Source organism: Apodemus sylvaticus, chromosome 11 (genome assembly GCF_947179515.1).
Source record: "Apodemus sylvaticus chromosome 11, mApoSyl1.1, whole genome shotgun sequence".
NCBI classification, from domain to species: Eukaryota; Metazoa; Chordata; class Mammalia; order Rodentia; family Muridae; genus Apodemus; species Apodemus sylvaticus.
The window spans coordinates 67,601,786-67,890,143 of NC_067482.1; the positions used below are offsets into that span (position 1 = coordinate 67,601,786).

Sequence of the window (288,358 nt, forward strand, 5' to 3'; positions counted from 1 at the left end):
TGCAAGGTCACCCAAGTTTATTTCTATCCTTCTGCCTGAGGCTACAGCTTATATCAAGTGGTTTCTAAAACTGGGACGGAAGCCAACTGACTACAGGCTCCGATAAGAGGCGCAGGTACCTAAATAAAACCTGGTCCGGACTGGGAAATTACCACAGTGAGAAGCAGCTGGACAGGCACCAGCCTCAGAAGATTAAGTATCCTAGGACTGAGCAATCATGGGAAATTTCCATGTAGATGAATGTGAAAGCCCAAACTATTGATAATGCAACCAAAACAATCACCAGAAAGGACTGTCTACAGATGACGTGAGCGGTCACTACAAATAAATAAGTGCGCCCAGCACACACAGTCCAAAGACAATGTTGAGGACCATGTATTAGCATTTACAAACAAAAAGGGGATATTCAATATCCATAAGGAGGGAATAAGGAAAAAGAAGTTATTAACTGGAAACGAGCAAATTCAAGCTGAGGACAGAAGCCTTGTTAAGGGCAGCTGACTTTTAAGTCAAGTATTTCTTTTAAAGCAGATTTAAGAAATCACTGGGAAGATGAGACCCCATGTGCCTTACTATGGTTTGGGTGTGATGGTTTCTCACTATACCTTTGTGTCTTATTCTAAAGGGTCCCATACTAGGAGAGGATAGAAGCTTTAGGTCAGTGGTTCTCAATCTGTGGCTCCTGAGCTCTCTGGGAGTCCTGTATCAGATAATCTGTGTATCTGATACATGACAATTCATAACAGTAGCAAACTTAGTTATAAAGTAGCCACAAAATAATTTTATTGGTGGGGGTTGTGGTCACCACAACACAAGGAACTGCGTTAAAGGGATCCAGGATTAGGACCATTGCTTTTGGAGGGCATTAGGTCATGGATGGTGTGTGTATCTTGAGATTTGAGGAACCCAGTCTCTCACTGTCTCTCTGCTCCAGTCTGAGACATAACTGTCTATTTCTACATAGGCACCTATAAGCTAGTGTGGTCATCTGGTTTTTGTCTTTCAAGCTTCCAAGCTGAGAGCCACATAGACCCGTTCTCTTTATGAAGTTAGCTGCCATAAAGGCACTCTTGCTGCAGTGCAAAGCTGAAGAGAAAAGCAAAGTGGTGCTAAGGTTGTCCTCGGGATGCAGAAGGAGCTTTGGGAGGGATGTGGGGTAGTTTCGAGGAACATGCTAGCAAAAAGAGAATATTGTATGTAGAGTGTACAGATTATTGTGGTTGGTGGATGGGAAAATGCTGGTAAAGTGGACAGTAAATAGCATGTTGAGGTCTCAGGAGTGAAGATTTTATTGGGAGTTAACTGAGGACCCACCCTAGTTGCACCATAGCAAGGAATCTGCGCACATTGTTTCCATGACCTGTTATTCTGTGGATAGCTGAAATAAAGGTTCTTTAATTTTATTTAAATTAAGATTAATTTATTTGGACTAAATCGTTTCAAAACCACAGATATTCAAGCTGCAGCATGGGTATTACCGGAAGCTTTTGCTCACCTCTAAAATGGTTGTTGGTTACAAGAAGGAACGTGGAATGGTTTGGAAGACTTTTACCCGGGCCACCACAGGAGTGAACAAGAACGCTAGGGTCTAAAAGGCAAGAGTAGTGTGGATTGAAGGCCAAATGCTTAGCAGGAGGACAAAGGGAAGGGGGCCAGCAGACTATCTCAGGAGTCTCTGTTTCCCTTTTTACCATAGACACAAACATGGATATATTTGGGGCTGGAGCCTGCCTGTGAAGAACTGTTTCAGGAAAGAGCCTCAGAATGTCTAATATGCCCATAATTATCCCAGGACTCATTCCCCCAGTGATTCATTAGCAAAGCCCTCTACAACCATAGCTGTGGTAGGAAGAGGCCCTCCCTCAGGTAGACAAATATCTAGATGATGCTAGTTTTTTTGTTTTTTGTTTTTGTTTTTTGTTTTTTTGTTGTTGTTGTTTTTTTTTTTTTGGATTTGTTTTTTTCAAGACAGGGTTTCTCTGTATAGCCCTGGCTGTCCTGGAACTCACTCTGTAAACCAGGCTGGCCTCAAACTCAGAAATCCGTCTGCCTCTGCCTCCCAGAGTGCTAGGATTCCAGGCGTGTGTCACCACCGCCCGGCTGAGATGATGCTAGTTTTACAGGTATGTAGGAGATGAGTTACTATTTCATGGCAGCTTACATCAAAATTTCAGAGGAAAGCTTGAGAGGGCAGACAGAGGGCTTCAGGGTCAGAACCCCACCAGAGAGTCCCTAGTGCATTGTTCTATAGAGAAGACAGAAAACACAGTGATGATTCTAGGGTGGTAAAGGTACCAGAAACATGCAACGATACCAGAATAAAACTGAACAGTGTGAAGTCAGCCTGAAATAATATGGTGTGATCAGCAGAACGACAGGAGGAAGTACTGCCCCAAACCTTGAGCACACATCTCCTGCCACACTATGCCCAAGATGCAAGGTTTAGGATTTAGCATTTATCCTTCTGGGTTCCAGCCTGTTTTGGCTATGGGGATCCTGAGTGTTCCTCTTATACAAACATGTTGTGTAAAAGCAGGAACATGAGTAAATACAATCTTGCATTGTTTAAATTAAAAATACAGAAACCATTGCTATTTTGGAATTTAGATGTATACAATAAAATTGTAGTTAAGGTGGAAAAGTGAGAGGTTGCCTCAGAAGAAAGCAGCGGTGTTTTTGCACACAAGAAGACCATGATGGTTATTCCTGGTTGTGAACTTGACTACACCTGGAATGAGCTATAGTCCATAAATTAAGGGCACACCCGTGATCCTGATCTTGAGGCTGAAGACACAGGTTTCTGACCCATATCTTCACATGGACATCTTGAGGCATAGTGGCCATGAAAAGCTTAGGCCCAGGCAAGGTAGTATGCACCTTTAATCCCAGGAGACGGAGGCAAGCAGATCTCTGACTTCAAGGCCAGCCTGGGACAGAGAAAGTTCCAGATCCAGGCACGGCGGTACGTACCTTGAACCTGGGCCACACCTTCTGCTGGAGGTCTACCTAAGGACAATGGAAAATGGAAGGTTTTCTTCTTTGCCTGCTTGCACTTACTTGCCAGCACATCTGTTGAAGCCTACTTCTTCAGGCTTCCAGCTTATACAGAAGACCAGATGGAACAACCCTCCTGGTGGGACTGAGCAACTATTAGATTCTTGGACTTCCCATTCACAGCTGCCCATTGTTGGGTTAGTTGGACTATAGGTAAGTCATTATAGTAAATGCCCTCTGTAGAGACATTGCATAACATCTGTGATTCTAGAGAGCCCTGACTAATATAAAGACCTTAAAGCGTTTCCAGATTCTATTTTATGGAAATTGTACTGAACTATGTATAAAATTTACTATCTTAATTTTAAGGTTTAGTTTATGTTTATATATCTGTCTCTGTATGAATATGCATACGCATGGAGTAGAGGGAGTGGGGGCTGGCAGCCAGAGAGGGTGTTGGATCCCCTGGAGCTTAGTGACAGACAGTTGTAAGATGCCTAATGTGGGTCATGGGAACCCATCTCTAGTCATCTGGAAGAGCAGCAAGGGCTTTGAAGAGCTCAGTCATCTCTCAGGCCTTCCATCCTCTGTTTAAGTTCTGTGGTTCTGTGAATGCTACATATATTACACGCATCCACAGTTGTATATGACTTTCACCCCTATCCATCATCAGTTTTCATCTATCCCAAAGTCTGAACTAAAAGTAACTCCCCCAGCCTCTGAAAAACTCCACTCTTTTCTGTCTCTGCAAAGTTTACTATGCTTGGTACCCTGTGCTATAAAATATTTTTGCTCTTGAGCAACTGGGTTATTTTTCTTGGTGTAATTTCTTCAAAGTTCATCCAGGGCGTAGAAAGTATCAAAATGTCCTTTTGAGAGGAGTAATATTCCTTGCACATTTGTATGTCAAGTGGTTTGGTGATAATCCTTAGTCAGACACGGGTATCTTTCTTTCCTATTGTGACTAGGCTACCTGCCTAACACCATAAACACGACCACAGAAAGGTGGCTGGATTCTTTTAAGAATCTTCCATTTCCTGACAAGGGTTTTGAAATACAGTGTGAACTGATGTTGAGTGATATTACACAATTATAAAGAAGGGAGATATCTTGAAGATCTGGAATTCAGTTGCCACAGGAAATTTGAGATGTGGGTTTAAAATCCTTATGGTAGTGTCCCCTCGCTCTTGTCTATTAGAGCAAGCATTTTCTTTTCCACTTTCCTTAAAACACACTTAGTGAGATATACAATGAGTGGACAGGTGAATGGCTAGAAATACATGAGGTCATTCACATGATGAGCATCGTTTGTTTGTTGTTGAGTCCATGCCTGGTACATTCGAAATGAAAACATGCTTATTTTAGAAAGTCAGTAATAGCTAAGGGGCTGGCTGGTGAGCTAGCTCAGGTGACCATATAATCCTGATAATCTGTTTGACCTCAAGAACCCACATAAGCAGAAATGCACTGTGTCATGTGTACTCCCCAAAACCTCATACACAACACACACACACACACACACACACACACACACACACAGTATCTTAAATTTGAAAATAAGGAACAAAGTAAGTTTGCTCCTTAGCTATGAAGAAGTAAACCATGTAACAATGTAAAAGTGCTAGAACCCTAAAGTGGTCACCTAACTGAAATAGAAATTGAATTACTTAATGACACATCAGCCTGCTGTCTTTACCTATAACTGCTACCTAGCACCATCTTCTATTTCTTGTACATATGTCTCTCTTCCACCCATACTGGAAATCCTTCTTCTTGGTGGAATTGTTCTTCATAATTTTCTTTTAAAACATGTTTATTTGTGTGTGTGTGTGTGTGTGTGTGTGAGAGAGAGAGAGAGAGAGAGAGAGAGAGAGAGAGAGAGAGAGAGAGATGCAGGAAGAGGGTGTTATATTATTTATATTATTTATATTATTCCCTGGAGTTACAGTTTTGACCCACCTGACATGGGTACTGAGCACTGAACTTTGGTCCTCTGGAAGAGTTTTTAACTGCTAAGTCATCTTTCTAGTCTCATGTGATTCTTTTAGAAAGCTTTTTGTTTGTCGTTAAACTTCTCTCGCTCTTCCTTTCTCCCTCTGTCTCTGTGTTACACGTTCATGTAGATGCATTCATGCATGTTTGTAGGCCAGGGGTCAGTCTCAGGTGTCTCCTTTAACAGGTCTTCAGCTAATATTTAGGTAATATCTCCCACTGAGTCCGGAGCTCAGACTGACAGACTAGCCTTTCTGGCCAGTAAGCTCCAGAGATGCTCTCTATTTCCATCGCAGCAGTTCCCACCGTACCATGGCTCCCGACGCCCGCCATCATGGCTGACTTGCTAAGGATCCAAGCTTATGTCTTAATGCTTATACAGCAGGTACTTTACCCACTGATCCAGCTTGCCTGCCCTAAAGTATATTTTCTAAAATAATGCAGACATTTAAAACACCTATTATCTTCCACATGAAATTCTTAATGAAGTCAAGTTGTTACATGAAAAAATTATAGCGGCAGCTTTCCCCCAACAATCCCACTTGCTAGCCTGTTTTATCCTCTGTGGTATTATCCTGTTTGAACTGAAGTCACTTTTCATTTCTAGAGGGCTCTAAAGGGGCCTGGTGGCAAGGATCCTGCCCAGTCTGTGTCCAGTGCTTAGGTTATATCCAGAATGTTCCTTTGCAGCTGAGTGTGGTGGCTTATGCTTGTAATCACAGCTCTCTGGAGGATGATTTCTAAGCCAGCCTGGCTTAGGGGACTGTTGCAAAAAGATAGGGAAAAAAGTCCTTTATTCTTTTGTTAAGTGAAAGAGGTTCCTGGTAAGTGAAATGACTTGTTAGCACCAGAGAAGCCAACACAATGTAATTTTTTTTTTTTTTTGCTATAATTTAAAACAGGTCAGAATACAGATGAGCATCTTTGGATTTAGTAAAGTTTCAAACAAAAAAAGTAGTGCCCTGTGCTGAGACAGAGCTGAATGCCATCCACGATTTCTTTGGGAGGCTATGGGTGATAGTGGTGATGTCAGGGTCACCGTGTTGACTAACCCCAGCTAGGGAGTTTTGATCATATTTTAGAATATGGCAACATTTATCTCTTACTTCTTAAAAATATTTTTTTTAAAAAAATTTATATGCATGGATGTTTTGTATACATATACATCTGGGCATCTACTGCATGCCGACTGCCTTTGGAAGCCAGAAGACGATGATGACCCCGTAACCAGTTACAAGTAATTGTGAGCTACCATGCTAGGGACAGAATGTGGGTCTTCTGGTAGAGTAGCCCAGTGCTCCTAACCAGTCAATCAATTCGCCCAGATTTTACATTGTGAATATAGCATTATTTTTGAATATGTATCCATATATTTTGTATCATAGTCACCCTTTCCCCTCCTCTCCAACTCATCCTGGGTTTCTTTCCATTCCCCTACCAACTGGCTGGCTTGATCTTGTGCCTCCAACAGCTTTTTCTGTGAGTTTTTAAGGACAATGGTCATATTCTGTGCAAAAGACAGTTTCTCCTCAGTCCTCTTAAACTCCCAGCTTCTACAGTTATTTTTTCAAATGTGCTTTCATTTTTATTCATGTATTGTGTATCTTTCTCTCTGTGTATTCCACATGTGTTTAGTTGCCTGCGGAGTCAAGTATACAGGATTCCCTAGAATCCTACAGTCCTACAGTCAGGGAGCTGTGAGCTGCTCAAAGACAGCCAAGTTCTCTAAACCTCTGGGCCACTTCTCAGCCCCTCTTATAGTCTCGCAGCTCCCTCTTCTGTGGTACCCCTGAGCTGTGGTGGGAGGCATGGTGTAGATGCCTTGACAATCTTTTATTTTCAAATACCTATTATTCTCTCTGGGAGCCTATATGCTTACAACAAACACAAATCTTTATTATGATGGATTACTGTTCATACTTCCTAACAAAAACTAATAATTCATCCTTCCACTTATCCCAGAATCATATGTTGGCTTCATGACAGAACGTCGCCTTTAGGATAAGGGAACCAGGCCTCTGGTGGCTCAGTCTATGTCTCGTCCCTGTTCCCCCTCTACACAGAGCACTGAAGAACCCATGGGGTGTGCAGAGAACATGGAGAAAGTGGTGATCAGGTGCTAGCATTAGACCCGTTTAACAGCGTGATCAACTTCATTTTTAAAGGTTTATTCATATGTCAGCTTGCCTGGGCATGCGTATGCCATTGGCCCAGTTCCCCTGGGCTCCAGGCAGGTTTTAGCTGCCCAGCATGGTGGTGGGAACCACAGTGGAGTCCCCTGAAGAGCATCAGTCCTCTCAATGTCTGCATTGTCTAGCAATCCTTGACTTACTCGTTTTTGGAGTCTTTAAAGCATCAAGTCAGATAAGCTAACACTTCAGAGGTACTGTGAGATTCTGTGGCGTGTAAGGCCTAGGTGCACGAAGGGGCGTGGATACAAACGGGGTCCCAGGCCCCAAGACGGAGGAATTGTGCGTAGCTAGTTCCTGGAGTGGCTCCCACTTGCACACTGTGGAGTAGCTTGACCTTCTTAAGATACTGATGCCTCTGAGCAAACTACAATTTCACTGCTCCTGACAGTGTGAAGGGTGTGGTTGCAGAATAAGATTTCACAACTATGCCAATAACTTAATAGTTTATTAGTCAGTCAACAATATTACAAATATTTAAAAATTACTTAATATAAATAGTTGGCAGCAAACTATTCCATTACAGAGTTAAATTACCAGTACAACAGACAGACTGGAGATTTAGACACCTGGAAGATAACAATAAAATAAACTAAATTATTTAACAAAAATTTTAAGCTGAAGGCGTTTTACCTAGTGTCCATAAAAGCATGGGTTCTCTTTTTATTTAGAAAAAAATAAAAAACGGCTTTAACACCCCATTAGGAATATAAAATAAAATCAACTGAAAATATTAATTTGCATATCAAAGAACCATTTATAGTTACAATCCAAACACTCCATAAACCACTTGTGCGATTCTATACAGAAACTGGGAATTAGAAACTAGTTGCTTTAATATTACAAAGATTTCAGCTCCAAAAATAATTCAACATAAAATAAACTTTAGCAATTAGTGTCATAAAATTATATATTTTCACATAAAAATACAAAATAATATTAATGACAAGAATATGAAAAATTATTCCAAGTATTTTACTACTATTAAAATAAAATAAAACCCAAAAAAACAAAATAGAAATATGCATGAAAAAAGTCTCTCCTTTTGTTAGCAAAACACTATCCAAAATAACTACAATCATTTACATCAGTACAAAGATTTCTGGGTTTAAAAAATAGTTGCAATGACAAAAGGGGCATCTTTTCTGACAGTAAAAAATGACACTGTGGATAAAGTCTGCAAAATATGCAATGAAAAAAATAAATTTGCATTAAAAAGGTTTACACTGTATCTTTATACAAACATTAGAAACAGTATTGCACATCACAACACAGAATCGAGGTTAGTCAGCCTTCCAAAATGTGTTATATTCAAGTTTTGTGGCATCTTTGAGGAGAGGCTCGTGCAGCCAGATGCAACAGGGATAAAATATCAAGTGTTTTCCATACACAAATATATAAATGCTAAATGTTTCCTTCTTAACAAAAAGTGTGGATTTTTAAAGTACTTTTTTCCTCCACAGTCATTCATACTTTTGGGCAGCAATATGAACATTTAGGGAACACAGATGAAGAAGCTTTGAAAATACAAAAATACAATCAAAATTAATAATTTTCTACAAAAATAGTAAAATAAATATGATCTGTAAATTTAAAAAACTCAAATACAGTGTTTAACAGTTAGAAAATAAGAATGTAGTACATAAAAGGAAAAATAATCCCCAAACAAACAGAAAACAAAACAAATCAGAGGCAGGGGCGAGGCAGGGAGGGACACAGTATTAGACCAATGAGCTTTGTCCTAACAGGAGCAAAGGGGACACAAGCCAGTGTCTCCGCCACGCTCACCCCGGAGGAGAAGGTGTTTCTCTTGCATTTCCCTTCATTTCAAATATTTACTTCTGTTTAAGAAGGGAAAATGATTTTCGGCATCTCCAATTATTTTATCATATAATTTATTTTAGAGTTCATTATTTAATACATGAAAAGGCTCTTCAGTTTTAAACATTAAGCAGAAATTATGAAAATAAAGTTTAAAAATCTGCGAAATTAAATATCTAAATAATTAACATTGCAAAACTACTGATTTCTTTTCTAAATTCCAAAAATTGAGGTATAGCAAAGGAGATGTCATCAGTCAAAAAAAGTGTGCCATAAAATAGCTGACTGTTGGAAAAATCTCTCACAGAGATATAAAAATAGTGCATAACAAATGTCAAAATGGATCAAGGTCTGGCAGGGCGAGGGTGAAAAGAATTCTCTAGAAACCCTGGAGGGTCACGGGGAGGAACAGGTTGGGACACGGACAAATAAATTAGTAAAGAGCTCCTCTGAAAACAGCTTCAACGTCAAACACTAAAAACTTGAGCCACAACCACAGTAAAACAGCAGAGTTAGACATGAAGCACGCGTTTGTACAGTACAAAAAAGCACACCATCGGCAACCACTGTTGAGATCAGCACTTTGCTCACGTGAAGGATTGTCCCAAGGGTTTGGCACAGGCCACACCCTTGCAATTTTCTCTCTTTAGAGTCAAAAATCTTAGTTCTGCATTAAAAAAATAAACAACAACAACAACAACAGAAACCAACATTTCCCATGTGGGGTGCTTTGCTTAGCCTGCAGGGTGACCCTACATTGTTAACACAGCGGCTAGCTGCTGCTAGGATGCTCTAAAGAGGAAAACCACCGAGGACCGAACGGTGCTCTAGGTCAGAACCGCGCATGTTTCCACGCAACTCCCTCAATAAAGAAAAAGGAAAAAAATGCAAGCAAAGTCATTACTGAAATTCCTTCATCAAAGTTTTAAAAAAGCAATTCTTAACCATTAAGAACAATGCTCCATGCAACAGTGACCCCAGTTTAGACAGAAGACCCCATGTACACAGGTCAAAGACGCACGCAAATTTAAGCCAGATTTCACCATTGTCTTAAAGGTAAATTTTTATGCAACTAGCCATCTGTTATATTTTCCCATCTCCATTTTGACTTCACTAAAGTTCTGTGTTCTTCTATAAAACCCTCTTTGAAAGTATGGGCTTTTCATGGGTCTCACATTCGGTGACTGGTTAGCAGTGTGCTGGCCATCTTTGGTTTTTAAAGGATGTCTTAACCATGAACTATCAAAGGGGCTAAAATCAACTTTCTTTAAAATTCCTGTGTTTTTCTTTTATTCAATCTTTTATCTATACTATATCACTGCACATGAATTAGAACCGCACATCACAAAATTGCACAGGGATTACAAATATTACATCCAGTCTGCATAAAATCGAATTCCACTACTGACCAGATCACAAAATGGCTGCACTCTCTAATCTAAAACTAATTTGCATATTGTATACATGTAGGACAACATTTTTAACTTGAAGTCACAATAATGCATGCAAGTTTGCTTTTTTGTAAAGAAACAAATTTTCTCATTTGTTCATGCTACCTAGATTCAAGAGAGCTTTTAGAACATCTGCAATACCTCACCTCGTTAGTTAATGTCCGAGTGCATGCATATGGTGGACACAGGTAAGTAAACATGCATTGTTTCACATTCTAAACTATGGCAGTTCCGGCCATATTGTGCTGCCTGCATTTCATCTGCAATGCAGTGTGTCTCTAACGTTTTCAATCCCGTATTAATAGGTGACATTTACACATAACACCTATATAGCAGCAAAGCTAATACAGCTTGTGATTAAAAATGTTTAAAAATAGCTAATAAATCAGATTATCTTGAGGTATTATTTCTTGCAAGTCAAAATGGAGAGCAACAGAATCAACCCTAATTTTTAGTTTATGTACACACTGAAAACAGCAACAATAAAAATAAGCATTTGTAGCAGACATATTCCATCTTCACTATTATTTTGCTACCTTTGGTAAAGTACTGGGGCAGATCTTGAAGTTAAAAACCCATGTTAAGAAATAAGTGCACGCTTCACCCACTATATAGCAGCAGACTGTGTTGCCCCTACGCAAAACATTCTCATATCTAATTTTAACTTTACATATAAAAATAACTTGGAGAAAATACAAAAAAACATTTTATTTTAACATGAAAATATCACAAAAATTAGTAAGCCTGAGATGTAGGGTTTTGGTGAAAAACAAGAGGCTTGTAGTGTTTTGGCTGCTGATAACGATGCATGTATCGAGAGCTGGGTGAGAAGCAGAAGAATGCACTTATTTCTTCTGCACGTCAGTGTCTTCAGCACAGTAAGCCACATGCACCCTTTCCTTCTGTTAGACGGAGGCCAGTTTGCTATACTTAGTTCCAGCGGAAGTGGATCTGACGTGGGCGATCAGCACCTTCCTTCACCAATGGCTTATGGAACTCGCGTCCTGCACGAGAGTGGATATTTGCCCAACAAAACTCACAGTAATACTGCAGGCAGGTGACATTGGCACAGAAAAAAGGGGCAAACTTCCCAGCGCAGCGTGCGCCCTGGCACTCGTCACACATCTGGTCATCCAGCACATATGGCTTCACCTCCACCTAGAAACAGACAAGAAAAAAGCCTCTGTGGAGTCTGCTTCAGAAATAAAAACGTGGAATGATTTAAATGTTTATAGTGTTCTAGAGAAAGAAGAGACAGCAGGCAGTGTCTTTGTGGAAACAGTTTCCCCGGGAACCAGGCTAAAGGCCAGCCAGTTGGCCTCTGTGCTGATGACATTGTGTGTCAGGTTTCAGGTTTACAACTGGCTGTGAGCTTCAGTAGTTAAACACTAATTCATATACTTCAACACGTTTCCTTCAGGGGTCACTAAGTGCTATTTTACTATATTTTCCATAGAGAAAAGTCAATTTAAAGATTTAAGACATTCTTCTCTCACTTTTGCAACATCTTTGAAACACCTGTATACCAGCATTAATGTTTTTGAATTGTGAGCAAAGCTCATAAGGGATTATCAGCTCATTATGAAAGACTAATTTCTTCTCATATTTCTCCTTTACTCTAGGACCATCTGTAAGCTGATGAAACTCAACAGCCTAGGACTACATAGCAGCCTTTCCACTGCAGATTATAGCTGCACTTGCTTGCAATAACTGCTGCAAACAAGCCAGAACTGTGGCTAATGCAACTCAGGGCACGTCCAGCCTTCTTTATAAACTCTTAAGAACTAAAGCCTTACTGTGAAGGACTGACTCAGCAAATGATGTCTGATTTGAGTTGGCTCTAGATAACAGAGTCTCTTGACCTTCCTCTACATCTTTACACTGAGAATGAGAGACTGCTGGGGTTGGGAGGGTTAAATTCCACCAGGAAGAAGACAGACCTGGGATAGCCCTGGGAAGCCGTGTCAGGTGCTTTCGGCCGTAGCAGTCTAGCTGTCTTGGAACTTTATGAACAAATCTCCTAGGCTGTTGTCTCTGGCTGACTGGATGGTGTTAGTATTTTAGAATAGTTATGTACAATTCAGATTTTAAGCATGAAACAGGTACATAAATTAGTAGTTTATCCTCCTGTTTTAGATGGTATCCAGTGTTCAGTTACTCAGTAGGACCGCCTTTCAGCTGTCGCTCACAGGACTTTTCAAAGCTGTTACTCTGATGACCCAATCTATGTTATTAATGGACGAATGTTTTCAATTTTGGGTTAAATGACTTACAGAAATATAGTGTCTGAATTTTACTTTTTATAAATGAAAACTAGCTCTTAACTAACACTTCCCATGAACCAATTTCTCTAAGCACCCATGGACTCTTGGAAGTCCTTAACCCAAAGACTAACATGCACTCCTTCCCATGTTATAAGCTTGGAAATGGCACAGAGAGAGCTGTTTGCCTGAGATTATGGCAGACACATGGCTTGGTCCCAAGCACTTTATCTTGGGCACCAGCTTGTATAAATTGCCTCTACTTCTAAGGAGGTAGTTGGGACTTACTGGCTGATAAAAATTTTTGACATGGCTTCAGAATCACATCTATACTTTTATACAATGCCTTTAAAGTTCACCAAGAAATTTATATTTCAGATATAACACTAGGAGACAAAGGGAGCTAAAAGTGTTTGAGCCATATTATTAACTCCTTATGGTGAAAGCACCAACAGGAATAAGTAAGACACAGATGACTTCCCGGTGTGTAACTTACTCGTTTATCAATGTCACCATGCTGAAGCTGGACAAATCGAGCACTGATGGCAGCAATGTAGCTCTGCTGATTGGAGAAAGCAACTCGCCCAGCACCTTTTGGGTATTTTAGTTCTGGATCTGTATCGATTCCTGCGTAACACACACCACCATACAGCCGGTCCATGATCATAGCAAGTTCCACTTCAAAAGGAAAGACATTCACATTAAAGGTGAGAAGACAGTAAATCAACAAGTGCAAATCCAGAGAGCGCTAACACAAAGCAGCTGTGAGGACAGCCCCAGAGCCAGAGCTTTGCAAGTGCCAGCAGGCGTTCTATCACAGAGTTTCACTCTTAACCTTAAAAACCAAACCAAACCAAACCAAACCAAACCAACGATCCTCCAAACCACTTGCTTACTGTAAAGTTGGACTCATCACCGCCATATGCACTGTCTTATACTCTGGCATAGAAAAAGTGTCAGGCTCTTCTTTTAAAACCCAACTCAACTCTTTGATCTGCATATCTATGTCATTCACATTCTTTCTAGAAGAGCATGGCTTTGCCTCCCTCTCTTCTGCAGTGCAGCTTTTCTCTCATACTCATTTCTACGTGCAGAACAGTCGGTTCTCTTCTACAAGAACTTCCTGTCTTCTCTGACAGGGCCATGCAGGCGAGGCCAGACTAGCTCAATCATTCTGGTGACCAATGGGGGTGCAGATCTGTAGCCAGACTGTTCTCATATCTGTACAACCTTAATGATCAGATTAGTACCCTGTGACTCCACTTTAATTGTTCTTGTTAAGATCAACTTTCCTTCCGGATAAGTCCAGTGCTCAATCTTCCTGCTGCCAGTCCTGATCATAGCTAATCTATTCCCTTGTCTGGAAATATTTTTCTGTTCTGCTGATAATTCACTTCACTGATAACTTCTTAAACTCACTCTTCAAAGTCAGAACACCTTAAAGTTCCATCTTTTTACCTTTGTCTACAATCCAGTTTTGGTGTCTCCATTTTATGATATGTATTTAAATACCATCTGTTTATACCTTTAAGCACCTGAATTTGTACATATTTGTGGAATTTGAGTTCCACACTTATAAAAGCAATTGTCTACCAGACAACTTGTGATCTCACAACACACAGCACACTAAAAAGGACCTCACATATACACGATCTTCCTCTAATTCATGAAACATGTTCCAATGAGTTTTTGTTGACTCAATTGTGAAAGAGACAGAGAGGATCAAGTTACTGAGTCAAGATCTCTGACTTCATCATTTTTATCTCCCCTGTACAGGTAATCCCATGGAGCTGCTTTTCAGAATACAGTGAGAATCAAGTCTGCTCACTTCCATCAGCCATTTCTGATTAAAAGCTACTATCATGTATCATTTGGTTTCAGAACCAAGCTTATCTGCTTGTCTTTGATCTCCCCTCTCCCATTTATTTTCAAACCACTAGAAATAATTATTTTTAAAAACATACTAGACACAACATGGTTTAACTAAAATTTCTACTTCTGACTTCTGAATGGGGCCATGAACGTATACTGAGAACCCAGACACCATCGTCCCTTCAACATGTCCTCCTTTGCTGTTCCTCACAGCTATGCACAGGTAAGCAACCACCCTGCAGCTTCTGACTAAGATAGACTCAGCCTTCGACTTTGTACCAGAGTATTCACTCATCTGTTCACATGGCTCTTCACTGCCATACCAGATCCCCTTACCCATATTTACTAAAAGCCTATTTTCCCTCATAAATAATCAGCTCATGTGAGCTTTAAAATCTATGTGATTATGCTCTTTTTTGCTGAAAGACTCCTCTTGTTCTAGGGATAAATATCAATTAGTCCATTAGACTTGCGTGATCTAACTTCTATTGCTATTTCTAATAGAGTTTTGTATCTCTCTTATCATTCTGGGCATTCCCAGGTCAGCCACTCTGCTTTATACAGTCCCTCCATGAATACACTCTGCTCTGCACTCAAGACTTCCAGACACGCTGTTCGAAGGGTTTGGAACATTTGCCTGTAACACACGCCTCACAATGGTCTTCCTGTCCAAACTCTAGACAATCTTTTTTATCAGCTCATATTATCTTTTAGATATCACATCATAGCATATTCTAAACATGAACATATATAAACATGTATATATATATATATATATATCCACACACAGACATATATATTTCTATTCCCACTTACATAAATACTTCTATTCACAATCATTCTTTGCAGCAGGTATCAAATTCTTTAAGCATTTATAATTCATATCTCCCTGACTTGAAGCGGCTGCTTTCAGAGATACAAATCAACTAGCCTTTCAGATGGTGTGATACAATACAGAATGCATACACAGTAAATTTATACATCTATAATTATATTCTACTGTATATCCTTCAGATTTTTGGTTACTGGCTACTGAGAAGCAGACTTTTATAATACATTCATTTAAAATACTAATTTAGTTAATAATTCAAATGCAGAAAAATATATACTTCCATAGATTCCAAAGTCAAGAAAATGACAATCCAAATATTTCTGACTTAGAGATTCTACTTACCAGCCCTTAATGGCCTAGGAACACCTCCAACAAAAATTGTTTTTCGGGGATCCAAAGGCTGAGAACCATCCATGACGAAATCACTATCACTTAAATTCCAAGGACGGATTTGAACCTATGGAGAAAGTTACATTTAGTCTTAGTCCTTTTACTGTTTAATTTTTAAAAATGTAGTCTTAAATTTTTAAACAGTAATTTTAACATGCTGTTTTGAAAACCTGCCTTTAAGAGGCATGGTGCACGTAGTGTTTACTTACAGGCTTGTCTTTGATAGTAGGGCTGGAGACACACAAGTAGAGCTTCCCATCTTCCTCAATGCAAGCATCGATGAGGGCCTGAACTGAGCTCTCTTCTTGAAAGAGGAGGAATGCATAGCCTGGAAAACCATGGAAAATGTAAGTGCTGTTAAAAATATATAAAGCCTATAAAATAGGTTTGAATTATCCTATCTTCCACAGGATAATACAATGTCCTATGGAGCATACACACAGACAAAGTATGCCCAAAAGGGAAGTGGGGGAAGAGAGAAAGAGAGAGGGAGAAAGACTGCTGGCAGCCCTGACAAGGTGTACAGTACCACAGTCCAGGCCCATGGAACATCCCTCTGCTTCCATGATATAGTGGTGACTATGAGGTCAGTATACTCAGAACTCAAAGCTCTGATGCAGTACAAAAGCGCAGCATTTGATTAAAGTATTTGATTGCTTAATCAAATTCAAGAACTTCAAGTTATTAAGCATATCTACGCTAAGAGAGACTTCCACAGATAAGACTATGCAAGATTAAAGCTATATACTCAAGTTATTTATAATCAGTAGGAAAATTATAAATATTCTTAAAAACAAAGACTAGTTTTCTTTTTGGGAGTTAATTTTGATATAAACTAAGTTTCAAATGAAATTTTTCATAAATATTCCAAAATAACCAACCTCTAGACCAATATACTAAAATAACACTTTACAGTAAAAAATTTAAATTTTGTGATGTTTAATATTTTAGTATTACTTAATTTTAAAATACCTTAAATTTTACATTTTAAGTTTTTAATATTTTGCTATTATGAAAGATATAGCCATCATCATAATTAAATGATTATAAGTAAACATAAACACAAAACAAAACAAAAAGCATTAGGACAATATTCTAGGACAGAGACAGAAAGAAGCTCATGACAAGAAACCAAGAGGATGAGAAATTCCAAAAGCAGCTAGAGATGTGAGATCTGGGCATGCTATGGAGGGTTAGCACAACCAGATCCAATGCTAACCCTGCTCCACTGACTTTCCTAGTGGCTGCCCTGGTTCTGCTTGTCCCAACAGGGAGTGAATAGGGGAAGAGGGATCTTCTTTCCGGCATCACCACAAGCATTTGCTGTTGTTTTCTTAATAATCATTCTTATTAGGGTGGAATGGAATCTCAAGTAGCTGTAATTTGCATTTCTCTGATGACTAAATTGTCAAATGCTTTTAAAATGATTTATTGGCCATTTTTACTTTTATTTGTAGAAATAAATCTATTTCTTCAGTTCCTAAGTTCATTTTTGGTTGGGTCACATGCTTTCTTTCTTGTTGGTCTGTTCTTTGGAGTTCTTTGTATATTCTAGATATTAATCCATGCACGCATATAGCTGTGAAGGTTTTTCTCCCACTCAGCAGGCTGTTCCTCACTTGTCCTCCCCTCACTGTACAACTCTGGAGTCCCACTGAGGCAGACCTCCCACATGCCCCTGCCTTGGACTGTTTGGCTACTACTTCTTCTTCTGTCAGCTTACTTTTTTATAAAGCAGGAAGTTTAAAAACAGTATTTGGCAACATGTTAAAAACGCTAACGAGTTACTTCCCCAATGCTGTGTCATACTACCACCGGAACACTTGCATATGCCTGGCAATATTTAGAGCATTTACATAGTTTTATTTGTATAAAATATAAATGAGTCATTTCATGTGCATCTTGACTCATAGCATTGAAAATACTTTTTGGTAACTGGGTGGTGATGGCGTACACCTATAATCCCGGCACTCTGGGAGGCAGAGTCAAGCAGGTGGGTTTCTGAGTTTGAGGCCAGCCTGGTCTACAGAGTGAGTTCCAGGTCAGCCAGGGCTACACAGAGAAACCCTGTCTTAGAAAAAACAAAAAAACAAAAAAGACATTTTGGAATTTTGAATCCATATTACTTATAAAACAATGCTTTAAAGCAGCGAAATACTCAAACATATATTCATTTGAAATTATTATTATTATTATTATTATTATTATTATTATTATTAAAATCACTCTGCCTTGCTCAACTCAGGCTAGCAGTCTCTACAAAGTCTTAACTGTTTTAAAAGTTCATGTTACTTATGTGGGTATATGTGGATTTCAAGACCCACTTTGAGGAGTCGTCTCTTTCTCTATCTTCATGTGGCACTGTGTATAGAGGTAGAAGGTGGAGGCATACCTATACCATATAGTTCTGTCTAGGGTAGAACCCAGGCTTGTGAGGCATGAGTCTTTACTGGACAAGCCATCCTTCAGGTCCATAAGTCACTACCAGCATTTACGTAAGGTGCTTACAACCAACAGTCAATTCTAAAAGTAAGCCCTAAATAATTCATATTATTTCTTTTGCTCTCATTCAACCTAGCAAATATTAATAATAATACACCTCTTACCTTTTGGTGGAAAGTAGGATTTGCTTTCTGCTTTATGGGGCCAATCTACTACCAAAGGTCCAAATCTTCGGAAGCTGGCAGTGATCTCATCTTAGGAGAGTACAGAATGTGTATCACAAATTAGTCCCAATGAGTGATGCCAAGAAATTCCGTATCTCTAAGTACTTGGAAAATTTAAGGTCTAAAGTATCAAACAGCTTAAGATTAAGTTTAATGTCAATAGGAAATATATCTAATGCTCCTATTAAAACACTATAAAATATAGCTATTTTTGTCAAAATAAATTCATTTTTAAGCAGCGTACTAACTAATGTATTCAATGTGAATCCTAATATTTCATAGTTCACCTGATTATTAATGGCTTTGTAGTATACTCAGTCATAACTAGCATTAGATTGAAACACGTCATTATTATCAAGTTAACTAAAACAGCTATTGGTGTTCACAAGGAAAACCATGTTTTTGTTGGGATAAGGTGTGCTAAGACAAGACAAGCTGTACTGTCAGTAAAACATACCAATGTCAACACAAGCCAGATAGTTTCACTGACATTCAGTACCAAATGGTCAATTTCAATGATCTACTCTAATATATGTTGGAATATGCAGAATACATTTGCAGATGTATAAACCATCCTGAAAATTATCTCCAAATTTAGCAATATCTTCTCTGTAGGCTATTAAGGAGTCAGTAGATTTTTCTATAACATTACAAAAATAGTTTAAATATTTTTTAACTTTTACCTTAAGTTACTTTTCTTTATTGTATATTTTTACACATTTGCTATGATTTGCATAATATTAATTTCCTATTTTATGTTGTTTCTACTTCCTTAATAGATTTTATACTGTGTTTCTTTAAGTAAACTAATAAGACTAGAACATGGTGTCCTTTACAAAAATGCTTCCAGTAACATTATATATATGATAAAAAACCCTACTTATTTAATTACCTTCATATTTTAGCAGCTCAAAACTACATTTTACTCTCGTGGTGCTTTTTGTTGTTATTAAAGCAGGATAAACTTACCTTCATCAATATCTGGAGGAAGCCCACCAACAAAAACTTTTCGAGAGAAGCGTTCTATTCGTTCTCCATTTTGATGAGCTGAATAACATGTTGGTGAATTTAAAACACCAACTTGATCACTGTGACCATCATCCAATAAGCTATCATCTATTGGAAATAGGGAAGATCGGCCTAAAACATAAGAAGAAATAAAAACTGAATCTCATATATTAAAAAAAATGATAATAAAGTTAGACATACCAAAGTCAAACTTAAAGAGTTAGACACTAAGGTGACTCTGGCATAAAAATGAATGGACATAGACAGTCTAGAGAGAAGTGATTTCATATGACTTAGAAGTAAAGTCACTGAGCTGTGGAGGTGGCTCGGGAGCAGATGCCTGCCTAGTGTAGATGAGGCCCCAACTCTAATCCCCAGCAATAAAAGGGAAAGAAGAATCACGTGATAATAACTACAGCACATAAGAAACCTAAATCTACTAGCTCATTTCACATTTTTATGGATTGCAGCAAGAAGCTAATGTATAAAAAACACCTAGGCCTGAATGTACAACAGTATTCTTTAGAAACTGGTGGTAGAAAGGAAATGGTATTAATTCAAATAGGTAAAAGGGCATTGTAAAAGAAAACAGAAAAATGCCAAGAAAGCAAGATGCTCCACACCAAGCTGCAAGCTGTACCTGTCTACAGTCTTGAAGTTATCACCAGTGACAGTCATATGACTGTGTAGAAGGGACTTAAGCACATGCGGAAAGTACAGAGCAGTATCTTGGGGTTCTAGTTCCTGTTTGAATCCACTTCACAAGGCATATCTAGTTCAATCTTGTGAAGTAATACTGATGTTAGATGTCCTGCATGCTCACACAAAAATAAAATGCCCTGATAAAGCCTCAAAATGCTTGAAAGGAAGTAGAGTAGAGGAAAGCAATAAATAGTGCACTGAATACCAAGGAAAGTTCTTGAATCTCCAAGGGTAGTAGGTAACACCTGGCTGAAACATGCAGAGGAAGAATAAAAGAAAAGTGGTTTGAAGATAAGAGAATTAAACAATATCTTTTACTTAGTAGGTGGGGGGAAAATGACACAACAAAACAAATAAACAAACAACAACCACTCCCAAACAACTACCTGGGTTCAGGGGCCCCAGAAAACAAAATGCAGCTTTTTATGACCAACGAAGACAAGTGAGCAGCTGAGATTTAGAGAGGATCCAAACTACAGGGGAGGCTGGAAACCAGGGATGAGAAACCAAAGAGAAACAACAGTGGAAAGGAAAGAGGCAGAGGAAGTCACCTGTTGGCTGAATATAAAGGAGTAAGTATCAAACACAGGCACAAGAGGGCATGTGTTAAACCACACAAAAAGCTTCTAGTGCAGACTGGGTGCTGAGAACAAACACACAGTAGAAGGTGGAAACAGATTAACTGATGAAAATGCCAGAGAGCTATGCGGGCGAGAGCCCCTCAGCAAGCACAGAAGGCATGGGAGCTTCATCATGGAAAGTAGGAAGGAAGAGGGAGAAAGCAAAACAGCACTAGGACAAAAGCATCGAAGAAAGATCAGGAGGGAAGGAAGGGAAAAAGAGCCATCAAGCCGCATGAACGATAATTTCAAGAAATGAAAATCGTTAGAGGTTATCTGCATATTTGATGGCAGCAGTGTTCAGCGAGTGGTTGGGGTGCCACATGCAGTGATATGTGTACTGTACATGATTAGTACATACAGATATCAAAGGAAGCCTAGTCCTCAGAAATGCATTACAGAAGGAGCAAAGTTAACAATACCAATGAGCTGTTCTTTGCAGATTCAATAAAGGATATATTTTTAGGACAAAGAGACAATCATACATTCTATAAAAACATGCACTGTAATCCAGAAATACTCAAGTAAAAATACTATTAACATGTTACCATTTTGAAATATGTGACCCATGGCGATGTGATATGAATAAGGGCAATTAGGAAGATGGCATCCTGTGGAGAACTGGCGGGGGAAGGAGGAACAAGCTACATACCTGTGACATGAGCAACCCAGTTTAAAATGGAGTCCCCAGGAAAAATGCCGCGCCACGCTAAAGATTCTGCAAAGCTGACTGAATGAGTGCAGAAAGTTGCAATGGCCTCCATGAACCCCTAAGCTAATAGTACCCATCAGACAGCATCTGAGACCTACAGCAGACGTCTCTCATTTTGCTGTAACATGCCTACTGACACAGCACCAGCACCAGTCTATTGTGGAAAACTAGTTTCTTCTGGCCAAAAAGATGTAATCTCTGGCTTGTGTGGATACCTAACTTTCCAAGATAGCCAAAGCATAACCAAGCTAATCTAGTGGTGCCAGTCAATCGCCTGGCCAAAGTCCACCCTCAGAAGGTAGGTTTACTAAAATCCATGCTAAAGAGATTGGTGGACTAACCACCCCTTTAATGAGATAATATACTTCTTCTTCCCAGAACCCTTGCCCTCTAGCATACTCCTAAGTATGCCTTTTCTAGTACTTTGGGCTTCCTTACTCTTTCTCTAAAGCTTCTCTCCCCACTAAGTGCTTATCCATGGTGTACTTGACATTGTGCTGTGTTAACCAAAGGTCCTGGCTATTTTCCTCCTCTCATCTGCTTCTCTTCTTCTGGGCAGCTGCTAAAATTATGGCTTAGCTTCTCTGAAAGTTCTCTTTTAAACTCTATTGAAATTGTCCTTTGAATAAATTTTGGTTTTGCTTGTCTTTCAAATTTTTCTTGCCTTTTAATTTAATCTGCAAAGAGAACAAACCCACTCCTGCTCCCCTACATGGTACCCCTACCTGATTATTACCAACAGTTTACTTGACCTTCTTTAGTTCTATGACTAAGAAAACCACATAAAGTCTTCCACACTGGAACCCATCTGTGGATCTGAAGCAGTGTTCCTGGGCTGTGTCCATTCATATTTGATTCCCACATAAACTTATCTCTTCTTCCTTTTTAGGTGAGAATTGTGTTCCTTGCGGATACTAGACATGCATTACTTACATATATACATTTACCATACACACATGCACACACACACCTATACACTATATAAGTGTGTAAAATTTATAGGCTACAACAGAAGATCCTACAGGAAACAGGAATTACTCAACAGAAAATATCAATTGAAATTGAATTTCAATTGTTCTGAAAGACACCCATTCTGGGTAACTAAAAGAGTTGCACCAGGAAGGGTTCTCATTTTGCTATTTCTTATAATTTGGATTTTCAGATTACAGGTACTCAACATCCCTCCCCTCCCTCCCTCCTTCCTTTCCTTCCTTCCTCCCTCGGTCCTTTCCTTCCTTCCTTCCTTCCTTCCTTTCTTCCTTCCTTCCTTCCTTCGTCCGTTCCTTCCTTCCTCTCTTCATTCTTTCTTCCCTTCCTTTTTTCCTTTGATAAAGTAACAGCATCAATATCTATTAAAATGTATATCAATTGTGCATTAATTGCCCAACTTATCTAACTGAATAAATCTACATTTTTAAAGAGTAAGATGAGTCGGAAAACAACTACTTAGATTTAGGGAAATTAAAATGACTAATCCAAATGCTGTACTGAATTTAGACATACTAATAGTGCTAATATTTTGACCACAATTTCATTTTCAAGTATTTTTATGCAAACTTAACAGACAATAAGTACAATAAACAAAAGTCTAAATGACTTTTATTTTGATAAAAAAAAGACATCACAAATATTTACTTTAAAGAGGAATAAGAGGTGACCTAAAGCAACTTAAGATTTTCATGAACTACAACATGATACATATACTTACACAAGAAATGCACTGTAACAATACTAACAGTCAGTAACTGAGTACTGTGCTCACTGTAGCCATACACACAGTGCATGATCCCTTAACCAAAGTTCAGCTGAACAACGGAAGCAGCACAGTGGCTAAGAACACTTCTCCTACTACCCACACACATCAGAATCTTCATTTCTAGAAAATAGTGATTGATGCATTTCAAAAAGTCAAAAGGAAAAAGAAAACCCGATGAATTTTAATATTCATCTCAAAGAGGAAGTAACAGGATATATGATCATTGATTAAAAAAAGTATATGCAAAGATACTCCAAGTTCATCACTTTAGTCCATCAGGAAAATCAAGCTGGGATGCACAATGTTGGTACTATGGTTCCTTCTGGCAATAATCAATAAAATAAATAACTGACAGAATCTATAGTCAGTAATTTGGATACTTTTAGTAGGAAACTTTTAAGCCTCCTTGCAACAATTATAATTCAGGTTACATATTTCAAACTGCTATTAAAAAGGTTTAGAAATTACATGGATTTTGTTGTTGTTGTTATATATAAAATACAACAGCAGCACTGGCTCCTGAGCGTGGCTGTCTTGTGTACCTGTGTGGACAGTGTATGTGGGCAGCACAGAGGTGTGCACATCAGAGACGCTGATGCTGATGTATGCAGATACTGCAAAGTTTTCAGATTTTGAACTTATTCTGGAATTTTAGAAGAAACATTTCTCAACATGATAATGTGGGGCTATGGGAAGAAATCTGCATAAGTTAATCATTTTATGGTTGACTTTAAGCAGGATTCTTCAATTTTATGAATTAGATTTTATTTATATTAGATATTATTTATAGATTATTGTAAAATTTAAAAAAATATGAAAGCACATATATTTAAAGTTATGGGAATCTGAATATTCTTCCTATTTCCTAGGATGAAAGATGTAAATAGTCTCCAGTGTGATACAAGGATTTATTTTTAAGTATCAAGGCAGTAGGAGTAGGTTCAGGATTGGTTTCTCTTGAGTACCATCTGTCTGAACAGTCACTTATCTGTATGTTCCTCCAAAGAAAGGAAAGAACTACTACTTAATGTACAACAATTCTTTGAAGATATTTTGCCCCAATAATAATTTCCCCTTTTCTTACAAGATAAAGAGCCAAGGAAATCAATTCTAGGCTAGCAGCTTTCATCTTTGAAAACTTAATTACCAGATGTTTTCCTTTAAAATTAAATTTATTGAAATTTTATTTTCTTAAAAAATTCATATGGCAGGGTATATGGTTTGTTTAACAGCCTCTTTGGGGCTCTAAATTAAGTTTTACAAGCAGTACATTCTATGCCGTAACTAGTCAAACTCTAGTATCATGTAGCTCCAAGGTGACTGAAGTGGGAAACAAACAAACAAAATGACCAAACAGTAGATAATGCAGTGCAGCCACCAAGCCAACACTGTGCAGACACAGGAGGCTGTGCCCCGGCCCTGGCCAGGTATCCCTACGCTGAGTTACAATACGGGTGGATTTTTTCATGCTTCAGAGAGTTTGCCCTTTTTGACTATTATAATTAATTATCAAAGAGGTAGAAGGTAGAGCATCAATACACTACACAAGATTATTGGAAAGAAAATCCTGGAAATAAATAATATATTCAATACTAAACTGTTCATAACTCTTTGTATAGAGTGACATGTAAATCTAAATGGCTACTGTGCATATACCAAACCTCATCAACTGAGGTTCCACAACTGGCTCCCTCTAAAATTATTTCTCCTCTATTTTTTCATCCAAACATAATATACCAACTTTTGGGTTAACTGCTCCCACAGATGCTTCCATAGTACATTAACTAAAATAAGTTCTTTATTTCTATCAAATACTCCTATATGCATTTTTATTTTTTCTAGACGTAGCTGTTTATTCCTCTATCAGAAGGACAGATTGTGACATAAGAAATAGAAAATTCTGAGTGACACGGTTTAAATGATCCTATAGACCTCCTGGCACAACCGTGACCTTCTTCCAACCTAGCACAGTATGACCACTCTCGGAACAGGATGTCAGAAACACTAAAGAAAGCATCAACCGCAAGGGAAAGGCAGTTTTCCTGATGTGAGGAGCTTCAGGGTGCCCTCCTCTCCTGATGCTACACAACTTCCCACAGCCCCGGGCTCCTGACATTCAGAAAGGTATTTTGCTTATTACTTTTGATATAATTATACTTTGATCATCCCTACAGTATATTTCACAAATCAATACCTAGAGCCAGCTTGAGTTAAAGTTCTTGTTGACATTATTAAGGAACTGAAAATATATCAAAGACATTTATTTTGGCAGCGCTTCGGTTTCACCACAGCCAACAGAAAGCGCTGCTCCTTGCTGCACTGAAAGGTCAGGCAAAGGTGGGAAGAAGAAAACACTGCTAGCTCCCCGGTCAAGGGGAGCCAGAGAGCCTTCTGACATCTGAGGCTGCCCCACCCCACAGCACTGGAGCTGACAGGACTTGGGCTTGACCAGTTGCACCCACTCATTTTCATACATCCTCCATGACCAGAAGCTTTATTTATTCTAACCAAACAGAAATGACCAAAATGGACATACAATATTTCACTAGCCAATCAAATCTATAGCACACGTTCATAATAGGGGTGGCTAGAAGGGTTGGGACAGCTAATATATCAGCGTGTGGAGAAAATGAAGAGAAAGCAGAAAGATAGACTACCATCTCTATTCCTTTCTGAACTGTTCTTCTGGTGTGCATGTTTTTCTTATAAAATATTTCTTTTACTTACCAAGCCTGGGTACTTCCAATTCAAATAAAAATCTCATAGCAGTTAGTTTCAATGGTAAACCTTTCATCTGACCATCCAAACTGGAAGCACAGCAGTGGGTTTATGTACTCTCTAGAGGACTACAACTCTATTTCAGCCACCACGAACAAACTTGAGGTAAAAGAGGCCGCAGCTCCCAGCTGTTGTGGAGAAGCTGCCAGGACTGGACGAGAAACTGTGGCACCTTACTCCTTGTGCTGAGGCGGCTCTGAAGTGGAGCGCCTCTCTTTACAGCTCCCAAGGGAAGACAAAGCCAGGAAGGTAGCAAGTCCATATCTGAGCAGCAAGGAATGAAATGTCTATTTTCCTTCTCTGTATCACTGTCTGCAGTTACTGACCTGAGCTATAATAAGAAAACCACTGAGTCTGATACTTTGTTCTTAAAAATTTAGCTCATAGCTGGGCAGTGGTGGCACATGCCTTTAATCCCAGCACTTGGGAGGCAGAGGTAGGAGGATTTCTGTGTTCGAGGCCAGCCTGTTCTACAGAGTTAGTTCCAGGACAGCTAGAGCTACACAGAGAAATCCTGTCTCAACTGCACCCCCCGCCAAAAAAAATTAGCACATTATATTTATATCAGAATATGCCAATTGACTTAGTACACATGACTAGAGATAAAACATAAAAGGCGTCTGACATGAAAAGAATTCTGAACTGCTCTATCATTTTTAAATCACCCCTCCCCTAATCACAAATTGGCAAATATTTCCAAGAGAATCAAAGTTCCACACTTTACTGTCCAATGGTCTAGAACACAGATCTGAAAGTAGGCATGGACTTGTAACCTCCCGACTCTATCCGTTCACTAATAACAGCCTGTAGAAAAGCACTTGGCTTCACTCACTTCCAGTTTTTTAGAAACCTAAAGAACCCAAAGATTCATTCAAGTATTTGGAGAGTCGAGACTCCAGCAATGAAATTAAATTGAAATATGAAACAGGAGCCATTCCTTAAGAACAACCAGCGTTGGCTGTCAGTGGCAGTCATTGGTTTTGCCTGTGTGCTTGGAGAATTCCTTATGGACAGAGAGGACACTACCACATATGTGTCAAATACAAGCAAGAGCTGTTATGACTGCCTGTCTTCCATGGCTTCAGGGAAGTGCTCGAGGGGAGAGAAACACTCGATACTCAGGTTGGAAACTGTGCACTGTCGGGTGCGACTCACTGCTCCACTCCTGTGGCTTTGCCTCTTCTCGGCTACCTTTCCTTCCTTTTGACTTCTGCACATGGTAAAGGGAGAGGGGAGATTTCAGCTACAGAAGGCTTTCCTGCTTTTCCAGGGAGTTCAGTAGTAGCCCCATACCAAAAAGCCTTGTTCCTTGGTCCCAATAAGAATGCTCACGGAGATCCTGCTGTAAGGGAAGGGGTATGCAGGAGTAGAGAAAGGGCTGAACAGGATCTCACCTTCACAGAATCAATGACAGAACATGCCTTCTGTCAATGACGACAGTAATCTACTTACACAGGTGTAATTTCCAACTGAGTCAAACAAAAACCAGGGTCATTGATAAGACAATTGGTTATAGAGTAGAAAATCACATCACATGTTACTCTGGTTAATACTAACAACTTATTTTTTAAGGAGATATTCTTATTTTAGAAGATACAGACAATTTTTAATAAGAGTTAAAAAATTTGGACAGTTTAAGAAGGACAGATTTTATTTAATAACCATTAGTACGAAAATACACCTTTAGAGGTTAAGAGTTAAAATTTGAAAGTTGGTAAGTGCTCACATCAACATGTGATTCTTCAAGCTTTCAGACATTGTATAAAGAAATTCTGAGATCAGTAATTATGACATTGATCAACAGAGCCCAATTAGAGACAGATGAACTATAGCAAACAGAAAGGAATTACCTCGTCTTCGCCCATAACTCCTTGCTGCATGTAAACAAAGGACAAATTGTAAAATGTTAGAACTAAAGATAAGCCCACAAGTACAAACATCCGTGATATGAAAAGTTATGTGGGCATTTAGAAAATGTTACTTTAAGACCAATGATAACGTCAACACTTAAACTCTGCATATTTTACCATTTACAAAGCACTTATACATACACATATATACAGATATACATGTGATATGTGTAAGATATATTCTTTACAAGTATTTTATACATATGCCATCTGAGTTACCTAAAGCTATAAAATCAGACAGAAACACCAATTTATTTAAAAACTTACAAATACTTGTTTCACCTAATCATGATAGAAATATTTAACAATTTACAGTTAAACAGTTCCCAAAATAGTTTCCTCAATGAATGAAACTAACTTGAATTAAATTCTTATTTTTATCCTTTTGATACAATTGTATGGTATATATTGCTCATCAGCTGTGTAGAATCAGCCCATGTTGCAGCCAATGCTGACAAGGCAGTACCAGAAAATGTAGATGGTGGAGAAAGTTCACTGTTACTGAGTTATGAAACTAAATCCTGTAATCAAAGCTGAGCTCAAAGCCAATTAGGGACATAGTCAGAGACTGCAGGAAATGACAAAAATGACACTTTCTAGTCTTCTGACATGTAAGAGCTACTGCCTGTATGTCTGCCGCTAGATAAAAGGCACCCTAGTGCAAATTAAAATGACTCCTCTCATAGAATGGTAAATGCTAGCAATATAAGGCAGACAGGAGCAGGCCCGTTTACACAGCTCCCAAGGATAATGTATGGATGTGACTTCATCACAGAAAGTTAGCAGTGTTGAGAAAATCTTTCCCTTAATCAGCGTATTAAATAAGTGTTTTAGCCTGATAATTTATATGACACAAGCAATGAACAAAACCAAGTGACTGCTAGAGGACTAAGGTCTTAATTCATGTTTACAGATTGGGGAATCAAGAAAAATTCAATGTTGAATAAATCTGAATTCAAATTTGTATTAGAAATGTATTCTCTCTAACGTATAAAACTTAATGGTCAAAAGATGCATTTTACATACTAAATGCTACTCTATGCTAATATGGCGTTAATTCTCCTATAATAATCAGTGGGGAAGGAAAACATGTCATCTCTTAGTCATTTCAACTTCCCAGAAATGAGTAGTAAGTGTAAGGCCTCCACCAGTCTTCGAAGCATCCTACCAGCATCACCCCTGTCATTACGGACACAGTCAATCTGTTCTTGAGCATCCACAGACTCAAAAGTCTATTTATTTATACCCTACTTGACAGACACATGTGTTAGTTTAGGATGAGGGTAGAAGTAAGCCAAACTTTTAGAATTTTGTTTAATTCTTCTAAAACTTAAAGAGACTTTAAAAATAATTTCAACTCAGGGGGAGGAAACTAACTGTAGAAAATCAGATTGATAAAGGTAACTTAAACAGAGCTATTAAGTGGAGAATAAAATTCCCTTAAGTCTTAACAACTACAATCAATCTTCCCAAACAGGTCCCAAAACATTGCATAGCAACCAACACCTCAAGAATTAGGTCTCTTGTTTTTCCTAGGGGTATCCCAATAATATTATTCAAACTAAATTTACTATAAAGAATTCAACCATAGTTCAAGAGATCAAAGATTCATAAAACAAATGAAAATTATTTTTTAACAAATTTGAAATCAAAACATCAATCATGATGGGGTTAGAATGTGGCCAATAACTCCTAACCTAATAAGACACCACCAGTCCTATTGATGTTCTTAATGGTTATACTTTTAGATGGGACTACTGAGTACTAAAATAGTGAAAATATGTATAAATATTTACAGCATCTTAAGTTTAATGCTGTTCCTAGCTTTAAGCATAATTATTTAGAAAATTTTCCTAACTATCTCATATCAGAGGAATTTCAGAAACCTGTAAAAAATCATTCTACCTATTTGTTGGACAACTCTCAGATTCAAAGTCTCTACATTACTAAAACTAGAAATGTGGCCAGTATGATATTCAGTGCGTACAAGTACTTGCCATGCAAGCTACAAGACTTGAGTTCAATCCCAGGAACCCAACCTGGAAGGAGAGAACAGACCTCTGACAGCCATCCTGTCTTCCCCAGGGGACATATGATACACACACAGCCACACCCAACACCCGAATACATGCTGGGGGTAGGCTAATAAGTAAAATAGAATTGCCTACAAATGAAGCTACACTATGAGAAAAATTTCTTTTCCTGTCATGGAAGTCACTAGTACCATTGTACTATAAATGATGGGTCTAATCTGTGTAGCATTCTGGGGTCTGTTTCAGTGTTAAGTCTGCAGCAGGAGTCAGGAACCTCCACCAAAAAACACGGCTATTACATGAACACTATGTGTTTAAAAAGTTTTCTTTAAACAGTCTCAACTTCCAAATAAGAATATGATTTCAAGTGATTTATTCTTCAAAATATGTTTTCTAAAACATTTATAAAGCAGTAACTTTAACTCTTCATAAATTGCTGGTACTCTGTATGTATAAAGGAGGCTCTGAGGTAGTTTGAAGACTTTTATACAAAGGCTCTAACATTTGGGGTAGGTTACCAATGATGTTCTTCAGGTTCTAACCAGATGACAATAAGGAAACAGAACAGCTGTTTAGGGACTTTGTGTCTTAACTACTGGTTGTCAGCTCAGTGTAGTTAAATTACTTCAGCATAGGATGAAAAATACAAAATAAGCTAGAAATAGAGTTTAAAATTCTGTGGGTGAGAAGCTAAAATAAGTATTAATTCTCTAACATTAACAGGGCAAAACTAAAAAGTAAAATACCCATGCTCCAAATGACAGCCCTTTTCAAAATCCCACGTCATCGTGCAGTGCACTCACATTCCCTGGTGTGAGCAGCCTCCATAGAAGGCCGCCCATGTTTCCTCACTCACTTCCTAAGTTGATATAGTAGATTTAGAGCATCCGCCTTTACAAGTACAGCAGCAACAACGGGCTCCTTTTCTTGACACAGGCTCTCCTCAAGCCAAGCTGGCCTCAAACTCACTGTGCTTTGAGGATTATCACACACTCCTGAGTCTCCTGCTTCTACCGCCCATGTGATAGCATGATATGTATGTACCACCATGCACTGGATACATTTCCTTAATTAAAAGATCCCTATGATTCATTTTACCCCCCAAATAAGACAAGCTCTTGATCACATAAATGGTATATATATGGATAATAAATGCAAATTTAAACTTCAAACTAGCTTGTTAATACCAGGTCCCTAATCTCATACTTTGTTCTCTGTTCTCCTTTTGTCTAAATGTACTAATAAAAATATCTAATTTTTTTGGGGGGGGAAAGTGGGGGGAACGTAATTCAATATGAATAGAGACAAATACTCAACATATATGACATTTTTCCTTATTACTGCAGAAAATACAGATTTCTGGCACTGGCATTATTTTTTCCTCATATTACATATGTTAGGTTTATACATTCAAAAACATAAACACTCTGTCATTCTAAATAATCAAAACTGATGCTTTAAACAGTCTATATCTGCATATAATGTGACTTTCTCTAAAAGCTGATGAACACTAAATATAGACATATAGCAGTGGCTTACAATAATATTAGTCTTAAACTATCAAGTCAACTTTATTTCAGACTTATCTGAGGCACATGGTCTATTCAGAAACAGGAGCCTCTCTGTGGTTATATTTATATGCCTTTTTTGTTCCTTTTGAGGCAAGGTCTATATATAATAACACACACACACACACACACACACACACACACACACACACAGTCTTAGCTAGATGGATGAAAGACACTCTGTACACCAGGCTAGTCTCCAACTGACATGCCTGCTAGCTTCCGCCTCCTGAGTGCCACATGAAGGACTCCATGCTCCAGGTGATGTGGCACTTTAGATTTTTTTTGGGGGGGGGGGGGTTCGAGACAGGGTTTCTCTGTGTAGCCCTGGCTGTCCTGGAACTTACTCTGTAGACCAGGCTGGCCTCAAACTCAGAAATCCACCTGCCTCTGCCTCTCAAGTGCTGGGATTAAAGGCGTGTACCACCCCGTCTGGCTGGCACTTTAGATTCCATACAACTCCATGAGCTATGTGGGTGCTGTGCTCATCTCATGCTAAGGGACATCTGAGTAGCGGTCGCTCAGTTATGAGTTCAGAGGCTCTCCCTAGGGCAATGCTATATGATCAATGTCCTGATTAACTTTGTATTCCCACAGGTTTATTTAAAGCTTTGTCTGAAAGTTTTAACCACAACACATAATAATTAACTCCTAAGGAGTTATAAGGCCTTTCTAATTTTAGTATATCTAATTTGCATTGTATCACTGTTATTTATATTGTATTATGTTTAATTAAATAATTCTGACTTGATGTACTATAATCATTGCTTTCTGTCAGCTATCTGTAGTTTCTCAAAAAATACTACTTAATTTCAATAGCTATGCATTTGTTTAATAATATATCTGGGTATCACTGAAATTTAGGCCATCTACCTCCATGGAGCAAGGTCCCACACTGCTGCAAATTTAAGGGACCCAAACGTTTTCCTTACATACAACTTCTAATATAGCTTCTTCCTATTGGTTTTCCATCAATAATAAAAACAAGCTTCCAGCTTATCATCCTTGTGATATCATCCCAATATCCTTGTGATAGCTGAAAACACCAGTTATGTTGTTTCTTCATCACATGACCTGTGAAGCAACCTCTGGGCTCCTTGTCTTTTCTGTTCACAGGACTCACTCCTCCAAGATCTTTCGCACTGATTTCATTTCCATCATTAACTCTCCCCAGCTAATATGTACTCATAGAAGCTGTTCTAAATATGTGTATGAATTCACCCAGTCCTCACAGCAGTCCCCTGAGGCAAGCAGTGTGCTCTGGCTTAGATATTAAGGAATGAAGTCAAGGTCAAGTATGCTGTTCCAGGTTGTACAGAAAGGTGAGCTGGTGTCAGAATCTGTGATGCTATCCACACACCTCCACCAACATGGTGGTGATGCAAAATGTATCACTAAATACTCATCTTTAAAGTGAATAGGGTTAGCTATGCTTACAATAATAAAGAGCAACAGCTAAGCAACTTAACCAACTGCTCTACAGTGAATTAGTCTAGACAATAAGATGCTATACTTTCTTCACCAATCAGTAATATTTAGTAACTAATACAGAAGGAGCCTTGTGCTAACATCACTGGTTTCCTGGGAACATAAAGCTAAGAATATAGCTTTAACTTTGTTAAAGAAAAATTTCCCCTTACCTCCGAGCACTGTTATTTCCCATTATTTGGTGACCTTCATTTCTCGTTCTTTAAGACTTCCTCACCCCACAGATGTACCCAGGTAAGTGACTTTTGTTTAACCTCTAAACTCTTCATCCCCAAGAAACAAACTGTCTCTTTTCCTGACCTGAATGTATACTGATATCCTAGAATCATTACCTTCTTTTTCTTCCCAAGTTCCTTGCTCAAAAAGCTTAAAGTTTCCAGGTTGTCTTTCTTCACTGAGTAAGCATTATGGTCTCAAATGGCAGTCTAGTAAGAGTACTCATATTTAGAAAATAATAAAATAAGTATATTTTCTACTAGATATAACTTCCATGAAATAAAATATCCTCATGTCTCCTTTATGACTAATAATTTAGTTAAGATCCATAGGACTTTAAGCAATTTGCAAAAGCAACTGATTAACAGGGAACAACAACAACAAACAACACCAAAAAACCAAAACCAAAACAAACTGCAAAACCATTGTGCCTTTGCAATGTCTTTGCTCACGTGACTGGCACATTGGGGTTATTGTATAGGTAACAGAATAGGATTGCTGTGAATAACATACTAATTCAGACAGCTTTGCTGGCTACCAGGGTACCAGATGTATTCTGACACATGAAAATGGAAATTTTAAGTGACTTTTTCAGAAGTTAAAATAAAAGTGATGTATTTTTATTTCCCACACAGAATATTTGAGGGAAGTGAATCTATATATAGTTTATTACTACCAAAATCTATCATATTTCACAAAAATAGACAGAACATTAACAGTAAGCTAGTTTGCTATTTTAAATTCAGTTTCAATAGCACCATGTTGGTTACAGACTGAGAAACAAAGACATGATGGACAGAGAAGGAAAAGGGGAATAAAGAGGTCCCTGAAGAACGTTTCAGGCATCCTTTCTACGGAGGTCATAGTACTTAGACCAGGCTGCACTAGGCTGCTATGTAAACTCGTGCATCATGGTCGGGCTCTGAACAACATCACCGCCCCATCACTGCACTCACCTGTCTGTCACTACAGTCATCATCCTATAGTCTAACCTTGTAGTAGCCTCACTTTCAAATATGCTTCCACAACTTCAATATGTCTTATGTCAATAAAGCTTTAATTAAATAAGAGCCAAGCCAAAATAATAATGTGATTTTAAACAAATATTACTTTTAGTTCTCTCTCCTCTTTGCCTTTCCTTGTCTGCCTTTAATTTAAATTTACTCCTGAAAATCACTATCCCATTCCCATGTTCATGCTTAAACTACATACTGTGACTATAAATATATTAATATTTGTCCAATATAGAAAAAGAAACTTTAATAAACGTTTCTCTTTTCTGACTGGCAAACTCCTAACTTCCAGTTAGAATACATTAAATCAGTGTGATTACTACATTTATAAATTCACCAGTATATTCCTTAAAACAAACACAAGGGCTTACTTTGCAAACTTTTATCTCACTTAATTCTAATAAGCTGTGAGATTCTATCTCCAGTTTACAGAGTGGGAAATAGGAAACTAAAAACAAAGTTACTTGTCCTAGGTCATAGCTTGAAATAGAACCTCAACAATCAAACAGGGATTGCTTCTGAGGTTGGGATGGATGAATTATATCGCTATAAATAATCTTCCCAATGACTCTTCTTCTGTTTTTTTTTTTTTTTTTTTTTTTTTGGGACAAAACACACAAATGCCTAATTCCCACAGCATTATTTCATTTTTGTTCAAGTCAAGATTTCATTACGTTGCCCAGAATGGTGTATTTGATGGGTCGCGAGATGCTCACTCCCACAGCCCGTGAGCACCGCCACGTTGACCACAGGCTTATTGTATAAAATGACTGTGATGTCTGTAGGAGTGCGTAGGGGTATAGAAATAACCATCTTCATTTGTATGTCATGCCAACAACCACAGGCTTACTGTGTAAAGTGACTACGCTGTCTATATGGGGAATGTATATAGCCATCTTCATTTGTATGAACCAAATGAAAACACAAAATTTTTGGTAAAACTTACCATTTAACATTAACAGATTGTCGGTTCCTGGATGTGGATAGCTCAAACGACCTAGAAAAAGACAGGAAAAGAAGAATTTGAAGATTATGAAACTCTTTGAAAAGAAAAAAGGGTGTGTGGAGATAAGTAGGGTTAAGCACTGTATATTTTTTAAACTAAAAAGTTAAGCTTTGACTCAACATATGTTAACTTTGAAACCTGAATTTTAGTTCCCAAGCCACAGATCAACAGCATGATTTGAGATCAAATGAAAATACAGCAATGCTTGTCTCTATCTGAATTTTAAAAGCAGCAAGGGTGCCCTAGTCCTGAGAACATAATACAGGCGGCTTTAAAATGGACCCAAGCAGTCTGATATTTTAATTTTTTTCTTGCCAAAAATAAAGCTTCAAGGAAATGTATTTATATTTTGAAATCAATATCTACAATATAAAAAGTGATGTCCTGAGGTTTTGGTTTTAGCCATTCTGATTGGTGTAAGGTGGAATCTTAGGGTCACTTTGATTTGCATTTCTCTGATCACTAAGGACTACTTTGAACATTTTTTTAGGTGCTTGTCAGCCATTCGAGATTCCTCAGTTGTGAAATCTTGGTTTAGTTCTGTACCCCATTTTTTGATTGCGTTGTTTGGTTTTTTTGGTGATTAGCTTCTTGAGTTATTTATAAATGTTGGATATTAGCCCTCTATCTGATGGTGGGGGGTTAGTGAAGATTTCTTTCCTATTCTGTAGTTTGCAGATTTGTAATTTTATGCTGTCATATTTAAATAAAGAAAATCAAAGAAGACATCTTAGAGTATTACTACATATATTATAATTATATCCCTCTTTTAGACTTGAAAAATTATTTATTAAGAAAAATAAAAAAATACTAAGGTTTGTAAGAACAGTAGCAAAGTGTCTGGTCTCAGTCACTCTTCTTGAAGATTCTGTATTTATAAACTTTGGAGTCAAGAGTTTCCTACAAAGACGGTATACTGAAAACATGCTGCAGCTCAGTTAGCATTTGCATGACAGAATATTCGATTGGCTAAGGCCAGCACTAAGGATGATGTTATTGCAGCTCATTAAAATGCAGCTTTTTCCCTGGTATCTGACTCTGACATTTTATTTTTAAGGCTACATTAAAATTTAGTACTAGGATTGCATTCTAGTCCCTTTTGCATAGGTCTCCTTGAAAAGAACAGTAATCCTATGTGAAATTCACTGCCATCAGAAGGGTCAGCATAAGCTTTTGATTTTGAAATATTTAGAATACTGTATCTACCCTTACTACCCTAGTCCAAAACTCTGAAAAGATTTAATATATCCAAATATTCTCTACAAGCCAGAGATGTGGCATTTGTTGTATTTAAGACATGAATTGTTTACCTACTAATATAAGAATAATTGGTAGATAATTCAATTTTGATCATAAATATATGTACACATGCACATATTAATGATGTAGCGTTTCACATGTAAACATGTACAAAATGATCTCTTGAACATTTTGATTTCTAATTCCATACAGGGAAGAAAATTAAGCATTTTCCCTTAAAAGGATATTTTACCACTTCTTATTTACTCCCAAGTTTCATGAAAGAAGACATTAGCTAACTAAATGAACTGTTAAATAGAGCTTCCATAGTCTAGAAACATATAATTATGTCTACTGTTCTGAAACCTTGGTCTGGAGTGAGAAGGTACAAAATAGAAAGATCTAGGAAATACAGTTTCTTTGAACTGGATTTTAGTTAGATGTCCTAAAACTTTAATGGAGTCACAGTTTATTTTGGACATCAGGACTTTTTTAACATTTCGTTGTATTGAAATTAAATTTAGAGAAATATTTAAAGCTATCAAAATTGCTGTTTTGCGACATGAGATTTAAAATAGTAAATTTCTTCAAAAGTAGCAACTTATATGGCTGTTGAGTACAATTCTTTCCTGATAGACTGTAGCATGCAAAAGTTAAAAACATAAGACATGTCTTTCCTACAGTGTAGTCAAAGAGATAGAAACAAAAAAAAATCAGTAACATTTACTCACTGATGTAAGAATTATGCATGTACAATAATTACATCACAAAACAAAACACAAAGGAGTATTTAGCTAAACCCAGGAATGGAGAACTCTGTGCTACAATGTTATATTAAGCAAGCAGAAACTTTTTTCTGAGGTTTTGTTTTACCTTAAAGACAGGTAACTTTATGTTGACACAAATTTCTTCTCTAATAGATTCACTATTTATTCCCTTTGACCATAGAAAAAGTCTTGGCATTTGAATGGCACAGAAAACAAGTTCATCATTAAAAAAACTATTTGCAAATGAGCATATATTTGTATTTATGTTCTAAAATATTAGCGATCATAACTCTTCACAATTAAATGAGCAAATATAGACTCAAATTATCTTATTTATCTTATACTATAGTGAAAATGGAAATATAAATTTTAAAGTTAACTTTCTTAGTTGTTTTTATTTATGAGCTCAAAACCACTTGTGCACAGTACCTGCCAATTGAAATAATGACCAACATCTGTAGGCTTATTATATGCAAGGAGTTTTTATAGTTCTCAGCTGCCAATTATTTAATCCTGCTAACAATCCCTTGAATTTCATACTATTTTCTTTCTATTTTAATATGAAAACACTTTATCACAAGAAAGATTAAGTCACTTGTGTGAGGTTTCATCATTGGTAGGAATGTTTGATAGGATGGGAACTATCTGGCTTGATTCTCTTATTGACTGCCTGAGACTGATTTCCTATTGATAAGACAATATAGGAAAAGGCAGGTGTGGAGGGCTATAGACCATTTAAGCTTCAGTGCAAAATAATACTTAAAAGAACACTGCTTTGAAATAATCCCTTGTTATTAGTCTAAAAGCCTTGTGGTGCACAAACTGACTCTGGTGCTTTCTAGCAACAACAGTTTCTTTTACAAAAAAAAAAAAAAAAAGGCCCAAAGTATAAAAACTATACTTGTCAGTTTTTGCCACACTGTATAAGATCTGGACAGAGAATAAAAGATAAAAGAAAAGTGGGATGTATAATTTTTAAAAATATCCTTTAAAATGTAAAGACCTTTTTTTTCCTTCTGTTTGCTGAGATGCAGACAGATGGCTAAACTATGGGAGTCTTAGGCCAGGAGACAGAAACAGGATGTTCCACATAACAGAAAAGGTGAAAAGAAACGTAGACATCTGTTTTAGCCACTATCCTATTGATGTGAAGACGCCATAACCAAAGTATTTCTTATAAAAGAAAGCATTTAATTTGGGGCTTGCTTGTAGCTGCAGAGGTCAGTTCAGTATCATCATGGTGAGGAGCACAGAGAAACGGAAGCATGGCGCTGGAGAAGTGTCTAAGAGCTACACCCTGAGGGACAGGAACAGAGAAGTAGGCACTAGGCAGGGTCCCAGAGACATGCCTCCTCCAAGACCACACCTCATCAAAGTCAACATCTCTTCAGACTTCCCAGTCTACCAAGGGTTGGTGAAGTATTTGGATATATGAGACTATGGGGGCCATGCCCCTCCATCTGGCATATTGTGCATGATCCACTCTACAGAAAGAACCTCTCACTGAAATGATTTTAGCTTCCTGATAACCCACAGGGTCTGAGCATACAAAAATCTTGAGGGAAGTCATTCCTTATAATTGTAAGCAAACTTGTAGAATAATCATTTCAAGAGTTTAATACACCCATAGATAATGAATATGTGCTACTTCAAGGCAATCTCCTTTTAGCATTAACATAGGCCTGGTGGGATGGCTTAATGGTAAAGTTACTTTCTACCAAGCTTGAAAGACAAGTCAACTCCTGTGACCAATTTGGTGGAGGAAGAGAACCAACTTCACAAGTTGTTCTCTAACTTCCAAGTGTGTACTGAGCTATGGATACATGCCCATGCACACACACACACACACACACACACACACACACACACACACAAGCACATACACACAGACAAATGCTTGCATAGACACACACACAGATAAATATATGTAAAAATTACAATATTAATGTAAAATATTTTTAAATGTGTATTTTTAAATTTTATGTCTATGAAAAGATAGAGGACTTCCACTATCATTCCACCATTTTTATTACCATTTTAAATAATGCATACACATACACACACACATGCATGTTCAAGTTGGCCAATTAAATGTATTCAGCAAGTGGTTGTACTGACAACTAAAAACAAGCTACATCTTGCTTAGACAAAATCAGAATCCATTATAATAAGCAGCTGGCACCTCATCCTCTAGAGGGATTATGCTGGCCTTTTGGCTGCTTCTCTCCTGTGTCAGGAATCCTCCCATTGGAAGATATTTCTACTTCCGATTTCACCTCTCAGCACAGTCAGATCTCTAAGTGCTAGGTAGTATCATATATCACTGTGTTCCCAACAGCAGCTTCTTTCTTCCCCTATTACCCATATCTCAATTTTAAAAATGATAAACAGTTTTTCATCACTGCTCTTTTTAAAACAAAAGATCTACCAAGAGCAGGGCTTCCCTTCCTGTTACTGCCTTTCTAGTCCCTGCAACAGAATAACATGTAATAAGCTCTCAAATAGTTGTTGAATAAACACATCGTTTTATTTTATGATGTGAAATACAAATTTGACTAAAAGCAGTTACCTAAAGACATGCTGTATGTTGATAGCGGAAACAAAGTTAACGGGAATAATAAAACACATCAGAGACTAAAAGTGGTGCTTTTTAATCTTTGCCAAGGTAATTTTTTTCCCTGACTTCAAAGCAAATTTTTTTAATGAAAGCAGTATTATCTTATGATTGGTTTTCTCTCTGTATTTTTAGTCTCAATTAACCAGTGTTCCGAATAGCACCGTCACTTCCCCTACACCTGCACTCTGTCCTGCCCAGGACAGGCATTACCTCTTTGTCTAATGCACTCTACTGTATGTGCCATTCATCACTTACCACTTTGTAGGCATCTAGAAAATCAGATGCCACAGTGTTTCAATGTTTATCTTGAGTCTGATGCTATTTTTTTTTTTTAGTAGTTTCAGGTATCTTCCACGCTCAATAACATTAATAACTAACTTTTTCCTCATTAATGAGAAATTGCTAATGTTCAATGTCATGCACTTTGCCAATATTCTTTAAGAGAAACTAAATGGCATCACATAAGTCATAAAGATCCTAAGTCAGAATTAATATTAGGGCTCAGAGGCACAGTGGTTAAAAGCACCAACTGAAGACCTGCCAAGTTCTATTACTTACTAGCAGTCGACACTTGGCAGTTATTAATAATAAGCTACTGTGGACAAACATAACATGGCCAGTCACATGCTAGTTGTAGTGACACATGTGTTTGCTATGTGATCAGTGTGCAAGTGTTTTAACAGCCACACCTACGGATTCTTACCTGAAGACAACTAGCATTCCTTCTGATGAACTTTCAGTAAAGCACTGTTCTCACTGTTTGGTTTATTAATCCAATATTATTTCCACAATCTATACTTCATCTTTACTTCTATGCTACACATCTTATATAAAGTTCTAAAACTCCACTTCGAATGAATGTAGTCCTTAGCAACCTTGAATAATTCCAATTTCTAATCAGTTCCAGTGTGCATAACAATAATTTCTAACCCTACTTCTCAAATCTTTATGCATTCCTCCTAAAGCTTTAGTAAGATCATAAAAATGCAAAAGATGCAAAGACCAGACTCCAATGGAACAGGAGGAACACTGACTACTAGCTAATAAAAACCAATGTCCCCTAGAGTCAAATGCTTTCTCTTTAATCAAGTTAGATCATAATGTTCTCCATCTACCCATGTGATGCTTATGTCTTTGTTCTATCATCACTCTATACTATATAATACCAAAGATCATGTACTATAATGGTTCCAAGCAGAGTATAACTAAGAGAAAACAAGAAAGAAAACATTAAACTCAAGTCTTTAGTTATCTAGTAAGATAATGGGTTATCGTTATTACATTAAAACTAATACAAAAAGAATATTAAAATCAAGTTGAGGTAATGGCTATAAACTTTCTACAATGAAAGCAATTGTGAAAATGAAAATAATCCTGATGGCTACCAAAAATAACAAATAAAAATAGCAAAAAAAACAAAAAACAAAAAACAAAAAAAAACCAAAAAAAATCAAAAAAAAAAAAAAAACTCTACCATACCACCACCCCAGTTTTTGCTTTTAGTATAGCATTCAACATGAGATATTCAACATCACTTTCCCACTACACAGGGGATGAGCCCATGACCTTGGGAATGCTAGGTGATACTGGACTCCTGAGCTTCATACATCCCTAAGTCCTACACACTTTATAAAACACTGTGGTAAATGCTCTGTGAAAATGTAGAGTAGACTTGGCTGATGTTTGGCATATTAAGTATGGTAAATAAAGTTTTGATTGACAATATTTTTGACTATAAATCAAAGTGCACATATATGTGTGTGTGCATATATATATATATATATATAGTCATAAAATCAATTGTATTTAGTATATCCTGTGGAATAAATACAGATTAAAAACTCATGAAATTTTCATTTTAAAAGTGTAAATTTATAAAGTCCTAACTGTAATGATATATGCATGAATACCTTATGCTAGGATTCTGGAATAACTAAACAGATATTTATGAAGTGTAGAATTATAATGGAAAATGTTTACTTATACAAATAGTTACTGTGCCTCTATATGCTTGGCATTTCCATAGATATGATGGCAAAGTAAAAACAGATTCATGGCCAGTGTTCCCATGACATTCTCTCATTTGAAAGATATTTAGAAACTAAGTTATTATAGTTAAAATAAATGAAGGAAATCCGATTCTCAAAGTCTTTCACACAATATAATCTAACCTACACTGGGATACCCAAGCATCCTTGCTTAGGAAGTATAAACTGATGAGAAGCTACAGCCTTCCAACTAAACATGGAGAAACAAGTACTTTTTATTTGCCTCTTTAGCTTTGTAATTCACCTAAAATGGCTCACCAGAGCAAAGATGAATGGAATGGATCACAGGAGAACCATGGTAACATTTTCTCCTTTGGAATCCATAAGTTTTAGAAGTGTAACTGACTATAAAACCGTAAATCACTGAAAACACAACCCCAAGTGACTCTGTGCCTGGGAATGGCATCAGGAAGTATGTAGGCAACTGGTGAGAATCTGCTCTAAGAAACTCTGGCTAGCCCTGAAGGCAGAGGAGAAAGCAGGAGCACCAGTGAATGCCTGCTAACTTTTAAAATAACCAGATTCTCAGCCACCTTGTTGGTTCTTCACGGAGGACTGCAGAGCTAGACTTACACCCAGGTCTCCTCCCTAGATCACAATGGAAGACATAGATACAGACATTATTGCCATCATGAGCTTCTTGCAGTTCCTACTCATTACAGCTAACTGCATGCACAGATACGATGGATAGCAAACAGGCTCAGTATTTCAGGACAGTTTTCCTCATGAGAGTAAAACAAGCAGAAGGAAAAAAAAGACAGAGAAAGCATAGATAACAATATAAACTTAAAAAGTAGTCTTCACATAACAGAGTATCTACCAGGCAACTAAGATCAAATAAGGTTAAAAGGTATATTAGCGAAGTTCTGAAAATTGTTGTCTAAGAGGGTCGTAGAGCCGCAGTCACGTGGCATGAGAGCATTTCTCCAAGTGCTCAGTGGTAAAACAGTGAGGGTGCACAGCTCTGTACTCCATCCCAGCACCACAGAAACAAACACACATCAAAACAGTAGCAAATTATTAAAAAAAAAAAAACAAAAAACAAAAAAAACCCCAGCAGATCATGAGGGTAGGAGGTTTAGCATCAAAAAGGGTTGAAATTATAAGTGAAATCAGCCACAAATTTCTAAGAAGACAATTATTTGTGGATCCAAACAAATATGTAACTTAAAAGTAAGCAAAATGAAGGAAAGCACATATGCAATATGTGACCTAGCAATAAGGCATTATTATGAAACTTCTGGTCTGCAGGCATGAAAAACATTAGAGCTCAAAAGCTTAAAGTAAAGACAATCATGCAACAGGCTTTGGGATAGCACCATACTTGACAGGAACCCAGGATAAAAGATTAAATAATAGTACTATGACATCCCAAACTGAGAAATTATAACTCTATACTGCTCTGTCATCTTCTACAAAGAAAATCAGGTGTTTATATATATGAAGGTTCAAAATTTACAACTTATCAATGGGAAGTTACTGTAACTCAGGCCCAGCAAAACAAGGTCTAGGTATCTTAAGACAAGGCCATGGGGTAACCTGCACCCCATACCCTGTGCAGGATTTCCTGATCCACAACTCTGTCTGCTTCCCTGGGAGCCTGCTGGCACCAGGGACACCAAAAGCCAAATGCAGGTAGATTTAAAGCTCATGAATGAACTTTTTCCAGAAGTAGCAAGAAGACCAGCTGCTTGAATTTTAATTCAAGCTATAGAAATTGGAAAATAAAAAAAGACAAGGGCACAGTTTCTGTGGATGTATTATGGCTTCCAGCTTAGTTGTTTTTATGAATTCCTGAGCATATGTATGAGTGGATCTCTGATGCTTCTGCCTTCTCTTGGGCTCTTTTCCTTCTGTTCGTCTTGTCCAACTCCAATGTGTTAGTTTTTTGTTTTATCAAATTACACTATATTTTACTATATTCCCTTAGAAGCCTGCTTGTTATCTAATGAGACAGAAATGGGATGGGTGAGGAGGTAGGAAGAAACTAGGAGAGTAGAAGGAGGGGAAATCAAGGTATATTTTATGTGAGAAAGCAATCTATTTGCAATCAAAGGGGGAAAATGAAAAGAAAGTCAAGATTACAAAAAGAAAACGACATGGAGATCATAGGACAAGGCTTCCCAGGATGAAGGGGGTCTCAGAGCTATTAAGGCTCGCAGTGACAGTACACAGGGCTATAGGGACACCCCCAGACATATACAATAAAATCATGTGCATGCTTACCTAATGTATTCGCATGTTTTCAAAAAAGCTGTATAATTATACAGATGCATCTTGGGATATGTCAGTGATCAATATTTATATTAAAATTTTATACTAACCATGAAGACAGAATAGTGGAAATGCTAAGGATAGGTAAGCTACAGGATATCAAAACATAATACTAAAAGCTTAAAAAAAAATACAAAACAACCAAATAAGGAATCCATTAAAAAATGCAAGTCTCCAAGCAGATGAAGGGAGAGGGAGTGCAAATCTGTGTCCATATCTTGCTTTAACACACACACACACACATCCCAGTTTTAAAAACACAAGCTTAAGCTGGGCGTGGTGGCGCATGCCTATAACCCCAGCACTTGGAAGGCAGAGGCAGGTGAATTTCTGAGTTCGAGGCCAGCCTGGTCTACAGTGAGTTCCGGGACAGCCAGGGCTACTCAAAGAATCCCTGTCTCGAAAAAACAACAAAACAAAACAAAACAAAACAAAAACCCAGAAGCTTGGGAGAAAAGATGAAGATTGCAAATACCTTAAAACTATACATAGAAAGGCAAGACTGAAAAAAACTACACAGTAAGTTGCCGGTATTATTTACTTTGCATTACTACTAGTAGTACTAACATTTATGTTTCTATTTTTCCATTAATGAGTAAAGGCTTTCAGTGATGGGAAATATTTTAGGAGATTAAATATTATGCTTTTGAAGGAAGAATTTTAAAATACTCCTCATATAAGAAGCGAAAATTTATATATCCAATCTTCCCAAGTGCTTCATTTTATCAGTAAAAATGATGTATGAGATGTATGCTATATGTAAGAACTTATATTGTCCATTTAAAGAGATATAAACTTCTATTTTAAATCACAACAAAGATGTGAAGTGACTTTCAAAAGATTATGGCACAAATGCACTGTAATTTCTGCATGATAGGGCTTTGGTTTTGAAAACTAAGTTTGAGTGCTATAATCTAATATTTGTTTTAATAGACAAAGATGCCTGGAGGAAATAAGGGTGGCCACACTCTCAAGCACTGCTATTGACAGACAGCTGCCTATAAAGAAATAAGACACTAAAATCTCTACTCATATCATATTTCAAGTAAGTTTTCTGACAAGAACTTTCACAGTTTTATCATTACCCTTATAGACTCTAGATACTCTCACTGATAATAGAAATCTAAACTCTTGCAAGTTGTACTTTCATAAGATAAACTCAATTCTGAGTAGCTATGTGATAAAATATTAAATATAATAAAATAAGCTATATGATAAAGTATTAAGTTTCCACATGTATTATGAGAATGATTATTTCCATGTCAGGATGCATTTAGGAAAATGTGTATGTGTTGTATGTTTCTTTTTTTCTTACCAAAAGCCAATGGTCATAAGAAAAACGTCAATGGAATAAGAGAAAATATCATGAACTCTTTCATAAAACAAACGAATGCATTAAAAAAAATCACAGTACTTAAAAGCATAGAGATCACATCTTTCTTTTTTTCCTTTTATAGGTTTGGTTTTCAGTTTTTAGACAGGGATTCTTGTATAACCCAAAGGTGGCCTCAAATTCGCAGGGACACTCCTGTCTCCAGTCTTCCAAGAGGTTGGATTTACACACCAGCCTCCTTTGTTTTTTGTTTTTCTAAAAAAAAAAAAAAATCATTCTAGTATAGAACCTAAAATGTTTGAAGCCAGAGTATTTTAGACAGTAGATTTATTGTTGAATTTTAAAATATTTAATATTTAATTATATAATGCATTTTTTGATGAGATATAAATCTAACTATGAAAAATGTATTGTGATTTACATATACAGTCTAAAGATAATTTTGTACAATATTTTTTATTGTAACTGTGTTTTGATTGTGACATATGAGGAAACAAAATTTTCTACATAAAGCATCAAGTTTTATATTTTTCAATATTCAGGATTTTGGAATTTTAATCTTTCCGCTTTTGGTAATTGTGAAAAGTCTGGCACCAGGAATCATACTTAGGTGACTGCAGGAAACCACAGTCAATTTTGAGGTTGAATTCCTCTGTCAGAGGGAATAACGTAAGGCCTTGCAGCAGAAATCCATAAAACTGTTTCACAAGTTTATCACTGCTATGTATCAGTTTGTTTTGCATTAATGAATAAATGTACCAGGCATTTCCAGTTTTCCCTAGTTACTTTTGCCCTTGCTCTCTTGTGCCACAGTTTCTAGCAATGTGTTTTTAGTAAGAGACACAATTGTGGGGAGTGGGCCGACATGAGCTTGAGTGCCTCTGTCCACTCAAACGTTCCCATGATCCAGAAGATAATTTTTCACCCTGGAGGCTTCAAACTCATCTACATTATTTGCGCCTTTGCACTTTGCTAGCTTTCATAAAATCAATTGGAGAGAAACAGAGGGAAAAGTGGGAAGAGAGTGAGAATCTGGTATTCCACAAATAGTTAAGAGGTTCATATCGCTCAGGTAGGCTCCCTAAAGTCAGCAGGGCTGCTTGTTTCCAGAGTCATAAACACGGGAGTTTATCAGTGAGTAATAAAGCCGATACTAGGTAATAAATCTCAGGTTTTTTTAAATCCTTTGAAAAGCATGTACTTCAACATATTTTTTGGCCTAAAATCACATTCTGAGTTCTTGTTTCTGAATTTTCTTGATCTATGAAGGGAACAGTGGAAAAGTCATGACCAGCTGAGGCTGATCATCTCAAGAACTGTTACACAAACTGTATTTTTCCCTATAGTCTTTAAGTCAATTTTTATGAGCTGAAATTCAATTTTTTGTTCTTACAGTTTGAGGGAGAGCACTGTGTTTAAATGCTCGCACAGAAAGAGTTTTTTTTTTTTTGTTTTTGTTTTTTTACAAATTGTTGGAGGCAGGAGGAGGGCTGGTTTAACAATGATCTGCCTTGTTCTTTTGTTTGAAGGGGAATGAACTGACTCACACAAATATAAAAAGATCATGGACTATTTTAAGTAAATATGCAAATATAAAATGGTAAAATGATGAAACTCTACTTGGCAAGCGTGATTTTCTTTAGGCACTTAAAATTCCACACTCATTCTTCCTTTGGAAAGAAAGCAGTTTGCCTAGAATCAAGACTGCCATTAGAAATAGTGTGTCAGCAGATAAACAAAGCAGTTGGGTCAGAAGCATTCAGGCTGAGGAAAGCACATCACATGTGTTAGTGTTTCTGATTCCCCAGCAAAGGACAGCACATGTCTGGCAACACTGAATGAGCCAACAGTGTCATGTGTCCATCAACAACAAGCTGAGACCAGCCTTTCAGTTCTTCAAAAGTTACAATCTCATATATGTTTTTTCATGCAATGACATTTCCTCCCAATAATTCTTCCTTGTTCTACCCCAGCTTTGCATCAAAATTTCCACCATTCCACATATAAATTAGGAATAACTTTCCACTTACCATCTCTCTACATATCTTACCTCTCCTCCATGGTATTCCCAACATCTATATATATTTATAGTTTGGTATACAGTCTCTATCTTTCCCTAGAAGGCTATACTTTGCCCAGGGATAGAGAATTTGGCTTTCTTCAGTGTACATCCTCACAGTGTGGTCGGCAAAGGATAAAGTTGGCACAGTTAGTTCTGTCTCTGGCTGCCACCATTTGCTATCTATCTCCAACAAGAAGAGAGAGCTTTCCTATTGCTATACCTGGCCATAAAAACCTCCATCTTAACTTTTGAAGTGGGAGCTGGAAAAGGGAATTAGCTAAAGCACAGAATTCCCATTGACAGTGGGCTGAGAGGCTGCTTCTTTGAGTGTAGTACTTTTCATATTCTGTACACCGACTCGACTATGAGCTCCCTGCTCATAACCCTCCCTCATAACCACTTTGAACAGTTTATGTTCTCCTTTAAACTTATGAATGGAAGTAAATGAGAATTTGTAGATTTGCCTTTGACTCCTTAAGAACTCAGCATCTAGAACAGTTCCCACCATCCCTTGTCCCTTCCTATTTACACATGTTGAGCCGTATCTGCTGGGCTGTTAGGATAGCATGCGGATGATGACGTGAGACATCTGAGGCTAGGCTCTAGGACACCGACATTTACACTGATCTGCGCACTCCTTCTGGGCAGCAAGGGCTTAGGGATAGGACGAGGCAGCACCAGCAGCTGTGCTGCGACAAGGATAAAGCAGCCCTGTGGAGATGTCCATATGGTGAGGAACTGAGGTTTGTTTTTTTCCAGTAGCTTTACACTAACTTCTAACCACACACAAAGGAATCTTTCAGCCTAACTGAGGGTTCAGACTGTAGGATCAGCCAACCTCTTGACTGCTACCTCACGAGACCCTTGGCCAGAAATAATCAAGTTGCTCCCCAATTTTAACCTTTAGAAATTATGTTAGATAAGTGATTATTGTTAATGTTTTAAGTTGATTCTGAGTTGTTTCACAGCATCAGACAAGTAATGCAATTTCCTGTTGCAAGAGAAAGAGAACGAGAAGCTCATTTGTACTCTCTGTAACCTGTCTATTGGTATATCTCATGATGAAGACAAAGCAAATAATGGTTTCAGGAGACATTTTATGAGAAACACATTTGCAGTCTGTCTTCGGGGAAATCATTTCCCGAAGCAGGGGAAATGATTTTTCTGAGATTAAAAAGACAAGAGAAGACAGGGCTGCCCGAACATGAGGAAAGGAAAGACAGTGAAACAACAATCACATTGGGTACCCCAGCTGCCTTCTCTATTTTTCCATCGCTTTGCTTAGACATGGTGTGTAGAGGTCCAGCATCCCCGCCCACACACAAATGCAGTGGTCCCAAAGCGTGGAGAAAGAAAATGCACGCCGAAGTAGGAACCAGTGGAAGGAGGCAGCAGGTGAAAGAAGACAACACCAAGCAGGAGTGCCCAGCTAACGGGTGGGTGACAGCTACACAACGGCAGCACGGGCAGCCTTATTTCTTTCTACAATGCGGAGATGGTTTCCCAAAGCTGCTTCTCCCTTTTTTGACATAATGCATATGAAAATAAATTATCCCAGTTAGAAACAGAAACTGGCTAACATGGTGATCCCTAAAACTTTCACGACTATAATCCTCATTCTTTTTCAGAGCCTAAGGTGCTTTTTCTAACAAACTGAATGAATTCCCTTGAATTTTTAAGTCATTACTCTTAGCACCATTCTGTTGCTGCATTTCCTTCTGGTCCTCTCTGGATACCCTTTATAAGACACCTAGGCTAGAGAAACATGATAGTAGTGTGGCAATGAACATTTTCTCTAGTATCGTCTAGAAGCCTTGTCAAAAAGACCAGGCGCAATAAAAAAAAAAGTTTTTCCCTCATCCATGGTAACAGTGAACTATCTTGACTTTGTGCTTGTAGGTTTTCTTTCTAGAGAAAATAGAATTTTAATGAAGTTCTTAAGTGTAAGCTGTTAATAATTGTATTCTTTCTTGTATGCATATGTTTAATTGTGACCTAGCTTGCTACCTAACTCAGGCTGGCACTGAGCTGGTGATCTTCCAGCCTCACTCTCCTGAGTGCTAGTGATACAGTCATGTGCCACCACACCCAGTATAAACTCTATTCTGAAATGGAAGATCCAAGGTAAACAGTACTTATTGTGACAAGAATAAAACATCATACAGGGAGCTTAACCATATATGAGAGGCAAAGATCAACAACAAAACCCATAAGAAAACCATGAAACCCTCCAAAGCACAACCTTATTAGTCTGAGGAACTGCCACTAGTGTGCATCACCAATAGCACAGTCCTTAAAATGAAAGGATTAAGAAGACAGAAGGGCCCGAGTAGGACTCTTAGACACCTGATGGCTGGCATCAACTTACTTGGCATCAACATGTTGTCTGTGGGTCAAACATTTCTAAGAAAATCACCTATCTAGATTAAAACTTCAGATTTAAAAAAAAAAATCATGATTCTGAGTCAATGAGTTCTGAACCAGAACCAATAGCTAGTATATTAGTGAACTCACAATACACTAACTCTGCTGGCTACTTACTGATTTGTCACCTTGACACAAGCTAGAGTCATGTGACAACAGGAAATCAATTGAGAAAATGCTTCCATAAATTTGCTGATTGATTGATTGATTGGGAGAACCCAGCCCATTATTGGGCTGGAGGTAATCCTTGGGCAGAAGGTCCTGGATTGTATAAGAAAGCAAGCTGAGCCAGCCATGAGAAGCCAGCCAGCCAGCCAGCCGGCAGGGCTACTCCAAGGCTCTGCTCTGTCTCTGCCGCTGGGGTCTTGTCTTGAGTTCCTGTCTTGACTCCCCTTGTGATGGACTAAAAATTCTAATATAAAATAAACCCTTACCTCTCCAAGTTGTTTTGGTTATGGTATTTTATCATAGCAAAAGAAACCCTAGCTAAGACATAGACAACTAATACCTCTCTTTCTTCAGGGTGATACAATTACAAGATTTTCACCACTAATATAACAGACAAGTGACAGAAAATAAAACATATAATGTTAGTGAAATTTCTTCATTTATCAGTTAGTTTACATATAAGTGTTAATTTTCCATAAGCAGCCAAACGAATATATGATATAAAACAGATACCATAAAACTCGGCCTACCCTTGAGAGGATCGTGCTCTGCTCTCATGATGTCAATAAGGGAATTTTCCAGAGAGTGCATATTCAAGCTATCATACATTCTACTTCGATCCTGGAAGACAGAAAAAGAAAAGATATAAGATCTATGTAACTTTAAAGAAAGTTAAAAACATTATATAATATAATCTTTCTCACATAAAACAGAACAACTTATTAATACATTATTTTTTAACTTGTATCCCAAGAAAATACTGATACTTAAGGATCTTGTTAACTACAATGTCTCTTATTGAGGAAAATATTTTTAACACATTCACCTCTAAATATATAAAAAATAATGTAATTTCATTGGCAGAATTAACTGAATGTAGTAAAATAATGTCTGATCACTTTTACAAATATACACAAAAAACCATTTTCAGTTGCTTTTAGTATTTTTGTCATATGTTTAGAAAGGCAGATAAATGCACTTGGAAAATAATTCTCTTGGAGAAGAATTTGACAATTGCACCACACTTTAAACATCTATCAGATACTTAAAACTTGACTTAGTCATCCAAACTGTAAAACAGTGAATGCGTAAACATCCCATATACTAAACTAAAATGTAAGACACTAATATCAGAAAAAGGATGAATGCCTAGCATATTTACACTCAAATCTCACTCTCCAAAGTGCTTCCACAGTTTACAATTCTCCCTCTCCCGACTCCACTGCAGAATGTAGGCAGGCAGGCAAAAGCTGGGAGAGGACAGACACTCACATTCCCACATCCCCAACCCTTGAGAACTGCCTTCTGGATTGTCAATAGCCTTGCTTGCTCAAATTTCATCACAATCTCCTTGCTTGCTTGCTTGCTTGCTAGAAAGCACCAAGTTCTTTGGTGTCTATATATTTAATACTATATTTTGTTCAATACATACTCAATGAATATGCAATGAAATATATGGGAAATTAGCTAAACAAGCTATGGCCCATAACCCCCAAAGAGTCTAGAAGTCTTTTTCCAAAATATGTCAGTGCCACCAACTGTATGGTATATATATAAATGTACAAATTCATGTGCATGTGGGGGAAGCAGGATAGAACACCCTAAACTTCAAAATGATCCAGCACTAGTTAACCTGGATTCACATTCCAAGTGATACTATAAATCTCTAGGATTATATGCACCCATAGGTAGATTTACATATATTATTTTCTTTAAAAATGGTTAATAGCTTTCATCATTTTCCAAGAGGACCAACAATCCAGAAAAAGTTCAGAACTAGGTCTTTAGAGAGCTAAAGAGAAACATAAGGTTTGTTTATTTATTCCTCTTTGATGTTTAATTAGGGTTGTATGCTTTTAAGCTAGGGAGCCAGGATCAGCAGTGTAGACTAAACAAGGTGCTCTCAAGGAATTAGGAAGGTGAGCAGTAGTGCCAAGTGACGCAGAGGTGCTAGCTACAGAGAAGGGTCACCTTCTAACCATGTCACCAACTGATGCATCACCCACGGAGTGGCCTTTAACTGAAAGATCCTAAACACAGCATACACATCTACAATGCTCTTCACTAGAATAAGTGAACTTGGAAAGACAGACAAAGAGAATCAATGAAATATAGCAGTGTTTTCCAAAACAGGACATGTGTCAGAACTCTACGAAAGGCAGGTTAGTACACACTGGTGCACACCTTTCCTGTGTCTTATTCAGCAGTTATTAGGTGACAATGAAGCTACTGGCCAGACCACACATAAACAGCATTAAATTAAGCGTTGTGGTCTTCTACACTATAGAATCTCTTTATACTGTCTCCATCTTCTAGAAAATAGCCGTGTCAGATTAAATGGTGCCTATAGGTCACTCAAAATCATAGAAAAAAATCAAAAGTATTATAACAATAAATGACATAAAATGGGAGAGAGAAGAGGATGACCTTTGGGCAAATAAGACCAACATAGTTACTGATGTCTCCATTTCCACTGACTCTGCTTCTACGCCACAGTATGTACAAGGAATGTGTTTATGTTCTGGATTCTCCCACTAAACTTCTAAAGTAATTAAAGCTGGGGTCCTTCTAATCACACATCTAGCTCTCAAAATGCCTGTTAAATACGTCTTTATCTCTGCCACAAAATCTCTACAAAATATGTAAGTTGAACTCTTAAGATGGTAATTATAAAAGACTAAATCCAATTCTCTCTTGAATCTGCTGATTAAATTGGAGCAAGTATCAAATACCAAAATAGCTTTGCTAGCAAATGAATTTCTAGCTACTGAATGGGATATATGTCATAGTTGAGAACTATTTTTTTTAGACAACAGTTTAAAACAAATCACATTTAATGATATATTCAGCTATAAAACAAAGATGTGCTCTTCTAAGATAAGGATACTAGTAGATTCATTCATTTAAATTGTCATAAACTTAAAACTATAAGGAAGATTTGAGGCAATTTAGAAATAAGGGATGCACACTTATACTGACATACTAACAAATACAGAAAATTATGGCAATGCATCTTATAGTTATCATTGCAAAGCTATTTGAAAGTTAGTAAGATTTCAGAAAAATCAGACTCTGTGGAAAAGTTCATATAGAACCTATTCAACAATATGAAAACCACCTGGTAATAAATTAAATGGAGTTTTACAGAAATAGGTCTATAGAGTCCTACAATAACAAGTAACAAATAGAATAACTGAAAACGCATCATTGCTTCTTAAAGTCTACTGTTTATGTTACTATCTTTCTTTACCCATACATTAGCCACAAGCTTATATGGAATAAGAAGGCAGGCAGATTATATTTTAAAACCACTTAAAAAACTGAAGTTAAGACAGTAAATACCCTGGGAACACACCCACTGCTCAAACACAGATAGGAAAGAGCATTCTTCTTCACTGTTGGCCATGTGTGAGTTTAAAGCTCCCTGTGTTCCTGAAGTTCAGGGTCCCTGAAACAAGGCCACTGTGTCACCACACGCTGGCCTTGCTGGCCCTGCTCTCTTACCACATACTGATTCTCAGGGAAACCCACCCAAGAGTCAAGTGACATATTTTCCTAAAACAAGATCCCCAAAATGTGATTTATTACATTCTTTCAGTTTGGATGTTTGATTAGTAAAAAATATCTCCAGTTAATTCAAGGTAGTATCCAGGATATATAGCAAATATCCAGCACTGAAAATACTGTTTTTAGTATTTATTTATTGATAGGTTTCTCAGGACATACTGCAGAAGTGACAAACACAAAAAGTAAGCAATAAACAACCTTAGTTAAGAAGAAATTGACTTTGATTTAAAATGTGTAAACATTCACAAATAAATATACCTTTAAAAAATCTTACTGAAAATTCTATTTTGAGGAAATTAATAACAGTTTTAAGTATGATTTCTTACTAAATGTTAAAAGCATTCTCAAATTAGTGAATTCTGGCCACATGTAATATAGTTTCAGTTCTCAGGAGATAGAGAGGCAGGGACATCTCAAAGATAAGACGAGCTTGAGCTATAAATAGCATCTTATTTTAAAAAACAAAGAGAAAAACAAAAAAAGAAAACAAGAAAAAATAGTATATATATATATATATATATATATATATAATAAGGGGCCTGGGCAGGTAGCTCAGGTGGTAAGGTGCTTGCCTCAGACAACATGCCATGGTGGAGAGTTCTTGTAATCCCCAAGCTGGGCGGGTGCACAAAGGATGCCTGGGACTCACTGGCCAGTCACCCTTGCCTAATTGGGCACCAATTCCAAGGGATGGCGCCTCTTCATCTCCATGTCCATATGCACACACACCTGTACGCACATGCATACACACTCGCACTAAAAAACCTGATACTAATTTTTAAAATCAGGAATGCACATAATTTACATGTGCTTTAAAAATATTTTAAATTTGAAATTTTTCCATAAAAATATTACAAACAAAAATATTAATCCATAAAATCTTACTTGAAACAAATGACATACATTAACCTATGAAAATATTTTTTCCATCTCCTAAACTCAATTACATGTTCAGACTTGTTGTAGGTCATTGCTGAAGTATCCCGAATTAAGATATCAGGTCTACAATTTATTATAGTGTAGACCTGATTCATTTCAGACTAAAGGAAATAATTAAATGGTTTAAAATAACGTACTTGCCAACACAAAGTGTATGATCACAAAAATAAAAACCTGCTAAGATGTTAAAGTAATTAAACATTCTAAGTATTTTAATCTTTCTGAATCCTGAGGAATTACTCCACATCTTATGCTCCCAGTGCTGGTTTACCTAGCCTCTGTTGAACTCCAAATGCCACATGCTTTTGTGGAAAGACAGAAATAGAACAGAATGTATAATGACTGAGTACTTAAAGAAAGCAATAAGGTTATATATACTTGCACTGTCTTAATTTAAGGCTTTAGTCTCCCAAACCTGTTATATTATTTGAAAAAACAATACAGCTGTGGTCGGGAGAACTCGGAGACCAAGGAAGAAAAGAAATGGCCACACAGATCAGAGAAAGAGCTGGCCTGCCATGGCCTTAAATGGCCTAATTCAAGGTCCTCCTTTAAAGATGAGGCTGCGACCTAGAGATGAAAGCCCATAGCCAGTGGTGAAGGACACAAGAAAGAAGACGATTCGGGTTTTGGATTGACTTCCCTTCTAGTTCAATTTGCATCATCTATTTTCATCTACACTCACCATCACACCATGACAGCACTTCGGTACAAATACTAATTGCTTAGCAGTTTACCAGAAAGTATATCTTCAAGTGCCAAAATGGGAGGGGGGAATCTATCTAAAATCTCAAGTTATAAAGAGGCCCAGTGGCTTCGAAGCCTAGTAGGAAGGCAGAGTATTGTTCTCCTGTCAGTCCCAGAAGGGAGTCTCAAGATGCCCCTTTCCCCATCACCTGTCTACTCTCTATGAGCAAGGGCTCAATTGAACACTTCACTCCCTACCCGCCACCCCGCAGTGTGAAGGTTGCTAGTGTACTGCTACCAGAGCCCCCTGATTTTGTACTTACACTCCCTCTCTCAACATACTTCTCTTTCTACCTTGAAAATAATTACAATCACTTTTCTCTCCCAACCTAACTTCTTTACAGCAATCGCCAATTCCATCTGAGCAGTACGGCACTGCTACCAGAACACAAGATGAGTGGCAAGTTTACATTAACAAGATAAGCTGAAAACTGCGAGATAACTACTATTTTTATGTTGAGATCCTGGCAGAACAACTCTGATAAATTGGCAGGAACTGATTATTCAAGTTAGTGCTAGTCCTCCAGATTGAAAGGCTAGCTATATAACGTCCTGCTATTAATCTGCCTATACAGTCTTCGTAAAAATCAGTTCATGTAGCTAAATTACTTGAGGAAGAGCCTTAGCTATGGATTACATAGCTCTGCGCTCACTTAATTTACAAAATCTCAAATGAAGGTCAAACTTGGGAATCTATAAAAAAAAAGCTCCTCATATGTAAGAACTACGCTTTCTATGTCCCCCTATAATAATCCTTGTCACCTGGTACCAGTATACATTCAAATTCAGTCGGCAGAAAGACAGCATTTTAAAATCACAAAGATATTGAAGATAATTTGTAGGATAAAAGCAATAATAAACTATAGAATATAAGTACAATACCATAAGGCTTTTATGGTATTTAGGGCTATAGGTCGGATAAAAGCAATAATAAAATATAGAATAAAAGTACAATACCATAAGGCTTTATAAAGGTAAAAAAAAAATCTAAATTAAAAACGGAGCTATTCAGAGATATACTGCAAAACAAATGCATCAAACTTCATGGCAAACAGTTACTGGAAGGTTTCTTAAAACATGAAATGTAAAGCTGGATGTTAAATACACATATTTATTTATTTATGAGACTGTATTTAATTGCAGATAATTCTGAAAGAGAGACAGCATTTGTTTAGTTTGACTGATGTTTAAAGTCAGGTGCTCTCAGATACATAATTAACTCATTGTAATAAATTTGTTATGATTTCAAAATATGACTATAAATCTTTTAAATTAGAACATAAATGTATTGAAGAGTTTAGATCAAACAATACAGAAAATCTAAATTGCTTTAATAATCTCCAACATGCTTAAATGGCATAAGTGAAACGCAATTCATCACTCCTACTCATAATACGCACTAAACTCCTAGCCGCGACCCTGAGAAACACACACTGTGCAGCCTACCTGGTCTATTCTGGATGTTCCGGCTGCAGTGCACCAACTATCTTGGAGTGAATCTGAGCCCCAAGCTGGCAACTGCAAACTAGATCTCACCTTCAATAGCATAGAAGTTTGCATCAGAAATGAGCAGTTCTCTTCCCCATCCCACCCAAGAAAAAAAATAGAAATGAAAAACAATCAAACTATCTTAAATTTTTGTTTTATTAACAGTTTTGAGAAAAACTGAATCTCATTTTCAAGAATCACAAATTATTAACAGGCCTGAAAAAAATGACTTTTCATTAATATTATTAGGCCATCATTAGCGGGGGAAAAATCACATACACACATATGTCTATATTTATAGTCACTGAACCAGTGAGGTAACTTAAATTAGATTTAGAGTCTTAATATTATTGTGCCACAATCACAGCTGTATTAAGAACAATCTAACATTTACACAGCTGACCACAGAAAAACCTATGCACAACTGCAGTTACAATTTTTTATCTTAGCTATATAATCAGAAAGACAAATTATGTCTATTTAGAAATAACTAAGAAGCATTTTTAAGGAACTGCCAGTTAAAGGCTTCAATCTGTATGAAAGAAATATCATTTTTAAAATGTTTGGAAGATTATTTCCATTTATTGTGTATTTACAGAGAAATTCTTTGTTTTCTCTATTTTACCCTTTAATAATTAAATGATATGCTTAAAAATTAGAACGTTAATTTTGTTAATCTTCCTATAAGGCTACTGATGCCTCCAACCACCCCACTTCCTATTTTGAAAGACAAACATTAGAAATGAGGATATTTACATACCATTCTTACCTGTAAGGGTAAGAGTGTGTTACTATTGTTGTCTGTCCTGAACACATTATCTTCAATCCAAGATTTTGGAGTCAGAGATGGAGTAGAGCGAGTGAATTTCGGTGGTGCTATAACATTACCCGAAAACGGTTTCTTCAGTGGAGATATCTGATTCATAGTCCCTGGGATTCCCATGTTTCCGCTTCGACGGTGATCTCTGCCATGCATGGCTCCCCAGGACATGCTTGCAGTTCCCCAACCACTGCTCTGATGGTTGCTCCAAGGGGATTGTTTCAGAAGAGGCTGAGGAAAACACATCCATTCAAATTACAGGCCTTTGAGAGCATCTAACTCAAGTTTTAGAACTATGAATTTATTCAGACCATAAAGAAAGAAACACAAAAGCCAACAGAATATTTCTTAAGGAGCTTCCAAGAAGAAGTCTTCCGGTCTTGCTATTTGAGGTCCTGCTTACTTAGGGTTAGAGAAGCTTTCACCCTCCTATCTACTATAAGCAGTGATGTCTCATGATAGTTCATAAAAATATACTTTGAAGCTGAAGTTAGCTTTGAAGATCCATAAAGCAACCAACATCCTACTAGTTAAATGGTCTTAATGATCTCAGCCACTGGAGCAAAATTTTTAGACCTTAGGCTTTCAAAACAATTTGGGTTACTCTGGGAAAACAAAACAAAAAACAGTGTTAACATTAAGAATGAATTGAAGATGCCTTTAAGGGACAGGTTAGTACAAAAAAAAAAAAATACCTCATTTTCCTGAATTGTTCATTTAACTTTTTTTCATTTAACTATTTTATTCCAGTTTTTTTCGTTTTCCTTTTTCTTTTTTCACTTAATTATCCTTGAACTGCTAAGCAATTATCTGATACTACCCATAGGTGGATCCACTGAGATACACAATAAACCCCAGGCTTTGCTTATTTTTAGCAATCTTAAGGCAAGACTCTGTTAAATTCATTGACATTCAAAAGCAGATCCTAGTCCAATCTAGAGCCGATGGCAAGAAAAGTTAAGTCATCAAACATGGAAAATTCACAATATGTTTTTAAAAGGAACTGGGAACTGCTAGTATTTCTGTTGTCAATAAACTAAGACTAAATTTTTCTGGGAAGATTTAGACAGTGGAAATATAGATCATGACTTTTCTAAAATCCAATAAATATGGTAATCACAAAGTTAAACGCTTTCTATAAGAAAAGTTAAAATCTTGACATCCAGTACCTCTGGATGCTACTACAGGGTTTTAAATGCTAATCTAATCATGCACAAACACAGCCTCCTCCTTCCTCATAGTTGAAAAGCACAGCCCAAGAGCCAAGGCACAATTACCCAGTGCACTAGGGCCTTATTTTGCCTACTAAATGGCTCACAGTTCAAAGTTCTTTCCAGTGACCTAAAATTCCATATAAAAGCCGTGTGACCTCTTACACTCCAAAGTAAGATCCATTTCTTTTTGTTTATTGGAGCATACTGCAGTTAAATATGAATCACGGCAGTATGTCCTGTAACGTTCTATTTTGATTTTGGGAATTCAAAACTACCTATCAATTTCAATGGCAAACGTGGTTAAAAAGAGAAGAACCTGACACAAGAGACAGATGCTCATATAAACCATGAGAAATGGTGTATTACATCAAAAGTTGATATTTTCCCATTCTTGGGGCACAAACGACAATGCAACAAAACTGTTAACGTTTACATGGCTTAATTTCGATAAACTGTTAAAAGTTAATTTAATTTAATCAGCATCCATTCTTGAAAACTTTGGCCAACAGAAAAGTTATGAGAAGAACCAGTTTAGGTCAAATTTTGGTTCTATGATAATCCTTCTTGACACTGGACTTCGAATGATCACTGTAACAAATGCCATCTCCACTAAATGACAACGAAACTCTCAACATCAGAGAACTCAGCGGCTACCCAAATTCTGCCCTAGGCGGGGTTGGGGTAGGGTGGGGGCAATAACAGAAAACGTCCGGAGTCAGTAAGGGCACAGACTAGCCAAGAGCCTGCTTAGTGTCATTTCGTGATACCACATACCCCCCACCCCGATTCCGGTACACACCCATGTGAAGACATCTAGGAGGAAACACATTGAAACCTAGACTCAAGGGTGCCTTGAGCCTTCAACCCTTCAAGATGTGACCAAACAGTAAAAAGGGCAGAAGTCGAGAGCACTCGAGCCCGCGGCCGCCAGCCGCGCGCAGCCTGACAGTTCCTCCCGGCTGACAGCCCGCGGGTGCGGCTGCAGGTGCCGCCTCGGCTTCCCTTGCCCAGTGCAGAACAAACTCAAGAAGGGAACAATCCCGGCACCGGTCCCCTCGGGCACCCCGGGGAAGGACTGGCCCCAGCCGGTCACTCTCCGCCCGCCCTCCCGAGAGCGCTGCCCCGACCCCGGGTCCGCCGCCAAGCCCCGAGCAGGGCGTTCGAGGGGGCTGCCGGCTCCCGTTCCCACCGCCGCCCGCCGTACCTGGTGGTGGTTGTACGAGTTCCTCTGCTGCAGGAAGGCGGCTGCGGCAGCCTGGTGCTGCTGCTGCAGCTGCGGGCTGACGGGCGACCTCCGGCTCTGCGGCTGCTGCGGCGCCGCCGGCGGCGGCTGCTGTTGAGGTAAATTCATGGCGGGCGGCGCGGGCACCGTGGGAGCAGAGAACGGGCCGCCGAAGCTGCCGCCACCGCCGCCACCGCCGGCCGGCACGCTGAGCCCCGCGCAGCCGTGCGGCGACACCGGCGAGAAGCTCGGGAAGAAGGCCGGGTTCATGGACGATGGCAGCCCGGGGTAGAAGCCGTTCTCCGAGTCCGGGCTGGGCGGCGGCATGGCGCTCAGAGAGCCGCCCGCGCCGCCGCCCGGGGTGGCAGCCGAGGAGCCCGGAGGCTGTGGCTGCGGCGGCTGCTGGGGCGGCTGCGGCTGCTGGGGCGGCTGCTGCTGGGGCGCCGGCGGAGGCTGGGGCGGCGGCGGCGACGCGGTCTGCACCGACCAGGGGGTGCCGAAGCCGGGTAGCGGTGGCGGAGACGCGGAGCCGCCTCCCCCTCCGCCTCCGGGGGGTCCCCCGCCCCCGCCGCCGCCCGGGTGCGGCAGGTCCGGGCTCTGCAGGCTGCTGAAGGCGCTGGTGCCGAGCGCCGCGCCGGGCAGGAGGGTGCTGGGGCTGTTGAGCAGAGGGTGGTTGGGCGACTCCATGGAGCCCGGCGCGGGGTTCACCGGCGGCGTCGAGGGGGGCAAGCCCGCATTGGGGGGCTCGGCGGCGCTGCCCTCGCCCGCGGCCGGGGTCTGGCGAGGGCTTCCCGCGCCTCCGTGACGGCGCCGCGGAGCTGCGGGCGGCGAGGGAGGGAGCTGCGGGATCTGGGGCAGGTCGACCGGGCGCTGCCGCGGGGCGAAGTCCTGCGGCGGGAGGTGCTGCGTGTGCGGGAGGCTGAACGGCTGCGAGCGCTGGGCGAGCGGCGCCGACTGCAGGAGCGGCCCGGGCGGTGGCGGCGGCGTTGGCGGCGGCGGGCTGAAGCGGCCGGGGCAGTGGAGCGGCGGCGGCGGCGGCGGCTTTGCGTCCGGAGGGTGGGGACGGTGTGGCGGGCTCAACTCTTTCCTCTTCTGGCTGCTCAGCTGCTGCTGCTGCCGCTTACTGAAGTCCTGCGGGGAGGAGGTGCGGCAGCAGCAGCAGGAGGAGGCGGAGGAGGAGGAGGGGTGGTGCAGACTCGGTTTGAAGTCCTGGGAGGGGAGGAGGTGGGTCACACCCGCGTTCGTGCCGCCGCCGGGGTGGTGGCTGGGGAGCTGCTCTGCGGCCGCCGCCCCCGAGAGCGGCCTCGCCGGCTGCTGTGTCAGCCCGAGCAGCAGCTCATCCTGCACGGCCTGCTGATGCGCCACGAGCGGGGAGGAAGAGGAAGCTGCGGCTGAGCTGGCCGCGCCGCCGCCCGAGGGGATGGCGAAGGGGGAGGCGGCCTCCGAGAAGCCGGTGACAGGCAACGGCGGCGGCGACAGCGGGCCGAAGGGCGTGGCGGGCGGCCCGGCGGCGAAGGGCCGGTAGGCGCTGCCGCCGGGCGAGGACCGGGGGCTGCCGCTGCGCAGCAGGGCAGTGTGCAGCACCCCGAACCCGAAGTCCCGCATTTATCAGGCCGGCGGCCGCGGCAGGAGACGCACCCCGTCCCCTGCCCCGCCTAGAAAGCCCCGGGAGCCGTGGCGGCGCGGCCGTGGTGGAAGGATGGGGTCAATGGGAAAGGGACACTGTGACTGAGCCGGGGCACCGACTTGGGCCCCGCCGCCCCTCACGGAGGCCACCGCCGCCTCCCGGAACCGGCTCCGGCACCACCGCCGCTGCCTGGGCCGCCGCCGCCCTCGCCGCTTAAGAACCCCGGAACGTGCGTCAGCAGCCACCTCACAATCGCGCCGCCCCTTGTCGCGCGCCCCGGCACGCGCGAGCGCGCCGCCGCCGGCCTCGCCCTGTCCTGCCCCTCATTAGCATGCGATGTGGATCCTGCGAGGCGGCGGGCACGCGCGGCGCGTCCGTCCCTCGGTCCGGGACCTTGTATGGAGCCGAAGGGTGAAAAAAAAATGCCGGTTGAAGTTGGGGGGGGGGGGGGTGACAGCTAATGGGTCTCGAGCGCCGTGCGCGTGCGCACGAAGGCGAGCACGCGCGGGCGTTGCGGACGGTTCCTGGGCAACCGCCCCTCCTGTCCTGGTCGCACGCGCCCCCTCCTCAGGCCCCGCCCTTTCCCAGCCCCTAGGGTCACGTGAGGTGCCGCTGTCCCAGACCCGCTCCTAGGACCAGGGCGCTAAGCTGCGGGAATCTTGGAAGGTCCCATGCTCTGTGTCCACGTGCGAGCCGCGCGTGCTGTCACCCACCCTTGCCATCTCAGGAAGGCGTTTTTCCTTTTTTCTTTTAGTTTGTTAATCAAGAGTAAAACGCGAAACACGGGCTCCTTTTGTAGCAAACCTGTTCACTTCAGCAAGGGGAACAGAGGCTGGGAACTGACAGGGCTCTGCGCGTCAATTCGCACAAGCAAACGCGTGCTCAGCAGGTTCCGAGACCAGCTTCTCTTAGCCCGACTGCTGCAAGCCCTGGGTGCGCTGTCACCACAACCCAGGCGTTCCAGACTCCTCTTCCCCAAGTTCTTTCTGGCGTCCTTCCCTCCATCCCCCGGGAGACTCGGGAGACTCTAATCGGAACATTTCCGAAGCTTTATTAATTTTCAAGGGAGAAAGATTTCTCACATCAGGGGGGAAAGGAGGCAGTGACTCACCAGCAGACTTGTTGAGGCTTGCAAAATGGAAGGGGAAAGGCTTTCCGTGTAAACTCTGAGGAGTGCTGGAAGGGGACTTAATCCCGTGTAATTCCTTCCCACAGGAACAGTTTTACACAGAGAAAGGCATACTTGATTGTGTAGTTCAATAATAACTGATCCACACGACGTAATAAAGTAAGAATTGTATGTTCTTATTTTTTAATTTTTAAGTTTTCCTGGTGCTTAGAAAAGTGAAACTACTTAATGGATTCCAGAAATACCGACTGAAATCTCAAGAGTTAACAGAAAGTTGATTCAGACTGGAATAATGATGTTCCAAATTACTATCCTCTTAAGGACATAGGTAATGTACGTGTTTCTGAAGCCCCATTCTCTTGTCAGTTGAATTCGGTTCCTGTATGGTTTCAAAAGTATAATCAGTCAAATAATCAGTAAAATAGAGAACAGTAATTCGAAAAGAAAGTGTTTTATTTATAAGGTTTATGTGTGATAAACTAATTAGCTAAGTTTCCCAAAAGATATATTTTGTAGAATTCATACTTGAGAAATTAGCCTGATAAGCAGAAAGCTGTTTAAAAGTTAATCTTAAGAGCATATTTAACAATCAAGGTAAATATTGATCTGGAGAAATGCTTTCTTTAAATTACAATATGTGCCGGGCCGTGGTGGCGCACACCTGTAATCCCAGCATTCTGGGAGGCAGAGGCAGGTGGATTTCTGAGTTGAGGCCAGCCTGATCTACAGAGTGAGTTCCAGGACAGCCAGGGCTACACAGAGAAACCCTGTCTCGAAAAAACCAAATCCAAAAAACCAAATAAATAAATAAATAATAATAATAATAATATGTAAAAGGCAGCATATGTTAGAATAAAAAGTATATAAATAAATGTCAGTGAGGCCCGTGCCTTTGATTCAAGCGTTTGGGAAGAAGGGGGAGGAGAATCACCGAGGTCAAGGGAAGTCTCATGACACTCTGTCTTAACCTTTCCCCAAACGTCTATTTCTAGCTCAAAGAGTTTAGATAGTATTAATATTTTTACAGGGACAAAGCATACTTGATTTTGTAGTTCAATAATAACTGATCCACACGATGTAATAAAGTAAGAATTGTATGTTCTTATTTTTTTAATTTTTAAGTTTTCCTGGTGCTTAGAAAAGTGAAACTACTTAATGGATAAAGTAAGGCACTAAGGCCAATGAAGTCTTAACAGATATATTTTTTTTCTTAAGTAAGAGTGTATTTGATTGGGAAAAAAAGTCTTCAAAAGAAACATAAGCATTTCTTAGCTCCATCTGTGCCTAGTACAGAGTAGAGAGAGCACTTATTGAAATTCTCCTCAGTGCCCTTCTGCACCAGTGTTTGAACACAAACAAGACTGCTTAGTGCTCTAAGTGCAAAGTTTTGCTTCAAAGGATTGACAGCCTTCTGAACTGGACAAGGGCCATCACGGTTCTTATTATTCATGAGGTCAGACTTCATTTTCAGTGCAACAGATCCTAAATCCTATCTACCATGTCCTCTGCTCTCTAGGTAAACACCTTGACGAGCTCTGTGAAGGCGCCTGTTTTCATAGAAAGGAGAGTTCTTTTCAGATTTCTAAAGCTTTGGAGTTGCTGAGCTTCTCCTGGGTGAAAATGTCTCTAGAGAAAGGCTTCCTGTAATGTGTAGGTGGGTGATGGTGGTGGTAGCAAAGGCCTGTGGTCTTACAATAGGTTCCAAACTCAGATCTAAGGAGTCTATATTATGATCTTGTTTTCATCTGAAAATATGTTTACTCTATGACCATTAAGGGGTTGATTCAGACTAGACTAAGATTAGATATTATAAACACCATCCTCTTATACATGTAGATAACTCCTCATTCTCTGTTAGCTGAAAATGATTTGTACTTCTTGGTATCTCAAATGTACGTAAGCCAAAATAAGCAGTTCATTCCTTCACTCCCACTGTCCTGGGCAAGTACTGAAAAAGTATATTTTTGCTTCCACTTTATATGCATCCAAACCCACATGTGTTTTGTGCAACTAGAAGACATTATTAAGCAATCCTTATTCTAGCTTAAATGGATCCAAATGATCTCAAATCACAAATCTTAAGATCCATAAATACATATTGAAACAAAAATCCAAAAAGCCACAGTCATAAAAGATCTTATCATGCTTTCTACTCTACCTTAACGCCTCTTATCGGAACTTCCTGTCTTACCCTCAGCTGCTAACCTGACTGCATATTTCACTGAGAAAGGAAGGCAGTCACCTGAGGTCTGCCTCTGTCCATGGATGCCTGACTTTCCTACTTGCTACACTGGATAGCCTGGTTACCTGCCTAAGGGCAGGTCCTCCACTGACACACCTACCCCTCCCCCATTCAGGTCCTAGCTACAATAGTTCTTTCCCTCTCCCCCCGCCCCCCATTAGTTTTCTCATCTCTCTTGTCACTTGGAAACACTCCCAAGTACACAAAAATATATCAATCACCATTTCCCATAATTGAAAAATGAAACCCAAGCTTCCTGACTTTTGGTTCTTCCTCGTTGGTTACTGTCCCCCTTCTGCTCTCACTGGTACCCATTTAAATATCCCAGTGAATGTCTCAGAGACGCCTCAGATTGTCATTACACTTGCTCAGGTCAAAAGCCTTGAAGTCAGCCTTGATGTCCAAATCAGTACCACGTAGAAGCAGGCCATCAGAACATTCTGTTTATCCAACTGCTAAGCTATAGCCAGAGTTTGGTCACCTCTCAACACTCACACATCCAATCTGGTCCAAGCCACCACTCTCTTGGTATTCCCATCTTCTAAGTCTCCAGTTGGAAGAATGTGATTGAGGGGGCTACAGCATGTAATATTCCCACTCCTATAATCCCTTGTAAACATAAGAGTTGCAATGCCCTTTTCAAAATGGAAGACATCATGTCAATCCCATTAAATCATGTCAATCTCATTCTGCTTTTGCAGAATGAGTGAATGCTCTTAATAACCAAAGGTTCCTCCTGATTCCCCTTACCTCCTCCTGACCTAGAATGCGGTGATTATTTTAAACAAACCAGGCCAAGTCTGCTTAGCTCATTGCCCTTACAGTCTCCACTGTCTAGAGTATCAGCTCTCTAATACCAACAGGCTCACTCCATCTTTTCTAAGCCTCTCTTTCACTTATTTTAAGTCTCTGCTTGTGATGATTAATCTTGGTTTTCAACTTAATTGGACCTGGAATCAACTAAGAGACAGACCCTTGCACAAGCCTAGCAGAACACTTCCTAGAAGGTTAAATGAAGACAAAGACCCTTTCCCAGAGTAGGCAGTAACTTCTAGAAGTGTCCTTGATAGAAAGAGCTCTAGAGAAGGGCAGGGTACTTTTCACCTGCTCCCTATGCTTGCGCATGAATCTGCCCTGCTCCCACCAGGCCACTGCTGTTCTGTCTTTCACAAACCCCAACCTTCCCACAAGCACAGGAGACTAACAATGCTCCAGTATTCTCCAAGCTTCAGCAAGTAGATGAGGCCTGCTGAGGCATCTTCTCACCTTGTGTGCCAACCAGCTAACTACCAGGTTCTCAGAAGGCAAACAGCCATTACTGAGCTACCCATCCCATATCAGGTAAGCCGATCTTATCAACTGTGTATACTCTAGCCTTCCCATCCCTCTAGAGGATTCTGACTACTGCTCAGGTTCATTACTCAGTACTACCCTCTCTGCCCCCAACATGCTGTAAAATTATACTTCCTTTCAGGGTCCATGGTCCTCATAGGCTGTGTCATTTTTTTTTTCTATGCCTGACAAACTACTTACTAACATACATTTCTGCCTTTTACATTCGACCTGAAACCCACAGGGAAAATGCATTATCAGGTATGTTCACTGCATACTTCATTTCCTAAAACAGGGCCTGATACGTACACAGAAGTTGTTGAGTACTGGCGTTGAATAAAGGCTCTCTTGCTTTGATGAAGAGCCTTGTGGAAATAGCAGCAGTAAGGAGACGATAGACTGTGTACCTCTCAGTTACCCATTTGTTCCCAGCAGCTTTCCAGATGCTGCATAATGCCACTTAGGATCCAAAAAGCAAGTGAAGATAATTCCAGGCATCACTAGGATCAAGAACAAATAGATAAGAAATCCTAGGATTTTAAGCAGAGAAAAGGTAACCGTGAATCCTAGGAGCCTAGAGCTGGACCATCAGCCTTCAGTAGCAGGTGTACTGAGGAGCTTGAGCAAAAAGAGGAGTTGAAACTAGCTTGCAGAGTCAGTGGGCCAGTTCAGGAGGAAGAGCACCTGCGACTCAGTGCCTTGTCTGCAGATGCTTGCCTCTCATTATAAAGGTGTCCAGCTGCAAGGTTCATCCTTCAGATGAGGCCACTATTCCTGTAGTTTCTGATCTTTTCTTACATTTTATCCCTTTCTCTAGTTTCTGCTGTCTGCCTTTTTTCTCTGTGCATCTTTTCAGGCTGGAATTCCGTGCTGTTTTTCTTACCTCTGCGTACTCTAAATGATCTCACCAATACTCCCTGTTTTTAAAATATCTAAGGCTAATATATTCCAATCTGTTTAGCCTTGAGATGAAAGACATATTTCACCTTCCTCTTAGTTTAGTTTTCTATGACATTTATGCTCAGGGACATAGGTGTGTGTTCATGCCTACACTAACATCTTCCCTCAACCCTGCCACTCCTCGGTTGGTCTGGGAGGTCTGGGAATATGTTGTCATTACAGCACCAGTTTCCCAAGGTGGAAACATGACTCATCGTCTTCCACCCCTCTCTCTCTCTCTCTCTCTCTCTCTCTCTCTCTCTCTCTCTCTCTCTCTCTCTCTCACCCTCGAGGTCGGTCCTGCTTCAGATTCTCATCGTCTTCCACCTGCCTCTCTCTCTCTCTCTCTCTCTCTCTCTCTCTCTCTCTCTCTCTCTCTCTCTCTCTCTCGAGGTCGGTCCTGCTTCAGATTTGTTTCTCAGACAAGGCTGTCACAGTTTGTCTTTACTCTCTGCCTTCACATTTTTCCTTTGCTCTGCCATTTTAGCCTTTCCTTCCACTTCCTCTCCTCAACCATTTCCCTTGAGTGTTCTAGAAAAATAACTGGCTGGGTGGTGGTGGCACACGCCTGTAATCCCAGCACTCTGGGAGCCAGAGGCAGACGGATTTCTGAGTTCGAGGCCAGCGTGGTCTACAGAGTGAGTTCCAGGACAGCCAGGACTACATAGAGAAACCCTGTCTCAAAAAAAAAAAAAAAACAAAAAAACAAAAAACAAAAACCAAAATGAAAAAAAAAAAACAAAAAAAGAAGGAGGAGGAGGAAGAAGAGGAGGAGTTATTATTAAAAAATAACTGCACTCCTGCCAGCTTGTCCTTGTCAGTAAACCACCTGTGTAGGGATCTGAACAATAGTTACTTCTTAGTCCTTTGTGGTTCTTCCCAGTACCACATCCAAGTGTGGGAAGCGTAGGAGAACCTTAAGAACTTATTTGCAATTTGTGTCTTTACTCTGAACACTTGTCCCTGTCCATCCTTTGAGTCCATGGTATGTTTCCACAGCTCTGTGGCTGCACGTGGTTCGTACTCTCTAAGAAGCCCCTGCTTCCTTTAAGTAGCTAAGATTGTCTTACATTCTGGGACTGGCTCAGATGCCTTACTGCTTCTTGAATCCCTGTGGTAGGGTTGGGCTTAGTTCTATGTTCTCACATTGTGTAATAATTATTTTTCTAACAGTTGTCACATGGACAGTAATATTAGCTGTCCCAGTTCCTGAATCACAAGTGCCTAATAAGTTCTTACTGCTTGGTAATTGCCTAATGAAACCTAATGAAAGAAGGATGAAAGTAAGAAAAGGAAGAAGATGAGGTAGGAAGGAAAGAATCCCCAAGCACACTTACAGAATGATGGCCGGCATTACTGCCATACTTCTGATGGAGGAAAACAGAATCCTCAACAGTCCATACAAGCCAGAAGAACAATCAAGGATTAATAGAATATGTTTCCTTACTGATCCAAAACAAATGTTTTATTCTAATTGTTGCTCTATCCAAATATAAGCTCATTGATAGAATCATCTAGACTCTTTCCCAGATGAGAACATGTAGCGTGTAGCGCTCAAACAGGTTACAAGATCCTTGAAGGGAGGTTGGTCATTTAGCTCTGATGCTCACACCCAGGCAACAGGCCTTCCCACCCCTGCAGCAGTTCTGCCAGATCCTGGCTAGACTCTCCTTCTCTGTTACTAGCAGCTTTCTTGCTATAGCCTTCTTTCTCTAAGTAAGGTCTGGCCATCTGGATTAGGTTGTACATAGTTGAGGTGGTGGCCCTATTTTACCTAGTCTTTTGTTTTCATACTCTTACACATTCATTTTTGTGTTCAGACCCTAGTAGCTTAGTTTAGTCAAGTGCCTACTCTGTAGCAGACACCCTAGTCCCAGAAGTTACACTTGGGAAGAGAACTGAAAACACATGCATTACTCTGTTTATGCTCACGGAGCTGTACGTAAATGTTGTCATTGAAAGAATTATAATCCTCATCCCTAATTGTATAGAGTCATTAACAGTGAGATTCTAGACTGAAACTGCCCTAATGAACTGGAATAGGCTTGCTGCAACACAGTCCTGCTTGGCTGGTCATGGGTGGAGCTTGGCTGGTCATGGGTGGAGCTTGACTGGTCATGGGTGGAGTCCGTGGTGATTGCAGAATACTGAGTAAAGTATTGCAGAGTTGCAGGCAGAGGGAACGTACCCAGATACATCTCAATCCTAACCTAAATGAGATGTGATTTCCATCTTTATTCCCTTTTGTTTTGGTGAAATCTTTTCAGTAGATGAAACAAATAACAATTCTGTAAGACAACGTGAATATCCAAAGCTCTGAAACAAATTTGTTTTGGGAAGTTTTCATAGGCGGGGCTTATGCCACTTGCTTCCCCCTTGTCCTGCTTCCTTAAGTGGTCCTTCAGGTAGAACTCAGATAGAGTCAAAGAAAGGGCTGTTTCTTAGCAAGACTAAGCCACAGTAACAGGCCTACCCTTGGAAACCATTAAGATGTTTTGTTCTGATTTTGTGGTGCTAGGGATCAAAGCCAAAACCTTGTGCATAGCGGGAAAGCATCCTACCAGTGAACTATGGAGGTTCGTTCCCCAGTAGTTTAAGGACTTGAACTCAGAATATTGAGATGCTCACACTCTTAACATTCATTGCAGCTTTCTTTACAAGGACCCAAGTCAGGGAATCATCCTAAGTGTCCATCAATGGACAGATGGATGAAGAGAAAAAAAATGTAGTTAAATATTCACAGGGGTATGCTCTCAGGCCTTTAAAAGAGATTATTCTAGGCAAGACACGCAAGATACATAAAAATTAGGCACCACATGTCCTCCATTGTACATCTAAATCAGCTGAACTCATAAAAGCAGAGAACAGAATGTGAGTGTAAGAGTTAGGTGCTAGGGGAAGATGAAGAGCATATGGGCAAAGGGTACAAGTTGCAAGTAAACTTGAAATGATAAGGGGACTGCAGTGTTAATTATCCTGATTGACTCATTCTATTGTTTATATATCATTGTGTTTGATAGTCTCCTTAGTGTAATGAAAACACCATATATAAACAGCCTAATGGAGGAAGGACTTATTTTGGCTCATGTTTTCAGATAGTTCAGGCCACAGCCACTGACCTCGTGTGCTTCATAGAGAAGATCAGAATGCCATGGGCATGGGGCAGGGGCCCCTTTTCAGTTCCCAGTGGCTAAGAAGTGGAGGACAGCGACGCTGCTGTTCAGCTGTCTTTCTCTTCTTATTCTGGGCTCCCGGCTTGTGGGAGGGCACCATCTGCATTCAGAGAGGGTCTTTTACCCTCGATTAATCTTTTCTGGAAATGACCACATAGACATACCCAAAGGTATGGGCTCTCACCCAGATAAATCTAAGCCCAGTCAACTTGACAATGATTAACTAATGCAATAACATCACTGTGTGCCCATAAATATTACATGATTATAATTGTAAAGTAGCAAATGCTTTCAAAACCTTGAAAGGAGAAAATAAAATAACAGTTATTTCTACAATAAAATAAGGATAGAAAGAAGAATACTCCAAGCTTTTACAGTGACAACCGACTGAAGAACAGTTGGCACTAGTGACTTTAGAGGGAAAGCATTTCATTTTAAAAATGTGTATCCCACAACAACTCAGAGCTATTCATCAAATGCGCCTCTCCATTTCTCTCTTGTCTTATTAGAAGAATGAGCCCTGGCAGTATATATTAGATAAATTTCATTTAGTTCTCATTTCTCCCTACATTCTGCAAAGCATTCTGGTACAATTGTTAAATTATTCTATGCAGAGAAAAATAAAGGTTCATTTTTACCACATACTCAATATTTAGACTATATGGATGAAAGTATTGCATCTATTAGATTTGATCTTAATATCTGAGGAAACCCAAATGATAGAAACTCCTGGTTATTGTGGAAGCTATGAATATTCAATCAAAGGGAAGAACAGACTATGTGTTTAGCAGAGGGCATTGCTAGCTGGCATTTGTACAAAGATTGATTAAACACAGTAGAGAGAAAACATCCTGAGCAAAGACTGAGGTTGGACCTTGTCCTGGCGAAGGCATGTCCTCATCGCCGCCAACTTCATTTCACTCTCCACCTCTCCTGTGGATCCTGGAGGGGCCTTCAGGAACATATGAAGGTACCTATAGGACATCTAAAATTCATTTACACTTGTGACTCATTCTAAATCTAAAGACTATACAATAAGAAATAACTTATTTTCAAAAAGGATAGCAGCAATCTTATATAGAAAAAACATTTACATATTTTCATAATGACATAAATTGTATATAGGAGCATTTTGATGTTTCTGAAGTCCCTGTTTAGCTCATATTCAAAGCAGTGTTGTGGTCTGTCTAGTAGGATGTAGAACAAAAGGTACAACTCTGGTGCCACACACTCTATTTACTTGAAACTTTGGTAGTAAATGGCAAACCTCAGGGTTGTCATTGTGAGATAGTGACAATCTCAAGTAAAATGGGGATAATTATGAATATTTAAGTAAAGAATGGTCTATAGTATCTGGCAAGTCTAAATGTTCACATAAGTGAACAAAGAAAAACAACTTAGGCATCATTTTCCATGTTTATGGGGGAAAATGGGCTAGAAAATCACCTGGGTGAATACAGTGTTAGAGAACTGAACAATGAAAATAAAAACAGCCACTACACAGCATGCAAAGGGATGGCCATCTTGGCAGCAGTGTGCCTACTTCAAAGAGTAGAAGGATGAGTTCAAATGAAAACTGACATTAAATTCCTCAGATAAAAGCCAGCCAGGCGGTTGGGAGGCAGAGGCAGGCAGATTTCTGAGATCAAGGCCAGCCTGGTCTACAGAGTGAGTTCCAGGACAGCCAGGGCTACACAGAGAAACCCTGTCTCGGGGAAAAAAAAACTCAGATATTCCAAAAACAATTTGGAAAGTTAAATATATCGATGAAATGCTTAATCTATGTGAGGAGATCAGTGATGTAAGTAGGGGAAATTTTATCTATAAAGACAAATGCAGTCCAGTGACAGTAGTGTTACCTACATACTTATGGGTTAATCTAGGCAGGTTAACCATTGCCAGTCTCTCATAAATAACAGAAGAAAACATGTGAAAATGCTTCATACAGATAGAACCTAGGTCCTCAAAGTAGGAAACTTCTAGACCATCATAGTTCACTAGATATATAATGCAAACCACAAGCTGAACCACATATGTAATGCAAAATTTTCTAGCAGCAGCATTTTGAATGTTGTGATGTTTTGTTAGTCATATATAAAATATTATTATGAAGTGGCTATACAAGTTCTCACCTCTTCATTGCTCCCAAGTCTCTTGAGATGAGCATGGGCTATTAAATCACCATGTGGCATTTAAGTGTCATTAGTCAGCCTAGTTGTGTAAGCATCAAAGCACATATTTGCACAAACTGAAGACATCCACAATGCTGCTATGTGACACAGCCTTATGGGACCACTGCTGTACATCAGGTTCACAGATGGCTGAATTATCGTTACAGATCACGTGAATGTATACTCAGAAGGACACTGAATTCTAGGTGTTTCTTCCTGTGATGTTTTTGTCTGATTGTAGTGTTAGGGATATAATACTGACCTCAAAGAATGAGATGTATTACCATTTTGTAATTTATAAGAATGTTTGAAAGATTAATAACCATCCTTAAAGTTTGTGATAAGATCTAGCAGTTAGGCTACACAGGACAGGTCTCTTCTCAGCAAAATATTTTAGTTGCTTTCCTTGTTTGTCTTTTTTATTGTACTCATTATGGAAAATGAACCAAAATGTTTCCAAATATTGTCAAATACCTATTTGCACATTAAATTATGATTTTCAGTTCACTTTTTTGAAGACTGCTTTTAAGTCTACAAGAGCCATTGGTTTTGCTTCTCAGTGTACTAACTCATTTGCTCTCAGGTCTTTTGTCTATAGTAACAAAACTTGTCTTAAAGTATATTTCATGCAATACTAATGGGGCCAGTTTAGCTCTCCCAGATACTATTTTGTGTGGATTCTGTTCTCTGTTCCTTAAGTCTCTACTTGTGTCTTTGAGGCTGAAGTGTCCATTGAGGATGTCATATAAGTGAAGCATCATTGACATCTTCTACCTTCTGAATAAAAAGGATCTAATTTTTTTCTATGAGAGAAATGATAATAGCCATCATTTCATAGATTATGCATACATTATTGTTCACAAATTTGTTAATGAGGACTGCTATAATAGCATACTGCATTCTATATATAATTAGTATGATGTAGTATTTCATTAGATCTGTGTTATTTTAATTTTTGTATTCTTTATAGTCTATCAGGATTCATTTTGAAACCTATTTGTCAATATTTTATGTTTCTTACAATACAAATTAACATGTTTTTTTAAAATTGAAATTGCAGAAGTTTTTTGGAAGAAAGTGTGATCTCTCTCTGTCTTCATACTCACATATATATAATATATATATTATATATATGTGTGTGTATGTGTGTGTGTGTGTGTGTGTGTGTGTCTTTTTTACTGTACTCATTATGGAAAATGAACAATGAACCATGAATGTTTCCAAATATTGTCAAATACCTGTCAAATATATATATATATATATATATATATATATATATATATATATATATATATATGGTATTCATGAAGTGTCCTAAATATGAACCTATTAGTTTTATATAATGTATACAATTATATTATATATAAATATAAAATGTAATTATATATATAATTTGAGTATATATATATATATATGTGTGTATATTTATATATATGTGTTTGTGTATATATACAAATATAAGTGAGGCCAAGGAGAAAAATAAGGAATATTTAAAATTTCCAAGTTTTGCAAAAGGGTAAATTTTCTTTAACAGGTTCTCATGGATACCAATAGTTACATGTCTTTGGATACCTTTGAAAAGATCCATTAAATTCATTTAACATAACAATGTCACATATAAAGAGAAAATTATATCTTTTGCAGCACTTCCAACTTATATTTTTAGGTGACATAAAGTGAATGATATGTTTGAAAGTACTTAACTACACAACTGTTTTTAAAATACCTAAAGTTTCCTCAGGTAATTTGTAAGGAAAATAATCAAAAATCATAGAGAATAAAGGCTATCCAAATATCTAGTTGTCTTCTTTATTCTTTGTTTAATTTTCAATCCCAATCACTCTTCCACAATTGAGCAAATGAATAAATGAATCAGTTGCTCTGAATGGCGTCAATAAACTAAGTTCTTGATAGCTAAGGGAAGCATAACCTTGGAGCCAGGTTTTTCCCTGGCTTGGTTAGGTAAAAATAACTTATTCATATGGCTTTACCTAAGTGAATGTTAATACAGGTAAGAGATGGTAATTCTGGAGAGATTAATTAACCAATGAAAATGATAAAGTGTTCTTTTATGACTGGGTTGCCTCACTTAGGATGATATTTGCCTACCATTTGCCTAAAAATTTCATGAATTCATTGTTTTTAATTGCTGAGTAGTATTCCATTGTGTAAATATACCACATTTTCTGTATCTATTCCTCCATTGAGGGACATCTGGGTTCTTTTCAGCTTCTGGCTATTATAAATAGGGCTGCTATGAACATAGTGGAGCATGTGTTCTAAGAACACTCATGGAATCCAGTCACTGATAAGTGGATATTAACTCAGAAACTCTGAATACCCAAGACACAATTCACATATCAAATGACTCCCAAGAAGAAGGAAGGAGAGGTCCTGGATCCTGAAAAGGCTTGTTCCAGCATTGTAGGGTAGCACCAGGACAGAGAAGTAGGAGGGGGTTGATGGGAGAATGAGCAGAGGGAAGAGGGCTTAGGGAACTTATGGGGAGGGGGGAAACGGGAAAGGGAAAATCATTTGGGATGTAAACATAGAGTATAGAAAAAAAGAAAAGAAAAAGAAAATGACAAAGAGCCTGCAGCCATTGAGCCCAGTGGGGAAGTACAAGGTGAGTGTGTAGACAGTGAGAGATAAGTACTTGTATCAACAAGAGTGAGAAAAGGGAGAAAGGCAAGGTGTGGGTGGACTCCGGAAAGAAACATTAAGCTGTTTTGTGTGGATGTCTAGGAAGGGTGGATGAGGGTAGAAAGGGGCCCGAGGCTTCTGTGAAAAGTTCTGTGAGATCAAAAAGACATAGTTGAGCAGGCAGGGTAGGCTGCTGGAGGGTTTCTGAGACTGGGGGGCACACAGGCTGGGGAGTGGAGTAGAATGTTCCACAAAATGATTCTGTTTAGGCAAAGGACTACATTTGAGGGGTTAGTTGACAGACACGCAGGCTAGAGAGAGGAGGAGGAAAGAACATGCTATGTGGATACATCCTAGAGTCAAGAGTTCTAGTCTATGGCTCATAGCTCTTATCTCTGTGCTCTTGATAACTAAAGCCAAGGAAGGTTATGTGATTATCAGGGGAAGGCACCACAGAACGAAAGGTCAACAGGGTAAAGTGGAAAGTACAAAAGGGGTTGAATGAAGCACTTTGTATGCTTGTGGTCATAGCATTTGCTTGTCTCTGTCTACCTTCCATCCACCCAATTGAGCTCCAAAGGCAGGAACTAGAACGTATTCTTTGGCATCCTCAGTGGTCCTTCCTGGATCACATACCAGATTTCCTGGAGGGTTTCTGAGATTCTAGACATCTTGCTCAGTGCCACGCAGGTCCATCTCTACTCTGTCCATAACAGCTCAAAGTGTGGGTGCTATTGTTATCTGGATCCTGAACCTGTTCAAGGTCACAACTGAACCTAAATCTAAGTGTAGGTCACGGGATACCAAAGACTACCAGGCAACTAAGTTCAATTTGATGGATGGGTCAGAGTGACTTCCACTTGGCACTCTGCAGCTTAGAATTACTTTCTTAAAGATGCTGATGCCTTCAAAGTGACTTACTTCATTAGCTGGAATGAGAGGCAACATTGATACCCATGTTTGGTTTATGACAGCTGAAATTAAATAAACTCATAAAGACACACAGTTTATATGTGGCCAATCCTCCATCTTTGGAGTTACAGCTCTGTGATCCTGTGTCTATTCAGCCTTGTCACTTCTTTTGCATCTTGTTTGAGCCATGGCTGGGGGAGAATCTCCTGAACAGAGCTATAGAAAAACTCTGGCCCAGCAAACATGTTCTCTGAGTTCTTAGATTTATTCTGGTAAGACTCCAAGTGCCCTGGCAAACTCACTTGTGAATTCTAGCATGGTCTCTTTTATTAATAATCAAGAGCACCCAAAATCCAGGCCCAAGCTAATGGAAAAACTGATTGGGTTTTGTTTTTTTTTTCTTTTTCTTTTCTTTTTTTTTAAATTGTACCTGTAAACAGAAGATAGTGTATTAACTGGTTATTCATTCATTCTTGCTGGGGACATAGCCTGGAATGCCTCTCTCGGCGTAATGCCAGGGGTCAGTCTGTAACTTGCAGGCCTGAAACCCTCTGTAGTTCATTTACTGGAGTAGATATGCTGTGGCATCTTAGGCAAATGGAAATGAGAAAGACAAGTTCTGCACTTCCGTAGAAATTTAATCTAACCCACAACCACTCACAGGCTTTTCTTTGATAGGAGAGCCTCACAAAAGATTTTCAAGGAACTCAAAATGAGATTGATAATAAGCTCTACTCTTCCTTGTGTTCACCTATTTCTCAAGTAGAAAAAAATCTGTAAGTAAATATGGCATTGGTTGAAATGTATGCATCTCTTTTGAAGATTTCTCTGACATTATGCAAGGTTGGCTCATTTGCCTAGTTCTTCCATTGCTGATATAGAGCATGAAGCAGCTGATACCACTGAGAATTCAAGGAAGAGGAAGGTCCTGTTCTATAAGTTTAGATTTATTTGTTTATGTAGAAGGAGAAATTATACACCCTACAAGGCCAGTATACCTTGTCCTTTCATTTCTAAGTAAGACATGGTTGTTGAAACTAAGGCCGAGGAACTAAGGCTTTCTAAGTGTTAGAGGAAAAGAAGGAGTAAAGAATAGAAAGGGAAATTCAGCAAATTTTGCCAGATCAGCTAAGCATTGACTTTCATTATGCTAACAGTTTGTAAAATAAAAGGTTGACTTTCTTTGTTCTGTCTTTGAGGCACTTAATCCACTTTGCTAATCACTGTGACTAATTCTGTGGCTGTCCTCACTTCACAGAGGCAGTTTGCTGGGAGTGGGGTGGCATAGAGCTCACAAAGGGGTCGTTCATCAGAGCACCAACCCTCACTCCCTAGTGACAGAACCCCAAACGGGAAAGGAGTTGTGGGTTGGCTATTCCCAGTTGTCAACTTGACTATATCTGGAATGACCTACAATCCAGAAATGGAGGGCACACCTGTGATCCAGATCTTGACCCTGGACAACACATGTTTTTGATCCAGATCTTGAGATGAGATGATAAATGCTTTTGATCTGGATCTTGAGGCATAGTGGCCAGAAAAGCTTAGGCCCAAAGCAAGGTGGTACATGCCTTTAATCCCAAAAGACAGAGACAAGCAGATCCTCCAAGTCAATGATGCTCAACTAGCCAACTCCATAAAAGGCTCTGATGATGAAACAAATATTTACAATAAAGTAGCTGAAATACAGTTCAGTGGCAGAGCTCTTGCCTAGCAAGTGCAAGCTGTGACTTTGACCCCAGCACTGTGAAAAGAAAAGTAAATAAATAAAACAGAGGTCCCTGGGCAGAGGTCAGCGGATAGGTAGGTACAAAAGACTGGCTTCATTCCTGCCTCCAGGGGCAAATAGGAGGACGTGGTGGTGAGTTAAGGGAGAACAGCTTGAATGGAACACAGGTATGAGGATGGGCATTCAAGAAGGCTGGGGATAAAGAAGGTATGACCAGAGAAGAAAAGAGGGACTCATCCCTGAAACCCACCTCCAGGAAAAACATTTCAACATAGTATCTTATTTCTTTGTGCTCTTTGTGATTTTAAGGTTTCCTTCAGCCTGTTAAATAGCATCTGAGACTGAGGTTTTCAAGAATATTAGATACCTCTTCTAACATAACCCGTACTGTATTATATATATATATATATATATATATATATATATATATATATCCTGGAAAAAATCAGTATATAATCTTATGTTACAAGAGATAGATAATATTCTTGAAAGTCTGTTGGCTACTTGTCTAATTGGCATCACATTATGCATATGTAACTTACAATATACAAATACTATATGGCTGTATTTTATTATATGTACTATTTATTATGGGTTAGCACTACTAGCTGGTTATACAATTAGAATCCCATTGGATGCTGAAAGAGTTTGTTATCAAGCCCCACTTTAAGAAATTTTGATTTAGTTTATTTGGGTGGAGCTTGAACATCAGTTTTTCAAAAGCTGCACAAAAGATTATATTTATTGAAACAGAGAAACACACATACACATACCTACATACATACATATAATATATAGTTGCTTAATATATTAAGCTGCACATTCTTCAAATATTGTAATTTTGTCTGACATTGGCATTAGGTAGGTTAAAATAATTCATGTTTTATATGTGAAAAAATTGAAAACCCAAGATTGATTTATGATTTTCTCAAGAATATGTTGAATAGAGAGAGAAAGCGTCCAGTTTCTTAACCAAAATTTCCATGGTTACCATAGCATCAAAGTAAGTTATGTCATTCTCTTGAGAAGAAAATGTATTAAACACATAAGAATATTCATAAAAAAGATTAAACTTCGACTGTGTAGGAAACACCCTAACCACAAGCAGCTACCTCTGATTCTAAAGTTTTGTGTGTGTGTGTGTGTGTGTGATAGATATTTGTGTGCATGTTGACAGCCAGGAATAGCCAATAGACAGGATGGGGAGCTTTTCTCTGTGGCTTCAATCCTTATGACTCTCCTCCCAACCTCCGGACTTAATCTTCACGAAGGCTCATCTAGGATATGATTTCCTTATCTTTATGGACCATCCACTCCAAAGCATTCGCCTTCTAGGGAAATCACCTATTTCTTTAATAGTGTTTTCACCAATAGTTATGGTTTATTTTTTATTCTATTGTCTGCCTACCTTATTTGAGACCATGTGGATGCTGATATGGGTCATTTTTGGATTTACCTTCAGTGTGTAAAGAGAACTGTATGTGCTCATGGCACTGAAATGCTTGTGATATATTTATGTTCTTTATTAGGTAAAAATAAATGTCATGAATCTTTTATTTATAATTACAGAAAGAATGGTCTCTTTCTGATACATTAAGAGAATAAGCTGCTATACTAATGATTACTGTAGTTAATACAGTAATAAAATCACTGATAAAAAGTACAGAACCAAAATTCTGCTGCCAAAATTCTATTAAATAATCTTAAAAAAATATTTTGAAAAATCCGGCTTTCAATGTACAGTATTGTTTTACCAGAAAGAATGATAGAAAACCAAAGATTAGAGAAGTCTAGAAATGGAATTAGAATGATGTATTTAAACAAAGCTAGGGACCAGGGAGAGAATGCCAAAAAATAGTTTGAAGAGCCTTGATAGGCTTAGTTGAAAGTCTGATGTATTACACCTGAGTACTGGGATTTTATCACACCTGGAGTAGGAAGATCTATAGAATAAAGAGGATTTTAGCAGGAAAATGATAGGGTATTTTGCATTTAAAATTGCTTTGTGGCCAGTGTGGCATATAGCTTGATGAGGGTACTGTATAAATCAAGAAGAACACCAATCAGAAGGTGAAAGCATGATGTTAGTAAGGCTTGAGGTAAAGGGGCTGGGGCAGGCCTTTGTTGTTATTTCTTCCTGGAATGAATCTGAGAGGCTACTACTGATTCATGTTTCAGTTTGGGCTTGCATCCTCTACTTACAGACTTTAGGATGACTGTCCATATAATCATGGGCTTCATACCTATGTTTTTAAGGAATATAGTTTTAAAGGAACCCACTAATCTACAGAATGTTTATTATGAGGCTTAAAGGAAGGATTGGATGTAAAAACACTTGGCAAAGTGTTACAAATGGAAGCTATTTTTATTTCAAGTAAGTCAATTTAGTTCACAAAGAGAAAATTCATTTTCTGGTGCATGAGCTCCCATAAGCAAACTCCCTAGGAAAAATGAATCACTCTTAGGACCATAGCACTTTCTGTACTTCTATCATAACACTTCCATTAATTATGAATTGTTTATACATCAGCTTTGCTTCATGGCGTATAAATCCTCTGGCGGCAGAGACAAAGTCTTATGAATCTTCGAAACTTGGTTTTTGGTAGACAGTAAGTACTTAGAAAATGTTAATTGCATTATGTTAACAGGAATGATTAGTTAACAGGAGAGGAAAAAGGCAGGCAGTAGAGGGCTGGTGTGGACTTCTATAACAATAGGGACGACATTCAAAAAGTGCGATTGGAGGCCACATATTTTACTTAGCCTAGAAATGTACAGAGATTTGTGTGTTATCCAAGGACTGTCCTAGTTTGGTTTTAAGTTAATATTGAAGCAGAGGGAGATTGATTAATTTAGCTAATATTACTGAATTTAGAAGGGATTGAGACATTCCAGTCAAGCCTCCAATTAAATGTCTTCATCCATAAGTTGCCTTAGTCATGTTGTCTTTTCACAGCAATGAAACAGTAATTAATACAGAAGTTGGTACCAGGGACTGAGGTGTTGCTGTGTTTGACATGACAAACAAGCTGTTCTTTGAAGGAATATGGATGACTTTGGGATGATTTGGATTATGCTGGCCTGGTTCAAAATGTTTCAGAGGGTAATATTAACAAGTAGCTCAGAGATATTAGATGTTTTTTGCCCTTGCTGTAAAAATCTACCTGAATCTAAATTGAAAAGTTTTGGATTAATGTTATGGCAGAGGAGATTTCAAGACAGCCTAAGGTAGTAACTTTATATGTGGTTATTATTGATCAGCTTATGCAGATCTATGAAAAGTAGCAAATTTCTCAAGAAGAAATATGAAATGCACAAATGAGGAGAAAATGAGCACCAGGAAATGTTCTGTGGAGCCAAGTCCAGGGATCAGGAAGATAAAATGTTTAGGGAAAGGCCTAATTTGAAATGTAATAAAGGGAATTGTGACCTCAGGGCAAGACCCCACCCATCTCATTTTGCAACTTGTAAAAGGGAGTTAAAGGAAAGCTGAGACTCAAAGAAAACCATCCACAAGGAAAAGCTTATGTGAATGCAAATCAAGGAGACAGCCAGGTTCCAGCCTTAGCAGGCAGAACTTGGCAGGTTAAGCTAAGTGACTCTAGCTCTAGAGACAAGGATGCAGGAAAGGGAGTTATAGAATCTTCTTCAGTTAAGGAAAGCTGCTGAAACCAAGTTTGTCTGGGAAGTCCCTGCATGGAGGCCTGGAAGAGCTATTTCTTGAAGCTGAGGTGTATCCTGGATTATGTTGACTTTAGGATTTTGGAGATGTCAGAATCTTGGATATCTGCAAGGAGAGCTATACAGCAGCTATAGAATCAGCCCGGGACAAAGAAATGTGTCGCACACAGTCAACAAAGCAGAAAGAGTTGAGTATCAAGAGTGCTTTGACATCAGATATGGAGATACAGAATTTGGAGTTTGTTCTGTTTGGTTTTGGTATGCTTTGGTCCAGAATTTCCTCACTATGCTCCTTTTCCTACTTTGTGGAATGTTAATGTATATTCTTTGCTATTATATATTGGGGGAATGTGATCTGGTTTCTTTCTATTTTTTTCTTTTTTTGGATTTGATTTTTTTCGAGACAGGGTTTCTCTGTACATGCCTGGCTATCCTAGAACTCACTCTGTAGACCAGGCTAGCCTTCAACTCAGAAATCTGCCTGCCTCTGCCTCCCAGAGTGCTGGGATTACAGGCATGCGCCACCACCGCCCAGCTCGTGATCTGGTTTTTTATTTTGATTTTACATGGGTTGAAGATGCAAGAAATTGCCTTGAGTCTCAGAAGAGACTTTGGGCTTTTTAACAGCACTGAGACTGTGAAAGACTATGGGGGACTAAATAAATTTTGAAATATGGTATGACTACAAGTCTATGGGGGCAGGGAGTAGATCGTGGTGGTTTGAATGAATATGGCTCCTATTGAGTTTTGTAGTTGGATGCTTGGTCCCTAGTTGATGAACTGTTTGGAAAGGATTAAAATGTGTTCGCTTGAGGTATGACATTGGAGGTGGGCCTTGAGGTTTGAAAAGTCCATGGCAAGCCCAGACTTCTCTTCTCTTCTCTTCTCTTCTCTTCTCTTCTCTTCTCTTCTCTTCTCTTCTCTTCTCTTCTCTTCTCTTCTTTCCTCTCCTCTCCTCTCTACTCTCCCCTTCCCCTCGCCTCCCCTCCCCTTCCTCTCCCCCTTCTCTCCTCTTCCCCTCCCCTCTCTTCCTCTTCCCTGCCCTCTCTTCCCCTTCCCCCTCTCTCTGGATGTAGCTGTCATCTACTTCTCTAGCACTGTGCCTGCCTACCTGTTGCCATACTCTGTGTCATGATGATGATAGACTAACCTTTTGAAACTGTAAGCGAGCCCCTAATTAAATGTTTTGTTTTAGTTTCCCCCTAGGATTTGCTTGGTCATGGAGTTTCTTCCTAATACTAGAATGGCAACTAAGACATCCATTGTTGCAGAGAAGGCATGGCAGCTGACAGTACTTGTTTCATGGCTACAGAAGTTAGCAGTGTGGCTAGTCCATATTTTGGTGGATGAGGAATTAATGAGCTGTGGATGCAGAAGGAGCAGATATGACATATGTGGTCTACCTCAACCTAGCTACTTCTCCTAGGTAAAAGTTTCACATTATCCCAAGATAACATCTAGGAAAGAAGCATTCAAATACATAAGCCTTTGGGAAAACTTCCAGTCTCAAATAATAACAGTAGAAAAACCATAGAGTGTTAGAATGTATAGAAAGTAATTCATAATTCACTCATTGAACTTATATGGTACTTGTTGCATAATAGACTAATCAAGTACTTATGAAGCTTAGCTCGTGAATGTCTGGAGGAAACCAGGTAAAAATCAATGAACAGAGAAGACATACTTTACCCAAGTCCCTGTGATGTTTTCAATGCACCAAGCACTTGTCAGTAAGTATTAGTTATAGCTCAGTGTTATAAAATTGGATTTTTCTTGTTCTTTAAAGTACATATGTGTAGGCATATGTATGTAATTGTGTTTGGGTAAGAACATGTTTTGGTATTGGTGAGATGGCCCAGTAGATAAAGATGCTTTCAGATGAGACTGATTCTAATCCCTGGAACACACAAGGAAAGAACTGACTCCTACAAGTTGTCCTTTGACCTCTACACACATGCTCTAATATGTGTGCACATCCCCCAAACAAGCAAATTTAATAAACTTTTTTGGAAAGTTGGTATAAAATACCTTGTGTCTGTTTGGCTCTGTTTACTATTTGCTTTTTCCTCATTGCTGGTGAATATTTACAGTGTGTAGTACAACTTTACTCTAGAATAGTGGCATACATTCTTCCTGAACTCAACAAAGACCATGATATATGCTAAGGGGATAAAGCTTAAGCTTGAGAATGCTACACATGCTAGACATGAGCCAGAGAGGATTTGTTTGAGGAAGGTTGTTCTACCTAACAGTGTAAAGCAATGCCTTGTCCACTGTAGAGAGACTTTCTTGTGTACCATATGGATGCAGTACATGTCAGCAAAATGCTGACTGGGTTATAAGTTTAGGCAAGAAAGATGAAGTGGGACATATGCGAGGGAGATTGAATGCTGGCAGAGAGAAAACATGGAGGAGGTCAAAAGGCTGGGAGCTGAGCAGAGGTAACCAGCCATGTGGCAGAACTTAGATTAGAACAAATGAGATATTAAGTTATGTTTTAGTCTGGGAACAGCCAAAGCTTATGGCCAAGGCATTTGTTATATATATTTGAGTCTCAGAGACTGGGGCCTGGAGGAAAAACTCTGTTTTATAATCCTTGGACATAAAATAAAGACTATTTATTTTTTACCAATAGTCTTTAACTTTCATAATTGATGTGGTTGTTTGAATGAGAATGGCACCCCATAGGTTTATAGATTTGAGTAGTTGGTCACTAGGAAGTAAAAGTGTTTGAAAGGATTACCAGGATTAGGAACTGTGCTCTTGTTGGAGTAGGGGTGGCCTTGTTGGAGGAACTGTGTCACTGTAGGTGGACTCTGAAGTTTCAAAACCCTTGCCAGGCCTCCCCAACACCTGCCTCTGTCTCTGTTTCTGTCTCTGTCTCTCACTGTCGCTGTCTCTCTGTCTCTCTGTCTCTCTGTCTCTCTGTCTCTGTCTCTCTGTCTCTCTGTCTCTCTCTCTCTCTCTCTCTCTCTCTCTCTCTCTCTCTCTCTCTCTCTCTCTCTCTCTCAGGCTGTGTGACTCAGATGTAGCTATCAGCTACTGCTCTAGTGCCATCCATACCACCTTGTTCCCCATCATGATGAAATGGACCAGATCTCTGAAACTATAATCCAGCTCCCATTAAATGCTTTCTCTTATAAGACTTACCTTGATCATTGTGTCTCTTAAGAGCAAAGAGTGACTGAAATAATTGATTATATACCTATATGCAGCGTATAATTGATTATATGCAGCGTGTCTAGGTGTATTAACAGAGCCACTGTAAATCTTAATCTTGCATGTAAATACAATGAAATGCATAAACATCACAGGGTCATGGTCACTGAACATACATTTTATAACAAAATATTACTATAATAATTGTTAGATGATCTGTTTCTAGAAAAAGGTTAGAGGTTATTTTTGCAGAGTTTTCCCAAGTGTGGGCAACTAACACATGAAACATAAATTGACATTAAAGTTCTGAAATTGTCTCAGCACCTTAAAACCCAAGGAACAATAATATGAATAAATCATTGGGCTTTCTTTTTGCCTTATATGTCTCAGAATTGTATCTGTCAAGACTGAATCCTTTAATGCTAACCAATTATAGACAGCCTCAACAGAAACATGTTCTTCATAGTCATAGCACAGGAAAAGAGTAGTATAGTGTCATAGAAAACTAGGTAGTGACCGTTCTACTGCGCTACAGACAAATCCTACCCCATCCTTACCCATCAGTAAAAAAAATAAAGGGGCAGTCTAGTGCTTCATTTTTGTCATGAGCTTATGATGTGTTTCTTCTACCACATCCCCAGCCCTGGAAAAGGTTAGAAAAGGCTGAGCAGAGAGGCAGAACTATTTCTACTGAGAAGCAATGATGCCATCACCGAAGCATCTGACAAGACGCAACAAGAGGGAAATGGCCTATTTTAACTCATTATTTAAGAGAGTATAGTTCATCATGGTGCAGAAATCACGGCAACAGAAGCTTGCAACATGATCTGTTACATCTAAATGGATCAGGCAGCAGAGAGGTAGGGGAAAGGGAGTGCAGGACTACACTTGATCTTAGCCAAAAGGCCGTGAAGCTATATGGGAGTGCAGGACTATTAACCGCAAGGCTTGCCATCCCTGCCTTGCCTTCCCTGTTTAAGTAACCTGCTTTCTCTAGTCTAGTCCCACCTCTAAAGCGTTCTACAACCCTCTGAAACAGCAACAGTAACACATCACCAAATGTTTAAATACCTGAGCCTGTAAGGAACATTTTAATCTCGATGTATACCACATCTACAGCAACCACAGTGTCAGTTCAGTCTCTGTGTCTTAGATTTCCACTATAACAAGAACAGGGTCTACTCTCTTCCCCACTGCCTCATGTCAGAGGGCATCTAGTGAAGCTTCCAGCCTTCTGTGACATCCAATAAGGATGCAGATGGATAACCACTGAAATGAGACGTGCTACGTCAGTCTTGCAGCTCTCATTTGATACTTAGGAACAGAGAGGCCTATTGAGGAGTTGGAAGTCTCGCTTTGTCTCAGTGAAGAGACCTGTTCAGCCAGACGGAAGCCACAGGGAGCTAGAGAGTAGGCAACAGTAGTTATTCTGTGACAAAATCTTGCAGCAAGCCAGGCAACAAACACTGAAATAAAATCACCAATTTCTTACTAAAACAACTAAAATGTTCAGTTCCACCGAGACTTTATTCATGATACTAGACCCAAGAAAATATCACATAAATAGAGAAAGATAATGAATACTGAGAGCAAGATGACAGTTATGTCAGTCTTCAGAAAGCTTCCAGTCATTCCAGTTTCAGTTTGGGCCTTTTTTCTCTATTCTGTCAACATAAATGCTAGAGCTTTTATTTTGGTCATGAAGCCCCTTGCCCCCAGGTTTCTTTCTCTTATCCCCTTTTCTGTCTATTCTGTAGAAACTTTTATTGTTCTTTCTTTCAGTGTACTGACAATATTTTTCCATCCTCTCCATTCAATGAGGAGAAACTTAAAAAGGCTATTGTAAAAAATGTTTCGCTGAGTGACTGTAACATGCTTTAAATAAAGGGAAATAATAATTCTCACAAAGGAGCAGAAACTACAAAAAAACAACTTTTAAAACTGAAAACTATGATAATCTCAAACAAACAAAATAATACCAACAGCAACAAAAATTCTCAATAGAAGGATTCAGTTGCTGAATAGAAAAAAGAAAGAATCAGTAAACTGAAAAGAGAAAATATCTTATCTGAACAATAGAAAATAGTCTGAAAGTTAAAAAGATACTGTGGATGTGTCTGGCTACTGCTAAAGGCCAGCATTTATACTGTATAGTTCTGAAGGAGAAGAAAGAGATCTAGCTGGAAAAATATTTGGAAAAATAGTAGCTGCACTTATGTCAGATTTGGTAAAATACATGAATCTATAGGTTCAAGAAGATGAATAAGCTTAGTAAGATGCCTTAAAGAGATACATTCAGGACACATACTCATGCTTCTGAATACTAAAGGTATAGAAAAAATCCTGAAGATGAATCAACCAGCGCCTATATTCCCTATAAAAGAAAAGCAATAGAAACTTCTCTTCTGAAATCATGGAGGCCAAAGGAAGTATCTTATAAGCCCTGAAGGAAGAGAGCTGTGAACTCGAGATCCTGTGGCCATAGAGAGCATCCCATAGGACTGAAAGGGGAAATCCAGACATTACAGATGATTGAAAGTTAAGATAATCTGTTCCCAGGTAAAAAAATTCATCACCTAATGATTGCAGGAAGTTCTCTAAACATAATGATAAGAAAGAATTGAAACCCTGGAGAGGAAGATGAATCAGGGAAAGCAAAGCCATCTTTAAGCAGGGCACTTCTTTACTTGCCTTTGATGTATCTAAGTTGTGATTGACAGTTCAAGGGGGAAATTTAGCACTAGCTGATATGATGGGAAAGTATGTAAATGGAATATTTAAATAATTTCAAGGTATATGTAAGATGATATAAAAGACAATTTTGAGTAAAGTTTCTAAACTGCAGCTGAACTGATAATATGTCAAGGTAAGTAAATTTATGTTAATTGTGTGATATAGACACGTACTTGCACAGCTATTTATACAAAATTACATGGAAAGACATCATAGATGCATCAAGGAATTCAAAACACGTCCCAGCATAAAGGAGACAAAAATTAGAAAAAAATAGGAGATAGAACTTAATAGCAAAATAAATATTTCTCAATACCTCCTATATAAGTGGCCTGGATAATACCAAGGAAAGGAGATTTGAAGATAGCTCTAAACATTTAAAACTACAGGAAATCCACGAGAAGCTCAGGTCAAATATAAGAAACATTGTCAAAGGATTTAGCTGAAAAAGAACAAGCCAATATCCTAGGATGCACAAAGAACAACCAAAGCTTAGAAAGAAATCTTTTAAAAATACAAATAACCAACACAATTGGAAAAAATGGGCAAAATGCTTGAACAGACATTTCTCCTAATAGCATGTAAATAGAGAAGATAAACATATGAAATGTGTTCAATCTCACAAGTCATTAGGGAAATTCAGATTAAAACTACAACGAGCTGTTAGCACACACATTGGAATAGCTCAAACAAAACAGACTGTGATGCCCAAAGCTGTTGAGAATGTGGGGAAATTATCTATGTGTTGGTGGGACTCTAAGAACACTGAAAATCCTTTTATAAACTGAAAGATACAACTTGAAATAAACCCACCAGTTTTATTCTGGGGCATTTATCTCAGGGAAATAAAAAACAATCTTTGCTCAAAGACCAGTATAAAATTGCCAAAGGTGTTTATTTTTAACAGGAAAAATTATAAACATCCCACATGTGGTTTGGTTGGGTGATTGATTCAACACATTTTCATAAGTCCATATTTCATTCACATTTATTTCAGGTCGGATCTCCACAATGTACGTAAATACATTTGTCATTAAAATAATGTAAATATTATTATTTTTACTTTTTAAAGGTAGAAACTTAAAGCATAGATCATTTAAGTGGCTTATTTGTGGTCATTCAGGACTAAGGTTAAAATGTTAAATTAGAGTTTATTTGCCCATTTACTTTAACCAGCTATTAGGAATGCATAGGAAGTGACTCTGAATACATAAGGATCTACATGTTGTTATGCTTTGAAATCTAGAATGATGTAAGTAAAGTATAATGGCCTTATTTAAAATAAAATATTGCTTCTTCTCAGCAGACCTTCAGTACAGATGAATTCCCAAGAGCTAGCCTTTCTTTTCCACCACACACATAAACTGTTTTCACCTAACAGATCTGTAAAATTATGTCATGGTGATTATTGAATCTTCCTTCTCCAAAGAGAGTGGGTTCAAACTCACCTCTTCCATTTGCTTGTACTTCTATTTGCTTATATATTAACCTTTAGTATATGTGACTAGCATATTTTATTTTGCATAAATAGCATTTCTTCATTCTAAAAGTTCTGCTTTCTCATTCTTCATCTGGAAGGTGCCTCGTGACATGAATTCGTCTTGTGGTGTAGTGGCTTGGGTGAGAAGTAGCCCCAGACTCAAGCTGAGAAGCATGGCTTTCTGTTTATCAACGATTGGTTCAGAGATGTTCATTGGATGCAACCATGGCAAAGACTGCCTTCTTTAAGATTTTGGAACTCAGGGTACCTTAGAATTGCTTTAGTATCTTTTTGTTAGTGAAAGCCTCTTGACATAAAACTCAGAGTGGTTTGAGTTCAATCTTTTCCCTACAAGTGGAAAAAGCTGTTCAACATTAAGAAGTGTGAAGCCAACGAACAGAGGAGGACTCCCAGAATATGTTCAAATGCAATGAAAGCACCTGCTTCCCAGTGTTTCTACAAAGATGTGGGAGATGTCCCAAGGATAGTAATAAGTAGGGACACTTTCCTGTTATTGTCTAAGAATTTCACCATTCTTATTTGTGACTAGTTTCACATTAGCTTCCACCCATATTTGGAGCCATAATGGTGAAACTTAAGCCAAAATGGTGGAACTTAATGCACTATTGACACTTCTACACAGTGTTCTCTCCTCTCAATTTGAATGTACTATTTGCCCATTTGTCATTTGTCACTTAATGACAGATCTAGCTTGGGAATTACATAGTTATGATTTTCATTATACAAACACCAGACTGCATTTTTACAAACATCGTTGCTACAGCTCATATACATCTAAACAATATTATAAACTCGTGGGACCACTCTCCCTTATGAATTCCATCTCTGACTGAAAGTTTGTTGTTGTGCATATAGCTAGATTTGCCTATAAAAATAAAAATATTTACAAATATTTAAAGTTTCTGTCTATGTGTTAGTTGAAAACGGTGATATTTTCTTGCTGATTATAGCTATGTTCCTTAACAAGTAATTAAGCTATGGACTCCCTCTCTGTCTGTCTCTGTCTGTCTCTCTGTCTGTCTCTTTCTCTCTATCACACACACACACACACACACACACACACACACACACACACACACACACAAACAGAAGGAGCTATTTTGGGAAGACAGGAAGGAGAGGCAGTGGGTCAGGAGAGGGTAATGGGTAGTGAATACAGTCAAAGCATATGGCATACTTGAGTAAAAACATGAAATCCACTGCTTAGTACAACAAATATAATCAACATTTTAAAAACAAAAACAGCTAAATAAAAAATATTTTTATTGGCTACTCAAAATTCCTTTGTTAATTTCTGCTGTATAACATTTAAATATTTTTTTCCATTGGCAGTAGTTTTCTTATTAATATGTGATATTTAATCTATTATGTTCCTTAAAAGTATTTTTAGGGCATAATAGTTGCATTTTTTTATTTATTTATTTATTATATGTAAGTACACTGTAACTATCTTCAGATAACCCCAGAGGAGGGCATCTGATCTCATTACAGATGGTTGTTAGCCACCATGTGGGTGCTGGGATTTGAACTTAGGACCTTTGGAAGAGCAGTCAGTGCTCTTAACCGCTAAGCCATCTCTCCAGCCCCAATAGTTGCATTTTTAATATTTTATTTCTATATTTTTTTTGGTCAGTAACATAAGCCAATCACAAAGTAAAACTGCCCAGTTTGATTTTTACGAAATTCTAGAATAGACTAATAACCTATACTGATAGAAAACAGAATCATCATTGTTTTGAACTAAAAAAATTCAGTAAAATTAGGAAGACAAAATATTATGTCTCTCCATTAGGTTTTGATTGCATATGAATTTTATCTTGATTCATCTGGTACAAATGGAAAGAGTTTTTGTGCGGTATTTTATAACAGTTAATAGTTCTCATGTACTGAAATCTATTGATCTGTTCTTTTATGTTTGTATACTTGTACTTCTTTAGAATTATCATACTTTTGAATTCCTTTTAAATTTAACTTTCTTTTTTAACAAGTCTGTGCATATTTTCTACATTCCATTTGATGCTGTTCCAGTCACTGTTCTACTCTTTCCCTATGAAAAACAATACATATTCTGCCACATGTATTACTGTCACATGTTTTCAGATTATGACAAGGAAAATGAAGTCTGCAATTTCTAAATCATACCCATGGTGAGCGCTCACATCCTGATCACACAACACTCAATCTCAACCTTTTAGTGCCATTTCTGAGTGTCTGAGAAACAGGGTAGCTTGTAATTACTGGATTTTTACCATCTTCTAGCATTTGGTTTATTTTTGAAATGCTTTATATCACTTCCTATTGAAAATTAGTACACTGCTATTTAGGTAATCAAATTTCAGCATGAGTTTTAAGTTGGACAAACTATAGTGTACACACACACACACACACACACACACACACACACACACAGTGTCCCTGAGTTGGTATGTGAAAGTTTTCTTAACCTAGAAATCTAGGCATCAGTCCCTAGACACACTCACCAGCAATGTGCCTACTTCTCTGGTGAGTTTTTCTCACCACAGTATGGCCACTGGCCTCAGAGGCTTACTCTTAGCTAGTCTCCAAGAACACAAAGATGTGTAGTAAATTCTGCCATATATCAGGCTCAGTGTGCACTACTCAGCAATGGCGTAAATGAACATGTTTCGTGGACATCATATTATATGTGTCCCCGCCCACCTAAATGCAATATCAGAGCAGTTTCCGATAAGAATACAGACTTCCCAGCTCTGTTTCTTTTTTTATTTTTATATTTATTTTATTTATTTTCTAAATTCTTTGTTTACATTCCAAATGCTTTCCCCTTTCCCAGTTACCCCCTCCCCATATGTCCCATAAGCCCTCTTCTCTCCACCTGTTCTCCAATCACCTCCCTCCTGGTACTCCCCTAGGCTTGATCCAGCATTTCAGGGGAGTACCCAGCTCTGTGTCTAAGGAACCCACTGTGGGAAGGTCAGCAGACAGCAGCCACTGACCTTTCATCACGTGGGAAGTACCAAGGCTTTGCTCTCCTGGACTTCCCCTGTCCATCTGGGCCCAGGAAAAGCATTGCACCTGGCCTTTACTCACTTCCACAGGAAGTGTGTTGCCTGCTGTCACCTCCCCACTGGCCCACCTGAGGCTGCCTTAGGGAAACACTTTTCTCTGAGGTAGCTCCTGGCAGTTCCTCCTGCCTGCCTGCTGTCCTTGCAAGGGTATCTGGGAAACATCACAGCTTGGGGGCTGTCTGTGTTCACTTTCAGACCTTCTTCATCTTTTATGAGGGTTACCAATCTCCAGTGTCTCCAACTAGTTCCTTGGTGTATGCTTCTCAGAGAACCTAAACTGACAAAGTAGCCTTTTATAAAAGACGGATTAACACAGATGTCCTTCTTGAAACCCTGAATTAAGAGGGAGGCTAGTTGGGACAAAGAAGGGGCCTGGGGGCTTGGGGGGACAGAAGAATGGTGGTAGTGGAGGATTAGTGTAGCCACAAGCAATTGTACCAGTAAAATAGCAATAATGGCTTAAAAAATGACAACTTTATATAACAAAAGATTCAACTCAATGTGTTATCAAAGACTGCTCCTGCAGCCAGGTTCCCTTTGCTTCTCAAAGTCCTCATTTCTATTCACAAGTGATTTGGTAGCATTTTCAGTGCAGATCAAACATCATTCTAAATTCACACTTGTGCTGGGTCATTTGAGACTCACATTAGTGCTGTGATGAGAACACAGAAGCACAGTGAGAGGAAACAGCTCGGCGTCTCAGGACAGTGTAGGGATGCATGCCCACTGCAAACTGCTGCTGCTCTTGTGCTACGAGTTGTTTGTTGTGTTGATATGCTGTGTCCTCAGTCAGTTACCTTATGCAATACCCCGGTAAAGAATAAGATAATTTTTTTTTGCATTGTTTTGCTTTGTTTTGTTTCATTTTATTTTGTCTGGTGGGAAGAATGCTTCCTCTAATAGACTAAAAGATCAAGTTTTCAGATCTCATTTAAATAGCCATATTGTTGAGATCTCATGGGCCAACCTTCCTTGTCATTTCTAGTGTAATCTCAAGACTTCCTGGCTCTCTGGCTCTTACAATCCTCTGTCCACACTTCTGCGACATCCCCTGAGCCTTTGCAGCAAGAGTGGTAGACATATCCACTGGAGCTGGAATGCCCCTTATCAGTTGATCTCTGCTTATAACCAGTTATTGTTTTCTGTAGTGGTCTCTGTATACCTCAGAAAGTTTATTTGATGTGGGTTGACCACTATACTTAACTGTGGGTATAAGGATGCCCTTTAGAATGTAGTTAGGTTTATTCTTGTCTACTATAGTGGCAGTATCAGCTTCAGTAACATCTATGAAATCTATGAACTCACTAGGCCCACATAGTTGGACAGCTTTCTAGTACCAGGCATGGTTTCTTCCATTTTGAGAGAGCCTGAAACCCAATTAGAAAGCTGTTGGTTACCACAACAGCGATCACACCAACCAGTATTGCACCTTTAGGTATATCCTTGCCATGATGGTTATTGTTGTGCTTCAAGCATGGGAAGGAGAAGTCTCATATGGTCCTACCCCTATAGAAAGAACCACGACTAACTACTGACTGCCTGATGAAGGAAAATTAGTCTTTATAGGGGATTAGCCCTCTAACTGCTTACAAAATGGTCAGCCTTGATATCATCTACACATAAGCAACACTATATATATATATTAATGAAAAATGATCAATTTCAGATTGAGGGAGGGAGCACGGTAAGGATTTATAGGAAAAAAAAGGAATAGGGAAGTGATGCAATAATTTGGTTTGAAATTTAAAATTAATAAAAATATATCATTAAAAATAGCAGGTTTTCAATGTGCCAACTTTCTAGAGAATTTTCAAGGAGTGTATTGATCCCCATTGTAACTATTAAGTGATTTTCCAGTGTAAGGTCAATTCTTTTTCCTTCCTTATCTCGTAACTCTATTGAAAAGCCTTGCTTGAATCATGAAATTACGGGAAGTATCCTAAACAGCTGATTTCTGAAGACTGACTGGACATGATTATCAAAAACAACTTTACAACCCCTGTGAAGAACTCATACAGTTTGAGGAGAAACCAATACTAATTATTAAGTTGCTCAAATCAGAGCTAATAAATTAGCAGACAAAGCAAATAAAAACCAATAATTAATTCTTTGTGTTGTTTCTGGTATTATTATTTCATCAATTTCAACAGTCTTCATCAACTAACTAGAGTTTTAATGCATTTTGTAGCTATAGTATATTTAATTTTCCCTTTACTGTATCACTTTTATCTTTCATTCTTTCTGTTTATCAGTGCTGTGATTTGAATGTATTTCCAAGTTTCATGAGTTTTATGTGTTGGAGACTTTACTTCTAATGCAAGAGTATGGAGTACAGAGCCTAGTAAAAGTTGTCTGAGTCATTGGGGGCAAGATAAATTAATGAATAGATCAATGAATGAATTAGTCACTATCTCAGAAGCAGATTAATTATGGCAGGAGTATATTTACTATAAAAGCAAATTTGGGATAAGATAGATTCTAATGAAGATATTAGATGTCATAGATTTTGTTTTGTTTTCCAACTTGAAACAAACCTAGTCATATTTGGGAAAAGGGGATCTCTTAAGGAATTGCTTCTATCAGATTGGCCCATGGGCATGTCTGTGGGGGCATCTTCTCGGTAGATATGGGAGGGCCCAGCATACTGTGAGCCATATCATCCCTGAGAGGTGGGACTGGGCTTTATGCTGGTGCCCAGAGAGTGACCAGTAAGCACTGTCTTTCCATAGTTTCTACCTTAATTCCTGCCTCCAGCTTCCTGCCTTGAGTTCCTGCCAAGACTTCCTTTAATGATGGACTATAACCTGAAGCTCAAACCCCAATGACCAAAGTTCCTTGCAGAAGACTCCACTTCCTAATAGTTTATTCACCTCCCAATAGTTCTACAGACTGGTGAAAAAACTCTTTAACATATGGTCATTTGGGGGACACTCTAGTTCCAAAGTATTGTGGGTAATCACTGATAGAATCATCACGATCATTTAGAGAGGAAGAATGGCTTTGGGAGATAAACAGTATTTCTAAGTAGACCTGGAAAAGGGTCCTTCAGAGTACCTAGCTCTGGTTTCTCAGCCTTCTGCAGAATGGGTGCAGGGACTTTGTTTTTTCCTTTTGGTTTATATTATTGAATGGCCTGATACTGTGCTGTACTTAATACTCTTTGTCTCTGCAAGAGAACCTTCCTGGGTTACATATGTTTATGATGATTTTTTTTATGGCTTTCCTGCGTCTTTGTCTGATGTGAGAATGGCAGCTATCAGTTCTCCTCAGCCTTAGTGCCTCAGCCTGGAAAGAACTGACCAGCTCTTTATTTTAAACTCATCAAACATTTTAGGATTCAAACCTGAACTCCAACAGTGTGGTGGGAATTCCTAGTAGATGATCATCTGTTTTCATTGGGACTTTTAACTTATATACCATTCTCGGCCCTGTTTAGTAGTTGAAATGGAGTCATTCTATGTAATGCATTGTTGACCTAGGTCTGACTTTTCTTGCAAAAGTATTGAGGGCTGTGAGGAAACAAAAGTGCTGATTTTCCCCAATCCAGTCATTGGAAATGGACTTGTGCCAACACAATCTCTCTCTAGCTAGTCCTAGCTTAAGTGGTAGCTTTACTCTTTAGAAAGCAATCGCTGGAATCTAACAGCATCACATTTATCATTGAGACACCACCCCCTCTCTTTCCTCTCCCCCCCCCCCACTTCTGTTTGGTTTGCCCTCCTTGGCTTGGTAAAGAACACATAGTTACTGAAAAGCCATGCAGAAAAAAATTAAACAATGAAAATTAGAACAAAGGAGCATGGAAAAACACATTTGTAAGATATGGAGCTTGAGTTTACACTTAGAATAATTTGGTGGTGTGCAATGGAATTAAACACATTTGTTTAAGTGTAAACCTTAGCCAAAGTTTATAAGTAAACTCAATGAACCAGAATTGTTTTTTAATGAGAAATTTAAAATGCCAGTTTGGATTTGTGGTTCATGTGCGCACACACACACACACACACACACACACACACATACACATACATACACACACATACATACATACACACACACACACACACACACACACACACTCACACACACACGGTATTTCTTCTCCTAAACTGAAATGGCATCTATTTATCATCTTTCTTTTTTTTCAAACTATCTCCTTGACCTTCTACATAATTTAGAAGATTGTTAAATTATAATATTAAAGGAAAATGCCTTGACGTTGTATAGAATTTAATAGCCTACTCACTCTATTGGAGAGGAAATCCATATTTCATTACAAGTACAAAAATAAAGCAAGGGAGTACACTGACAGTTTTTGGATTCTTTAATATGCACTGGGGGCCAGATGAGTTTCATGTCTAATGCTGTAATTTAGACTTTAGTAGATTTTTCCATTTGTCTTCAAGGACAAAACCCAGAGAGTCTAGTCAACTGGTGAAAATCATAAGCAAGTTAGCATCAGAAGTTGTAATGTAACATGGATGCGAGTGTGTGTCTATTTCACACAAGCCTGGGAAATGGGGAGGGAGAAAGGAGCCATCTTCACTGGAGGAGATATCAGTCTCCATGTAGGTATGGCCTACAGCATGGTTGTGACTAAGACAGTGTAGTCTTTTCTGTCCTTATAAGCCTAGTAGGGAGAACCATATCTGTAGAAGGTGGACCACCGAAAGGATCTTAAGCTCACTGCAGTGACTAGGTTAAGGTTAGGTCATAAAAGGAACTAAGATCTGAAACAACAGGAACTTCCTCTCTGGCTGTGTGGAAGACACAACACGTGTGAGATCAGACTGTTCTCAGGGTTCCTCCCGAAGGCTGGAGAGGGAGTGGGGGAAGCTGCCTCCTCCAGCATTGTCTTCACACCTGGGTCTTTACAACTTGGCTTCTCCATATATGTTTCTGTATCCAGATCTTCTCTGTGTATAAGGGCAACAGTCATTTGGATTTGGGTCACCTGTACAGTCTAATTTTAGCTCAACTACTCTGAAAACAAACCCTTATCATAGGTCTTGGTTAGGATTTAAACATTTTGAGGGCATATAATATGGTCCCCAATATCCAGACATCTGTAGTGAATTAGCTTATTGATTATTTTTCCATACTAGACCATATACCATACCAAGAATTCACAATTCAAAGAAGCCAGTTTTTTCACCTTTCCATTAGGAAAATCAGACATTAAACAATTACAGTAAAATGTGCTATATTATTTATTTTTCTTATGGTCATGACCAAAAAGCAGGGGAAAAGACCCAAAAAGGCTACTTAAGGAGAGAGATGCCTAGTTTCAGAGGATTTATTTGTATTCTATTTTTGTTGCACAGTGCACTTGAGCAGAGCAGTATGATGGTAAGAACATGTGGCCCAGGCTGAATGGGAAGCACAGAAAACAGGGCACAGAAAGAGGCCAGCACAAGATATAACCACCAGATGCATACCACCAGTGACCCATTTCCTCCAGCTAGTCCGGCCCCCTTCCTTTCACCACTTCCCATAATATGGTGTTATTGTGAATCTATTAAGGGAGCAATCTATTCATTGTGTCAAAGAACTTCTGATCTATTCTCTGGAGAGTACCTTTACACCCAGAAGTATTTTACTAACTCCTTAAATGTTTCTTAACCCAATCAAGCTGAGAGACAAACATCATTGCCTCAGGCGCACACACACACACACACACACACACACACACATACACACACCAGGTTAACTATCATGTACAAATATGTGGGGCATTTAGCAATGGACAATGATTCAAATAGGAGTTTTTTCCATGAGAAATGATGGCAGAAGAACATGCTACTGGGACTCCTGGGAGTTAATATATAATTCAAGGTGATTGATACAACTGCTATATCTTTTCATGGAGGTTTTCTGCTTTTTATTTCAAAGCATTATTAATTTTTGTTTTCTTGTATTATTTTTCCTCAAAAATAAAAATAACCTTTCAATGACCAAGACATAGTAACTTTGAACTCATCTCTTCTTGTATTCCTTAGGATTCTCATTTTATATGTAATTTTAGAAGTTCTACTTGAATCAGTTCTGAGTGTCTATAAATTGCTTTGGTTTAATCCCAGTATCTCAGAGCAATCCAAGTATGTGTTTTTATCGACAAGCTTGTTGTTACATTGCTACATTTAGCTCAAGGATACTATTGATGACTCCAGGCTATCTGGAATACCTTTAAAAAAGTGTGGAAATATATTTTCTCTGGAAATTCTGGTCCAGCAATAGCATTGATCTCCTAAGATATGTTGCAGTCTTTTAAAGTGATCATCCTTTTTGTTGTTTTGTGTAGTTTTGATTTTTGGCTGGCAGGAAACTTAAAGGTAAGCTAATGGCTATCCTGTTTCGCCAATGCTGTTGGGAATCTACCTAGTAACACATAGTTCTCATCTCACTAATACCTTAGTTTGGCTTTCTACTGATGTGACAAACACCACGAGCAGAAGTAACTTGGGGAGGAAAGGTTTTATTTCATCTCACAGTTTATAGTCCATTATGAAGGAAACCAGGATAGGAACTAAAGGCAGGAACCTAAGGCAGACACTGAAGCAGAGAATGTGAGAGAACATTGCTTATTAGCTTGCTCAGACTACTTTCTTTTACCGTCGAGGATATCGCAACCAAACTGGCTCCACTCACTTCCTTTGTCAATCATTAATCAAGTAAATGCCCTAAAGACTTGCCTATAGACAATCTGATGAAGGCATTTTTCTCAATTGAGGTTCCCTCTTCTCAGATGAAGCTATCGGTGTCAAGGTGACAAAAATGGTAACCAAGACAACAATTTTACCTTTATTATATAATTACTTTTACGATAGTAATACTGCATAGTATTTTATAGAATATTGGATTATATTTCCTATAAAAATATTGTGAGATTATTATATGGATTAGAGCATATCACTTTCTATTGTACTGTAAATACAATAGATACTGCTCTTTAATCCTTTTCTGTTTTTTTGTTTGTTTGTTTGTTTGTTTTACCCTCCATACACTGCTCCAGTGTTCATTGAGAGAGGTACTTACTATCACAGCTTTTGGTCAGGGAGGCTCGCACCATCGTTAGCATTCAGTGTGGTGTAGTCTAGAGATGATCTTTGCTGTGGTTTTTCCAGGAGTCCAGACCCAATAGGGTGACATCTGTAGGTTCTTGACGTAGGGGCTCATTTGACGATGGCCGTGTGGCCCAGCTTAGACCAGAGAGACAAGTAGGGAAGTCTTTTTGGGGCAGTGAGTCAGACATTCCCTATATCTGAAAAAGAAACCACTGGATGCTGGAGAGAAGTTATGCATTGAATATAGGCAAATCATGCTGGAGGCTGTACAGTCTGGTAAAGTCTGATAAAGTCTAAAGTCTAGCTGATCTACAGGCCTCTCCTTTCCTGACCCAAACTATTTAAGCCACTCTGAATTTGTATTATTTTGTTGTTACAATTCTCATTTCAATGAACTGCCTGAAATAGTTTTAGGAGCAACATAGAATTCAAAGAAAAGACTAGAAAGTGATAGCAAATTTGTAATAACACACCACTCATGATTGGATCCCATTCTATTCTATTTTCTTGATTTATATGACCTATGTCTAGTGCTTTATTCCTATCCATTTACAGGGTCAGCCCAAACATTCCTCTCTAATGAAGGCAATTTGAAGTTGCTGACTCAATTAACCAGTTACTGCTTTCTGTGTACTTCAGTCATTCCCCTCCATTTTCACAGCCAGAACAGAGTTGTGTTGATGGTCATGTGTCTCTTTGGAGACAGCATATTCCTTGAGGGCACACACTACACTTAGTCATCTTTCCTTCCTAGTACAGTTTCTGCTATCTAGCAGCTATCAGTCCATCCTAGTAGCTCATTGTTATTCGAAGGGAGCAACTGAAAATTGAGAAGCAAAGCTACCTTGGGTTCTTTGGTGACAAACGTTTAATCCCAGAGTGCAGTCTGTGTGTGTGTGTGTGTGTGTGTGTGTGTGTTGTTGTTGTTGTTGCTGTTGTTGTTGTGTTTCTAAGCTTGAATACTGTAAGTAGAGTGGCCCTTGGGTTGACCTTCTCTTTTCCTGAGTAAAGAAACTGAGACCCAGAGAGACTCGCCCCAAGCCACACAGATTAAACTTGTAACCAGGAAGGGAACTCAGGAAGGGAACTGCCCCCACTCCTACTCACACCCCTTCCCTACTCATCTCTGCTGCTCTGATTCTTGTGTGCCCCTGACCCTGGGCATGACCCTAGTTAGAGTATTTCTCTGAATTCTTACTTCTCTGTTGCAAGAATGGAATGAGTCTCACTGAATTTGGGGCTAGAAGCACATAATATAAACACTTGACAGCACTCTGAGCACCATTAAAAGAGGACATTTCATTTTCGGCTACTTTCCAAGCCTGGGTACTGTGCAGGAAAAGTCACCCACTTCCTTCAGTGACAGGAAAACATTATGGAACCCGGCACTCTGGCACATCTACAAAGAGCAAAGCTCTAGGCTTTATAGAGAGCATCTTTTTCCCATTTGTTCTAGCAAGCATTGTTTCATTTTAATAATCTGTGACAAGATGTCTAGCTAACAAGAAACACCTGGTAAGTACATCCGACATATAGAAATGAGGTTAGCACTCAAAGGCTCTCCCGGAACACTCGGCTATCTGCCCTTTCAGTTTATTTACCTTTAAATTCTGTACATGCATACATTACATATTGAGTCCATTCTCTCCACCCTTCCTCTTAGTCATCGTTGTCTTCCAGACAGTTTTATGTCTTGTTTTGTCCCATGTGTGCATACTTGCTTGTATGTGTCTATATGAAATTTAGGAACAGTTGATGAGATAAAACATATATTTGTCTTGGTGAGGCTGACCTTTAGTCACTTAATATACTTATAATCTCCATTTATCTTAGTGTAAGATCTGAGACCATTAGAGGGAGAAAGTTGGTAAAGCATTTTAAGATGCAGGCAGAAGCTATTCACCCTTGTGTCAATGGAAGAGTGATACCCTTGTCTCGGTTGGTATTACTGGTTGGCACGTGGAGGCTTTTCTAGCCCTAGAAATCCACAGAAAGAGATGGTGGTTTGCTTTAGTGTGCTTAGTCTATGCAAAATAAATTTATAGATGTATAGAGAGACAGACTATAACCAGGTATGGTTTTTTTAATCACAACACCTAGGAGGCTAAGGAATAGGAACATGAATTGGAGACCTGCCTGCGCTAGCAGAAAGATCTGTCTCTAAGAACACACACACACACACACACACACACACACACACACACACACACACACAGACTAGCTATTGGATTCTAAAACTAACGTAGAGGTGCACTGTGATATTTCACCCTTGTGGTAGTGTGACCACAGTACATTTGTCTACAGAGCAGGAGATTTACTTTCATCTATCCTGTTAGATATCTACTTTCCTCCAAAGATCACAGCTATGTGGTTCTCCTCTGTCCCCAGAGCCAAGTACTGTACTAACACACAATAGTTTGAAAAATAAATGGAACTTGCTTAACTTCCTTAAATAATTTTTTTAGTACTAGCCCAATATGAAAGAAGAGAAAATGGTTTTCTATGTTTTTTCATTTATTCAGATACCTGACAAGGTCTAAATTAATCTGCATTCTAGCCCCCCCCTCTCTCTCTTTCTTTCCTCCCTCTCCTCCTCCTCTTCATCCTCCTCTTCCTCCTTTCAAGACAGTATCTTATTATTTAGCTTTGGCTGTCCTAAAACTCCCTATGTAGACCAGGAGGCCTCAGACTCACACAGATCCACTTGCCTCTGCCTGCTAGGACTAAATGCATGGTATATCACTGTTGGGTGGAATCTGTTTTAAAGCTGATTCTTCATTTGCGGTTTGGGCTTGCTCTTTTTGCTTATTTTAGCAGTTTCTTAAGTTGAAATGTCCCTATTAATGCATATTTTATACTTAAGTATGTTTGGTGTTGGCTATTTTTTCTTGCCATGGCGCTTGCTCTTCACAAATCATCAGTTACTCTGCACTTTACAGAGGAGGAAGCAGAGCTCAGAGAGCACACGTTTCTGAAGAATAAGGTCTGTGTCCATCTCAATCTTGTGCTTGTCAGCTGAGCACTGTGCTACTTTCAGATGGCTTCCAGGAATCTAAGGATCCTATACTTAGGGATTTTTCCATGGTTATGGCTCTTGGGAAATCTGCCTGGAATCCCCACTCACTTTCTTCTCATCTATTTAACTCATTAGATCTTTTAAATTGACCTTAGGTTTCCAGTTAATCAGTGTGCTGTCCACTTTGACAGATCTCTTCCCCATCTCTAGTCTTTTAGAAACAATGTCAACAGAGTACAAATTGCAATCTACAGGGACAAAACTAATAGTAGGAGAGTGGAAAGTGAAGAGAAGGGCTCACTTTTCTGAGAAGAAACCAATCCACGTATGACTAACAACAGAGTAGAGAAGGTGCCCATGTAGGTGTCTGAAAATGATGTGCCTGTGGCACCCTTGAGAGGCTCTTCAAGGAAATCCTAGGAGCAGTGGACATTCAGAGGCACTAGCTAGCACAGGGTGATTGGCAGACTTCTGGCTCAGGTCAGTCTCCAAATTTCCATAATCAGAAGTCTCTCATCATATCTTATTGTGAGATTTTGGTCTTATGGATGCCAACATCTGGGGAAAGTCAAGTCATATGACATGAGATCAAAACTAGGGACCAAGTAACATCTATGTAAGCATTCTGACATATCAGTACCCTTCTACTGCTTAAGATCACTAGCAACTAGGGATCTACCCATTCCCATATGTGTGCATTGCTGTATATAGAAGCATGTGTATATGGGTGGGTATGTATGAGTATGTATGTTCCTCTGTGTGTAGGCCAGGGGTCAACCTCAGTTGTGGTTCTTCAGGTACTAGCCTTTCTTGTTAGAGGCAAGGTTTTCTACTGGCCTATATAACTTATCAAGTGGGACATATTGCCTGGCCAATGATTCCCAAGGGATCTGCCCATTTCCATTGCACCAGCACTGAAATTATAGGTGTGCACTGCAACACCTATATTTCTTTACCTGTATTCAGGAAATTGGACTCACATTCCCATTCTTATAAAGCAAACTCTTTACAGATTGAGCTATCTTCCCAATCCGCCCATTTCTATTTCTAGCAGTAGATTGGAAGGCCATTTTTTGAAGAAATAATATATCTCTAGAGATCTTCACCAACCAGAATAACATACTCTTTCACTATCCCGAGCAAAACCCAGCAGTTAAATCCAAGCCTGTACTCACATTGCTTCTAATAAAACATCTGATGCTTTACTCTTTAAAATGTTGTATCAACAACCCTGTGTACCTAGTTAGTTCATGAAACCCTTTCAAACAAAAGATTGGAGCACACAAAAGTTCAACCAACCAAAAAAAAATCCCCCCCCCAAAAAAAAACATTATGAAAAGGACTGTGCTTACATGAATAACCAGGAAAACAGGGAAAGCTTTGAAAGACGTGTTAACAATAGTCACAAACACAGGGAAATTTGTTATTTCAATGTAACACCAAGATATTCTCATAAAGGGAACATTAGGACAATTAAAAACCTGTAGAGGAATTGTATTTTTATTTTTCTTTCTCCCTCAAAAATTTTGGATCACATATAAAATTTAGGCACAAACTATTGAAGAACACAAAGATGGTGGACAAAGAAGGAAGGAAGGAAAGTTAGACCCTGGTTCCAGGCACTCCTTCAGCTAAACATTAGGAGACTCAGAAAGAGAAAACAGAAAAGTGTAATGTGGCCTTAGAGGTAGTTCAGCGACGTGTGCTTTGCTGCACAAGGATGAGGACTTAGGTGATCTCACATGGGAGTTCTCACTTGAATGTCTAACACTGTGAGACTGTGGGGCTGTGGTAATGGATGGGTTAGTGGTGCTTGGTGGCCACCAACCCAGCTCTGGGTATAGTTAGAGACCCTGTCTCAAAGGAAGAAGGCATATGGTAATAGAATAGGATATCAGACATCTTCCTTTAGCCTCTTCATGCCTTCAGGTATTTGCAACCCCTACACAGAGATGCATAACACACACACATACTAGTACATACACACATACACTATATACATATTCATACATAAATAGATAATGAAAAGGATAAAATGTTAAAAATAATGTAGGGATGACTCTATTATTCATGGATGTGAGACTGTATGCTGACAGGCTCCAGGTTTATTTATACTGTATATAGTATTTAACGTCAAGGCATATAAGTTGTCAACTTCAGGATATTTAGAATAAAGGTAAAGGGAGAGGGGATTTCAAATGGCCTCAGCCAACACAGCAACACTGGATGGTAAAACAGAGCAATATACTAAAATTTTTGAAGCATAGTAATCACATGTTATGCACTCAAGTAATCAATCATTGAGTATATAAAGTAGTATATAGGCATTTTTGACATAAAGGATCAAGCACCTTACTCACTAGAAATTGTAGGAAGCTTATGGAAAACAAGCTTTATAAAATGAAGTTTGGCTAGACATGGTGGCTCACACCTTTTAATCCCCACATTTAGGAGGCAAAGGCAGATGGCTCTCGATGAGTTTAAGGCCTGCCTGGTTTACATAGTGGGTTCCAGGATAGCAAGAGCTACATAGTGAGACCCTATTTCAAAAAAATAAAACTGAAATTAATTGATTACTTCATCAATAAAAGTAAAATGAAGTTTGTGCCAGGCTTGGACATCAGTATTCAAGTTGGCATGGCGGTGGCTACAAGGCAGAAGATAGAGAATGGGAGAGGAATGTGGGCAAGAAGGCAATATTCAATCAAGTATTTTAAATTGTAGTAGAACATTTGCAAAATTAGCCTATAGGTTTGAAGAGACCCAAGAAAAAAAGTAGTGATAAACACATTGGAAAAATAGGGAAATAAAAAAGCAAAGCAAGGGCTTATCAACAACTCTGAGAAAAACAGAAAACATGAAATTCTATGAGGAAACATGTGTAAACTCAGGGTACTTCTTGATGAAGGATAATTTAGGAGCAATATTTATGTGGTCAGAATAATGCAAACACCTATTATTGATTAACTCAACATTTTTTTCTTTTCATTTTTATTTTTATTTATTTTTTTATTTACATTGCAAATGATTTCCCCTTTTCTGGGTCCCCACTCCCTGCAAGTCCCATAAGCCCTCTTCCGTCCCCCTATTCTTCCATCTACCCCTTCACACTTCCCTGTTCTGGAATTCCCCTATACTCTTGCACTGAGTCTTTCCAGAACCTTTAACTCAACATTTTATGCACAATTAAATTCAGGGATGAGGGATGTTGATGGTGACTGATAGCTAAGTCCATACCACGTGTAACAGAAAGAAAAATAAATAAGGTCTATAATTTGTAGAATGAAATATGTTACTGTAAGTATCCTATTTGCAAAATATACTAGTGCAAGGATCCTATTTGCAAGATACCGTAGTATAAGGATTCTATTTGCAAGATATACTAGTGGAAAAATTCCATTTGCAAGATGTACTAATGTAAGGATCCTATTTGCAAGAAAAACTAGTGTAAGAGTCCTGTTTGTATACAGGGAGATAATTATGAAGAGATGTAAGGTCATTGAAAGTGGTTAGCTGAGGGGCTGGATATCACAATCTTTTAGCACAAGACAATTTACTTTAAAAAAAAAACATTTCTAATTTACATATAACCTTTCAAGTTTAGATAAAGTGCCGCATTCAGCTTTAAAAAATTATGCTTCCTGGGGAGTTTTGTTTGCTATCCTTTATAGAATCTAAGTACATATGATGATTAATCATCATTGCCAGATGAACAAACTTTAGAATCAGCCAGGAGATACACCCTGGCAATGAGATTGAGAATGTTGAACTGAGGGAGCAAGACCCTCCCTGAAGGAGGGTGGCAGCATCCTGTGGCCTGGAGTCTAGGAATGAATAAAGGGAAGGACGGGGAAGGCCAGCTAAGGAGTACTAACACTCCCACCTTCTCAGGCTCCTCACCCACACATCTGTGAGCAAGCTCCCACCATCCCAGATGTGAGGCTTTCCCGCTATCAGGAAGGAATACTGGGGACTTACCATACATGGAATTCACACTGGAGAGGCCATTGCTTGTGTCCAACAAGAAGTTAGTTCCCTTCTCCCCAAAATGATATCAGTGAAGCAGATAACTACAATAACAATGGGATTGAAATTTTAAAAGGGAAAATACCAACCAAGAGTTCTGCTACCCAGCACCTTACCTCTCTTCAGTTCCCTGCTCCCATCTGGCCACCATCTATGTGCAGACATGATATGCTGTGTCACTGGTGAAGAAGTGGTTTTCTGTAATGGTTCACTCATTCATGCCACACTCTGACACCTTTTCCTTTGTGGACACATGGTCTTGATAATGGTTATTATAAACAGCTGTATAGTATTCCACAGCGCTATCCTCCTTCATCCTCGAAATGGCCATATTGGTCAAATCTTTCTTACTAAACAGTTGGCACAATCATATGTATCTCTTCATTATTCTTTTTGATCATTTGTCTAAATTATTTCCTAGTAGATGCTAAATTGCTTATTGTCATGGTTTAAATGAAAATTGTTGCCGATAGACTCACATACATGCTCCTTAGTTAGTGCTTCTGTTTGGGAATGTAATGGAACTTTTAGGACACGGGGGCTTGCTGAGGAAGTATGCCACTGAGGGGCACATTTTACACGTTTATACCTTGTTCCACTGCCAGCTTGCTCTGGGAGTCCTGTGTGTCAGAATGTAATCACACTTCCCTCTGGTCTAGTTGCCTGCTCAGCCATGCCTCCCACACCATTGTGCACTCCCTTTCTGGAACCATAAGCCCAAGTAAATGCTCGCATCTGTAAGTTGACTTTGGACATTATATTTTATTGCAGCAACAAGGAATTGATTTTTTGAGATTTTAAACGTTAGAAATAAAAAGAAACCCCAAATCTCAAAATGTAAGACTAAAATAACTGTGTGTGTGTGTGTGTGTGTATACTTCTGTCTCCTTTTCACAAGGAAGACCATCCATCCATTTGCTAACCAAAATTTCTAAGATCCCTTTGGACTGGTTACTTGGGTATATTTCTCATCACTGTGTCCAAATACTGGCAAGGCTCCCAGGCTGAGAGAATTAAGTCCATCAGTGTAGGGAAGGCTTGGCAATGGGTCCAGTTCATCTGTGGCAGTAGGATCAGGAAACTACTCGCTCTTGTCTTGAACAGCTGGGAAGCAAAGACAGGCCAGGGAGCAGGTCTAAGCTGTTTCTAAATCTCAAGGTCCATTTCTGGGGACCCACTTGCTCCACTGAGGCTCTCCTCCTAAAGGTTTCACAACCTACAAAAACATCACAAATTGGGGACCAAATGTTCAAACATAAGCGCTTTAAGATGACATTTCACATTTTAATCAGAACACCTGTGTTTTGAGCCTCATATGTATTATTTACTTCCCTTTATTGGCCCCTTACTCTGCCTTGGGGTACTGTGAAAAACAAATGTGCTCTCTTCTTCCACATGACAGCCTTTTAAATATTTGAGGATGATAATCACAGACAAGTTGACCTTTGAACAGTCTTTCAACTGAAATATTCCCCATTCCTGCTCGTGAGTCCTCCTACTCATTCACCTTTGCTGTTTTCTGCCCCAGTTACCCAACTTTCTTCTGCCCTTGCACAGCATCCACAGTTCTCTAGCCTCCTGGTACTTGATCCATGCCTCTGCATGCTGTTAAATTAAAGATTCCATCGATTAGAAGAAGCACCGTTGTCTATGCCTAAGAAAAGCAGACCGAGCAGTGCTGACAATTCCATTCTGACATGATGCCAACTACTGAGGCTCACCTCATCTTCAGAAATGTTAAAATGTGAGAGAAATAAATGTGTGGTTGGATCAGTGAGATACGAGAAGGCTGTCGTTTCTTTTTAAGTTAACTTCAGCATGCCAGGTCATGTCTTACAGTGTGACCCCTGGAGCTGGATAGATTATTTTTATGTAATTTCACTTTTTCTTCTGGTAGTTGTTGCTGCCTAGGACTCTCATACTTTATGATCTTAAGAGTGAGTGAATGGGGACTTCCTGACTATTCTTGTGTGTGTGTGTGTGTGTGTTCCATGACAAAGCTTTATCAATCCACCCTAAAGATAACAATGCAGTTTTGGTCCGATAATCACTGATGAGAGGGATAATAGGGTAATAATACCTAGCCACTTCATTACATAGCACAAATTCAGGAATAGGAATAAAGAAATTGCAGACAAAGTGCTGGTTGTGGGTTTTATGTGCAATCAGCTTGAAAATAGACCAACTGTGAAGAACTCTTTTATCTATCTGTGGTCACAGACCCAAATGTCAATGGCATAGATCAACATTGCCAAAAGAGTGATTTAGCAAGTTCAATGTGGGAGGTGGTAGCAAGATGTATAGATATAGGGATTTAAATATTCTAACATTGTTGCATTAGAACATCTGTGAATAGCGTATAAATTTGAAGCATAGGTTAAAGACACAATGACACTAGCTGTTTTAATAAGTTCACAATCATCTTCATCCATTCAAATTCAGTAATTTAGGCAGATTGTCTAGTTGGTGTATGTTATTGGGAAGAAAACTGAAAAATTTTGGCAATTTCTTTAATTTGCATGACTTATACCATTTATTCAAGTAAAAATAAATGTAGGACTTTTAATAGCAATTCATACTATGATCCATTCAAAGTCTTCATTCTAAATGTTGGGAGATACAATCAGTTTTTCAATGCCTAGTAATTTTGTTCTACAAAATTCTGAGGGAATTAATCTGTACTAAATGATTGTGCACATGAGAAACTTTTGTAAGGCTTGGTTCTTCCAGGCTTCTGGGGGTAACATTTTCATTCACATGTCAATATATAATACTAAGTAATGGGTATATTTGCTTAATCATACCTTATTAATAAATGTTGCTGACTCAGTGACCCTAAGCCCTTATAATTCATTGAGCACTGCAATTCATACCTCAATGAAACTTTTCTGACAAATATGGTTTTTGCATAATACTTTCCTGTGCTTGCAAAAACTAAATAGAACTTCAGCACTGCTCTTGAGGGTCATTCCACACAGCACAATATCCAGCCAAAAGCAACAACGTATGCACCATGTGGTGCTAAATATACTGCAGGAAAGGCTTACACTTAGAGTGTAAGCATTGAAACGAGAGGTCAAAATACTGCTGTCTTATAGGTTGGCTGATAACATGAGGGATGGGGACTCAAATGCTGGCCTAATGGCTTTGAAAACTTTACAAATACTCGTTTTGAGACAAGAAAAATGTTTTAGCATGAGCCAAATTCAAAAGTACAGAATCTGCTGGGCAGTGGTGGTGCACGCCTTTAATCCCAGCACTTGGGAGGCAGAGGCAGGTGGATTTCTGAGTTCAAGGCCAGTCTGGTCTTCAGAGTGAGTTCCAGGACAGCCAGGGCTATATAGAGAAACCCTGTCTCAAAAAACCAAAAAAAAAACAAAAAAAAAAAACAAAAAAAAAAACAAAAAACAAAAAAACAAAAAAACAGTACAGAATCTGCCAACAATGAGGTTCCACTGTATGCTGCATAGACTCTATAACTAACATATTTTCCTGTGTTTCTCGCTTCTCCTTTTAATCACTCAATTGTCTCACATCTGTAGAAACTTGGCAGCAACATACTAAGCATGTGATGGTACTATAGAAGATAATTCTATCATTCAAATCATGTCAATCAGAAAAACATACGTATATATTGCATGTATACATAGTTATGCATATATATTTATGGTTCTATATGTAATTTGTTTATTAATCCAATGTTCCTTATGTCTAAAACATTCCAGGCATTGCCCTAGACAATGATGGCACATCAATAATAGAATAAATCGCCTGTGCTCATGAATCTTTCCTTGTCATGTGGAGACACAGACAGTAGGACTAGTGTATGTATGTAACACAGACCGTGATGATATATGCCTTGAATTAACTCAGAAGTGGAACAGAGCTTTCCAATTTGTCATCATTCTCTACTTTGGGGATTTTAGGTTTTTTGTTTTTGTTTTTGTTTTTTTTTTTTTTTTTTTTTTGGTTTTTGGTTTTTGGTTTTTTCCGAGCGAGACAGGGTTTCTCTGTGTAGCCCTGGCTGTCCTGGAACTCACTCTGTAGACCAGGCTGGCCTCGAACTCAGAAATCTGCCTGCCTCTACCTCCCAAGTGCTGGGATTAAAGGTGTGTGCCACCCCTGCCTGGCTGGGATTTTAGTTTTTAAAAATGTTTTAAAACTTTTCTAAAACAAAGAAGAAATAGTAGAATATGAGTGGAAAATTCAAAACATTAAGTTGGAGATGTTTTTAAAATACCAAATGGAGACATCAAATAGATACATTATGAGTCTGAAGATTAGGTAAGAAGTCAGGTCTGAAGCTGATTTGGGAGGCACTAGCTTATAGATGACAGTGCTTAGAGTCACAATATTTTATGCAACTGTCTAGAGAGACCATATTCATATGTATGTCAATGTTGAGAGGGAAAGTGGAAGATGTGGCTTGAAAAGAGACCAAAAAGAAAAAAATATGGAAAGAAAACCAGCATGGCTGGAGAGGAAGACATCTACTCCAGGACAACAGCTAAAGTTCATGGTTCTGACACCTAGTGCTGCTTCCCTCGCTGCTCCTGAAGGTTTTGATTAATACTCCTTTCTTTTCAAGCTCATGACTCTTCTTGTTTCCCAAAGTGTTGTTTAAATAATAGTGTTGGGTTTGCCAGATGGTAATTGCTAAGATGACTTTCGTTACACTTTAAGTCTTCAGGGCATCATTCCAGTATTCTGTAACCTTCAAGCATATGTGTAAATAGTTCAATGACTTCATTATCTAACTCCCTGAACAGCGAAGCCAGGAATCACCCAGAAGCCACCTCTCTTTCTCATAAAATGAAGCAATGAGCCATTTACCCTAAAAGACCTTTACAAGGAGGTCTGGTTACTTCCCGAGTCCTTCGAGTTGTGTGCTTTGCTGTTTTTTCATAATTTTATGTTTCCTTAGAGGGATAACATTAATATAAAAAATGAATTTTGAACTCAATAAAAATTTCACTCCTTTTTTATGCCCATTGTCCCAGATGAAGACCAAAATTTCCAATTCCAGATTCTACTTCCCTACCCACTTGTACCAACACCTGTCTTTTCTGTCTACCATTGACCTCATTATATCTTATACTGATTTCTTAGTTAAGTTAGTATCACACTGACAAAAATAATATTAACAATGTAACTTAGCTCAATATTATCAGTGTTTCTCCATGATCCACAAATTTTTAAAAAATTGATAATTCCAGATGAATTATCAAATTCATCTGGAACAACAAAAAACCCAGGATAGCTAAAACTATTCTCAGCAACAAAAGAAAATCTGGGGGAATCAGTATCCCTGACCTCAAGCAATACTACAGAGCAATAGTGTTAAAAACTGCATGGTATTGGTACAGTGACAGGCAGGAGGATCAATGGAACAGGATTGAAGATCCAGAAATGAACCCACACACCTATGGCCACTTGATCCTCGACAAAGAGGCTGAAAACATCCAATGGAAAAAAGATAGCCTTTTCAACAAATGGTGCTGGTTCAACTGGAGGTCAGCATGCAGAAGAATGCGAATTGATCCATCCTTGTCTCCTTGTACTAAGCTCAAATCCAAATGGATCAAGGACCTCCACATAAAGCCAGACACTCTGAAGCTAATAGAAAAAAAACTGGGGAAGACCCTTGAGGACATCGGTACAGGGAGAAAGTTTCTGAACAGAACACCAATAGCGTATGCTCTAAGAGCAAGAATTGACAAATGGGACCTCATAAAATTACAAAGTTTCTGTAAGGCAAAGGACACCATCAAGAGGACAAATCGGCAACCAACAAATTGGGAAAAGATCTTCACCAATCCTACATCAGATAGAGGGCTAATATCCAATATATATAAAGAACTCAAGAAGTTAGACTCCAGAAAACCAAACAACCCTATTAAAAAATGGGGTTCAGAGTTAAACAAAGAATTCTCACCTGAAGAACTTCGGATGGCGGAGAAGCATCTTAAAAAATGCTCAACTTCCTTAGTCATTAGGGAAATGCAAATCAAAACAACCCTAAGATTTCATCTTACACCAGTCAGAATGGCTAAGATTAAAAATTCAGGAGACAGCAGGTGTTGGAGAGGGTGTGGAGAAAGAGGAACACTCCTCCACTGCTGGTGGGGTTGCAAATTGGTACAACCACTCTGGAAATCAGTCTGGCGGTTCCTCCGAAAACTGGGCACCTTACTTCCAGAAGATCCTGCTATACCACTCCTGGGCATATACCCAGAAGACTCCCCACCATGTAATAAGGATACATGTTCTACTATGTTCATAGCAGCCCTATTTGTAATTGCCAGATGCTGGAAAGAACCCAGGTATCCCTCAACAGAAGAGTGGATGCAAAAAATGTGGTATATCTACACAATGGAGTACTATTCAGCCATTAGAAACAATGAATTCATGAAATTCTTAGGCAAATGGATGGAGCTAGAGAATATCATACTAAGTGAGGTAACCCAGACTCAAAAGGTGAATCATGGTATGCACTCACTAATAAGTGGATATTAACCTAGAAAACTGGAATACCCAAAACATAATCCACACATCAAATGAGGTACAAGAAGAAAGGAGGAGTGGCCCCTGGTTCTGGAAAGACTCAGTGAAACAGTATTCAGCAAAACCAGAACGGGGAAGTGGGAAGGGGTGGGTGGGAGGACAGGGGAAGAGAAGGGGGCTTGCGGGACTTTCGGGGAGTGGGGTGCTAGAAGAGGGGAAATCATTTGAAATGTAAATAAATTATATCGAATAAAAAAATATTGAAATTTAATTACATCAATTTAGTTTCCATATCTTCTTTCTAATCCCTTCCATGTAATTTCTTTCATTCACCTTCAAAACCATAGCCTTTTTCTTTTTTATTGTTGAAGATACACACACACACACACACACACATACACACACACAAACACACATGCTTAAATATGTAAATATGACCTACACATTCTGTTTAATGTTATTTATGTGTTTATGATTTTAGGACTGCCCACTTGGAATTGGGTAACTAATTAGGTGATCTTCCCTGAAGAATACTATTCCTCCCTTCTCATCACAGGCCTTTAGTTGCCTGTGATTCTTTATCTAGGTACAGAGCCCCGTGGGGTTCCCTCTTTCATGTTAGCATGTCTACTGATGGTACTTCCCCAGGTATTGTTTAGGAAGCATAATAGTGAGGTATCATGGGTGGGTTTTTTTTTTTTTTTTTTTGTCATTTCTAGGATAAACAATCTCAAACCAGATGTGCTGCCTCTTACATATAGGACTGGAATTGTTAGATTATAGCATGAGCAAGAGATGTCTTATCATTAGTGGCTTCATATGCACCCGTTTGATCAATATTTACAGGGTCATTTTGAAGGCAGGGCTCAGGACCCTTATACAGGTGGCTATGTATGTGCCTACTTGGTCAATGTCCTGGGACAGGTAGGAGAGTATGGTGAGGGCAAAAGTATCTTGCAACTGGGATCCATCTTCATTATTTTTATCATGGGTTCTAGAGATTAAACTTGGTTCTTGTGTTTTTAAGGCAAAGACTTTGCTCACTGAGGTATCTCCCTGATACCTCACGAATAGTTTTTTTAAATTATTTTTCTCTTTCTTAATACTAATGTTAAAGTGATTAATAATCATGGTTTTCAGTTAATATTTTTTAACATTTTCATCAAATCATATGATGATCAATTTTGGTGTTTTAAAACTCAACACTATGTGAGTCTTTTGGGAATCTCATGACAAAATTCAATAGGTAGGTTCTTTAAAACAGAAGACAGAACAGAAGCTTAGCATTTCACAGATATGGAGGCTAGAAGTTCAAATTCAAGGCATCAAAATCTGGGCCATATTTTCTCTAAAAGGGCATATATGAGGGTACTTTCTCCCTTCTCCTAGCTCCTGCTGTGTCTGAAGGATTTGAGCTTGTACCAACAAGATTCTGTCCCAAAGTCACGTTCCTATATGATCTTGCCTCTTCCTTCCACAGATGAGAAAGACCCTATTTACGAATAAACTCCCATTCTGATGTTCTGGGTTGTCAAGAAATTCAGTGCGATGTCATTCAATCTTCAACACTTGGTAATACTTGTCTCATGACTTTTTAAGTCCTCAAGGTGACTGATAACTATATAGTTTTGCATATGTGCATAATATATCAGGTTATGTATAAAATGTAGACAGAAGCCCAATTATTAATAGTTTCGTTTTGAGAAGTGTGACTGGGGAAGGTTAAAGAGTCATGCTTCCTAAGGTGCTTCAGGCTCTGATCAGGAATCTTCAGAAAAATCTCCTTTTTGTTCAAGAACTGAGCTCTGAAAATGGTAAAGGTTGTATCTAATGTGAATTTACTGGAAAAGCAGGGAATGGAAGAAGCTTCTGCACACTGGAAAGAAATTTTGGTCTGGGTGTAACATCTGTTGGTATTATAAGATGTCCAGCAATACATTAGTCATTCCCACCCTCTTTGTCCAGTGTTGTCTGCTGTGTCTTGTGGTTGCTGTTGGTTGTAGGGATAGATTTCCTAGGAATTGATAACTCTGAATTCTGATGTCACCGAGAAGGGAAATTCCAAATGCACATACTGTCAAATAAAAACACAAGGGTTATATTCTGTAGGATATTTTTGCAGCATTTTATAATTTTGTAAATTAGATGTTAGCCTGGATAGTTTTGTTGTCAAATTAACACACATGGGAAGATGGAAAGTCAATAGAAGATTTTGCTTCTTCAGATTTGCCTGCAGTCATATCTGTGAGAATGTCTTGGTTTTTAGTTGATGAGAGTCCAGCTCATACAGAGGTACACCACCAGATGTTATGTTGAAGGAGAGTCTAAATTCGAACACTTCTTTGGGTATCTCCATTAGGAGCTCAGGGGATCCCATGGAAGAGGGTAGAAAGATTATAGAACTCAGAGGGTATGGGGGCTAGCAGAAGAACTCACTAGATCAACTAAGCAGAGTATATATGGACTCACAGAGACTGAAGTGGCATGCTCATGGCCTGCAGAGGTCTGCATCATGCTGTCTTGCATATATTGCGACTATTCTCTTGGTGTTTTTGTAGGAGCATGTAAGACTTTGACTTGTTTGCCTGTTCATGAGATTCTTTTCTCCCTGTTGGACTGCCTTGTGAGACTCAGTGGCCTTTTTCTTTGTCTTACTGTGTATTCTATTTTGTTACACTTGGTTGTTCTCTGTTGAAGGTCTGCTCTTTGCTGAAGGGATGTAGATGGGGAGTGGATCTAGGGGAGAGGGGCGGTGTGGGGGAGAATCTGGGAGGAGTAGAGGGAGAAGAAACTGTGGTTGGGATGTATTATATGAGAGAAAAATCTATTATCCATTTTTTAAAAACAGCAAAAAGCAAATTAATGGGGATGGGGCAAAAAGACAGCTCACCTTATTGAGGGTGGCACTATCCCAGAGCAGGTTGCCCTGACAGAGATATGTAAGAAAGGTAGCTGAACATGTGAACCTAGGAAAAAGACAGAAACCTGCAGTTCCTGTCTCTAGGTTCCTGTTATGTTGCCTGTAACCTGGAAGGCTTACCACCTGAGATACCTATTCTTTGTGGTTGGAGGTGAAGTGGAGTAGAGTCGTCAACATAGACTCAGGGAGCAGCAAGCTCATGTGAACATTGCTACAAGCTCCTTTAATACCCTATACCCATGCCGCATTTGTCCCAAGAAAGCACTTTTTCTAAACAACAGTTCCTGGCATTGTGTGCACCAGCAATTCTTGGTTTCTCAGGCAGTCCTCAATTAGGTCCTCCTGCAGGAAATGATTTTGTGGTTGCAAAACCCTCTACTGCCCTTGGCTGCCCAGGTTCCAGAAATGATGGACTGGAACCTGTAAGCCAAAGAAACCTTTCTCCTCCCAAGTTACTTTTAATGTTTTTCATAGCAACAGAGAAATTAACTAGAACAGATATAGTAAGGGAGGCCTTTGGAACATAATAATCCTACTCTACCCTTGCCAGACGCAATGTTAGTGTTTAGCACAATGTCATTGGAAAAATACTGACTTTCATTTATCAATTCTTAAAATACAGTTTTAAAATACATATAATCTTACTTTATATGATGTGCTGAGCTATATATTTGCAAAATTACCCAATTAAAGTCATGTAACTTCCTTCTGGGAGATTACACCTTTGAGGCAGAAAAACAAGAACAAATAAACAATCTTATAGGATGGGAATAGAGATGGAATGCAGAGAGATTGGGGAAACATTTTCAAATGCAGTAGAGTTGGGGCTGAGAGATGGCTCAGCTGCTAAGAATGCATAATGCTCTTGCAGAGGACCAGAGTTCAGTTCCTTGCACCCACATCAGGTGGTTTACAAGTTCCCATAACTCGAACTCGAGAGAAATAAAATGTCTCAGGTCTCCATAGTCACTTACACACAAATTTACATACCTCACAACACACCACACACACACACACACACACACATGCACACACACTGGCACGCATGCATGCACTCACACACATACATACACACTTAATTATAATAACAATAACCCTCCTTTTAAAAACAGCATAGACTACCATAGAAACCTTAAGACAAGCAGTGCCTCCTCATTCTGTCTAAATATAGTGGTGTGAGTGTAAGAACAGTCATGGTAGAATGTTGACTAAGTAGAGATCTCTGGAGCTGGTGAACTCAGTGACAGTTACTCAATAAACAGATCCTTGCCAACGAGGAAGTTAGAGAATGTTCCAATGGCCTCCTGTGCGTATGAAGAAAGCATTTTGAGTTTTATTTATCTAATTGCACTGTGATTCAATAGGAGAATACAGTAGCCTTTGTACAGGTAATCAGAAACTTGTGAAATCTTCCAGGATTCACAGGCTCAAACAACAACCTGTAAATTGGCGTGTTAAATGTATTTTATAATGAGTTGTTTAGGATAAAGCTTTCTGATCAACCATCATTACAGAGTTTACCTAATGTTAGTTATTAGTAACATACCTTTTTCTTAAGTGAGGAAAAGTTTAGCTGTTGACAACTGGCCAGGGAAGCAGGCTAACAGCCAGTCTCCCCCAGCTCCTCAGAATCCACTCCCCTAGGCTTATCCCCAGTTCTGTAGCAAACCACCTGCTGCATCTCCCTCTCCCTCTTTACCCCCATCTTCCCATCCTCACTTCCCTCCCCCACTCATTGCTTTATCTCAGTCCCCAACACCAGCAGGCATCATTCCCTGGGAACCCACAGGCCACTCCAGCCAGGGAAGCAGCTAGGCTAATGTTATTATTAAAAAGGAAAAAGAAAAAAAAATTCCAAACTAAAAGTCAAGATATATTTGAATCCACAGATAGCTGGCTGACTACTGCTCACTTTTTGATAATAGAATTGTGGCAATAAGCTACCAAATCAGCCTGGCAAGATGCCATGGAGAGACCTGACTGAGCTGCGGCCTGGCTGTGATACAGTCCCTATATCCTGAAGACGTGGACAGGGGCAGATGCGCGCCACAGAGAAGCCTGCCATGCACTATCATTGTTTTCCTTTGTGGGCCTTGTGAGCATTAGCAGACCTGTCAGTCATCCCTTTGGAACCAGGAGAAGGGTTCTGCGAAGATACTACTGGAGATAGAAGAAATCATGGAATAAAATGTAATCTTGCCTTTATTTTGCACATAAACCTCTTGGAGGACAAAACAAGCAAAGCTATTATTTCAAGAAATACTACTGGATTAGAAAATGTTTCTCGGGGTTTTAAAAAACAGTCCTTTTGAGGTAATATTTATATTATTGATTTTTACACAAATTGATATTTTCACTTTTTTTGTTTAAAAAAGGGCTATTTTTCTTGGTGGCTCTGCGAGTTGTTATAAATATTCAAAACTGCATTGTCAGTGGGAATTGAAGCTATTTCTTTTAAGTAGCTTGTGAATATATATGGGTTTAGATAGCATTTTTGTATTAATTAAAAAAATTGTGCGAGACCTGACACTTTGAAAACAAACTACATGCCGGCCCTGGGTAGTACATGCTTGCTATCCTGGAACTCAGGAAGCTAAAGCAAGAGTGTTGCTGTGAGCTCAAGGTCGGTTTGGTCCATGTGATATGGCTTAGCCATTCTTAGTTACCTGGAATACAAATATTAAAAGAAAATAAGAAATGAAAAAGGAAAGTAACCCAGTTATTAATTATGTGAAATATTTTTAATGTAGAGAAACTAAAAATAAATGCGACAATAAGTATCTATAGATGACCCATCCAGCTTTGCCAAGTCTTATCATTTTTAACGTACAACACCGGCTGTGTAACATTTCAGTCAATAATGGACCACATATAATGACAATATGTATTATATTGTCTGGACCACAGCATTTAAATCTGTTCAAGTGTCTTCTGTGCTGCCTGTGTGATTATGAAATGGCCTTATAACTCCTTTTCAGAAAACAGCTCTATTCTTAAGTAACATATGACTATCACTGTTTACAAAGTCAGAGTCTGAAGGATTTGAGGATACAATGTTTCTTCTTAACCTTGTTTAGTGGTTTAGAGTCCTCAGAATCATACTGATCACAATACAAGATCCTTTCTTTTATAAAGGAGATGATGAACCACAGACATGTGCCTGTCTTTCTTTTTATCAGATGTAATATATTTTAACAAATGTGTGGTTCTTTTATTTCAATTCATGTTTCTTACAGAACAGATAAGCCGTTACCCTTGGCCCTCTTTTCTATGCCTTCTATTTATCTTGTTTCCTTCCCCATCATCAATGATAATTGCTAAGTACCATAAGGATGTTATTGTAAACTGGGCGTCCATATCATGCAGCTGCTGCCTATAATCTAGAGCTCTTAAGTCTGATGGTGTAAATTTTAGTTAAAATATAATATTGCTTGTATGTATATAATTCTTTGGCTTATCACTTGGATTTTGGATACCCAAGTAAGGGACTCCTCCCTGCCTCTCTTAGCTACCTGCTTCACCCTGTCTTAGTGTGGGGCCTTTTGAGACTCCCCTTTCCACATTAGCTTGTTCCTTGGAGTTGCCATGATTTTCACTCTTGCTTATACAGCCATATTTTTTTTCCCTCTAATTTTGAGGAGTCACTGTTTGATAAGAGATTGACTTTCTGATCTTCTGGCTCTTACAATCTTTCTGCTACCTCTTCCCAAATGTTCCCTGAACCTTAGGTGTAGGAATTGTGTTATATATGTATCAGTTGGGGCTAGGTATCCATGATCAGTTGATCTACACATTATTACTGGTTTTGGTTTTCTGTAATGGTTTCTGTGGCAAAGTGAAGCTTCTTTGGATATGCAAGAGAACTAGACTTATATCTGAAGACCTAGAGTTGGATTTTATAGACATGAATAGATAGGCCTAGGTGTCCATGTAACAAGTATGTTCACAGCATGAAGATTTGTCCATTAAAATCAAGTATCAGTAGTACTATGTCTAATTACTATGAAAAAAAATCTTAAAAATAAGGACAAAGGACTAGAGATGTCTCAACAGTCAAGACTGTGTACTGCTCTTGGGAGGAGACAAGTTCAGAAACTTTACCAGATGTCTCACAGCTGCTTGTCTTTCCAATTCTTTTTTTTTTTTTTGGCTATTATTTTTTCCTTTTTTCTCTTTTTTATATACTTTTTATTCGATGTATTTTTTATTTACATTTCAAATGATTTCCCCTTTTCTAGCCCCCCACTCCCCGAAAGTTGCATAAGCCCCCTTCCCTCCCCCTGTTCTCCCACCCTCCCCTTTCCACTTCCCTGTTCTGGTTTTGCCCTATACTGCTTCACTGAGTCTTTCCAGAACAAGGGGCCCCTCCTTCATTCTTCTTGTACCTCATTTAATATGTGGATTATGTTTTGGGTATTCAAAGTTTCTAGGCTAATATCCACTTATCAGTAAGTGCATACCATGATTGATCTTTTGAGTCTGGGTTACCTCACTTAGCATGATGTCCTCCAGCTCCATCCATTACCACATTTTTTGCATCCACTCTTCTGTTGAGGGATACCTGGGTTCTTTCCAGCTTCTGGCAATTATAAATAGGGCTGCTATGAACATAGTAGAACATGTATCCTTATTACATGCTGAGGAATCCTCTGGGTATATTCCCAGGAGTGGTATAGCAGGATCTTCTGGAAGTGAGGTGCCCAGTTTTCTGAGGAGCCACCAGACTGATTTCCAGAGTGATGGTACCAATTTGCAACCCCACCAGCAGTGTAGGAGTGTTGCTCTTTCCCCACATCCTCGCCAACACCTGCTGTCTCCTGAAATTTTAATCTTAGCCATTCTGACTGGTGTAAGGTGAAATCTCAGGGTTGTTTTAATTTGCATTTCCCTAATGACTAATGAAGTTGAGCATTTTTTAAGATGCTTCTCCACCATCAGAAGTTCTTCAGGTGAAAATTCTTTGTTTAACTCTGTACCCCATTTTTAATAGGGTTATTTGGTTTTCTGGAGTCTAACTTCTTGAGTTCTTTATACATATTGGATATTAGCCCTCTATCTGATGTAGGGTTGGTGAAGATCTTTTCCCAATTTGTTGTTTGCTGATTTGTCCTTTTGATGGTGTCCTTTGCCTTACAGAAACTTTGTAATTTTATGAGTTCCCATTTGTTAATTCTTGATCTTAGAGCATACGCTATTGGTGATCTGTTCAGAAACTTTCCCCCTGTACCGATGTCCTCAAGGGTCTTCCCTAGTTTCTTTTCTATTAGCTTCAGAGTGTCTGGCTTTATGTGGAGGTCCTTGATCCATTTGGAGTTGAGCTTAGTACAAGGAAATAAGGATGGATCAATTCTTGTTCTTCTGCATGCTGACATCCAGTTAAACCAGCACCATTTGTTGAAAAGGCTATCTTTTTTCCCATCTACCTAAGTGACCCAAAAAACTCCACTAGAGAACTCCTACAGCTGATAAACAGCCTCAGCAAAGTGGCAGGTTATAAAATCAACTCAAGCAAATCAGTAGCCTTCCTATACTCAAAGGATAAGCAGGCTGAGAAAGAAATTAGGGAAATGACACCCTTCACAATAACCACAAACAGTTTAAAGTACCTTGGGGTGACTCTTACCAAACATGTAAATGATCTGTATGACAAGAACTTCTAGACTATGAAGAAGGAAATGGAAGAAGACCTCAAAAAATGGAAAAATCTCCCATGCTCATGGATTGGCAGGATTAATATAGTTAAAATGGCTATTTTGCCAAAAGCAATTTACAAATTCAATACAATACCCATCAAAATCCCAACTCAATTCTTCACAGAGTTAGAAAGAGCAATTCTCAAATTCATCTGGAATAACAAAAAACCCAGGATAGCTAAAACTATTCTCAATAACAAAAGAACTTCTGGGGGAATCAGTATCCTTGACCTCAAGCAGTACTACAGAGCAATAGTGTTAAAAACTGCATGGTATTGGTACAGTGACAGGCAGATGGATCAATGGAACAGGATTGAAGATCCAGAAATGAACCCACACACCTATGGCCACTTGATCCTCGACAAAGGGGATGAAAACATCCAATTGTCTTTCCAATTCTATAGGATCTGTGCAGTATGTTCTTGGTTCACTGGGCACATGTGCACATGTAGCACAAAGAAACTCATGCAGGCATAAAAATATACATCAATAAATAAATAATAGTTTTAAAAAGAAAAAATTTTAAAAAATCTGCCTTTTTTCTGTCTCCTGACAAATATTGGATATGATATTTGGTGCTATAAAGATAGCATCTTGGGATCTAGGATAACCCATGTTCTCTGGAAGGGCAGAATGAAATCTAGATAGGTCCTAGTGGATCAACCTTAGAGGATCAATGTATCTTCAAAATCATCCACTGCTGGTGGGATTGCAAGCTGGTACAACCACTCTGGAAATCAGTCTGTTGGTTTCTCAGAAAACTGGGTATGACAGTTCTGGAGGACCCTTTTATATATACCACTCCTGGGCATATACCCAGGGGATTATTCCCTGGCAAGCAATGAGGACACATGCTCTACTATGCTCATAGCAGCCTTATTTATAATAGCCAGAAGCTGGAAAGAACCCAGATGTCCCTCAGTGGAGGAATGGATACAGAAAATGTGGCATATTTACACAACAGGATACTACTCAGCAATTAAAAACAATGAATTCATGAAATTTTTAGGCAAATGGTTGGAACTGGAAAATATCATCCTAACTGAGCTAACCCAATCACAAAAGAATACACATGGAATGCAGTCACTGATAAATGGGTATTAGTTAGCCCAGAAGTTCTGAATATTCAAGACACAATCAACATATCAAATGATTCCCAAGAAGAAGGAAGGAGAGGTCCCTGGTCCTGGAAAGGCTTGATCCAGCACTGTAGGGGAGTACAGGACAGAGAAATGGGAGGGGGGAGATTGGGGAATGGGAGGAAGGAAGAGGGCTTATGGGACTTATTGGGAGGGGGGGAAACGAGAAAGGGGAAAGCATATGGAATGTAAACAAAAAATATAGAAAATTACAAAAGAAAAGAAAAATATAGAATGTCATACTTGTTATTTTCTTACTATCTGTGTCTATCAGTTAACTCTAAACCTAATATATAGAATGCATTATTAAAATTTAAATAAATGACATCTTTCTTAGTCCATTTTGTGTTCTCATGTGTACATGCGCTTAGGGTTAACTACTTGGGGTTGAACAACCTACCCCCATACTTGTCCTGCAGAAAACTGATTCTACTTTTTACAAAAGCCATTGATTGCCCCTAGCTCTGTTTTACTGTTGGAAGGTACTTCTGTATTTCTAGGTAACATGAATATGCTAGTAGATTTTTTTTTTTTTTTAGTTTTTTTTTTCATACTATCTCTTTACTTCTTGCTCCAAAATCAGGCTAATTTTCTTACATTCTCAAAATAGGTATGCCTCACCTTTTGTTTAAGGATTGCATTTTTGTGTGTTGGACTTCGAATCTTATCTATTTCTCTAACGGTCTATGAGTTAAACACTTAGTGCCTGTCTTAGTGCTTTTGGAAGATTATGAAATTTGATGAAGTGGAGCAAATAGGAGGTGTCTGGACCATTTTCTCTGTGGGCACTTGATAGCAGCAGTTTGAATGCACATTTACCATCTTCCGGAGCCACCTCTGCATCTACCAAGAGTCACAGCCTTGGCCACTCGTCTGCTTTCTCTTTCAGATTTATTGCCTTGTTTGAGAAAAAAAATACTATACATCTCTCAGAACGAAAATTCACTGGACAGTAACTTTTTTTTTTGGTGTTTTTTGGTTTTTGGTTTTTCGAGGCAGGGTTTCTCTGTGTAGCCCTGGCTGTCCTGGAATTCACTCTGTAGACCAGGCTGGCCTCAAACTCAGAAATTCACCTGCCTCTGCCTCCCGGAGTGCTGGGATTACAGGCGTGCGCCACCACACCCAGCAAAAGTAACTTTCAAGGGTGTCAGGTTGGAAACACTTTGTTCTTTCTCATTTGATGTGCCTAAGTATGGACTTCTAACCAGTTCTCTACATGATTTCCTAGAATCAAGTGCCACGTTAAGTTTGTGTAGCTCTGATGAATGAGTACTTACATGGTTTCCCCTTTTCCCCTCTTCATGTCCTGGAGGTTTTTTTTTTTTTTTTTTTTTTTTTTTTTTTTTTTTTTTTTAACCTTGCTATGCCTTGATTACAGTCAGTGTTAATTTCTTAGAGTCAAATGCAATACATCCCCGATGGGGCCTTTGAGTCCCTGGACTCTAAATTCTAGGAACTTAAAAAACAATTACTTATTTTTCTTTTCTTTATTTTCTTCATCTTTAATTTCTAAAATTCTTAATATTATTTTTTCTAATATAAAGGAAGCTTTAATTAAATACTGTCCAGGTGGAAAACTCTGGCCAGGTCCATACCCAGGTTCCCAGGAAATGGTTACTCCTTGTAGAAACTTTAAAAGGCAACCCTGCAAGATCACTGTATTTCCAGTCAATTCTAATCAGGGGCAAGTATACATCTTGACATATTTTTTGCCTACATATGTTCCACTTACATCCAATCGGGGGCAAGCGTACAAACTACGCAGTTCCTGCTCACGTTCCTCCTGCCCACATGTGATCAAGCACAGCAGGTGAATATGGCTCAAACAAACATAGGACAAACAGGAACTTCTTAACTGTAAACAACTCTTAACCTTCAAGTTATATTTTCCCTGTTTTGGTTTCCCATTAACTGGCAAAGTGTATTGTTTTTGTTGCTGTTTTGGTCTCTCACTACCCCACCCCCCTTGAGTTGTGTCCTGAGTCAAATCCTTGACTCTGTTATGGGTATTGGTTTATATTGAGATCTAATAACCATCAGCTTAAAGGTACCCAGACAAGAATTATCATTTTGTTAAGGCATGAATGATGCAGGATCCAACAGTAATTAGCAGAAGGAGAAGGGCCAAAGGCTTTGTAATGGGTGACATAAGAGTTATTATGTATGAGGAACATGGAACTGAGAATGGAGACGAGTCCTTTATTTCTTCTCAAGTCTCATTTGCAATGTTTTTGAACACAGTCAGATGGTCTCTAATGATTTCTGAGTGGTTTATATAGAAACAGTAACTTTCTCTTAAGGCCACACAATACCTCCTTGTTTTGTATAAAGCAGATCACCTGTAAATTAATATACCTGTCGATAGATCTGGGCCCACTTTCCTGATCTGCCAATGTCAGTATAGGTTGCCATTTTGTGCTGTCTGCCAGGAAGTTTCCTTTGATCTAACATTTCAACCTGTTGGAGGACAAGGGGCGATGTATTCTCTTCTGCAACTACTTCCTGCTGACACCAGACCTTCAATGTCAGGGCCAAGAAGCTGTAGTGCTACTGAAGGCTGGGGAGGGTAGAATTTTTAATATTCAGCTCTCTCTTCTCATGCACAGATCTTCTGTTTTCTTTTTAATTTCCTACTTTTAGCTCTTTGAACTTTTGTCTCAGTTTCTTTAGTTTATTGTCCAAATATGTTAAATTTTTTAAACATTTATTCTTCTGCTCTTATAGTTTTAATTTTACCAATTTCTTTCTTGTTTTTTTATGTTCTCTTGAAATAGAATTTGTCCTTCTTCTTGAATGTAGTAACTTTAATCTTTATGAGAAATTATTATTGTTGCTATTGTTATTTTGTAAGTGCGTAGTGTTGGTGTAGGACTCATATTTCACAGAATGCATATGGACGTCACAGAACAACTTGGAAGTGTTGGTTCTTTCCTCCTATCTTTCTGTGGGGTTTTGAGATGGAATTCCGGTGCCCTGATATGAGGACTCAGTCAACACCTATACCTAGTAAGCTATCCAGTTAGCAGTCATCTTGCCAGCCCCTCTCAGAGAACTTTTAAAGTTTTTTTTGCTTCCTGTATGTTCTCTATTTCTTTGTTCCTTTAAAGATAAAATGTGTGGATTTGTTTATTGCGTTAGAGATATTCTTTACTGAAGAAAATAAAACACTTACAAATTTATTGTCATGCCATTCTTGAATCAGAACTCTTTGAAGGGTGAGTTTCAGCCTTAATTGATCATGCAAGTAACTATTTCCTTCCTGAATTGAATCTCTAATTGTCTAAGAGCTATCTGTTGATGCTCCAAGTTTATCTTTCTCTGATGGAGTTCCAAAATCCCCTAGTATCCTGTTTGATCCTCCTGATATTCTTCTAATGGTTGTGTGAACAAAGGAATGGGGCCCTCCTTTTGAGCATTTGTAATTTGTATCTTCTTCTATGATGGGTGGGTCTTCTTGAATCCAGCATCTTCTCACAAGAACAAGAGTTTCTTTTGTGGCCCTGGACATGAATGGAAACAGGAGAACATGTCTACAGCTTGGAGAACTCAAGGTACCTTAGAATATAAATGCTTCTTGTAAAATTAGCCTGTTCTTTTATATATTTAACATTACCTACAATGCAGTCATATCTAGAATGCATGATTCCTGATTTTTATCTCATTAGAGGTAGCCTTAAAAATAGGAATAGGACTGGGTTTTGAGGTAATGAGTTAAGAAAGGCTTCATGTATATTAATTCGGCTACACTTAATGGTTTCATGTCTGCCATCCTCTTCAGGCCTATGTATTGAACTCCTACTCTTTCTATACCATCCTGGATCCCTTTTCTCATGCATCAATAATGTTAGAGATGCAGCCTTCAAGTCTGCTATTATTTGGTTCCATTTATGGGTTCGAGCTTGTTATCTGCATGTTCTAAGGTCTCTCAAGTTTGAGGCTGGTAAGGTCTGTGAAGGCAGATAAGGAATGCAATGGAAATTCATTCTTCATATGAGAAAATGCACTGTAGCTATCTACTCCCTGTGAGCAGTGTCTGGTCCTGGCTCTCCCTCATGGATGATGTAACTTTTGTAATAGTCACACTATGGGAAGCCTGAAAGGCCAAACTTATTAGATGAACTCCAGTCCCAGAGCCATACTTTTGCCATAACCCTTCACTCAGTTCTATCTGTTTTATTCCTCCTATAGAAGTCACTTTCCCCTCTTTATTCCCGGTTGTACCGATGCATACATAAACATACACACACAATATACATCTATATCTATTTCTCTATTTCTTTTTGTTTGCAACAGTAGAACAAAGCATAAATGCAACATGCCATCTTCACAGAAAGTGTAAATATAAGTTCATTTAAAAATAAGATGGCAATGTAAACAAAAGCCAGTACCGCTTAAAACCCATTTCTTTTTACTTAGAACAAAATGAGTACAATGTATCTGTCTCCGATCGGATCGATTAACCAATGTAACCAGCATGCCTGCATTTCTGTCATCTACAATCTGTCATAAATATTAATTCCTCAGTGTGAATCAGTGTCATCTCATCAGGAAACCCAAGTAGGCTCCATTTTTAGTGGCATCCCAATCATAAATGAGCTTGGGCCTACTTGGGGTTTCCTTCTGCCTCCGATGTCTTTCTTCCCCAAGATTCCAATGTCAGGTACAGGGAATACAGTGGTGAATGCAGCAGAGTTCTGGCCTCAGTGATCTCCCTGTTCCATGCCAGCACAGACAAACAGTCCAACCAACTGGAGATTTAGCAGAGGTGGCAAGCCATGCTTCAAGCTCTGGCTGTTGCAGCTCATATGCTCAGGGTATGGTTCCCTGTAAGGCCTTAAACGAGTTATTTTGCTTCTTTCTCCCTCAACTCACTTAACTATAAAAAAATGTAATAATGGTACTGTGTGTGTGTGTGTGTGTGTGTGTGTGCGTATTTAATAATAAACTATTATGGTTAAGTGCATTTAAAATATATTGATATATAATTTAAATAAATATACTATATTAAATATATTCACACTTATCATATATACATACATATGTACATCCATATATATGTATTTATGAGTATGGATCTTTAAATATACACATAGACATATACATAATATGTATAGCTGGCAGGAACCCCAGAAGAGCAATTGGAACACCTATCCACCCACAAAACCTTCTACCCAAAACTTATACTGTCTACAAAAAATGTAGGGAGAGGGGATAGAGCACAGACTGAGGGAAAAATAGGCCCAATTAAAGAACCATTCCATTAGCAAACACCAATCCCTGACACTATTAATAATACTCTGCTGTCCATGCAGACAGAAGTCAATCATGGCTGTCCTCTGACAGGCTCCACTCAGCAGTCGACTCAAATGAATGCAGAGACCCATAGCCAAACTGTGAGTAGAGCTCAGGAACTCTTATTGAAGACTTAGTGGAAGGATCGAGGGCTCTGAAGGGGATAGGAACTCCACACAAAGACCAACAGAGTCAGCTAACCTCAGGGCTTTCAGAGACTGAACCATCAACCAAATTGTATACACAGGCTGGGCATAGGCCCCATTAAACATGTGTAGCAGGTGTGCAGGTTGGTCTTTAGGTGGGCCCTGAACAACTGGAGCTGGTGCTATCCCAAAAGCTGTTGCCTGTCTGTTGGATATGTTCTTCTAGTTGGGCTGCCTTGTCTGGTCTTGAAAGGAGAGGATGTACCTAGCCCTAAGGAGATTTGATGTGCCAAGGTGAGGTGATATCCAGGGGGTATCTACCCTCTCAGAGAAGAAGGGGAGAGGGGATAGGGAGAGGGACTGTAGGAGAGGGTGACAAGGATCATGGAGCAATCAGAATGTAAAGTGAATTAAAAAAATTACAAAGAAAAATATTAATATATAGTTTAAGTAAATAAATATACCATATTTATCCCTCAACAGAAGAGTGGATACAAAAAATGTGGTATATCTACACAATGGAGTACTATTCAGCCATTAGAAACAATGAATTCATGAAATTCTTAGGCAAATGGATGGAGCTAGAGAACATCATACTAAGTGAGGTAACCCAGACTCAAAAGGTGAATCATGGTATGCACTCACTAATAAGTGGTTATTAACCTAGAAAACTGGAATACCCAAAACATAATCCACACATCAAATGAGATACAAGAAGAAAGCAGGAGTGGTCCCTGGTTCTGGAAAGACTCAGTGAAACAGTATTTGGCAAAACCAGAACGGGGAACTGGGAAGGGGTGGGAGGGAGGACAGGGGAAGAGAAGGGGGCTTACGGGAGTTTCGGGGAGTGGGGGGGGCTAGAAAAGGGGAAATCATTTGAAATGTAAATAAATTATATCGAATAAAAAAAAAATTACAAAGAAAAATATTAATATATAGTTTAAGTAAATAAATATACCATATTATATATATTTCTACACACCCTATGTATACATATTTTTATATATACATATTTGCAAATATGGATCTTTTAATATGCATGTAAACATATAAATAATATGTGTACTATACATACATATCAAAGGATATATCTTATATGTATTCACATGAGTATATTCATCTGTATCCTTAATATATTGTGTAAAATATACCTCTAGGTATATATATATATATATATATATATATAACCATATATTACATATATATAATATTCATATATGTACATATACACATAGATATAAAGCATTATATTGTGTGAGTTAAATATTATATGTATAAAGAAATAAAAAATAACATATAAAATTTTTTATTCCTCTTCCTTATGTTGCATCCTAATGGCAGTTTCCCCTTTCTCCACTTTTCCAAGTTCCATGTTCAACCTCTCCTCTTTCCCAGATTCAATCCTTAATTTCCCTTCAGAAAAGAGCAGGCCTCCCAGAGATATCAACCAAAACCAGAATAACATGCTATTGTAAGAATAGGCACACACCATCATAACAGGGCTGGGCGAGGCAGCTCAGAAGGAGGAAAAGGGTTCCAAGAGCAGGCAAAACAGTCAGAGACAACTCTACTCCTACTGTTAAGGGGCACACAAAAACAACATGCTGATAACCATAGCAGGTTTGCAGAGGACCTAACACAGACCCATGCCTGTTCTGTGCTTGCTGCTGCAGTCTCTCTGAGCCCCTATGAGCTCTGCTTAGTTGATTTGGTGGGCCATGTTCTCCTGGTGTTTTTGAGTCCTCTGGCCCCTACAATTCCTCTCCCTCTTCCATGGGGTTCTCTGTGAAGAAGCACATCTTAAATGTTAGCATCTATTATCCTGTAAGATACCCATGAAAGATGAAGTAAACGTTGAAGTAGTAACAGATGGAACAGAACATGAACTTTAGAGTTAGTCAGGCCTAGATAGATTCCAGCCTTGACCAACAACTTTATCAGCTTGTATAATATTTCATTTGAGCTCTTTGGTCCATTTGACAATTGATGCTCATAAAATTTAGCTTATTATTATTCCTTAATGGGTTTAAAACTAAGTTTTCCCATCTCAAAAGCAAAAATTCAAGTTTGGAGAAATGCTTTCCCAGTTAACAGTAGACTAATGTTCTTATAGAGGACCTGGGTTATGTGCTCTGTACCCACATAAAGGACTCTAACCATAACTTGAATTCCAGGAGATCCAATACTCTTTTCTGGCTTCCATGGGCACCAGGTACACAAATGGTGCACATACATGCATACATACATATAAGCAAAATACACTTATAAACTAAAAGTAAATTGTTAAAGATAACAAAGATTATTGATGGTATAGCAGATGACTGTAATCACACACAGTACTTGGAAGGTAGAAGTAAGAAGACCACAAATTCAAGGCTATTCTGATCTACCTAGTGGTCATCCAGAGGTAAATAGAGAGACCCTATGCAAAGAAACAAACAAACAAGCAACTATTATATTTATAGAAATAATGTTTTACTTTGAGTTGAAAATATATCTGTATCAATATGAGCTATATCTATTTTTAATTCCGAGGACAGAAAGCATACTATAATCAAGGGTCAAGTTTTTAAACATTTTCGTCTCTAGCTATATTCATGTACCATTCTGCTTTTCTTTCTGTAACATTCTAGAGAAGGTTCCAGGAGGGAACTTTCCAGCTGGGAACTATGCCTTCCTGTTACTTTGATGCAGAGAGAGACCAGCTGACTGGTTTTCAGGATGAAAAGTGAGTATAAAATATACATATTCTAGTCATTATGTCATATTTTTCCATCTCTGGTGAGCAGCAGAAGACTCTACCACAAGCTGGTGACAGCATGGGATCCCTGAATGCCTGTGTGGAGTTCCACTAAGGCAGAAAGCCCATACTACATTCTCATTAAAGAAAGAAACTTTTATTGTCTTAATCCACCAAAACATGAGGGCAAATTGTTAGAGAAGCTCATATTATCTAAATAAGCAGAATAATTGCCAGAATTACTGGGAATGAACAACAGGCAGGGAAAAGTTAGATCATGTCAAAATCAAGCCATTATAAACAGCCTGTTGCAAGTGCTGAATGGATTTTGAGAAGAGAGAGAAATGTCCATTTGGGCTGCCATCAAGAAGAGTTTGCCCAAGTCTCTGAAGAACAGTTTAGGGCAAATGCCATATGTACAAGAAGCCAGAGGCAAAGTGGATAATGTCCCTTAAAGGGTGGCTTATCTTCATAAACATACATGTTGAACCTATAAAAGGGAATAGTGAGAGATAGAGATAGAGAGTATATAGAATCCAAATTGTGGAGGAACTGAAAAGAGAAACAAATTTCTGACTGCATCCTGTCAACAGTGGAGACCTGATATTCTTAGAGAAACTGCAAGGGAGATCAATGTTGCACCTGACTAAGATTTATCAGCAAGTGTTATGGAAGATGGATTCAGAGATGAAATAACCAGAGACTGAGATGGGAATTAGACTGAGTCTATAGTTTAGAGGTAAGGTTGCTAGAACAAAACAGCATCTTGACTAGAAATGGAAAATAACTAGTATCAAACATAGACTCTATGTTGTTGATTGATAGGTTTTGAAGGACAGAGAAACCCAACTACAAAATAGAATGTTGAGTTTGTTTACAGGTTCCTGGGAGGATGATGGTGATGTTCATAGACCTGAGAGGGGCAGCATGAGGATGGAGGAGGAGATTGGGGATATGGTTCGCTTTTGGCCAATGCATTCGTGCATTCTAGGGATCTGCCCATCCAATTCCCAACACTAAGTTTACAAACACATGACCTCTACACCCATTTATTTTCCTGTGTATGTTTTGGGAGATCTAACTTCAGCTCTTCATGCTAGCTAGGCAACCACTTTATGACGAAGCTACCACTTCAAACTCAAGATCATATTTTAATAAGCCTTTTAATAGCCCCTGTTGGCTCAGGCTATTAAGAATCACCATAGACATCATCCTTTTTCCTGGGTCCTCCAGTCAGTTCATTGGAAATTTGTTTCTGCTTTTAAAATGTCTACTGAGTCCAGCTACTTATCATTGTCCACTATTACTGCCTTGGCCTGATGAACTGCTGTCCAAGTCATGTCTCCTTGGGGTAGCTGCAACGGTCATCTCCAAGTCTCTCTTGGGTTAATAGTCACCCCTTTACAATTTGCTCATGTCATTTTGAGTTAATCCGTCTGCACATAAGAGATGTCATCATACCCGTTTGCTAAGCCCTGCTGTAGACTAGGAAGGGCAGCAGCCATCCAAGGCTACAGTCCTTTTGAAGATGGCACCCCAAGGTTTGCCTCTCTCCTACGCCTCTCTTTCTGTGCCTACCTCCTGGGCTTCACTACTGACCATGAATGAAACAGGTCTGGCTCCCACCTTATAACCCTGTCTCTAACTATGTGATGTCACTCAGTATGTAGCTTCTCCTCTTCCTCTGTATGTATCTCTGCCTTAGTCTCTGCTCATATGAGGCCTTCTCAGTGAGGTCTACCTTGAAAAGCATACATCAATGCTGTGCTGTATCCAAAAGTCTTCTGGCCACCATTCTCTTTTTCTGCTACACACCTTCTTTTCTCCACAGCACTCAACACTAGCACACCCTGTAATGTAGTTGTCACAATTACTGTCAGCCTCCACCCCCTCCCCCAACACACACTCCTTCAGCTCTCAAGCCACTAGTGACCTTGAGGAGAGGGCTCTGACTCCCTGCTTCCCAAATAACTTTTGAGAAGTGCCAGACAGTTAGAAAAGACTTAAGTGCATTGATTTAAATCAATGAAACTGTCTCCTATTTCAAGGATACCTTTGTTTTGGTTTTGGTTTCAGACAGGGTATTTGCTATAGAACCCCAGGTGCCTTCAGTTCAGGGTCCTCTTCTCCCAACCTCCTGCTGGGTGTGATTGCAGGTGTGCACACCCATATCTAGCTCAAGGCCATACTCTTAATTACTAAATTGTACAGCCAAAGAAGTGACAGATAAAGTATATGAATGCCTGGAATGAGTGATGCTTCTAATAGGCTTGGAGTTCGTGGGGGCTGGGTTGTCTCTGCATCACAGGGGTCTGCCTAAAATAGAACAGGTGCATCCTAGAATTAAATTACATCCTGCAGTCACCAATGCTAGGCCCCTGTTGCCACACAAAATGCTTCCCTCCGGTTTTGGCCCATAGTGACCACAATTGCTTCTCTTAGCCAAAAAAAAAAAAAAAAAGCCCTTTGTCTCTTGGCTGAGGTTCAAATCCCAGTGCTTTCAGTGAGACTGGGTAACAAAAAGGAGCCTCAGAGAGAAGGACAACAGTCACTTTCTTCCCCATGATTCTTCCCAGGCTGCTTAGCCTGCTCCAGGCCCCCACTTGTTGAAACCTTTTTGCTTTCTTCGCTTTGCAGGAATCTAGCTGGCAGCCCAAAGAGGTGACTGAAAACTGGCTGTGTTAAAACAGCAGAGCTTCCTGGGAGAAACAGGCCTCGTTTTTCCTGCTTTAAGAAAAAAAAAAAGATATACTAGAGCTCCAATGTTCTGGCTAAGATAAGGAAACCAGCCATCGGTTGCTTGGGAAAAAACAGCAAACCTGTCTGTGCATATTACATATGGGGACAAAGCCCCAGTGACTGCCAAGGCTGTCCCTCTCCCTGAGCCCCACCCTGCCACCATCCCTAAAGTAATGTCTTTCAGACTGCACAAGCTGCATTTCAGAGACCTGCAGTTCAAGCCTGCCACCTAAGAGCTATGTCCCTTTAGGTAAGTCTCATGGCTTTTTGTCTGCGTTTCATGATATTATTTGTAACATTACATTAAACCTATTTCTTCATTTCTTCATATTGGTATGTGAAATAAACATACCTTCATCAACTTCCTGAAGTGTTTTTTATTGTCTTTCACAGTTCAATTTTATGTTATAAAAATCTCAGTACTATGTAGGTGTGTGTGTATAGCATTTAGGCATGCACACACGCACACCACACACACACACACACACACACACACTGCGTGTGAAAGCAGATGAGATCTGAGTAAATGCTGTAGTTAAAATTGCATGTACTGGGGAAAGCAGCAACAAAATAGATAGAGACATAAAATATAGATTTACGAACGAGGGTTTATTAAGGAATCTGGCTCATGTGATTATGCAGAGAAGAACCATAATAGTCCATTGGAAAGCTAGAGACCAGCTGGTGCTGGTAGGCTGGCTTCATGCCAGTCCAAAGACCTCTGAACCAGGGAAGCTGGTGCTGCTGTTCTGTCTGTGGCCTTACGGTCCAGAGACCTCAAGTACTAGAGTCCAAAGGCTAGAGAACCTGGAGAGCTGATGTCCAAAAACAAGAAAAGTGTAGGGGAGACAGAGACAGACAGGCACACAGAGAGAGGGGGGGAGAGGGAGGGGGAGGAGAGGGAGAAGGAGAGGGTGAAGGAGGAGGGAGAGGAGAGGAAGAGGGGGAAGAAGAAGGAGAGGAGAGGGAGAGGGAGAGATAGAGGGAGAGGGGAGGGGAAGGAGAGGGAGAGGGGAGGGGAAGAGGAGGGAGAGGGGAGGGGAAGAGGAGGGAGAGGGAGAGCGGAGAAAGAGAGGGGGAGAGGGAGAGGGAGAGGGAGAGGAAGAATAAATGAGAGGAAAGAGAATCTTATGTTCCATTCAGTCCCAGCCAACTGCACAGTGTGATCTGACACCAAAGGCAGATCCCTGTCCCCCTATTTCTACCGACTCTTATCCCAATTATGTCTACAAATACTTCCACAAATGTTCCCAGAAATACACTTCGCTAGTTAGCTCTCAATTCAGGCAAGTTGAGAGCTACAGCTCGCTACCATACAAACAATGGCAGGCCCTGATTCTGCTGATGCGCTGTGGGTATGCAGGATTTTACCACCAGGGGAAGCTGGGTGAAGACTGCGCAGGTCCTCTGCCTTGTTGACTGTATGTCCTCTGTCTGGTTAGTTTAAATATGGATTAGAGAAGTGTGTGTGCTGCTTCCTTCTTCCTATACCTTCTAAATACTTCTCTTGGAGAGTGTAACCCACAACCGTTGGATCTATTTCTCTTACTTCTTTAGAGCTTTGGTACTTCTTTAGGGCAGTTACCCTCTGTCCAAGAGTGCTTCCTGGGCTCAGTGCTAAGCTGGTGTTTACAAATGTTTGTTGATTATTTCTGCTGAAAATATCAACACAAGCAGATTTCTTTTCTTAGTCATACTAGTACCATCTGTGAAGTTTTGCAACAAAATTCACATCTTAAAAATTCTACTTTATGGCAGAGATTTTCATATACAATTCTCTTAGTGAATCCTCATTGTGATTTTATGAGGGACAAACCAAAATTTCCCACTTTCAGTATGAGAAGCATAATCAATGGAAAACTTGATCTATATACTCAAGACATGAAAGTCACAGATAGTTGGAATTTAAGCTAGGATTCAGACCATTTAAATTTATTAATTTATTAATTATCAATTTTTGTTTGTCAGGGACTGTACTTAGAGCTTGCCAGTGGTGAAACAAATACAAGTAATTAAAAATAATAAAGCCTACATCATCACAAAAATAATAATAAATAATAAAGTAGCAAATGTAGTATGTGAAGCAGAATTCATAATTTGTCCAGAGTTCAAAGAAGAAGTAGAGAAATAGGATCTTTGGAAAAAGAATATTCCAACAACAGGGCCACTGGGGGAAGGGTCCCATAGCAGACACACACCTGATGTGTCTAACCTGATGCATGTAAGTAGAGGCCCAGGCAGTTGGCATGGCTGGAACAGTAAGCACACTTATAAGGGCAGGTACCAGAGGCCCAGAGAGGGTACAACAAGAACCCTCTGGGGAAGAATCTGGCATCCCTCTGAGTGATTCCAGAACACAGCAGCAGGATTTTGAGCAGATGGATTCTATGAGCTAACTCATGCTGCTATTGGCTCTCCGGCTGTTTAGAAAAGACAAGACGAGGCTGAAGGCTGAAGGCTGAAGGGGGGGTAAAGGTCAAAAAACAGGCAGACTGATTAAGAGTCAGCAGCAATACTTCAGGAGGAAGAGGCTGGCTGCCTAGACATTGGAGAGGTAGCAGGGGTGCTGCTTATTCTGTGAGGTCTCATCTGCGTCTCCCTGTCACTGATGTTCATATCTACTTTGAGTGTTATAGACTCTCTGATGTGTGGTTTCTCATGTGCAATGGCCTTTTCTTTCTTCCTTCTGACCAGTTGGTTCATAATCTAATGCACTCTCCAGATGCTTTACATATTCACCCCACGCTTCTCTGCAAACTTCCTACCCCCTGCTCCTTCTATGGCCTTCTTTGTGTTCAAACCTTCATGAACCTACCGTTCTCTCTTGCCTATCCAGGCTAGTGTTGTGATATTCCTAGATACTTTCCACTGCCCGAATATGCTTTAGGGTATAAGGCCAAGGGTCAGAGTGTGCTAGCCAATGCACGCATTTGGAATGGAATGAGTCTCCCTCCTATCTACTGCAAAGACAAGAGGGTGACAGAACAACACCCAGTGTCCTTGTCTACTAACTGGTCACAAGTAATGATTGTGTCAAGGAGTTGCCATACTGTTCAGCAAAACTTCATGCAAGAGTCCGTGTTACAACCAGAGAAGGCAACAGAGATCAGGATAGTAAGGACATGTGTTCAGTGCACACTTTCATGCCGAGCTTTCGCATAGCCGCCCCCAGGATATTGTGGATCCCTTGTGCAGATCCTAACACTTCTGTTTCACAGATGAAGAAAAAGACTATTAACAGACTGCCCTGTCTGTCTCCTACCTAAGCTCCAAAGATGAAGAATGTTTGACCTCTGCAGAAGACAACAGATTCCTTGTTTTAAAACAACAAATGTAAAACAATAAAAAGAAACCTTTTTTTTTTTTCAGGCCTAGACATGAGTGAGTCAATGAGTCAAACGGCAATGTCTCCGGAGTATTCGTCCGTGCCAGGCTGTAAGATGGATGCATCCCAGATGGGCTTTCCCACAGCCTATGCTGGGAGCTTCCCCTTGGCCCACATAGGGAAGGGGTGTGGGAATGCTTTCCCATGACATGCAAGTACACTAAGCACGTGACTTGGGGTTGGGAAGAGATTTACAGCAAGCATCCTGGCAATAAAATCACCCAGGCCAGCCAGGAATGGCATGCTAGAACAAAAGCCGCATCCCAGGATGAAGCAGCCAATTTCCTTTGCATGTAGTTAGATAGTCTTTGGGCTCCTAAGGAGGTGCAGGATGCATGAGCTACTGGCTCATAACTGGGTGCAAGACCGCATTAATCACGTGACTTATTCCTACCAGCGAGAGTAAGGTAGAAGTCCATTACTAGCTGGCTTGCACCCCGTCCGTCAACACTTTATACACTGACAATGATCTTACCTCGACGGAATGGATGTTCTCTTGCAAGAATCTGGAAAGGGGACAGAGAAATTGTTTATTTAAAGCTAAGGTCCCTTTATATTTATCTACTATAAGAACTTTCTACAAGATCTTATAGGAGAGCCCACATTGGCTAATTTCATGTACAACTTTGATGAGACTGTAGAGATGAATCATTTGGGAAAATAACCATTTAGATATTTCAGTAAACATATTTTTGCAAAAATATAAAGTTTATGCATACACACACATATACCTATATACAAATATGTATATACATTTACACATAAATGTGCACACATAAATATGCATTATATAAAAATATATGCTTATGCATGTGCATATGTGCTTATAATGGTCAGCTTATTTGAAATGTAGCAGATGTAATATGCTGTGTAATGTTATGGGAAAACCTTGGCTAATCAGCTGAAGGTCTTAACAGCAATGGCTAAGGTTTTGGGTAAGGGAATTCTGCTTTCAGACAGTAACATACAAATCCTGCCTGAGTTTCCATCTGTCAGATGAAGCTACAGTTTCAGCTCTTTCTTGAATCTCCAGCCTGCATCCTGGCCATAGATTTTGAACTAAACAGCTCCCACACTGATATGAACTAGTTGCTTAAAATCCATTCTTTCTTTCTCTGTCTTTGTTTCTCTCTGTCTTTCTGTCTCTATCTCTGTGTATACATGCATGCTTGTATATATGTATATATAGATAGGTAAATATATATACATGGATATCCCCACTTGAACAACTGAGACAGTCCAGAGACTGAATGCTTTCTTGCAGGATTCCTCATATGCACAAATCAGCCATGCTGGAGTCGTGCTTGGAGACAGTATGAAGTACTGAGGAAGAAAGATGTGGTTAGAGAATGAGGCCAAGCTTTGCACTGATGAACTGCACCTCTGGGGCTGTGGCTCCAGAGAACAATTCACTCTCATCTCTGTTTCTGGGTCTTCCATCTAGACTCCCAGCTGAGGTCGATGGACTGCCTGAGGTGTTGTGTTATTTTCTGACATATGGTCTCTATGAGTAATCCTGTAGAAACAACTAACCCAGTATCCAACAGCTTGCCCAGCCAGCCAGCCACCTACCCATTCATCCTCCGAGAAACATCTAGGATCCACATCTACCAGCTCGTGCCCTGAGGGATACCAGGGGAAGGCACACGGATGCACACGCTGGAGGTCTGTACTCAGTGTAGAATCCTAACTATGAGAACTGTAACGGGAAATCCTAAGCCTTTCTCTGGCAGCCTCAGCTTGTAATTGTATCTTTTCATTCAGACATTTTCCCTTGAGTGTACGATCTGTGCCTTTGTGGCTGGCCACTGTTTCCATCCTTAGCTATATGGCTTCTTACTCAATCCTGGATTTCAGGGCCTTGGAATTTAGCACCCTTTGATGATTTATTTTCCTCCACCCATTTCATTCCCAGAGTCATCTCTGTCAGAGGAAACAGATACTTATGTATTTCCCACCCAAGCTTAGACAATCTAATTGTGACTTTATTTCTCCAAGGATTTCTCCTTCAGAACTCTTCAACCTCAATCATCTTGAGGTCTGTCTATATCCTGGAAGCTCACACACAGTTTTGGGATACAAGCTCCTTGACAGATACAACTGTAACCCTCAATCCCTCCTGTTACCACTGCTCCTCACCATGTTCTAGGGCCCAGCCTTATGCCACCTTGTCTACCGAAACCTGAAGGTTGGAGCACAAACCAAACTTGTTGTCCTTTTACTTTCTTTTAGAATATGATTTCCCATATCCCCTTTGTTAAAGAGATTGAGATTAACAAGCAAATGGAAAACAAAACAGTTCAGTAGGTATCATGATGGGTCAGCTGCTATGTGTTCAGCATAGCCCCTCAGGCCTGGGTCAGGATTAGGACATACTTCCTGGTAGAGAGGTGTGTAACATGAGTGCTGAGGACTTAAGATGGGTCAGCACGTGCTGTGGGGTGGGGAACAATCTTTTGGGCACAGGGAATCTCAAATGTTGTGGTAGGATATTTAGTTGTGATACAAAAATCAGGGCACAGGTCCAGCATGTTGAATAGGATGGGGAGAATAGTATCAGAAGGTCAGAAAGTTAAGCCGGAGCTGTTTCTCATCCTGTAGTATGTCCATTCCTACAAACAGGTACCCAGACGGCCACCACTTCCTCAAAGAACAGACTTCCTTTCTGGTTGAAACCTCTGGGTTCCCAGGCAGGTGGGTCACATAGGCTGGAAGTGCTCCAAACTACTTCCTGTTTCGACTGGTCTCAAATAATAAGGCAGCTTCTGGAAATTTGCATTGCGAAATCCTACAGATAGTCATACTTTCCTCTCTGCAAACACATACATGCGAGGAACCAAGGACCAATGACCGGTAGTGGTGGTTTACTTGATTCTTCTGGCCTGTTTTCTCTGCTCACTTTTACTCTATTTTACTAATTTTAAATTATTTTTATTTGACTCATGTTTTAAAAAGTTCTGTGGACAAGAGATCTTGGTTTTGTTTTCTAGATCTCCCCATGAGACCATTCCTCTGCAAGTGAAAGTAATGTTTGTGGTAGAAACTACAATAGGACATAATACTGAGGTCTCATGCACTAGGTGATTTTTCTGCTTCGGACTAAGAGTGTTATCTTTTACCAAGCTAAAACACTTGGCTTTTGGGGGTTTTTAATTTAGAAAAGGAAAGAAAATTCAGCAGTGTTGTGTTGTGGCTGCAGAATTCCCTGTTGGCCGAGGGTTCCAGAAAGCTGTGTGTCCAGAAAACAATATCCTCTGTTTCTAAGCATCTGCATCCGTCCTTCAAGTAGGCTGTCAACGAAGCAATCATGTCCCACACTCTTATGCAGCCTGGGCATTGAAGGACAATTTGGCCTCTTTGTTAGTTTCAAAAATCAAATATGCCCAGGGACCAAGTTCCAGCAGCAGCTGTTTTTGCTTTATGTTTTATTTAAAAACATTTAATTTTGAGTCTCTTATGTTTCCAATGATTTTTTTCCCCTCTTAGTAGAGCAATCTGTACACATATATAAAGTATCCTCAATTTATACAAAGTGCTCATTCATTAACTATCAGGCTTTTAACTTTCATCTTATTTTTGACAGTATTTAATATGTTAAAATGATTAGTAATTGTTCTAAAAATTTTTATTGAAAAATAATAGCAGGTATACAATGAATACTATATCTCAATTTATCATTTTATGATAAGCTTTTGTATACATTTTATCATTGATTTTACTAAATTCTTATGACACAGATGTGGGACCTAATATCTCTTTATTGATAGAGTCTCAGAGAAGGAACTCACTCGGGAAGTGATTTGCCCACGGGTTTATGACCAATGAACTTCTAAGCTCAAATTTTAACCAGGTATGGTTGACTCCTCATAATATAGACTTAATGCCATCTGTTATGTTATAGGTAGAGGTGGTCCCCAACTTTTGATGTTTTGACTGCTGTTAGTCAAAAGGAGGTCAGGTTGTATCACTGAGGAAGGAAATCATGTGCACTGAATTTTCTTGCTACAATGAGGATTAACTGGTGTGAATAACTAAAGCCTTAATTGCCTCCTCTTGATATTATACATACAGATGGTCCTCATGTTATGATGGTGAAAAACTGGTACATATCCAGTTGAAACTCAATGGTGAATCACCCATTTTGATAATTCCCAGGCTTGCACTGTAGAACAACTATTCTCTACTTTCAGCATAACATTTGCATGAGATACTCACAGTGCTTTTTTATTGAAAAGACAGGCATTGTGTTGGATGATTTTTTTGAAGATTGTTCTAAATGTTCTGATTGTGATTAAGGAAGACCAACCTAAGCTCTGATGTTGGGAAGAGTATTTAATGCATTTTTATGTGTGTAGTACTAATTTCTGGCATGTCGGGCAACTGCTCCTCAGTCATCTATATCTCTAGGCCCTGAAGTATAGTTTTGATTGTATTTAGACCTTAGGATGCTTTTATACAAGCATAAACCCTTCATCCATTGGGGAGCAACTGTTTTTGTATGTAAATATACTAGCTGTAAGACATCACTGTTACTGTGTATGTGTATATGTTGTTGTTGTTGTTGTTCATTTTTCATATCTCTAAGGCTTTTTGCTCCATCTGCAGATTGACTAACCTTGCTGTCATTTGTGGAATGTGATCTGGAAGCAACTGCCATTGCATTGCCTATGGTACATGAACTTGAGAGCGCTCAGCCCAATGGTGGGCCAAGCTCCCAATCTTGTTGTCACAAGACCTGGGTGTCTTGCTCTCTTTGCTGACTACATTTCCTTGGGCAAGTCTCTGAGTGTCTCTGAGACTCAGTTTCCTCCTCTCAGATACGTGATGCTGAAAAGTTGGAGGCCTACTTGTCTACAAAGGTGACTCTGAGGATTGATGTTAAGTAGGAAGCAGGAGTTACTAGCAGTTTATAGGACAGGTGCTTCCCAAAGCACTGCTGTGATTTTTTAGGCTCCAGTTCTCTCCACCACTATTTCCTTTCCAGAAAATGTAATAAAATAGGAATCACCAGGGAGTCAGCCTCAGGTAAACAAGAGCTGGAATGATCATCTGGAGCCTCAGAGCCTCAAGAACATATGCGGGAGGATTGCGGGAGGAGCATGCCTTTGGTGAAACACACCAGGACACCATCCTCCTATCTCTGTCACTGCCTCGCTTACTCTTCTGAACCCACTGTTACTCATTCACCTTACTATCCCAACCCTCCACTTGTTCTTCTGCTGCCTCATATTTTTTTGTGTGTCTCCTATGTACTAGCTTCTCCCAGTTAATTTTGTCTTTATTCTTACTGACTTCCTCTGCAGGCTCTGCTCTAAGAATTATGATGTGGATTGTTGGTAGTGGGCTGGCAATGTATAATGTTTAACTTCCTCAGAAATTTCTATGGGCATGTTGAAGTCTACAGCTTGTAACAAACCTAACAAATACCGTTTGTTTAACTCCCATCTTACAAATGTTCTCGGCATTGTAATGAACTGGTGGGGGAGAGGTGTGAATTGAGTATAAATAAATACAATCTAGGAAATGGTTGATACACAAGAGCTTTTTAGAAGATGTGAAATTGGATTTCAGAGACAGGAAATGTCAAGTCCAGTAGGGAGCCAACAACAATTTATTGCACAAATAACATGGATTGAATTGAGTCTATAAGGAAGGCAAGATTTGGAGGTGTTGAAATAGGGAAGGAGTCCAAGAAAGAAGTGTGAAAGGAAGTTTAGACTGGAAGAATTAAGGAATAACAACAGAGCTAGTGGCTTCTTCATTTTATTAGAGCAGAAGGGATGTGAACATGTATGGCAAGTGACCAAGGGATCTTGGCCTCAAGGGAAGATGGTAGGTATAACCACATTGCTTTTCTTTGGTGAAAATATAAGTGAAATATAAATTATAAGGCTTGATCTAAATCATTGCATGGATCTGTTGGAATAGAATATTGCAAACTCACTGGAATGAGATGTTGCTAAGTCAATTAAATGGGTTCTTGACTTTCTCCCTTCTTGTGAACAATGATACTAAAAGTATTAATTTTTTGCATTGACTACTGCCCCCAAGATGAGACAGATCATTGATAAGAATAAGGCTGGAAAGACTCTGGATGAATTCCCCATTTCCTTAAGGAATGCAAGTCATTTTCTTTGTCACTCTTGGTCCAGCCCTCACGTCTGTAATCTTGCAGGGTAGATAGTTATTTGACGGCTGCTTCCCCAGATTTTCTGAGTCTATAACACATACACATGACATCTTCAGCTTCATTTCCGATGAAATCATTCATTATTTGAGCACTACCAGAGAAAGGCACTCTATGCTGTTGGTGTGGATAATCTTCCTTATGAAGAAGCCTTATGGAAGCAGTGCTTAGATTCAATTGTTATACGGATGAGGATTCTGGTTAATTGAATTTTCTTGTTAAAAGATTAATTAGCATATGACCCATTTAAACCCTTGCTTGTTAGCAACACATGTCAGGTATGTAGAACATTTTTTTGTGTGTAAGCAATCTCAGTCTGAAATTAGGAAAATAAGATCTAAGTGCCTTATGTGTGTAAACCTCTGTGATGTTGTCATTAAACACTGTGGTACTAATAGCAGCTGTCACTCACTGAATATGTATTGACGGCCAGATACTTTCCCCGAAGTTTTACATGTATTATTCTTCTTAAGATTTACAAAAACCATAAAAGCTGAGCAGGCTATTGCTACCTATAGTATGTGCAGGTTAACTAACCCTCCAGAAAAGTTGGGATCTTTGAGAACCTGGCAATGTGTTCTTACTTAGATAAAAGAGTAATGGGACTAAAGTTAAAGATCTTAAGATGGGCAAATTATCCCAGATTACTGAAGTGATCCCGATATCCGATGAAAACTGTCCTTCTAAAAGACACACAATCAAGTAGGATACACCATGATCACAAGAGTGTCATGGTGCAGTCACAAAGCTAGAATGCCCAGAGCCATGGGAAGCTGGAAGCGCAGGGCCTGCTCCAGGGTTTAGAGGGGAGTATGGCCCTCCTATCATCTCAATATAAGATTTGGGCATCTAGAAATGTGGAAAATAGCACATATAGAAAAATAGCATATATTTTTCTGCTATTTTAAATGACCTAATTTGTGGTTTCTTTCTACAGCCCCAGAAGTAACTACTACATATTTCTTTCCACATATATAAATAAGGCATAGAAGAATCAATTAGCTTGCCTCTGTCAGAATGCAAAACTAGTAGCCCAGACACCTTTAGAATTTGCTTTTAAACTTAGTAGAATACTACACCTTGTGTCTTTCTCTGCCTCCAAGGAAATACTCAGACAGCTAGCTGTAGGTGGGGACATTGCAGTGTAACTTATGATTAACAATCAGGAACAGTGTCCTAGAGAAGTTGATATGGTTCTAAGTTTTAATGATAATGGTGATGATAGTGATGATGGTGATGATGATGATGACGATGATGTTGATGATGATGAAGTATTTTTCTAGAGACTAAAGTGAGGAAAACTTTATAAGCAGATCAAGCTACCATAGAGGGGAAAATAAAGCAAGGAACCTTTACAGAGTTGAAGATGATGGCATGGATCTGAAAGTTTCTGGAAGGGAAGTGGAAGGTGGCACAAGATGTATAGGTGAAAACAAGTTAGTGGTCGACCATCCATGCCAGAGAAGAGATAATGATTTCCGTGGCCCAGACTGATCATATAGATCTCTTAAAGGTTTGCTGTGGAAAGCACTGTGGGGGCTGGTTAGAGTGGGTTGAGACTAGAGGCAGACTCCCTGGAGTCAGGACTGTGATATGCATAGCAGAATCAGTCATGCCTATGCACAGGAGAAAGCAGCTTTGCAAGACACCTTAGAGAGGTAACCTGAGTGAGATGAAAGGACCTGTGGAGGTCAAGGGCAAAGGGAAGGAAGGAGGGGCAGGGGCTGCATTGGAGAGAACCAGGTTGATGGTAATGTCATATGGTTGGTGATGAATGTGTGATCTTTCTGTTCTGTATGTTCACATCATATAACATCACATAACATCTGTATGTAAATCACGACTTTGTGAACTAAAGCTGGTAAGGCCTGCTACACACTGCGACGAAGAAGGCAGATGATTGAGCCACCTCCGTACTGCAGACAGGATATCTATTCATATTTTCTAAGTGAGGCAGTCATGCTAAGATGATTTGATAACTGAATGTTTCAGGATCAATGTCATATAAGCTCTAACCTCGGATTCTAGCGTTCATCTTACTGCTTCCCAGACAGACAGACAGGATGCTATCTATCTCTTTGTGTCTGACCTTCTCCATTTAGTAGTCATCTGACCTTTGCAAATTTGCTTAACCACCCTGTACCTTGATTTCAGCGGCTGTCAAAGGGGGACGAAAATTACAGGGCCTGCTCTCACTATCTCAGACAAAAGCCTGGGAGTAAGATCTCTCAAGGCTTAGAAAATATGAATATTTTTTAGGACAAGCCCCAGATTCCCCCCTGCAATTGTGTTGATTGAACTGGTCCCTGAGTTCATTTAGAAAGTTTTCATGTGCTTTGCTGATTTTCTCTAACATGTGTATAACACGAGTTCAGTAGTAAGTGTAGACTCAAAAGGAAGGGAGAGTGGGTCTAATGTGGGGGAAGAGAAGAGAGAGATGAGCAAGAAAGAATAGCAAGGAGAGGGGCTATGATAGAAGCGTAGAGAAAGCACACACCTGGGCATATACCCAGAGGATTCCCCAGCATGCAATAAGGATACAGGCTCCACTATGTTCATAGAAGCCCTATTTATAATAGCCAGAAGCTGGAAAGAACCCAGATGTCCCTCAATGGAGGAATTGATAAAAAAATAAAAGTGGTATATCTACACAATGGAGTACTATTCAGCCATTAGAAACAATGAATTCATGAAATTCTTAGACAAATGGATGGAGCTGGAGAACATCATCCTGAGTGAGGTAACCCAGACTCAAAAGAACACTCATGGTATGCATTCACTGATAAGCGGATATTAGCCTAGAAGCTTGGAGTACCCAAGATACAATCCACATATCAAATGATGCCCAAGAAGAATGGAGGAGTGGCCCCTGGTTCTGGAAAGGCTCAGTGCAGCAGTGTAGGGGAATACCAGAACAGGGAAGTGGGAAGTGGTAGATGGGGGAACAGGGGGAGGAAAGAGGGCTTATGGAACTTTCGGGGAGGGGGGATCAAGGAAAGGGGAAATCATTTGGAATGTAAATATAGAATATATCGAATAAAAAAATTAAAAAAGACTACAATAGAAGCATCAATCTGTGTAACTTATGAAATTGGGTTAACTTTGCTTTAAAGGGTAAACATTTCTACCTGCTATGCTTTCTTGTGTAAGGTTTCATATAGGCTAGAGTGGGCATGAGGCCTTCTTGATCCTCCTGCCTTAACTTCTTAATGCTGGGATTTTAGATCTATGTCACCATATCCAGGCCAAAGAATAAGTAAGTAAGTAAATAAATTTTTAAACAAAGAAGTATTTCTATCTAAATAACCTCCATCACTTATCAAATATGCTTTCCTATGGTTGTACCAAAAAAAAAAAAAATACTTACTCCATTGTCAATGACATTTCGTTGTCCTTGTGACTCCCAGACACAAGGTGTTTGGAGATAGACACACATTTCCCTAAATTTAGATCTGATCTTAGAGAAAGCTTGTGAGCCCTTCAGATTCATGAGCTAGGTTTCTGTTCATGTTACTGTTCTGTCCCTAGGTATGGATGGTGGCTCATCTTGCAAACCCTGGAGTCTAGCACAGTAGTGTCTTCAGTGAAGAAAATGTGGAAATTTCTCATCCTATAGAACTATGTCCCCCACTGCAAAAAAAAAAAAAAACATAAACAAGAACAAAACAAAACAAAGCCTCAGGATAGGAAGAGAATAAGAAACAAGCGCAGGTCCAAATCCAGAGCTTTTCTTGTGGAATGGGCATAGATGTAGAGATGCAATGCAACACAGTGCCATCTTGGATCTGTCTCTTTAAAACAATGTACAAAGTTGTGGCAAAGCAAACATTAAGAAATGGTGAGTGGACAGTTGTGTAATTAACAAAACACATCTTTTCTCAAAGGGGAGCTACTATCTATATTTCACAACTCTGCTGAAGTCTCTACAAGGGTGATAGAGTTAGTCGGGTATAGTGGGAGGAAGACTGTCCTGGGAACCAGGTTAAACTCTTTCTCTGTCTTAAGCTCTTAAGCTAATTGGCATTAAGTTTTATTACATACAACTGTAAGAGCCCTGGGAAACCTTCAATGTGTGGGAGTGGGATAGAAGAGGGGAGAAAGGGGAGGGAACCTTCAGCCCAGCTCAACACAAAAGACTTATCATGCTTCAGAGATCAGCACAATATTTTAAAAGATTCTAATTGGATTTCTTTTCTTGACTTTTCCTGATTTGAACCAACTACTGAGGCCACCGTCATGTTAGAGTTAAGGCCTACGGGTACAGCCACTGTTACCGGGTCACAATTATTTGATTACTTAGAGAAAAGAGAGATGGTTTCAGAAGAGAATAGGAGGAGCTGTGTAAACAAGAGGTGTGCGTGCTTTCTTTCTTACCTTATCAGTCTTGCAGGACGGAGACCACATCTCCCCACTGGAGTCCCATCCTGTCCACTCTTTGCTACTGAGGACTCGGATTCCACCTCATCCTCCCCCTGGCATCTTCTCTGGTGGCTCTGATCCATAAAGACCATTTTCTCTGAGACAGCACAGCGCTTTACGGATCACCAGCCTACTCCAGTCAGTTGAATTTGAATCTCACATAGTCGCGTTTCCAGGCCATTTGCTTCCTTTAATGTCCTCGTCATTTCTTTCTCCTTCTGCCTCCCCATTACTAACTTAGCTCACACATTCATTTCTTCTCACTTGGATGATCAGGTATTTTCTTAACTTTCTTCCAGTGATCCAATTTTCTTCAGAGGAATCATTCCAGAGGCACAAAGCTCTGACCATGGCAACACCCCATTTATAGCAGAAAGGTACAGTGCGGAGGCAGAGCTAATGGAGACTGAAACCCGCTATGTGTTGGAGGCCCCTTTCTGAAAAGCAGACCTTGTCTAAAATGTCTGACAAGAAGTACTTTGGCAAGGTCAAAACCAACTGCAAAATATTCCAGTACATGCGCTAATAGGACATAACAAAGGGAAGCTTCTAGAATGAACTGAGGTGAATTGAGGTAATGATAAAGCAGCTATCAAAACAAATGAGAACATCCTGAGACAGTTGTTGCCCTAGGATAGCTATGAATGCAGCCCAGCACAAAATCATAAACTTACTTAAAACATTGCTTTCTTTCTTTCTTTCTTTCTTTCTTTCTTTCTTTCTTTCTTTCTTTCTTTCTTTCTTTCTTTCTTTCTTTCTTCTTTTTTTGAAATGTAAGGTTCCCAAGTATGAACTTTGTGAATGATAACATCATGTTGTAATGTTGAAAGGACAGACACACGCCTTGAGGAAACACAATTTCATACTAATGGTCTTTGAAATCCTAGCCAGTGTTTCACCAGTGTGGATTATTTCTGAAGAAAGAGATCTAGCTGCCTGCTGGCATGCCTTTATCATATTCTAATAGACACATCTATATATTCCTCAAGAAGATAATTACTATGGAATGAGCACCATAGACTACAAGAGATACATGGTGATCATGTTAGCAGAAGTGGATGGGACAAAAAGAAAGGAATGCATTTTTTGAGTTTCGTAGGTTCCAAACCTTCCAGCCATGTTTTCTGTCTGTCCAGTAAGTGCTCAAAGTAGGTTTACTGTATTGGATATCAATACATTCCACTGAACTTAGTTGCCTGGCTTTATGGAAACTAGAGAAGAATAACCAGAATCTTTAGCAAATAAGGAATAGGTTTGTAGCAAAAAATATGATTTGAGTTCATCTGATTTTGCTATCTTGCCCATTAAAGAAAATACTTCCTTACATGTTTTCTTTCTCTCCATATTATGTCCCTTGTTTTCTTTCTATAAAGTTCTCATTAAGATAAATGAGTATAAATGAAGATGACATGTTTCAAGAAACAAAAGAGCCAAGTGGTGTGTGTGTGTGTGTGTGTTTTACTGGTGCATGTTCAAATATGTGTCCTTAATCCAGCTTCCTGTTCTGCAATATGTCAGTTTCATACTTCATTTTCTTTTGACCTTCAACCTTCACAAAAGGGTTGCATAGATACTTGTAGACTAAATAAGCACTTCACAATGATTCCCAACCTGTGGTCTCCCATTTGATGTTGACATTGTCACACTAATTATATCTTCAGCATCACTTCAATAAAAAGCCACAATGAACAAAATCTATTCTGAGCTTACCACCTGTTAAATTAATGCCTGCCATCATAGCAAAACACCAAATGTCTAACACTCTCTTCACACTTCACAATGGGCCAGCCACAAGTTTAAACACTTCAAAGTTTCTAGTGCTTGAGGTAGCTCTAATAGATAAGAAAGCATCCTGGAACACGGGACAAAGTGATACATCTAATCAATAAGAAAGCAAGGCTTAAACCTACACAGTAGGTTTGCAAATGATGTCCGTGCTGTTTAGATGATCATTTAAAGAAAGTGTGAGCCAGTTACCCAGTTGACAGATTCCAGTTGGTAGCTGTAGTCTTATCATGGGTATATTAAGAGAGTGTATGCAGAGAAGCTAGATAGAAAGCTATACCCACTCAGGAAATGTTACAGGATCAAAGACTGATATGGAAATTGTCACTGACCTTTATCAGAGGGTGAGGCAGCTAAGGGTGTTGGCATGGTGCCGGGACCACCAACATTGCTGTTTTTAGTCTTAAAGTCAGTATTTGGGCCTTGGATAGCAGTAGCAGCTGCAACAGCAGCAGGAACAGGAGAATATACACATGCCCTTGATGAACTATGGGGACAAGGCAGTCCTTTTGGTAATCAGGACTTGGAGTACCATGATCTGGAGAAGAAACCAAAAGTTAAATAACACAAAGATGGCCCATCAACAGTCAAGCACAGATGGAGAGGCTCTCGGCAGTTCCTACTGAACTTTTTAATTCTCTGCTGAACTTTTTGGTACTGATAGATTCAGGGAGGAGGGGATAATTTCCTAAGTTGTGTACCCACTGGTTATTCCACCATACACCAACAGATAGTTGAATCCAGGGCTCATACAGATGGCCCTGGTTAATTAAATGAGTCACAAAACACTAACGACTACTAAAGGATTTGGGAAAGAAGCTATTAGGGATGGAAGCAGACTCACAGGAATGCGAGGGAGATAAAAGAGGTTTTTTTGGAAGAGAATAATCCTAACATACAATAAACATGTATAAAATGTCAACAGAATTATTTAAAAAAGATTTTTAGTTAGGCATATTTCAGGGCACCTATGTGAAATCCCCTAATGCCTGGAGCGACTTTCCAGTAGAGACACATGGCTGACCATTTGAACTTGGTCTTCCTCTCATGCTGCTGTGATTTAGGACAGAGTCCTTTCACTTGTGGGGATCTTTGATATTTTCTATGACCCGCATCTTACAGCCTTGTGGGGGGCAAGCTTGGGTGAAAGCTCTTCCACTGTGGGAGATGGCTATACTGAGTGGGTCATAGAACTCACACATAGATTTCTAAACTCATAAGAAAGTGGGGAGTTTGCTAAACACTGTGACACTGGGCAAGCAGATGAAGCCAAAGCCAGAAAAGTGAACAATTATGAAGGTAGAACATCTCAGATATGATGTATGCAGCCTACACGAACCTCCGTTTACTTACATTTGAACTAGATGCACAGAGGAGCTGATTGGGTAGATATTTCTGCAGTACATTTTCATGCTTTTGGTTAGTCAACACTCAAAGTTTAAATAATAATGAACAACACTCAAAATTTAAGTAATAATGAAGGAAGGAAAAGGGATTGGTTTGATTTATCCTAAATATTTTCCACATACCTTTTGAGACATTTTCCCTAACTTTATAAAATTTCATTTTTATGTAGATTTAGAAAGCAAATGCATATTTATTTGCACAGTTATAATTTGATGCTTCAAAACAACAATTAATGGCATTTTGACTCCCTTTAATCATAAAATGACAAAGAACTGTCATAGCTTAAGAAGAACATGTTTCTGAGACATCACACACCCAATGTTTTCTATCTAGTGGGTCATGTTGTTTCTGTTAAGCCATGACAAATTAAGATATTATTAGGGGCTGATTTGATAATAGCTATTATCAAAATGTCCATTTGGTTAGAATAACTATTATTTATGTCCTCTTAAAGTTTAGTATCTCAGAAAAATAATTCCATACTGGATTGTGGCTATTAAATTGAAATGTTTGGAAAAAAAAGTTAACAAAAAGAATCCATTACATACAGTAGTTATTTACCAATCTCAGTGTTTGAAAGCCACAGAAACAATCTCTGGCTTATTTAAAAGTAAAATTAATTAAGTGGGTGGTAAAATGGCCAGGCTCACAGAATTGAAAGAAGGCCAACAAAATCAATGGAAGTCATGTCTGCCTACTGCCATATCAGAGACCCAGTCAAATGGAAGCTTTTATTACCATATCTGTACACTTACCGTCACACCAGTGGCTTCATGAGCCAGACTTTTGGACCAATAATCTCTACTACTGTGAGGCTTTATGCTATTGCTTGAAGGTTAAAAGTTCTCTGGGTGGTAGGAGCTCCCACTTAATCCTGTATATGTCACATGCAAATTCCCTCATTATTAGATGATGAAGAAAGTATCTGACCTCCTTTGTCTTCTGAATACAGATACCAATTCAGTCAACAGAATGGTTCCTTCGTCAACATGTTGGGTATTATGTTCTTAAAATTAGAATAAGTAAACTTATTGTTAAAACATGTATTAAAAGGTATTTTTCATCTTAGTTGTGTTCAACCATTTTAATATTTTTATGTTAATATTTTAATGCACACACATAAATATGCATATTCATTCCTATAATGTGACTTCCTATAGAAAATACATAAAAATTTCTACTGCAAGAAATGCTTTTGCAGCACTATTATTTCCCTGGTAATATAGCTAAGCAATTTTCATACACATTGACTTCTATTATTGTTATAGCCCTGGCTTCAGTTCTTTATGGACGTCTCTCTCTTTGCCACTCAGGCTGTGAGCTTCCTCCAGACAGTTCCCCCTTGTTGCATTTTTAGCACTTAGCCACTGCCCCACACATGGGACTTCCATTATTATGTATGTCTAGGGTATCTGAAAGTCCACAATGTTCAGAAAGAAAAGAATGGTACAGCTGGTAGGCATTGCAGGGAATAGCAGTGATACCTTGCTGCGGGCAAGGGCTAATGTGCTAAGGATCAGAGGTCCTCCATTGGGCCCTGTGAGGGCCTGGGGGAGGAATGAGAAGTAGGGTCTACATTCCCTCTCTAGCTGCCATAAACTGTCCCCTTCCACAGTTGGCTTGATTTATGCCTGCATTGGTATTCAGAACTAGACTCCTTGCCTTTCCCTCTGACCCAAGAAGTGGCAAAACTTGCTCCTTCTCATATTGAGTTGCACTGTCACTGGCTCTTCAAGTGTAATTTGAGAAAGCAAGGAACTGATCTCAAAGATGCAGTTTCATCTTGGCATAATTCCACAAACATTTGCCCCAAAGCGTACTGAGCTGCCGTAGTGCTGATGACACAGAACTGTCTTAACCACAGGGAGCAAATTAATAAGCATCTCATGAGCACCTACTGCCTTTAGAGAAGACAAAACAGGTCATTCTAAAGTGAGTGAGGTATCCATGCTGTTCTGTAATAGATGAAAAAAATCGAAGGAGATATAAATAGATTACTAAAAATACCAAAACAAGGTTGATACAAACATCTCACCAAAGTGTAATCATCATTGAGGAATATTGAGGCAGTAATTTATACAAACAATATTTTAAATATGTAAGTATGCAGAAGAGTTATAACAATTTATCTACATCTATCTATCTATCTATCTATCTATCTATCTATCTATCTATTTATCTATCTATCTGTCTGTCTATCTACTTATCATCTACTCTATGCTATCTCATTCCTATCCCGGGCCCACACAAGGGCCCAATGGAGGACCTCTGATCCTTAGCACATCTAACCTATCTATCATCACTCTACTTACCCAATTTCATTATTGTGCATAAGAAAGAGCAATTTTCATTTGGTTGTTTTAGAGAGAGGAAAGAAACAGGAGTAGTTGGCTTTGGGGTGAATGTGTCCTTTGGAAAGAGTTAATTGACGACAAAGATTCACTTTGGAGACCAGGGATTATGAGAGAACAGCAAGTGAAAAAGAAAGACAGGGGAGTTTGGAGGAAATTTCAAGCAATCTGGTGTTATTGGTATATAGATATGAACTTCAGATAATTATACACCCCCAAAATGCTCAATTGGAGATTGAAGGGAAGAAGTTAGAAGTACTTCCATTAAACTCTTTTATAATTTCTTTTTCTTTTCTTTTCTTTCTTTTTTCCCCCCAAGACAGGGTTTCTCTATATACCCAGAGAGGGTAGCTCTGGGTCTCCTGGAACTCACTCTGTAGACTAGGCTGCCTCAAACTCAGAAATCTGCCTGTCTCTGCCTCCCAAGTGCTGGGATTAAAGGCATGTGCCACCACCACCCGGCTTTTACCATTTCTATTATACATAGAATCAAACTGAAGGCCTCCTATATGACAAGCCAATGTTCTGCTCTACTACTGAGTTATGTCTCTTGTCCTCCATTCTAATGATAACTGATGACCTTTCATAGTCAGAATAACAAACCTTCCTGTAATTCAAAATGTTTCCCATGTGCTACTTAATCTTGTACTCATAGTATGATTGTGTTCTGCTCTTACATGACATATGATTACTTTCACTTTTACATATGTATAGAATGAGGAGTTACAGGTTTGAAAGGTTTAGTCAAAAAATTGTTTAGTAGCAGAGGAGTTTCAGGGCTTTGTCTCTCTTTGCCACTACTATCTGCTATTGCAAAGGGATGGGCCATGGGCTAGAACTCAGAGCTTGCAGGGAGCATAGTTTCATTCTACCCTAAAGACAAACAAACAAACAAAAACAACCAAATGTAGAGAGCCTTCTTACTGGGGTGCTGTGCTGCCTGGCAGGAACTTGACATTGACCAAGGACGAGGCCTTCAAACAGGAATCTGACATTAAGATATAATAGGCTAAGCAGAAATTTTAATTTTATGGTGGAACTAAAAAAGCAGGTTTCAGGCAAGATTTTGGTCTTGGACAAGGAAGCAGGCTCAGGTATTTGGTCATTCTGACAAGCCCTTGGAAACAACTGTCACAGGACTTTGATTATCGCCTTGACAATTTTGTGTTTACTGTCTTGCTTGTTCCTCATTGTACTACTATTGATCTTAATACCTGCATGTAATTAAATTGGTATAAAAGTGGATTGAAAATTATTAAACCAGCCTTCATTCTCAGAATTGACTGGGATCATGCTGCAGTTTTGTCTAATTGTCTCTTGCTTTTTAATCCTCGCTCCTGCGCTGGAGAACCAGCTGACTGCGTGGGCTTGATCAACCAATCAATAAAAAAAAAAAACCTGAAAATCTGGAAAATGTTAAAGAATCAAATCTATGCACAGTATTATGATGGCTAATTGCTATGAGTATTACAGGAGCATATGTCAGAGCATAATCTGTGTTTTAGGCATGTTTTATATTTTAGGAAGCTCACTTGAAACATGTGTGTGTATGTGTGTGTGTGTGTGTATGATTGACTGCAGTAATAGTGCTAACTACAACCACACTGGCTGCAGGAATGGATTGGCACAAAGACATTTCTGTAACAAAAGTTGATAAACTTTTTTCAGAAAAATTTGAAGAATAAAGATTCTGGGCTCATACTAAATGGTATGTTGCAACCACTGGTTCTATAGCTATGACACCAAAGCAACCATAGATATGTATAACAATTTGGCTGTGTTTCCATGAAACTGTCCTCAAACACAAGTTAGCCAGATATGACCCATGGTCCCTGATTGACTAACTCTAAGTCTAGAAAATGAAGAAGACTGACATTTGCTAATACTGGGCTAGGCAAGTGACTGGCCACATTCTAGATTTCTTCTTCATGACAGAACCATGCGAAGCCCTTCACTGGAAAGGTTAGTGTGTGTCCCATCATTGTTGTATTAGTCAGGGTTCTCTAGAGTCACAGAACTTATGGGTAGGCTCTATATAGTAGGAAAATTTGTTGGTGATTTACAGTCTGTATTCCAACTTCCAACAATGGCCAATAACAGCTGTGAATGGAAGTCCAAGGATGTCGAAGTTGCTCAGTCCCATAAGTATGCAGGTAAAGAAGAGAGAGAGAACAGAAGAAGAGAGAGAGTAAATCTTCCTTCTTCCATTGTCCTTAGGTAGACCTCCAACAGAAGGTGTGGTCCAGATTAAAGGTGTGTGCCACCACAACTCCTGGATCTGGGACTTTGTCCCAGATAATCTTGAACTCAGAGATCTCCCTCTCTTACTATTCTGGGATTCATAGCCACTATGCCTTAAGATCTCCAATCCAAGATCCACGTCTGAAACTTGTATCTCCCAACCTCCAGATTAGGATCACAGGTGAGCCTTCAAGTTCTGGAGTATAGTTCATTCCAGATATAGTCAAGTTGACAGTAAGGAATAGTAACTACAATTGTTAATACTCTTTTTCATGATCACATAACTAGGAAGTGGGAATGTTAGTACTAACTCCTGAGAGTTAATTTACAAGACCTTCCTACTTCCCCATGCTTCCTTCTATATGCAGCCCTGCCCCCACCACCACTAGACAATGCAAACATTTGTTTTGCAAGATTATTTTTCAGTTTTACAAAAGGTTTTTTTTTCAGATTATTGCTTTTAAAAATCCACACATGAAAGGATAGTGAGTCACACACACACAAAAAGCCGTTGTTGCCTTTGTTCAATACAATAGAGTTTATATTGCTTTGTCCAGCTTCTACAAAGTGGGGCAGAGAAGGTTTGTTTTCAAGAAATTAGCATCATATTTTTCTCTGTGTTTTTTTTCAACTCTCAACACAATTTTATCTTGGGGATAAACAGTGTTATTTTCATTGCTTCCACTGGAGCGCCACATCCAACATTTTCTATTAAAATTTAAATAAGCCACTTCAGAGACAGATGAAGATGTGAATCTAAAATGAGCTGATTCACTAGAATTTGTTCCTGAGAATATGTTATTTGCTCTTATGGCTTATGCAACTGGGTTTCATAATAGAAGCTTTAAAGTGGGCCAGTGTAGTGCCTCCACAGTCATTTATTCAGCTCCCTCTAGGATAGCCAGTTGCAGAGGGAGGAAGGAAAAGCACAAAGTCTCCCCACCCTCCATCCTGTGGAGATCTAATTATTATTCTAGAAAATTGCTGGAAACTGACACTGTGTTGAAGATGCGTTGGGTACTGTTTGGGATCTCCAGGTAGTACACAGCAATGTGGTTTCACGCTGCTATCCTAGATTTCGTACTGCTATCCTAGTGTGCAAATTTCTCTCTATTTGTTTTGCCTTCGTAAGAAACAGTTCTCATCAAAGTTGGGATGCATGCATGGAGTAGGGTGGGTCGGACAAACAGGAGATGAGAGAGTGCACAATAGGACAAGGGCTGAGGAAAAGCAAAAGAATGTGGAAGTTTGGCAAAGTCCCAAGAGCAGAGGCTAGACAGATAAAAGTAAAGGATCCAAAGCCGGGGCACTGAACACATGATATCAATGCTAGTCAGGTGGGAAAACTATTGACGATGAAACCAGAGTCATTCTGAGTGATATCAGAGAAGGGTATCATCCAAGCGGTGTTCTTTACTAACCAGTTCTAAAAAAGAAGGGTTTGTTTTTTTGGTTGATTGGTTGGTTGGCTGAACAATGATAAGCATAGCTCTCTTTCTGGGTATACAGTCTTGCTTTCTACAACCAACTTGCTTTTCAGCAACCTATGGTCGAGTACTGCCTGAAAATATTAGATGGAAATTTCCAGAAATAAACATGCCTTTCACTTTAAATTGCAAGTCAGGCTAGAGAGCCAGCTTAGCAGTTAAGGCTACTTACTGCTTGTCTTAGTCACTGGTCTATTGCTGTGAAGAGACTTCATGACCAAGGCAACTCTTAAAAAAGAAAACATTTAATTCTGGGCTGACTGAAACTATAGTTTCAGAGGTTAGTCCATAATCATCGTGGTGGGGGAGCATAGCAATGTGCAGACAGACAAGGTGCTAGACAAGTAGCTGAGAGTTCCTTGATCTATAGGCAGAGAGAAGGAGGGAGGGAGAGAGAGAGAAAGGGAGGGAGGGAAGGAAGGATACACTGCTAGCCTCAGCTGCTTTCCTTAGTTGCAGAGGGAGAGTCTACAACCCTGTCTTGTATTCTTGACTCTAAACGCAGAACTATGTGCTCCTCCATAGGACTGGGATTTGGCCTTCACTTTCAATTACACCTGCATGAACTTTTCTGTTGTTGAAGGTTTCCTTTTCCCCTCAAGCTTTTCTTTAATTCCTTTTCACAAGTTGGAAGCTGAGCATGGAGGGGTCTTGCCAGGATGTCACCACTCCCTTTATTGTATTTAGCAGCAGGCCTTTCTTCAAACTTTTCATCTCTTTGAACACAGGACCTGCCTCCAACACCAGCTTTTCTGCTGCTCTTTGTCTCCTCCTCATACTGAACATTTATATTTCTCTTTTCCCAACTTGCTCCATTTTATCGTAGCTCTGCATAAGAATGATTACTAATAATCACATTACAAAGTCAGTACTAAGCTGTATTGAAATCTCTGCCAAAACCATTATTCAAAACTCATCAATTTAATCTCAAGCAAAGTTTGAGGACAAAGGCAAAAGGCAGCCACATTCTTTGCCAAAATATCACACGCATGGTCTCTAGGTCAATTACTAATATTCTTTACCTCTGAGATTTCTTAATCCAGGACCCCACAGTTCAATGCCCTCCGTGTAGTCTCTCGTATTCCTACCAGGATGGCCCATTACGCTCTTCTTAAAGTATCAAACTACTTTTCTAATCCAGTCTTCTTTATTCTTCTAACAAAGAGCAGCATGAGAGGCCTCTTATAGAAATACCTTATCCCTTGGTTCCAAATTCTGTCTTAGTTGCCATTCTATTGCTGTAAAGAGATAACATGGCCCAATTTTATAGAAGAAATCATTTAATTAAGGACTTGTTTAGAGTTTCAGAGGTTAGCCAGTCCATTATTATCATGTTGAGAAAAGCATGGCAATGCGTGGGTAGAAATCACGCTGGAGAAGTATGGTAGATCCATAGGCAGAATGAGAGAATGGGCCTGACTTGAGTTTTGGAAACCTTAAAAAAAACCCTACTCCAGTGACATATGCCTCCCCCACCCCAGGAAGGCTACCATTCCTAATCCTTCTAATCCTATCAAAGTGTTCCACTTCCTCTTTGGGTGACTGACTAAGCATTCACATCTATGAACCTACCATGGCCATCCTTATTCAAACCATCATAGTTGGGTTTCTCTTAATAGTATCACCATTATATAGCTCATAGCTATCTGTCACTCCAGTTGTTGGTGATTTGACACCTTGCAGTCTGTATGGAATTCTGCATACACACAGATCATATTAACTCACACAGGCACACATGCATACACAGGAATATAAATACTTACATTGCATGGCATTTTGAGAAGCATGATTAAGTTTTGAGTTGTCCATTTTGTGTCATACCCAGGATGTGACTCATTTCTTTGTTGAGGGGATCCACACTATATATACTATCCATCTGGGAGTTACTTATTATTTTATTATAATATTGGCTACTACAGCATTATAGTGCTTACATTTAATTACCCATCATTTTACTTAATAATTGCTCCAAGATGAAAGAACAATGGTGCTGGTAATTTGAATATATGAGAGAGAAGCTATAAGTGAAATGAAATTTACCAACTCAAGTTGGAAGAAAATAATTATATGTATAGATTGCTAAGAGTCATAGGAGAACCAATCTTCCATCTGTAAAATTGTGAATAAAGAGCAAACTCATGTTAGTTTCATTGTTGCACATCAATCAGCAGAAGCTATAGCTACTCTGTGTTTTAACTGCTGAGTGAATCTGAAAAGGGCATTAAATTTCTGGAAGTGTATGTAAAAAAGAAAGCAACATATACAGAGTTTGGGACTCTGTATGGTTTCAGCTTTCCAACAAGAGCTTGGAACATAAATACCCTTTGTATATGGGGGAGGATGCTACATATACATTTTGCATCTGGGATAAGCACACTCATAGATATCAGACTAAAATAATGATTATAATATACAAATACATAAGTAATAGTAGCCTCAGTCCTCTGATATCTCAGCAGTACCCAGTGCTTCTTAAAATTTCTTCTGGAGTTTTTAAAGGGATACATTGATTGTGTGTATCTTTTCAATTTAGATACACACACACACACACACAACTTTCATTATCAATGATACGGGAATAAAGTGATGTGTGTAGTTGCTGGTATTTAGCTCTTCAGCCTCCTTTTTTTTCCTCTCTGTTTCTAGGACTGATGGCAATTTCTCAAGGACAAGGACGTCTCAACCCGCCACTACCATCAGATTAACACAGAACCATTAAGAAGTGATTCTTTGCTGTTGAAATTCACTGCATTTCTGAAGCACAAGGTAGGGCCTATACTGATTATTGAATGAGCAAACGGCTGCTTGCTATATGCTAATCCCATATACAGTGCTTTCCCACAATTCTTAACATGTTTGTGTACTGGAGTGGCCCTCACAATCTGAGACAAACCAAGAACATCAACACCATCCAGACATATAAGGAAATAGAAGCCTTGTTCCCTCTTGCTTCATTTTGGTGCAGAAGATTCACTGATGAGGTATACTATGGGAAACATCAGATGAGACATGCTCAGAAAACTCAGGACCAAAATGTGCTCTACTATGTATGGTTGGGAGAGGAGAAATCTCCCATAATGTGTAAAAGGAAGCCGTAGAGAGTGGACAGAGGGGAAAGGGGGGTTAAAATGATGGCAACATTTTGTATGCTTGATAGGAATCAACGTCTGAAATGAGATTCATCATTAATATGTGGTTCTTGACTAACCATCTTTACAAAAAAAACCAAACCTGAAAATGGAGCAAGGAGGAAGACAACACTTTGCTGTGATGGGGAAACCGTAATCCTAAGGGAAAACTACCACGCTGTTAGCTTATCTTTAAAACAAAACTACAATTCAGTGTTTCTGTATGGTCCTTACTGAAATGTATCTAACTGATCCATCCTGTGTTTGTGACTTTTAAGTCTCCTGGGTTGGGTTGTACTATGTTTTCCCAAAAATATATCCCTTGGTCACTCAGAATATGTGACTTTACTTAGAAATGGGGAATTCACAAACATTATTAATTTAGAAAGACAATTATTGGATATGTATATGTATGCACCATTAGAAAGATCGACAGATGTTAGTGTTGTAGGCATCAATATAACACCCTGGTGTTCTTATAGAAATGGATTCTGAACTAACTTTAGGAGGTTAGGGTTTGGTTAATTAGTAAAGAATGCTTACTCTGTAAACAGTAGATCCTAGTTTAAATCCCAAGCACACATGTTAAAAAACTGGTATGAACACACATGTGTCCATAACTCCAGCACTGGGGTAGACAAGACACAGTAGAATTACTGGGACATTCTGTTTGCCAGTCTAGTTTCAAGTCCAATGAAAGACCCTTTCTCAAGAGAATATGATTTAGTATGATGGAGAAGGACACGTGAAATTTTTATCTGGCCTTCATGCATCTACACAGAAGTATGTGCATAGCAACAAACATATGCATATATGCCACACACATACAAATCAACTAACACACACAGTACACAAGAGACAGAGAGAGATGAGAGGCTGTGTACTGATATGCACAGAGAAGAAGACATGAAATGAATGCAGAGATCAGGGTCCTTTCTAGAGATACATGGCAAAGAGCTTCTTTTCCAGTTTTCAGAGGGAACCTATACTGATGGCAACTTGACAATGAACTTGTAGCTCACCCAAGGTATGATCTGGTTACATTTTCTAGCATCTCTCAATATTATGCCATCTAGAGACAACATATGAGATCTAGAAGCTTCTCAATGCTTTGAACATGTTGTTGTCTATTCTACATGCGATTTGTCTTGACACTTCTAAGTGACACTTTCAGATTTATGTCATTTGTCATCTTTTGGGTGCCCTGAAGTCCTCTGTACTCAAAATGGGTTTCTTTTCTTTTCTATCTTTTGATGGAAACCTCTACTGAGGCATTTGTCCCATTGGATTATGTTTTGTCTTTGTTTAGAAGAATCTTTTGGTCTAGAATGAGACATTCACAGTAGAAATAACTTAGCTCTTTTTCTCTGATGTTAAGTTCAAGCAGCCAACATTCCCTGTAGGAATGCTACTGGTGATCTGTGTGGAATGCATTAAGATGCTGAGAATCTATTACTTAGGTTTACTCTGGTGGTAATTTGTTGGGAAATTTTGGGCTAGTTGTTTCATCTCTCTGGCCTTTGTCTTATCTGTGGTAAGGTTGATCAGTCAGTTTCTATATCTCTAAGATGTCTCAATGCCATTTAAGGGCATCTTTTACAAGGATGTTCTTTTCATTTTTGCTTTCTAGCTAGGGTCACATTTTGTAACTTTATATTCTAGCTGGGCCAGAACTTATTCTGTAGTCCAGGATAGCTTTGTCCTCTTGGATGATGTGCCTGCATCTGCTTCCTGAGCACCAGAATTGCAATTATGTGCCATCCTGCCAGGGAAAGGATATTTTTTTCTTTTGCAGTATTTCACAGTCTCAAATAAAATTATAAATATTAGATGGGAGAATATCTTAGTCAGGGTTTCTATTACAGTGATGAAATACCATGACCAAAGCAACTTGGAGGAGAAAAGAGTTTATTTGGCTTAACCTTCCACATCACTGCTCATTATCCAAGGAAGTCAGGACAGATCAGGATCCTGGAGGCAGGAGCTGATGCAGAGTGCATGAAGGAGAGCTACTTACTGCCTTGCTTCCATGGCTTGCTGAACCTGCTTTCCTATAGAACCCTAGAGCATCAGCCCAGGGATAGCACCACTCAGAATGAACTGGACCCTTCCCCCATCAATCACTAATTAAAATTTCCTAACAGGCTTGCCTGTTTCCTCGAGTGAGGATTCATCCTCTCAGATGACTTTAGCTTATACTAAGTTGACATAAAACTATCCAGCAAAAAGAACTAAGACATATTAAAGTCAAATGGCCCTTTTTCTTTCTTGCCCAAGTTTCCCAACATCCCTGTTTGGTAAGGTTGGTTGGAATTATAGTTGTGCAGGTGTTAGTGTTAACATTTTAAGCTAAGTAGATCTTCAGAATACCAGCTGATTTGCTTAAGGGTATCTCTAATGTATGGTAGAAATTTCAGCAAAAGTTAAAGAGAAGATTGAGTGGGAAATGGAATGGCATCTAGTAAGATACCTCCACACCCTGGCTGGGAAAGGAATGTCCTACACTTTGTTGTGGGTTGGCCTGGTGCTGTTTGTATTCTGATGTTAATTTTGCTTCCTCTAGAGAGGTTGCCTGCCAGCCTGGGAGGGGGGGGCGGGGGAGGAGGTTCACATGGAGATCACCTAAGTAAGTGAACCCACAACATTCTCCCCCATTTTAACTGGTCAATAAAGGTTAAAGCAGTAGGGGGTAAAGGTAGGACTAGAGGTTTGAGAGTGAGGGCAGATGGAGAGACAGAGGAAGACTAGAGGAGAAGGAGAGAGGATGGAGAAGGAAGCCATGATGGACTAGAACCACATGGCCAGGAGAAACCACTGGTTGCAAGGGGTCTTATAGCTGAGGAATAAGTCAGTATAGTATTAGATCTGCCCAATCTAAAAGTATAGCTTATGATTATAGTAAGTGCATTGTGTGTTTGTTATATGGGCTTATTGGGGTTGGAGATTCCTGCAACACACTTTGTAGAAGGCTGCATAGTCAATCTAACCTTTGCCCTTTGTCCTTCTCTCTCAGTACTTGCAATATTACTTCATGCAATGAAATGTTCAACTGGCAAATATTGTGTCTCCTTTGTTGGCTCTCATAAGATTTCAGTCTCTAGTGGAGTGACAGGGTTGGATTGCTGGCAATCTTGATTTTGTGACAGAAGACAGGAATCATCATTTCTACAATGGTGCCAGAATGTATTGGTAACAGTCAAATTTTCACATGGGAAAATCTTGGCTAGGTTTGCGTTCAGTGAAAGCTCCGTTCCCTTCAACAGAACTCACGAGAGATTTGTATCTTCACTGCCTAGGGCAGTCAAAGACGTTCTTATCATCTACGTGAGTGACTAGACGGGGCTCAGTTCAAATCCTATTGACATGTTTTGCTCTGCTTTGCTTCGCTTGTGTTTAATATTTTTGCCTCATAACTTTCTGGTCTGTACAAATTATTTGGTCTCCACAATGCATGCTGTAAAATGGGTATAGTGAGGCCTCAGTTACTTTGATATTTTATTTCTACTAAAAACCATTTGTTGTTGTCATCTGAAGGCTTCTGTTCAATAGTATTAATTTGAATTTAAAGACATTTTATCAGTTCCAATATGATTGTGGCTTGAATGTAGTTTTACATAGAAAGAGTTACTTTAATAACTTTAATATGGAGAAGTCCCTAATAAATTTCATAGCCATAAGTCTGGTCATCCAGCTCTGGAATGTTTGAAGACTCTGTTTAAATAAGTTCAGTGTTACTCCACTGCAGGCTGAAAGCTCATGTGGACCAACAGAGGAGACAGAAAACTCACCAACTAAGCATTTCATTGCTTGAGTGTCTCCTTCAAGCAAGTTCAGCAGACATGAATTTTGGGAAGAAAACAAGAATGTGCGTGAGGGACACAAGTAGGCAAGAACCAATAAAGTGGAGTGTTCCCACCACAGACACTTAGAGCTCCTCCAAAAGTGGTTTAATGAGAAGTTCTGGAAAGGACCATTTCTAAAAAGAATCAGGGGCAGCAGGTTCTGTTGTATGTAGTTAAAGGGTGTGGCAGTGAGCTTGGAATTGTGGACAACCAGGGAAAAATATTAATTAATTGCAGCTGTCTCCTGAAGAGATGGTCATGCTTGTGCCTTCCTTGTAGATGTTAAAACACTCCTTTAACAGATGAGAAATTAAGGCTCAACAAAGTTCAATGATTTACTCAAGACATTTCACAAGTAGAAAGTTCAATCCAGCCTTGCTTAACCCAGAGTCTAGTATTTTCTGTTCTGCTGTTTCCAAACTGTGTTCATACTGTTACCACTTCTAGCTGAAAACTCACCTCCTGTATGTAGGTTCTGCCCTTCTGACAGAGACCACAGTACTAAGAAGAGATTCTTGTGGAAAGGCAACTATGGAAAAGTTTCCTCGGTGAACCTGTGTGTAATCCCATGGGAAGGAATTGTACTTGGTTCTTCATGACTTGTTATCTACATGCTCCACAGACTATGGCGGGTCACAATATTTTCTGGAAGCTAGAAAGGCACATAGGAAAGAAGAAGGCAGAGATGCTAGCTCTAGAAAAGTCTGAGGCCTTTCTGGCTTCAGTTACTTCAATGATGAGGATGGCACAGAGTCAACAGATAACTGCTTGGTAACTTGTATTAGTGGTCAGTGTATCAGAAATAACCAAAGCATGGGCCAGTGTCGGTCCTGCATCGAAGAAACATGAGGTATGCTGAGAGTGGATGTGCCTCAGATCCTTTAACTCCACAGGGGAGAGGATGGGAGAGGTGATAGAGAAATTGTCGTGGGGAATCAAGAAGAGAAATGCAGGGGCTTCAGAGAATATAAGAGGAGGGGAATGAGTCAAAGGGGCTTGTCTATCCTTGCTGATCAGCACTGAGCTAAAAAAAAATGTGTGCTCATTTAAAAATGGGACACATAATAGATCCCATCCTGTGTATGCTTAAAAACAGTAAAACAAAACAAAACAAGCAAAGAAGAGAAAACAAAAAAAAAAGCCCAAATCTAAAACACTCTTACTGTGTCTATATTGAATTTGACCAAAATGTTTGACATTCACAGAAACACTTCCTCCTCCTTTTCCTTTTCCTCCAACTTCTTTCTTCCTCCTCTCCTATATCTTCTTTTGAGTCTAAACATAATATGGGAGAAATTATAAATATGTAGCTAAGTTTATCACCTGAAGATGAGATCAATTAATATTTTGATATAGCGTCTCTATTTTTCTCTAGGTTGACATGTGCTCATAGACACAGAAAAAGATACAAAAACAGTAACACATACATACACACACACACACACACACACACACACACACACACACACCACACACACACACACACACACACACACACCACATACACACACACATGCCCCGCAAACACACACGGTTTGCTTCCATTCAAGTTCTGATATCAACTTTCATGTGAGGGAGATATCTTGGGCTTATGTCTAAGATAGCTTTGAGGTCAGTGTCACCCAACTATCAACTGTCAACAGCCACAGAAAAGACTGTCTGGAAGAGTCCACAGCTGAACTCAGTTTATTCACAGGACTAGGGGAATATCAAGTAGTAAATTATTTTTATTATTCTTATTGTTATTCTCACAGAAAAGGGTTAACCAGCAACAGATAGTCATAGTGTTATATTTACTTAGGATGAATTTCAAGCTTTAAGTGCTTTTCCAGGATTTTATTTTTCCATAAAATGGATTATTTGCTTGAAAATCCTAATTCTTATGTGGGAAAGTTTGCCTTTGACTATTATATAACTGGTCACTTCCATTAGATTTTTTTTTGCATGTATATCAATTGGCATGAATTTCTGTGTAGAAAGACTTTTCACTAGATAAATGTTTGGCAGAACCATGAACACATTTATAAATGCAGAAAAATGCAGTGTCCAGAGCCAAAAGACTTGTGAAGATTCCTGGAAAACCATGAAAAAATACTTAGAAATACCAGGAGTAGATTAGGCTGTGGAGTGATATGCAGTATTGTGTTTAAACAGGCAAGTCACACTGGCCTTCTGTAGTTTCTCCAAATGATAACATTCTGGGACTGATACAGAAGAGGAAGTAGTCTTACATTCCTAAAGTAATTTGTGCCTTTCCATGGTATATCATTCTTTTAAACAGCTTGGATCATGAAACCTAATATCTTAATTGAAGTCCGTATGGACTGTCTTTATTTAGAATCTGAGATTGTTTTATTTTTTTATTCTGGGTTTGATGATTGTTTTTAGTGATAATACGAAGAATTTTCAAGTTTAAATTTTCAAGTTGGAAGATCTGAACATCTGACATAGTAATGGGATTTCTTATCTCCAAGTCTTGGGAGAAAGAGTACCCCCTCAGAGTTGTGGTGTGTGGTGTGGTGTGGTGTGGTGTGTGCGTGCGTGCGTATGTGTGTGTGTGTGTGTTAGGAAAGTGTGGGTATGAAGAAGTATCCATGATGACTATTAGAATATTGGCTTGAGAATTTTATACATTCGTTTGGATATTATATTGTCTAAAAAAGGCACTTAAAGAAGGCTAGGCCTCACAAAATAAATCATATATTTGATTTTAGAGAAACCAAAGAGAAGTGGTACAGTGGTAGTAATATTCTTGCTAGTAAAGGGTGACCTAGGAAAGTTATATTGAAGCTGTGTTTCAACTCTGTATACGTTTCCTAATGCTCTGTGAGATAATAACTAGACTGGTACAAAAGTTAAGTGCAGTTCTTCCTCCCAGGCCCATGCTGCCAGAAATAAGACTTGTACTCAAATTATATTTACAAATACCTTCATCATATAGCTAGGCTCTTCTCTGACTAGATCATTAACTAAGATAACCTGTTTACTTTAACCTACATTCTCCCTGTGGCTGGCTACCTGTGTCAAGGCACTATGTATTCTTGTCACATTTTCCCCAGCTGATCTCCCCCTGGCTCTATCCCAGAATTCATTCTGCCTCCCAGATGTCCCACCATCTATTCTACCGTTTCCTATAGGCCATAGGCTTTTTAATTGACAGGCGATACATCCATACAATACACAGGATATTCTCTCTATAATTGGATGGCTTAAAGAATAGAAATTTACCTTATAGTTATGGAGGCTAAGATTCAAGAGTATGAAATACTAGGTCCTTCTGTCCCTGGTCTAATAGTTGCTCAGGTTGTGAGAGCACAGTACCAGTCCTCACACAACAGCCCCTCTCCCCTCTCTCAGTGTGTGTGTGTATCTGAACTTTTAATTCTTATACGGCTAGTTATATTGGTTTAGGCTTATTTTAACTTTATTATTTCTATAAAGTTTGTATCTCAGCTCATATCTGATACTCTTAGTCTCAGAATCTCAGTGCATGAATTCTCCTGTATATGTGAGAGGTACATTTTACCCCTCAATGCTTACGAAGAACGTTGCTTTGGGTTTCCTTCTCATTTTGAATAGCTCTTGTTTTGAGGCTAATGGGAACTGGGGAAATGTCCCCTTATCAGTCACTCCTTGCTGCCTTGAGTGAGGCAACTACAACATATTAAAACAACAACAATAAACAAGCCAACAAACAAAAAATCCTGATGTTAAGTAAATGAAGTCATCGACAGAAACCATGTATTATCTGCATCTATTGATAGATATCTGGCACTGCCTGGTGATTTATCCCTGTAATTCCAGACATTTGAACGTTTGAAGCAGGAGAATGGCAAACCCAAGGCCCACTTACCCCAATCTCAGACTAGCACATCGACAAGACTGTGTGGAGCTTGGGATGTAGCAAACTTCAGATCCGGACATAGGGTTTCGTCTCTAGGTGATGGGTTTGCTCTTCAATTCACTTATGGTGATGGATGTATCACAGGTGAATGTATTAAAAAGCACTGGATTGTATCTTTAGCTTAGCAAATTGGGTAGCACACAAATTATGGCTGCATCATGATGTTATTCAAGAAAACAGTTTTGATAGCAGCTGGATATAAACTTGTTTGTATGAATTTAGATGTCTGTTTCAGCTATGATTTTTCTTTTTTTTTTTGTTTTTTTTTATTGCTTATTTTGTTTATTTACATTTGAAATGTTATCCCCCTTCCCAGTTTCCCCTCCACAAACTTCCTACCCCCTTCCCCCTCCCCCTGCCTCTATGAGAGAGCTCCCCCACCTGCCCACCCACTCCTGCCTTAGTGCCCTGGCATGCCCTGGGTCATCGAGCCTCCACAGGACTGAGGGGTTCCCCTCCCAGTGGATTTCCCAATAGGATTGCCAATAAGGCAATCCTATGCTACATATCCAATTGGAGTCATGGATCCCCCCATGTGTACTCTCTGGTTGGTGGTTTAGTCTGTGGGAGCTCTGGGGGGGTCTGGTTGGTTGGTGTTGTTCTTCCTATGGGGCTCCATAAGCTATGATGTCTTAAGGCCCAGCATTCTACCTTTTCTTTAAATCTCATTCTTGTTACTTACAGAATGAAGAGGTATGTGCTATTTATCAGGTGAACACTTTTATAGTTCAAGTAACCTGATTTACCTTATCGAGTCAAAATTATGTTGCCTTGGAAGCTTCAGGTCTGGATTTAAATCTACTTTTTCTAGTGACTTGCTTTGCAACTTCAGGCAGATTATCATGCCTCTCTGAGGCCTCATCTCCAAAGAGGGATCCAGAACGGGAATATTATAATAACAACAATGACAATTTCTTCCTTGTGAGGCCGTTGAGAAGATTTAATGTGATAATATCTGCAAGAGCTCAGCAAACTTATAGCACGTTGTAATTTACCAAAAGGCAGTGCTTTATTATTATTGGCATACACTTCCAAAAGTCAAGATTAATAGACCCACTTCAGCGAAATGGGTCAGATGAATTTTAGTCAACAGGAAACAGACCCACAGAGTTGTCCTTTCATTTAGAAGCTCTGTCACTGGCAAATCCTACATAATTTTTAGTTCTTAAATAATTTAATAGAGCAGCATCTGTGTTAATCCAGAACATATTTTTTCTTGCTCTGTCCCCTCCCCCTCCCCCTGCTATCTGATATTTGCTTGTGTTGTCAAATATTCAGCTTGACTCTGTGTCCAAGAAGCACCAACTTTCAAGCAAAACAGCACATCACAGTTCATCCTAAGTGATGCTGGATGCTGTTAGATGTAAATAGCATTGGGATTTGGTGGGGATCTACTTAAAAAAAAAAACAATGTGCTGAGCAAAATGGAGAAGCAGAGAGGAATTCACTGTATAAAGACGAAACTTTTATAGATAGCAGAGTTTGGTGGGTGAGACATGCTAGCATGCCTAGTCTCTGGTACATCTGATACTTTGAACTTACTAGGTCTGGGAAAACCATAGTGTCCTATTCTGTATAATGGTGAATCTTAAGTAGATGCAGGGCCTATTCACTCCCTGAAGAAGGGAACAGAAGTGGTTACATCAAGCAGAATAGGCTCATGGGAAGCAAAATAAGAAAGACATTTCCAGATAAAAGTTGACAATACATGACACTTCTCATCGTTTATCACCCAAGCCATGTCTTTTCTTGACCTGCATTTCTGATTTGGAGAGAGGAAAGACTTGTCACCCAGGTGGAGTTGGCTCTGGATTGAAATGAGATGAGAGATGGTGAGGAAAGGAAGGGAAACTTGGGTTGGGCTATGGAAGGTCTCAAAAACTCTACAGTGGGAATGGTAAAGTTAAAATGATATTTAAGAATGTGTGTGCATTCTTGTGTGTGTGTGTGTGTGTGTGTGTGTGTGCGCGTGCGTGTGAGAGAGAGAGAGACAGAGACAGAGACAGAGAGACAAGAGAGAGAGACAGAGAGAGAGACAGAGACAGAGAGAGACAGAGAGAGACAGAGAGAAGTTGGAAAGGTGTTTGGGGAGAGCTGCTTTTCCTCCTATATTTTGCATTCTGTTCTCAAGTTGACATGTTGTGTGCATTGATCAAGAACTTGCCTTATCTTTTTGCAAAACAAGTAGGGATTTGAGCAACACAACAGCATTTGGTTTCAACATCAAGCCCACTGCTGACTCATTTGTCGCTCACCAACTAAGCTTTTCATTGTCAGTAACATCAATTACATCTCTCTCTCTCTCTCTCTCTCTCTCTCTCTCTCTCTCTCTCTCTCTCTCTCTCTCTCTCTCAGTCTAACATGACCCTTGTTTCCCCCCTTAGAGCATTCCCTCCACACAGGCTCACATCTGGGTGCTGGCAGACTAGTGACATCATCCCTGAGTCTTCACTGTAGACAATTAGAACTCCTGGAGTTCAACTCAGACATGCAAGCTCATGTGCTGTTCTTTCTCGAGCTTGGCATGCCTGAACTGAATTACAGAGCACCCTCTCCTACCAGGGTACAGAAAAGCAGGTTTTTCTGTTCACCAGGCAATTTTTTCAGTTCAAAGGCTTGCGGCAAGTCTTGCAGAAGAGAGTTGGAAGAAGCACACATTTAATAAGGCATTATTTGACGAGTGTGGATCTTGAGATCCCAAGGCTTGAGCCTGAATCTTAAACCTATTACCTTATTTACCAGACAATTTTGAACAAATGTATTCCTTGTTCCAGGTGTAATAAGGGTTGTAATATCTACAGTGCAGTGTGGGACATAACTTGGATGAAGTTCAGACTGTGGCATAAGTTTGAGCCCCTTCACCCCCATTCCTAAAAGCCCAAGAGACATGACATCAGTGATGTGCAATCAACTCCATTGGGGTTGAGGAAGCTAGTACGTAGAGAAAGAATGGAAGCGTTCTGTCTCTGCCTTCCCCTTTCTCTCTTTGTGTGTGTGTGTGTGTGTATGTGTGTTTTTCTCAGTTTCACTGTGTCTTTCCATGTCTCTGTCTTTTTCCCTTCCCACCTCCCTCCTCTCTCTTGCAAACAACTAAAGTCAAAGGACTACATGTATGATTTTATTCGCAGAAAAATAGTTGTTCAGATTAGTGGCTAGGCTATAGCATACAACTGAAGTGTAGACGTAAGGGTTCTTTGGAAAATAAGTGTGTAGAATGGAATTTTGCTGAGGGCAAACACGTGAAGGAGTGTCATCTTGAAGCAGGCGCCGGTGAAAGGATGTTTTGCTAAAGCAAATATATGAAAAACACCCCACATATGATGCTCTTTTCTTTTGCAGGCATCGCTGGATTGCAGCCACCAGAATGAAGTTCAATCCCTTTGTGACTTCTGACCGAAGAACAAACCACAAATGGCATTTCAATGCACCTTCTCACATTCACAGGAAGATCATTTCTTCCCCTCTTTCCAAAGAACTGGGACAGAAGTTTCATGTTTGGTCTACGTCCGTTCGAAAGGATGATGACGTTCAGATTGTGGACGGACACTACAGAGGCCAGCAGATTGTAAAGGTGGTCCAAGTGTAAGGGAAGAAATATGTCATCTACACTGAACGAGTCCAGAGAGAGGGCTAATGGTGCAACTGTCCATGTGGGCCTCCACCCCAGCAAGGTGGTCATCGCCAGGCTCAAGCTAGACCAGGATCGCAAGAAGATCCTGGAGAGGAAAGCCAAGTCCGGACAAGTAGGAAAGGAGAAGGGCAAATACTAGGAAGGAACAATGGAGAAGATGCAGGAGTAGAGGCGTCTCATGAACCACTTCATTACAGACTGCTTAAGTTAAAAAAAAAAAAAAGGAAAGAAAGGAAGAAAGAAAAGACATGATAAAGGATTCTTCACTAACAACACACATGTATTGACTCACAATGCACAGCTGAGCTATTTGTTGTGATTCTATAGAGAAGAAACACCAAAAAACAAAACAAAACAAAACAAAACAAAAAAACCCAAAAGCCAATAAAGAAAAAACAATCAAAAACAAACAAACAAACAAAAAACAACACTTCTGGTGTTGCTCTGGTGGCTTCTCGCTGCTTCCTCAGGCCTATTAGCGAGTGATGTCAGGTGATTCAGACTCATGTGGAGTTTTACTAAGACAGACTCATGTGCTGAGGCAAGACCCATGGAGGACATGGGATGTTCGGAGGAGTGTAAATAGGACTCAGTGGACTATGAGAGGGGCTTGCTTGCATAGTTTCACTTATTTGAGAGCGGCACATGAAGAACGTGTCCTGGTGTCTCTGGTGGTCCTGGTTCCTCCTGCTGACTCATGACTATTTGGCTGATGCCTGGCTGTCCCTGCTAGATAGTGCCACTGCTGCTGATTTGTGGCTGCTATCCCTCCCTACTCTACTGAATTGGACGGCTGGTGTATTTGTGAAGTATTTATATGTGGCCCAAGTTGCTGCTGCTACATCCTGTAAACTGAGCTGTTGATTTCCTGAGAAAGCAGATGGCATTTGCTCCAAAGAACAATTTCTAAACAGGTCCACTTCCCCTGTATCCTGATAACCTTTCTTATCCACTACCTCTGGTGTGTGGTGGGCTAGAAGGGAGGTTAAAGCATTTAAGAACAGTTATTAAAAGTAGAGTTGAGAAAAAATCGAAGTCTACATCCAACCCCCAATTGTGCAAGCCTATGTTTTAGTTCTACAACCATGCTTGTCATATAGCATGTTCATCACTCTGCAGATTCTGGCCAACCATGGTCCACTGAGTATGGGAAGTCACATTGAAGACCAGCATCCTAGTGTCCAACCTAAGCTGTTGCAGAAGATCCCTGTGCTATATCCCCAGGACTTTGCCTTCTTCACTTTAAACGTTTTAGAAATATTTGAACAAGGGTTTTTCTCAATTTTATTTTTCTCCTAAGTCCTCTAAATGATGTAATCTGCCCCAGTCATGTCTTTAGATGATTTTTTACATTCCTCCTCACCCTTATTGGTATAGCTAAATACACATGGAATAAAGGCATATATGTCACTTTGGTATACTAGCTAGTACACAGAGTCACAGTTCATGCCTAGAGACTGGTATAATTATCCCCATTGGGCAGATGTGTAATTTTCACAAGGTCACATGATTAGTGAGAGGTCAGAGCAGCATCAGTACAGCTGTCTACTCTTTATATTATGCTGTGATGAATGAGAATAACCTGAATGGTTATAACCATTCAGAATAACCCGCTCAGAAGTAACACACAGCAGCAAATGCCATTGAAAGGCATTGGAATCATGCTGATGTGCAAGACCATGCGAAACTCAGTAGCACTATTTACAGGAAATGTCACCAAGCATGTGACAAGGCATCTGCAAAGCTTTCCTCACCACTGTTTTCTCAGCCCCTCCTCTAGGGCTCATACATGTCTCAGTAAACAATTGTGAATGTGTGATATTCCTACCCCGTTCTTCACTCTGAATTCTGCTTCCTTTCTTTCAAGTTCATAAGTTCATTTGTGATTTTTTTTTTTGATGCTCCATTTGTTTGACCAAGAACATTCTTTGGCAAGCTTGATGACTGATTATATTGGACAGACTCAAGTTTTAACATTTGCCGTCCATTTTTTTGGTACAATTGTTTGTATTATCTGTTTTAATGCTGCAAGAACATTCCCATTGGCCTCTGCTTCTCTCCTGAGAATGCCTAGCTTTCCTATGCTCTCATTGGTAACCAAGCTACCATTACTCTCTCAAGGGTTTCTGGGAGTTAACATAGGTTCCTTGTGACACTGTCCCACCATCCCTCATTCTGTTTCCGTAGTCTGAATGCCACGGGTTGATACCTCTGCCTAAATCCTCTCTGTGGCCTCCCCAGGGTAGGCAGTCTGATTCACCAAGCAACTGACACTGAGGCTTTCTTGTTGAGGTCACTAGCTTTTATTGTTGAGAAGACACAGAAAAAGTTACACTAGTACAGAATTAGTGCTATCCCCACTCAAAGACTGCTGAAGAAAGAAGGCACTAGAAATGTCTCCATTTAACTCTAACAGCTAAGTGACCACTCCCATCTCAGCTAGTTCTTTCAGTCAAGCTGCCCTTGGAATAGCATGACCTTGGGGGAGGTCATACCACTCTTGAGGAATGACTGCAGTGGGAGGTGCTTGTCCTTGTGCTCACGGCAGGCAGCTGGGGACACAGCTCTTCCCACCCAGAAGGAGAATACAAGAAGATAGCACAATATCTCTTCCACTCATCCTCCTCTCACCCCACAGAGCTTTTCTCTCTTTAGTGGCTGCATGCCTGGCACTTGCCTTTTCTTGTGTTTGAAAGGCTCTGTGCCCATCTGTCTCTCTCTCTGTTTGATCTGAGTACTTTCAGTTTTCCATTATGACCGATGTAAAAAGTCAAGTCCTCCAGGGCCTCCCCTTGCTCTCCATGCAGAGTTAGCTGCTGGGTCACACACCCAGTCAGTGCTCACTGCTTCCATGTGGCACATTACAGTCTCTGAACCAGTTCCTTAAGATGACTGAGGTGCATGAGGAGACACGCCTCTCCTGAACTCACAGAGCTGTACCCTTTCCCTTATTATAGTATTAGTCACATAGTTACTTGCCTGCTTGGCCATTCCTCTGTCCTCTGAGTTGTAGTCGAGCCCCAGCTGCCCTTGTGGTTGGTATTCTACCAAACCCTAAAGATACAATGACAATTAGCTTTGCTAAAGGATAAGTGGTAAGTCTTCATCAATAGATTATTCATAATGCATACTTCTGACTTGGATAGAGTATGTAGAAGTTTGTGAAGCACACAGTTTTAAAGATATGGTATTTGGCCTAGTTAGAAAAGTAAGGAAAAGGGGCTGGCTGAAATGACCATTATTTGGTAAATTTGGAAATACAGACCACGTACAAGGCCAGGTTGGGAGAAGAAATGGAGAGTTTGAAGAGGGAAAGGAAGTTGGATGTAGCAGGGTTCATCAGGCAAAAAGAATAGTCGAGAATGGTATCCTGTGGTTGTGGGATGCTCATGTGAATACTTATGGCTTGTGATTACACTCAGAGCTTTGGCAAGTTATTAGAGGGTTTTAAACAAAGCATCAAAATGGTCAGATTAGAGATCTGAAAATAGGAGTTGGCTGCTTTTTGGAGAGCGGATTGCAGGAGGATAGGGAAACCACAGGAAGCCTTGGGAGACTGTTCAGTCAGTTGATGAGGCAGGTTGGATAGAGGCTGATAGTGGAGGGAAAGGATTAGGACTAGAACAGTGGGGGACAAAATGAAAACAAAACAAAATACCTGACAAAACAAAATACCTGGCAGTTTGTGGTGGTGATGTTTTCATGTGAACAGGGAAAATGGAAAGGCCTGTGAGAGGGCAGGATTATATTTCTATTGAAGCGTCACCTTTTTGATTCCGAGTTTGATGAGAATTATAAAATGCACACACCTTATTCTGTAGTGATACAAAGAACTTCTGAAGTCCATTTATAAGCCCTGGATGAAAAAAACAAAACTCTTATTCCTTAGTTATTCTATTCCAGAAATTACTGTAGGTTGTAACATATGGGGCATGCGTGTAGATGGAGAACTAATGAGGAAGGGAGCTAGAGGGCACAGAGAGGATCTTTATGGTCAAATCTCTGCTTTTCCCGTGCAGTGTGGATGGAAGAGTCTAGACAGCAGAGCTTACAACTTGCTTCACTATGAACTGAGCACTCATTTGTTTTCAAGGCAACACAAGGTGGAAGCATCCACAAATGGACTCACAAGCCTCCAGGTGGTGAAAGGAATCCATTTCAAAGTATTCACGTTCCAAAGACCAAAATTCTGTCTGCAGCAGATGTCTCTGCATAATGCTAAGCACTGTGGACTGAAGAATAAAGCTGTCATCTTCTATTTTATGTGAGGGGATTGCATCATTTAGAGATGAAAACAGGCTGCCTATGGCTGGGCAGGTAAGTTAATATCTTGCATCTTGTGATTCATTTTTACCTTGTGGAAGAAGCAGACATGGTAATTGTGTCCATAGACAGAGATTTAGAACAGAGTCTGCCTTTGCAGAAAATGCATTTCAGGAAGCCAATAAAGATAAGAGGGAGGCGAAATGCAGAGGAGGAAGTGTTAGGGTAAGACTTAGTTCACTGGTGTTAATCATATACTAGATAGGCATTTTTTTTCCTCTATGCCTGTTAACAGGTACAGTTTAGAAAAGAGGAATAACATCTGTCTGGGTTGCCTTAAGGATTGTCTGGTTTAAACTCTAATTAAGGAGCAACTCTCTGTTGGAGAACCTTAGCAATGTCTGAGTCTCCATCTGAAGCTGCTTCAGCCATACTCCTGTTTGAAACAACTCTGACATGAAGTCCTGCATTGCTGATTCAGTGTGTTCCAGGTCAGACAAATAAATAGGCTTGGTTGTGCTTAACTAGTCCAGTGACTTGGTAGTGCTGGCCAAAGTACTGGGCTGAGGAATGGCAAGGCTTAGTATAAGTTTAAAAAGAAACATAAAACAAAACAACAACAACAACAACAACAACAACAACAACAACAACAACAACAACACAGCAGTGTTGTAGTATGCTTCTGTAATCCTACCACTCAGAGGCTGAAGCAGGAGGAATGTCCTGAGTCTAAAGCCAATATCCTGAATTCCAAGCCAGTCCAAAATATATAATGAAATCCCATTTCAGGAGAGAGATGGCAGAGGTAGAAATTAATTCTTGACACCTGAATGTCTGTCACGGACTCAGGCAAGGAGAATAGGAAGGAGTAATCTAGAAACAACATGTTCTATTCTCATTCCTGGGCTACATCCTTCTGTTAATTAATCCACATTCTACAGTCTACTCCAGCCATTAATCCATTATCCTAGGTGCTAGCTATATAAACTCTTTGGTCATTTCCTAGTCCTCACCATATCTGCTCTATCTGTGAGTTGGAGACAATTGTCTATTTATATTCATATATATATGTGTGTGTGTGTATGTGTGTGTATGTATATATATATGTGTGTGTGTGTGTGTATGTGTGTGTATGTATATATATATATGTGTGTGTGTGTATGTATATATATATATGTGTGTGTGTGTATGTGTGTGTATGTATATATATATATGTGTGTGTGTGTGTGTGTATATGTGTGTGTGTATGCATATATGTGTGTGTGTGTCTATGTATGTGTATGTGTGTATATATATACCTGAAATGCCACCGCCCACCTGGGCTCTTGAGGTCCCCAAACCATCTTCTCTAATGTACCCATCTTACAGGCTCTTCCCATTCCCTTTTTGCTGATTCTTGTCTATCTTTTGGTGTCAGAGGTTCCTTAGTTTGGTCTTTTATCTTCTTTTCTTCTTTCTTGCTCTTTGCCTTGGCGAGCACATCAAGTTTCATGTCTTTAGCTTCATGTCTCTAGTTACAAAGTAAGTTGTATATAGCATTGGCCACTTCTTACTTCCACTTTGAGAGTTAAAAAATTTCTCAAACACAAATTATTCAAAGGGATAGTGATCCCCACATTACCTCTACCACACCCATCACTAGGCTTTCCTGCTCCGGATGTGCACCATTGTGTATGCCAAGCAGACAAGATTTCTTTCCTCCCCTCAGCTAAGTCACCAGCGATTCATATTCAGTTCTACCTCCCAAACATTAATTCGCCCTTTGCATACCAGGCTGCTGGTGTCTTAGCCCAGTGACCATCTTACTCTATCAGTGGTCTTGGGCACCTTTCTCAAAATAGGTCCATGGTGCAGGAGCTCAGCTGGGAAGTTGCTAGGGGAATTGTTTACTAGGAGCATCCATTCCTACGGGCCCAAGTGACCCATCCCTTATGATTGCAGGCCTGAGACCATAAAGCCATAATCACACAGCAGGGTATCAGTGCAGAGAAGCACTGGTCATAATAATACAGTGTGATTCAAGCATGAGGGTGGTACCTTGGAGCTGCCACACCCACCCACACCCTACTAGCCCTGCAGCATTCTAGCAAGGCTGCATTCCTGACCTCAGACATAATTCTTCTTAGGTTGCTTCCACATCTGGCTGGATGCAGTAACTGCACTCTTCTTTCCGACTAACTCAGTCTCTCCAAGCTGGGAGGTGTCTGCTCTCTCTGTACCAAGCAGGTTCTTATGGTAGCTTAGGGGGCTCACCTGTCTGTCTTCAACAGTTATGGGGGACAAGGGGACATTTTCCTTCAAGTATAATATGAAATATCCTTTTATCAGATTCTTTTAACATGTTAGGAAAATTACTTTTTAGCCTGTTACAGACCAAATGAGTCATAATATCTACATTATTAGCATGTGTCCTAATTGATGAGTTGACTGAAGTATTCATCGCTTTGGAAAAAGGAGGGATTTAGTCAGGAGAGAAGAAGTGTCTATGGTAGTACTTCCTACTAGAGTGATTTTTGGTGCAATATTTATCCTTCATCTGAACCCCTGAAAGTGAAATACCGTATGTCATGAGTATAGCTACCTAGTCCCTAAAGTTTATCTGTTTTTTTTTAAACTAATGATGAATAAAAACAGCACACAGGAGTGGCGATATTTTTCAAAGATTTATTCATGCATAAATGTGTGTGTGAGTGTGTGTCTGTGTGTGTGCCCACGTGAGTATATCCACATGAAGGTATGCATGTCTATGTGCACGTGAATGCCAAAAGAAGGTGCTGATTCCCTCAGAACTGGAGTAGCAGGTGTTTTCCAGTCCTCATGATTATACAGCAAAGTGCTCTGACCACTGAGCCATCCTTTCAGCCCCAGGAACTGTGTCCTGCCCTGCATCTCCTGAATGAGAGCTCAAGGAACGATCTGTACGCTGTCCTGCACACAGTACATGCTCACCAAGTGCAATTCTCTTCTGTTTCCCTTGGGATGGGGCCCTGCTATTTGTGCCTGGATATGTGATGCAGAAGACAGATGCTTGGATGGCTAGCTGAGAGTCCCTGGTGATGAGCACTCTGGTATCTGAAAAACATTTAGAACTGGTGGCTCTCAACCTTCCTACTGCTGCAGCCCTTTAAGAAAGTTCCTCATGTTATGATGATCCCCAACTATAAGATTATTTGGCTGCTACTTCACAACTATAATTTTGCTACTGCCATGAATCATAATGTAAATAAATATATAACATGCAGAATATCTCATATTCTACCCCCAAAGGGGTCATGACCCACAGGTTGAGAACCACTGACATAAAGGTACCTGGAATTGAGCAGTTAAGATGCCATTGTGTAAGTGGAGGCTCAATAAGTCCCTCCGTAACATCTCCTACCATCATCGTAAGAAGTAATTGAAGTAATGAGAATTTTATTATTCCTGTTTATATTCCAGTGAGATGCTCAGTGCTCAGCCTGTGGTCCTTAAACAAAGGAATATTAGAACCTCTGTTTCTCAGCCCCTCCCCTCCCCCAGACATGCAGAATCAGAGCATCAAGCTCACATCATGTCTGAGTGCCAGCAACTGTAAGCAACTTTTAGTTCTGTAGGTACTTCTTTTTTCTCCCTGTAGAGTCTCTTGGAAAAATGAAATATGCCTGACTTCTCTGTTTTGCCCCTAGGATATACTTGACCATGAGCAAGTGCCGAATGGATGATAGTAAGAAGACCTTAACCCATGCGGTCTTAAATCCCACCCACGGGTGACTTGAAGCTCTTCACCCATCCCTTTCTGCTGTGATAGTGGGGGTGGGGGCTGGGGGGCTGGGGGGAGGGAGTATGTGGTGACTGCAGCTGGTGCACACTCAGCTGATGCCAGCCACAGATGCAGGCATTTAGCATGTGATTAAGGACAGGGTAATCCACTTAATGTGGGTTGTGGGAGATATTTGGCAAGAACCAAGGTATTCAAGGGTTGGATTTTAGCTTCCAAAGATAATGTCTTTCCCAATTATTTAAAGCCCTCAGTAACTTGGATCACACCCAGAAAGAAATAAGCCTCTTTAAGACAGACTTCTGTAAATAGGATGCGTGCTCACTTTCTTTTTCCAGTAGAATCTTGATTCCAACGTGCTATTATGTCATTTGGCATGAGGGTATTTCGAGCTAGTGTCTGAGTGCACTCAAGTCAACTGAGCTTAACACCTGTAAAGGGGCAAGGCCTCCCTTTGTTGTGTTTAGTAGGGTTTACTACTGGCTAACTTAATTAAAAAATTAATCTATTCAATCATTCAACAAAATACTGCAGTGCCCGGCTTGAGGTTACCATAGTGAATATGAGAGCCATTGCTGTTTCTCCTCGGTAATTGCCAGGTGGTGAGGCTGGAATGAGAATGAAGCAATTATAGAGAGAGCCAAGGAGGAGATGCAGACAGAGGAGGGAGAAAAAGGCAGGCAACCCTAGGCAAGGAAGGGCAGAGGTGCACTAGGCTACATGCATCCCACGGGAAGTGACCTGTAGGCTGATGTTTGAAGGGGGAGTAGGAGGCAAGCAATGGGGTGGGAGGGAGGAAGGGAAACCGAGGACAAAGAATAGCTTACAAACAGGAGTTTGAGCTATGGCAAAAGGAGTGGTGAAGCAGTTAAGGATTAGGATAGCTGGGGAGATATGTGTGGGGTGTCTGTGGATATGTGTGTAGGTCTAGGGGTGGGGGTGATAAGAGAAAAGGTTGAGGAAATTAAGGCAACATTGGACTCAACTGGGTATTGTGAAAGCTTCTAAGTATTTACATTCCCCCACCCCCCCTACACCTCCCATCCACCCAAGTCCAACTGGGGAAGTCTGGAAGCTCAGGTGTTAATGGTGTCTTCCATAGTTCTCAGAATCTCTCTCCTGGACTGGATTAGCAGGCCCTCCTCATCAGCACATTCATTCATAAGACAAAATTGGTTTGGGTCTCTGTTCTTCACAGGGCCCTCGAGCTGCTGCTCTGAAATGAATACCCCGTTCTTGCTTTGCACTGAACAATGCAAACTACGAGCACATCCTCAGTGTAGCCTTCGGAACTCTGTCAAAAAACCAAAACAGTTGATCCTCCGTCCCTGCTGATTCTGCATCTGTGCATTCAGACAAACTCTAGTCAATACTCAGAAAAAATGGCGGCTTGCTTCAATTCTTCTTGTCATATTTTATAAATTGTACAGAATACATCATTGCTTGGACTCTGCCAGTGACTGCGCACCACATCCCTGTGGCCTTCTCCTTGGCTCCCTTGAAAGGAGTAAGGCCATCTGCTGAGCCCCAGGTGCAAATAGCTTCTGCTGGGCTCCCTGTGGGGGCTCTGCTGCAGCTCACCTCCTGTTTGTGTGGTCATTCTCCTATCTTCTGCTGTGCTGGTCACATACACACATCTGCCTCCATCACCAAACTTATCCCTCTGTACTGCCACGAGTAAAGGTGTTCGACAGGTCAAATGTGGTAGGTGACACAGAATTGGGGATTGGAAGTGCTGGCCTGAATGTGTCCCTTTACTGTGCTTCCTGCATGACTCGGGTGAGTCATTTGAATTATGGCTTTAGTTTTCCCAGCTGTGAAGTGAGGACAGCAGCAATGCACTTGCTGTCCCTACAAACGTGGTGCAGAGATTAATGTGGCTCCAGAGAAAGGGATCTATGAAGTTACATGGGATGTGTGTGTGGGGGGGGGGGATTTAGCAAGCACTGTGGACCAGGATGGGGTGATCACAGGCACTGTGAGCAAGGAGAGGGTCATTACTGGCCTCTGCACCCATTTCTGATAGAGTTAGAGGGAGGGGTCAGGGCTCATGTGCCTTTCACATTCTAGAATTAATCAGCACCTTCCTGTCTGTGGCTTGCAAATAAGGTTTCATTTCATGACTGCTTCTACATGTAGTCACTTAATGGGTAGCTCAATTAGAGACCATTTGGCCAAACGTAAATGTCATTTGAATCTATAATTGTGGGGGCAGAATAATTTCTAGTAGTTTTTGATGACACACTCTACTTTAAAACACTTTTTGGGGGTTCTGGTAGACCTATGTGAGGCAAACACACCCAATTTGTTCCCTCTTGTATGTAATTATCGGTTGGAGCTTCTTGCTGGCCTTTTTCGAAATGTTAATGGAATGACATTAAATTCCGGTTCATTTCAGAGCTGCTGTATTCTGCAAAAAAAGCTTCTCCAAGAAACTTTTAAAACAGATCCATAGAGTTAAAAAAAAAAAAAAACCAGGAAATCATTTCTTGCTGTTATGTAGTGTCCTACACTGCTCTGATCTTACAGAGGACTCAAGGACTATGGGAGAAGGGTTTAGAAACCTGCACAATGGACTGCATTGATATGTGCAAGCAGTAACTCGGACTGTTTTCAGGACAGTTGGGAGGTTCCTTCTGAAAAGAGGGAGCCTCACAGCCCCTGTCTTGCCTGGGCCCTCCAGGGCCTCCTCACCACCACAAGCAGATGCTACTCTGTTTTTCTTAGCTTCAGGGACCCACAGCTTTCTTCGTGTTATTCTCCTTCTTTTTGCTTTCTCAGCTCTCTAATCTAAGAAACGGATCTCGGTAGACTATGACATTCTCAAGGGCAAGGACTAAGTCTTGTTCATCTTGAAATATCGGTGAAATACATCCCTACCTCTGATAGCTTCCAGGGTCAGGCAATGACAGTCACTCCTGGCTTCACTTAGATGGTCTGCCTTTTCTTTCACAGCAATAAAGTCTTTAAGTGGTCAATCAGATTGGTGTTCCCCCTGATCAATACCTCCTGACAGATGCTCTTGTCCTAGGTCTGGCCAGATTCCTTGAGACTGGGAGCCTTTTATAACCTCAAACAGGATCCATCCCCTCACAGACAACATTTCAGCCACCAATGAGCCACTGTGTTTCTCTAGATGCTCTACTACTCCCTCATGATAACAGTATTTGAGATGCCTGGTTTTTTGTGTGCTAGGAGCTTTGTAGTTACTTGGTCTGGATCATCAATACATCTTACTTAGACTAGGTCATAGATATTATTAGATGACACCCCTGACACAGACACACTGTAAAAGTACAATTGGCAAAACTGAGTTCTGGAAAGAAAGGGAACTTACTACAGGCCCGACAGTTATAGGCAGTGAACGGTGATGCTGGTCTGTGACTCCTGAGATTGAGATATTGTCTGCCATATTGTATGGGAACAGATGGATAAATGAACTTCATTCTCCCTGGTAAATTTCATGTCTAGCTGAGAAGATGTGGCAGGACAGCAGAGAGATGATCTGATTCCACTACTATTGAGGCAAGGGCAGAAGTCAGGGAAGGGTTCAACAGGAGTTAGTGTAGAATTCCCAGCAAGGAAGAATTTTCTAATAGTGGAGACACAAGGCTAGAAAAAATACTTTGCAATTGCAAAGAAATGGATGAATCCACAGTGTATAGGACCACTTTTTGCCATGATACTGTTGGTCCTGGGGTCTGTGGACCTCAGAAGGCTTTCAGAGGGCTATATGCCTATGTGTGGCATTTAGACTTCTCTAGGCTGGAATCAAGAGCCTAGAGACCTTGGTAGAATGGCCCTGGGTAATTTGCTGAACTTTCCCAGGTAACTGTAACAGGAGATTGGCTTCTTTGATTCATCCTACAGAAATCCTTGAGCAGCAGAATAGCAGAGCACCTACCATAGTGCTTTGGGTAACACTGGGCAGATTCCTTCACCATCCTCTTTGTGAGACACCCAAGTGAAGTTGCCAGTAATCACAGCTTCTGCATTGCAGAAGCAGGGGGTATATTACAGACTTCACTTAAAAGCCTGAGAAAGAGACAAAGATATTCTGGGAGCATCTCAGCCAAAGCAGAGAAGAGACTTTACATAAAAGCTCTCCCAGGGCTCAGTTTCATCTGCCTTGGAATCCGGCACACCAGGAAATCAACTTGCTGAAACAAGCCGCATCCTCAATAACCCATAGCCACAGAGACATAAAATAGAGAATTTTCTATATGAGGACTTAAAGGGTACAAGGAAAAATACAAAGAAAACACAGAAAATGACTTAACTACATCCAAAGTCAGTCTGAGAAAATACATGTCTTGTGTAAGATCCATCTATCCATTCACTCACCTACCCCACATTTTATAAGTCCCTACTCACTTCATGTCTTATTTGATAGTTGAACAGTGTTCTTTCGTAGAGAGGAATGTTTCCTGCCTATCAGCCTGCTTTCAGGGCTACCAGCAACTGTGGTAGAGTTTGTGCCCAGTACAGGACCCTCAGATGAGGGAGTGGGGACTAGAACATAGCCTCTGTTCTGCTTCCTTGGGGCTCCTCCAGTTGGAAGAAACAGCGACTTCTTCCAGAGAGCACAGAGGCACCCACTGTTCACTCAGCTGTGTACCCGAAGAACTGTGTGTACACATTCTGATTGGTTGGCTCCAAGGATGCATATTCTATTTGTAACAAATGTCCTTTTTGTGAGACTATGAATACTATGGACCCAATAGAGCGATACTCTGTGCCAAGTTTTCCAGGAAAAATGAATTAGGCACTAAGTGTTTACTAAGTAGGGTAGTTAGTTGAGTATGGTATCGATTCATTATACAAAGCTGCATATAGCAAAATCTCTAGCTCTACAGGGAGATTGTCACACCACTATGTAATGCCTGCTAAGTCAGAATAAATACCCAAGCCCAGGAGGAATGAATAGTTTGTGAATACTCCCAGGCTCTTTGCCTCTGTTATGATAACTGCCCCCACTGGTGAGTGCTTTGTTTGAACCAATGTGCCAGGTGCTTCCAAAGCATCATCTCATGCAATCCCCATGTGAAAAAGAGATTTTTCTGGTGTTCATGTACAAGCATCTGTGTGTGTTTGGCGTGTTTGTATATACATGCTGGCGTGTGTTATGGATGCCGTAGATATGTGAAGGCACGGAGGTTAGGTGTCTTCCTTGACTACTCTCTAGCTTATATATTGAGGGAAGTTCTCCCACTGAACCAGGAACTCATGGATTCAGCTAATTCCAGCCCCTGGAACACCCAGACGCTGCCTCAAATGAACTAGATTACAGGTGGGGCACTAATGCAAAACAGTATTTATGTGGGTTCTGTGATTCCAACTGCAGTTCTCACGCTTTTGCAGCAAGAGTTTTTCTCTGAAGCTCTCCCCCCACCTCCCCGTGTCTGTGCTCTTTAATCACTACACTATAATTCCCTAAAGGCATGTGCAATTACACACACACACACAAAAAAAAAAACAGGCACACATAAGAACATTCAAAATGTGATAATATACCATGCTTTAACTTTGTCTTCTACTTTTACACAATGTTCATGCAGACCACTTCTTACTGTCATGTAGAATCACTTTGGAATGCACAATGGCAAACTGTGTCTTTCTGTAACACTTGAAGCAAATCAGTATTGAAAATTTCTTCTTCATATAAGGCCAGTCTTTCCCATTAAGCCTCACTTCTGACCTATTACATATTCAGTTCTTAGCTCCTCATCTCCTGGGGGCTCTTGTCTGCCTTTTCCCTCAGCCATTCCTACTTCCTCTTCAGATAGGGAGGAGGGGAAAATTAGAAGCTGTCAAAGGAAACCAAGTGCCCACATGCCTTTGTTTTATGACAGCAAGTCATAAGGGCATTGCTTCCATGTTGAAGGCTTTATCAGACTGGTGTTTGTGTGTGTGTGTGTGTGTGTGTGTGTGTGTGTGTTGTTTTATTTGAATGGGACTAGTTGTGAAGGAATTTTTCAAATTAATGGGCAGGTTAAGCAATCAGGGTATTGTGTGTGTGTGTGTGTGTGTGTGTGTGCGCGTGCACGCACTCAATGTCTCATGTGAATGGGCAGTGTTACATCTGAATGGTGCTGTCTGGGAAGGCAGTTTCCAAATCAAGAAGTTAATGGGCAGGTTAAGCAATCAGGGTAGTGTAAAGTCTTCAGTAAGAGTTCCCAGAAAAATTGAGGTCATAGAGCACCAAACTTTTAGTAGAATATAAAGTGTTCACATCTCTGTTGGAGCTGGCCACTGGAGGCATTTTCAGCTGCAGTATGCTAATCTTGTGCACTGAGTTCCCAGGGGCACGAAGTATGGAGTAGAAGTGGCTGTCTGGGAACAGTCTCCTGTGCATAGATTTAGAAGCACTGGTCTGTAGGTTTTCTGTCTAATGTTAATTTAGTCATTGAATTCTATTCACTGACTACTTTGTGCATCCTCAAAGCATGGGCAGCTTCCTCTGGGAGTTCCTTATAAATAGAAAACCTGCAACACTTCTCACCCCAAACCTACAGATTAAAAACATGCATTTTAATAAGATTTCCAGGTCACACTCGGGCACATGAACATCAGATGTGTGTGGCTGTAAAGAACACAAAAGTTGTTAATAAATTGGAGTCACCACCTACAGTCGACTTAGGAAACTAAATGAGCTTCATGTATATATTGAAAACAATAGGCGGGGAGCAGAGGAAGGTGCAGGCAGACCTGATTCGGGCATTCGCCAATAAGTGGGCATTGACTCCTGAGGCTTATTCTGTTGGGGCTGAAACTGCAAACTCTGGCTTTCTCTTGGGTCCTTGTTCTTTTCCTTTTTAGGAGAGAGTGCAGTCCCATTGCAAGGCCAACCCTGGAACCTGAGCAGCAACACACACAGCCACATCCCATTAGCTAATAGCACTGGGTGGTAAGGCCCCTGGAGAGAGGCTTCAGCCGGGAACACTGCAGCCAAAGCCCCTCTAATGGCCCAGTCAGCTGTCGGGGCTATAAACACATTTCTTCCCATTTAGTGCTGTTTACCCCTCTCTGTGACCTCTCATGCTTCCTGCACCCTGGCCACGTGGCCCAGATGGCATAATCTGTCAGGCCGAAGCAGGTGACAGTAAGACTTGATGTTAGGTAATCAGGGACTATAATTAGCCAGGGTGGAAGTGGTAATGAGAACAACTGCAGGGCTGGGGGAGGGGAAGGCAGGGAAGCTATTCCTGGTTGGAAGACCAGCAAGGGAGAAAGACCCCGCTCCCTCTCGCACCCCTCCCACTTCCTCACTCATTGTATGCTTTGCAGCATGAGGTATGAACGTGTGCTACTGACTTTTTTCTCCTCTAAGGTCAGAATTGAGCGCTGGCAATTTAGTAAGGGAGTCATTTGGCAGATAATCAATTTGATTTCATAGGTGCTGTTCCAGAACTCTGTGGCTCAGTTTGATAATTAGTTGGCTACAGCACCTTGGAGGGACAAGGGTGGGGGAGAGTTGTAAAGAGTTAGCTTGATTTCTGGGAGTCAGGCACAATGGCACTCAGGTCCTGGCCCTGCTCACCCCTCCCCCCCCATTGACCCCTCTTCCCCAGCCAGTTAATGTCCTCTGGTCTGCCAGCCTGGCTGTATCTGACAGAGGCAGATCCCAAGACATAACTCCTGTGTACCTCCTTAAGTATCATGTCCACCTACTACATCAATACCACCAGAAACATACCTAACAGAAGGTGGGGAGTCTGGAAGCCTCACTTTTCCTCCACTTGGATTAGTCTGAGTTCGTAGACATCAGCAGAACAAAACCAATGGACCAAGCAAATCACTCATCACAGATGGGAGAAGATCTTGTGGGTCAGAGAAGCAACTGGCTTGTGTTTATCAGAGATAGTTATCAGTGAGGTAGACTTTGTACGCAACTTGCATCAGGAGATCTGTCCCTGGGAAATCAAGGACACTGAAGGCCTCGACAAGACAAGTGCAGTCTTGCTGGTCATGGATAACCCTCTTCAGACAGCAGACACAGGTCTCCACGTGGACTCTGCTGGTAACTTCAACTGTACCAAGTTGAAATTATAAGCTGAAACCTTGCTGTGCATCCTAGACCCTCATACACCTTAGATTGTTTGCTGACTTCTTTTTTCTCCCTCCCCTAGAGAAGCTAAAAGAAAACATAAACCACTTGTAATCTCAGATATATCAAGTTTACAACTTGTTAAATATTCTAGAACATTCTAGACATGGTCTTTTTATTTCATCAAAATTGGTCTGAGTTGCTAACATGTACCATAATTTCCCCTTCACCAAAAATGGTGAATTATTTTATCTACATGGGAATATCTCTGTATCTTTTTTTAAACTTTATCCCACAGTTAATTGGCTTAGTTTATAAAGAAGAACCAACCTATCTTTTTACAACTTTGCAACTTTTCAGATTTTTTTTACTGAATATCCTAAAATTTCCCCTATTAACATGGATATTTCATGTTTTTTTTTTCTCACAAGGTTAGGCAATCCTATTATCAAATTCCAGAATTTAAATACCTACTGGCAGCCGTGCCTTGTTTCCTGCCCCAGGCATCTCCCAGTTAATAATAACTAAGGTGTTCTTGAGATGTCTCACCTCCTGACCTGTCTCTTCGCAGTTGGAAATGTTAAGTTGTTTATCATTTATGATTTCAAAGAACACCACAGTGTTCTAGTTAGAGATGTATTTCGTTTTTGTTCTTTTGAGACAGGATCTCACTATGTACACCTGACTGGCCGGAATGTACTATTTAGACAAGGCTGTCCTCGAACTCATAGTATCTGCCTGCTGCTACTTATCATATACTGGAATTAAAAGAGTACACCTTGACGCCTGTCTGGACTGTGTTTTTGGTCATGCTAGAGTTAAAACACATGTGTCATTTCATTTCACAAGGAGGGTTACATTTTTTAGATCCCGTGGCCTGAGGGAAGGTGAGAGTTAAAACAAATCTCTAAGTCTGTAGAATTTTGCACATTCTTTGGGGGATTTTCTGACCAAAAGATTCAAAAGGACTTAATTGATAATGAATGTGGCCATTACAAACTTGCTTTTCCGAATGCTGGCGGTGGACTTCGTCTGACTCTAGAAACTATGAAATCATATGCTCTGCACTTTCAGAATAGAGGTGAATTCCTGAGCCCAGCTCCTGAGTGATGATCTGAGGGGCGCAGGGCCCTGTGTCTTTCTGAATAGCATGGGGACTAATTCTGCTTAGAGTTTCCAGGGTTTCTTTGGAAGGCTTGAAATTAAAAATATGTCTTTGATTATTATCACTATATGCATATATGTTTATATATATTCACAAATATGTAAGTAGAAGCTTAGCAAAACTAAAGAAAAAGGCTATCAAGCTAACAGTGGGAGGGGGGATGGGAGGGCTGAAGGGAGGGGGGAAAGTGATGTAATACTATTTTAATTAAAATTTTCAAAAAAAAATCTTAATCCAAAAAGAAAGGAATCTGGTAACTATATTTAAACACCTGCATAAACTCAGCACTTGAGAGGCAGAGGCAGGCAGAGTTCTGTGACATTACAGACAGCGTTGTCTAAATAGTACATTCTGGGCCAGTCAGGATTACATCAAAAAAACAGAATCAAATATTGTTGAAATATTTAAACCTTTTTTTGTCAATAATAATTATTTTATCATGCCTGAATAAATACGAGGTCAGATGTTACTACAAGCATTTCACATAGCCTTGCACAGTTGTCCACAGGATCATTTAAGACCTGGAATCTGTTACCTAATGCTCATGCTTATCAATGATGTAACAGCTAACATTCACATCCAGCAAATACATACCATATTTGTCTTTCTGGATCTGAGTTACCTCACTTAGGATGATTCTTTTTCTAATTCCATCCATTTGCCTGCAAAATTTTAAGATTTCATTTTAAACTACTGAGCTATATTCCATTGTATAAATGCGGTATGTTTTCTTTAGCCATTCACCCACTGATGGACGTCTAGGTTGTTTCCAGTTTCTGACTATCACGAATAGCCAGAGCAGCGAGGAAGTGTTCCTGTACTGGCATCAAGCATCCTTTGGGTATATGCCCAAGACTGATATAGCTCGATCTTGAGGTAGATGAATCCCATCTTTCTGGGGAACTGCTACAATGGTTCCCACAGTAGCTGAACAAGTCTACATTTCCACCCACAATAGATGTGTGTTTCCCTTACTCAAAGCTTCCTAGGCATAACAAAACGGACACACATAGAAACTCATGGAGACTGTGACAGCATGCACAAGGGTCCTTGATCTGGAAAGAAAAATGGACACATCACCATCCCTAACCCGGAAGCTATCTCTACTTGATAGTCCCTTGCAAATGAAAAATTAGTTTTCTCCAAAAGAGTCTCACTGGAGAAACAAACCATCATTTTTGTCTGTTTTTGTTTGGTTGGTTTTTTGTTGGTGTTTCTTTTGTTTTTCATTTTGTAAATTTATTCTTGTCTCATATATTACATCCCCACTTCCCTCCCCCTAACCCTACCCTCTCACCTCCCTTTTCCTGATCCTCCTGCCCTTCAACTCCCCTCAGAAAAGAGTAGGCCTTCCAGGGACATCAACCAAATATGACATACAAGCTACAATAAGACCAGGCACATATTCTCACATTTAGGATGGACAGGGCCACCCAGAAGGAGGGAAAGGATTCCAAAAGTAGGCAAAAGAGGCAGAGACAGTCTGTGCTCCCACTGTTAGGAATCCCACAACAATAAACAGAGCATGCAGAGGGCTTAGGTCAGAGCCGCATAGGCTCCCGATCTCTGCCACGCCCCACAAGTCCTGGAGAAATGAATTATTCTTAAGGTTGGTCACAAGCCCAGCAGTAGATGGCATCTTTGGAGGATCTTTGTCTTATAATCTTAAGTCATAGCATATTTATTTATTTATTTATTTATTTTTACCTTATTGGTCCTTTGAGTATTCATTATGGCCTTTTGTTTTGGGGCTTTTATGGGATTTCTGAGGGGGGGAATGTGTGTCTTCCTCTGCATTTATTTTCATTTCTTATGCTTTTGGAGGTGGGGGTTGATCTTTTTCTTGTTTGGTTGTTTTGTCATATCCCAATTTGTTTGTTTTTGATTTATCTTGTTTTAGTCTATTCTCTAGGTGCTTTCCTGTTTTCTAATAAGAGTCAGAAAGGGTGTAGCTATGGATGGAGGTAGGAGGAAGAGGGGAGGGGAAACTATAATCAGAATATATTACAGGAAAAATATATTTTCAATAAAAGAAAAATGAATACAAAGTAAAAAAATAAATGGATGCAGAATTTTTATGCATTGTTAGCAGTGCATGAGCAGCAAGCGTTCCGTGGTTTCCATTCGGCCCATCTGGTGTCTCGTAGTTTCTGCTTCCTAGTGCTTGGCTCACTTCCTGCAGCCTGCCTACTCATCTTTGCACTTGCACTATGAAACAACTAGGGATTGGCTGGATGTCAGTGAACAGAGGGCGTGCTGAGACTTAATTCTGCCTCCTGGTCAAGTTATGAAAGCATTATATGACTCAGTTTCCCAGTCTACACAACAGGAATCTGGGCATCTATTTTATGCTTTTGTGGGAAGGGTAAAGACCTGTATGTGGAATGAAGCTGAGAATCGCTTTGTAGTTCCTGTTGGCTCTGGTGGAATTGGTCCATGTGAGGGAAGGGGGGCCCATTTTGCAGGAGAGTGTTGGCTAGTAGTTGGTGGTTAGCTCTGCTGACCTGTTACATAGGGGAAAGGAAGGGCTGGAGAATGGAACTATTATGTCTGAAGTACCATGGAGGGCCTACAGCCCAATCTCTGCAGTCATTCTTTCCAGATTTGCCTGGTTTCCTATTTCTGTCTCTTCAAAACACACCGTAGAGGCTTAGTGAACACACAAAGAAACTACTCTGCTTCTTTTCCATGTTCCTCAAGCTGCCTTATTGAGTCGTTGGATTAATCCTCACCTCAGGGACAACGATTGACTAGCAATGCCCCCATACTTGGGCAAACCATGTATTTAACACCACTGCAAATCCCCTATTGTGACTTTACCTTGCAAGGGAAACCAGCTTTTACTAATTTGGCAAACACGCAAGTGGTAAGAAAAGCAAACCCTTTCCAAACTCATACAGATCTGAATGTATAGTATAGCACTTGAAAAAAAGTTGAACTTTGATCAAAAACTTGACCACCTGTTTGTCATTTCAGGGCCTTGATCAAGTTCCTTATCTCCTTCCTGTACCACCCCAAGCATCATGCTCTAATTTGTAAAATAGAGAAATAACCAAGCTTACCTTAAAAGGGCGTGGTGAGGATTATTAATGCTTTATAAAGTGCTTGGAGCAGAGTCTGGCATACAGTGCAAGCTTAATAAATGTCAGCCTTAAACAAGACGAAACAAAACACGCTGTGGTTCTATCTGCTTTTAAAGTTTATATTCTATCCACCGATCCCTGCTGCCTTACTAGGGCCCAGGGAATTGGATTCATACTTGGAAATGCCGGGCAGGATAGGAGATTGTAAGGCATCTGAAAGCGTGGCCTAGTTAAAAAGCACACTCACTCACACACTCAAGCGCACAGCTACTTTTAATAGTGGGTAAGAGCCAGAGAAAATCCAATTACAGATGAATCAATCGATTAAAAAGAAAGGGGAGAGAATAAAGGGGAGGAATGTTGGAGAGACACAGAGCCAAATTACAGCCAGATAATAGAATTAAGGGTCTGTAGAACAAACTGGGAGAAACGAAGGGCTAGGGTTGTGGCTCATTCACAGCTCTGGAAGTGAGTGGATCAGAAAGAGACAGAATCTCATTTGGCAGATGATATTTTCCAGGGAAATGAACTGCCACACGCAGCCTCTAAAAGGAGAGAATTGGTTTTGGGATAAATAGATGCTCCCGGGGAAGGATAAAAGCAAAAGGCCCACACTCTGCTTTGCAAAGGTATAGCCTCGCTTCCTAATTCTCTGTTCCCTAAGAAATCATGTTTTGGTTCTCAAAAGGACAAAGCACAACCAAACAAAACAGAAAACTATGTCACTCTTAAGTAGAATCTCTCTCTTGTATGCAAACATCAAAAACAAAACCCATGCACTTTTAATTTTCTGTTCTATTTTGAGGGGGGAGGGGGTGCTGAGAGGAAGGTGGAGTTGTTAATCCAGTGACAACCTCTACAGCTGTGTATATTATCATTAGGTTCTAGAATAACATCCGTTACTATGTATTTATGGAACGGCATCCTTAACTAGGCCACATAAAGAGCCAGCACATCTATAAATAAGTAAGGCTGTGCAGTGAGGAAGGCTGTCTCTCTCCCAGCCTTTCTATGCAGCTGTCATCTCTGTGCCTGGTTTCCCCTGCTTCATTGTCAAGGCCCCTGCACTGGGAGGCTGGGTGGCATGTGGGAGAAGGGTACACCTTCTTCCCGAAGGCATCTGGGGACAAGCTCCATTATGGAAGCTATGCTGCTCCAAAGCTGCATGCTGGACTTGGTGGGCCTTAAGGCTCTAACTAGGCCCTCACAGGTGACTTGCCTGGAGTCACCTCCTAGGAGACAGCTGCACCAGGCTGGGCTTAGGCTGGCCTGGCCTGACAGATGGTAGAGTTGGAAAGTGAGTGGGAGTGGAACATAAGGATAAGTAAATAACCCCGAATCTGTAAGATTAAACAGTCCAGGGCTGCAGATAATAATGGGAATGTTTTCCAAAGCTTGGCCTTTAGAAAGCTGCCTACAAACCCTTCCACCAGACTATTCTCTTTGAGCAGGCATGAAGAATCCCAATTACCCTTGTAAGTATCTTCCTGTGCATGCAGATGGGAAATTAAATATGTTATAGAAAGTAATCAAATGGAGAACATTAAAATAACTAACAATATTAAAAGTAAATCTTTTGATATGGAGGATGTGGCATAAGTCTCTCTTTGTATTGGCAATCACTTTGGGATTTTTGTGAGGCTCTTATCTTGAAAAAAAAGCCATAAAAATAGGGTCCCTGAACAGACAATAGCAGTGTCTCCTGTTTATCAAATAACCCTCAGTGCCACAAACCATTGAAACAGGACCTGTGGTGCCCTGGTACTCAAGAAGCCCTGGTCATTCCTGGATGTATCCTATTTTAAAAGCTCCAACCAGTGTTCTTCCACCTGGGAGCTGTAGCTTGACTTATATCTCTCAAATTCTGATGAAGTAGCAAGGCCTGAAATCCTGCCTATGTAGAAAGCTGAGTCAGGAAGATTGCTAGTTCAAAGCCAGCCTGAACAATTTACTGTTCTCTATTTAAAACTGAAAGGCCCAAAGAAGAAAGGAGATATAGCTCAGTGGCAGAGTACTTGCCTATCATATACTGGTTTCAATCTCTAGCACAGGTGCACACACACACACACACACACACAAATACTCTACCACTAGAAAAAAAATCATGGTTGATAAGAGGTTAAATTCCTAATTCCTATGCTAATGGATGTGAATTTACTTGGAAAATACCAATGAACCAGTTAAAAAGAAGTCATTTGGGTTGTCCCTAATTCAATATGACTATGTCTATACCAAAAGAAGACCTTCAGACTTAAGAATCAGACAGGGAGTATGCCTTGTGAAGATGTAGTCAGAAATAGAGGTGATACAGAAAGAACGTCGGGAATGTTCCATATTGTGTGATGACACCAGATGCCAGGCTAGAGACAAAGGCCATATGCTCACATTCCCTCATGCTGGCTACTGTTTTGATCTCTGACAATGGACCTCCAAAATGGCAAGACAATACATTTCTGTCTGTCATATCATCCACCCACTCTATGATACTCTGCTGTAGAAGCCCAAGTTAACTAATACAACTGAATATTTCTAAGGACAAACCAGATGCCTGTACTCCCACCAGGACCTACAGGAATGAGGATGACAAGTCTGAGTTTCGTGAATGTTTCTTGGGTGAATATAAGTTAAGCTTTTGGGAACCAGTGCCCTCATTAATGCTATCACCTAGGGTTCAACCTCTTAGTGTCTATTCTGAAAGTGGAACCTTTGAGCCACCTGTATGTTTGGCAATATACACTGCTAAGCCTGTGACCTCATGGGCAAGCACTATTCATCTGGGAAACTGCAAGAGAGTTTAGAGAAATCCTTAATTAAATGGAGAATTCTCTGTACTTTTACACAGTAAAAGAGAAGGAAACCAGGGGATGGAAGGACCCAGGCAAAGATGTCAGTTTGGGGTTGACTCTGCATCTGAATCCAAGCAGATGTCAGAATCTGTCTTTCAGACTACTGATAACAATTGAGGAACAGCACAGAAAGCTTTCAGGTTGGGCTCACAAGACTCCCCCCAGCTATAGCTGACAGAGTCCCCAAGTCCTTCTATGATTCTCTTGCTTGGTTAATGGGATTGAGGTAGAGATATGAGGCAGGATTGAGTTAGAGATATGAAGCCAGGGGAAGAAGAAGATAACTCACATGGACTCTGGCTTACTTTATATGCCATATATCCAGGACAGGGATGAGCATAAACTTGATTTTTGTGTCAGGGTGTGATCCTGATGCTAGCTGCCTGGTGGCTCTGGACAGGTCTCTCCAGCTCTACAGCACTCCGTGTCTATATATGGAAAAGGGATGCGACCCTTTGCCTTGCTCACCTTAGCCTGGAGGTCTGCCTGGGAAGTGTACAGAGCCATATTGGGGCAGTCTTGCACTTGGTCAGAGTTTGACTTTGGTCAAGGTTAACTTCTCCCAGAATGCCAGGATCCTGCTCCACCTAGGGTGGAGTGCACGTAGTAAAGGTCAAGCTCATTGTTCCTCCGTGTATAGGGATTCCTGAATTAAACAGGTGACCCACCCAGCTGCCGGAGCAGTCAAGACGAAGACCTCCAAGAGAAGCTAGACAACTTCCACCGGAACTCAGCCTGGAGTCTGGGGGGAAGGGTTTGCCCGAACTGTTATAAGGTCTGGCGCCATTAAAGTTTACGGCTTCGATCAGTGAACATTGACTTAGCCGTACTTTCTTTTCGCCGCTCTTCCCTATGACCCCAAAATTCTCTCAACAGGTAACCCGGTTTACATGTAGCTGCTGGCGGCTACATAGTGGCGCTGAACGTGGGACGACCTGGCACGAGAGAATTTCCTGAGGTAGCCCTATCCAGCGAAGCTTCGCAGAAAAAGGTGAAAATTAATGGTGTCCGCACGGTAAGCAACATAGAGGGCAAAACTAGCGCTAGTGAATTCGTGTCTATGGTTGTGAGTGCAGGAATGGATACAGTTTTTCAAGCATACTGCGTGGACCCAGCGCAGGACTGCTTGGGTTGATAAGATAGGGAAATATGGGGAAGGAATTTGGTAGGCATTTGCCCAAAGCTCGTAAGAGCTGATTTCGGCGAAAAGAAAGGGGTTTTTAAAAATAGGCATATGTCCACAGCTTCTAAGAGCTGTTTAAAGAGGAAAATGGATGCAATTGCTTAACAAGCACGCTTAACTTTCTGTGTATCTTTCCGTGTTTGTCCCGGTGCACCGACCGACTGTCTGTCTATGTGTATGTTTATGTCCTCTCTGTGTCTTTGTGTGAATGACTGTTTCATGTTAAAAAGAAAAAATTGGTAAAGATTACATCTGCTGGTAACCTCTTGAGCTAGCCACAGTTTGTGTGGGGATTGATTCAAAGCCACGCCGCGACAGCGCAGCTCACTCAAGAGGCAAGCGTGGCTGGGGAAAAGGCCGCTCTTAAAAGCCCAGAAACCTCGAGATTTGGGAAGACCTTGGTTTGGCTTGTGAAATTCATGTAGTCGCTTTATACTTGTTTTTAATTGGTTTTAATGATATAAGGCTTTACATTTCTTGACTAAAGAGTTATAAATTAATTGGTTATTATGTAAAAGGTATAGTGTTATTAAGAAAAGGTTAGTTTAAAACTGGTGATTCAGTGTTAGAGCTATCTTAACTAACTACACGTGGCCTAACGCCACTCATGCTTTGTTCTTGTTTATAATTGGATTTAAAGGTATATTTTGCATGTCTTGACTATAGAGTATTGGCTTAAGTCACTGCACATGATTTAAAAGGTATAATGTTATTAACAAAAGTTAGGTTAAGGCTGGTAGTTTAGGGTAGTCGCCATTTTGAACACGTGGCATGATGGTTAAGGCTGGTAGTTTAGGGTAGTCGCCATTTTGAACACGTGGCATGACGATTAAGGCTGGTAGTTTAGGGTAGTCGCCATTTTGAACACCACATGGCATGACGCAATCCAGGAAATACAGGCCTTTAAGACGCTCCTAAATTGGCATGGTGTTTTGTGTGAATCTTGGCCTGGAGATTGGATTTTAAGATTTAAAATAATGTCTCTTTAATAAGTTACACTGGCAGACAAACCTTGTGCTGTAAATATGTGTTTGCCATTAATTTTAAAGAAAATAGATTGTTTAAAATTGAGATTTGCTTCCAAAATTACAATTGTGCTCTAATATTGCAAGAAAACATTGAGTTACAATAAAAATCAGTGTGTCATTGGCTACAGTTTTCAGTTTGCAGGCTCGTAATTAACATTTTGTAATTAAGATAATTTTGAGAGTGATGCAGCTATGGGTTTTAGGGGCCCATTGCCTCTTTTCCACAAGTTTATAGGCTACAATGGTAGGAGCAAAATTTAACCCTCCAAGATTAAAAAGGAGATCTCTGTAGAAATGTATTTGATATCAAGTAGGTTCCCTTGACCATGAAATTACAGGTTTCTTTTGTTTAATCCTTAAATTGTCCTTGTAGGTTTGGGTCTGGTCTTAGATAAAAGGCTCAGATTAGAAGATATTTACATTTGAGGAATCTCATACAATGTCCTTGCCAAGGACTCAAGGTGGATCCTAGGGCAGATAAAAAATTTACATTTGAGTTAATGCAAAGCTTAGAGCTGCCTCAGGGGAAGCTAGTGAGGAAGTTTTGAGAAATTGTTTCCGCCTTACAGGCCCCACCTAGGGAGTGTTTGGCTAAAAAAAAAAAAAAAAAAAAAAAAAAGGTTTTTGACTTATCCAGGTGTGGGTTAAAATGCAGTTCAAATCTATGAAAGGTCAAGGAGGCTATAAAAGCATTAACATTTGGCCTGTCTACTCCCTACAAAATTATTGTAAATTTAAAGGGTTGGTTTTTTGCTTTACATTCTGATAATTATAAAAGCATTTGCTTCTAATTTTAAAGAGACAACAAAACAATTTCATTAGAAAGTTTTGCCTCAAGGAATGGCTAACAGCCTTATGTCTTGTGAGAAAAAGTGTTTTGTCTCTGTTTCAATACTAGAAGTTAAGATCTTAAAATTTTCAGTGTATAATGTTCATAGAATGTTTGTTACAGGCCCTTGCTCCTATAGACTTTTAGAATTTTTAGGTAAATGGCTTTCAAAGGTTGTTAAGATATATTAATTGGCTTTATCTTATATTTACCTCATTTTAAGCTTGCCACAGAAGGTCTTAAACCTCTGTTTTCAAGGTAGGAAACGTTTGTTCCTTGCTTCAAGCAACAATCAAATTTATTATTAATGGTTGGTCTGTTACATGGTAAGCATTTTTAGGCAAAATTAATAATTGTTATCCAAAAGATAATTTATACTATCAGATCACATGTTTATTCCTTTAAGTTTCTCCCTGCTTCAACACAGATACCTGAATTGGGTGCTATAGCAGCTATTTTTAAGATGTTAAATGTCAAGCTTTTAATAATAGTAGATATACATAGCTCATGGTTTATAATTGCTTAAAATTGGTCCATTTTTAATACTGCTAATTCTTAATTTCTACAGTTTATACAAATGTGATTCAAATTTCTAAGAACAAAGGATATGTTCTCTAAATGACTGTCCTTTAGGTATTTGAAATAATTTTATATTTTGTGCACATCAAATTATAAAGATTTGTTCTTGATGTCCTCAATTTCTACCTCTACCACGTAATGGTGTTAATCCTAGAGGACTTAGTTATTACAGATAAATGATATTCATATTTCTAATTTAGAAGATTAAAAAATATGTACATGTGACTAATGATTCATTTTTAGGCTGTCTAGTTGCAACTGCTCTAACAGAAAAAGCAACTATATTTTATATAATTACATAGTTATTGCCTATGTTATGGGTTATACTTTGTGTTCCAACTTAAATTAATAAAACAATATCTTCTTGGAAGAAAGAAGAGAGGGGAAATTGTGTCCCTGTGCATATAATTTAAATTATGCTTGCATGTTTAAAAAAAAAAATTTTTTAAAATTTAGATGCCAAGAAACTCCTTGCTAAATGTATATGACATCTTGTAATTAGACATATTGATGTCTAGGTGAAATGAAGGAATTCACTTACTAACATATGCCATGATCCTGATTTAATATTGGGGGAGAAGGCATGTCCTCTGTTTTTTCCACAGAATGCTGCAGAAGATATGCTGACTGTGCTTGCTGAATGCCCAGACCATGGTAACATAAGAGCTATATTGGGTATATGTTCTTGACTTACCTCAATTGTCAAATGTCCCAGGTTAGATAAATTGCCTAGCTTCAAGCTTTTAGACTTTGTGGGACAGAACATGGAGACTGTTATGCTAGCTTAGGAAAAATTAATTAAGAAGAGTTAAAATGACTCTTCTCCTTATTGTGCTCAGCTGACTCAACCATAGACTAGTCTAGAAATAATCCCAATATTGAAGATTCCAATTTTGAAGATGGCTAACAATCTTCAGCCAGCTGTGTTAATTTAACATATAGTCTCCACTTTTCCTGAGAAGTAACAGCTTAATTCTTGATTCACAAGGCTACCTCTCCCACCTCAGAGGCCAAGCCTTGGGTCCTTAAAGTTGTTAATTTACAACTGAATTGGATACTTCTGGGACAAGTTAATCCTATTCCACCTTTAACTCTTGACCTTGTCTGTTAAGCAGACTGGCTGTCTCCACCCAGGCTCACCTGGATGGAGAGATTACATGTCTGTTAAAGACACTTGCAGACCCCCCTGGCTTCAAAACTTACACAAGTGGATCTCCAAAGAGGGAGCCACATAGAACTCAGATCTATGTGTGTTTGTTTATGAACAAACATGGGTACCAGCGAGACGTGCGAGGCAAAGCACTGCATGGGGAGGTGAATTTCTGCTTCTGAGTCCCCAGGAAGTACACCTAATTGCATAGGGGTTAACGTCGAGAGGCTGTCCTTAAAATTATAAGGGAGCCTATTACCCCTCCTCTGAAAAAGACGTTATACAATATTTAAGAGGAATTACGGTCAATGCTTCCCCTCCTGGTTAAGGCCCGCCTTCTTATGAAGGATATTTATCCACTTGTTTTCTACCTCCTCGTGTTCAAATTAATAAAAAAAAGGGAGGACATGTACAGAGCCATATTGGGGCAGTCTTGCACTTGGTCAGAGTTTGACTTTGGTCAAGGTTAACTTCTCCCAGAATGCCAGGATCCTGCTCCACCTAGGGTGGAGTGCACGTAGTAAAGGTCAAGCTCATTGTTCCTCCGTGTATAGGGATTCCTGAATTAAACAGGTGACCCACCCAGCTGCCGGAGCAGTCAAGACGAAGACCTCCAAGAGAAGCTAGACAACTTCCACCGGAACTCAGCCTGGAGTCTGGGGGGAAGGGTTTGCCCGAACTGTTATAAGGTCTGGCGCCATTAAAGTTTACGGCTTCGATCAGTGAACATTGACTTAGCCGTACTTTCTTTTCGCCGCTCTTCCCTATGACCCCAAAATTCTCTCAACAGGTAACCCGGTTTACATGTAGCTGCTGGCGGCTACAGGAAGTCTCAGGGAGTACTAACTGTGAACCACCAGACGCTATGACTGACACACTCAGTCTGAAAGACAACTGAGGCTGTCCTCAGGACAAGACTCTGCTTCCTGTCAAGGACACCCTGGCCACTGCTCTCCTAAGCAGCCATTTGACTTTCTCTGTTTCTGAGTGATGAGTGAAGAGTGGGGGTGGAGTGTGGGGAGAACAATCAGGCAGGCTGAGGCCTTGCAGGAACTGTGCTCTCCCCTCCTAGGACATACCCTACAATGAGCCTGCTCTCAGGGTCAGCAGGCCCCATTTTCTGGTAGGTTGTATCTTCGCTGAATTTTCTGGGGTAAGTTAGTTCTTCCTTTCCCTCAGACTCCATCCATTGTTACTAATTGGGCTGGCTCTGACTCATTCAAAAGCCCCTGTTCCATAGGGTTCCTGCTCCTAATTTTCTTATCAGCTTCTGAAGCTCTTATTGCTCCAACATTCCCTTGGAATTCTCTGTGTCCCAGACACTGTAGGCACTGGAACATCATATGCTTGACTGGGTCAAGACAAAGCAGGAAAGGAACTACATCTAGTACACATTGGCTCCCAAGACTGTCTCTGCAGGTTGACTTCACAGACTTCTCTTCCTCTCTGCAGAGCGGTGGAAGGTTTCTTGCTGTACAATTGTGGAGAAATCTCAGCCTCCTGATACTGTGTATTCATCTATAAAATGAAGCCAACACTAAGGATATAGGAGAATAGCGAAGTGCAGTTACTATTTCCCAGATGCTCTGCCAAGGGCTTCCCTTGTTCCAGTTTTTGCCATGTTAAGGAGGTGAATACTCTTACTGAATATTGTCAGTATGTGTTTTCAACATGATGAAAGCGAGGAGAACTTAATCATGTAACAGAGGTCACATAACATGTTGCAGAATCCAATGTCAAGTCCACACTGTTTGGCTCCAGGGTCCAGCTTCTCCTGCTGCATTTTTATCTTGTATCACTGAGTTGTCCATTAGATCAACTTAGGTCTTTGAGTAGACGTAGCTGTTCAGATGAATACATGGAGAAAGAGGAAAGGAAAGAGGAGGAGCAGGAAGAGAAAAGGGAAAGATGAAGGTTGAGAAGGAAATAGAGAATGTGGAAGAGGAGGGGGAGGGGAGGACAGATGACAGGGAGGAGCCAGGAAAAGAAAGAGAAGGCGAGGAATAATAATGAAATCCTTCTTTGGTTAACAAGTCCGACATTTCTCATATACTCTTAACTGTTTTCTTCCTCCATTAACCACAAAGTATAAGTTTTCGGTACTTGGGAATGAAAAGATCTAGCTGCTGAGAAAATGAACAGTGGCTGCTTTTCCAGCAAAGAGATTGGGGGTGGGAATTGGATAGCAAGGGGGAGAGAAGGAGAAAAGTGAGGGGGTAGGGAGGGGAAGCGAAAGAATGTATGAGTCCACACAGGAGAGAGGTGTCAGAGTCCTAATTTCACAGATGAAGAAAGGGGGTGGAGAGCTGGTGCTAATCTCAGCTCGATCCTAGCTGACCACATCTCAACATTTTTGGTTGCTGTAATAAGTTCTTATGGCTGCCTGCTTTATGATTACTGAGTTCTCAAGATTTTTCCTTTTCCTTTGCTTTATGTCTAAACAACTAAGGTCATTAATAGGAGAATGGCGTGACACCTTTGTTTTAGCCCTGCCTTAACGCTCAGAGTTTTAAGTTAGCACGTGAGAAGCCAGAAGTGATTGTCTTAGACCCAAGTCTTTCTCAAGCTCCAGACTAATGAATCCTCTTCTCTGCTGTGACTCACACCCCATTGGCCTTCTTCTACCCCAGGCCAAGTGAGTTAAGACTCACTCTGAATTCTGACACTCTCACATTACAAAACAGTCTAGGACTGAGATCTCTGGTGAATTCTAGGATAGAGATTCCAAACAATGGTGACATAGTAACAGAGTTTATTAGAAATACAGGTATTAGAAAGGGGAGGCTGATAGAAATATAGCTCCGTAGCAAACCCCTTGAGTGCAGAATGAGGATGTACCAGCTCCCTTGTCTGTCAGGCCCTCAGAAATTCCAGCCACCACAGGGACCCCTCATGCTGCGTCACCTCTGTGGTTTCAGGGTCAGGTTATAATTAGAAGACAGCTCATCCTGGAGGAAGGCAGAGAACAGGCCTCAGAACTGGTCCCCCTGCCTCTGGCTTGGCTTTCTTCCAGCTTGCTTCATTTTCCTGTCACTGTGAGGCCTCAGATCTTTAATGACTTCCCCTTAGCCTCCATTTAACAAGAGGAAGAACATGTTTATAGATTAAGTAAAAAGGACAAGAAGCACACTCTTCTCCCCTCTCCTGGCTCCCACCTTTCTCACTCCTACTGTCTTGGTCCCCAGAGGCTCAGCTGTGCTTTTGCTCCTCTGATCTGCTGGGTTGGGCACCTGCTCTGGATAGCTACTTACCTTGACTTCCTCTGAGCCCAGCCCTTCCTGAGCTTCAGTCTGTTTCATTTCTGTAGTTACTATTCTATTGTCCCAGCCACACCATGATCTCCTTGGGAGACAGGACTTATTAGCATTAATAACATGGTAGGGGTTCAAAACAATGAGTGGCATAGTCCAGTCACTCAGAAACCTACAGGCCTCATTTTATTCCATTGTGGATTCATTAGAATTGGAGGAAAGTCATTCCCCATTCTTCAAGCAGGGCTACCTAGTCTGTATGTTGAGATTTAAATAGTTTCCCTCTTATTTAAGGCATTTAATAGCTTTTGGGGGTCCCATGGTTGGAAAAGGAGGTGAGCAGGCACTTCTCAACCCCATAATATTGTTTATTATGTGAAGGTATAAACTTACTAAACCATGGCCTAAAGTACAGAGAGGCTCCCTTAAGGGTTAAAGGGGACAGAAGCTCACCCAGCGAGTTGGTAGGATCTTCTGGGATGCGCCAAGGCATGTCTATGGGAATGTTCAATGAGTTGCTTCAGTTCAAAAGTAGCTTCCCAGACAGAGGTGACTTCATGGTTCCTGCCACACCTGAGTGTAGAGCACAGAGGATTTCGAAGCCCCAGAAAAGTTCTGTGCCTGAGTAGGTGCAGAGGAAGCATGGACAATTTTTTAAAAATGACAATGGAATGAAAAAAGGAAGAGCATGACTTCTCCTAGGTAGAGTGGAGAGGAAAGTTTATTGTAGGTAAAAGGGAAAGCATAACCAATGGCAGACATATGGGAAAGTTCAGAGTGAACATGGCCTGAGCCAGGTCATGAGAACAGAGGAAAGAGCTGAGGGAACGGGACCCACTGACTGAGAGGGGCAATCAGAGCCAAGACACTGGCCAAGAGAGGACAGGGTAGACAGAAGGACTGGGTAACCAAAATGGTTGAGCGATATAATGAAGGGCATCTAGGGGAAGGGTAGCCCCCTTGGTCTAGAGAAGTTTATGACAGAGGGTTGGGTATGCCAGCCATATGCTGTAACAGGTAAGGGCTGAGGGATACTGGAGAAACTGGTACCACCTCTGCTTTGATATATTAAATAGTCAATTTAGCCCTTTGTGCCAGGTTTGAAATCCAATACCAATGATAACTGGGTTATTGATATACCTAGATCAGCAAGATATAGCTTTAAGTGTTCTCTGGCCACTGATATCAAGCCTGCAGACCAGGCAAGGTAACTGAGACCAGTTATGAAAGTGTTGATTAAGGACTAGGTCAAGGGTGGACAAAATCACTTCTATCCACATTCAACTATTCAGAACACATTCATCCCTTGCCACACTGCTACTGTCAGCTGCAAGAGGGGCTAGGGAATGCAGCAGTAGGGTAAAAACAACTTCTCTTCATCTTATTGCTCTTACTTGAAGCAAATTACTGTAATTAAAGTTAGATCAACAAGAGATAAGTACAACACACACACACACACACACACACACACACACACTCCATGACATGAATGGAATCTAGGAGTCACTCAATTGATGTGGCTAAGGGTCTTTTTCAGTGATAGGATTGATGGACCTTCCCACTGCCATAGTTGAGCATCCCCCTATACACACACACACACACACACACACACACACACACACACACACACAAGCAGCTGAGGATCCTCCCAAGTGAAGCAGCTGAGAGGCCTCCCCAGGGATGCAGCAGAAAGGGCATTTTAAGAGGTGAGCCAAGGCAAGTAAATGTCTGACCCTCACGTCAAATCTCCATGGCTGTGAACTAAATACATTTCATTTATTTTTATTGATATTTTTATTGTTAGAGAACTTTAGACAATTTATCTTGATTGTATTCACCTTCTACTCTCTCAATTCCTCCCAGATACACCATCGCCTCTTACCCCCTTGGAGTCTATTCTGACTATCTATCTATCTATCATCTATCTATCTATCTATCTATCTATCTATCTATCTATCTATCTATCTATCCATCCATCCATCCATCCATCCATCCATCTATCTATCTATCTATCTATCTATCTATCTATCTATCTATCTATCTATCTATCTATCTATCTATCTTTCATTGTTTGTTTCCTTCTTTCTCTTTCTTTCCTACCTTTCCTTCCTTCCTTCTTTCTTTCCTTCCTTCCTTCCTTCCTTCCTTCTTTCCTTCTTTCCTTCCTTCCTTCCTTCCTTCCTTCCTTCCTTCCTTCCTTCCTTCCTTCCTTCCTTTCTTTCTTTCTTTCTTTCTTTCTTTCTTTCTTTCTTTCTTTCTTTCTTTCTTTCTTTCTTTCTTTCTTTCTTTCTTTCTTAGAAGAGAATATCTCAGGACATTTGCCTTGGTTTTCTGGCTCTTACAATCTTGGTATTTCTTTTTTCTTGATGTCCCTTGAGCCTTGACTGTAGGGGTTGTATTAGTTGCGAGTGGGCACCCCACAGTCAATCTCTGGCTTTTGGCCAGTTGTGCTTTTCTGTAATGGATTCCATCTGTTGCAACAAGTTCCTTTGATGAGGGATGAGAACTATACTTATATGTGGGTATATGGTGCAGTCCCAAGGCAGTTAGAGATTATACTGATTTAGGAAGTGGAAATAGTAGGTTCTCTTCCAGGCTCCAGGGCCTCACAGGTAGTTGGCTAAATTTACAGTATCAAGCTTAAATCCCCTCACTGAATGAGCTTTAAGTCCAAGGAGAAGGCTGTTAGTTACTGCAAAGATCTAAGTGTCACTATTATACCTATCAGAATATCTTGCCTTGCTGGTCATTGTTGTGGCTCATTAACATTGCAGATGGGCAGGACCTTTGCTCTTCTCCATTGGGAATTTGAATGGCATCTTGAAAAATAATGAGAGCTGGTCTTCATTGAGAAGGCTTCTATGTCAGAGCCAGATCAATTCCTTCAAACGCTGTGTCTGAAGTTTGTGGTGTCTTCAGCAACAGGGTCTCACCTCCTTTTCTGGGAGGCCCTGACTCTGAAAGAGTCGAAACTGGGAGATCTCTTGCACCCTCCTGAAAAAAACCAATGGGAAAGCTCCCAGGCTTTGCAGTAGTTTTTTGTTGTTATTGTCATTGTTAGATAATCTACATTTTTCTTTTGCAGTGGCATCTTCATCTCAATTGGCATAACTTCAGTTATTGCTCTCCCTACACACTTGTATATATTGTATGTAATTTTAAATACCCAGAAAAATAACATAATTCCCTATGACTTTTCAGAACAACTTTAGTGTTTTTTGTCTCTCCTCCTTCCTTCTTCCTGTGTTGTGGTTCTTCTCTTAGTTAACTCCTAGTTAACAAACAGATTTCTGTGGTCCCCAAATACGTCTTTCCATCTGTTTTTTTTTATTTCCTCCTTTATATCAATTGTGTTTTAGAATTCCATTCTCTAGTGCTCCTGTCCTCTCTCCCCCATCTTCGTCTCTTTCTACTTTCCTGGCGTCTTCAGTTATTTCAGGTTACAGAGTCTTAAGACTTGGGGTTAGTGCTAAAAGGTAAGTGGACATACATGGCATTTATCCTTCTGACGCTGTATTACTGAGCCTAATCTAGCTCTGTCCATTCACCTGAAAACTCCCTCTGCAGGCATTTCATTAAGGTAATACACAGTTCTGCCCTCTTGAATGAATTCATGCCTTTATTCTTCGTATGTATTGTTTACTACTAAAAAAGTTTCTGATCAAAAGAGAAGTTCAGGCTCCAGGCTCCATTCTTCTTGTCACCTTCTCTTGTACTTCTTTCCCATGAGTTGTGTATGTTCTATGGTATCATATCATAGCAAGCACGCACTCATTAGATGTAGCCCCTTGAACATGGATTCCACCTTGAGGACTGTGGACCAAACCAACTATCTACAGTTTATCCAGTCTATGTTGCAGTGGGATAAAGGATGCTAAGAAACCAAGGAGAATTCGGTAATAAGGGTGAGGTTTTTCCGCACAGACAGAAGACTGTACCCTTGCTACTGAAGAGAATCTAGTGATTTAGTCATGTTACTCACTGAGGTGCTGAGGAGAAATCCTTACACACGGTTTCCTCAGCAGTTGAACATTTTCTATAAAGGGACAGTTTCTCTGTATTTGATATTTATGAAAAAGACTGGCAACAATACTCATGCCAAAGAAGCATACCTGAGGATGATGCACTGTGGTTTTTGAAGCAACGAAGATATCACTATAGTGAGAAGAGAAATTTGTTGGCTAACTATGTATCCCAACCCTGCTCACAAAACTTCAGTCTTCATCAGTAGAAAGTGAACTTAAAGAGTACTTGTCAAAGGTTGTATTAGAGTCCATGCTACAGATACCTTAAAGTGGCAAGAATAGAAATTGAAAATACAATAAGAGTACTTACAGAGACATGTGAATGAGACACCATGAGCAGCCATGACGTACACAGATGGGTAAGAAAACACAGTGGGAAAAAGAGATGCCCTAAGGCCTTTGAACTGTCTGAAAATCAGGAGTTATTAGAGGAGGAACATTTATCAGGTGAAAACTGGGTAGAAATCCTATCCTCAGCTTTAGAAATGTTGACTGTCAGCTGCCTATGGGACAAGTGGTCATTAGAGTGATTGTGTGGGCAAAAGAGGGACAAGGTAGATTAATGACTAGGGAAAATTTATGTTTAAAAGCCAACTATGGATCCCTAAAATAATTAGAAGAGAGGGAAAAAAGATGATAAAAAATGGATAAAAGGCAATAACATAGAAGATTGATACTATGGATGTCTTTTGGAGATTTCCCCATCTATTTCCTTGCAGAGTGTCTGCACTTCAATGTATGTGCTACAATTTACCATACATCAATGACCGCTCTCAGGCTAAGGGAGTGGTTCTCAACCTGTGGGTCGTGACCCCTTTGCTGATCTAACAACCCTGTCACAGAGGTCACATATCAGATATAAAGCAAATCAGATATTTACATTACCAGTCATAACAGTAGCAAAAGTTCAGTTATAAATTAGAAACAAAGATAATTTTATGGTTGGAGGGCTCATCACAACATGAGGAACTATATTAAAGGTTCACAACATTGTTAAGTGGTAGAAATGCTTGGGTTTATTATACGTGGTGTTTCCTCACAACCTGAGGTGTTTACTTCTATTTTCTTTCTAATTAATGCATATTTGAATTGACACACAGTGATTGTATGTATATTTTAGGATACAGTATGGCATTTCAACACATATATTCAATATGTTACAGCCCTGTATGATGTCAATCACTAGTTGACAAACCATAGCCAATGCCTCGTATGAGTTAGTTTTCTCATTACTGTGACAAAACACTAGAGAAAAGTAACTTTTGCAAGAGTTTCTCTTGGCTTAAAGATTGCAGAGAAGGAGGGATTGTCTCCACAGTCAGGAAGCAGAGAGACATAAATACTGATGCTCAGCTGGCTTCTTCTTCATTTTTATTCACTCTGGTACCCTAGTCCATGGATGAGGCCATGCACACTGAGATACATGTGTGGTAACTCTTTCCTGCTCCGTTGAACCCTTTGGAAACTCCCTGAAAGAGGAACCCAGAGGTGTTCTTCTTCAGTAATTTCCAATGAAATCAAGTTAACAATGAAGATTATCTCTCACATGGTCGACAGTAATTTCCTTTTATTTTTTTTAACCACAAGAGAGAGTGGCTATGTGATACTCCACTCTGTGTTGAGCATCATTTGAAACAAACTACAGGAGGTTCTTGGTTTTGATGCACAGTGCTCTGTGACAACAAGAAGGGTAATGAGGCTGTTGTTGATGACAACTGACAAGCATTGATCTCTGCATTCCTGGATTACTCTAAGAGCTGTACAACACTGTGTGCCTCAATACTACAACCCTATGAGGGAGCTATTATGGAGTTTTTTCTTCTGAGTATGTAAAGCCATTGCGACAGAAAAGACCTTTGGTTTAAAGGCCTAACCAGTTCTATGTGGACATGATAAGAACTGCCTCTGCCATAAAGATGTGGGATCCAGGAACTGGTAGACTGGGTATATAATAAAGCACTCATACCCACTGAACAGGGACCCAGAGAGAGGGAATAGCTTGGAGGCTGGCGAATTCTTACATCCCCTCTTATTGTCAGGGACAGAAGGAGACCAGATTGCCATTGGCTGGGCTCAAGTTCACCTCCACTCCCTTATAGACTCCATGAGGATCATGATTTTTCTAAAAGGGCTTCACTATCCATTCCATAGGATGCAATGCACTTTTGCACCTGGCCTGACCTTCATGTCCTTGTTTCTGACTTTCCACGGGCCATATTATAAAATACTCACCATGTTGACCTGAGAATCAAACAGGGCTGCCCAGGCTTTCTCTCTACATTTTCCTTTTATGAGTGGTATGATAAATAAATGGGGAATAGCTGTGAGTACTTATTCTAGAAACCATCTAAGAGTCTTCAGAAGGAATACCAGCATCTCTATTTTATAGTTACATGCTTTTATGTTCCCTTTAAATATGCACACACATATCTGTTTATCTTTAAATCATATTATTTTTATCTTTGGAAAAACTAGTTTTATTTGTCCTTTGTTTTGTGTTATTCAAAACCAAAATAAATAAATAAATAAATAAATAAATAAATAAATAAATACATGTGCCCAGTATATATTCCATCCTTGGTTTCTCAACCTAGTAAATGGGGACAGTGAAGCTTGCCATTTACCCACAAGAGGCTGTGGAAATTAAAGCTGTGGGTCAATAAAATCTTTGCAGGTTCTCCAATGAAAGCTTTGGGGTAACTACAAAGCCTCACTCCCAGTTTTGTATCGACTTTCAAAAGTGTTTCTTAATACATAATAAAACAGCTTTCATCCAGGACGATGTGGTCCTCCTGTGACTGCCTCTGTAAGCACCTGAAGGATTGCATCCTGTTTGTTCTGATTTTGAAGCTGCCATTTGAGCTGAAACCACAACTCACTTTCTTGTGGGAAATTCTTATGGAACATAGGACACAGAGAGAGCTGTGCTGACTAATGCTATGATATATTATTTAATTTGAGGATGGTGGTTTGTATTCCTTATGATGGTTATCTTTTTACCAGACTGTAGGGAATAGGCCTCATCTTTCCTTTTCAAGGCTCTTCTTTTGGCCTCAAACTTGTAATCCTCCTGTCTCAGCCACCTGGATGCTGGAATCAAGGGTGTGCATCATCACTATTGGCTCAGACATGCTTCTTAGAATGTTTGACAATTATGAAAATGTATATCATGGTAAAAAACAACCTGTCATTTTAACACATAGGCTAGTTTTGAAAATGTTTTTCTTAGATTAGTATCCTTAAGAGATTGTCTGTATGTGCTTCTAAGTGAACAATGATATAGTATGTGAACATGGCACCAAAAACTGTGATTATATGACACAGGGAGAGCAGAGCTTTTTGGTATTACCACGTGATTGCAGCTTACACCTGGCATTCATCAGATTTTCATGAATGCTGTTCCCTTTGGTCACAATTTGACATGCTGACCCAAGTCTTTATTATGTCATTGTTCTTATACCATTTTTTAAGTTAATTATCTATTACAACTCCAAAACTCATTAAAATAATAGCATCTTATGTTTGGAAATAAGTTCAGGGGTAGGTTGGAAGGCTCTTCTGTCCCTGAGGTCTCAGCCAGTCTTTCTCATGTCTCTGACACCATGCGATTTTACCTGGGCTCTCTTATATGTCTTGGGACTCACCGGTACTAAGCATGACTCTTGTCCTCCATGAATCCATTCTGAGTTTGACTATGGAAGTGGCAGGACTCAAATAGAAGAGTAGGATGTTGTAGGTTTGGCTTGTGACCAGAACTTAATCCTCCATGGTACATAATTGTTAACTTTCAAAACAAGGCTGCGTTGTGGAGTGTGAGATTTGTCCTCACTGACTAGAGAAGAGGCTCCCAGATCATTTACGAAGGTCAGGGATTGAAGGAGGAGTGACATACATTGCCTACTTGCTCCAATCAGTCTACCCCACTAACCAACAGCAGGAACATTTCTATCTGATTTTACAGGATTTATAATGGCTGCGTACTATTACAGTCACTGACTGCACTGTTACAGTTTGTATGTTCTACAGATTCATGTGTTGGAAGTCCCTATGTCCAGTGCTGTTGAGAATGGGTACTTGTGGAAAGTGTATCATAGGGCAAGAGACCATGATGGATGAGTTAATGCCTTTTTCCAATAAGGGTTCTCACTACGAGGACTTGACTAGTTGTGCTAAGAGTATGTTTCTGTGAAGTTCAGTAATTCTTATGTCATTTCTCTCCTAGCACACCTGAGATAAAGACAAACAAAGGCCAGGGCCATGTTCTGTCATGGCTCCTAAGCATGACTCTTGTTCCTAGCTTCTGTAACCAAGAGTCAAAATAAGCATCTTTCCTTATAAATTAAGTATCTTCAGGTGGTTTGGTATAGGAACAGAAAATAGATTAAGACAACCATCAGAGATAATTTTAAACATTTTCCTAGGGATTTTTCTAGTGTTGAACAAAGAACTTTACTGAGAAAAGATTTTTATATTAGAGGCGATTTAAAAAATGCATTAACATGGGGGTCATAGAAGTTAATGCTTTGTTTATTTGCTCATAAATACAGTTCTGTTTCCTTGTCCCTTTTAAAGAATGTTCTGAATGGCTCCCACAGATGACTTTCCATCACTTTTATATGATGCTTCTTTTCCTACGCTGCTTCGAATATTGACAATTTCAAAAGAGTCTTCCTTCACCCAGGATTTGGTGATGTAATTTGCATCTGACTGCTAATACAGGAGGAAAGAAAAGAAGGAAGCTAGAGAGAAACTGAGGAACAGGAAGGCAGTTTCAGTCAAACACGGGAAAGGGACTCCGCAGCATTTGGCCGCTCACAGTGATTCATGAGGCTCTGTTGGCAAACTCTCAAGAGTCAACAAGTACGAAGATGCTCTCAACCTCCTACGCCTCCCTTCGTCCTTAATTAGTTTGATCGCAGAGCTCGTTTTCATTTCCCTCAAATCATTTGATATCTTAGAGCAGTTGTTTTAAGTAGGACATTCTTATGAAAAAGGGGCAAACAATAAAATAAAATGTAGCTGTTTCTCATGATTAAATGTTGAGATGCTCTGGTAAGCAGAGGGATACCAGGTGTAGGTAGGATTTGGGGCCATCCTTAAAATTATACCAAACATCAGGATAAAGAAAGGAACCTTGGCCAGGCAGTGGTGGCACACGCCTTTAATCCCAGCACTTGGGAGGCAGAGGCAGGCAGATTTCTGAGTTCGAGGCCAGCCTGGTCTACAGAGTGAGTTTCAGGACAGCCAGAGCTACACAGAGAAACCCTGTCTTGAAAAAAAAAAAACAAACCAAAACCAACCAACTAAACAAACAAACAAGAAAACAAAGAAAGGAACCTCACTAGTGGACACACCCACTGACTCTTTCCTCAGTCATACTCTTTGCACTGATGTGTCCAAGAATTAGTTTAAGTGATAGATTCTTCCCTGATGACAACATTTTGATATTTTCCCCACCTTTTCAAATTTTCACAATATAATGAATCTGACCCCAAACTGGCGCTTCATCTAGGACACTGCTGCTATGAGAGTGATCTGTAGACCAGCAGTGTCCAAACCGTCCACCATGCAGACCTTCATGTACTAGCCAGACCTTCTGATCAGAACCTGGTGGCGACTATGTGCTAAAGGTTACCGAAACTGTGTAAGTTTAGATGCGGTGCCCAGGAGCATCTGTGCAACCTGAAGGACAACATTCTTTTTTCCTCTTTGCTCTTACCTTTTCCTTAACCTCTGTGGGGCTCATGTCAGCTTCTACCACTCTCTACTACAGAATAACCCAGGCATGGACCATTCTTCTTTTCAAAAACCTTCCCCAAGCAGGGAGATGACTCTATTCCCTTGGATCCTTTACAGGAAGCTCAATTCATTATATAAAAAATAAAATAAAATTATAACAAGAAAATGCACCAAAAGCAGAGGAAGGTCTGAAAAGGAGGTTTTAAAACAAGCTAAGAGCCGTTTGTGCAGAACCCTGTTCTTGCTGCACCCCTGTGGAGGCCTTGAGTCAAGATCCACAAACTGAAGTTTGCTCCCAGTTCTCTTTTGGGACACTTGTTCTTCATTTCCTCCAGGCTGGGGGAATGGTCCAGGAAGCCCCAGCAGCCTGCTTTCTGTCCTGGCCTCTCAGTCTTGCTATTTCCTGGAGAGTGACTCACAATTTATTCATGTCCATCACGATCCCCTGAAGCAAAGAGGTGGCTCTCCAGGGTGAGAGACTATCCCAGGCCCCACCCACTTTCGAAGTTGACTAATAACAGGTATCCACCCCACCCTGCCATCTTCTAACAAAACACTGCCTCTAACCAACTCATAGAGCCCTGACTATTAGGCCTGTCTAGCAAGTCCCTGTGCTCATCAGTTACATTCATCAGCAAACAGGAGTTATTTCTCAGTCTCTGCTAGGCTGTAAGTTATTGGGTCAAGGACAAAGACTACTGGGTGACAAAGTGAGGATGATGAAGGGTGAGGACCACTTACATTACTAAGCACTGGTAAATGGTATTTCATGGGATAGACTATCTTGAGGAGCAGAAAGATACTTCTTAGTTGTTCCTCTTATTGGTTATTGTTTGACAATCGAACAAAACCTGATGAGTTTATTTTATTCATAAAAATGGTATTCACATATTTTTTTTCTGTGTGTGAACGAAAGAAAAGGGATCTCAGATCAGAGTCTGCAAAAGTAAAGTACAAGTGCTAAGTAAAAATGTTGAAAGTTAATAAGCATGTCAAGAGGTTCTTCCTGAGCTCAGGGCCCTTTACACAGCACAGGCTACAAGGTCACAGTATGCACATGAACAGTTCATGAGAGCCACCATGCTCCAAGGGCCATGGTAAGGATTCAGTTCTCTTTAGAAAGTCTTCAGAGGTTTATATCATCAGTCCTGTTTTATAATTGGAATGATTGAGTACTTGGAGGTTCAACTTACAGACATGTCAAGGAGCTGAGTGGCAGGACCATGATGGCGCCTGTGTCTTCCTACAAGGCTAAGGAATAGCCATTCCTAAGATGAGCACAGGAAGCAGGAAAGGCTTTCTCCCCTGTCTTCTGGTAGGACTGAGGGGCCCGGGAATACACATGGCTCTGTCAGGAGGTTACAAAAGATACGATTGCACATTTGTTCATGAACAATCTGGAGGTGTTTCAAGCAGTTGAGAGACTACAGGTCAGGCTGTGTACGGATCCTAGGTGAGATCTCCAGTAAATTGAGACTGAGCCCCATTCTCAGGCCTGTGGTTTGCTAGGCGTTGAACAGAGCCTTCATTCCTTGTTGTAGATTACCCATCTGCTCAGAATTGTCCCTTTTGCTCTTTAGATGATGTTTTCTGCCCTTCAAAGGATAAAAGGCATTTATAATAAAACTCCTGAAGTCTGGGATCCTAGGAAACTGGCTAATTATTCTGGAAAAGCACAATTGCATTTCTAACGAGGAGCCCTAGCATCCAGCACTAAGGGAAGCTCCTGGTAGTTTCTTTAGGGTCAGTAAGGGAGCTCTCATCAACTTCCTGAATTTTTCTGATCTGGATATTGTGTTACACATCCTATATACAAGATCTTTCCTGTAGCTATGGGAGTCATGCTTGACTAGTCTCACAGTGTAGACAAGATGTCGGTGGGTCAGGAAGTATGACTCTCACAATTGAGAAAAAGATGGTGTCTGATGGTATAACCTTCTTCTATTTTATTCTATACCACATTATCTGTACCATTACATATGACAGCATCCCATCCCATATATACTATGCCACGTCACAACTCTTAAATTTCAACTTTTAACCACTGTCCAGTTAGTATTTGCAACCACAGACCTTAGTTAATTTTGTCAACTTGACCAGGCCACAGAGAGTACCTATTTGGTTAAACTCTTTCTCATGTGTTTCTGGATGTGATTAGCATTTGAAAGAATAGAACAAATTAAACAAACTGCTAGCTCAAATGTACCTGAGCCTTAGGCAATCTGGTGAAGGTCTTGGCAAGAGTAAAAAGACTGACCAGTAGGCTTGGGTGAAGGTCAGTGTAGCACTTGATCAACACACCCAGGGCCCTGACTTCCATCCCCAGCTCTTCCAAAACAAATATGTGAAAACCAGAATACTCCCATCTCAAAGTAAGAACTAATCTGTTCCAAGATAAGCGCATTATTCCTGCCTTAGAGTGAAATTGAAACATAAACTCTTCCTGGGCCTTTTTTTTTTTTTTTTTTTTTTTTGGTTTTTTTCAAGACAGGGTTTCTCTGTGTAGCCCTGGCTGTCCTGGAACTCACTCTGTAGACCAGGCTGGTGTTGAACTCAGAAATCCACCTTCCTCTGCCTCCCAAGTGCTGGGATTAAAGGCATGAACCACCACCGCCTGGCTCTTCTGGGTCTTAACCCTGCATTCAGCTTTTGAGCCGTTACTACTCTCAGCTCTTTTGTGTCTCCAGCTTTCTGACTCATCCTACAAAACTTGCAGATCCGGCGACACATGGCTTCCCTAATGACATGCATAGTTTCTTATAAATTGCTTGAGATAGATATTGATAAATACATGTACACAGGGAAAATCACATCTAATCGTAGAGTGTGTCATGATGTGGTGGCTGTAAGTCACTATTCTTTTACTCTCTATTTAGCTTGATCCACATCTGCTCATCAGCACAGATTTCCCTGGTAGGATTTCCAACCTGTGCCTCTATTCCCTCTTGCACCTGGAATTCTTTGTCCTTCTATTTGACATATTCATTTTTCACTTTAATCATGCTATGAAAATTTTCTTGTCATTTCTCTCATTTATTCTTTCTCTCCCTGGACTCTGAACATTATGAAATCAGAGTATTTAGTTTCCTTTGTTGTTTAGCAAATAATTCATATTTAATAAATACTCATCTCACAAGTGGATACTCTTTTCTAACAAATAGGGTACATTAAGAAACATTAGCCATCATGAAAGAGGTCATCATCATTATTTTATTACTTCTTTGGCCTTCCATGAACATAGCACTACCACATAAATGAAATCCTCTATACAAAACAAGATGTCAGCCTGCTTTGAAAGGCACTGTGGAGAGCCAGTTGAGCACAAGCTACTGGCTCGTCTCCACAAATGTTTCCTGGCCTTCAGGATCAGTGAGACAGCTTGGAGTTTTTGGTATCTAATAGATATATTCAAACTGGACACTGGATTGACTTTCTGGGTGGGACTAAGACATGACACCCTTCTGGGTCCTATTCTTTTCTAGTTGTGAGATAAAGGGCTTAGAGCTAGAACTAGAACAAATCACAAGGATGCTACTACCAGTCATGTGAAGGTCATTGTTTTCCTTCTGGTGCAAAAGCCTTCCAGGTGAAACTTCTATCATATGGACAAAAATGGCTGTCTCTATATTGCAAATATTTTAATGCTAATTGCAGTTATTAGATGATCCACATCAATAAGTGGATCATTTTAGCATGAATAAGAAACACACCCTGTACCAAGATCTCACTCAGTGTGCCAGTGAAGAGACTTGTCATTGCATATAGCTATGAAGTCCACAGAAGCATATCATAAAGATAAATATCTCATTGACACTATCTTGGACTGGTGGGTGCTTAGTAAAGAACTAGGGAAAGGGTGGGTATCAGAATGGGTGATGGACTTGCTTTTATCTTCTCTTCTTGGCCTGTAGTGGAAGATTCTAGGTTCCTGGGAGTTCCCTTTTAGGTAGTACAAGGTATAGACTCTCTGTCACCTGGAATGGATGAATGGTTCCAGGATCATTGACCTCAGGATATAGATCATGTACTGGTGGGTCTTGTTTCAGCTGAAGCCTCTTTCAGATGGTCATCTTTTTATTGCCTCTTCATATGGCTGTCCTACTTTGGTGTTTCTTTATGTGTCCCAGCCTTTTCTTACAAGGGCACCAGTCAGGTTGGATGAGAGCTCATCCTCACAGCTTTATTTTAATTATCCTTCTTGAGATTCTGTACCCTAATATAGTAAAATTTGGAGGTAATAAGAATGAGGAAGTTTGTCTTACTTACCCCTGACTATTATCCCAAAATTATATAAGCCAGATGATTCAACAGAAATTCTCTCTCCCCCTCCCCCTCCCCCTCCCTCTCCCCTTCCTCCCTCTCCCCCTCCCTCTCCCTTTCCCTTCCTAGCTCTAAAGGATGAAAGTGCAAAGAGACATCCAGTCTGGTCCTTTTTCTAATAGGATTCCTTTCTTGCTGTGCACAGATGGCACTTCTTAATGTCTTTCACATGATGTGAGGTGTTTGGGGGAGAGATTGGACAAGAGAGAGTCAGATAGACACAGAGAAATCTTTCTCTAATATGGTTTCAGTTATACCAGATTAAAGCCCCACCCTTATAGCCTCATAACCTTAATTTGCTCCAGTTTCAAGGTATAGTCATATTGGGGGATAGAGTTTTAGTATATGAATTTGGGGAAACCATGGTTTAGTCTGTTACCAAATTAGAGACAATGTTTTTAAGCCATTTTTAATAGCCAGAGTCCTGAAAGCCCGGGACCTCATATGTTTTACTGATGGCTCCTTGTTCACACTGCTTTGGTAAAGTCTTGAGAAGAGCATTCAGTCCTTAGACAGCTTTATAGAGGTACAAGGACCCACTGCCCTTCCTTGGGCTTCAGTGTTAGGGGCTGCAGCCCCAAAGCCTGCTTAGTAGAGCCAGGGTAGTTAATGAGCTTTTTCTGAGAAAGATGACTCTTGGGCAAGTTTCCCCACTCATCCATTTACCCCTTTCCTCACCTGTGGAATAGTCATAATAATTAATAGTGCCTGACTCTGGGAGATATTGATAAAATGAAATGAGATTGTACATGTTAACACGTGTTAAGCTGTAATCAGCCACCAGACCCCACTAAGGAAGTAGCATTTTCTTTTGCATTAGTTTACTTCCTTTCAGTTAGAGGAATTTTCAGTTTAAAATGTCCCTGAACAACTAAGTCTCCTACAATTGTATTTTCCATGATTGGTTCTCTTGTATCCTGGAGCCAAAGGATGACTTGCCTAGAGTGAGCTCCTGAATCAATTATCCTTGGAAACACACTTAAAAGTTTTCCCTCTTTGCAAATTGAATGCCCAATAAAAATATTGTTCAATGCTCCACATACGATGCTCTAAATGAGTTTGTTATGACATTCTTTTTCCTCACATAGCAGTTCCTGTAGTTTTGGAATCTGTACTCTGGAAACAGCATCATCTGTAACTCTGTTTTCTCTTTCATTGGTATCTTTATATTCTCCATATTGGTGTACACACCGCATCATTCAACCAGCTCACCAGCTTCTGTTTGACTTCACAGCGAGCCTACTATGAAGTAACTTTGCCTCCAGCCACGGAGCCAGCATCATGAATGGAACACTCCTTCAAGATGCTCTGTAATTTGCTTACCTTGCAAACAACATGAATATGATGATTAGAACATGCTCAGTTATTTTCTACATTTAAACTCAGGATAATCCTGAAATACTGTGATTGGTGAAGTTTTAACACCAGACCAGCAAAAAACAGAAGGTCAAGCAATAACTGTGGAAATAAGAAAATGAGAATGAGTTTATACAGCAGGAAGATTGGCTACTGTTACTTGGGTGACCAAGGGACTAGGAGAACAGTGATGATTCTGTAGAGTGAGGGATGGAGCGCAATCAGGGATTCTCATGCTACCCATGTGAAGGTGTTATTTTCAGGAGATTGAAGACAAGTCTAACTTAAACCAGGGCAGCCTATGTTATTAGAATACATATTTGGTTTTCTTCTGTTTTTCCTCTATTAGAAAGGAGAACAAGGTTATTAATAGAATCCTACCCATGCTGGGTCAGTTATTATGTTGGTCCTTATTTGGCTTTCTGGATTAATTACTCACAAATACAGGTTACTGCTAGCCTGACTTCCTACAAATCTGATTAAAGGCAGCAGGCAGGCCTTCTGGGCTAGTTGGGGTAACTGATATGTTTCTAGGCTGGCTGCTGCGGGGACTATGTCTGAGTTCTGCTTCCATATATGTTCTGGTCATTGTCAGTTTGTATATTTAGTATCTCATGTTCATTAGCTGTTGGGTAAAATTCTTAAGCCAGCTCAATTACTTATTCAAGTGAAAGGAATATGTCTGTATCCTTGTTGACTTTTGATCAAAATGAAAAGAGATGACTTCGAAGATGAATTCTTTGTCAGCACTGCTCACACGTAGAGTACCATACTAGTCATGTCTAAGGCTAGAGGGGCATCCTCTGTAACATCAGAAAGGTATTGAGTCTGGAGAGTAGACATAAAACTGTCAGGTGTTCCCCTGTGCTCCAGTGGTAGAAGGAGGAGTGATAGCAGTATCTTTCTGACTATTCCGCGGGACATCACTTAAAACTGATTTGTTACTTACCTAGTTCTATGGAATGAAATAAAAGACTATGAGAGGAGCAGGATGTGCTGGGAAGGGCATGGGGGGGGGGGGTAAAAGGTCACAGGTGACATCCAAGTGGGAAGGGGACTACTGAAATAAAGGCATACAGGGGTGGGGGAAAGGGGGGGAAGAAGCATTTGGGGTTGTTGAGAAAGAAGCTACAAAAACAAATTTGAGAAAAATGAAGCTTAACTCTTTATAAGCTAATACATTTTTTTTAAGCATTTAGTAAGGTAAACTAGCTTATGCTCCACATTCATCAAAAATTTTTATACTTTTCTTAGGATAGGTATCTTAGTTTATGTTAAGATGAAAAATGAGTTTCTGACCAGGGATATATCTCTTCTGTCATGTGATCTGAGTTAAGGCCCTTTATCCACCCCCTTCCCATGCTGCATATCTCCAGTTTTTTAAAAACAAAGAATACATGACACTGACAAGTGACCCACAAAACACAACATGTTTACTCTCTGGTCCTTGGCAGCAAACATTTGCTGACTCCTTCTCTAGTTAGTGACTTCAGAGGGCAGGCCTGCTTCCTTATCAGTACAGTGGACTGGGAGTGGTCCCTGGCATTCCTTCACAGTGGGCAGGGAAGGAAAAACCTGCTGAACTTGCATGGTCTCAGAGGGTCTGACATCAGTTGCCACCCAGGTAACGCAAGCCTTCCTGAGGGCTTCTCTAGGTTTTATAAGCCTCAGTTCCTCTTCTGTGGCCTCTCCCTCTGCTGGTCCTACTGCCTTTTCTGGTTTTGCCTGCTCCACAGCCAGCAATGCATCAATGCATGGATGCAGTAACGTGTCTCCTCACTGCCCACCCTTCAGAGTAAAACAGAAAACATCCTGTTTCCTCTCACTAGCCCTGTTCCTACCTGATTCAATTTTCAACCCTTGACTCAAATTCTGGACTGTATTGCCCTGAGAAAATGTGGTGCAGTAACCAGTCACATGGTCATGCTGTTTAATAATATCTCTCAGCCGTGCCTCTAACATGGCACTATGTAGCAGAGTAGATTATAAATGTGGAGAGGCAAGGAGATTTAACTACCTGAAGCAAATAAGCTGAGTTCATTACCGGGGATATATTGTCAGCAAGGAAACACCTCTAAGTTAGCTGAGCTTTTCTCAAGGAATTGGAATTCTGGCCCATGATTTTCTGTTCTTTCCAATTTGTGTATAAAGCAGCAGTTCTCAACCTGTGGTTCATGATCCCTTGGGGGTCGAAAGACCCTTTCACAGGGACCGCCTAAGACCAATGGGAGACACAGACCTTTCCGTTATGATTTATAACAGTAGAAAAATTACAGTTATGAAGTAGCAAGGAAATAATTTTATGGCTGGGGGTCACCGTGCATGAGGTACTGTTTTTTTTTTTTTTTTTTTTTTTTTTTTTTGAGGTACTGTTTTAAAGGGTCACAGCATTAGGAAGGTTGAGAACCAGTGCTATAAAGAGCATGTCAAGTTTTAAAGTGACTGGAAAATAACTGGACCCAGCATTGCCTCAAATAATAACACGTATTTTTATTCATGTGTCTCTGGGAGCAGTGGGTAAAAGAAATTTTTAAAGATGGGATTAGGGAAAACAATTACCACAGACAAAAAGGAAAAAAACCCAACAATTACGTTGTTATGAGGGGTCCTAGATTGTTCTGCAGCTGTCTCCTCTTTCTTTACATTGTAGCTGGAGACCTTTGTGTCTCTCCTTTAAACTCATCAGGAGCCTATCTGAAGCACAGTTGCTCTAACTTTAATATGTGTATTTTTCAAAAGAGGGATTTCAAGTGGAAATGAAAACCAAGAACATATTTGAAACTCATGGAGGCCACTTTCTCCTCCCTCCTCCTCCTCCTCTTCTTCTTCCTCCTCTTCCTTCTATTTCTTCTTCTTCTTTCTTTTTTTATCACACAGGGCACATCCACAGTGACTCATAGTTATTATTATTATTTTTTTATATCAGCAAATCGATTGGGGACAATAAAAAGCCCAAATATCAGGAAGGAAGGAGATGTGGTCATGACCATGACATTTTGGTAAGTCTTTTAAATACATTTATTTCAAGGCATAAAAGTGCTGAGAGAGTCCTCATTTTCTGTCTCATAAATGAGAACAATGTCTTCTCTAGTCAGTGCCCAATGGCTTGGCATGGCTCCAGTCTGTACCTGCTCAGGCCGTGCTTACTACTTTATTTACTTGATTCCTGTTTGATTTTTCTCTCCTCTCCTTTCCTCTCCTCTCCTCTCCTCTCCTCTCCTCTCCTCTTCCCTCCCCTCCCCTCCCCTCCCCTCTCCCCTCTCCTCTCTCCTCTCCTCTCTTCTCTTTTCTCCTCTCCTCTAGAAATGTAGTGATTGAATCCAAGGATTTTTGAATGCAATGCAATCTACTCTACCAATACAATTGACTTACTAAGTCCACTGTCTTTGGTTTTTATTCTTTACGTTTGTTTGTTCCTGCCTCACTCCCTGAGTAAACCTTGAAAATCGGAGAGATCAGGGCACAGCATTCTGCATGTATTCTCCATATGAGCGTTCTGCATGTGCTCTCCATATTTCTGTCTCTGGACTCTTTATCTCTCTTGGTCTTTTGAGGGTCACCACAGCTCCTTACTCTCATAGCCACCATTTAATGGTGTTGTGTGTTGTGCTTCCCTTGTCTGATGCTCTCCTCAGAGGCCAAACATTCTAAGTGTGAGAATCATACATTAGTCATCTTCATATTCTAAGCAACCAACACAGGCTCACAGAGTAAGCATCAAGGCATTCCGTAGGGGAGTGAGCCAAGTAAAGTACAATTAAGCAATCCCATAGAACGTTTGCTATAGCTCAAGAATTACGTTAAGCACTTTGAGTATATTAGTCCATGTTGTCATCCTAAAAACACCTGGAGATAGTTCTATTCTTATCCTCATTTACACATGAATGAGAAGAAGGTTCATTGGTGCTTGGAGACTTAATATCTTTTTTTTTTTTGCAGAGAATATTTTTTTTATTTTTATTTACATTGCAAATGATTTCCCCTTTTCTGGGTCCCCACTCCCCGCAAGTCCCATAAACCCTCTTCCATCCCCCTATTCTTCCATCTACCCCTTCCCACTTCCCTGTTCTGGAATTCCCCTATACTCTTGCACTGAGTCTTTCCAGAACCAGGGCCCACTCCTCCATTCTTTTTGGACACCATTTAATTTGTGGATTATGTCTTGGGTATTCAAAGTTTCTAGGCTAATATCCACTTATCAGTGAGTGCATACTATGATTGATCTTTTGAGACTGGGTTACCTCACTTAGTATGATGTTCTCCAGCTCCATCCATTTGTCTAAGAATTTCATGAATTCATTGTTTCTAATGGCTGAATAGTACCCCATTGTATAAATATACCACATTTTTGTATCCATTCCTCTGTTGAGGGACACCTGAGTTCTTTCCAGCTTCTGGCTACTACAAATAGGGCTGCTATGTACATAGTGGAGCATGTGTCCTTATTGCATGCTGAAGAATCCTCTGGATATATGCCCAGTAGTGGTATAACAGGGTCCTCAGGAAGTGACATGCCCAGTTTTCTGAGGAACCACCAGACTGATTTCCAAAGTGGTTGCACCATCTTGCAATCCCACCAGCAGTGGAGGAGTGTTCTTCTTTCTCCACATCCTCGCCAACACCTGCTGGTGTTGAATAGTATTTATCTCTGCTCTCTCTCCTAGCCTCACTGGATGGCTTGGTGGCAACCTTGCCAATCCCATTGTGGAGGGCAATGCTTGAGTACAGTCATGACTTCACATGGAGGCTTTTGCTCTGCTTCCCCTCAACCCTAGGCTGCTCATGTTCTAGAATATCCCTTATCCATTCAGGACGCTAGGCCTCGAGCACACTGACTGGGTCCAGGTAAGCAGGCTCAGGCATTCTGGTCCCAGGCAGCTACTCTTCTACCCTATTACCTCCTAATCCTTCCTATAGACCCAGGGCTGTTTATAGCTCTCCTCCTTCTCTTTCAGTTTTTGCAGTCATCTTTGACTTCAGAGGGTGAGCCTTGCTCTATCAAGAACCCACTCTGTGCTTCTTGATTCGGGAAGTTCTTAGGATAGCTCCTTCTAGACCACATGTCAAGCTGAGTCCCATTGCCCAGTGGTTGAGTGTGGTTCCTTCAGAGTTTGTCACAATAAATTACATGATAGGCTAGGCATCTCTTCTTGAGCAGCTGGGGAAAGGGGCATAGAGGATGTGAGAGGGAAGTTATATAGATTTCATAACTATATCAGATTTTGGCTTATATCTTTCTGTCATCTTTGTGTTTGCCCTAAACTCCTATATACCCTTAACTCTGTACTGCGGTATACTCATGCATACTGCCTGGAGAATGTACTCACTAGTTCTCATTACCCTTTATCTTCTGATTCATGCTTATCCTTTTGGCCTTACTATTGATGGGTAGCTTTAACTTCGTATATCTTCCCACTTCAGTCTAGAGCCTTAAGAACCATCTTCACAGCATCCTTCATCTGTGCAGTTACAGTTCTAATAGCATTGTAAGAACTGGCTGAATTGATCTTGCACCACAGCCTTGAAACACACTCTATTTTTATTTTAGTATTTACAGATGAGGGCATCAGATACAGAAAAGCTGTCATTGGCTAAGGTGCCTGAACACTTAATTGCAAGACCAGGCTATGGACCCAAGATGGTTAGCCCAAGAATGACAAAGTTTCAAAGCTCTCCGCTATTTCCTGCTCTGACATTTGCCATTTTGTACTGATGTGATGCCTGCTTTATTCACAGCTACACTCTAGCACTTAGTGAAACCTTGGTAAACAGAAGGATCAATTAGTGTATCTCATGGCATAAATGCCTAGGTTTCAGTTACAGATACCTAAGTTCTCACACATTCAAACAATGCCCTACTGATTCTTAACTTTATGGAATCATTTCTAATTAAAAACCAAGGTAGATAACTAGCTGATTTGTGGTCTTTGAGGTTCCTGATGGTTTCTGTGCTGATTCTTCTCTTTTAAATTGAGAAGTTTGCTTTGAAAAGGAATCATTTATTCCAAGCCCCACACAGCCGAAGATTGGCGTTAAAACATTTAAGTGACTTATCCAAGGTCACATGTGGAACCAGTGACAAACAGGATATCAGGTGGGCTGGTTTCCAGTGCTGTGTCCTTTCTCTGCACCTGGTTAAACAGAAACTATGGTCACATGTGAATGTGTTGTTAAAACAAACATCAGGTCTGTAGCTGGTTTGATTTTGACTCCAGTGTGAAGAAAATATTGGCTTCAGTCACTGCTCCTGGAGACTGTGACAATCAGCCCTCAGAAAACACTGGGACCAGATCATGAGGCTTGCTTTTCAAGTCTGGAAACACCTAGACTCAGCAAAGCCTCAGTGTTTACTAGCAGAGATGTCTTTGTTGCTGTGTGATCTGCAAGTGTATATTCATTGCTTTGCCTTTTTGCTCATCAATAAACTTGTTCTGTCTCTGAAAGTTTGACATTTCTATACAGCCAAGAGCATGGATGTATTCACTCCTGCTCTCTGCCTGCATCTGGGCCATGCCTTCATACTACGGTCTCTCCCTTAGCCCATAGCTCAATGCCTACACTCAAGCTTTGAACCCAACTCTCAGCACTGGGGAATACAACAAGTGAAGTGTCTTTGGGTTAAATCTAGACACTTCTATGTGACAGAAAAATAGTGACATTGTTTCTACAAATCTCTAAATGAAAAGTAGAATCAACACTCATGGAATTGTTATTGCTTATGCTGAGATGAAGAAATAGAAGCAAGTATATAAAGCAATGAAAAGGACCTTGAATGTAGGAACTGGGTGGTTCAAAACATTTCTCTGTCAGTAGAATGGCAGTAAACACCGTATGCTTTGGGAGCATACGCTTTCATAGTTTTATTACATAAAATGCAAAATTATCAATTACAGCCCAAAAGGTATCATTGTATTTACTGTGTTCCAAACAAACTTTTATTTTTTGGTATTTTGAGGTTTCAGTATATAGTCCACAATGCATGACCCTCTTGCTTCTGCCCCTTGAATGTGGGGACTACAAGTGTGTGCTACCATGCCTGGCACCAATAAAAGTATTTATAAACTGGCCTAGATTTGCTTCCTTCAGTCCATCACTAGGCTCTTGGGTCCTAGTAGCAGGTTATGTCTTGGCTTGCCCTTTGTAATTTCTCTGTTGACATATGAGTGAGGCTGTCTTTCTGACAGCTCTAGAGTGTCTTCTTTCTCCTTTGGCAGATAAACACTTATACTGACATCTTTTCCCCCTCCCCACAGAGTCCTAGGGGAACGGACACAGGAGAGATGCTCAAAGCATTTGATAGAATGAAATAAAAGAGATTTCACTGTTTTACAGACCCAAGTGCTTCAGTTGCGGTGGTAAGGGCCCTGGCACCAAAGGAAAAGGTTCTGGCACCCAGGATCAAGGGATGTGTGCCTAGGAGGGATACTGCTGCCTGAAGAAGAGGTGTACCTTGAAATCACAATGCAAACACTGGTCTATAGGTAGCTGTCAGCAGCAGGGTTGGTGTGTAGCTCTGAACGATTTCATCATGCCAACTGTACTGTATCCTCCACTGATGGGGTGGAGAATCATCTTTTCCTGCCTTTGGCAGAAGCCAGTGTTTGAGACCCTGGGCAGCTACTCATTTCAGAGAGCTCAGCTTGATAAAAGGTAGGAAGAAACAGAACCAAAAGGGAAGAGGATAGTGCTGGCTGCATGTGTGTGTGACAACTCTGAAATTGAAGTGACCTGCTGGGCTCCTGCTCACCTACCAGATTTGCTGCCACACTTCGGATTTAGAATGGGAGCTGGACTCTTAAATGTTGCTAGCTGGAATGGTGGTGATGTAGTGACCCACCTGCTGATCTCAATGTCCTGGCCAGAGGGCAAGATATTAAAAAAAAAATCAAGCTTTCTTCTCTTAATATACTGTGTTGGACCAACTGGCCTTAGCAGTCTGTAGCCTACCAGGATTGGAGTCCTCTCAGCTAGTTTCAAAAGCTCAGGGAAGTGCCCAGAAAGACCAGGCAAGTCATCTGGACACACTACAGGGTACTGGAACATAGCCAGCGACCCAGGAAGACCAGAGATGAATGTGAGTGAAGAAAATAAAACCTTGGCATTCAGAGTTCTTGGCAGGGGAAAGGAGCTGGGTTTTAATTGTAGACCTCTATGGTGGAAATGTAGGACTAACTCAGTATGTAAATGAGAGATCATCTCTGACCTACTTACACACACACACACACACACACACACACACACACACACACACACACACAGGAGACGGGGGTGGGGAGAGAGAGAGAGAGAGAGAGAGAGAGAGAGAGAGAGAGAGAGAGAGAGAGAGAGAGAGAAACAGAGAGAGAGAGAAACAGAGAGAGAGAGAAACAGAGATATAGACACACACACCACACACCCAGACCCTTCCCACACTCCCCACACTCCCACTCCACTGGAAGGGTCCTGCATGGGTATCCCCTGTTCTGAAAATTTCATACATTGAGAACTAGACCCTCACTAGTATCTTTTAATGCTATTTGAGAAGTGAAGACACTTGGAAGGGACTGGCTCAAAATGTTCTGTTCTGAGTGGAATGGACTCACGTTATAGGAATAGCTTTGTTAAAATATAAGACTCTGGCTTTACCTTGCCATTCAGGGCCTCTAATAGGTTCTGACAACAACAAAACTTGACCAGGTATCAGTGTCCTGCAGGTAGATCCCCTCCATCTTAAAAATCCATGAAATAAATGAAACCTCCATTCTTTATGTTCTCTAGCCTATAATACTCATCCATTGCATCAGGAGATGGATCAAGATAAGAGGTTTACAAACTTTGTTATTATATTCGAATTTGTAAAGTAAGGATAATGTCACCACTCCCTTTCAGTTCTCTAAAAGTGATACTTTTGAAAGCTCCTATCTCTGAGCTTATCCTGAGCTGGTCCTGTGTCTCTGTCTGTGTGTCCCCCTTATTGTAGTCTTATTACGCTGTACAGACCGAACCAATTATCAAGACTCCTGCAGTGTAGACCTAGCTCTTCCACATATTAGCTCTGTGACCTCATGCTGGGAACTGCTTCCCCAGGGGGTCCTTACCTTAACATTAGGAGGGGAGACCAGATTCACTCTTTCTGCTCTACTATTCCAGGTTCCCCACAGGGTAGAAAAGACTTGCCACAAATGACAGTCTTGTAGAAATTTGCCTTTACTACCCCAGCTTTAGAAAGTAGAGGTCACAAGTAGATACATTAGAGAAACATGGCAAAGTCTGGGGTCACAGTGCCACTCATTAAGTTTTATTGCAAAGTAGTAAAAGAATCCTTCCAACTTAGTAGCCCTTATCCCTATCACCATCATTACCACAGTAACAGTAGTAAATATTCATTAACTGCTTCTCAAACTGTTTCATTTGACCCTTACAAACAACTCACAAAGCAGATACCATTATTAGCTCCATACAACAGATGAGGAAACAGGACACAGAGTAGGGATCCTCGCCAGGGTTATGTAAGCTTGGATCATGGTGGCTTGACTTACCAGTTAGACTTGTGGCCATGAACTTACTTGGCAAATGATGTCAACAGATCAAGCCACAGGCTATAGAACATTGGGTAGAGAACTTGGGTGAGTGTCTGTCCAGAGGGCAGGCACACAGTGTTCATCTGGGACCCATCCCAGGCCCACTGGAGGCCAATACTAAATTGCACAACTGTTCTAGGTCATGAAGCCCGAGGGTAGCTGGGACATGAGAGGGTCATGCAAGAGAGTTCTATCTACTGTAAGGTTTAGTTGGGGGAGGGTGCCTCATGGCTGCATGCTAGTACCATGCAGCCAAGGAAATACATGGGCCATATGTGGTGGTGCTTGAGAATGAAGAGGAAGGCTGTGCAAAATAAGAGACACGGAGGCATTTATGTTCAAGGAGAGATATATTCAGAAAACTTAGTTAATTGATAGAACCTTTATATTTCTTGCTTCAACATTGAAAGAAAACCTTCATTTTCAAATAACATGAGCCATTGACTATGGCATTCATACAGACTGATTGGAAAGGCCCAAAGTCGTCCTTTCTGGAGCTCTTTGAAGAAGAAAACCAAGAGAGAATCCCATGTGATGTCCAAGAAATTTCCAGAAAGTGGTCCCAAGTGCTTCTCTGACAGCACATTGTCCACTTAGCCTTTTGCACCATATTGTCATGTCTACACAGAGACACTAAGAATAAGCCATTGAGGATAAGCCATGAGTCACTGAGCAGCAGTGTGGTGGCAGTGGTAGAGCTGGGAAAAACTCAGCTCTTGGAAAAGGGAAGATTTACTCGTTCTTTCCAGAAGTTATCATATGGCTTCAGTTTCTTACTACCAAAGACACAGTAGAAGACAAGTCTGATCCTCCTGAAGTGCTGGCAGCTCCCTGCTGCTCTGAAGATGCTCTACCAATGTGTGGCCATTCTAGCTGGCTCTGGACTGAGCGCCTCTGAATTGTTAAATTCCCTTATATTCCAAACCCCTCCTAGTTTTCTGGACACCCTCTCATATTCTGACTGCCTTCTACTCTCTTGTGTTTTTCCCTCTTCCTGGAGCCTGCTCTGGTTGTCTGAAAGGGCAGGTATTTCCTCATTCTTGTATTTCAGTTGACCATCCCCTGCCCAGGGGGATATTTCCTGTTTCTTAAGTCAGGTCAACCACCAGAGTCCTGCTGTACCTCCTGTTGTGAAACGCATCACTGTGCTGCTGTGCTATTTATATGACTCTCTTCCTCACACGATAGTGAGCTTTGCTGGCCAGATAGCCTGCGGAGGATGTTCAGGGCTCTTGGCACTTGTGCAGAGGGGCGGACAGGTTAGCGTGGAAGAGGCAGGTCATTGAAAGCTGAGTCTGAAGCCTGGGGAGGCCAAAGTCCCTGTCCCAGAGTGTCTTTCCAGATCTACATGTCTCTGCATACTCATCCTGATTGTTATTTTTCATAGTGATTGCTGCTATAAACCGTGTTAAAGCCAACAAGAAAATATTCCTCCTGCTTTTATGTTCCCTTTCAAATATCATAGACTGTTCTGCTCTTCCTATTTTCTCTGCCAGTCAAAATTCATGTCTTTGTTCTTTCATATTTTTTTCTCTTTCATAAATCTCCTGTATGCACATTGGAAGCACTCAAGCTCCTGTGGGTTTTGTTTTCTCTCTCTCCATTCACTTTTCTAATACCATTTTTTTTTTCAAAAGAGCTGGAGTAGCAAAGCTCCCTATGTATTGAGTCTATAGACAGTTTCTGGGCTGGGTGTGCAAGAGAGTGACATGCAGAAGGCATGGTTCTAGTCTTGGGGATGCCATAGTTCTGATCTTTAAATCATGCATGCCCCTGTGCAGGGATGGGAGCATACGGGGGCATTCCTTCATATGGATATCACAAAGGATGCAGGCCCTTTGCCCTTTACCCAGTGTGCTTGGAAAGCCATTCCTGGAATCCTCGGGTCCCCTCCACATCCTCTGCATACTGAGTTGCAATGTTCATCCTCATTGGGAACAAGGAAGGTACCATGCTGTTCTTCTGACTATGTTCAGTGTGAGTTAGGAAGGCCTGAGTTTTTGTTAGTTTGCTCATTGTTGGTTTTGTTTATTTATTTGATTGATTTTGAGGAAAGTTTTTTTTTCTTTTTTTCTTTTTCTTTTTCTTTTTCTTTTCTTTTCTTTTTTTTTTTTTTTGTAATCTGTATAGCCCGGGCTGTCCTGGAACTCACTTTGTAGACCAGGGTGACCTCGAACTCAGAGATCTGCCTGCCTTGGCCTCCCAAGTACTAGGATTAAAGCTTGTGTCAGCCACCATGTTCGATGAAATCCTGAGTGTTTGAGATTTATTTAATTTAATTTTATGTGGCATGGTGATTTGCTCTTAGAGGTCAGAAGAAGTTGTCAGATTCCCTGGGACTGAAGTTACAGAGGGCTGCTAGCGGTCATGTGAGTGTTGGGAATTGAACCTGCTCTGCCTCTAGAAGAGGGCTCTCCAGATCTCTGAATTTGACTCTTAACCATGTTTTTTTTTTTTTTTTGTTTTTTTTTTTGTTTTTTTTTTTTTTTGTTAACTGCGTACTTTAGAAAAGGTTGTCAGGCTCCCTGCACTAATCACCAATGCAAAGGAAGAATGGCTTGCCTTACAGAGGTTTTATGAAGACAAAGTAATGAAACACAGGATATTTCTGGGACAAAGATGCATCAAATACTAATATTTCTCCTAAATCATTGACCCAACATAAGGAACACAAGCTGCCTTGTGGAACCTCCCTTCAATGACCTCAGAAATAAGTTGCCTTCCCGTGTAAAGACTGTTACATGACTTAAATGAGACCTTGCCTCAGACACACAGCTGGTGTGAGTGCACACTGACATTTTTCTTTTTAACCAAATGGAAAGTATGCAGTTAAAGAAAGACCATGCCAGGTCTATAGGAACCATCCTCCCATGTATCTTGAGGCAATAAATTCAAGCTGCTTTTCCCTACTGTGCAGAGCTGGTGAGGGACAAAGGGGAGATGGCAGTTCCAGACACAGGGAAGTAGATGCAGGACAAGTTCCAGGCCTATCCTCTTCCTCTTGTCTCTGATCATCTCTTTGGCTTAGATTAGGAGTTTCCTGTCTTAAGGGTCAGAGTTCAGGTGTTGGAACTACATACCTAGCTGTAGAAAGAGTCTATGTCCCATCACTGAGCTTGAATACAAAAAAAATTTATTCGTGATACTGTGATGCTGTGATGCTGTGGTACTGGGATTTCCTAAGCCAGGGGTGTAACTGGGCAGAGAAGGGCTCCAGTAATGCTTCAAAGATCTATCCATTTGTTTGCCAAGTTCTTAGCATTCTTCTTAGAGATATCACCATGTTTAACAAGGTCTTTTATTTTGGTGACTTAGTATCCACTTTCAAGTTTCTATGTGTGAACTTGTAAAAGAAATAGTTGGGAGCCCATTTCTGCTGGGCATTGTGTTGGCTATCAAAGTGAGGAAGATACTTGCAAGATCTTAGTTGACGTTCCTCTAAGAGCTGAGAGGACAGAGTGGTTGCAGATATTGTACCTGGCAGAGCTGGGGTGAGGGGTGGTGTCAATGAAATAGGGACTTGAGTCAGAGAAGGGAAAGCAGTAGTGATGAGATATAGGAGCAGGTCTTCAACAAAGAGCCACCTAGTAAATATTTTGGGCCTGTGGACCATATGGCTTTTGTAATTAATTACCCATCTCTGACTTTATGATATAAAGATACTAATGGAAAACATGCACATCACTGAATGTGACACATTATAAAAATCATGTGTCTGGCTGGATTTTGGTCATCATTTGATGACTCATGACCCAGAGGGTTTCTGTTTGGGGCAAGTGGGGAGCTTCTGAAGATTCACTTCTGCAGGTTTGTCCTGCAAAATCCCAGAGCTGAGGGCAGGTCTCTATCTGCAAGGTCTAGGAGGGTTGCTTCTGTGCTCCTGCTGGCTCTCCTTAGTTAGCCTCTAACCTGTCCAGCTTGTTCCAGGAGTAATAGGCATAGTCCTTAGCTCAAGAACATACTGAAGCCAAGAGATATCTCCTATTGAAGTTTGTATTAAATGCATGCAGGTGACCCTGTGGGTTGCATGGGGATGCAGATGAGGTACAGAAAACACAGATTATATAGAAACTCTACTTTGGAATAGTCCAAAGGATGCCCCTTTAAAAGGTGAAATCACAGCTTCTGTTTACCAGAAAGAATTCTTCTAGATGTTACCCATTGTCTATACCTCCAAATATAGAGAAGGATCTCTAGGTAGAGATTGTGTAATTCTGGAGTGAGCACATCTATAACTACCTACTGACAAGTACTGAGCTAGGCCTATTAGAGATATCAACTCATGTAAAATTCTTTCTGGTAGATGCTATTTTTTCCCTTGTTTTGCAAGTAGAGAAAACTAATTTAAGGAATTTACAGAATTTGTTAAATAGATTCATATTTAATTACTCAGCAAATGAAGAGGCTATCTGTGAATTTAAGCAATTTGTCTGTTTGATTTGTTTGAGATCAAACTAAAAAATGTTATCAGGATACTATGAACGGATATTTTCTAGGGTTGATGTCTAATACACACACACACACACACACACACACACACACACTCCAAAAACTAGATAACATAAGACAACAGGGATATACTGTCTGAAAATTAGTATCTGAAATCAAGGTATTGGTAAAGTTAGGCTTCCTTTGAAGCTTTAATATAAGATTGTTTTTCTTGTTTATTTTTATCTCCTGGTGAGGACTATCCCCATGGCATTATTCCTTTTATATGCATCTTCAATAGGCTTCATCTAGGCAAGTCACCATATCAGGAGCAAGGATTCCATGACAAATAAGGCATAGGTCTTATTTGGAAGCAAATTATGAGTTCAAGTTCAAATGGTAATTAAAAAAAATGGACAGATAAAGAAAATATAATACAACCAACCCCACTGTGGTTGAGTTGGTGACATGCATTTTCTCCTGGTTCCCTTGGTTTCCATGTTTTCTCTTGTCTATTTTTTGAGCACCATTTACTGATCTCTAAGGCTAGTGGGATAGTGTTTTTTAAAAGTAGTGGCAATCATGACTTCTAGACAAGGACAACTTTCTCTTTTGGGCATCAGTTTCTTCACCTATGAATAATATTAATCAGGACACATTAGTGGGTCTTAAATGTAAAAGGTTCTAGAATCATCTGAAGAGACAACAACTGCTAAAGTGTGGATCATCTGCAAACATCTTCATTCAGCTGTTCTAAACTGGGATTTTTATTTATTTATTACAAAATACAAACTCTGTCTATATTATTCAATTATGAACCCACATCAAAGCCCATTGTTTAAAATCCTTGAGTCTCACCTGCTCTGCCATTCTGATCTCAAGTCAGCTATACACCTTTAGCCTCAGGTTTCATAGTGTGGTGGCCTGAATGTTTATATTCCCACAAACTGTATATGTTGAAATCCTGATTCCCAGTGAGGTAATTTGGAAATGAGCTTTTCAGGGTGATTTGATTTTAAAGACAGAGCTTTCGTGAATAGAACTGGAACTCTCATACACAGACAAGAGAAAAAAAACTTCCACTCTTTCTTCTTTTAATGGAAAGGTGTAGCCACAAGAGAGTTCATATAGGACAAGGGTCATGCTGATAACCTTGGCCTTAAGCTTCTGAGATTCGGGAACTACCCAAAAGAAACCCATGTCATTTCATTTCATCTGGTTTGTAGTGTGTTTGTTGTGGCATCATAGAGGTGTGGTTTTTGGGTTTTGTTGTTGTTTTGTTTGGTTGTTGTTTTGTTTTGTAACTTGTTTGTTTTTACTTGAGTTGAGTTTGGGCAGGACTCCATGGGTGTTCTCCCAAGCTCCTTCCTCTTTAACATCTATACAGCACAAGCTCTGAAAACTTCCCAAGTTTCTCCAAGGATCTTAAGAGGAATGCTTTGCTTGGGAGGCAGTGTGAGCACGCTTAGGGCAGAGCCACAGGAGTGCCTTTGGGATTGATTCTCTGGCTTCCTGGCCTATAGGCCTGTTGGTGGTCATGACTCAGCAACAATGAAGCTCAGAGAGGGAAACACATTTCCTTCTCTGTGGGCCTTTGGAATCCTGGTGATAGGAAAGTCTGGAGAAAATAACCTGGTTGGTGGCTGGAAATCGGAGGATTTATTGTGAGCGGAAAACCAGGGGAGATGTTGTAAGTTTTAGTGATTTTTGTTGTTTTGTTTTTGTTTTTAATTATTTCTTCTTTACCATGGCCATAAGTCAGACTTTTACTAAGAATTCAGACTTCATGGCTATTCCCACATGTCTGTGCGTTATTCCTTATTTATCTCTCTGAGTTTCAGTTTCTTCACCTATTAAGTGATTGTGTCAGGGGAACTTGACTCATTCAATTGTTGTGACCTGGGTGTTACATGCAGTGTTGCTTGTAAAGTGCTGACTGTGCTGCCTGGCAAGTAACATCTAACCAATGTTTGCCACTGCTAAATGTTCCTCTAATTATTGCTGGGTGAGCCTTGGGAGAAGCTAAAGGTCATCAGTGCTTATGTGACAGACACTGGTAAACCATGGCCCATGCAGGATCTCAGTTGATGTCTACCTCAAATGCAGGGTGGGAATGAGGACCTCAGCTTTTGACAGGAGGAAACTATGCCCTGGGATATTAAGTGTTTCCAAAAGTCTCACAGTGGAAAATGGAAAGAATTAAACTTTAGACATATTCTCCTACATCAACAGTGCCTTTACCTGAATGCCACTGGGAAAAAGGGAATAAGAGTAGTCTGTGACAGGAGGAGGAAGAGTTCACAAATTATCCTACGGCATGTGTTTGGATGCTTGCCTATATGCATGCTTTTGGACATGCTGATTTTGTAATGGCTGCCCCTTTCAGAGTATTTCATGGTATCTTCAGTGGTGTATTAGTGGGTAGAGTTAGTATAAGGTAGTAGAGAAGAATCGTTCTATAAGATGAGTCTTGGGAATCTGTTTATCCTTCTGCTGTGCTCATGAGGCACCTTTGGTCCTGAAAGACGTTGCAATTATCCATCAGTAAGCCAGTTTCTTTGTCACCAATCTAAGCCAGCTTTTTCCAAACTTAAGAACTCACACTTTAGGTTGGCAACAGTACTCAGTGGGTAAAGGTGCCCGCCACTAAGCTTGACAACCTGACTTTGTTATCTGGAACCTGTATGGTATTAGGCAAGAATTGACTCCTAGTAACACTGCCGACCCACATTAGGACTCCTCACTGACCTTCCTTGTTATTTCACCTCTTTGAGGTTTAATTCTTTCATCTGTTGAGTGGGTAGAACGTTGTTAAGTTATGATATTGTAATTTTACCTACAAAGCATTTCCCAAATCAAGTGGAGAGATTTTTGAGAAGAAAACCAAAACCAGCCTGAATTACCAGCCAGATCTAGATTTGGATAAAGTGAATTTTTACTTTAAATTTATTTTAGATTTTATTAAATTCAATATTATATTGACTTTAATTTAAAAGTAAATGTTCATTTAGTTTTTTGATTCTATCTACCAAATAAGCTTCCTTTTTTTTTTTTTTTTGACTCTGCCTAGCAACGGAAGCAGAATTGTCTTATAGTTGCTATCTGTAAGTATGGCCTCTAGCCTTGACAGGATGAAACAAATGAACAAATAAAACCCATAAACAAATCATGAAACAAAATACCATGGGAATTATTATTCTAGCAGGAAGAATGGTGATCTCCCAAAGATGTCCACAGCCCAAACCTTAGAACCTATGTGTATGTCAAGCACCAGGGCTGTGAGTATCTGAGGTTTGAAGTGGAGATTTCTGGTTTCTGTAACAACTCAGTTGTATCACATGATATTTTTCTGGAAGCTGTCTTTCGGGAAGAGGACATGAGATGTTTTGCTGAAAACAGACACTTGAAAGGGCATGTGATATTTATATAAATGGAAGCCCACAAACAATAAGAGATGGCTCTTGCATTGCAAAGGCATGTAACTCTTCCCTGGTCTTTACTTCATAGTGAGAAATGCAACAAAGAACTTCTCATGTTATTCAGGCTGATTCTAGCCACTTCTGCTGATTCGTGCCAATTTGCTGTAGTCTGCCAGTTTCTGCTGAATCATGTTACTGCTACTGCTTTGTGTTTGCTATTGAACTTGACTGGGAATATCCCAACAACAAAGAATGGAATTGCCTCAAAGAACTACTACTAACAGGTTCACAACCCCCTTTTCTTATTAACCTTCTTTTTCCCCTACCTCAAGTTGGTAGGCTAGAAAGAAAGTTGAAATGTTTTATAACCCTGGTCTAGAAAAGTCTAAGCCTACAGAGGTTGCTAATGGAATTCTGACCTAAAGTCAATTGGCATTAAGACAGAAAGAGTCATGGCCTGACAATGTGGACCTATAATGCCATCACAAGGGGCCTTAAATATGCAAGAGCTGGCAGAAGTCAGAGAAGCAGGGTTGGAAGTATCAGCATTCCTGGATCTGCTGTTCCTGGCCTTGGAGATGGAAGAAGAGGCCATGAGGCAAGAAAGGAGAGCACCCAGGGCACAGACTTTCATAGGAAGTGAAAAGCCAGATTTCAGCTCCATGAAACTCATGTGTGCTGGACTTCTAACACAAAGCGCTGTACTATAACATTCTGGCTCTCCTTAAAGCCACTAAGCTTGTGATAATTTGTCATTGAAGTGACCATCTAGTCGGCATTTCCTGAGGAGGTAGAGTGTAGGGAGATCCAGAGCGCTTAAGCCTGGGATGTAGAGTGTGAAGGCAAGCAGCAGGGCTCATGGAAGCGAACAAAACCCAGTGAAAGCAATGACAGAGGTAAGTCACTCCTTGTTTTTACTTTTTCTTTTTAAAAATCATTCTTTCTTTCTTTCTTTATTTATTTATTCACTTTACATCCATATTGTAGCCCCAGTCCCACCCCCCCAAAATTCCCCTTACACATTCCTCCCATTCTCCTTCCCTTAGCCTTTGCGAATGGGCAGGTTCCCCTTGGGTATCAACCCACCCTGACACATCAAGTCACTGCAGGACTAGGAACATTTTCTCCCACGGTTACCAGAGAAGGTGGCCCAGTTGGGGGAACAGGATCCACAGGCAGGCAACAAAGATGGAGCAGAGATGGAGGGAATAGCTAAAGAATGACTAACCCAAGTTGAGGCCCATCCCATAGGGAAGAACCAATCCCTGACACTATTTTTTTTTAATTTATTTATTTATTATAGGTAAGTACACTGTAGCTGTCTTCAGACACTCCAGAAGCGGGAGTCAGATCTTTTTATAGATAGTTGTGAGCCACCATGTGGTTGCTGGGATTTGAACTTAGGACCTTTGGAAGAGTAGTCAGTACTCTTAACCACTGAGTCATCTCACCAGCCCCATCCCTGACACTATTAATGATATTCTGCTATGCTTGCAGAGAGAAACCTCGAATAACTGTCTTCTGAGAGGCTCCACCTAGCAGCCAATGAAAACAAATGTAGAGACCATCTAAATATTTTGTGGAGCTCTGCGAGTCTTGTGGAATAACTGGGGAGGAACTGAGGGAGCCTAAGGGGCTAGCGACTCTACAAGACCAACAGAGTCAACTAACCTGGACCCTTGAGAGCTCCCAGAGACTGAACCACCAACAAAGAGCAAGCATGGGCTAGACCTAGCCCCACCCTACACATATGAGCATATGTACTGCCTTTTCTTCATGTGGGTCCCTCAACAACAGGAGTGGGGAGGAGGGCAGCTGTCCCTGATTCTGTTGCAAGCCATAGTTTCTTAACCAAGATAAAGTGAACAGCTGCTCAGAAGAATCATTGTGGAAGCTGTCTGGACTGTGTCCTACTAGGAACCTCAGGCTCCAACGTGATCAGGTTTTGAGATGAGGTGTTTATGAGGCTATTAAGGTTAAATGAGGTTATCAGGGTGAGTTCCTGACTGATAGGTCTATAAGTAGAGATACCAGTAAGTTCACTTTCACTGCCCCACAGAAATACTAGTTTAAGAAGGTATAGATTTCAAAAACAAGAAAAGAGCCCACCCAGAAACTTACCCTGGAAGACCTAGATTGTGCAATTGTAGATTCCAGGAAGTTGAGAAAATATTTTTTCATTGGTTGAGCAATCTAGCTTATTATAGTTTAGTATAGCAACGCAGCTAACTAACACAATGAGATTGAGCTTTGAAAGGTCTTTACTTTTGAGCACCACATTCCTGTCAGGTGTCCATATCCCTGTGCTTTGATGACCTGTTACAGTTCCTGACCTGATGTGTTTTGTAAGTCCTGTGTGTTCCCATTTCTAGGAATAACCCATTTTTATTTTTTATCTCTTTTCACTCCATTCTTCATTTTAGAGACTGTGTATCAAACTTCATATTGTGTTTCACCAGCACTTGACAGGAGCCAGTTGTACCACAAAAAAAAAAAAAAAAAAAAAAAAAAAAAAATTATTTCTTTTTTCTGTCTGTCCCCCACTCAACAATTTGAGAGGAACAAAAAAGAGAGTCTGTCTTCCCTCTTACTGCACTGTGGATCTTCAATCTTAAACTGAAGGCTTATATGGTAAAGCCTCTGTTTCCATTTCGTTCCCTGGGAAGTGGAAGAACATTTAAGGGCAGAGGTCTAGTGGGAAGAAGTTAGGTAATTGGTTCTATGTCCTTGAAGTGGAGAGCCGGAACCAGGCCTAATTCTTCCTGTTTGCTACTGTCTAGCTATGCGATGTCCAGTTTTGCCCTTTGGTTGTTATAGCTGCCTTATCATAGGCCCAAAACAACAGGACCAATTAACCACAGACTGATCCTCTGAAATCATGAGCCTAGATAAACCTACAGTTCTTCAGGGGTCTGGAGTTCATTTACCCAGGGCCTTCTATGCTGCAAAGTACTCCATTACTAAGCTGCATCCTGAGATCACCTGTGTTCCTTATAAACTATCTCAGACATTTGTTTACAAAAAAAAAATCTGGCTAATGTGCATCATTATATTTGTGGAACCTGGCTCCTGGTAGACTCAGTATAAATGTGTGCTGCAAGGAGTTAGTGAATGGATTGGACCTAAAGCAAAGTTTTTCCCTTGCGTTAAGATAATTTCCAATTCCTCACAGGAATTCCTTCATTCCTTTCCTGCCTCTTTAATTCTACCTCTTTTTAGTACTAGTCATAGGGGTGGTTGGTGTACTCTTCTATGTTAGGAACTCTGTTCATTCTCTCCTCACCACTGGAAACACCCCCACCCCCCACCCCCACTCTCCATTCTGATCAAACTTAAGCAGGGAGTAGCCACCCATCATTTTGATTGTGGCCAAAGGTTTCCCATGACAGGCATTCTTAACCCTAGATAAGATTGCCTTCTCTGTCCTTTTTTTCCTCTGATGAGCTGTAGCATCCCTCTGTGGTGACAGAATCACAGTTGGGCTTTCAGGTTAGGCACCAAGGTCACTGAAAGCAGGGAGTTTGTTTGCTTGTTTGGTTTGGTTTCTGGTCTGCTTCTCTAGGGATTCCAGCAGGGCTAACACAAAGCAGACATTCCTAAAAACACCACAGGATGGTAGGTAATTGATGGTTACAGATGCAAATCAGTCTCAATTTTAGCTCTTTCCCCCTTCGCACCATTTCATTCACTTAAAGGTATCTAACAGCAGAATTTCACTCCCAGTGGCCCAGGGGCTTAACTCTTACAGCCCATGGCTTTTGTTCACACTGGAATAAAAAGCTTTAATATAGAGAAAGAAGCTTAAAGGTGAAGGCTATTTAAGTGGCGCCAAAGTCTTGAGGCTCTTACAGGTAAAGGAACCCTGTGCTGCTCCTCTAGTGGCATTTAGGTTTGAGAATGATTTGTTTCCTACAAGATCACTTGGTACCCCTGTTTTGGAACTGTTTGAGGTAGTTGTGTAACCTTAAGGACATGTGGCTTACCTGGTGAAGTGTGTCTCCAGGGGCAGGTCCTGGATGGTTATGGTTACTGTGGAGGATGTGGCCCACAGCCAATTCTTCCTGTTTTGTAGTTGTGGTTTGAACAAGATTTGGCTTCTTGCTACTGCCACCACAGGCTGAATTTCTTTATTCATGCACCCGAGTCTCGATGGCTTGAAATATCTCCAAAATCATGACCCTAAGTACAGAAACCTTTCTTCTTTTAAGTTTTCATTTCTTTTTTAAAAATAATGGGAATAAAAGATTGTTGTAATTTTAAATATGCATTACCATTCCATATACATGCATATTGTTATTTAAAATTTTTTTCATTGTTTCCAAAATTTGAAATCAGGGTAAAGGACAATCATTCTGCACATGTAATATTCTTACCATCATAGGAAATGTTTGAGAAAATTTGAGAACATTTTCAGTACCATCCTAGATATAGCAAAGAATTAAAGTTTCCAACTATGATCTTCTTAACAATCTTTTCTTAAAATTTTAATATCATCCCCCTTTTTCTATTACCACTAATTTATTTGTTTATTCACTTTATTAAGTTATTTTTTTGTTAGGCATTTTTATCACAACACTGACAAGATTATCTTTGGGTACAACCAGGAAGACAGCAACAGTGTGGAGAACACAGGTGTCAAAATTTGTATAGGCAGGGTTAGATTAGGGAAGGGGGGAGAGAGAGAGAGAGAGAGAGAGAGAGAGAGAGAGAGAGAGAGAGAGAGAGAGAGAGAGAGAGATTGTAGTTTGATGGCTAAGACCCTGACTCTAGGCTCTGGCATAAGCTTGACAGTCTTCACTCCTTCCTGGCAGAGTGATTCCAGTCAAGCTGATCCCTTTCCTAGTGCCTTTGTTTTCTTCTCTGTTAAAATGCAGGCTAGAAATAGTACCTATCTTATCAATTAGCCATGAAGGTTAATGGGTTAAAGCTGATAGTGGTCTTAGAAGAACATCTGCTGTACGGGAGGTGTGGGAAACAAGTTTGGTATTAGTGGTTGATATTGTCACTACTTACAGTCCACACGGATAACCACTGACCCCTATACTGTTCCAGACGTCCTTTGCACTAAGGCAGCAACATGGACTCTGTGGATTGTTTGGGAGACACGGTGGCTTGAAGGTTTGCTTCCTCATGGGCACTATCAGGAAAGACTTTTTCTTCTAAGAATCCAGTTTTTCTTAGATCTTGACTGCTGTGGCTGGGACTAGTTTTGACCAGTTGTGAATTTCAGCATCACGAGATAAAGATGCCAGTGGGTCTGAGCCAGGCTATTTCAGGTCAGCTTAACAATGACCATACTTCATTCAATGTGCCTGACCTTTTGCTTTTATTTCCTACAGATTTGGAACATTGCATCCATCTAAAGGTCTCCTCAGGATCACTTTTAGTCGGGTAACTAAGAAAAAAGGAGTTATAATCCAAAGAACTGAAAAGGGAAGATTCCAAGAAAGGGAAGATCTAAAACAAACTCGAAACCTGTATGGGATGGTCCAGCCAGAGCAAAATGGTGTCATCTACACGATCATGACTATGACATTTCTATATTAGAATATATAGACTCTGAGAGCCAGGGGATCTACATAGTAGCACTCAGGGAATGCAATAGCAGTCCTGTCTAGCTAAGGAAAAGTTGCGACAAACTCCGACTCCCAGGCCAATCCCATCAATGGAGATCAAATGCAGCAGAACCCAAAAGCATGACATGCAGCAGCAAGACTGCATGCAGGGCCCAAAATACCCAGACTGCGGGGACAGATGCTGTGGGCCTGTAGACCAGACACAACAACTGGGACAGGAGAAAATAAAGTACAGATGAGAGTTGTGTTACAGTGAGTGAACTAATGGGTTAAATCCCATTGTCTAAGATGCCTTGTGAACTCTGCTAAGAGAAGTTACATAGCAATAGTTGATGCTCTGAAAATAACGGAAAGACACATCAGGAAAGACTCATAGCATTGTGAGGACAACAAGAGTGATTAGTTGATCTTGGTTAGTACAAAATGGCTGCGTGATGAAGTCTGGGCCAAGATATTTGCTCTTCTCTGAAAAGCCTGCTAATAGGTTTTGTTTGTTTGTTTTTAATGAGTGGTAATCAGAAATAGATGATAGACCACATTTACCTCTCTGATACTTTGGAAATGTGTAATTTTGCCATTTGTTTTAATGGAATGGCTTTATAAATGTTTTGTCCTACATTGTGAGTTCCCGTGGTTTTTAACCTGAGGTATGTACTGAAGTATCCTGACAGGAATGTTTAATTCAAACTACGCAGATTCCATGTAGCTTTTAGCCAGGTACTAGCTAGGCAGCATGCATAATGCCAACCAAGCATTATGGATACTTTTGGATACTCTTCACTTGTCTCCTTTTAAAATATGATATTGCCAAGTAAGCATTGCAAAGCAAATGCCAAAGCTTCATTAGAAATACTACCCTTAACATCTTTTCTTTTTTCCTGGTCCTGGAAGGAGAACCGCACCTATAAATTAACCCTAGTTTATAAGTGCCCTCTGCTTCCATCTTTTTCATTCTTTCCTCCTATATCTCCTGCTCCACAGATGCCTTATTTCTCTTTCTCACTGCTCCCTGCTTCCCTTTCTCCCTCCTTGACTCCTTTCCTGTCTCACCCATCCTCTTAAAGATTCTTTATGATTTCATTACCTGGAAAGTCAATTCTGAAAAAAAATGAGTAATGCTTTTTCTTTTCTTTTCTTTTGTTTTCTTTTCTTTTCTTTTCTCTTCTGTTCTCTTCTTTCTCTTTTCTTTCTTTCTTTCTTTCTTTCTTTCTTTCTTTCTTTCTTTCTTTCTTTCTTTCTTTCTTTCTTTCTTTCTTTCTTTCTTTCTTTCTTCTTCTTCTTCTTCTTCTTCTTCTTCTTCTTCTTCTTCTTCTTCTTCTTCTTCTTCTTCTTCTTCTTCTTCTTCTTCTTCTTCGTTTTTTGAGACAGGATTTCATAGCCCAGGCTGTCCTGGAACTCACTCTGTAGACCAGGCTGGCAACCAATATTTCTTAGAGTTTTTCATTGAGCTAGAGATCTTCAGAACTGGGAAAATGTAGCAAGAACAAATCCAGGAGAAGTCAATGATACAAGCTTGACAGTCTCATCCAATTACATAGACATTCAAAAGATAGATCACACTTTTAGAGTTGTTCTGGGTTAGGCCAAGGGCACTAAAGTTATCTTTTACTAATTTCACATCACTGGCTCTAGGCTTCTTAGGGAGGATTGAAACTATGGATGACCCAAGGGTATCTGTGTGGCTGACGAATCACTGGAATGACTTTCAGCTACTGGCTTCTGCCCTCCACACTCTTGTGCTTTGACAAGGACACAGTCACAGGGAGGCATCTGGATGGCACAACACATGTTTATCACATGGGGCCTTAGCAGAATATCTACAGCGGAATCAGCCAGCACTCTTATCCTAGACAGACAGAAAGGAGAAGGAAAAAGAACTAGGTTCAAAAGTCTCACTGCAGAATTTTGCAAGAGTCTAGAAATACAACAGCAGCATAGGACTAGAAGCAAGGGAAAGCTCAGCACACACACACACACACACACACACACACACACACACACACACACACACTAAATCCTTGTGTAATACTTGGGAGCAGTGAGATGGCCAGAAGCTGACCCTTTAAATATCAAGTCTAGTTGTCTGCACTGGAAAGTCCTCCCAGGAGCATTCTCATCAGGAACATAGAACATAATTTTTTTTTCTTGCATTTTTAGATGAGCTGTTGGGTGGCTTTGTATAATTATAGGGCAACACAAATTTAATTGTGATTTTGGCTCCCACTTGTTTTATTTATTTGTTTCTCCTTCTTGTCCTCCTCCTTTTCCTCCTCCTCCTTCTTCCTTTCTCTTCTCCTCCTCCTCCTTCCTCTCTCTTCTTCTCCTTCTTCTTTCTCTTCCTCCTCCCCTTCTCCTTCATCTTCCTCTCCTCCTTCTAGAAACATTACATGTCACACAGATAGGTTAAGGCAACCACTTAAAAATTTTCCCAATCACAAACTATCCATCTCAATGAACATCTACATGGTTAGAATAGTCAATAAATATTGTAACTGTTAATACTAGATACTGGTCAAGAATTTAAGTTTTAAAACTTTATGTGTATGACTATTTTGTTATGTGTATTTCTGTGTACCACATGCATGCCTGTTGCCCAGAGAGATCATAAGAGGGACTCAGATGCCTGGGAACTAGAATAATTGACAATTTGAATTTTATCTTGGTGCCAGCAATTAAACCCAAGAAAAGTAAATGTTCTTAACTACTGTGCTATCATTTAGCCCTATAGTTAACTTTTAAGACCTATTATGAACCCCAGTTTCCTCATCTATAAAATATATGCAACATTATCCACTGTTCTGACAATTTTATTAAGCATGTCACAAGGTTAAAGACAGCTGACTGTGTATGAAGAACACTTACTACATTACTTAAGCAAGTTAGACTTTGTTTAATGAAGTCAGTTTCCTCCTGATGGAAGAGGAAAACTAGATCAAACATTCTAGACTGTTCCACTGAATCCAAGTTTGAATTATATTCTTGTGAGAAAATGGTATTGGTAGCTTTCATGTGTAAAACAGAGGTTTTAAAAAAATGCTCCTGGTTTTTAAGTAAAGAAAATGTCTGAAATGTTCACCTTTCTGATTAGATTCAGTGTGTTGAAATCAGCATGCAGTGAAATTCCATGCCTGAGAGCTCCAGAAAATGACCCCATAAGCTAGGAGTTCTGCACTGGTTGTCACAGTCCAGCCCTACTTAAAAGAGCATCTCAAGTCTACCATGAAGTGACATTAAGACTGATGACAGTTTCTGAAGGAGAGAAGAATGCAAGTAGCAAGAGTCAAACCCTTTTACATAGCATCCCACTTGGTGACACTAGAGGTGGGATGAGGACCCAGCATGTGGAAGTCCACAGAAACACAGCAGCAGCAGCACCCGGAGTCTTGTCTATATAGAGGACTTCAAGACGCGCCTCTATGAAGTATACCAAACAAAAGATCAGAAGTTCTGTCTGTTTCTTCAGATGCTGACCCTGGAAGCCCAGCCTGTACAGAAGACTCCAAGAGACACCTCTGTGAAACCCATGGAGTAGAATGCCTGTGATCTGACTATTTTATTCCTTAGGCATCAGAAACAGAGAGTCTACCCAGAGGTTGTATGCATGGGCTTAAATCTAGATCTGAAAACATTGCAGTCCCTAAAGGGGAATAAGATGATAACCAAAAAAATAATAAATGGAAGTGAAATGTTCACAAAATTTTACAAAGTTAGCATATCCACTGAAACACACACAGGCACACACACAAGCACATAATATGTATATATAACATGTAAAAATACAAATATATACATGTAGTAAATTTATGGCATAAACATGAAGAAAGTTAATAATTCATACTTAAATTAGCTCAGAATTATTTGGATAATCCGTGTTGTTTTGGTATATGGAACAGCTACAACTAATTGAATATAAGTGTGTTTTATATAATAAAGAATGTCTGGGTGCCTCTGATGATATCAATGCCTAGGTCCTCCAGAGGTGAAAAATGGCCTTTGTGGTGGGGACCCTGAGGAGAATGTCCTGCCTAGGCTATAATTACTAAGGATTGTAATGTACATTGCATACTGACTAGAGACCAAGCTAGGAGCTAGAGGCTACCTTTCACACGGAGGAGAGTCCTGAAACCAGAGGTTAAAGTTGTCTATTTATTTGTCAGTAGGTTGGGCACTTTTGATTTTATAAGATGTAACTCAAGGCCTCATGCCGGCAACAAGCCATGCCAGCTCTTGAATCCATAAAGAACTGAACTGTGCTAGTGTGGGGTCACTTAATTGCCTTCCAAGTGTTTTGATTCTCTTGCAAAGGGGCTAATTTTTTTCAGACTAAGTGGAGTGCCAAAAGAGCAAAGTGTAGTCAGTGAGATGAAAGCACGTAACACGAAATAAACAAAGACTTCACCCAAGCACATGACCAGCAGAGCACAGGGCATTTGGTCTACATGCCTGAGCTGCCCCAGGGCAGTTTTTGTTGCTCATTACTCTCTGCCTTTTCCCTCAGGTAGGAAGCCAAAGTAGACTTTGGAGCCATGTGATGGTACTGCCTCACTTGGTGCTGTCCTTGAGAGGCAAAGAAATCTTGCCGTGTTTAGTGTGCCTGGCTAGAGTTTTAGACAGTTTGTCTTTAATCAGAAGGCTTCGAGGGACTATCACTGTTCTGTGCATACAATAGCCATTTTACTTCCCTATGTACATTGCTGCCAATCCTCCATAGGCATTTACATCAGTCAAACTAGAACTGGATCTCTGTGCTGAGGAACACAACTAACGTTGAATGCATGGGTGGCCCAATTATAATGCTTCTTTAATGATAAAATTCAACATCTTACTGTTTATAAACAATACTGAAATGAATATACAAACATGCAATTTCACAACAATGCATAGATTTTCTACAGGCTAGTTTGTTCACAGACAAACTTTATAGCTTAAAATCTTTATCTAATAATCATCTCGATAAATGCTACTAACTGCTCTAGCCCTCCCACTAGCACTGTTTAAGAGGAACTGTTTTCTCCTGCTTCCTCTTTCTCTCTCATTTTTAAAATAATTTTTTATTTTCTATATTCTATGTTTACATTCCAAATGATTTTCTTTTTCCCGGTTTCCCCCTCCCCATAAGTTCTCTAAGCCCTCTTTCCTCCATCCATTCTCCTATCAACCCCCTCCTACTCTGTCCTGGTATTCCCCTATAATTCTGGAACAATCCTTTTCAGAATCCCGGACCTCTCCTTCCTTCTTCTTGGGAGTCATTAAATATGTGAATTGTATCTTGGGTATTCAGAGTTTCTGAGCTAATATCCACTTCTCAGTGACTGTATTACATGTGTGTTCTTTTGTGATTTGGTTACCTCACTTAGGATATTTTCCAGATCCAACCATTTGCCTAAGAATTTCATGAATTCATTGTTTTTAATTGCTGAGTAGTATTCCATTGTGTAAATATACCACATTTTCTGTATCCATTCCTCCACTGAGGGACATCAGGGTTCTTTCCAGCTTCTGGCTATTATAAATAGGGCTGCTATAAACATAGTGGAGCATGTGTCTTTATTGCATGCTGGGGAATCCTCTGGATATATACCCAGGAATGGTATTGCAGGGTACTCCGGAAGTGTTATGCCCAGTTTTCTGAGGAACAGCCAGACTGATTTCCAGAGTGGTTGTACCAATTTACATTCCAACCAGCAGTGGAGGAGTGTTTCTCTTTCTCCACATCCTTGCCAACACCTGTTGTCTCCTGAGTTTTTAATCTTAGCCATTCTAACTGGTGTAAGGTGAAATCTCAGGTTGTTTTGATTTGCATTTCCCTAATGACTGATGATGTTGAACATTTTTTAAGGTGCTTCTTAGCCATTAGAAGTTCTTCATGTAAAAATTCTTTGTTTAGCTCTGTACCCCATTTTTTCCTTCATAAATATATCTTTTATTCGATATATTTTTTATTTACATTTCCCCTTTTCTAGCCCCTCACTCCCCGAAAGTCCCATCAGCACGCTTCCCTCCTCCTGTTTTCCCACCCAACCCTTCCCACTTCCCTGTTATGGTTTTGCCCTATACTGACTGCTTCACTGAGTCTTTCCATAACAAGGGGCCACTCCTCCATTCTTCTTGTATCTCATTTGATGTGTGGATTATGCTTTGGGTATTCCAGTTTTCTAGGTTGACATCCACTTATAAGTGGGTGCATACCATGATTCATCTTTTGATTCTGGTTTATCTTACTTAGTATGATGTTCTCCAGCTCCATCCATTTGCCTAAGAATTTCATGAATTCATTGTTTCTAATGGCTGAATAGTACTCCATTGTGTATATATACCGCATTTTTTGCATCCACTCTTCTGTTGAGGGATATCTGGGTTCTTTCCAGCTTCTGGCAATTATAAATAGGGCTGCTATGAACATAGTGGAACACGTATCCTTATTACATGCTGGTGAATCTTCTGGGTATATGCCCAGGAGTGGTATAGCAGGATCTTCTGGAAGTGATGTGCCCAGTTTTCGGAGGAATCGCTAGACCGATTTCCAGAGTGGTTGTACCAATTTGCAACCCCACCACCAGTGGAGGAGTGTTCTTCTTTCTCCACATCCTTGCCAACATCTGCTGTCTCCTGAATTTTTAATCTTAGCCATTCTGACTGGTGTAAGGTGAAATCTCAGGGTTGTTTTGATTTGCATTTCCCTAATGACTAATGAAGTTGAGCACTTTTTAAGATGCTTCTCCACCATCCGAAGTTCTTCAGGTGAGAATTCTTTGTTTAACTCTGTACTCCATTTTTTAATAGGGTTATTTGGTTTTCTGGAGTCTAACTTCTTGAGTTCTTTATATATATTGGATATTAGCCCTCTATCTGATGTAGGATTGGTGAAGATCTTTTCCCAATTTGTTGGTTGCTGATTTGTCCTTTTGATGGTGTCCTTTGCCTTACAGAAACTTTGTAATTTTATGGGGTCCCATATGTCAATTCTTGATCTTAGCGCATACGCTATTGGTGTTCTGTTCAGGAACTTTCCCCCTGTACCGATGTCCTCAAGGGTCTTCCCCAGTTTCTTTTCTATTAGCTTCAGAGTGTCTGAATTTATGTGGAGGTCCTTGATCCATTTGGATTTGAGCTTAGTACAAGGAGATAAGGATGGATTAATTCGAATTCTTTTGCATGCTGACCTCCAGTTGAACCAGCACCATTTTTTGAAAAGGCTATCTTTTTTCCATTGGAAGTTTTCAGCTCTTTTGTCGAGGATTAAGTGGCCATAGGTGTGTGGGTTCATTTCTGGATCTTCAATTCTGTTCCATTGATCTGCCTGCCTGTCCCTGTACCAATACCATGTAGTTTTTAACACTATTGCTCTGTAGTATTGCTTGAGGTCAGGGATACTGATACCCCCAGAATTTCTTTTATTGTTGAGAATAGTTTTAGCTATCCTGGGTTTTTTGTTATTCCAGATGAATTTGAGGATTGCTCTTTCTAACTGTGAAGAATTGAGTTGGGATTTTGATGGGTATTGCGTGGAATCTGTATATTACTTTTGGCAAAATGGCCATTTTAACTATATTAATTCTGCTGATCCATGAGCATGGTAGGTTTTTCCATTTTTTGAGGTCTTCTACCATTTCCTTCTTCAGAGTCTTGAAGTTCTTGTCATACAGATCTTTCACATGTTTGCTAAGAGTCACCCCAAGATACTTTATACTGTTTGTAGCTATTGTGAAGGGGGTCATTTCCCTAATTTCTTTCTCAGCCTGCTGATCCTTTGAGTATAGGAAGGCTACTGATTTGCTTGAGTTGATTTTATAACCTGCCACTTTGCTGAAGTTATCAGCTGTAGGAGTTCTCTAGTGGAGTTTTTTGGGTCACTTAGGTAGACTATCATATCATCTGCAAATAATGATAGTTTGACTTCTTCCTTTCCAATTTGTATCCCTTTTACCTCCTTATGTTGTCGAATTGCCCGAGCTCAAGTACAATATTGAAAAGATAAGGAGAAAGGGGGCAGCCCTGTCTAGGCCCTGATTTTAGTGGGATTGCTTCAAGTTTCTCTCCATTTAGTTTGATGCTGGCTACCGGTTTGCTGAATATTGCTTTTACTATGTTTAGGTATGGGCCTTGAATTCCTGCTCTTTCCAAGACTTTAAGCATGAAAGGATGCTGAATTTTGTCAAATGCTTTTTCAGAATCCAATGAAATGACCATGTGGTTTTTTTCTTTGAGTTTGTTTATGTAGTGGATTGCATTGGTGGATTTCCGTATATTGAACCAACCCTGCATTCCTGGGATAAAGCCTACTTGATCATGGTGGATGATCGTTTTGATGTGTTCTTGGATTCAGTTGGCAAGGATTTTATTCAGTATTTTTGCATCGATGTTCATAAGGGAAATTGGCATGGGATTAGTTCATTCTTCTTGTATTTGTTGAGGTCTGTCTTGTGACCAAGTATATGGTCGATTTTAGAGAAGGTACCATGAGGTGCTGAGAAAAAGGTATATTCTTTTGCTTTAGGGTGAAATGTTCTATAAATATCAGTCAAATCCAATTGGTCCAAAGATTCAATTAGTTTTACTGTGTCCCTGTTTAGTTTCTGTTTTTCTGATTGGTCCATTGAGGAGAGCGGGGTGTTGAAGTCCCCCACAATTATTGTCTTAGGTGAAATGTGTGCTTTGAGCTTTAGTAAAGTTTCTTTTACAAATGAGGGTGCCCTTGCATTTGGCACATAGATGTTCAGAATTGAAAGTTCTTCTTGGTGGATTTTTCCTTTGACCAGCAAGAAGTATCCTGCAGTGTCTCTTTTGATGACTTTAGGTTGAAAGTCAATTTTATCTGATATTAGAATGGCTACTCCAGCTCGTTTCCCGAGACCATTGGCTTGTAAAATTGTCTTCCAGCCTTTTACTCTAAGGTAGTTTTTGTCTTTGACATTTAGGTGTGTTTCCTGTATGCAGTAAAATGTAGGGTCTTGTTTCCTTTATCCAGTCTGTTAGTCTATGTCTTTTTATTGGGGAATTGAGTCCATTGATGTTAAGAGATATTAAGGAATAGTGATTATTACTTACTTCCTGTCATTTTTGATGTTATTTTTATATTTGAGTGGTTATCTTCTTTTGGGTTTGATGAAGGAAGGTTACTATCTTGATTTTTCCAGGGTGTAGTTTCCCTCCTTGTATTGGAGTTTTCCTCCTATTATTCTTTGCAGAGCTGGGATTGTGGAAAGATATTGTATAAATTTGGTTTTGTCATGGAATGTCTTGGTTTCTCCATCTATTGTGATTGAGAGTTTTGCTGGGTATAGTAGTCTTGGCCAACATTTGTGTTCTCTTAGAGTCTGCATGAGATCTGCCCAGGATCTCCTAGCTTTCATGGTCTCTGGTGAGAAGTCTGGTGTGATTCTCATAGGTCTTTCTTTATATGTTACTTGGCCTTTTTCTCTTACTGCCTTTAATATTCTTTCTTTGGGGTTTTAATTATTATGTGGCAAGAGGTATTTCTACTCGGGTCCAGTCTGTTTGGAGTTCTGTAGGCTTCTTGTATATTCCTAGGCATCTCTCTCTTTAAGTTGGGAAAGTTTTCTTCCATAATTTTGTTGAAGATATTTGCTGGCCCTTTCAGTTGTAAATCTTCACTCTCATCTGTACCTATAATCCTTAGGTTTGGTCTTCTCATTGTATCCTGGATTTCCTAGATGTTCTGGGATACAAGCTTTTTGCATTTTGCATTTTCTTTGACTGTTGAGTCCATGGTTTCTATGGTATCTTCGGCATATGAGATTCTTTCTTCCATCTTTTGTATTCTGTTGTTGATATTTGCACCTATGGCCCCTGATTTCTTCTCAAGGTTTTCTATCTCCAAAGTTGTTTCCCTTTGTGATTTCTTAGTTGTTTCTACTTCTGTTTTTAGATCTAGGATGATTTTGCTCAGTTCCATCATTTGTTTGTTTGTGTTTTCCTGTAATTCTTTAAGAGATTTTTTGTGTTTCCTCTTTTATGACTTCTGCCTCTTGACTCAAGTTCTCCTGCATTTCTTTAAGTTTTTTTTTTTTTTTTTTTTTTTTTTTTTTTTTTTGCGTTTCTTCTTTACTGGCTTCTATCTCTTGAGCCTTATTCTCCTGCATTTCTTTAAGTGATTTTTGTGTTTCCATTATATGGGTTTCTAGCTTATTCATGTTCCCCTGTATTTCTTTAAGAGATTCATTTATGTCCTTTTTGTGTTCTTCTAGCAGCATCATGACCAGTGATTTTAAATCCAAATCTTGTTTCTCTGGTGTGTTGGCATAACCAGGACTTGCTGATGTTGGAGAGTTTGGTTCAGATGCTGCCATATTGCCTAGATTTCTGTTAGTAGCGTTCCTGTGTTTGCCCTTTGCCATCTTGTTCTCTGGAGTTAGTTGGTCTTGTCCCTGGCTGGTGTTTGAGCCTCCTAAGGGGCTCTCAGGCTATTTCTGCAACACTGGATGGCTGGGTTTCCCCTGTAGCAGATTGCTGATGTGCTGTCCTCCTCTTGGGTGCCCTTGCAGCCCTAGTGTGCTTTGTACCAGATTGTGTCTGTGAACCAGATGGTGCCTGTTTGCTCCTTCAGGGAGTGCTGAAGGGTGTATGCTGTGGGGACCTTTTCCTCATGCTGATCACTCTGCTGGGCAGTCGATCTCCCAACTGGGTTGGTGCACACTAGGCTAGCCTAGCTGCTTAGGGCCTGCATCTAGGCAAAAGCCTGGGAGGCCAATGTCTGAGCAAAGTTCCCATCGGGCTATGACTGTTAATTGGGTCTGTCAGGTGGCCAGGATGGTGGACTTGCGCGTGCTCCCTGAAAGTGCCGGGAGAGTCTGCTGGGCTAACAACCTCCTGGCCGGGTTGACACACAGATGGCCCACAGAGCAGCCCAGTTCTTGGGGTCAGTCCAGGGCCTGTTGGGGCCTGTACCCCTGCTATGTTAGCCTCGGGCTATGCCTGTTAGCCGGCTTTGCCTGCTAGAACTCTCTGGCGTCCTGTAGGCAAAATGGCGGCGAGCGAGCCGGGCTCGGGCAAAAAACCTCCTGGCTGGGTTGGCACTCCGATGGCCCCCCAAACAGCCCAGGGCCTGGGTGCAGGCCAACAGCTGTTGGGCTTAGACCCCTGCGATCTTGGCTTCAGGTTATATTTTCGTACCTCAGTCTGTCTGATCTCTCTGTAGTCCGAGAACCAAGATGGAGGTGAGTCTCTCCTGACTGGCGGGAGGCAGAGCCTGACTTTCTGTCACCCCATTTTTTTAATAGGGTTATTTGTCTCTCTGGCGCCTAACTTCTTGAGGTCTTTGTACATTTTGGATATTAGCCCTCTGTGAGATGTAGGGTTGGTGAAGATCCTTTCCCAATTTGTTGGTTGCCGTTTTGTCCGCTTGATAGTGTCCTTTGCCTTGCAGAAACGTTGCAATTTTATGAGGTCCCGTTTGTCACTTCTTGATCTTAGAGCATAAGCTATTGGTGTTCTATTCAGGAACTTTTCCCCTGTGCCCATGTCCTCAAGACTCTTCCGAGTTTCTTTTCTATTAGTTTCAGCATGTCTGGTTTTATGTGGAGGTCCTTGATCCACTTGGAGTTGAGCTTAGTACAAGAGATAAGAATGGATCAATTTTCATTCTTCTGCAAGCTGACCTCCAGTTGAGCCAGCATCATTTGTTGAAAAGGCTATCTTTTTTCCACTGGATGGTTTCAGCTCCTTTGCCAAAGTTCAAGAGGTCATAGCTGTGTGGGTTCATTTCTGGGTCTTCAATCCTATTCCATTGATCTACCTGTCTGTCACTGTTCTAATACCATGTAGTTTTTAACAGTATTGCTCTGTAGTACTGCTTGAGGTTCGGTATTCTGATTTTCCCGGAAGTTCTTTTACTGTTGAGAATAGTTTAAGCTATCCTGGGTTTTTTGTTATTCTAGATGAATGTGAGAATTTCTCTTTCTAACTCTATGAAGAACTGAGTTGGGATTATGATGAGGATTGCATTGAATCTGTAGATTGCTTTTGGTAAAATGACCATTTTTTACTATGATACCAAATACCAAAATTAAATCAGGATCATATAGATCAACTAAACCTTTCCATAACCCCTAAAGAAATAAAAGGGGCCATAGAAAGTCTTCCAACCAAAAGAAAAGCACAGGACCAGATAGTTTTAGTGCAGAATTCTATCAGACCTTCAAAGAAGATCTAACACCAATACTCTTCAAATTATTCCACAAAATAGAAACAGAAGGAACACTACTCAACTCATTATATGAAGCCACAATTACGCTGATTCCAAAACCACACAAAGATCCAACAAAGAAAGAGAACTACAGGCCAATATCCCTTATGAATATGGATGCAAAAATACTCAATAAAATTCTTGCCAATCAAATCCAAGAACACATCAAAATGATTATTCACCAGGATCAAGTAGGCTTCATCCCAGGGATGCAGGGATGGTTCAATATATAGAAATCCATCAATGCAAGCCACTACATAAACAAACTCAAAGAAAAAAAACACATGGTCATTTCATTAGATGCTGAAAAAGCATTTGACAAAATTCAGCATCCTTTCATGCTAAAAGTCTTGGAAAGAACAAGAATTCAAGACCCATACCTAAACATAGTAAAAGCAATATATAGCAAATCGGTAGCCAACATCAAACTAAATGGAGAGAAACTTGAAGTAATCCCACTAAAATCAGGGACTAGACAAGGCTGCCCCCTCTCTCCATATCTTTTTACTATAGTACTTGAAGTTCTAGCTAGAGCAATTCGACAACATAAGGAGGTCAAAGGGATACAAATTGGAAAGGAAGAAGTCAAACTATCACTATTTGCAGATGATGTGATAGTATACTTAAGTGACCCAAAAAACTCCACCAAAGAAGTCCTACAGCTGATAAACAACTTCAGCAAAGTGGCTGGTTATAAAATCAACTCAAGCAAATCAGTAGCCTTCCTATACTCAAAGGATAAGCAGGTCGAGAAAGAAATTAGGGAAATGACACCCTTCACAATAGCCACAAACAATATAAAGTATCTTGGGGTGACTCTAACCAATCAAGTGAAAGATCTGTATGAGAAGAACTTCAGATCTCTGAAGAAGGAAATCAAAGAAGACCTCAGAAAATTGAAAACTGTTCTATGCTTCCTGTCTCTTAAGCCTAATCAACACTCAGTGACACATTGCTTCATTATCTGAATGTTTGTGTGAACCAGAACTCTGTTTCCCTGGCTTCCTGACAGTCATTTGCTGGGAATATTTTTAGGGTTAATGGTCAGAAAAGAGGAAGAGCCTTGGACCATCAAAGAATTTGACCACAACCTTGATCCTGGCAAATGGGCCACCCAGGAATCATAAAACAAGGCTAAATCTTGAAGCATTATGATTGATTTTTTTTCCAATATGGCTAGAGTCTAGGCAGCAAATAATGTTATGGGTGATGAAGTTTATCTAAGGCATAATGATTGCACCATTTATTGTTTTAGCAACTACAAGGTTACCCATGGTGAACTGAAATCAATGAAATAGAACAGAGGTCCTTTTTTTTTTTTGAACCACAAATCTTACTGCAAAAGAAACATGCAATCCTGATTGTATAGAGATACACATCTTCTTGACTCTGTTGCACAAACTCAGACTGTCACAGCACTTTACAGAGATGTATTCTTTTCACTTGCTCAATTAGAATGCTTCTCCTGATTCTATTATTCTTGGCCGTCATGTTTTAACATAATGTATTCAAGATACCTGGCACATAGTAGGTTCCTTGTCAAGGTTCAATGTAATGTTAAAGGGACTTTTAAAATCTTACAATGTAACAGGTATATGCACTCCATTGGATCTGTCCAGAAGATTGTTTTGAACAAAGTTTGGTATTGATGAGAGTTTCAAGGAGAAGTACTAGACAGTCCATGTCTAAGGTGAGTGGGTTGTTTAGGGGTATTTCCAGAATGAGTGTGTATACATACAGAACGGGTTTTAGGTGTGACCTCCTAGCATGTAGCACCTAAAAGGAGCAGTGCTGTCAGACAAGTCGCCTCTTATCAGCTTATCATCACTGTTATTTTGAGATGTGGGCATAATTACAGTTTGTTTAAATACATGAATAGAAAAGAGAGATCATCTCTCCATTACCTTGTCTCTCAATGGGCTGGATTTGAAAAAAGTTTATACTAAACAGACACATCTCCCTCACCCTCAGTTCCTAAGTTTAAAAGTTTGTGATTCTTTAAAAAAAAAACAAAATCTTACTTTTTCTGAGCATGTTCACCGTTTTCCATGCACTAGATCCTAAGGAAAAGATGCATATAGGTGTTGCCTTAAATCAGACGTTTTAGAGTAGAGTAATGGAGCCAGGCTGGTTCTATCTACGCACAGAACAGGCTTTGAGTATGACCCCAAGTGTTCAGGCCCTAAAATGAGAGAATTAAAAATCACCTCTGTAAGTCTTTGAGGTATGGCTTTCAGCACATTATAGAAACACTGTCCTTCATTCCCAAATGACTGATTATTATGTGGCAGGCATTGTGTCAAGAAATCCATGGGTGTTGTTCGATCTATAGTTTGGTCTCTGCCTCTGTGTCAGAGTTTTGAAACAACTGGGATATAAAAAAAAACAAGTGAACAGATGAGCAATCTTGTCACTGAAAAACAATACTTCTTAGAGATTACAAAAGCTTTTGTTACTTCTCTGCTTGTGTGTAGGATAGCCTACCCTGGTGAAGCCTGGGTCTCCAGTCCAGATTCCTCTCATATCTCACCCCTTACTGACAGAGAAAGGAAGAGACAGACCCAAGCCTCTAGACTAGATATCTTTGTGGATGAGTCCCATCCAACTGATCAGAGGTGATCACCTGTCTGAAAATCATGAACTCCTAGACAGAAGCAAATGGTCCAGCAAGAGACAGAGGATGGGGAAGAGGCCTTTTTGTTTAAAAATGAGGAAGAAACCTATGTTTAAATTATATGAAAAGAAAAAGCAAAGGAAGGCCGAGATGTTCTAAGAAACTATAAATACTAACTTTTTCAGTTCTCCATGAAGGATTTTTATGGCTACTTTCACGCTCTTTCTGCAACAATCTCATAGACTACATGGAAGGGGGAAGGGCTGTTAGTGAGAACACACAGTTTCTAGAAGCTTTTGTGTACTGCCTCGGGTTGTGTCACCTGTTCAAGGTCAATGTCAGTGACTAGTGGTTGGTCACATTCCATGTAACTACAGGCTGGAGAGAGAAGGATAAAATTCCTGGTAAACTACCTGGAACTCCTGGTAAAACAACTCTCAGCTCCTGCCTGTCCACGCTTAGTCTCTCAACATAAGCATTGTAAATTCAGTTTTTGTGTTGTAACTGGTTTTACTGTATTATTTTAATGTGCTATTTTTGTTAATTTGTTGAAGATTTCATACATCCACAACAATGTATTTTGGTCATGTCTACCTCCCACACCTTCCTCTCCTAACTCCTTTCCTCCCACTGCATCCCAACTTCCTGTCTCCATTTATTTTTATGGCCCATTGATTCCAGTTTTTGCTATTCATAAATTCCAGGGTTTGGGACCATCCATTGGAGTGTGATCAACAAACCAGTAGCCATATAATTAAATAAAATGAGTTCCTTAGCCACATTAGAACCAACCAATTTTCTACAGTCCCTTACAGAGGGCTAGGGTTCACAAGTACATCTTTACCTCATTCTGGAATGTTGAGTGCCTTGGTCTCTTGTAGTAACCAAAATCTGCTGTGATTGTATGAATACAGTTGTCTTGTCATATACAGAAATCATGATTTTGATCTAGTTCTTATAATATTTTCATCTGTTCTTCTAGGATGGTCATCAAGCTTTGGGGAAAGGAGTGTGATATAGATATGCCATTTGCGATTTAGCATTACACACACACACACACACACACTTATTCTTTATGTTTTTGACCAGTTCTGCATTAATCACCACCATCACCTGCACAGTAAATAAGAATGAATAAATAAATAAATAAATAAATAAATAAATAAATAAATAATGAAAATCTGATGAGTCTGAGAGCTGAATTAATGTGTGGATAGAGAGGGGATATGAATAGGAAATAGTGAGTAGCTTCACTAGCAGTTCATTTAGCAAAGTAATAGTAGTAGGTTCACACACTGAGGCTGTGAGCTCTGCACTTACAGATTCTTGGGCAGATGTTCAGAATCAAGCTCAAATTTCCACCTGTGGAGCAGGCTTAAAATATAATCAGAAAGCAATTTTTTACCTGCATAATAGTTATGCCCACAATGGGCATAGCTTGTCATGCCTGTTATTATTGTTCACAAGAGTCCACAGCTGAGTGAAACCCTTGATGACTTTCCCTATCACCGCTCTGCATAGTGCATTTTGGTAGTTTGAGAACTAACCACTAAGGGAAAAGCTTCCAGGTTAATACCAACTTGAATTGGTGTTTTCAGAAAGAGGGTTTTACAATTAAGTTCTGGTGGGCAAACAAGAGCAATGGCAAAGATTGCAAAGTTTTGGTAGTCTCTGGAGGATCTCTTGATAAACAGTTTGAGTGGAGGGGCCCCATACTCAGCAAACTCTGCCTTCTGGGAGGAATATTATCTCTGTGAAGGATAACTCAATTAAACAAAAACTCTTTTATATGAATATGACTATATACACATACACACAAGTTCATAAAATAGTTTGATTTTTTAATGGACATCTTAGTGTTAGTTATCTCTCTTCCCCTTTACCCTCCTCTCCCATCTCTCTCCCCAACTTAAACCTCAGTGCCAATTACCCTCCCTTCCCACCTTTATCATCCCTGTTCTACTATTCCTCCCAACGTTCCTTCCCACCAATGCATAAGATTGAGTCTCTTAAAATTTTCAGAGGGCAATATTTAGCATTATAACATTATATTCTACAGATGTATTAGGATATTTTAGAACTTACTTATCTTATTATTCTAAGATTTGATGCTTGATTACTAGGTCTCTGTCCCTCCCTTTGAAGTCACTGACCAGCACCATTCTACTTAATTCAATGGAATTAACTACTTTAGAATATAAATGGAATAATTGTGTATTTCTGTGACAGACTTTGTCTGAGTACAATGTCTTCAGTGTTCATCTACATTGTCACACACGGTGTAATTTTCTTTTAAAAAAGGGTAGAAGAGGACACCCTTTTAAGTGTGTTTTGCCTTGATTTTCTTATTTATTCACTTGATCTTGGGCATTGAGGTTGTTTCTAAACTACCGTGAGCACCAGAGTGCTAACAACTCTTAGAGAAATTGGCTTCAATGATTTTGGGAGAATACTCAAACATGACATAGCTAGATTCCATTGGTGGTTCTATTTTTAATGTTTTGATGAATCTTTCTCCTGTTTTCCATACCAGATGTACCGTTTTACCTCCCCGCCAACAATATGAAGGCTTTTTCTTTCTTCAGTTCCTGGCCAACATTTTTAATAGCCTTTTAGGTACATTCAACTCCTTGATGCTCCAGATCTTTGAAGGATATTCAATAGCTCTCCAAATAGGTTTTATGTACTTATGAAGAGAAATGCATGCTGCTTGGTTTCAGACTGCAGTGGTAAGCCAGATTACTCTCTCATACCTAAGAAAGCATGTAGCTTTATCAAGTTGCCACAGTGACATGTTGTCATTTGCTACGGCAGCTAAGACAAATCTATCAAGGCCAGGAGAAAGTGTCTAGCAGACTGTACATTAAAGGATATGTGGTATGTGGTAGTTAATTTTAATTGTCAATTGTTCATCATCTAGAATAATTTGAGAAGGAACTTGCAGGGAAGGATTGGATTAGGTTGGCCTCTACACATGTCTATGGGAGAGTATGTTGGTTATATTAATAGAGATGTTTATTTGAAGTAGCAGTTTGTTGGGGGGTAGGGGATTGTCTATGAATGGAGAAAGTGAGTTGAGCACTAACATTCAAGCATTAATACATTGCTCTTGGTTCTAGATGTAATATGACCTCTTCTCTCCAGCTTCTGCCACAGCCAATTCTCTACTATAAGAATCTGTTACCTGAAATTTGAGCCAAATAAACATTTTCTCCCCTAAGTTCTTCTCATGTAAATATTTTATCATAGCCACAAGGAAATACAACTATAACAAAAGGTGATGGGAAGATGATTCGCGGCTGAGGGGCGGTGTGGACCCACATCTCATAGATAAAAAGGGCGGAACTTCTTGACGTCACCATGCTGAAGGGCAAAAGGAAGAATGCAGTTATTGTCTCATTTTATAGTTTGAATAACAATGTCAGAGCAAGGTATGATTTACTAGACCTACTGCCACATACAGAAAGGATAGCACCTAGAAGCACATAAGGATGACAAAAGTGTCATAGGGATATCCTCTCTATGAGATAAACCTGTCAGAAGAGGAAGGCAAAGGGAAATGGGATGTTAGCTTTGGCTTGCACAGAGGAGGCAGATGGCAGGTCTATTATCAACAAGGTTACCAATCATATATAGTGAAGCCAGTACATGCCCCTCAGCCACAACAAGCTGTCTATGCCACTCACAGCTACTGTAAGACAGTAGCATCTAAATCCCCAGGGCATCCATGTTTCTACTTGTAATTCTTTTGTGTAACTTCTCCAATTTTTTTCTCTGATAACTTACCAATACTTTTCAAGAATTACAAGGAAAACTCAAGCTCCTAGAAAAAACACACAGGCTGATGGCTGTACGTACTTAAGAGTCAGGAACACACACACACACACACACACACACACACATGCTCACACAGTTAAGTATATATACACATAATGCACAACATACAATACCCACAGACATATATAATGAACAATAATATACATGTACAGGACACACACACATATTCACTTCACACACATACATATACAATGCTCAATGCTTAACACAAACACACACAAAACACACACACACACACACACACACACACACACACACACACACTGGGCATGCACTTTCATTTACATCTTTATCCTATGACTTAGAAAGATCCCCTGCTTTTTTTCTCTCCTAAGCTCTTAATCTTAGGAAGCCCGTGGAAGTCCTCAGCATTCACATGTCTCTGAGAGAATCCCATCAGGCTATGGTGCCATGCCCCGGCCCTTGCTTCTCCAGTCACACAAGCTGACTCAATTTGTGTGCATCCTTCAGGAGCAACAGGTCCTGCAAGCTGACTTTCTCTATTTTTACAGCTCCTTCGGACTCTTTACTCTTTTCTCCTCATTCCTTGATTTCAGTTGCTGAATCTGCCTCTCTTTGGACATGCACAAATGGTAACTGGGGAGAGCACGGTCTTGGGGCTCATGCAGAACTTGCCCACCCACAGGGCTCGCCTCATTCACATTGCTCTGGGAACTAGGCCTCCCTCCCTTTCTTTCTAATTTCCTCCCCCGACCCTCTGTTTTCTTTCTCCCTCTAATCTATCTTTTCTCCTCTAATCTATCCTTTCTTAGTCAACTGCCTTCCTTCTCTCCTTCCTTTTCAGATAGGTTTATTCTTTCTTAATATTTGCTTTTTTCCTCTGGGTTATTTAAGAAGTTTTTGTAGGACAAAGTGAGTTTCATCATACTGGTGGAGGATGGTGGTTCTGGTGATTAGTGGACATTCTGAGCATTACATTCCCACCCACTGTCTGTAACTGAAGGTGTTCTAGCAGCTGGACTTGGAGGTTCTCCAGCTCACAGGCCTGATTCTTGACTATGTTCCAATTATCGAATCTCTAGCGTCTTATCCTCCACTGACTATTTTTGCCCTTCCTGAGTACACAGGCTAAGCTTGGGGGCACTTCAAGGATACCCAGAAGGGCACTCACGATGTTTTTCCAGCAGCAGGACTTAAGAGAGTCCTGGTTAAGAAGGATGGGGATTCGGAAGTGTGCCTGTGCACTCGTCCGTGGAGTGAGAGCACACCCTTGTTCACACAAAGCTGGGGAAAGAGGTGACCTTTCCAGGTGGAGGCTGAGCACAACGGCCCCTAGGGACATCAGCCCATACTGAATACCCTGTCTGCTTGCAATTTCCCTTTGTGGCCTGCAGAACTATTTTCAGCCAAGGAGTCAGGTTTCATTAGTATCACTGGGGATTCCTTTGGGTTTTATTTTTATGCTGCTGTTCAAAGAAATGAGCACTGCACAGGAAGGCAGGGCCCTGGGGTGGCTTATGAATCAGTCTCAGAGCTGGCAAACCAGGCTCCTCCCAGCCCAGCTCTCGCACTTACCTGTTCTGTTTGTCTAGCAGGTGACTCAGCCTTTGTAATTCTCTTGCAAATTATACATAGTCGGTAAAACTACATTCGAGATGATGTGACGGATTGGCACTATCATGCATTCAAAGTAGCCAGGCAAGTTAGTAAGATAGGTTGGTATAACTTGGAATGATTTGGGCTGCATCCAAAATTAAATACTTAGCTATTGTAGAAAGCAGTAGGATGTGATAGTCACATGTTTTACATGACTGTTTTCTCTCTCTCTCTCTCTCTCTCTCTCTCTCTCTCTCTCTCTCTTTCTCTCTGTCTGTCTCTCTCTATGTATTGACTGTCAGCTTGGTTGAGATGCTGTGTCTTATTATTTTGACATGTGAAATGATATAATTGTATCTATAATGGTGAAACTTTAGTGGATAAATTTATGCAGAGTAGTACCCAGGGCGTTGAAAGCATTGTATATAATACCCATTTTTCTGTGTGTCTCATGTAAAAAGGCAACATTTCAACCTGCTTGAAGTTTCATGGCTCTCCTCCCTTCATGGTTAGAGTAGCTGATACTGCAGCTTCAAGAATACGATCTCACACAGCAAAAACCAAAGCAGAAAGAACACCCAAAGCTCGGAGGCCTAGTCAGCTGCTTCATTAACTTCCAGAATGTCTGTACTTACCCCCTTTTCTCATTGGGCAGAAACTTGTCACAAGCAAATGTAAACTCGGTTCTAAGATTTTACCCAGCTCTCAGACTCTCTGGGACTTGGCATCTGCTTTAGAAAGCAAATAAAAGTACTGTTAGGAAAGAAGAGGAAGAAAGCTTGTTAGGTAGGCAAGTCACAGTATTGGAAACACCTTTGTTTTGGAAATGATGACACAGGACTCAGGGAGCTCTTGTGACTTAGCTATGACCACACAGCCTATAGAGTCATGGCTGGGAAATGCCCTGAGTCTCAGTTGTTTTGTTAATTGCCACATATTGTTTAGTCTAAAGCATTAGAGGTGTGTGTGTGTGTGTGTGTGTGTGTGTGTGTGTGTGTGTGTGTGTGAGAGAGAGAGAGAGAGAGAGAGAGAGAGAGAGAGAGAGAGAGAGAGAGAGTTTTGAGATTAAAGCATTACAGGCCTTTATCTTAAACATGTTAATTCAAAAAAGGGGAATAGAACCTTGACTCTAGGCTGAAATGGTCAGAGAGCCCTTTCCAATAGCAATGTTTGCTTAGGTGCTATTTCGACGTGTCCATCCATCTGGTCACCCACTAATCTACCCATGTACTAATACAGCCATATGCCCATCAGTCTCTTGTTTTCAACCTTCATTACTCATTGATATGTAAATCAGCCCACTAATTCTAGTATCAACTATATATGGGATGATTATCCATTTGTAAATTGATATTTTAATTTATAATATAAACTATTTTTGCCTCCTATCCAAATAAATGTCAATATTTTTTCTATTCAAACACTCCTTTGCTTCTTTTTCTGTTATACACTGCTATGTTCATTTTCTTTCTGTTCTATCTTACCTTTTGCAACTTTTCTTCATTTATTCCATCTTAGTGATTTAACTATAGTATTCACTGCCTCAATATATTTAGTGTTGGGTATTTTAATTGTGAAAAAGCCTTACATTTTCATTTGAAAACCTTAAATTTTGTTTGAAGAGCAGGAAGCTTCATTGTTAACTAGGGTTCTAAGTCCATATGTCCAATATCTGTGGCTTCTGTGCCTGGGAAGACAAGGGGCAGTAAGTATGGCTCTGTTCCAAGATTCACAGCACTGTGTATGTTCCATAATGTATAGACTTCGGGACTAGAGGAGCTGCCTGTGAACACAGACATTCCACCATACAACATAAAGTCTTTGAAATGAGTAAAAGCTTGCAGTTTTTCAGATGTTTTAGAACACTGAGTACATCTGGCAAATGTTCTCCCTTGAATATTTAAAATCATGTTTTATTTAAGGGAAATGACTTTCATAAATTTCTGACCCATTTGAGCTTTATATCATTGTAATATTCTTTAAGAGCCAATTCGTGTCCAATAAGGCTTTTCACCTTGTTTAATGACTTTTTAAAATTCTCTTTTCTTGCAATCAAAACCGCATAAGCTGATCAGAATGCCAGAGGGTTCAAGTTCGGTTCAGAGTGCTCAAGTCATGAATTCTGAGAGAATTTGAAGTTTCTGAAATGAGTTCTTCTCATCTATATTCAACTCTGTCTCTAAGGATTAGCCCGATGCAGATTCACTATGGGCATCATCCAAGGCCTGAAGGACCAAGTTTTTCACTGAACATTTAATGGACAATTTAGGGAGACCTTGCCTTCTGCATATGTAGCTGGAAGTGTGGAAAATCAATCATGTTCATTCTGGGCAGTAGAAATGGTCTGTCTCTGTGTGATAGAAGAAGACACAAGCTCAGAGTGATAAAGTTAGGTAAAACACACCAATAGGATATGACAGGTATATGTCAGGACTTCTGGACTCACTTCGATCTCTACATACTATGCTCTAATGTTGGCCATGGAAAAAATGGTTCACCTCATTGTCCGTTATTGAGCACCAAAAGAAAGAGAGAGGAAGAGCCCAGTGTCCCACAGTTCCCTCCAAAGGGAAGGCTCAGTTACCCAAGACATCCCATTCTTTCCAGTTCTAGAACACAACAAGTCATTTTTAAGCATTTACTACTTTGCTTTCTGTTAATAGTCTACTGTCAGATGTTTTTCCTTTCACTATGTTTTACTCAGTTCTTTCTCTCTCCTGCCTACTGTAGATGGCAACTTAGCTGCAATTCTAGTTACATGTTGCTAAGAGACACAAAATCTCTGATGGCATCTTCTAAAGATTTGTGAATTAATTTAGGAGAAGAGGAATAGAAAAATAAAAATCTTTGTGTCAAAGTTTCTGTTGGATAGTCATGGCCTTTGCCTTTGGAAACTGAGAAGGCTCTCCATTTCTATTGTTTTTCCTTGTATCTTTCACTGAATCATATCTCATGTTGTTTTCTGAAACTCAGCTATAATTTTCCTGGAACAATATCCCAATTCTCCACCATTTATCTCGTTTCTTCTCCAACTAGACTGATGGAGCCAGATAATGGTGTCCAGAAGTGGCTAGAGCCATGACTTATACCCTAAACAAAAGAAGACATTGAAGAATGAAGGATTTGTAGAGTAGCCATTCAAGCACATTAACAACTACCCTTCATCAAAGATTCGTGGAGTTTGGTCTTATTCTTTAACCTTCCACAGATTTCATGTCCTGTCCTTACACAACAACTGACCGCTGTCTAGAGTATGTTCCTCTCTAATCTCTGTTTGTCAACTAAATATAAGTGTCATGGTTTTTATAAAACCTTTAAAGAGTGGCCTGAGCAGAGATTCCATCCATGTGGATAATTTTATATAAAATAATACAACCATTGTCTTACATTGAAACACTATGTGCTGCCTCTATTTATTGTATTCCTCTGTCTGAGTATTGTTACTTTATACATTAATGTTCGCGATCTTAATCTTAGTAGCTATTACTATATTCATTTTTAAAGAAGAGAAAGCAAAGAAATACTTTTTGTGGGTTTTTTTGGTTGTTGTGGTTCCCAAAGCATTAAGTTTCTGAAAATAGAATGATATCTCTTAACCTTAAACTTATAGTTTACCTAGACAGTGTTGTTAAATATCCCCACTTATGTTAATGGGTTTACCCCCATTATGGTGGATACAGTCACTGAGTAGAGATTGGATCATAAGAATTCTAACCTAATCAATAGATTGATCCATTAAAGGATGCACAATTGAATTGATTGCTGGGAAGGTGACAGTGGAAAGCTACAGCTGGTGGGACCTGTCTTTAGGACCTAAGTCTGAAAGGTCTACTTTATCTCTGGACTCTTTGTCTCCTGGTATCTATCCTGAAATTAAGAGATAGAAATAACTGACCTGTGCAAATGCTGAATCCATCATCCTAAACAAACCATGTGTCTTGACAGGAATTGTTCTGGGGTATATGATTACAGGGTTAAAAAGTGACATCTATGATTTTGCTACAGGGCAGTGGGAAGGACAGATGCAGAGTCTTGACCAGACATTTCCTGAACTAGACTGCATGATCCCACATATTGATAGCATAGGTATTCTTCCCATACAGAGTATATAGTAAGGATAAGTAAGACTCACAATCCAGGCTAAGATTTTGGAGACCTAAAAGGCACCTCAATTCCCCCAGAGTTATCCCTTACTCTGTGGAGTGGTTTAGAAACAATGGTGCAGACAATCAGCTCTCCTTACTCTCTATTCTCTTCTTCCTCCTTAGAAATTGGGACTTATTACCCAGAGCACAAAAAGACATCTTACAACTAATTTTGTAGCTATTAACATGTATCAAATGATAACGTATGTAAGAATCTGTCATTGGCTCATTTTTTTTGGAAAAGCCCATGGATTTTACCCTTTGTCCTTTTCTCTCCTTACTGGCTGGAGTTCAGTCATAATGGTGAGGGCTATAGCTGCATGATCCCACATATTGATAGCATAGGTATTCTTCCCATACAGAGTATATAGTAAGGATAAGTAAGACTCACAACCCAGGCTAAGATCACTTTGTACCAGGAAGAGATCTTGTAAGTGAAGTCACATAGAGTGGCTGTGTTATTACAAACACAAGTGTCTTTCTGCAGAGTTTTATGAGAGCTCATTCTACAGGAGTAGGGACCTTAAAAGATTTTTGGAACAAAGTCAACCCATAAGCCCATATCCTGTCTTGAAATTTAGAGTAGAATAATACTTTTTGCTTTAAGTAAAAAAAAAACAAAAAACCTTTGCTTTAAGTAAGTCTCTGTTTTATCCATATAACCCATTTTAATTGTACAATTTTAGTGCCATAATGACTATTAAACACATTTTGTTCCACATTCCTGAAACAAAGCAAATACCACATATGTGGTGTTTCCATATACAGGGCATTCTCTTGCCTTGTACATGATACATGGTCAGTAAGTTTCTAAGAATTATAATAAATAAAATGTATAATCCAAAAGGAACCTTTACCAAAAAAAAATGATTTCTCATCGTAGAGATATAGACAAGTAGTACAGAAACTTTACAAAGTGAAGGTCCTATCTGGAATTAGGCTATATCTCTGACGGAGGGAATATAAAATTCATTATTAAAACACATCCCTGTGAAATTTCAGTAGATATTCTTACAGACTGATGATGTGTATCAAACATTTATTCATCATCCTCCTGTGACAAGAGTACCTTTCTCACTCCCCAGTTGAAGGGCTGGGAAAATGAAAACCAAAACTGGTACGCAAGGTCACAGAAAGCAATGTCACAATTAGAACCCATGAAAGCTTTTATTCCACACCCTAGACTATTAAACCTCTCCTCTGTGCATGTTTCTATGAGTATGTACAAGAGTGCTCATATAGAAAAGGGCTAGAGATCAGTTTTGGGTATCGTGTTTCAGGAACAATACACCTTATTTTTATTTTTTCATTATTTAATTTAATTAATTTTAATTAAGTAAATAATTTAATTAATTAATTTGAGGCAGGATCTTATTGAGACCTGAAGCTCACTAGTTAGGCTTTGTTGACTGACCAGCAACCTGAAGGGAGCATCCTGGCCAATGTATAGGTTTTAAGCACCCATTGGCATGCTCAGATTTTCATGTAGCTGCTAGGCACTGAGCTCAGGGTCTCAGCCTCAGCAAGCAAGAATTTTACGCAGCAAATATATTCTCATCCCCTTTAAAGTCCCCTTTACAGCCTTAGAAAAGAGGCCACAGTTTTAGTAAAAACAAAACAAATCTCCTCTTCTCCAAGGCAGCTTAGGTTGATCTCATCTATGTCTAAAATTGAAAGGACTGGCGTTCTGATCTTCGTCCATCCATGCAGACATTGGCTTTCCCCATCGTGAGTTCTACAACGTGTTTTGGACACTTAGCAAAGTGCCTATCCTGAGCTCATTAGTTTGATAGGTTATAATAAGGTGATGTTAGGAACTGCATTCTGTCCTCTGTTCATCCAGTACCTTGCAGGGGCATAGATAGCACTGTCATCCAACACCTACCCTGACAAATCAATTAATATATGTCACTGAGTAAAGCAATGTTGGCTGACTTCTTGCAATAACACACTGGAGAAGTTATCTGCTCAGTAGACTTCTAACACTCAGCAGCTCAAAGCTGATGAGTTCTTAAAGCTAAAAGACTGTTGCTGAGCCTGGGCATGAAGATGACACATCTGAATTATCAGGAGAAAGTAATTTAAAAGACACATTGGATAAGAAACGAGAAGAAGGAAATATTGAGGGTGAAAAGGTAAGTGGGGATGGGGATGGGGGTGGGGGTGGGGGATAGGGACTTGAAAGGGTGTGAATGAAGGGTTAACTAAAACTAAAGAGATAGAAAAAGGCATAGGAAATTTTAAAAGCTAAATTATAATACAAACAAACAAACAAAAACAACAATTAAAAAGAGTGTGAGGAAGATGGAGATAACCTAGCCTTCAGAAGTCAGAGGTTGTTAAATAAAGCTTCCAGTGTCAGGTAGTGTGGGCTACTTCCTTAGGTTGTTGGTCAAAGAGTACCCAGAGGCTCCTGAAATGTACCTATTGTCATTGTTCTTGGTTGTCCTCTGGGAAAAGATGGTTAGACCATATTGCTGAAGACCCCACATGACTTGGTTGCAGGACATAGAAATACTAAATTAGAACTGAAGTGGAAGCTTTCTCCCTACTGGATAGCTTTCACAGTTCCAGAAGATGCTATCCAGGCTGCTGTGGGAAGAAAGGACATCAGTAGTCTAACAAGACTGCAAACCATTCAAGTTGTAAAACCAGCCTGACAAGCTAGAAGCAACCACTGTTGAAATGCCAGCATCACAGTTTTGTGGGTGGCCAACTCTCTGGTTAGGCTTCAGGTCTATTTCATGGGGAAAATTCACTCCTGTCACTGTAAACCTGTCAAAAACGTATTGCTTGAGAAGTCGTAGATCCTAAGGGGGAACTGAGTGCTATTGTTTTGGTGTATAGATATGATGTCAAATTGCCTTCTAAATATTCATGTTTATTGCTATAAGTAGAACTGCTCTCAGCCTGGGTCAGAGAAGTTTCATTGAGTGACAGTCAATGCAGAGACATATAACCAAGTGATGGGAATAAATGAACGTAAATGCTCCGTCCTAAATGGGACATTTATATCATACCCCCACCATCCCAATGCTCAGAGATAGCCATAGAAGGGTATATCCAACATTCTCCTTCATCATTCTAAGGCTCAGGGAATGTCATGGAAGAGTAGGCAGATAGAACATAAGAGCTGAAGGATTAGACGCCATGTTTTGAAATGCTGTTTTCTGGACCCTACATGGCTGTTGCTAGACTCCTGGCATCTGCACAAGACTATCCCTAGCCACATTCCACTGTAGATGCAAGAAGGGCTTATGGGCCCTGCTCTTCTCTGAGGAGAGATGGGTAGTTAATGATTGATTGGGGAAGGGCAGTCATACTCTTCAGTGATGTAGCCATTGGTAAGCTGTCTTTGTTCAAGTAAATAACCCTTCACCCAGGCTTGTGCTGACAACCTTAATTAAGTGCAGTCAGCTATAAAAATAAGCAAAAAAACCCGTGAAAATAAGAGGGGGGATTTGTTAAAAGAAGGGGTTTCTTGGCATGGGGAAGAGGATTAGAGAGGATAATATATATATGCATACAATTTTGAAAGAATATATCAATTTAAAAGGTATCAACTAAAATTCATTTTAGGGTCAATGTTGTGCTGTGATAATGAACGTGTTTCTTTTCTGCCTACACTGTGACTATGCCATTTCAGCTCTACCTTTTACTGATGGATGCAGGCTTTATCTCTACTTTATAGACCTGAGCTGGCATGGTGGTATCATTTGGCTAATGAATGTAGCATAGGTTGTGAAGTGCTAGCTTCAGGTTTTTTTTTTTCTCTCTCTCTTGAGACTTTGCCCATCTCAGCTCAAACAAGCTGGATCCTGCTTCTAAGGATGGGAAACTTTAGGGTACAGTTGTACTGAAGCTATTCTTGGCCTTCACTCCTAGGCCACAACTAAACTGTGGGTTTATAGGCCAGGCTTATACTGTTAATGTTTTAAGGATAGGGTTAAACATTTGTAAAATGTTTACAGTGATAAAATCACTGCAATACAATTAACTGTAGTCATTGAACTGCATGGTGACCAGCTATGAACCAGCAGCTGACACACACATGTTCATGAGCACCATTCTGCCATAGCCGATGCTTGCTTACATTCCCTGTTAAAAGCAGCCATTGAATTGTGCTTTGATTTTCATTTTCATTTCCCTCAGCTACCACTGTCTCTTTCACTTGGTACCAGATTCCAGGCTTCAGATATCTTATAAGATATAATCCCCATTGCTACCACCCCATGAAATATGTTTCATCATTTTCACTTCCAGGAAAATAAACTAACTCTATAGAGATTTGGTGAATGGAATGAGTCTGCAGTCATTAATTCAAAAGTTGTAGAGGCTAGCCTTGACCTCAGGTGTGATCAATAGTCAAACTTGAGGCGTTTCCCCATGTACTTCCTTATAGCCTTCAAAGAGAGTGCTTTAATCTTACTTATAGAGAAAGACAAAGAATCTTCCTAAGATCATTCACTACATAGAAGACTTAAACTTTGATCCTGAGATTTATTGGTTCTACAGGTCTAATTTGCCAATGTTCAATAGTAATAAATATGTCTGAGACAGGGAATATGTTTACACCTATGCACTTTCTTTGTTTTAGAAACATGTTCTCTTCTGTTTGAGAACATGTTTTGTGTTTTAGAAGCTTGCGTTTTGCAAACTTCAAGCTGTAAGAGAAAGCAGGTTGTGAAGGCACTGGTGAGGCTGGTTGCCCAGAAAAACCAGCTGGGAAGCATTTCTGTGTCAATCTTATTCTAGCTTTTAAATTAGCAGTGACTTCTAAACCTTTTGAAGTAGCTGGAATGGGAAGCCTAGATTGGGAAAGCAATCATTACAGGGTAGTAGCAGCAGGTATGAGCTTCCAAATGGTCCCCCTTTGGCTTTGGCACTGGATAGGGATGGAAAGGAGGTAGAAGGACCCTAGCAGGAATTTTCTAGCTAAGGTGGGTTGCCAGGAAGACCCAATTAACCTTCCCTTCTTGCTAGCAAAAGCCCAAGCAGAAGGAATGAATTATTTGCAACAATGCTCAAAAACCACTGACAACTTCAGAGTCCACCCTTGTGGCCTTTGCAGACCGAACTGACAAGAATACCTTGAGAGGCTTTGATGCAAGAGGTCTCACAGATTTCAACCTCAGAGCAGAAATTAGTTAAATCGTGCTGTGCTTCCCTACCTGAGATAGTCAAGACAACCATCTCCTTCTCTGAAACTTTAATAACCACCTCTGGCCAGCATCTATTAGTAGTTTTGGTGTATAAATTTCTTTTGAAGCTGTTGACATGTCTTGGAATTTCTCTCTATTCAAATGGAACTTATCTATCCATCATCCATCCATCTGACATCCACCGAGGAAAATAACATCGTAAGGTTTCTGACTTTGTGGCTGATTTAGTCAGAAATTGTTGGTAGCATTGATCCTCAAGTAAACAAGGTCTCCTTCCCTTCAAGAAGCTCAAGTCTCATAAAGAGTACACAGACACCCAGTGGGGATTCCAGGAATGTGTCCTAGGCACCATCAAAGCCTACTTGTTAAGAAATTCTATTAAATTAATCAGTTAATCTGATATTCACACACACACACACACACACACACACACACACACTTAACGAGAAAAATCACAACCTGTTTCTCTCTCCTCTCTCTCTCTCTCTCTCTCTCTCTCTCTCTCTCTCTCTCTCTCTCTCTCTCTCTGCTGTTGGAGAATCTTTTTGCTAAAGTATACATCTGAAGAGGAATCATAATCTTCAAAATGCTTGGGGTTCCAGAAGACTCTACTTTGTCCTTTTAAAGAGGAGTCAGGCTATAAGAAGTTATTTAAATTCTCTGATAAAGCTCCTGTTGTGGCAGGAGAGACAGCTCAGTGGTTAAGAGCACTAGCAGGAAGACTCAGTGAAGCAGTATAGAGCAAAATCAGAACAGGGAAGTGGGAAGGGTTGGGTGGGAAAACAGGGGGAGGGAAGGGGATTGATGGGACTTTTGGGGAGTGGGGGTCCAGAAAAGGGGAAATCATTTGAAATGTAAATAAATATATCAATAAATTAAAAAAAAAGCACTAGCAGGGGATCTAGGTTTGATTCTAGCACCCACATGGAGGCTCACAACTGTAACTCCAGTTCCAAAGGATCTGTCCTCCTCTTCTGGCCTCTGAGGACACTGTACTCACACAGTATACAGACACAGACATACACACAGGCAAAGGACCCATGCACATAAAATATCTTATAGAATGACTGTGAGTGATAAAATGATAAGTCTGTGTATGTATATATGTATGTGTCTATGTTTCTAGGTGTGCATGTGTGTGTGTGTTTGTGTGTGTATGTTTGTGTGTGTTTGTATGTGTGTGTAGTCATGGAGTAGAGAGAAAAAGATATCCTTTCTTTCCTCTCTGCTCCCCTAACATCTAGGGCATGCTTTGACTCTCTAGCTTAGCTTCTGCATTGGTTTACCATTTGTATGTCTACTGCAGATATTGTGGGTCTTCCATTAGCACTCATCCTATAGCACCTCACTAGGAAGTGCCCATGATGTATTACTGCAAGCACAATTTTCTGTCTGAGATTTCTTTTCTGTATTAGGAACAACAGAAGTGCCAAGGCAGTAGTGTCTCCAGGAAGATATTTTTCTTTAACTAATATGGTGGGAGGAAGGCTACCCCAGCCCATGAACCTGTCTATGGGCAGGGTCTGTTAAAAGCATGGTTTTCAAGACACTCCAGAGATGCCTATAGACTACTGAGTATTGCAGTAGTCAGCACAAAGCATACTGTTTGAGATCTCTATCCTCATCCAGATCAGCTGCAGTATTTACTATGTGTCCTCAAATACTTCTAAAAAACAAAACAAAACAAAAAACCAAAAATCCAAAACCCAACAACAAAGAACAAACCTCAAATAATGGTCTCCTATAACTACCCCTCTTGGTCCAAGCCTTTCTCCTAGGATAATCAAACCAAGGCCAGTGATTCTCTTAAATAAATTGTGTGAAACAGCAGCATTAGATTTAATAAATGTTGAACAGACAAATTAGTAAATAACAGAATGAAGAGGTGGGGATAAATGATAGTCTTTCCCCCTCTTTCTAATTTTTAAAATTAAACCATAGAGTATCACCAAATAAGATGATATTCAGAGAAAAGGACACTGTATTTGGGACATAATTATCACAGAATACAGCCAATACACAGCGGGAAGCACCATGACAAGTCTTGGAGGAAAAGGAGGAGCTGTGGTCATGATCTTGTTTCTTTGTCATTCGCCCTGGATCCTCCTCACAGGCTATGCCTACACAGATAGAAATGACAACCTGCCTTCCTTTCATAGTAACTCTGATCAGATTTAAAGACTTCTTTGAGGATATGGTCTTGAATAAAACTAAGGATACAAACAAAAATGTACAAAGAACAAAATCGACATACAATTGTCAGAAAAGTGGTGATAATCTGTTTATTAAGCTATGTGTTTATTAATGTCTATTTACTCAGTTTAATTATTCATGGGCTTGCACATTCCTTCTTCTTCTTCTTCCCCCCACCTCTAGCTCACTCAAACTCTTTTGTCAAAAGGAGCTGGTCCTTAAGGACATAGTCCCAAGAGAGAAGATGCCTGGCTTGGCATCATGGCTGTTAGTTTGAATTATTTTGGGTTCTTTACTTTTGATTCATTCTCCTATATGAAGTAGAGATAAATAATGGCTTCATGGTGGGGTGGCCACATGTTTAGAAGTATGGACACAGAGCTTACTTAGAACAATGCCTACTCATAATCATTATCGACAGTCACCATCTTTATCTTGTTTTACTTTACATGTGAGAACTTTTTTTTTTTATTTGATATAATTTATTTACATTTCAAATGATTTCCCCTTTTCTAGCCCCCCCCCCACTCCCCGAAAGTCCCGTAAGCCCCCTTCTCTTCCCCTGTCCTCCCTCCCACCCCTTCCCAGTTCCCCGTTCTGGTTTTGCCAAATACTGTTTCACTGAGTCTTTCCAGAACCAGGGACCACTCCTGCTTTCTTCTTGTATCTCATTTGATGTGTGGATTATGTTTTGGGTATTCCAGTTTTCTAGGTTAATAACCACTTATTAGTGAGTGCATACCATGATTCACCTTTTGAGTCTGGGTTACCTCACTTAGTATGATGTTCTCTAGCTCCATCCATTTGCCTAAGAATTTCATGAATTCATTGTTTCTAATGGCTGAATAGTACTCCATTGTGTAGATATACCACATTTTTTGTATCCACTCTTCTGTTGAGGGATACCTGGGTTCTTTCCAGCATCTGGCAATTATAAATAGGGCTGCTATGAACATAGTAGAGCATGTATCCTTATTACATGGTGGGGAATCCTCTGGGTATATGCCCAGGAGTGGTATAGCAGGATCTTCTGGAAGTGAGGTGCCCAGTTTTCGGAGGAACCGCCAGACTGCTTTCCAGAGTGGTTGTACCAATTTGCAACCCCACCAGCAGTGGAGGAGTGTTCCTCTTTCTCCGCACCCGTGAGAACTTTTTCTACACTACGTTCTTCCCTGTTCTTATGTTTTGAGATTTTCTGTCTACAAGAAAAGAACACATTGGTCTAAAAGATTACTTCATGTCCAGATTCCAAGTTAGTTCTGAAATTTTTATTTTACATATCTCTATATTGACTATTACCTAAAACAAGGGTGCTCTCTATGCAGGCAGTGTGTACCCTTTATAATCTCTTTTACTTCCTTTGGAAAATGTTTGTCCAGGACTTTGAAGCCACTTGTTAGCTGCCTACTCTCCCACAGACTCATTGATTATTCCCAGTAGTCTCACGTCTGTCTTTCTGTGTGAGTCATCTTTCTAAAGAGATTAACCCAAATCACTCTGAAGCTAGTAGCTTAATGGAGTAGATATTTATTAACCCATGGAAATTTTAAACATCAGGCTTCTTAGTTTTAATTGCAGGTCCCTCTGTGAGCTGTTTATTTCTATCCACCAGTTTTATTGCTTTCTGAAACTAGAGGCTATGTCCAAGATGCAGAACCATCATTCCAACTTTAGTAGGTACTTTATCTGCTGCTAGCACTGCAGCTCATGGTGATGGATTTAGCTTAGCTTATAATTTGTCAAGACTTTTAATTATGGACATATAGGAAGCCTAGATGACAGGGTTAAAACAAAACTGTACTTCTTTTGATTTTTTTTAAATATATGGCTCGATATTATTTGACCTAATTATTTCTAGTGGAACTTTTCTAAAAGAGGCAGATGATGTCAAATTTATTCTTATTCCACCTTCAAAGGTTTGATGAAAGCCATCTTAGTGATTATTTTATATATAAGAACCAAATAATGAGCTTATTTTGTATATTCATATACCATATGTATTACCACTGTGTAATTGTGTTTTAACTCATTATTTTAAAAGCTTAAACTATATCTAAAATAAAATGTTGATACCTTCTACTAGGAAGTCATGGTTGGTATGAAAGTTGTAAAAAACAGAAAGTGAAGTGAAAATTTAAAAACGTGAAATAACTATTTTATATTCCACACTTACATAAGATCATACAATCTGTACTTTTCTGTGCCTGGCACATTTTAGTTAACATGATAGTCTCCAGATGGATGAAGGTTATTACAATGTTAATCTCTTGTACAGATGAAGGGTATATAGCATTGCGTACAGGCACAGCATTCACTGTATTTATCCTTTTAATACTTAGCTTGTTTATTTCCTGGATACACTGACTAGTGCTGCAATAAATCAATAAATAAAGGGCTATTTATTATTTGTTAGTTTTGGAGACTTTGTTATTTTTGAAACAAAGTTACTTGTGATTTTTTTCATAAAACTAGTTTTATTAAACTGCTGTATAATAATAGGTGAACAACAATGGCTCTAAGTGGGAACTGACAAAAAAGTATTCAGTGCCACTGCCACGAATGGTGACAGTAGTAATTCCAGCTGCTGATGACTGAGTATCTTCTGTGCAGTAGATACACTCCTAACAGTGACATTTTCTCAGGCATGACATACAGTCACTATTCCAATTTTTCATAGGAAACAGGTACTTGGAGAAATGACAGCCAGTCAGTGATGGTGACTGTGTACTTCTTGTGGTCATGTGAGCCACATCTAGCTCATGTTTCAGGTGTTCCTATAGCAACCAGCTCAGCAAGGCAGGTGTCACCTGACAGCACCTGATTCTGAGTGCTCCCATAGTGTGCCCTACAGTATCTCTTTCCCAAGGGTTCCTAGTGATTTCAACTCCACACTACCCCTAGTTGCCTAGGTACTGCCTGTCCAGAGGACTACTACCATATGAAGAAAAACTGATGAGAAGGAGTTGGAGCTAGGTAAAGTCATTCTTCTCTATTTGTTCCCTGGACAAGCTGTGAAGAGAGACATTTTATATAGTTTCTTGAAGAACAAAACCAACTTATGTTTTCAGTACAATGGACTGAACTTAGAATGTTATACATGATAGGCAACTACCCTGAGCCACAACTTCAGCCTTATTTATTCTTTAAATTGATATAAAAATAGTTGTGCATTGTTATAGAGCAGAGTGATTCACTCATATATAATGTATAATAATAAAATGTGGCAATTTGTACCAATGAAATACAATCATCGTGTCTTATGTGTTGAGGGCATTCAAGGTTTATGCAGCTCTTTGGAAATATCTAGTACATTATTATTGCTATAGTCACACTACTGTGTTACTGAGCAAGAGAACATTTCCCTTTCCAATTGTACATTTCTATCTTTCTGCCAAGCTCTATCCCTGCCTTTACTCTTTCCAACATTTGGTACCATTGGATATTCTCTACTCCAATGAGATCACTGTTTTTAGCTCATTATTTGGCTCTTATATATAATGTATATATATAATGTAATATATATATTATTTGGCTCTTATATATACTAAGAAGGATTTCATCAAATTTTTTTTATTGAAAAGGGAAGTAAAACCACTTTATGATAAGATTAAAGATTTACATGGAAAATATTTCAGATAAACACATTAAAATTGACAGTTTTCATGGAAAATTAAAGAGTAAGGTGGTAGATATGTAAAACATTGCTAAATTAATTGAAATAGGAGATAGAAACATTTTATGATAGAATTGAAGATTTACATGGAGAATATTTCTGATCAAATTGTAGAAAAATGTAGAAAAACATGTTAGAATTGAAGATTATGATGGAAAATTTTATATAGATATAATAATGGTAGGCATAAAAGTATTCCTAAGTTGATTGAAAGTAGAATTAAAAACATTTTCTCATAAACTTGAAGATTTAAATGGAAAATATTTCTGATAAAATTGAAGAAATATATAGAAAAACATGTTAAAATTAAAGATTATCATAGAAATTTTATAGATAAAATGATAGGCACAAAGATAATTCTAAGTTGATTCAAGGTAGAATTATAAAAATTTTCAGATAACATTGAAAATTTACATAGAAAATATTTCTTGTAAAATTCAAGAAATATACAAACAAACATGTAAAAAATGGACTATTTCATGGAAAATTTTACACATAAAATGGTAGATATAAAAACTCTTTCTAAATTAATTGAAGATGGAATTAGAAACATTTGTGATAAAATCAAAGATTTACATTGAAAACCTTTCTGATAGAGGAATAGAAAGACATATTAGAATTGAAGATTATCATGAAAAATAATACAGATAAAATGGTAGACATAAAAGAAATTACTAAATTAATTAAAAGGGGAATTACAAACATTTTCAGAAAAAATTGAAGATTTACATGAGAAATATTTCCTTAGTCTATGTCTTTTTATTGGGGAGTTGAATCCATTGTTGTTAAGTGATATTAGGGAATAGTGATTGTTGCTTCCTGTTATTTTTGATGTTATTTTTATGTTTGTGTGGGTATCTTCTTTTGGGGTTGTTGGAAGAAGATTACTTTCTTGCTTTTTTGAGGATCAATTATCCTTTGTAGGGCTGGATTTGTAGACAAATGTTGTGTAAATTTGGTTTTATCATGGAATATCTTGGTTTCTCCATCTATGATGATTGAGAGTTTTGCTGGGTATAGTAGCCTGGGCTGGCATTTGTGTTCTCTTAGGTCTGTATGAGGTCTGCCCAGGATCTTCTAGCTTTCAACATCTCTGGTGAGAAGTCTGGTGTAATTCTGATCGGGCTGTCTTTATAAGTTACTTGCCCTTTTTCTCCTACTGCTTTTAACATTCTTTCTTTGTTTAGTGAATTTGGTGTTTTGATTATAATGTGCCAGGAGGACTTTCTGTTCTGGTCCAGTCTGTTTGGAGTTCTGAAGGCTTCTTGTATGTTCATAGGCATCTCTTTCTCTAGGTTAGGGAAGTTTCTTCTACATTTTTGCTGAAGATATTTACTGGGCCTTTAAGATGTAAATCCTCACTCTCATCTATACCTATAATCCTTAAGTTTGGTCTTCTCATTGTGTTCTGGATTTCCTGGATGTTTTGGGTTACCAGCTTTATGCATTTTGCATTTTCTTTGATGGTTGAGTCAATGTTTTCTATGGTATCTTCAGCACCTGAGGTCCTTTCTTCTATCTCTTATATTCTGTTGTTGATGCTTGCATCTATGACTCCCGAATTCTTTCCAAGGTTTTTTATCTCCAGAGATGTCTCACTTTGTGATTTCTTTTTTGTTTCTACTTCCACTTTTAGATCCTGGATGGTTTTGTTCAGTTCCTTCACTTGATTGTTTGTGTTTTCCTGTAATTCTTTAAGGGGTTTTTAAATTTTTTTTATTTTATTTTTATTTATTTTTATTTTTTTTGATTTTGGATTTTGGATTTTTTTTTTTTTTTTGAGACAGGGTTTCTCTGTGTAGCCCTGACTGTCCTGGAACTCACTCTGTAGACCAGACTGGCCTCAAACTTGGAAATCCCTCTGCCTCTGCCTTCCAGAGTGCTGGGATTAAAGGCATGTGCCACCACCGCTTGGCTTCTTTAAGGGATTTTTGTGTTTCTTCTTTAAGGGCTTCTGCATGTTGACCCATGATCTCTTGCATTTCTTTAAGGGATTTTTGTGTTTCCTCTTTAAGAGCTTTTACCTGTTGACTGATGTTCTTCTGTATTTCTTTAAGGGAGTTATTTAAGTCTTTCTTGAAGCCCTCTATCGGCATCATGATACAGGATTTTAAATACAACTCTTGCTTTTCCAGTCTGTTGTGGTATCCAGTACTTGCTGTGGTGGGAGAATTGGATTCTGATGTTGCCATGTGGCCTTGGTTTCTGTTAGTAAGGTCCTTGTGCTTGCCTTTTGCCATCTTGTGCTAGTTGGTATTGTCTCTGGCTGGAGTTTATTCCTCCCGTGGGCCTGTAAACCTGTGTCCTTACTCCTCTGAGCTCAAAAGTGAAAGCCCTGCTGGGAGATCTCTCTCTCCTGGTGGGCTATGCACAGAAGGCTGTGAAGTTTCCTGGCTCCCTGTTGCAAATGGCAGTGGGAAGACTTCTGTCCCAGCTGCTCCACTGATCACAGAAAGCTTTCATCAAACTTTTAGAGGTGGAATGAGAGTAAATCATCTGTCTCTTTTAGCAAAGTTCCACAAGAAATGATAAGGTCAAATAATATAGCCATATATTTAAAAAAAATCAAAAGATGTCCATATATGAGTAGGAAGATGAGATATTTATCCATATATGTCTAGGATAGTTCTCTTAACATAATGTCATCCACTTCCATCCATTTTTGCTATGACAGGATTTCATCGTTTTGTATATGTGTCACATTTTATTTATTCATTGATGATCATCTAGAAAGATTTCATGTCTTGACCGTTTTGATAGTGCTAAAATAAATGTTGTGTGATAATATCTCTTTAATATGCTAATTTCCTTTAGATGAATACCTAGTAGTTAGATTATTGGATTAAATCATAGTTTTATATTTCAGGACACATCAGGAGTCAAACATTAGTATAAAATAAGTCTAGTTAAAATAGGAAAATACTCTGAATGACATTTTCCCAAATAAGTCATACAAAAGGCCAATAGATATATATGAAGTTTTACTCATCAACAGGGAATGCAGATATTTTGGCTAGTTTTGTATAAACTTGACACAGTTGGAGTCCTTTGGGAAGAGAGAACCTTAATTGAGAAGATATTCCCACAAGATTATCCCATGGCCAAGCTTGGGGGTATATTTCCTTGACTAATGATTCATGTGGGAAGGCTCACTTCACTGTGTATAACACCACCATTGGTAATATAAGTGTGTAAGAAAGTAAGTTGAGCAACCCATGAGCAGCAAGCTACTAAGTTCTCTTCCATTCATTCGGCTCTAATTCTTGCCTACAGGTTCTTGTCTTGATTTCCTTACTTCCCTCATTGGTGGGCTGTGATACGGAACACTAAGTTGAAATAAATAACACATTTTACCCCTCCTGGTTGTTTTTTTTTTTTCATGGTGTTTTATCACAGTTATAGAAACCTTTACTAAGAAACAAAATGAAAATGGCAAGTGCTAACAAAATTACAGAGAGCAAGTAATGCTTTTATATACAGTTGGCATATATAAGAATTCATTCAGTCTCTATGTGCATCACACACTGCTTCTCCTATTGACCATCCTTCTTTACTACTTACCTTTGTCCTCTCTCTCCCTCATACGCTCCAGGATTTGTCATGAAACATGTCCACACAGGTTTTTATCTTTGGATCTTTCCCAAGGAACCCAAGCTATGATAGCTTAAGCTTATTCGATTCCAAAGCTCATGTCCAGGTCATTGTGCTATATTGATTTAATGTATTGTAGGTTAAATGAGCCAAACACAGGTAATAAAATATCCCTTGTTCTCATTCATGCATGCAAGCAAAACAATGGTGATTTCATAGAAGTAGAGGATAGGATAGTTGCTTGTTGGAGGTTAGCAAGGGTGAGAAGAGAAAGGTAGAAGGGCTTTAACTAATAGGTATGTAATCCAGTTAGGTAGGCAGAATGTTCTACAGCACAGTGAAATGACTGCCTTTTACAAATTCCATGTGTTGTGAAGATTGGAAGGAGAAGTTCATATATTCTCAATAAAAAAGAAATGATTGAAGGGGGTGGAAATATTAGTTACTTTAATCTGATCATTGAACATTTGATTCATATATTATATTATCACAATACATTCTGTAAATATATGCAATTTTAAACTTGATGTATACCTATCACACACATAAATATATGTACTTTGCAAATATATATGTTGAGTGTGTGTGTGTGTGTTCAGAATGGTTTGCCACCCTAATAGGATAACCATAACTGTAGCCTTTTGGCATTTTGGAGATCAATTTTCTTCCATTCCCACTTCTATTGTGTAAACCGTACTTTTCCAGCTCTGTTCTTTTAATAAGATAGCTAGACTCTTCTTTATCCATTGTCCTTTCAGGGCACCCCAACCCCTGTATTCTATTCTCTCCTTCCTGCTTTCTTTTCTGGCCAACTGCCATTATTTCCCATTGGTATTATGAGATTCCTCCCTTTCCACTCCTCTCTGATGGAACTAGGTTTTGTCTTCTACACAGCACCCTGCTGTGTTTCCCTTGCATGCCAACATTCCTCTCTGTGACTTCTCAGTCCTTGGAGGGACTGTCTTTCTGTGAGCACTGGAGCAACCTCAGTGCCTCCTCTAGGAGTACATAGTCAATGTGTGGCCAGAGGAACTCCCAGGAAGAGACACGGAATGATATATGAAAGGATAAAAAGAGTACAGTAAAACACCACAGTGCTCTGGAGTCCACTGTCAGGGTGACTGACACCACACAGTGTAGGGAGGGAAATGGACTCGACCGAGCAGACAAGCTGGGCAGGATGTCAAGGGCTGTCCTGCTGATGAGGATTCTTTCCCATCACAGAAATCCAACTGGAGATGGTTTTAGCTGAAATGTGGGTCAACGTGTGTGTGGCAAGGAAAGGAGATAGTCCCCGAGCATCTGGATTCAGGGTGCTACTCATGTCTTTGTGTCTGCTTCTGGCTTTTTGTTTTACTCTCAGCACTTTTCAGACAGTTACCACTTTTCTTTCTTGTTGCAAAGATGGAAAGAAGAATTCCAGATGAATAAGGGAGTCCTACATAATGGGGAACACAGTCATAAAGAAGTCTGGAATTATTTCTTTTCGACGTGATGACTTGAAATAAAAATGAGGTTTTCTATTATTATATCAATACATTTATAATGCTGATTGGCTTTTATTTATTTATTTATTTATTTATTTATTTTTTGGTTGAAGTCATTGTCATCAAACATGGTGACTGGGGAATGAGAAAATCTTACTGACTCAATCTGAGTCATTTACCCACCTGCAGGCAAGGTGTTTACAATCTGAGGATCTGTTCACAGAACTGTTCCTACTCAGACCCATACCACATAACATGCCTAGAGCCTTGACTGCTGTACAAAAGAATCAGAAGTCTCAGGTCCTAGGTAAGGAGATGGAAGGCCAGATGTAAGTTTTTAGAAGGCAAACCAGGTGCTGGGTGGAAATGGGGCTGTGTCTGGGGACTGTAGGGTGAGGGAGTACAAGACCCATCAGGTAACAATGCCAGGGTCCACGTCAGGTTTAGCATTTGGATTGCACACAGAGGTGTGAGACTGTGCATGGATGAAGGAAAGAATACACTCATGTCTTTGCGCCTGCCACACCTTTCCCATGAGGCTGCATGGGAAATTTGCATATTTTCTAGGAGACATGAACTTCCTGTGTCTGTAAGATCAGTAGTGGGAGTCCTTTCCAGTTCTGCTCATGTAAGGCTCTGAAAACCCACAAGTCTTAGATCTGTTTTTCTCCCACATGAGCAGTCCCTGGGAAATGTTGCAGAACAGGCTTTTTGAGATTTCTGTGGTATAGGTACGTATAGCATCACCCACTTCAGACTGTTAGCCTGACAGGGTTGGAGAGAAATGTGGACACTTTAGGATTATGAACTGAGTGCAGTGAACTCACCAGGTCAGACCATAGCTTGGAACTTGGAGGCAAAGAAAATCTGTCTTCTAGTGTACATGTTCCCCTTCACAAAAGTCATGTTGAAGTCCTAACACCCATTACTTTAGAATGCTGGTCTACTTGAAGATAGAGTCGTAGAGGCATTTGCTTAACATGAAGTCATAAAGGAGCAAAATGAAATCCTTTTCCACCATGACAGGAGATAGTAATGTAGAGATGGAGAGAGACACAGCAAGGACCATATGAAGATAGAAGAGTGACCCATTTGCAGATGAGGGGCTCTTGGTTGCTAGCTGAGTCCAGAAGATACAAGGAAGTCTCAATCCCCACTTAGGCTTTAGAAGAAACATGACCCTACCAGCATTTTGACCTGACTTCGAACCTTCAAAAGTGAAGGTCAATAGGTTTCTATTAGGTAACATATTTTATTTAATTATTTATCTTTTTTATGTATATGAGTGTATGTGCTTATGTGAGTTTATATGTATCAGATATGTGCATGGAGCCTTTGCAGGCCAGAAGAGGGTGTCAGAGCTCTGGAAACAGAGTCCAGGGTGATTATGAGCTAACATGTGGATTTTGGGAAATGAGTCAAGGTGCTGTGTAAGAGCAGGAAGCTCCTTCAATTACTGAACCACTTCTTCTACCCCAGACACAGTATTTTTTAAATAAACATTTCTTTTTGTTACAACTGTATCTATACGTGCTTATGTATGCGTGAATATGTATGCCATAGTACTTGTGTGGCGGTGAGAGGACAACTCGTAGGAGTTATTTCTTCTCTCTTGTAGGGATTGGGGATTACACTCAAGTCATCAGGCTTGGGGTAGGCATCTTTAACCACTGAGGCATCTCACAGGCCCAGTAACCTAGCTTTTCACAATCTGTCATGAGCACATTCTAGTTTATTCTGCCTAGTTTAAAATATGATGATGGCCCTTAGGCACAATCCCAATGTGGTTGTGTTCTGGTGCCAGTGTATTCTTATGTCACATATTCCTCCACTGGGGACAGGGTATAGGAACCTACTGCAATCAGCTAAACTGCGCATGGTGGTATAGTCTTGTAATTCCAGTATTTGGGAGGCAAAGGCAGGAAGATTGTTGCTCATTCAAGACCAGTTTGAGAATTCTAACAAATCGAGAATCAGTCTTTTAAAAAAAAAATCATACAAACAAGTAGCTGTGAGAAAAGAGCCCATTTCCTTGGAAACTTCTGGGAGTCTTTCTACCAGCTGCTGAATGTGATGGAGTATCAGGTGTTGTGCTGACGTTCTCCACACATTGCCACATATATTTTTATCTTCACCACAATCTATTAACTATGCATAATTATCTTCATTCTACAAATGGTGAAACAGAAGCCCAGTGATGTTAGGTAACTTGCCTGAGGTCGTGGAGCTGGTTTAGGACAGCAGTATGACAGGTTAGGTGTGGTGAGTCTCAGACAGCATGCCACACTTAGCACGCCACCCTGTGGCCAGTTTGTGGGAGTCCCAGTGATCAACCCTGCATAAACCCTTGATGATCCCAACTACTGTCTAAAATAAAATGGGAACTGTAGACAGAGGGAGATTGAGGGTAATGACAATAATCTTACAGGTCAGAAACTATGTATTCCCTCAGTGGGCTCCTCTCATCTGGTAGTTGTCCTTTCCACCAAGCATGTGATAAAGGGTCTCCATTAACATAATCACACTGTGACTTTGCTTCCTAATGCTTGCGTAACCCTGAACATGAAGATGAACTTCTCCTTTAGGGCTCCTGCTTGTTCCTAGTTTTAGGCTCCAGAAAGCTCTGACTTCAAATTCCATCCCTAAGCCTTACCAATAGGAAATGACTTAATCATTCATGAGCATTACTTTATTTCCTCCATCTATAACATAGAGGCATTGAGAAGACTCAATCAACTGAAGTGAAACAGGTCCGTGATTAGATGTCAGGGACAAATGAGTGCACAAACTATCTATCTGTCCTCTTCCCAGCAAGATATTTCATCTCTGGGAAACAACAGAGATTTCAGAAACTCATACAGGTACCTCAAACAAATCTTATAAACTGGGAAATTAAATCTGGGTAGTTGAGCTGTCCTTGACCACACCCTTGAAGAAGAGCAAAAATAAATTGAATGAGATTGTTTTGGGACATTTCCATATGCTTTAAACGTTTCTAGGTCCTAGTAACTATTTCTCAAGGACAAAAACGGCCCACCTGACCAGACCACTCCCCAAAGGCCTGACAGTAACCTCAAATAAGGAGAGACTTATATAGTTCATGAATTTAGAGGACTTACTTCACTATATGAAGGAGGGGGTGGCAGAAGAGATTGATTTAGTCCATGAAGACCCAGCAAAGAGGAAGAAAGAGGGTGTCAATGCTCTTCCGGCTTTTTCTTCTATCTCTTTTTATTCCAACTGGGCCTGCCCATAGCCTGCTGAGTTGGTGACACTCGCATTCAGGATAGGTCATTTCCATTCTCTTAATCATATCTGGAAATGCCCTCAAAGACATATACCCAGAAATGTATCCTGTCAGTCTCCTAGACAATTCTAAATCCAGTCAAGTAGGCCATTAAGGTTAGCCGTCATGTTAATCAGATTTCTTTAATCTCCTGAAATATACTTATTAGAAAGAATGGCTCCAACAGATAGAACCAGTCAGACCTTAGGGATTTTGTTTATCAAATCACGCTTATAGGAAGTAAGGATTAGAACTCTCTTTTCTCAAAGGAATAGTTTCCTTTCTGGTCCTGATAGAAAGACCCGTCTTTCTCTTTATTAGGACTTTCAGGTCTTGGGTTCACTTATCCTAAGCACAGAGTTCACTTATTTAAATGCTCAAATTGAAATATTATGAACTTCCTGATTTGACAAAGGCAAAGAAGCTCCTCCCTTGGATTTGCAGGATGTGTATGTTTGCTGCTGCTTCTTCTTCTTCTTCTTCTTCTTCTTCTTCTTCTTCTTCTTCTTCTTCTTCTTCTTCTTCTTCTTCTTCTTGTCTTCCTTCTTTTTCTTCCTGTTTTTTTGGTTCTTGTTCTTGTTATTTTCTTCTTTTCTTTTCTTCTCTTCTCTTCTCTTCTCTTCTCTTCTCTTCTCTCCTCTCCTCTCCTCTCCTCCTCCTCCTCCTCCTCCTCCTCCTCCTCCTCCTCCTCCTCCTCCTCCTCCTCCTCCTCTTTCAAACAGGGTCCCACAAAGCCCAGGCTGAACTTGAACCATCTATACCTGAGGATAACCTTTAATTCCTCATTCTCTGGTCTTCCCATTTTTGAGATTATAAGACTGAATACCCATGCTGGGCAATGGATATACACTATGTTGGAGAGTCTATTGGGATATAATTTTTTTAAAAAAAGGGATAAAAATACATTAGTTAATGTTATGCAGAAAATAACTAATAAGCTACACATATTTATTATTAATCATAGGTTTATGGTACTGGAGAGATGCCTCAGGAGTTAAACTAGGTACATGTTGGTAACTTTTGCAGAAGAAATGGGTTCTCAGCACCCATACCAGATTTTCCAAAATTTCCTGTAATCTTATTTCCAGGGTATCTGATGCTTTCTCCTGCATAGTGAGTACCTGTATACACATGCATGAACACACACACACACACACACACACACAACATATTTTCATTAATAAATATATAAAATATTTAAAATAATAGTAATAATCAGCTCATGAAACTATGCAGGTGGAAAGTCTCAAGTTCTGTCATCTGCACACTGGCCATTATCTTATGTTTTGTGCTCTTTAGGCCTTCAACAGAATGGATGGCTCTCATTCACATGGGAAGAGCTAGTTACTTAGGGATAGCACATCAACTGAATGCTATAGATAGGTTCAAATTTTATTTAATTTGGATGTCTATGGACCAATCAGGTTGACAATCAAAAGTTAATTATCACAAAAATATAGTTCTGAAGAAAGCAAAATAATCCACATGAACATAATGCTTCACAAACCAATGAGTTGTAAATATCTATGAATTGTAGACTGGTGAGATGGCTCAGTGGGTACAGCCCTTGTTATGTAATCATGATGTACTGTGTTCTAATGGACAGAGTTAGAATATAGAATTTTCACATAAAGATATGTCTGATACAATATGTTGTTTGTGATGCCACTTAGCCTATGTTAACTTGGGAGGTGGTAACAGGAGAATTCCTAAAAGCTCCTGGGATAGATGATGCAGGCATGTGAGCAGTAAAACAACAAAGAGAGCCCAAACATAAGATGAAGGGAAGGACTGTTGTCTGATCTCTATGTATTTACTGACATTAATAGAAATGCTCACAGGAATACACATACATATACATAAGCACATACCACATGATAAATGATTAAAGATAAAAAATCCATGAATTTATAATCAATCAATAGATGAAATGAATTCCATATTGTTACAAATATTATCAATACAAGCAAAAGTATCAAACATAGTGAAATCATTTTAAAAACAATGTTATGTGTCTTTTTGGTTTTGTTTCTTTTACTTTAATATACTTCATGGATAATTTTATATCACTGCATATGACCCCATTTATTATTCGAGGGCATTCTTTATAATGTATCATTATATTTAATTATATAGATATACTATAATGTTTGTATAACCTAATGTTAAACAGATTATTTGCAATTTGGAAAATTTTATAAAAACTTATATTTATTTTTTTATATATCAAAGTATTTGTTGCATGCATGTATGTGCCCTATATGCATTCCTAGTGCCTGGGAGTCCAGAAGAAGACTTTAGGTCTCCTGGAATTGAAGTTATAGATGGTTGGTTGTAAGCTGCCCTGTGTAGCAAGATGCTTCTCTTCCAGAGCAGTATGTACTCTTAATTGTTAAGCCATCTCTCTAGCCTCTTATTAGCAACATTTTATTTTTTCTTTCCCGATCCACAATTAGTATCCTTGACTTTGTATTGTTGAGCACATGTGTGGATAGATCAACTGAAGAAAAATCTTTGGAGTGGAAATTCTGAGTTAAAAGTATTTTCATGGATACTGACCTTTTGCCAAATTGACCTTCAAAGAAGGTGTGTCAATTTGTAGCCTTATCACTACTGTGCGAATATTTATTTCCCACAAATCTTGCCAAAGCCATATTTTGTAATTCCTTTTAATCATTGCCAATCTGATAGGCAAAAATAAAAATTTCCTGCTGTTTTAATTTGCACTTATTAAAGCAATAAGTAGTTAGACATCTTTTTATATAGTCCTTAGCAAGTTATATTCTTTTTCTTTTTCTGAACAAAAAATTTAATTGGTACACAATAAATATTTTTGAACAATTATATACACTACCTGTGCTATTGTTCCTTTTATTAATCTGAATGAATTCATTATAAAGTAACAAATTAACATTCTTGATACAATTGTTGCTTTTATTTTTATGTTTGTTGTATGTCTTTTAATTTTTTGTGTGAATTTTGGGGAAGTAGTCATGCAGAAATTTGTTCTTCATTTGAAATAGTAACATTTATGATTAAATTGAAAATAATTTGTACCTTTCATGTCTTGGAACATTTTCCTTCATTTCTCTGTGTAAACACAACATTCTTAATAAGCCTCCTCTGCCGGTGGAATATTCCTTGTATGATACTTAAGTTATCAGAGAGCTCATAGATCTCCCTGTGGCTATCAGACTCATATTCTACCCTCTCAGTTCACATTATTGGCAGCACTTGTGAAAATAATGTGATTATTTACCTGTTTCAGAAATCCTGCTCTTTGTTGACTGCTTCTGACCATACAAACCCATCCAAGTCTCACATGGCAAGGGATCCTAGGTTTGTTTTTTTTTTCTTCCAGGAATTCATGGAGAGACAATTTTTCTCATTAGACTGCTTCTCCATCTGGCGTCCATTGTCCATGGGTTGACATAGAAGTCAGATCTAGAGTATTTCTGAGTGTATAAAGTCCTCTAGGTCCTATCCTTGATAAGTAGGCTAGGCTACCTGCCTTTGGACAATATTGAATGAGTCTCAAATCCTTGGCTCCATCGGGCCCAGCCCAGTTGTGGGGACTGGTGCTTCAGTTGTTTAGCATACTACCTCATCTCTCTACTTTTGGGAACAGACCTTGAATCTAAAACACCGTATCTTATTCAAAATTTGCTTTATCTTGGATGGAGAATGACTTCTCCAAGCATGAAGTTTGGAATTTTGACTGTAGACACACAGA

The 288,358-nt window shown here is 39.9% G+C and overlaps 1 protein-coding gene and 1 pseudogene across 8 annotated transcripts; one reads left to right on the forward strand and one right to left on the reverse strand.

Moving 5' to 3' along the window:
- Nucleotides 1–7,604: 7,604 nt before the first annotated feature.
- Cpeb2 (cytoplasmic polyadenylation element binding protein 2) lies at nucleotides 7,605–62,033 on the reverse strand. Of its 8 annotated transcripts, XM_052199742.1 has the most exons (12): nucleotides 60,190–62,033; nucleotides 57,721–58,002; nucleotides 56,910–56,999; nucleotides 50,741–50,831; nucleotides 35,219–35,269; nucleotides 27,895–27,918; nucleotides 19,438–19,608; nucleotides 18,409–18,498; nucleotides 16,012–16,130; nucleotides 15,755–15,869; nucleotides 13,205–13,386; nucleotides 7,605–11,605 (listed from the first exon to the last, which is right to left on the reverse strand). In XM_052199742.1, the coding sequence occupies exons 1-12, from the start codon at nucleotides 61,810–61,812 to the stop codon at nucleotides 11,378–11,380; spliced, it is 3,066 nt and encodes a 1,021-aa protein (XP_052055702.1). In that variant the 5' UTR covers nucleotides 61,813–62,033; the 3' UTR covers nucleotides 7,605–11,377. The 8 variants fall into 8 exon arrangements, with proteins under 8 accessions (XP_052055702.1, XP_052055706.1, XP_052055703.1 ...); XM_052199746.1 differs by lacking the exon at nucleotides 56,910–56,999; XM_052199743.1 differs by lacking the exon at nucleotides 27,895–27,918.
- On the forward strand, nucleotides 60,259–173,157 carry LOC127696833 (60S ribosomal protein L26-like; annotated as a pseudogene).
- Nucleotides 173,158–288,358: the final 115,201 nt, after the last annotated feature.

Bases quoted from the DNA above. Each gene is read 5' to 3' on its own strand.
- Cpeb2 (XM_052199742.1), bottom strand. From the start codon at position 61,812: ATGCGGGACTTCGGGTTCGGGGTGCTGCACACTGCCCTGCTGCGCAGC. The intron at 50,832-56,909 runs GTAGGCTGCACA...TCTGTCTTCCAG, and splicing joins GAACATCCAGAATAGACCAG to GATCGAAGTAGAATGTATGA. The intron at 27,919-35,218 runs GTAAGTTTTACC...GTTTACATGCAG, and splicing joins CAATCTGTTAATGTTAAATG to CAAGGAGTTATGGGCGAAGA.